At 45.3% G+C, this 227,306-nt stretch overlaps 3 protein-coding genes across 5 annotated transcripts; all 3 read left to right on the top strand.

The window, feature by feature from the left end:
- Positions 1-12,781: 12,781 nt before the first annotated feature.
- On the top strand, positions 12,782-146,988 carry LOC106853713 (vascular endothelial growth factor receptor kdr-like). Of its 3 annotated transcripts, none has more exons than XM_014877139.2 (30): positions 12,782-13,721; positions 50,698-50,794; positions 56,143-56,345; positions 68,224-68,351; positions 73,398-73,557; positions 75,302-75,438; positions 76,890-77,061; positions 77,767-77,884; positions 79,469-79,644; positions 90,405-90,555; positions 93,276-93,381; positions 101,017-101,125; positions 107,956-108,249; positions 110,074-110,220; positions 112,115-112,240; positions 112,328-112,434; positions 113,456-113,591; positions 114,696-114,800; positions 116,868-116,981; positions 119,858-119,946; positions 121,204-121,369; positions 121,863-121,960; positions 122,802-122,924; positions 123,020-123,131; positions 128,301-128,400; positions 128,937-129,042; positions 130,852-130,976; positions 131,203-131,281; positions 133,735-133,829; positions 141,731-146,988. In XM_014877139.2, exons 1-30 carry the CDS (start codon positions 13,661-13,663, stop codon positions 141,933-141,935), a joined length of 3,945 nt encoding a protein of 1,314 aa, XP_014732625.2. In that variant the 5' UTR covers positions 12,782-13,660; the 3' UTR covers positions 141,936-146,988. The 3 variants fall into 3 exon arrangements, with proteins under 3 accessions (XP_014732625.2, XP_088029100.1, XP_014732626.2); XM_088172974.1 differs by having other exon boundaries at positions 116,865-116,981; XM_014877140.2 differs by lacking the exon at positions 114,696-114,800.
- A 41,652-nt stretch (positions 146,989-188,640) lies between these two features.
- Positions 188,641-202,622, top strand: LOC106853692 (homeobox protein CDX-1-like). The gene is made up of 3 exons (XM_014877094.2): positions 188,641-189,692; positions 199,221-199,366; positions 202,368-202,622. Exons 1-3 carry the CDS (start codon positions 189,260-189,262, stop codon positions 202,620-202,622), a joined length of 834 nt encoding a protein of 277 aa, XP_014732580.2. The 5' UTR covers positions 188,641-189,259.
- An 8,842-nt stretch (positions 202,623-211,464) lies between these two features.
- Positions 211,465-219,694, top strand: CDX4 (caudal type homeobox 4). Its single transcript, XM_014877093.2, has 3 exons — positions 211,465-211,897; positions 216,829-216,974; positions 219,488-219,694. Exons 1-3 carry the CDS (start codon positions 211,465-211,467, stop codon positions 219,692-219,694), a joined length of 786 nt encoding a protein of 261 aa, XP_014732579.2.
- The last annotated feature ends 7,612 nt before the right edge of the window (positions 219,695-227,306 follow it).

Below are 227,306 nucleotides of genomic sequence, written 5' to 3'. Positions count from 1 at the left end.
GGTTCCTTCCTCAAGCACCCTGCACAAAGTGTGAGATGGGTGAAAACAAAACCTGAATAAACAGACCCAGGCACTTGGGAAATCTCCCAGGTAACTTCAAGAGTTCTTTCTGCTCTGCTTCTTGTTTCCTTGGCTGATGGGAAGCTCCCTACAGTTCTCCTAGAATTTACTATGGGTTTATGGGGGCCAAAAGCCTCTCCACATCAACACACTGGCCCAGCTCCACCACTCCTTGGGTTTTTTGTTCCCCAGGTGCAAAGGGGAAGTAATTGCTTCTTTTATCAGCATCAAGTTAGAAACTCCATGGGAAGAAGTAAAAATAAAAAAAAAAAAAAGAAAATTAATTAATAAGGTGAGCTGGAACAGCTTCAATACCAGGAAACTGTGACTTTCCAGCATGAGGATGGGAATGATGCAGGCCTTTAAATTCAAGGAGGGTGAAGAGGCAGCAAGAGCTGCACTGAGAGCCTTGAGGAGCAGCAGATGAGAGCAGCAGGTGATGTGCTGGGGAGGAGGCAAAGGAGAGGCTCCTGTGGGCACCTTGCTCTGGGTGTCAAAAGCATCACCTGCCCTCCAGGGGAGCATGGGGAAAGTCACAGCAAAGAAATCAGGATTATTGAGCCAAGAGACAGCACCTCTCTGGCAGCTGGACAGTGCCAGGCTGGGAAACCAAGCCTGGAAAAGAAAATTTCCTCACTGCCCTCTTAAAAGTGCTCCAGTCTGAGCCCCTGGCAGCAGGATGGGGCAGTGGGTGAATCTGAAAATGTTCTGAAATGTTTTTGTGCTGAATTCCTGGGAGCTGCCTCTCCCTCACCCATTCCTGTGCTCTGCTCCCAGCTGAGCCTTTATTTCCTGCTCTCCTTAGGTATTCCCTGCCCCTCCACAGGCATCCAAGGTCTGAACCCTGCCTGTCCTCCCCTCCAGTGCAAGAAGCAGGAGGGAGTGGGAGCCAAGGGAAGATTTGCTGCCTCTGTGCTGGGTGAGCTCTGTCCCTGCAGCCAGGGCTGTGCAGGACATGGGGACCTGGCTGCTCCCTGCCTCTGCTCCTCATTTCCAGCTGCTAAACTGATTTAACAAAAAAACAAACAGGAGTGCCAGGGAATGACAGCACTTCTCAGTGGAAGCAACTGCTACGAGTTCCAGAGGGATTGGGCCTTGGAAAGGAGACTCACCCAGGGAGGGAAGAGTTCCCACCCCACTGAAATGAGATCCTCCTTTTCCAAACCATTTTCCCTACCTTGTTTCTGTGTCTGGTGGAGGTGGGGGAGTGGCATCAGCGCTGCCGTGGGATTGAAGCAGTAAAGAATTCTTCATCACCACGACATTGCAGACCACTGCAAAATTCTGCAGCTGCTGAGCAGGCCAACACTTGGAATAAGCTGCTGCCAAACTGGATGGCAAAAAGCAAAAATTAGCAGCTGCCCCTGGAATATTTCCCTTGTCATCCAGAGGCATTGCTTTCGTGATTGGAGGAAGAGGACAAAGAACAGTGAAATCCCACAGAACTGAGCTGAAATCAGAGCTGTGAGGATGCCATGACATCCCTTGTCAAAGGGACTTCTAAAATCCTGCCTGGCTTTCCAGGCTGAGGAGAAGGGCTCTGAAGGATGCTATTATTCATTTTAGGATGCTATTGTTTTAGGATGCTATTATTTTATTACATGATTTTGTCTCAGCAACAGTGTGGGAAGTGATCAATGCCACACTGCCAGTCCTGGGGGCAGTTCAGGAATCACATTTTGGGGCTGGAGGATGTCCATGGAAAGGAATGGAGCTGGGAAAGGGCTGGAAAATTCCTGAGGGAGCTGGGAAGGGGCTCAGAAGTAGAAAAGGAGGCTCAGGGAGAACTTCTGGCTCTGCACAACTCCGTGACAGGAGGGGACAGGCCGAGGGGATTTGGGATTTGGGATCTGCTCCCAGGGAGCAGGGACAGGAGGAGAAGGAATGGCCTCAGATTGTTCCAGAAGAGGCTTGGGTTGGATATTTTGGGGAAAATCCTTCCTGGAATGGGCTGTCCAGCCCAGGGCAGTGCCGAGTGCCCATCCCTGGAGGATTTGAAGTCACACGGATGTGGTACTTGGGGACGTGGCAGTGCTGGGGATTGTTGGGCTCCACGGTCTCTGATCAATCATTCAGGGAATCTCTGGTTCTGTGATTATTCAGCCATCAAACTCCAGCACTTGGATGCTCATGGGACAAACAGAAAAACAAAAACTCTTCCAGGAGGATGCTCAGTGTTTTGGCACAGGCTGAGAAGTGCAGTCCACAATTTGGGACCACACAGCTCCTCTGCCACTCAATTGTATGGCACAGACAGCAGAACAACCTCTGATTGTGCCACTCTTCACTAATAGAAAACACAGAAAATGCCCTTTTTTAAAAAAACAATTTCTATAAGAATGTTAGATTTTTCTACAGAACCTGGGTGCTTTCATGCCTACTAAATTTTAATACAGCAGATAAAATTGGCAGAAAATACCTTGTGAAATGCTCCTTATTACATCTCTGTATTACAGCTGCCAGATTCTGCTACCTTGATGCACTTTGAAGAGTCCCTTACTCCTGAAATAGCCCCGTGGAAATGATGGGAGCACTTCAGTGTGGCTTTAACAGAGCAACAAACCCGTGCAGAGCTGGAGCAATAAATCCAGCACAGGGGGGAACAGAGATGTGCTAAATTGCACCCCCACAATTGCACACCTCCAATCATTGGCTGTCTCCTTGGAAAAGGGATTTGTGGCGATTTTCAGGTCCTGCACCTTGCCTTTTCCATGTGAATTATCATTCACCAAGGGAAGGACAGGGATGTTGCAATGAGAAAGGAACAGTCAGATCTTCCTGCAGTGTTGGTGCTGTCGACTTTTGGCTCCAGCAAGTGGAAATGGGAAAATTTCCTGAAGGAAAAACTCAAAGGACAACTGATTTCCTTAGTGCTCTGGGATAATGCTGGGGAGGAAAAGGCAGATCTTGGCCTCAGAACACCCAATCCTTGGTGGCTCATTAGCCAGGAGGCTCAAAAGGAGCCTCAATAGATGTTCCCAGGGAAATCTCAGCTGCCCAGTGCCAGGGTAAGGGCTGGGAGCAGAGCAGGGCACTTTGCTCCTCTCAAAGCCACTCCTGATGCTGTCGGGATGGGGGATGAATGGAAATAGAGTAAGGGTGACACACTGTGTGGACACTGAGAAGTGCAAGTCCTCCCCTCCTGCACAACTCTTTTTCAGAGGTTTGATCCTTTTTTTTTTTTTTTTTTTGAGATCTGAGTGAGGATTGAGGCAAACCCAGAGCAGCCCCAGTGGAGATCTCCTTTGGGCCCCTCCTGGAAAAGGCTGAGGCTGCACTTTCACAGCGAGCACTCCCACCTTGGATGAAGCCAGAGCAAGGGGCAATAAATCTGAGGATGTCCCCTGACTCTGCAGAAGAAGAGAAAGTTTTCTGTGACCTGCTAATTGCTGTCACAAACCTCTGAGTAACAGAGCAAAAGTGCCTTCAGCTGCAGAAAATCCCTCCAGCAGCCAGTGTGGGCTCAGCACTGCCTGGAGAAATGCAGCGAGTCTGGCTCGAGGACTTAAACTCAGAGGAAAAAAAAATAAAAATAAAAAAAGATGAAGCAGCAGTTTCATGGTGTGGTTTCATTTTGAAACCCTTATCTGAAAAAAGTCCAGGCTGAAAAGGTGGATCTCAACCCTCGGTGCCAAACACAGCAGCAGGGGCTGAGACAAATGCTTGGACATGGAAATGATAAGGGGAGGAAACAGAGATAAGAAATGCACAAGGCAGTCCTCAGAGCCCACCTTGCTGATTTTTAAATCCTTGTTTTCCTACTGAAAGTCTTTGTTATTCCACCTCTGTCACTTAGAGTAGGAAATCCCTGCAGTACTTTCATTTTTTGCTGATGCCCAGAAGAGAAAGAACCTTGAAAGAGCCTTGTGGCATTGTTAGGGATACCAAGGCTTTTATAAAAATCACTCTTTGTTCTTGAAAGGCTGGGGGATGGCAGGTGCCTGGCCTGCAGAGAACACAGAGTTTGGGGGCTTTAAAAAAAGAGGAGAAGCTTTTTTATTTTTTTTTTTTTACTTATGAGCATCACCTGTTACTGAACATCGTGGGCAGGAGCAAGCAGGATTCCCAGCCATGGGATATACAGGTTTTACTGGATTCAGATCCAGTTCAGCTTGCCAGGGTGCCATGGGAGGCTGCAGTGACATCCTTCTCCTGTTTAATCCCAAAAAACTTTCCCTCCTTGCTGGCAAATCTGGGATCCTTGTCCAGGATAACCTCAGCACCCTGTGGCTGTCACTGCAGATCTGGAGCACAAATCTCATGGGAATGTGGATAAATCCTCAGATTTACCTGTGCAGAGCAGGAACAGGACACTGAGCTTTGGAGGAGGAGCAGTTTGAATCCCAGCACTGGATCAGAATGTCCTGATGGGAGATGGTTCCTCCCATCCCATGTCTGATATCCCACTGGGAGAGAAACCTGGGCAAAGGAAATCCATGGGAAGAGCAAACCTGATTTTATTTTACAGCCAAGCAGCAGAATGCAGCCACTGAGAGTGACAAGGTCTCTCCAGCTTTTATTATTGGGAAAGAACATCCAAAAAATGTGTGTTTATCTCTGAAATTCAGGGGCAGAGCCCCAGACATCCCAATCCTCATCCAGCCCCAATGTCCCAGTTCATCCCAATGTCCCAGTTCATCCCCAGCTGTCCCAGTCCAGCCCCCTCCAGCCCCAAATGTCCCAGTTCATCCCCAGCTGTCCCAGTCCAGCCCCATCCAGCCCCAGTGTCCCAGCCCAGCCCAGCAGAGCTGTGAGTGTCATTAATGGTGGCACTGTCCCCTCTCCCCTGAGCAGGGCTGGGGACTCGTGGGGGACAAAGGGGCTCCTGTTGTCTCCAGCTCCCATCAGGCTGCTCCTGCCTGCTCTTCCTGGCCTTGCACTGACTCACTCACTGACCTTGCTGAGAAAGGCTCTCACACCCAGCTCTGCCTGCCTGCAAAAGCCATCATGGGCTCCTCAGATTTCTATTCAAAGCACGGGTGATGAACAAATTTGAAATATTTCTGCTTTCCTTCAACACCCAACCCCTGGGGTGAGCAGGACTGGACAGGCAAATGAACCCTGCTGTCCTCCTATAAGCTCTCCTTGCATTTCCTTCTTAATTTCCCAATTAACTTAGCCAATGTCTTGTTTTTGCTGTGCCCCAGGGCTGCACCAAGTCCTTCCAGCGAGAGGAAACACCACAGCCTTGAGCCAGGTGCCCATTTTCCTGAAGGACTTTGTGTTCAGAGCTTCATTTTCAGTGTGACACCCCCACTGCAGGTAATAGGGCTGGCCTTGGTGGCAGGGGGACAAAGGAGGCTGGAAAAGGTGGTGGAGCCACGACTTGTTTGGGGTTTCTGCTTTGAGGTTCCATCCTGGACAACACTCACAGCTCAGCCTTTCTATTCCACGTGGGACAAAGCCACCTTTGGAAAAAAAACTGCTTGGTAAACAGATTCCCACTGGCACTCTGCTGATTCCAGCCTGTCCTGTCAGAGGTGAAAGGATTTTCAGAATCCAGTTTATTCACTGCTAGTTATGGTTCTTCATGTAGGTTCAGAGCCAAAACTCATTAAGGGCAGTGGGAATCTGCCCATTCCCTTCTGTTCACTCACACTGGCTCCAGCTCAAGCTTTTATTCAGTCCCTCTGGGCCTGGACAATGCAGATCAGTGATGGCAGCCCCACTATCAGTGTCTTTGTGCCACCACGTCTCGTTTCTCCAACCTCCAGCACAATGTCCACTTGTCTGCAGCAACTGCTTCCTTTCAGATCTCCAAAATAAAATAAGTCCATGGAAGAAACATTTCTTTTGGCCCTGTGCTGGCTGAGAGCTCGTTTGCAGACATTTCAGTTGTGGGAGACAGTGTCCCTTTGATTGTCCCCATCCTCTCAGCACACCAGCTGCTATTTTTGCCTCGTGGCTGCACTGAGTCATGGAGCTTGTGCTGCTTTGCTTCGGAGCAGTGAATAAACCAGGGGTGTGCAAACCAGGGATGATCCCAGTGCTCACCCTATGGAGACAGGGAGCATTCACTTGTGGAATGTGACAGGGCCATGGCAGCCCAGCCTGAGGAGGGCTGGGCACGTCCCTGGGGCACCTGCAGTGGGGAGAGGGAACAGGGACACCATTAATGACACCCACAGCACTGCTGGGCTCTGCAGCTCTGCTGGGAGGGGACTGGGACAGCTGGGGCTGGACTGGGATATCTGGGGCTGGACTGGGGTATTGGGGCTGAACTGGGACATCTGGGGCTGGAGCTGGGGCTGGATGAGGATTGGGATATCTGGGGCTGGCCTGGGACACTGGGGATGAACTGGGACATTGGGGCTGGAGTGGGACATTGGGGCTGGACTGGGACAGCTGGGGCTGGACTGGGACATTGGGGATAAACTGGGACAGCTGAGGCTGGACTGGGATATCTGGGGCTGGACTGGGACAGCTGGGGCTGAACTGGGGTATTGGGGCTGAACTGGGACATCTGGGGCTGGATGGGGCTGAACTGGGACACTGGAACCTCTGGGGCTGAACTGGGATGTCTGGGGCTGGACTGGGAGATCTGGGGCTGGACTGGAACAGCTGGGGCTGGACTGGGATATCTGGTCTGGACTGGGATGTCTGGGCTGGACTGGGATATCTGGTCTGGACTGGGATGTCTGGGCTGGACTGGGATGTCTGGTCTGGACTGGGATGTCTGGGCTGGACTGGCCTCTCCCCACTGGCCTTGCAGTGCTGGGGGAACATCTCCCCCTGCTCCAGCTGCTGCTCTGTGGCTCCTGCAGTCACCAAGGGCTGAGGGAACAGCCAGGAAGGCTGAACCAAACCTGCCCCACTTTGGGTTAGGCAGCAGCAGGAGGGGCAGCATTTAGAATTTTGGCTTTTAAACCCCTCCAGACCAAGAACTGGTACCTGGGAAGAGCTGAGTGATAAACTGGTGCCAAATTAAAGAGTTCAGGACTCCGGCTTTGTGCTGCTGGCAGAATTAACCCCAGCACTTCTGGGACTGCCTGGTTTTTTGAATCAGTTCTTGCTGGGATGGTGCCCTGGAGACGTGAGCAGGAAGCTCCAGTGGGAAGGGAATGTCTGCAGAGAGCACCAGGACACAACCCAAGCTTCTCATTCCCAGTCTGAGTGGTAAGAAAATCCTGCTTTATCCCCACAGAGGGAGAAAGAGTAAGAAGGGAATTAGAATCCAAACTAAAATAAATAAAACGAGCATTCTTGGTCGCTGGCTGGAACTCATTTTTTCTCACACTTTGAAGTTCATACTCTGGCAAAGGAAAACCCTGCACATGAAATCTGGCTGTGCCTGAGGAAGGTCAGTGCTGGGAGAAGGTCGGCATGAAGGTACCTCAAAGGGCTGGAAGATTTTCCTTACCTGAAATGCTGTGTGTGGATGAAACCCGGCTCAGGAATTTCTTCCCCGTTCCGTGGATATCTTTGTGTTCCTGCCACAGAGTCTGGCAGAACAAAGCAGATCAAACCCTGTGCCTGTCTCCTTTTGTTGATGGCTATTTATTTTCCTTACCATGGCTCTTGTTTTGTTCTCTTGGCTCAGCAGTCTGGCTGCTGCTCCAAACCAGTTAATTCTCTGTAAGAGCTGTACGGGCCCTACATTTTATTTATAAGCTGTAAGGATCTCCCCAGGCAGACTCAGAAATAAAGGATTCCAGTCAAACAGCTACAAGGAGATGCTCCAAAACAACCTCAGAGAGGAAACACAAAGGGATGGAACATCAGCCATTCCCCCATGCTGGATTTTACAGGAACACTGCAGCTCCTGCAGCCATGGGAGAGGAGGTGAGTGCTCTTCAGCCCTTTAATCTCCCACATTTCCAGCAAAGGAGGACATGTCCTGCTCTCCTGTGCTGTCTGAACATGTGTTTGAGGAGCTGTTCACTCACTGAAGAGCAGCAGGGACAAAGCTGCACAGGGAGGGAGGAATGTCAGGATGCCAGGCAGGGATGGAGAAATGGTGACACCAGAGGAAAACCCCTCATTCTTGGCAGTTTTCATACAAAACCAAAACTTCTTGCAGTATATTACTTCACCTATACTTTCTTCTTGTTTGAAGTGACTGACAGGCCTCTTCCAGCTTTGAGTTATCCATTAAGACCTTTTTTTTTTTTCTTTCTGTTTTCCACAGAGGACACCAGGACGTGTCCATGGCCCTGCTGGTCCCACACCTCCCCTGATCCCATGGCCTGAGTGCTGCTGTGTGCCTGAACAAAGCTGGGCAGGAAATGTTTTTCCCAGCTAGAGAAACATTTTGTTCCCATTCTGTGCTTGAGCCAAATGGGGTTTTCTTGAAGCCTTTTTTTTTTTTTTTCTTTTCTTTTTCTAAACAAAGGAATAAGTAAGCAAACACGTCTGCAAGGAGCTGATTGAAACGACCAAAGCTCAGCCAGTGGGCTTGCTGAGGACCTTGGCAAGATGTGAAAATACAATTTTCTGACCCAAATCAGGCTCATGACTCAAAACCAAGCCTTGCACACACAGGACATCACCAAGCTGCAGGCCAGGCTGGGATGGTGCTTTCTTTCCTTGGAAAGTCCATCCCCAGCAGAAGTCACTGCAGCCAGAGCACTCCCACGGAACGTTTCTGTTTTGATAACATGCCATTTTCCAGGGAAAAATATTTTTATCTGCAAGCTCTCCACCCTTTTTTTTGCCCACAGAGTGACAATGTTAACTCGGATTTCCATCCCCAGGGAACTGGGGGATGTGTGTGCAGGGCTGGCTGTGGGGAGAGGCACACCCAGCCCTGCAGCTTTCCTGGGAATTAAGGCAGCAATGCTGGCAGTGCTGCTGGCCCCGGCAGGGATTTGGGGCTGGGCTGGACTCTGTGCACTGAGAACTGATGGCTTTGCCATCGAACTTTCTGTTCGTGGCTCAGGGAGCACATGCTGTGTGCAGGCAGCACCTTGGAGGTCAGAAATGCCCACGTCAAATAAAGAATAGCTTTAGTTTAGTGCAGAGAGCTGCCAGGCACCTTGGCAATGTCCCCCCCTTCTTCACCACTGCTGGATCCCAGAAATGTGGAGTCTTTGAAATTTCTGTGCTTCCAGGCACAGACTCCATGGAAAACACTGCTCTGGAGCTGAAACCTTGGAGAGGGCTTGGAAATCTGAATAATGAGTTAGGAAATCTGAATAATGAGTTAGGAAATCTGAATAATGAGTTAGGAATCACCACTGTGCAGTGGGTCAGGTGTGTGTGTTTTCACTGTGTGATGGGTTTTAAATTTGAGGTTTTTACAGAATAGTGGTGGATATGGGACAAGATGGAGAATTTGGGGTGGTGTCTTTTTCTTTGTTCATCTTCTTCTTCTTCTGTCTTCTTCACTTTTAGTTGGTCAGTCTAATGCCACTCTAAGGGTTTTGAGAATCTATTATTGGGTCAAAAGGATAAATAATGGAGGTGTTAAACTTCTATTAGTTTGTTTAGCTTTAAAAAGCCTCCAAGCAGGCTCAGCTGGGGCCATTTCTAGCAAGGAGCTGGAGGTGCTGTCACACTTTGTGCAATTTCTGATAAGATACAATAAACATCCAAACACAAGAATCACCTCAATCGTGTTTCCATTAATCCTGGCTTTGAGGGAAAGCAGGGACTGGTGACAAACCACTCATGACTTACACCCCACACACCTCTTTCAGAGTTTGGATCTGCAGGACATGGGGCACTGTCCATGCAGGAAGGGGACAGGGGACAGGGATGTGGGTGCACATCCACAGTGACACTCTGGGCTGTTCCCTGGCTCGCTGGAGCTGAGATCACCAGCACGGAGCCATGGCTTTCAATCCCTTCCTTTGTCCTCCCTGCTGCTCTGTCCTTAGGCAGAGCTCAGCTCCGGGGTTCCACAATTCCAAACTATTCCAAACTGCACAACAGACTCTGCCAGGATTCCCTGTGTGGAGCTGGCAGCAAAGGCATCCCAGGGAAACACACAGGGCACCATTACCCTGCTAAAATTTAGGATTAGGGGCTGAGGGAGGCAAAGAGGCACTGGCAGAGAGAATTTGGGAAATGGGGCTGGGTCAGGAGAGCCTGACTCTGACTCTGCTGCCACTGGGAACCAGCCCAGAGCTGGAAAACTCCACTTGGGCTCGAGATGTTTTTACCTTTAAAGCTAAAACCGGCACAGGATGCAATTCCAGCCCTGATCCCCAGCACTCCCCTGGATGTGTCCCCTCCCATGGATGAGCACCACCAGAGATGAAGGGAAGAGTTTCCAGCTCTGGAATTGTTCCCTGCCGAGCTGGCAGAAGGGATTAACATGACACTCTGCCAAAAAGGATGGGGATACCACAAAGGGTGACCACGAATTTCCTGGGCTCACTCAGGCCCCACAAACCCCCCCTGCCTTGGTCCTACAAAGAGCAAATTCCATACCCTGGAATTCCAGCCAAACTCCTGCAGGTTGCTGCTTCCCCTCCCAATTGTCTGGGAGCCACCTTCACTCCCTCGTGTTGGGATTATTTTTAATTAGTTTATTATTATTTTTATTATTTTTATTTCGTAATTTATGTTTATTTAGTGAGGTCACACTGCTACAACTGCTGGGTGCCTTGCAAGGCTCAGAGTGCCTGGTGAGGAAGGGAAATGAACTTTTCCAGCTCTGCTTCTGCTCCCCTGAGCATGCTGAGGCTGATATTGGTAAAGAGCTCTGAGCTCCTGGGATGGAATATCTGCCATGGAAAAATCAGCTGGGTTTTTATGAGGAGGTTCTAGCCCAGTTAGCAAATTTCCCATGTGTGTGAGCAGGACAGGCTGCTGTGCCTTTGGAAAAGCTCTAACTGGTTGCTCCAGGCACAGGAACAAACTGTGCCCTTCTTATAACTTTTATTTTGCATATTATGAGGGAGAAAATAAAGTGTTATAAACTCAGGACTGCTTGACCAGGTTCTAACACTGAATTCCTTGTGAAACCACACACTGGAGGCATTTAATCTCAATTAAAAGATCAATTACATTTATCAACAGATAAAAGATTATCTGGGGCATTACACAAATACAACACAATTTATTACCAGCCACTAAGTAACCTCTAATGAATTTTTAAACACTTCCCCATAAATTACAAATAAACTACAGTCCTATAATTATGTTAGAGTTCTGATTCTCCAGTTAAGCACCTATGGGATCAGTCTTTACTATTATCCATAATTATTTAGGATTCCTTTACTGGAACCCATATCTGAGGAAAGTTGCATGTTCTTAAAATTAATTTTAGGCATAGAAAATGCATTTATCATCTTGAGAACGATGTGGGCATTTCTATGAAGATCATATTGAGAAAAGCAGTCACGAGTGAACACTGAGCATGAGAAATGAGGCTTCTTGTCCATAAACCTGGCAATATCTGGGGTCTGTGCCTAATTTCTTGTTGAATTTGGGACATTTTTACACCAGGCATCAACCCTGCCCTTCTGAAGTGCTCCTTTGGATTTGTACCTCTCAGAACTGGACCTGCATCTCCCTTTGCTCCAGAGAAGAACTCAGAGCTATTATGGACATTAAGGATTTATATTTTGGATTAAGATGAGGTGTGAGCCCAGTCCAGTGTCACTAAACCCCCTGATCTCCACCCAGTAAAAATCTGATGCACCTGCTGGCTCTGTGTTTTCTTTTGCACAAAAAACCCAAAAACCTGAGCAAGAGGAACAAAAAAAAAAAAAAAAAAAAAAAGCAAACCAACCCCATCACTGAGGCACAGGGACTGGCAGTGCTTTGTGTAAGTGACCCCAGCTGGGATTGGAATTATTTGGATTATTTGGATTATTGGGATTATTGGTATTGGGTTTTTAAAAATTATTGGTATTATTTGGATTATTGGTATTATTGGTATTATTGATATTATTTGGATTATTGGTATTATTGGTATTGTTTTTTTTTTTATTATTGGTATTATTTGGATTATTGGGGTTATTATTATTTGGATTGTTGGGATTTTTGGATTTATTGGGAAGGACAATCTGTGGGGGCAGCTGTGGAGCTTCCACCACTCTCTCATTGTCATAATTTTATATATTATTTTACATTCAAAGCCACACATCTGATATGTGCATTGAAGTAAGGTGAGAAACCCACCAGGGATCGGGGTGGCAACCATGTATAAATATATAAATTATATTTGTAAATATAATTAATAATACGTTAAATATATATTAAATTATAATTAAATTATATTAAAACATTGAGTATAAGATTGAATATAATGTTGAATATCATATTAAATATCAATAATATCATTGGGATTCCCTGAAATACGGGGTTTTCTCGGTGCCCCAAGAGCACGGGAGGCTCAGCAGGGCAGGGAGGGTGGAGGTGACATCCCAGCAGGACACAGCAGCAGCAAGAGCTCCCAAAACTGTGAAATAGCCGGGGGGAAGGGGGGCCCAGAGCGGCTCTGGCAGGACAGAGCTCTGCTGGGCTGCTGTCCCCGAGCCCCGGGGACAGGGCAGATGTCACCTCTGTGCCCCCGGGGCCAGGTGATGCCACCTGATGCTCCCGAATTCGGGCTCCGCAGAGGGAAAATTCACTTTTCCCTTCTCTGCCCCGTCTCGGGCAGCAGCAGCAGGAAATCCAGGAGCTGTGTGCAGTGACAGGGAGGGAGAGCCGGAGTGAAGTCCCCTCGCCTCGCCTGGTGACGTCTCTCCTTCCTCTTTTTTTTTTTTTTTTTTTTTTTTCCTGTCCCTATAAAGAATCTCGGGCTCGCATCAAACTTCCCCGCGAAAGGCAAAGCAAGGCGGAGGGGACAGACAGACACACAGACAGACAGACAGAGCCGGGGGGCTCCGGCCATGCCCGCTGCCCGCCCCGGGCAGGTAGAGCCAGGTGAGCTCCGGGCACTCCCTGTCCTTCTGCACCTGCAGATACATCCCAGGGGAGAAATCCATCCCAGGGGAGAAATCTATCCTAGAGGAGAAATCTATCCTAGAGGATAAATCCATCCCAGAGGAAAAATCCATCCTAGAGGATAAATTCATCCCAGAGGATAAATTCATCCCGGAGGAGAGATCCGATCCATCCCAGAGGAAAGATCCGACCCGATCCATCCCAGAGGAGAAATCTATCCTAGAGGAGAGATCCATCCTAGAGGATAAATTCATCCCAGAGGAGAGATCCAATCCATCCCAGAGGAAAAATCCGATCAATCGCAGAGGAAAGATCGGTTCCGACCCATCCCAGAGGAGCCTGTGCGGCTCAGCCACTTTATCCCAAATTCCGCGCCGCCGCTCGCCGAGGGGAGGAAACTTTTTGCCAAACTTTTCCCGGTGTTTCTGCTCCGATTTTTCACCTCCTCGCGCCAGGGTTTGGGAGGATTCCGAGGCTCCCCCCCCGCCCACCCCCTCCGGACACCGGGATTGGAAAAACAGGGGGAAAGAAGGAAAAAGGTGATTGAGGAAAGGGGGTTTAGGAAAAAAAAAACAGAACTTGGGGAAGAAGAGAAAGCGAACACAACCCGCAGCGCCAGGATGAAGCGGTGAATGGGAAGAACAATTTAACTGGAATCAACAAGTGACGATCCCTCCCCTCTCCGGCTTTCCCAAACTTCTGGCAGCCGAGGAAAACTTTTTCCAGCGGGCTCGGGACTCGCACCAGGAGCGGCCCCGGGATGCTGGCCCTGGCCAGTGCCCTGCTGGCCATCTGTGCCCTTCAGGGGCTGCTGCTGCACGGTAAGAGCCGCCCGGGCCGGGGGGGACAGGGGGGGATACCCCGCAGATGGATGCTGTCCCTCGGGGAGCCTCAGGAGAGCGCTCCGGGATGATTTTTTGAGTTTTTCCACCCCTTTTTTTTTTTTTTTTTTTTTTTGGTGCTCCTCCGGCGGGGTGGGAGCCACCTGAGAGCCGCAGGTGTCACCGCTCTGTCCCAAAACAACAAAACTCCGTTAAAACGGAGCTTTGGAAATAGAGGGGAAAGGATTAAAGCTCCTTGAAGGTGTCGCACATGAAGGTCAGGTTTTAATGGGGGTTTCCCCCCCTCGAGGTTTGGCCGCTTGATGAAAAATAGCAGCTTGTGAACGTTGGCGGATTTGTGGCTTTTTCCCCTGGCTGTGGGAGGGTTTCTGGTCGTGTTTGATCACCTGAGGCAGAGCTGAGGCTTTGACAGGAGGAGCTGTCTGGGAGCCTGGGCTATCCCGCTGTCCTGGGGCTCAGGCTGGAGCTCTGGGCACTGACATCACGGGCATTCTCTTTGATATCCCAACTCTGATTCTTTGATATTTCCATTTTTTGTTCACGTGGTGCTTCTTCAACGCCTTCCCCTTCTCAGCCCAAGGTGCCAGGTTAGATCCCCTGCTCTCCAAAACTCATTTTGCTTTGCAGCAAACTCCCTGTCCCCCCGGATTTATTCCCACTTTTTGCTGCTATCAGAAAAGCCAAGAGGCAGGTTAATGAGATTGGGGAGAGCTTTTCCATCAGCCGTATGACTTTTCATTATCTCATTAAGCATGAGGATTTTGCTGGATTACCGAGCTATTCATTCATGACGCTGCAAATTGTGTAAGGGAGATGTGCTCTTGTTTATTGGGGAATTCCTTGTGACAAAAAGGACTTTTTCTTTTTTTTTTTTTTTTTTTTTTTTTGGGGGGGGGGGCTGGTAGTGGATGGATTGCACAGCACGAGGCTGTTGTTCTTCAGCACATTATAATCTTTTCACAGTTAAGAGGATAGCTTCTGGAAACACCACTGTGGAGCATCACGGCCCTTGATTTTCTTGGATTCATTCAGGGATTTAATGTATTCCTTCTGCAGAAAGGGACTGATTGGCAGGCACAAACCCTGGGGAATTTCACATCTTCCCCACAGTCACCTGCAGAATAAATAGCTGAGCCTGAGCTTGTGCATCCAAAGGGCTCGTCCAGCTTTTCCAGGAAAAGCTGAAGCAGCAGAGGAACCCTCAGGATCCGTGGGGTGCCCAGGGAATCTGTGCTGTGCCAGCTGTGCCAGCTGTGCCCACACCTTGGGCTGCACCTGGAGCAGCCCTGGGAGCATTCCTGAGATCTCCTCCAGCTGCCTGACACGTGCAGCAGCAGCTGGGAGCTCTAAACTCCGAACGGTCTGCACAAGTTACCCAAAATCCGCTGGGGGTTTCACAGAGGCATAAATCACCACAGGCTCTCATGGATTACAGGGATAATTACAGGGGAGGTGGGAGAAAATGTGACGAGCCCGAGCCTTCCTGAGGCTCCAGGGGTGAAGTGGAGCTCTGGGAGTTCAGGGGGAAAGCCTGGCTGGAGATGCTGCCCACATTTCTGGGCTGCTCAGGTCTTTACCTTTCCTACTCATTTCAGCCCTGAGAACCTCGGAACTTGGTCCAGATTCCTTTTGCCATCGGTGCCAGGCACAAAGCCTCCAAGAGAAGGCAAAGAGGGAGGGAGGAACATCCCTGTGCCCGTGGTGAGGGACTGGGAGCAGCTCTGGGGATGTCAGGAGCTCGGCTCATCTTTAGGGAGAGATAAAACATCAGCACAGCCCCTGGGTGCCCTCCTGGGCTGGAAGGATGAGGATTTGGGACAGCTCTGGTGTCACTGGTGTCACTGAGGAATTAACTCCTCACCACCTTGCCCTCCTCTCGAGCACCGAGCTCACTGAAGCTCAGCTCGACCTCCCAAAGCCTGGATTTACCCCTCAGCTGCAGTTAAACCTTCCCTGGTGGGAGGTTAAACCTCCAGGTGTTCTTAGGCACCCAATTTGGCAGGCTGTTTTTTTTTTTTTTTACAAGCCAAGCTAGCTCATAGCTGTTATAAAGTTATTTATTGTAGGAGCACATCAGTCTTAAAGCAAAAGTCTCGAAGGTACTAAAGGCACCAAAGTCTGTGCTAAGTTTTGGTATAAAGCTCCAAATAGAAGCAGAAGCAAATGGTAAAAGCAATGATAAAAAGCACCAGCTTTCTCTAATGCATGTTTTTATATAGAAACTTCCCAACAAGCTAAGACACAAACTCAAACCACTACTTTTGAACTTATTAGAATTTTAGATTTTTAACATATCAGGCTAGGTATAAACTATGGACACGATCTATCTTGTTTTATTTCAACAATGTAAGCAATATTCTTACTATAGCTTTATTATGTTTAAAACTGTGTTCTTGGAACCTCCACAGAACTTTTAGTATCTAAGAATATTTTTTTCAGCTTTCACTAGAACTCAAACTTCTGCATTGGTATCTAAGACCTTTTAGTTACTAAAAGCACTAAAAACCTATTCTACTTATTTACTTACTTATACTAAAACCTAAACTTTCACCTCTGCTTTATGTGTGAGTGCTTTAACATACTTCAATTCACCTAAAAGTTTTCATTCAATCCCTGCACTGAATTTCTCTCTGAAGAATTCCCAGGGACTCCTGACTCACTGACTCCAGCACCTGGGATCTCTGTGGCCACAGTTAGGCAGGGCTGACCCTGATTCCAGTCCAAACAATTCCACCTGCAGAGCAGACAGAAGGAAAATCCTAAAACTGTGGAAGCTGCTCAGTGCCCAGGTATCCACTCCTCAGCCACTCTTCCTTCCAAGTTCATCTCCAGCAATAGAACTCAAGAAATTCTGGCCATTACATTTATCCAGCTCTCCTTTGGAGAATTCCTGACTTATTTGGTGCTTTCAGCAGGGGGAGGAGACCACACAAACATCATCCCACTGATTTCCCACCTTACTCTAAAATACAAAAATTTCTAATCTTTAAATTTCCTCATTTGCTTCCATGAGTGTCATTAAATTCCCACTTTCCTTTTGCTCATTGCTCAGCTGCTTCTCAACTCCTCAGAGCACTGGCTGGGGTCTTGCTGCTCAGAAATTGGCACTGATGTGGTAATTTAATAATGATGGTGCAGCTGGCACAGGTTTTAGGTAAGGAGTGGGATGGTTCAGAATCAGCCCTTGGAAAAACAATCTGCAAAGAAATTCTTACACCTTAAACTGTGCATGAAAAATTCTGTATATTTTACCTGCTGACATGATCACCAGAAGGTTTTTAATATCTGAGCAATCCAAGTCACTTTTTGGGTACTGGAATAAACTCAGGCATTTCAGTGATTTAACACTGGAAATTATTAAAGATTGAAGAATAAAAATTAGGTCCTGCTCGATGGCTTTGAAATTAAAGCACGTTTGGAATTGATTTTTTTGGTTGTTGTTGTTGTTGTTTAATTTTGCAACATCTTCTACAAATTGAATATACTGGATGGGCAACGAAGCTTGTTAACACAGAGATTTCAATTAATCCATGAATCAGTAGATAAAAGCTTCAGGAGCTCAAATTCCTCTCAGTTTTCCAGCTGGGATGGTCACAGAGTCCAGCAGGATGAGTGTGGCTGTGCCAAGGCAGAGACACTGAGGGGTTGTTTTCCCCCCCAGAAAAATAAAAAATTGTTTCCTAATTGGTGTTACTCCCAAACATTTGCTTTACTGTGGGAAAAACGTTCTAAAAAGCAGAGGAGCCTTTTTTAGGCTGGTGATATATGAGCCTCCTGCTGAAGCTGCCACATTTGAAACCAACTGGAAATCTCTTTATACCAATTCAGCCATTTAAGGCAAGGGGGGAAAAAAAATGTAAAGTATTTCTGAATACTCCCTGAACTTCTAAAAAAACAGCATCATACCCAAAAGAACACTGAGAAAACGAAGCAGATGGTTTGCTGAAGGTTTTTCTGCTGTAAGACCTTGCAGTATTTTCTTAAAATCTTGTACAAAATATTTATGTGTGAGTAAGAGCAGCAGGGTCCACTTGGGTCATTTCTGCCCTTTCACACGTTCCCTGCACTGTTCATTTTTTTGACAAATTATTTGTACAAAGCGACAACTCAATCTACTGCACTTTGAATTAATATCTGAGGTTGGGCTGAATACAGAATATTTATGTTGGGAATAACTTTATGCACGTGAGCAAAAGCTTTCCAAGCCCAAGAGGAGATTCCTCAGGTACAGCCAGGGAAGGTGACCTGAGCTTTTTTGGAGGTTTGTCTCCCACACCACCAGGGCAGTTTGGAGGAGGGTGAAAACCTGTTCTATCCCATTTCTGCTGAGGGATTTTTCTATCCCATTTCTACTGAGGGATGGGACACATCTGGTCCTGTGATGCAGGAAGGGTCACTTGGTCACCAGAAAAATCACAAAGATGCTGCTCTCAGTTCTCATTGCAGGAGGGTTTTGGGGGCAGCAGCAGCAGCCACCTGTATCTTTAAAAATTCTTAAATTTTTAAAAATTTTTAAAGCTACACAGGAGATTTCCAGGAGGCAGGGTTGGACTTTCACAGGGAGCACCCTGAAGCACAGCCCCACTGAGCTTCACATGCTCATTTTGGAATTTCCTCTCATCCCCCTTCCCTTTTTTCTCCAAACCTGACGTCACTGGAATGGGAATTAGGAGTGGAAGCAATTAGAGGATATTGGAGTATCTAAACAGCAGCTAGGATTGAATTAAACGTGTCCCCAGTGCATTCCTTCAGAAAGCAGCTCTGGTGCATCCAAATGTCCCCAGTAACAACCCCCAGGACAAGTGGCTGCCCAAAAAAAGCTGGATAAAATGTGTGCAATAGAGAACTGAGCTCTCCTTTAGGCACATCTTTAATTTTTCTTTTTAAGGCCACAGAGAAAAAAGTAGAAGCTTCCAAAACCCAAAATCCAAAATCCAAAATGCCAAAATCCAGTCAAGGTTTTTATCTGGAAATGGCATTTAATAGAAGGCTTGCAGGGAGCAGGACTCCAGGAGCAGAGCTTGCAACCATCAGGAGCAAAAATCCTGGGAATCAAAGTTTCTGCACAGGATTTCACATCAGAGACTCAGCCAGGAGAGGGGAAGGATCAGGATCAGGAATAGGATCAGGATCAGATCAGGATCAGATCAGGAACAGGATTAGGATCAGGATCAGGAATAGGATCAGGATCGGATCAGGATCAGATCAGGAACAGGATCAGGATCAGGATCAGGATCAGATCAGGAACAGGAACAGGAACAGGAACAGGATCAGGAACAGGAACAGGAACAGGATCAGGATCAGGATCGGATCAGGATCAGGATCAGGATCAGATCAGGAACAGGAACAGGAACAGGAACAGGATCAGGAACAGGAACAGGAACAGGAACAGGATTAGGATCAGGATCAGGATCAGGATCAGGATCAGGATCAGGATCAGGAACAGGATCAGGATCAGGAACAGGAACAGATCAGGAACAGGAACAGGAACAGGAACAGGAACAGGAACAGGAACAGGAACAGGATCAGGAACAGGAACAGGATCAGGAACAGGAACAGGAACAGGATTAGGATTAGGATCAGGATCAGGATCAGGATCAGGAACAGGATCAGGATCAGGAACGGGATCAGGAACGGGATCAGGATCAGGAACAGGATCAGATCAGGATCAGGAACAGGATCAGATCAGGATCAGGATCAGGATCAGGATCAGGATCAGGATCAGGATTAGGATCAGGAACAGGATCAGGATCAGATCAGGATCAGGAACAGATCAGGATCAGGAACAGGATCAGATCAGGAACAGGATCAGATCCGGATCAGGATCAGGATCAGGATCAGGCTCAGGATCAGCCTGACCCCGAGGCTGTGATGAGCAGAGCTGCTGGGTGCCCATTTTGTGTCAATTCCTCCCTGTTGAGTGCTGGACATTTCCAAAGGCCGTGGGAATGGGAGCAGGGAATTCACACACACAGGGAGCTGAGCTGCTGCCCTGAGCCATTCCTGACTTCTCCAGTCTTTTACCAACAGTGAAACACAGCTGAGCACTCTGATGGATGGGGAGCGATCTGGGAAGAGTTTTATGATGGACAGGGAGCAATCTGAGAACTGTTTTATTTTATGATGGACAAGAAACAATCTGAGAACTGTTTATGATGGATAGAGAGCAATCTGAGAATTGTTTGTGATGGACAGGGAACAATCTGAGAACTCTTTTATTATAGGATGGACAGGGAGCAATCTGAGAAGTCTTTTATTTTATGATGGAGAGTGAGTAAGCCCATGGACATCTCCATGAGTCACTCCAATACCCTCGTGCCCTCATGGATTAGTCTGACTTTGCAGCACATCCTTTTTGTCCCCACTACATCCTACACCCCTGTCCTGCTCTCCCCCCCTTTCCTGGATGTCTCCTAAACTGCCCTCAGGGCTCAGGATTCCTCGAATTTTTACATTAGGAGAAGCCAAGAGGAATTTCCCAGCCCTTCCACACCAGGGGTCTGCACAGTTTCTCTTCTCTGTCCCAAAATGAATTTTGCCTTTGTAATTCTTTCTGGTGCAGAGATTTCTGAAATAAACAAAGTGAGACCTGCAGTCAAATCTCTTGTTTTCTGCCAGCTCTTTCTGTTCCTGCTGCACTGAATTTTCACAAGAAATAATTTTTGCAATTCCCCCCAGTGTCTGGGAAAGCAGAGGGGTCACATCTCATACATGAGGGGTGTGTGAGACCAGGACTTTTGTTTTGGCTCCAAGCAGGAAAGTTTGAGCACCGAGTCCTTGACTGAGCAACAAGGAAAGAACCTCATCTAACCCTGCAAATGATGGAAGTCTGAAAAATCCACTTTTCCCTTTGTGCCCTGCAGGGAATGGCAAAAGCACGTGGCCCTCAAAGTTTCAAAATTCAGCCAAAACCCACCCAGAGGCCCAGAATGTAAAGGAAATATATGGACCAGCCTTCTATTTTCAGATCACTTGCCTTTGTCTTCTTCATTTCCACTTAGGTTTCCTTAGATCTTCCTGTGTTTTTCTGAACTGTGGGAACGTGATTGCCAAGGAAGTGGACAGGGGAGTTTTCAGCCCTGCTGGGATTGTTCTTGATTTGAGGGTCAAGGAAGCCTGACCCTGTCATTACCTGTTCCAATTTTTTACAAAATCACCGTGGCTCTCAACCACCTCAGCCAAAATGTTTCTCTTCCTCAGAGCCCGCAGCTCAGGAATTGCTCACCTGGAATTTTTTCCTCACGGATACACCGGGCTCAGCTTGCAGGAAAAGCCCCAAGCGTTGGGGGCTGCTCTGCCCATTCCTCTAGAGTTAGAAAATGGGGATCAGAGTGAGGAAAATGGGATTTCTCCCAGGGAATACTGCACACACACTCTCAGGCAGCTGAGCTGTGAGCTGTTCATCCTGTTTGCTCTCCATCCAGAGCTCATTAGCTGAAATCAGCGCTGAATATTCTCATTTAGGACTTACAGCAATTTCCTCCCAGTCCCAAAATGGACTTCCAGACCCAAATGGACCCCGCTGCTCTCACTCAGAGCACACCAGTGCTCACAGATAAATATTTTCTACAAGTTTTTAAGAAAATACTGCAAGTTCTTACAGCAGAAACCTTCAACAAACCATCTGCTTCGTTTTCTCACTGTTCTTTTGGGCATGATGCTGTTTCTTAGAAGTTCAGGGAGTATTCAGAAATACTTTACTTTTTTTTTTTTTTCCCTTGCCTTAAATGGCTGAATTGGTATAAAGAGATTTCCAGTTGTTTGCTCTTCATCCAGAGCTCATTAGGTGAAATCAGGGCTGAATATTCTCATTTAGGAGTTCCAGCAATTTCCTCCCAGTCCCCAGAGCTGCAGTGGGGAGAATCCAGAATCTCCTCCTCAATTCCTCACTTTAGCCCTTTCTAGCAATAAGGATCATCCTAAAAGCTGCTCCTGATCCTGCATTTCCCTGATTTTTCAGCTGGGCTTGGTGTTTCCAACCTTTAACGTGCTGACACCTCGTACAGAGTGTCCCCCAGGAGCTGTAAAATGTGAATTTCCCTCTGCTCCTGCACTCAGCGATGCAGCTCCCCCAGGAGCCATCACACACATCCACACAGCAGCACTTTGGCAGCCCTTGGTGTGGGCAATCCTGATTTTTCAGGAGCAGGAAAAAGCCTGGGAAGAGCTCACCCAGAGCTCTTTGGAGCAGGGAGGTTCCTGCTGGAAGGAGGGAATGTAAAAACTCCGGGCAGGTTCTGCTGCAAAACTTGCAGGAAAATAAATCCTTGCAGGAAAATAAATCCATGCAGGAAAAAAATAAATCCCACAGGGTCCCACGGGGTCAGTGGGACACCCCTGTCCCTTTGGGAAGGGCACCCACTGCTGCTCCACTCCTCAGTTAAAGATCATTTCCAGGGAAAAGATTCCAGGAGCTTCCACTGCTCTCCATGAGGAGTATCAGGAGAAACAATAATGCCGAGCACAGGTGTGGGGAGAAATGCTTTCCTCATCTGCTTCTGACACAAGATCTCTTTTCCCAGCCCTTTCTGACACAAGATCTCCTTTTCCAGTTCCTTCTGAGACAGATTTCTTTTCCTATCTTCTTCCTGAAGTAATATCTCTTTACCCAGCTCTTTCTGACACAAGATCCCTTTCCCTATCTTCTTTCTGAGCCAAAATCCCTTTTCCCAGTTCTTTCTGAGCCAAAATCTCTTTTTTCCAGCTCTGAGACAAAATCTCCTTTCCCAGTTCTTCTGAGACAAGATCTCTTTTTCCAACTCTTTCTGAGACAAAAATCTTCTTTTTCCAGCTTCTTTCTTCACCCATAACATTTCTGACACAAGATCTCTTTCCCCAGCTTCTTTCTGAGACAAGATCTCCTTCTCCAGTTCTTTCTGAGCCAAAATCCCCTTTCCCAGCTCTTTCTGAGATAAAATCTCCTTTCCCAGCTCTTTCTCAGACAAGATCTCTTTTCCCAGCTCTTTCTGAGACAGGATCCTTCTCCCTATCTTCTTTCTGAGCCAAAATCCCTTTTCCCAGCTCTCTCTGAGACAAGATCTCCTTACCCAGCTCTTTCTGACACAAGATCCCTTTCCCTATCTCCTTTCTGAGCCCAAATCCCCTTTCCCAGCTCTCTCTGGATGAGGCAGTGCTGTCAGCTCTCTCTCCATGACACAGCAGCCCTTGGAAGGGGCTTTTGTTACAATGCAAGGATGACTCAAGTCCATGCAAACAATGATGTCAGCCCCAGGACCTTTCAAACACAATTTAAGCTGTTTCACGGTGTAAAGCAGAGAGAATCAGGGAACCTTTTGGCCTGCCACATTTTTTTTTCTCTGCGAATGGATCATGTCTGGGTTATTTTCATGTTTACACGCTCAGGACAAGCTTTGCCTCTCACTCAGCCAGGTTTAAGGCTGTTCTTGGCTGTAGACAATAGCCTGTCTTTGAATTGTCCATTGTATGGCTGAGAACATTGATTTTCTTCTGGCTGTTTACACATTTTGTGCTGGAATTTAGGGGGAAAAGGGCTGACTGAAAGCTGCTCCCTCGCTGCAGGTTTTATAAAGGTAGAGCTGCTGCAAAAACCCCGATTTCACTGTGAGAAAATCAAATCACCTGCTTCTTTCCCAGTGGTGAAGGAAAGCCAGAGCGTGGCTGAGTTGTGTGAGGCAGCACAGGAACCTTTCCTGCTGCTCCTCACATTTATTTTGGCTGCACAGATCCTGTTCTGGAGATCTCAGCCCTGGAGACTGCCATGCTTTAAACAACTTCCCCTTAGTCTGGGCACATTTTCTGTTGGGTGAGGACAGAGCACAAGGGTTTGGGATTCCCAGAGAGAGTGATTAACCCCTAAAATCCTGTGATTAACCCCTAAAATCCTGTGATTAACCCCTAAAATCCTGTGCCAGCATGAAGGGAGCAGAGTGTGATGAGCAGGGACTGCTGGGGCAGAGCCTCAGGAGCTTCCTGCTCTTGGCCCATCTAATTTTGTGTTCTCCTGACCCATCTCATTTTGTGTTTTCTTGGCCCATTTCATTTTCTGTTCTCTTGGCCAATCCCATTTTTTGTTCTCTTAGCCCATCTCATTTTCTCTTCTCCTGACCCATCTCATTTTGTGTTTCTCCCAGCTCATCCCACCCATGGGGATTTTTCCAAGGCAAATGGCACTGTGGGTCTCTGGGAAGGCAAGGCCAGCTGTTACCACTGCTGATTCTGTGAACAGTTTTATTTCTCCACCCCCTGATCCATCAGCAAGGAGATGAAACCAAGAGGGATGGATTTGGAGGTTGGGAATGGCTGAGGTGTTTTCACCTCTGGGATGTTTTCTCCTGGCTTTCCCAACCCCTCAAACAGGGATGAGCTCAGTCCCTGGGTCAGTCTGGGCAATATCAGCCCTGCTCTGATGAGAGAAATGAAAGAACCCAGCATGGGACAATTGCTGGGAAGGAGGGACTCCCTGGGAAGGGGAATTCAGGGAAACAGGAGGCTGCTGAGCAGCCCCAAACTGTTCCCATCAGGAATTCTGTCATTGTTTACAAGGCTGATTTCTCCTCATTGTTCCTATGGGATAGTTCTGATCTGTTTTATCTGTTCTGATCTCTTGTATAAATCAACCATTTCGCCTTTTAAATTGTGGTCTACTTTGTATTTGAAAAGTAATACTCAGAGCCGCTTGGTGAAATGCCATTATCAATTAATTTCACGATGTCAGGAAGGCTTTTCCTGGTTGCTGAGGTTGCTCTCTCTCTTTGTGCACAGCTGTGGTGGTTATATTGCTATTAAAAATAAACCACCAGCCTTATTTCCTAAAGTTCTGTGTGATGCACAGTCTCAGCCAGGGCAGGCTCCCCAGGCAGGCACCACAGCATCCCACAGGCTGATGCTCCCTAGAGAAAGCTTTTCCTTCTCCCTTCCCAGGAATATGTGCCCAGTTTGTTTTAACCTTCTCCAGGACAGAATCTTTGGCTTTCTGGTGGGTTTCTGGCAGAAGGACAAAAGAAGAGGAAAGGAGTTTTGTCTGGCTATAAATCTCACTTTTCATTTGCCAGATCTGTCCAGCGCTCAGGAGAAAATCAGGGCAGTGGAGATGAAAATTCCGTGCTCAAAGTGAGATTAGTGGAACAGCTAAAGCTGAGCCTGGTTTGATTTCCATGGAGGATTGTTGGCACAGCCACTGTTCAAGGCCATTTGCCCTTGCACTGCACAATATCTTTGTACTTTAAAATTAATGTAGGCTTTGAAATACTACCTGGATTTGTGCTCTGGCACTGAGCAGTGTGAGCTTCTCCCTCTCTGCCTACCTGTGCCAAGTGTAATCTTTAATCCACACATTGGGTGAGGGAAACACCAAAGCCTTTGTGACTCTGGGATTGCTGTTACAGGTTCTGCACATTTCTGATAGAGTGTAAACTCTTTCATTTTGCATCCCTGGAACTGCAATGACAGATAATATTGGTGTATCATTGATAGTATTGGTGTATCATTGATAATATTGGTGTATCATTGATACTATTGGTGTATCATTGATAATATTGGTGTATCATTGATGCCATCACTGGTGTGGTTCAGGATAAACAATTCACCTGAGCCAATCTCCAAGCTGAAGCTTTGCAGAGTCTTTTTTTGGGGGCTGTTCATTCTTTAACTGGCTGACCAACACATCTGGTGTCACCAGAAGTGTCCTTCAGTTTAGAGCTAAGCTACCCAGATTTAAGGAGAGAGAGGAGAGCCCAAATTTAGTCATCTTTCCTGTTTTAAATTCTTTTGCTTATCTCAGTTCTGGCCTTGCCATCTGCTGGTAGTGAAAGCAGGGTAGTGACACTTGGGCGTGGTGGGATGTAAGGAGAGTATCTCAAACTCTGATCTTCTGCAGTGGGGATGATAAAGGAATTCTCAGGATAAAGGAATTGAGAGGAATTCTCAGCATCCACAGGGCAAAGGTCCCCCTCGTGCTCTTCAGTTTAATGGCTGGTGTCCTATAGGGTGCATTGTCCTGCCAGCCTTTCAAAGGCTGCCTTGTTGTTTTGGTTCCATATTGTTCTGAGTTAAATGGTAGGAAAAGAGAAATTGCTGCTAGCACAACATTCCCTTCTGGGTCTATTCATTATTGATCCCCAGAGGAAGCAGAGAGTTCCCCTGGACAATGGGCAGATATACAAACGAGCATACATTAACTTTCTGTGCTTGCACAGCTCATTTGGGCTGCACTTCCTTTGCATTCTCAGGAGCACAAATTCAGGCATCAATTGGTTTGATGTCTTCCTCTGCCTTGAACTGCTGCCTTGTTAGACACTCTGGCTGACAGGCAGCCTCTCTGAGCCACACACACTCACAGAACCAGAGAGTCAGAGAGTCACAGAATCACAGAGCCAGAGACTCACAGAACTGCAGAGTCACTGAATCACAGAACCACAGAATCACAGAGTCACAGAACCATGGAATCAGAGAATCAGAGTCTCAGAATCACAGAACCAATTACAGAACCACAGAATCAATCCCAGAATCACAGAATCAGTCCTAGAATCACAGAATCAATCCCAGAACCACAGAACCACAGAATCAATCACAGAACCAATCAGAGAATCACAGAACCAATCCCAGAAACACAGAATCAATCCCAGAATCACAGAACCACAGAATCAGAGTTACCCAATCAATCCCAGAACCACAGAATCTCAGAACCACACAATCCCAGAAGCACAGACCATCCTGAGTTGGAAGGAACCCACAAGGATCCTCCATTCCAGCTCCTGTCCCTGCACAGGACACCCCAACAATCCCCCCTGTGCCTGAGAGCTTTGCCCAAACATTTCTTGAACAGAGGGGCAGATGGGTGGAAATGCTTTGGGCAGATGTGATGGAGCATGGAGGGATGCTCTGTACTGGGAGCACTGGGAGCACTGGGATCAGGATGGACCAGACCAGGTCTGTGGGGTTGGGCTCTGCTGGTCTGGGGCTGTGCTCCAGCCCAGGTGAGCTCAGGTGAGGTTTAAGTGACTCAGCTTTGCCTTTTGACAAACACCCCGGGTGGGATGGAGAACACCCAGGAAGGAAAAGGCTGATGTGATCCCAGCCCTGCTCAGCGTGGGTGCTCTGCTCAGGCCCTGCACGGAGCTTTGCAGGTGCCCTCTCGGTGTATTTTGGCCTCACATTCCTCCCTGCAGCACAGCTTTTTCCTGCCTTTGTGCCTCTGCTCTTCTGTAAATCAGCGAGGCTGCTCCTTCCCTTCCTCCCTGGAGGGATGGAGAGATCAATGTTCGGGAGAGAACAGGCAGCTGCAGTACATTTGCTTCATCTCTCACTCCCACCAGCAGAGAAAAACCCACCTGAAGCTGCAAGGACACGCAGGGATGTGGCTGCAGCTGGAGTGACTGCACCAGTGCAGCTGTGGGTGTGGATGCCACGGGTATTTCAGCACTCAGGAGGCTGAGAGAGGTACCACAGTAGAAGAAATTAAAGGAAAAAATGCAGCTATGAGCCTAACTCAGTCCTCAGCCCCCCCTGTGAAGCTGCAAGGACACGTTCAGGCATTTCAGGTTCTGAGGATCAGCACTGGGGACTGAGCTGGGCTTGGCCTGAACTGGCAGAAATCCCAGGCAGGGATGCTCAGGGCTTGCAAGGTTGCATTTTTTTCTTGAATTTCTTCTCCCTCAGCCTCCTGAGGGGTGAAATACCCACGGCAACCACACCCACACCTGCACTGGTGCAGAGTCACTCCAGCTGCAGCCACACCCCATTTTCATTCTTCATTCACCCCATTTTCATTCTTCTGGCACGGAGGAATTTGCAAAGCTAATTCCCAGCCCTGATCTGATGGATTCCTCTGCTGAGAGGCTCTTCCAGTGAGAGGATTCCAGGCTGAGGGTTTGTTCTGGAGAGGTGCAGGTGCCTCTTGGAGAGCCTGGAGTGCCCCCAGGGCTTGGCAGAGCTCAGGAGGAGTTCCCTCCTCTTTGGAGCCCTCAAACAGCCCCTTGCTGTTTCAGCAGTAGAAATATGGTGATTACAGGCATCAGTCTGCTCAAGGGAATATTGGATTATTGAAGTTGAGAATCCAAAGGAGAAATCCCCCTTCCAGGAGCTCACTTGTTCTGGAATCTGCACACTTTTGGGGAGAAGCAGAAAATTTCAGCTGAGCAGCATTCAGCCAGGGATCAAAATCCAGCCTGAATTCCTCCTTGTCCCTTGCAGTCTGTTATTCTTATTCTTATTCTTATTCTTATTCTTATTCTTATTCTTATTCTTATTCTTATTCTTATTCTTATTCTTATTCTTATTCTTATTCTTATTCTTATTCTTATTCTTATTCTTATTCTTATCCTTATTCTTATCCTTATTCTTATTCTTATTCTTATTCTTATTCTTCTTATTCCCACCATTTTGGCACTCTCTTTTCTCAGCCATGGATATTTCCTTACAACATCTACCTAAACCTACAGCTAAAAGGCTTGAGTACAAACATCCACAAAAAATATTCTCATTTTTGAGCTCATTTTTGGATTTGCACCCTCAGAGGGTGGGCATGGCCATGCAGAAAAGAAAAGATGAATAACACACAGATACAAACAAGAAACCCATGTACAGATCTTCCCAAAGCTCATTATCAAAGCTTTAGTGCTTATATTAATATTTGTTAATATTGTGTGGTGAGGAAGGGTGGGAAGAAAGGAAAAAAGAGACATTGTTCCTCCTTGGAAAGTGTTTTGTTTTTTCCCAAGCAGTGGAACTTTAGGTATTTACTTTAAGAACACATTTCTGTGTCCAGGAGGAATAAAAAAATCTTGGGAGGACAGGACAAAGGGAGCCCAGGAGGGGTCAGTGCTGGAGCTGGGCTCTGTGGAGGGTCAGGATTGGGATTAGAGGCTGCTGGGGACGGGTGGATTTATCCAGGATGGGTTTCAGGAATTCCTCACTCAGGGTTTATCCAGGATGGTTTTCAGGAATTCCTCACTCAGAGTTATCCTCCATGATTGTCAGGAATTCCTCACTCATCCTGTGGCAAAGTTTGTGAAACCAGCCCAGCAAAGCTCCTGAACCCTCACACTCCTCCAGCCACTGCTTTGGTTATACAGGACCAATATTCTGCCTATTTTCTCTTTTATTTTGAAAATAATCCAATCCATGCAGTCAGAAAGTTGATCTGTGCATCCATTGATAGAATTGGAATTGCTTCATCTCCTACCAAGCAATTTCTCTCACCAAAAGGGGAACCCCAAAAACGAGTGTTCACTGCAATATGCCATCCTGGCCTTTCAATCAAGATGAAAATACACAGGAAAAGCAAAATTCCTGGGCATTCTGAGCTGTTATTCCCTTTGTAAGGAGGCAATCCCTGTGCTGGGAGAGCTGCAGTGCTGGGGACAGTGTCTCTGTGCTCAGGAGCAGATATTCCCAAGCATGTTGTCTTTGGCATGGCCAGTATTTTATCTGCCAGAGCCAACTTTAATGAAAAATTCCTGAAAAATTCCACATTTCAACACAGCAAACACTCTGCTGGGAATAACAATCTCTGGTGACCTCGTTCAAAAGCAGATATTGGGCTGGATACAAAGCAGGGGGGTGGTTCTGACCCCCCCTGACTGGAATTTGGGGATTTTGGGGTGAGTTTGTGGTGCTTGTCTACCTTTAGGAGTGATCTCAGCACTGCCAGGTTGTGAACCCCCTGTGGGAGCTGCACCCAAAATCAGGATTGTGGTGTCAGAGCCACGGGGTTGGTGACACTGAGAACCCCTTGTGTGGCACAACAGACCCAGCTCCTCAAAACACAGAATTTACAGCAATTTGTAGAGAAATGTTTGCACAGGAGGGGTGTCATTGTCCCTGCTGGGGCCCCTGGGACACAGGGCAGGAAAATCTGTGATCCATCCCAGCAAACATCAGCCTGTATGGTTTGTCACACATGGCTTCATCTCCTCCTTGCAGCAGACTGGAAAACCGATAAAGCAAATAAAAATGGGGGGGAAAAAAAAGCCCAAGTCCTGAGTGAAGTGGCCTTAAATCACTGCCACCAACTGCAAAGTGACAGAGCAGGGAAATGGAGGGGATAAATTCAGCTTCATTTGCATGAATTGGGTTCTCACAGGTTGGTTTCCCTCAGGATTTCTGAGCCAGCCCATCCTCCCTTGTCCATGTGGGCAGGACAGAAAACCAGGGACTGGGGAGATTCCCAGGGACCTCCTGGGTTTGTTCAGGGACTGTGGGGCACTCAGGAAGTGCAAAAAGAAATGAGTGAGCTTGTCGAAAAGCAAGGAACATCCCATGGATGTGGCCTCTCCATGCCTGGAAAGGCTGACCTGGAACAGAGACTAGACAGAGCAAAGGGAATAAAATAGGAATTTATTGAAAGGGATAAAATCAGTATTTATTGAAAGGGATTAAATAGGTATTTATTGAAAGGGATAAAATCAGTATTTATTGAAAGGATTCACTTTGGGCAGTGCAAGAACCCGGCTGGGGCTGCACCCAAATCAAATCCCAGATGGATCCTGGTCACGAGTTTTACACTTTTACAGGTTTTGGTTCATTTACACGTTGGGGTCAATGATCCACCCACAGCCCCAGGCTATGAAGTCTCAGCCCCCTTTCCCTCGCTGTTGTTTCTGATTTTTGGGTGCCAGTTGTCCTTGATTCTCCAGCTAGAAATGAATTGTTTTGTCACTACCCTGTGAAGAGAATTACTCACACCTAACATGAAGTTTCAGAGTTACACACTGAGCAGCAGAGATTCTGAAAAACACAAAAACTCAAACCCAAGGCATCATTTCCTCCTTTTAGAGGCTTGACAAGGCATCACCACCACGGATCCTTTCTGCTCCGTGCACCACAGCACAGAGGGCAAAGGAAAATCCAAACTTACACCACCCAGACCTCCAAAAGCAGCATTTCCACAGATATCCACAAATATCCACAGATCTGCAGAGCTGCCAGGAGGCTGGGAGAGCTGGGATTTATGTCCCTGCAGCCAGGGTGGGTGGCAGGGTTTGCTCTCTGCCTGCTGTGCCCTGGGGACAGGCACTGAGAGCGCAGGGTAAGAGCAGCTGAAATTCACTGCTGTGCTCATCCCTGGGTGAGCACTCAGCTCTCAGCCCCTGCAAGGTCCCCTCTTGCCAAAATCCCCCTCCTTGGAGGATTTGTTTTAATGTTCCCCTCTTGCCAAAATCCCCCTCCTTGGAGGATTTGTTGCAGTGGCATTATCAACCACGGGAGCTGATAATGCCCAGGAATTTTGCTTTTCCTGTGTATTTTCATCTTGATTGAAAGGCCAGGATGGCATATTGCAGTGAACACTCGTTTTTGGGGTTCCCCTTTCGGTGAGAGAAATTGCTTGGTAGGAGATGAAGCAATTCCAATTCTATCAATGGCTGCACAGATCAATTTTCTGAGTGCACAGGACATTTCTCCTGTGCAGAAAACATCTGTGCCCTGCTCAGAGCTGCTGCCTGCCCTTCAGCTGTGAAGGATGCAAAGGCAGGGACAGGTTCTTGCCAGTCACAGAATTGCCCAAATATTTATCTCTGCTAAAAACAGTTCAGCTGTTGGATGCAGCCCAAGGTTGGTTCTGATGGGAGACACCAAACACAAGGTACAGGAATCAGGGACAGCACATCTGGCACTGCCTGTGTGCTGCAGGAATAAAAATAAAGAGCCAGCAAACTCCAGCTGCTGGCTTATTTGTCCTGCACCAAGGCTGCAGCTTCCTGGCAGTGCCAGGAGGGTGCCAGGCATCACCTGGGGCTGCTCTGTGCTCCCTTGCACTCCTTTTGGCATGAGGGGGCTCCAAACTGAAGGATCACCACTTTTTTTTTTTGAGAAGGATTTAAATAAAAAAAAGAAAATTCAGAACATTTCTCTGATATTTTATTTCTGGAAGTGTCTGATGCAAATGTTCTTTTCCTGGAAAGATTCCTCCCCCTGTCTGCTTCCCCCACCTCCCTCAGAGCTCTGGTGCCAATATTTCTGTTGAAATTTCCTCATTCCCAGGGGTTTCCTGCTGGAGATTTCCCTCCCCTCTGGCCTGGAGCTGGTGGTCCCTGCTTTGCTCTGTGGAAGGAGGGGATGGCCCCAGCACTGCCTGGGGATGGCTCAGGTGTTCCTGGGAGTCTCTGACCCTTTTTTTCCAAAGTGTGAGCCTGGCAGGAGCAGGGAATGGCTGGATCAGTGTGCAGAGAATTCCTGGATCTGTGTACAGGGAATGGCTGGAGCCATGTGCAGGAATTTCTGGATCCATGTGCAGGGACACATTTCAGCACAAACTGCATCCCACTCCATCCCCTCCTCTGGATTCATGTACAGGGAATTGCTGAATCCAGGAGCAGGGAATGACTGGATCCATGTGCAGGAATTTCTCGATCTGTGTGCAGGGAATGGCTGGATCCATGTGCAGAAATTTCTGGATCTGTGTGCAAGAATTTCTGGATCTGTGTGCAGGGAATGGCTGGATCTGTGTCCAGCAGCACCTCTCCCTCCATCCCTCTGCTAATGGATAAGCACAACCTTTAGCTGAGCAGAATTTGGCACCGAGGCATGGACAGAACCTTGGAGCTGAGGGTACAAAAACTGCCCAAAGGGTCGTTTTGATCACTTAAAAAAAAAAAAAAAATCATCTTGCAGAGCTTATCACATGAACTTCCCTGATTAACCCAGGACACCAATTTTAGGCACTGTAAAAACAGTGGAGGTCAAATTTACTATGGAGGGCAAGGACCAGTGACTCAATTTTCCTTATTCTTTATAGTCACTTTTCACCTTGAAGAACAAAAGGTCCCAAAGTCAGAGAACGTTTGTTCTTGAGTCTTGCCAAAGCCTTTTCTTTTTTTTCTTTTTTTTTTTTTTTTTTTTTAATAAACCATCATTAAAATCTGGGCCCTTTGCCTCGACAAAAGAAAAGAATATATTTGTGTACACTTAAGTGACAGGAAAGAGCCTGTGAGGCAGGTCTGCTCCCAGATAAAGGAATTCCGGACATTATTCCTTGTGCTCCAAGGGGTTGTGACATGGGATTTCCTCTCCAAGTGGTAAATAGCCCTGCAGTTGTACAGCAGGGTGGGGCCAGCCCTGGTTTCTTTAAAACCAGGGGAGATGAAAGCATTTTAGGAGAAGAAAAAGGTGCACAAAGAATCCCTGGCAATGGCTGGGGGGGAGGAACTCACCTGCTCCAAAATTTACCCCCAAAAAAACTTCCCAGGGGTTGGAGGTGCTGCCAGCTGATGGAACAGCTCAAGGCACAACAAAATAGATTTAACTCCAAGGAGCAGCCCCAAATCTCAGCGCCCTGCATGCATCCCCCTTGTGAAAAACAAGGGGGTTTTTTTGGTGGATTTTAAAAGGTTTAATAAAAGATAATAAGTGACAAATAATAAAGTAAAAGGTTATAATGGGTGGATGTTAAGAGCACACTTGTTGTTTTGGAATTAAATTTATTAGCTTGTGTATTTATAGACTTGTCAGACATTTTCAAACTTTTTTATAAACTACTTTTTATAGTTTAGGAATTGTTTTATATGGGTACTTTTTGAGTCTGTCTTTTTAGACTCTGTATGTTTTTTGGTTGTGCTTTTAATTTTTTTTTAATTAGTTTTAATTTGGGCTGTGGTCTTTAATTTTTGCAGATGGTCAGTGCTGGTAACTGGTGTATCAGTAGTTTTTACTGGGTGCTATTTAATCAAGCAGTCAGTTTCCTTATTATAAAGACACTTTATTAGCCTATGTTATTCTTAAAACGATATCTTAAAAACTATTTCAACACCACACATAGTAGTATTTACTTTAATATCTGCAAAAATACCATAATATGTATTTATAACACCCTGGATCTGCAAGATAGGTGGGATTGATGGGGAAATGGGTTTTTTGGGGGGTGACTCTGGATCCTTCCTGCCTTCTCTGAAAGCCAGAGGAGGGACACTGGGCTGGAGTGGGGTCAGAGAGGGTGGGATCCCAAAACTCTGAGCTCCTGGAGGAGCCTCACTGGGATTGGGAACAAGAACCAGGCAGTTTTGTAACTGAAAGCACCTTTCTGTCCTGAGCTGAATGTTTCTAACACAACAGAAGGGCTGAAGCTGCAGATTTTATCCTGTTCTCATTTTAAATCAATAAAATTCAACTTTGGATTAAAGCTTGGGTTTAATGCACCAAAGTGCCCTGAGCTGGGAGAAGACAGAGGGAGAGGAACAAAAGTCTCTTGATGAAGGAGACAAGAACATCCAGCTGATTTTATATTTGGATTTCCTTTCCTCCCTGTTCCTGTGGCTGTCCTGGAGGCTCAGCAGATCCCAAACCTCCCAGGCACAGCCAGGCTTCATGGCAAAGGGAAAGATTTCAGCTCTCCCAATCCTCACGATTCAGCTCTTCAACAACAAACTTTCATTCAGGGAATCTGCAGTGGAACAGATTAATTCGAATTTTACAGGAGTTTGCAAGGTTCCTACAGGAGCTTTTCATTGCCTGAGTGTAGATATCTGAATTATTTTCCCTTTAAACCACAATGGGATCTGGTGTCAGTGTAGGGAGGCATGGGATCAAAATGGAAATTCCCACTTGGAAAATGGGAATGTCCATGAGGTTGAGCTGCAGCTTCCAGCTCAGGATCCATTTGGATGTGCTGTGAAGGATCTGGTTCCAGTGGTGAATAAAGCACCAGGGAAGGGCTGGGGAGGTTGAAATCCTGGCTGTGCTCAGCCCCCACTGCACCTCATTGGATTTGGAGGTTGTGTCAAGGGGCTTGAAATCCCTACAGAGCACAAGGAGGGCTCCAATCAAGTTCAGAATGGAGAATTCCAAGGAAAAACTGACATTTTTTCCTTCTTTCTCAGTGCCTCCTTACCAACCACCCACATTTTTCTGGAAACAGGGGAAAAGAGAAAGTTGCCCTGTTGTCTGCAGGAATAAAATACCACAGCTAAAATTCCTCTATGGCTGCTGTGAGGAACAACAAAGACAAGGAGAGATGAATCATGCCGAGAATTACTCATTTCCAAACAGTAAACATGCTCAGCATTGTTAACTCAGGCTTGTTGCTGCTGTGGATTTTTGGGGGGAGCAGGGAAAAATCTCTCCTTGCCCAGGAATTAAAATGATGGGAATCAGGCTGGAATTACAGCCAAATATTGGCACTTCTGCCACGGGGATGTGGGGCACTCACACATCAGGAATTAGGAATTCCTGCTTTTCTGATATCCTGGTACAATCCATTCAATCTCATCAGATAAACTGTATTTTCATGGCCAAAAACCAAACAAACAACACTGAAAAATGACCAAACAAAACCCCTTTTGGAAAGGTTTAGTAAAAGCTAAACAGGTCTAATACTTAGGTTAGGGGCTCATTGTTTTAAAATAACTCAAATTAATTAAGAATACAAAAAGTGATCTGCTGTCCTTCCTGCCGTGGTGATGGGAGAGTTTCTGTTTCAGCACAGGGGAAATTGTTCTTTAATTTCAGTGTCATTTTGGGGGAAACATCCCTTAATTTCAGTGCCACCACAGATCAAACTGTCCCTTAATTTCAGTGCCATTGAGGGGGAAACTTTCCTTAACTTCAGTGCCATTGAAGGGGATCTGTCCCCCAATTTCAGTGCCATTGAAGGGGAAACTTTTCTTAATTTCATTGCCATTGTGAGAGAAACTTCCCTTAATTTCAGTGCCAGTGCAGGGGAAAATGTCCCCCAGTTTCAGTGCCATTGAAAGGGAAACTTCCCTTAATTTCAGAGCCATTGTCCCTGTCAGGATCTCCTGCTGCTGCTGCCCTCAGAGAACTCTTCCACTGCACAGATGTTGCCATCAGCACAGCAGCTCCTGTGAACGAGCTTTGCAGGATTTGGGGTTTGATCTGCAGCTCCTTTTACTCTCCAGCAGCGTTTTCCTCCTCCCAAAGCTGCTTCCATGCTCTGACCTTGCTCTGGAGCCCAGCAGAAATGCCTCACAATTTTCCTAAAAGCTCTTTTTATTCCGATGGCTCCTGTTTGAGCCACTGCTATGCAGTTAATGCTGCACACTCCTTCCTACCCTGAGACCTTCCAGCCAAGGCTTTTACAATTTGGCAGCTGAGGTCTGGGCCTGAAAATCCACCCCTGTTTTGTTTTTTTTTTAAATTCTCCCCCAAGAGCCTGTTTTCAATTGATATAAACATTTTGATAGCTTAAGAGTGCAACAAAATGCTGAGCCTCCCTCTCCAGCTGGGAGCCAGGAGTGTTCCTTTGACTCCAAGTGTTTGTTGCTTGTTGTTGGCTGTGCCAGTGACTGCTCTTGGCTTGGCTTGGCTTGGCCAAGCAGATCCAGGCACCTCTGGAACCTCCTGGCACATCCAGGGAAAATTCAAAGCCGTTTTTTTGTGCTTTTCTAGCAATTCTGCCTGCCTGCAGTGGGTTCCCCCTCCTCCTGCCCTGCTCAGAAAAGGGCACCAGGAACCTGCACAAGCAGAAATCCCCCAGAGCCACAGTTCAACTCTGCCAGGCCAAAATTCATGTGCAGAACCTGAAGTTTCAGTGATTAATCAAGAAAAGAGGGAGCAGAGCTCTGAAAGAGGGACCCCAGCAAATGCTGGCTCTACCTTGATAAGCTGTTTGTTTATTCTGCAGGGTCTCAGATCTGGATTTCATTTCTGGGATTACTTCTCTGAATTCTTAGTGCAGCAAATCAAGGCTGTGTGTGTAGAATCAGGATGGAAGGAACCTTTTTAATTTAATTGCCTGCATGGATTTGCATTATTCTTTCATCTCCCACCTTGATGCTTTTCTCCTCCTGAATTCAAACAGTGACATTTTTCTTTCTTGGTGACATTTTTCTTTCTTGGTGACATCCAGTTTTCATTTTACTTTCATTCAGTGCTCACTGAACTTTCATCATTCTCTTCTTTCTTAGACATTTTCATAAAGTTCTGTAGTCCTTTCCAAGGCTTTGAATCTTCTGCAAGAGAAAGTCAGGAGAGAGCTCCAAACCCTCCTCATTTAATTATTTTAGAGTCATATTTGTTAATTTTATAAACTACCCAGCACCCAAATTAATTTTACTGTTCAAAGGGCAACTGCACATTTTGTCTATCTATAGAAAGTGCAAGAAACTTTGGGGATGAAGAGGCGAGATTTTTAGGAAAAGCAAACAGTGACATGGTTCTTTCTGCTCTGAAATCAAAAACAAAAAATACAGTTTGGGGTTCTATAAGGGGGGAAAAAAAAGGTTTTCATTAGAAAATGATGCTGTGGCAAAATCCTGCAGGGAAAGTGGCTGGATGAGAAGCAGTTTGGTCACATCCCAGCCATGCCATGACCTTGCTGTTGTGCTGGAAGTGGAGATGCTGGACACACCACGTCCCTTGGTGGAATCAAGGCTCTGGATCTGTCTCCCACTACCGGGGGCTGCCCTAAATATCCGACTATTTTTAGACGAGTCTTTTTCTGTTGCTGCTTTCCATAATAAGAAAAACCTTTGAAGGATTTGTGGGGGTTTTTTTTGTTGGTTTTTTTTTTTTTTCTATCTCTATGCACAAGAGGAATTAAAATAAATAAATAAGGCTTAAATATTTAGACATGGAGAGAGAAGAATTTCCTGCCCAGCTTTGGCCGAGCAGCGTAGGTGGCTTTAATGTGACCCGGGGCTGCTCCCGGTACCTGGCAATGTTTGCTTTTCTTGGAAGCAGCTGCACTAAAACACCTTTAAAATCAGCATCCCACAAAGCAAATCTGCTGTTCCCAGGTCACTGTGCAACCCCCTTCCCTGAGCCACAGTTTTTCCAGGTGAGGAATCGGTGTGATGCAACTCAAGTAACCTGTTAGAGAGGGAATGGCTGCAGGCACGGCAGAAGAGCCCTGGAAGGGTCTGGACATCCCAAAATCCACCCCAAAAGGCACTAAAAACACAGCCTGGCTCTGGGCATCACACCTGGATTATCACCCACCTGCTGCCCCTTCTCTGGGCTGCTCCCAGACACCAAAAATTGCTTTTAGCTCCAAAGCTTTGAGGGTCAAGTGAGCTCATCTGGGAACCTGCAGGGGACAGGAGAAGGGATTTTTTTTTATTTTTTTTTTTTTTTTGTCAACAGGCAGCCATGCTATGCAGACTTGATAAATATGTGCAGTGCTAATTCGAAGCAGATTCCTGCTTTGCCACGAGCAGAATTCCTCCAAAGCCTGCCATCAAAAACATTATGTCACAGCTGTGGAGAAGCCTCACAAACAGGGGAGAAGTTGGGGTCACGTCAGGGTAGGAGTGTGGTGGAGGCTGAGGAAGTGATTGAAGCCCTGCTCCACGGCCCTGATGGAGTTTGTCATTAAGGAGGATTTCACCAAATGATTTGCAGCCGATTCCCTGGGCCTGATTGGTACTTTCCAGCTTAATGCAAAGCAGTGAGGAAACCAGACTTAGTTAGGCCGAGGTGCCCAGGGAGGCTGCAGGGTAACAAAACCTCGCTCGGGGCTGTGGAAATGTGAGTGAAACTGGGCTCGGGTTTTAGGAGATGGTTGGGTTCCCTCTCCCCATCTCAGCAAACAGCTTTTATCTCGTCTCCCAAAATAGCAACCTGCTATCCTTCAAAACAAACCAGAAAAAAAGGGAAAAACCTCCTGAGACAGGCACACAAAGCAGACAGAAGTGGAACACGGAGCTGATCGAAAACAGATTCCAGCATCAAGTCCAAAGTCAGCTTCAGCCCATTGCTCCTTAATGGGGAGAGCTCAGAAACTGAGAAAACAAAGTCATTACCCAGATTTACTGACACTGAGCATTCACATGTTCCTGACACGTCCAACCCCTGTATTTGTTCAAATCCATCTCTGTTTAGTGTGGCACATCCATTGACTCGACCTCAGGAGGCTCTGCCTCATTTGCTTCTGGATTTATAGCTCGAGGAAAAATGGTCCAACAATGCTAACAGGGGTGGGCTTTTGTTCTGCTTCACCCTGCCCATCCACCTTCCCTGCTCTCATTTCAGCTCCATCCCTCTCGTGGCCTTCCCTTGGCCTGCTCCTTCTGCAGGTCAGTGATTCATCACACAGGAGGACACAGATGTTCTTTACAAAGAAGCCTTTCCGTGCAGGCTCGTGGTTTTTTTCTTAGCAAAGAGGGCTGGGGATGAGGAAAGAGATGGAGAGGAGGAATAAAGGCCTGAGAATGAGGATTGCCCATTTTCCACCAGTTTGTGTGGTGCTGCCTATGGGACACAGCAGCATCTGCAGGGAGCAGAGATCACTGCTGGACTCACACCAAGCAGGAAACCTCGGGGAATGTGGCCTGAGGAAAGCTGGGGTCTCTCTGAGCAGCTTTCCCATCATTATTTGGAGTTCCCTGGTGTCTTGGTTTGAAAGACAGGTGTTTGTTAAGAAAGGCAGGAGCCTCTCTTTAAAATGGAGAATGCAAACCCCCTCCCTCCAAATTATTATCATTTTGAAATTAAGGGGCTCTCAGACAAAGCTGTGGGAACAGGAATAACAGTTCTTTGCCAGGACAATTCCAATAGCAATGCAGTATTGCAGAGAACAAACCCAGAGCAGGGGCAGAGTGAGAATCCAAGGTGCCCCCGTCAGTCAGTCAGGGTTGGTGCAGTCCCATTCCATGGTGGCTGCATCCTCCTGCAGTGACAGATGTGGTTCTGCTGGAGCAGGGCTCCTGCACAAGGTGCACTTTTCCTCCAAAGCTGCAGGGATGATGTGCAAGGCTCTGGTTTTCCTCTGGGATGCAGTGGGAAAAGGCTGCTCTGCTGTTCCAAATCTCCCCTTTGATCTGGGTAGGAAATGCTCGGCTCCTGCCCTGGCTGGAGCATCTCCCAATGGGATGATGGAATTTGATCAGCCCTGCCCTGGGACTGCATGGCCATGAACAGGAGAGATCTCCTGGAGGGAGGATGGGCTGTGGGCAAGAGAAAGAACACTGCAACAGCTGGGTGAACAGCTGGAACATGAACAGCAGAGATCCCCACAGAGATCAGGATCACTGCCACAGCTGGGTTAACAGCTGGAACATGAACAGCAGAGATCCCCACAGAGATCAGGATCACTGCAACAGCTGGGTGAACAGCTGGAACATGAACAGCAGAGATCCCCACAGAGATCAGGATCACTGCCACAGCTGGGTTAACAGCTGGTGACAGAATCCACACTTTTGATCACATCCTGTATTGCAACCTCAGACACCTGGCCACTGTTCTTCCTTGATGGCAAGTTGGATTTAGCCCTGGAGCACGGTCAGAGGTTTGCAATCCACCCTCTTGTCATTCAGCAGAACCTCACCCAAATTCCTCTGCCAGCTCTTCCTTTCTTGGAAATCATCCCCAGTCCTCTCTGAGGTCTGGTTTGGGGACATTCAGAGCCCAAGGCTGGGATATCCACGCTGCCTTTGAAGGAACACCAAAGAAGTTTGCAAAGGGCAGGCTCCTGTAGCTCAAGGCAGGACATCAGCTAATTCCCAAATGTGCAGCTGGAGTCTCAGAGATTCTTCCATGTGGAGCACCAGCAAATGTTTTCTGAAGGACATCTGCCAGCACTTCATCTCCTCTAATCCTAAATATTCCTGAAGACAGGGCTGGCATCCCTGCTTCCTTTGGGAGCTGAATGACACAGGCTGATGGAACAGCCTCGGGAAGGTTTTCTGTCCTCTCCCCAGAGCAGATAAATGATAAATGATTGCCCTTGGTATCAGACCTGCCACGATTCCAACCTCCCCTGATAACCACTCCCATTTCCAACAGTTTTATTATTGTAGCACCTAAAGGCCTTCTTCACTTATGATCCAATCCTGATAATTCCCATCTTACACAGCTCATTCTGTACAGGGTTTGAGGATAAGGGACAGGTAGTTACAGGGGTTTCCAGCACTCTCATGTGCAAGTGGATGATGGAACAAGAGGAAAATTTGGGATTTATTCTGCAGATGGTGGAGGATGGACACGAGTGAGCATCCTCCTGATCTGATACATCCAGGCAGAGGCTGAGTGCTGGCAAAAAAAAGACTCCAAAAATGCTTTCAAAGAAACACACATTTTGCTAAACCACAGTGTCAGGGATTTTATAATTTCTCTCTCTTCTTCTCTTGCCATTTTAATGTCTCTCCAGGGCATCCATGTTACAGTTTTCCAAAGCCTTGGTCTTAGGATGAATTACCATCATATTTTATTATCAAAGGAGAAGCTGACACACAGGACAATGATTCAGTTGAGTGGGTATTTAGAAATGCTTTTCACTTGCTGCTATTGCCTCATGCTACATGGAAAATTACTCTGGAAATGAATGTCCTAAGAACTGAAATAGCCAGGCCAGGTGAAGTTCCAAGTTAGCACCCCTCAAGTGGGACTTCATTAGGAGTTCATGCTGGCCAGTGCTTTACTGTGTGTGCTGTGGCCCAGTGAAACTTCATTTACCAACCTCTTCAAGCTGGGAAAAGTTCATTTGCATCTGTTTGCTGTGAATTTATAGGAGTGTTACTTTTCAAGCCCCAAAGCTGTGCTTCTAAACTGAGTCTGGCTGCCCTAAATCACTGTTGGAAGTTGTTTCCTGATTAAAGATGTCAGGGACTAGGTCAGATGTCAGATTTTCCACACGTGTGAAACCAACTGTTGTATTGAACTCTGGCAAAAATTTGCAGTTCCCCACTGACAGCAGCTTGCATGGAAACCTCAGGGAAATCCCTCCTTGATGTTTCCTGGTGCCAGTTTCAATCCTGACCTCTGCTGGCCTCAGTTCGGAGCTGATGCCTCCCTGGGTTATTTCATTGCCCCTAAACACTGAAAAAAGGCAGTTTCTTATCTCCAGAGAGATAAAACCTGTCTCAAACCTCTCTGTGTCCTGCCTGAGCCACTGCTGGTGCACCTTGTCCCTTCTTTGGGAAGTGCCACCACAGCAAAGGAACCACCACAGACATTTCCAGTCTGCCAATACCTGGACGGTGATGTGATAAAAAATGAAAAAAATTAATATTGACTTATAGCCACGCAGAAAAAGAAAGGGTTGTTTTTTCTTAAATCTGATTTCTTGAAAAGGAAATTATGAAGAAGGTATCAAAATGTAGAGAAAACCTGTTGAAAAACTTCTCTACTACTGCTCTAGCTTTAAAGAAGTCCATTCTCCTCAACAAAACATCCACCCTGGAGTGTAGGCATCTTACCAAAGTGCAGGCAAGGCCTTTAATCCAGGTTTAAAAGCCCAGTGTGAAGAGTAAAAGTGTGGACAGGAGGGAAATCACTGGTGAATCGATAGAGATTCACTGCTTGTTTTTGCATGGGAGGACCTGGCTCATGTCAGGATGGATTTCAGGAGTGACTGATCCTCTCTGTGTTGAGGAACAGCTCTTGGAACTGACTCAGCCCAACAAGTGCTTTCATTGCTTGCAGCTGCACACAACAAATAAGTTGGAGAGAAATTTCCAGAGGTGCCAAATGCAATGGCAGTGATGTGTGGGTGAGCTGTGTTTAGTGCTGCACACGTGGAACCCCTGAATTCCTGCTGCTGACTGCTCAGCCTCACCTGTCCCCCGTGATAAACGAGCACATCTGATGAGACTCCTCACAATAATGAAGTGATTAAACGAAAAGTGTTTTAAAGCCTTCCACCCTTAGCATCCACAGCTTTGTGCTCCCCACATTCGAATTACCTGCAGAGAGGGATTAAAGGCAGCTCAGTGCAGGGTTTGGAGAAGCTGGAAGCACAATTTGGTCCTGGTTTGGTGTCTGTGGCTGTGAGGAGCACTTGGGCTGTTTTTATTTTTATTTTATTTTATTTTTATGGCTGACAAGCTCTAAAAATCTCCATCTCTATCCATCCATACTCACATAAACCACCAGGAGTTCACCCGGGGGGACAATTCTGAGTTGGCACAGGGGAGCTGGGAAGAGCCCAGAGGAGGCAGAGATAGATCCCAGAATATCCTGAGGTGGAAGGGACCCACCAGGATCACCCAGTCCCACCCCTGGCCCTGCACAGACCCCCCAACAATCCCAGCCTGTCCAGACTCTCCTGGAGCTCTGTGGGGCCGTGCCCATTCCCTGGGCAGTGCCCAAACCCTCTGGGGGAAGAATTTTTCCCAAAATCCAACCTGACCCTGCCCTGGCCCAGCTCCAGCCATTCCCTGGGTGCTGTCCCTCCACTCCCCCTTCTGAGCCCCTCCACCTTCCCTTTTCCTACCCAGTGCTCTGGAGAGAGGGAAGAAATCCCTGCTAGGTTGACTTGCAGAGAAAAGCTGGAAAAGCTCTGGAGTGCAGGGGGGCACAGGGTGGGCAGAGGGGGCACAGAGAGCTGCTCCCCAGGATGGGTGCCCTGAGCCCTCCCGAGTGCCATCCTTGCCTGAGGAATGTGCCCTGTCCTGGGGATGGCAGTGAGGAGGAGGAGGAGGAGGAGGAGGAAGGGGAGCTGTGTGTGGAGTGCTGATGAAGTCATCCTGTCTGGGAATCATTGCAAACACTCGGATCTGCAGCCCTCCAGCTTTTCTCAGGAGACCACGCTGGGGGGAGAGGCAAAGACAGCTTCATACCTCACATTTTTGGATTTTTTTTTTTTTTTTCCCCTAGAGTCTTCAGGGCTCCTTTTTTGTTCATCTTGTTCCCACTGGGTCTGCATATTTCCTAATCGTGGAGATGTGCCAGGTCTTCTCTTTCCCAGAGGAATTGCCATAATTTGGATCAAGAAATGACAACATTCCCAGCCTTTTTTCCCTCAACACGAGATTACCACATTTCCTAAATACTTCAAATTGTGCTTGAGTGCCTGGCAGATGAACGCAGATGTTGCCACCTCCTTTCCCAGATTACATGTTCATTTTCCACGTGGATCTGAGTTCCTGCCTTATCAGCCAGCCCCAAAGCAAGGCCGTGTCCCCTCTCACCAGCTCAGCAGCAGCACGGGCTGGTGACATCCCTGGCACTGCCTGGGACTCTCTGTGCTGTCAGAGGGAAAACAATGGCCCTGATTAATGAGCTGCTGCTGCCCAGGACCCAACAGTTTTGACCTGGAGCTGCTTTTTGTGACCCCCTTCCCGTAAATCTGCAGCTGATGCAGTGATCCAGACAGGTGTGACAGTGGCATTGCCACTGCAGGGGCTGCCTTGGAGCAGGTGAACCCCAAAGGTGAAGTTTGGATTGCAAAGCTGGCAGGGTTCGTGTGTCAGCACCCAGAGCTATCAGTGGCCTTGCTGAAGGGTTTTGCTGATTGCAGGAGGAAGGCAGGGTGACCCTGTGCCACCCCAGCAGGAAATGCTGATGCATCTGTGGCTGAGGAAAAGCCTTGCAGGAACAAATCCCAAAAGCTGGGCCAAACCTTATCTTATCTCCAAACACTTTCTCCACTTAGCAGTTGTTTTCACTGCGCTGTTGTTGATGTCTCCTCCAGACTAATGATTTAATTTATTTTTTTGGTTGTTATCACTTTGGGTCATTTACACCCCAAGTGCTGCCTCTGGCTGAGCCACACACAGCTTCCATTTGCAGAGAGGAATGGGTGGGAGCTGCTCCCATCTCTCATGACTCAGCTCAGCAAATCCTGCCTTCCCTGGCTGGGAAAAGCAATGGAAACAGGAATCCTGTCCCTTTGCCAGAGGTACTTTTGGGTTAACACTTGCATTTGAATATCCTGGAGGAATCTTTCCTGATGAGTTTGTGGTTGCTAATTTAGTTTTGGATGAATTTCTTCAGCTTCTGTAGGAAGGGAAGCTCTGGCCTGGAGGTTCTCAGCTCTGTGCCCACCCACAGCAGAGCCACCCTGGGGGATTCCTGGTTATTTTTGAGGTGGAGAACCACAGGAAGAGAGGCTTCTAGTAACCATTCCCCTCAAATAAACAAAGGAAATAGAAAATCCTTAAAAGCTGATGAACCTTAAAAATAGTTCAGCTGGACTAGCAGGCACGGGGAGAGTCCTGGCCAGGGGTTGTGAGAGACTGAGCCCCTTCTCACCTCCTCCTCTAGCAAAAGTGGTTTAGCACAGTGGAGATGCACAGGAAAGGATGAAGGGTTTAAATCTTCACAGACAAATTATTGTCCTCAATAGACACGTGGAGAATTGGGAGAGCAAAAAAAAAATCCTGACCCAAAGCAGCTCCCTGAGCACAGGAAATGGGAGAGAGGCACTCAAACCACATCAGGTCTGGAGGGGAAGTTTTCCCCAAGAAATTCTGACCCACACATTCCCCACCTGCAGCCCCTCCTGGGGGCTTTGCTCTCTCTGTTCTGACTCACTTCCCATCAGTGCCTGGATACAAAACTCACCAGCCAGCAGAAAAGACAGAAAATTGAGAGGTTTTTTTTCTCTGACTTAGAGCCAAGACCTTCCCCACAAGAGCCTCCCTTCCCCTCTGCTGGGAAAGTCGATGGCAGCAATAACATTTCATGTAGAAGGTCTTGCATTGTGCATGGAGAGCACAAAACATTTCATTAATGTCTGGGAGAATCAAAATTCCTGTGTCCAAACTCACAACAAAAAGAGGGGTGGAGATGGGTCTCTTTGGTTATTTGCTGCTGTCCTTTTAAACCTTTAAAAAGAAGAGAAAATCACCTGAGTGTAAGAAGTGAAAGCTGACTGCAGGAGCTGAAGACTTAATAAAAACACCAAATATTGCAAGGCTTGTGATCCAATAATGCTGGCAGTGCTGTGGTGCCTTCTCTTTTCATGGGGGTAACCTTGAAATAAATCCTGAGATGATTACAGGCCATTGCTTTAAACACACGTGGCTTTTCAGTGAATCCCTGAGCTCTCCAACTCCTGCAAAAATAGATTTCCCTGGGGGTGGAAGCAGGAAAACACCCTTTGAAAGGGGGGGCAGCTGCTCATTTTGAGGTGTGCAGGTGCAGGGGACAACATTGTCATTTCCTGGGTGTCATTTCTGCTGCAGGGACAGAATTGTTGGGAGGTTTTCCTGGGAGGAGGGGAGGGCACAGCTCAGCCTCTGCAGCAGCCCAGGCACTGGTGGTCACCTCTCACTGGTTAGTTATAAGGGTTTTTTTTAAATTAAATCGTTTAATGAAGCAATAATATTTCTATTATTTCTATTTTTAGCTTAACAATTAAATTTTTGTGATTTTTAGTGCGGTATTGACTGTTTAATTAGAAATTACTGTTTGAAATGATGTAGAAGAAGGAAGATGAGTACTGAAAGAGATATCACTCAAAATTTTTCATTTTGTTTTCTATTTATTATATTATAAAAACTTTAAATTTAAAACTTTTTATTATGTGAAAGCACGCATTTTTATTTAACTATACACTCGTGATTTTAACTTTATTATTTAAATTTGGAAGTTTTTTTCTATGGCCTTAGGTTAAAAGTAGTGTTCTTTAGGGGGTTAGTGTCAGAAAGCACAGAAATCTTAAAAAACTTCAGTTTCTGGTGAGAGGAATGATGGATTTGTCTTTACAAACGAGATAAAACCAGCACTGAGAGATCAAAGAAACAATGGGAAGGATTCCACTGATTGATAAATGGAATAAAAAAAAGATATTTGCCTTTACAAACAAACTGCAGGTTTGCTGAGAAATGAAATTGGATATTGAAAGGTGAAAGAAGCAATGGGGAAAATCCATGAATTCTGTAAGAATTAAAAATGCCAAGGGAGGGTTGTACATTCGAGGGGAATCTCAGGGATCAGGGGTTGGGAAGTCTGGGCCTCTCCAGTCCCTCAGCAATGGGGAAAGAGAGAGGGAAATTGGGATAAAAAGGGAGGGGAGTCCCCCAAAAATCTGAGAGCTCCCAGGGGAAAGCCCCACGGCCTCTCCTTTATTCAATAAAGTAAAAAACTCCTCTGCCTCCTTTTTGGACACGAACCTCTGGTGTTTGGGGGTTCATTTTCCTGACACTGGGATCCAACAAGGGATCCCTTTGGCTGAGCTGTCCCTGAGCCACAGCCAGGCTCACCCCACCTGTGTGAGCACCCAGAGGATGCCTGGGGAAGGCTGTTCCAATAAGGGACAGAGATTAAAAACCCTTTTTATCCCAGTATGGAGCATCAGGCTGGGCGTGGGAGGGATCTCCGTGTGCCAAGTGAGATGGAGCTGGAAACCATCTGACAGAGAGGTGAGGGAGGTCACCCATTGCCCTCTGCCTGGGGAGCCTCCTGTGTTTAATGCTGGCCGTGCTGCAAAATCAGATTATCCCAGGAAAAGCAGTTTCCAATCTATTTTTTTCTCCCCTGGATAATGTATCAGCCAACCTTTCACATTTCACTCCCGGGGATTTGTGGTTGTGCTGCGTTTGCCGTTTTCACCGCCGAGAGCAGAATGTGAAAATGGGACTGGAGGTAGGAATGAACTCAGAAATGGCCAGAAATGGTCAGAAATGGCCAGAAATGGCCAGAAATGGTGCAGGGAGGCTCTGTCCTCACCTGGGACAGGAATGAATTCCCAGGGTCAGAAATGAAACTCCCAGAGTCAGAAATGGTGCAGGGAAGTTCTGGGCAGAGGCTCTGTGCTCACCTGGGACAGGAATGAATTCCCAGAGTGAGAATTTGAATTCCCAGGGTCAGAAATGGAGAGAGAGGCTCTGGGCAGAGACTCTGTGCTCACCTGGGCTCATTCCAGGGGCATTTTTAGCTGGAGGTGCTGCTCTTGTCTTGCTGGAGCCAAGCAAGGCAGGGCAGGGTGTGAGGAAGATGAGCAGGGTGTGAGGAAGATGAGCAGAGCTGTCCCATGCCAGGACAGCCTGTCCTTGCCCTGTGGCTCACACAGGGGATGTGCTGCTGAGACCTCTGTGAGCTGCAGGATTGTTCCACCACCCCAAACCATGCCAGGGAACCTGGGGAGGGATGCTGGAGGAGCAGGGTCACCTCCACAGGGGATGGCAGGGACAGCTGTGGCACCCAGGACTTTCCCTGTGGCTCTCACAAGGAGCTTTGCCATGGTTGTGACACGGGGATCTCTGCTTGCTTTTCATTTTGTGTCCCTTGTAGCCCTGAGCAGGACCAGCACTGTTTAACAGGGAGGAGAGGAGAATGTTCTGTGAATTCTGTGAATTCTCTTAAGTCTGGGCACTGGAATTTGGGCACTTCAGCCCACCGGGTCTCCCACCCCACCCTGGGCAGGCTCTGGGTCCTGGTCCTGTGGTTTGGGGACAAAGGTTGGGGAGCAGGGCTGTGGAAAAGAGGGGCTGCACTGCCAGGAACGTGCCTGGCTCTCCCTTGCAGCATCCAAACACCTTCATAAAGGCATGAACCTGCTCAAATACATTCAACAAATATGGGAGTGGAGCAGATCCTTTCTCCTCATCCAGCACAACGTGGGGCTGTGCCCAGCTTTGCCTCCAAAAATTCGAGTCTGGCTCAAAAGGGACCATGGGAGCTCAGGAATATTGTGAGGTCTCACTCTGCCAGGTTGGCATGAGGTGTCCTGCCCTAGCACACCTGACCTTGCCCCCACGATTCTCTCTGTTTTGGCCTCAAAATGTTCTTTCCCCAGCCCCCTGAGCTGTGGGGTGGCAGAAGGGGCACAGGCTGTGTTTGTATGAACCCTCTGTCACCTGCCAGCAGAGACCAGATGTGTGTGTGGCACTGGAATTCTCCTCCCATCCTCTCTGGGGTAGAAAAGCACTGAAATTCCACTTTGCTTATTCTGTTCTTCAGCTCCCGAAGCCAAAATAAACTTTGGGCAAGAAGTAACTCAGAAGCAAAACCAGAATAATTGAGAAATACTTTTCTTTCTTTTAGCAAGAAGGGTGTCAAATGTTGTAACAGCCCCAGGACTCTGCAGTCAGGACAGAGCTCAGGCTCTGACCCCAGACCCTCTGACAGTTCCACACTTGTTATGAGAGCCACAATCCAGAGTCAAAAGCCCAGTTCAAGACCCCCCCCAAGCCTCAAGAACAACTGAAAGCACAAGAGGAGAGAAATAATTTTGTTTGAAACCCCAGGATTTTTTAAGTCCTGGCTGAGGTCACAGCATCAGAGCAGATCCTGGGGGGAGCAGAATCCTGGGAGAGCTACAGGGACCCAAACCCCCTCAGCTGGCAAATCAGTGACATTTGACAGACAAATCTGAAGCTGTTGGCCATATCCTGGAGCATTTCTGCAAAGCTCAGCACAGTCAAAGAGGGGGCTGTGAAATACCTCAGCACCAGGGAAGAGCCTGTGCCAAGGCTCAGCCCATTCCCACTGGGAATTGGCTCTGCCTGGAAACCAGAGGGGACTCAGAGCCAAGAGCAAGGATGGGTTTGCCTGGCAGTGTCTCCTCCTGCAGAGTTTGGGGCTTTTTTTTTCTGTTGGTTCTCAGCTCAGTGTGATGTTCCTCCCTGTGTGTGCCATCCTGAGGGTGTTGAGGAATAGCAGCACTTCCCAAATAAATGGAAAAATAAATGGGAAAATAAATGGGAACTGCAGGGTTGGAGCTGCCAGCTGCTCTGCTCTCCCAACATTTCATGGAATGGCAGCTTGGAGATGCTAAATAATGTCACCCAGAGCCACAGGAGTGAGTCTGGCTTGGCCAGACTTCAACTTCTTGGACCTTGGGGATGGAGCAGCAGTGCCAGGGCTGGGTCTGACCCAGCACTGCTCCAAAGTCTCAGCCAGAGCCTGTAGGAAGGGCCAGGGGCTCCAAGGGCATCCCAGCACCCTGGTGGTGTCTGGGCAGGATCCCCTCTGGAAGGGCTCTGTGGTGCCATGGGGTTACCTGGGCTCTGCTGGGCTCCTCCAGGAGCTCCTGGAAGAAGTCAGAGACTCCCAGGTGGGAGTGGGTCACTCCCCACGTGTGGACACACACATTTAGAGAGCTGGGGAATCACAGCTTGGAAATCCTTTCCAGGCCTGGATTTCTCCTGACTCTCAGCTCCATTCCCAGGCTGACAAGCTGACTGCAGCTTCAGTTAGGGAGGAGTCTCCCAGGGTGACAACACGGTGACAAACAGAGTGGAATTCATCACCAACATTAACCCCTGGTGTCTGTCCCGTGGGACACATCCTGAGGTGCTGTCCCAAGGATGTTTTTCCCAATTGTCCTGTCCTAGCTTCAAATAACATCATTTAAATACAGAATGTCTATACAATAAATTGTGTGTTTTGCTGTCCTTTCTCTCTCTTTGCAGCCCAGTAACCACGGCAGGTAAAGAACAATGTACTGGGATGGCAGCAGAGAGGTGGGGGCAGGAAAATCACTGCCTCGAGCAGTTCAAAAGTTAAAGCCCAGGGTTTCTCTTTGTGCCAGAGACCTTATCTCCCTGTCTGCTGCAAAAACTGCCCGTGCTGGGAGCCCAGTGAGGATTTCTGGCTTACTGAGCTCGAGGCACAGGAGAAAGAAAGAAATTTGAAGAGCAGGAGGGGAAAGAAAACACAGCTTTAATGTCAGAGCTTTGGAAGTGGAGATCCTTATCAGGGCCTGGCTTCTCCCCTCCTTGATTATGTTACTCTGAATTTGGACAAAACAAGAAGCCTGGCCAACCTCTGGTTCTTCTCAGTTTCACTTTCTGAACATTGTAGATGAGCACTCAGGTTGTCCCTGGGGACATTTCCTGCGCCAGGAGAGGATGAGAGAGCCCTTTGTCACTGCTGTCATTAACGGGGACAAAATCACAGATTCCCCTGGGAGCATTTCCCCAACCACCCAGCCTGGGGTTCAGCTCAGGTGCAGGATTTGGGAATGGTCATTTGGGAAACCCAAGTTTTCAATTTGCCTTTAATATCACAGAGCTGCTCCCCAGAATTATTGTTTTCTCCCATTAATTAAAATGTAATGTATGAGCTCACCCATCAAATTATTTCCCAAGGATCTGACTCCTTCCACTTTTCTTTGTGTGCAAAATCCTTTTGACACAGATCTGTTCTCCTAAATCTGCAATAGTTCAGTAATAAAGCTGGCTCCAAACACTGCTGGCACAAACGCAGGTGTCAGAAAAGAGAGGAATAAAGGAAACAAAAACAAACTGAGGGCATCTCCCTACTGAGGATAAATACAGCATTGTGTGGGCCCCCAAATTAGGAACTATTTACAAAACAAAGAGTTTGCCTCGAGTGCATTGTGCTGCTCTGATGCCACTGAATAGCCCTTCTAAACTAATGATGGTTTCTTCTTCTTTTTTTTTTTTTGGGTCAGGTCTTGCTGAGGAACAGCATCTTAAAAAACCAACGCTGAGCATTTCCGGGGAACAAATGGTCATCTCACCAGGAGACACCCTAAAAATAAAATGCTGGTAAGGATTGCTCCAAAAGATGCTGGATTTTTGTCCTGGTGGGAGCTGGGGCTGTGTGGAGGGAGTTGGATGGGCTGTGACAGAGCAGGGAGGAGAGTCTGGGGTCAGCTTGGCCAAATTCTTTGTGTTGTGTTGTTCAGGGGCCAAAGCAAAGCCCTGAGTCAGCACAGGGGAGAGCTCATGGGATGTGCTGTGCTTGAGGATGTGGCTGGAAATCCTCTCTGAAACAGGGGCAGATTTATCTCCTCACAGCTAAAATCTCTCCCCTGCTCCCTGTCCATGAGGAAAAGACAAAAATTATCACCAGGAGCTGCCAGCTAACCCATCACAAACACTAAAATAATCAGAAGTCACTGTGGGTACATTCAAAGACCCAGCCTGTTTAAACAGAACATGTTCTTTACATCAAATTTAATTTTTGGTTTGGTGAAAAACCAAAGTGCTGCTGCTGTAAATCATGGCAGTGTGTGCCAGCAGCCATGCAAGGACCTGCAGGATTTTGGTGATGGTGATGCTCTGGGAATGGGGATACAGCTGATCCACTAGGAAGGAGCAAACCCAGAGCACTCTGCTGTGCCACAAACCTGAGATGGGTGGAGGTGTTACTGGTTCTGAGTGGGATTTTCACACTTCACTACTTCCAGAGGTTGTATCTCAGGTTTTTCCCTGAGACTGTTGTAGGAAAAAAAGGCTCAAGGTAACACAAACTCTCACAATTCCTCTCTCTCTCTCTCACACACACACATGGATTTTACACCTTCTTGCAAGGTTCTCTTGGCTGGAGCCACTACCTGGATGGTTTCCTGCTATAGAAGTTACTGAAAACAGTAAAAAAAAAGCAGTGGGAAGGTGAATTGAAGCTTTAGGTTATGCTGACACGTCCCCTCTGATTTTTGTCCCAGACTATTTAATTCTCTGTTATAGTGTAAGGTGAATGGGCTCACACTGTGTAAATTTGGGATGTTTTCTGGAGTGCAAGGCAGCTTTTTTTTCCAAATCCCTCCAGCTTGCCATGTGGCTTACGAGGTCACAACAACCTTCCAGTGGTATTTTTAGCTTGGCAAAGAGCAAACATGATGGCTATAAAGTCTGAGCAGTCCTTTAACATCTCAGTGGTGATCTCCATAAAACCTGCGTGGACTTGAAGTCCCTGGGGTGCCCCAAGCCATTTAAATCAACATTTCCCAGCAGTTCTCCATCCCCCACTTTTTTTTAATCTGGAGGAGCACCCTACTTTTCTCGTAAATAAATTATTGAATAATAAATAAATAATTTAAGGGGTTATAAACACTTCAGCCCCACGTTGCTTTATGGATGCAAAGCAAGAAATCCCCATGGCAGGCGTGAGAAACACAAAAGGATGTGAGCATGGGGTGGGACAAGGGACCAGGGCCTGGAGCACTTCAGCTGCTTGGCTCAGGTGACTCAAAACCTGGGAAGAGAAGGGAAGAGTGAATTCTGAATGCAGGATTCCCTGGCTCAGCCCCTGGGGGGGTGTCTGCCCCCCTGCCTCCTCTGCCACACTCAGGGGTCAGCTCCTGGAATTCTTTGTGCTTCCAGGGACAGCAGCCCCAGCAGTCTGTGGCAATGTCCACCCTCCCTTCAGCTCCGGGTTTTGGAGGTTCTTGGCCAAGATTTCCTGGTTTGTGGCACTGAGGCTGAAGCTGCTGCTGCCACTTCCCTGTGGCAGGGTGTGAAAATCCCGAAGCAGCAGCCAAAGGCTTCCCCTTCCACCAGGATGATGGATGGAGGGGGAAAAGGTTTAGGGAAGCACAGATATGAAATGCCAGTGCTGGGGTGGACACCAGAGGGGCTGTGGGTGACAGGGACACAGGGCCAGGGAGCTGTGAGCCATGAGAAGTGGCTCTGGTCCCTGTTCCAGCTATCCCAGTGCTGGAGTCACGGGTGACGTGGGCAGGGTGGGGACAGAGCTCTGGGTGCTCGGAAGGACAAGGGGAAGCTGCTCTGACGTGGGGTGGGGCTGTCCAAGCCACCAGAGCATCCAAGAACCAGGGTGAGGCTGCTCAGCAGGGAGGATATTCCCACTTTTCCCAGTGCTCTCCTTCAGCCCTATGCTGGGAATAACCTCCAGAGCCCAGCTCCACGTCAGCCCCTGGGCAGGAAGGCGACAGAGGGACGGGCAGGAGCCAGGGCCAAGAGGATGTTTGTGGAAATGTCACTGGATGTCCTGGCAGACGTGCTCTGACTGCACCTACTGCAGGCCAGGGGAGCTCCAGGGTTCTTGGCTCACTGGGAATTTCAGTGACACTTTGGACATTGCCACCTCAGCCCTGGGTCAATGTCTGGGCCGGATTTCTCACTGAGAATTTCACAGCTACACAATTTTGGCATTGCCACCTCAGCCTTGTGTTGGTTTCTAGGCTGGATTTATCCTTGGGAATTTCAGTGACACTTTGGTCAATGCCACCTCAGTCCTGGGTCAATGTCTGGGCTGGATTTATCCTTGGGAATTTCAGGACACTTTGGGCATTGCCACCTCAGCCCTGGCTCAGTGTCTGGGCTGGATTTCTCCCTGGGGCTCTCCCTCCTTCCTCAGCCCAGCAAACAGCAGTGGGAATTCTCTGGGTGGGAATGGAGAGCCAAACCCCTGTCCTTGGGAAGAGTGGCTCCTCTGCAAACACACACAGAGCTCTGCAACACCAACTTCTTCCCCAGGAAAATCCTCAGGAGATGATCCCTCAACCCACACTGAAAACCTCTTTTCTCCAAAAACCACCATCATCTTCATCTCCTGGGCCTGTGGTAGCTCAGGTGCATCCCCAGAGCCCCTGGAGGGGGCTCCAGGAGCTCCTGCTGCCATGACCTGATGCTTCCAGCACATCCAGCTGGGATTTAGAGCAGCTGGGAGCTCTGGGTCCTGCAGCAGGTGACACCCAGACCCTGCTTTTTGTGCTGAACTCCATGGAATTGCATTTTTCACGAGCTGTGCTCGGAGATCTGACAGCAGAGGGGTCAGGTGGGGGGAATGAGCATCCTCTGCCCTCCTGCCTTCATATTCTGGCTGCTGTCACAAAAGGAATTGGAAAAAATGTGTCCTGAGCAGATATTCCCAGATTTGTAACCTGATTAGCTTCAGGCCCTTCACAAAAATCAAGACTGAGTCACTGCTGATTAAGCAAGAAAGGTGATGCAAAATTCCATAAATATCCTCTTCTCTCCATGCAGCCTCAGTGCAGGAAAATATACATTAACTTAGCTGTTAAAATATGCAAAACCCTCAGCCTGGCACAAACATATAATTTTATCTGATGCTTTCTAATGTTTGAAGTGGCTAAAACACAATATTATAAAAACAAACTTGTGTTGAGGCATCAGTGTGTTAGAAGAGAAATTCAACTTTTCTCCAGGAGCTCGCTGCTGGAGTTCCCATGGAGTATTTCAGGAATGGCTGGGGACCAGTGTGGGGTGACCCAGCTCAATTTCTGATGGGTGGAAGTGTAAACACCCAGCGACTTTTACAATTTATTTGGGAATGATGAGGGTAGGAGCACTGGGAATGATTGGTTGGAAAGAAAACTCAGCTTTGCCTGAACTGTAAGGGATGGGGGATCCCATACTGGCTCTTTAAAATGCTGTTTATTGTATCCAGAGGATACAGCAATTTATTTATTGTTTAAAATGCTGTTTATTGTATCCAGAGGATACAGCAATTTATTTATTGTTTAAAATGCTGTTTATTGTATCCAGAGGATTCAGCAATTCAGGGCTTGTGGGTGACAGAGCCCAGCCCTGTCACCTCAGCTGTAGGATTGTCTGAAGCCACTCCAGTTCTGGTTACAATGCATTATAAACTTTTCTTTTAATACATAACAACCAATCAATGCCTTTACTATTCCCTATAGCCTATCATAACCACTAACATTACATATTCCTGTTACTATTCTCCAATCACAAAAAGTTAATGTGTTACAGTTTAAGCTAAAAGTTGTTTTTCAGTTTTCTTGCAGAGGAAAATTCTGAGACCTTTTTTCTACTTGCAACATTGGCTTTCTTGTTTGCCTGTAAAATCTTTTTGCTTGGTAAAAACATTTTCTGTTGGAGGTGGATTTATCCTTTGCTCTGAGCAATAAAAACCCTTTCCAACTCACAGCTAACACAGCCTTTGCTTTCTTAGTTATCCAGCAAAACTGGCTCAGCAATTGTTTTCTTTTATATCAAAACTTGTTTTCATTTCTATTCCTTTTTCAGATTCTACATTCAAAGATCTTTCTGTTTTATATACATACCTGTGAGACTTTCTTGTCAAATCCATCCCAGCACTGAGCCCTGTGTGATTTGGGTGTGTTGTGCTGGTAGAGGAGCCCTGTCTGTTATGCATACATATCTGTGAAATTTCTTGTCAAATCCCTACCCATCCCAGGGCTGAACCCTGTGTGATCAGGGTGTGTTGTGCTGTGTCTTGGTTTGAAAGGCAGGTGTCTGCCAAGAAAGGCAGGAGGCTCTTTATAAAATGGAGAATGTAAACCCCTTTCCTCCAAATTATTATCATCTTGAAATTAAGGGGCTCTCAGGCAAAGCTATGGGAACAGGAATAACAGTTCTTTGCCAGGAAAATGCCAATAGCAATGCAGTATTGCAGAGAACAAACCCAGAGCAGGGGCAGAGGGAGAATCCAAGGTGCCCCCGTCAGTCAGTCAGGGTTGGTGCAGTCCCATTCCATGGTGGCTGCATCCTCCTGCAGTGACAGATGTGGTTCTGCTGGAGCAGGGCTCCTGCACAAGGTGCACTTTTCCTCCAAAGCTGCAGGGATGATGTGCAAGGCTCTGGTTTTCCTCTGGGATCCAGTGGGAAAAGGCTGCTCTGCTGTTCCAAATCTCCCCTTTGATCTGGGTAGGAAATGCTCGGCTCCTGCCCTGGCTGGAGCATCTCCCAATGGGATGATGGAATTTGATCAGCCCTGCCCTGGGACTGCATGGCCATGAACAGGAGAGATCTCCTGGAGGGAGGATGGGCTGTGGGCAAGAGAAAGAACACTGCAACAGCTGGGTGAACAGCTGGAACATGAACAGCAGAGATCCCCACAGAGATCAGGATCACTGCCACAGCTGGGTGAACAGCTGGAACATGAACAGCAGAGATCCCCACAGAGATCAGGATCACTGCCACAGCTGGGTGAACAGCTGGAACATGAACAGCAGAGATCTCCCTGCATATAAGGGTCACCTGGTTTAACAGATACTCACTTTTGGTCACATCCTGCATTGCAACCCCAGCCATGCTGGCAGGGGAGCCCTGTCTGTTACACATCTGTGCACCTTTCTCATCAAATCCATCCCTCGGCACCCCAGCACTGAACCCTGTGTGATTTGTGTGTGTTGTGCTGGCAGGGGAGCCCCATCTGTGAGCTGGCAGCTGAGGGACGACAACCCCCGGCTCCACGAGAGCCCCTGCCGTGATGTCCTCGGGCTGAGGTGCAGCCAGATCACCCTCAGGAGAGCCATGGTCAACGACACTGGCTACCTCAGCTGTGCCCTCAGCAGCACCCCCGAGCACCAGGGACCCCTGGCCAGGATCTATGTCTTTGTCCAAGGTAAGATTTTCATTTTTTAAATTGTGCTGGGCTGTGGCTGCGTGAAGGAGAACAAGCAATGCAGGGGTTTCCACCTCTCTGCTGGCCCAGGAGGAAGCAGCAGCTCTTTTTATATTTTATCTATTTTATCTATTTTATCTATTTTATCTATTTTATATATAAAATAGATAAAATAGATAAAATAGATAAAAATATTTTATGTATTTATGTATTATTTTATACTATATATTTTATTTTTCTTTATTTATATATATAATATATACTATATATTATATACTATATAATACATAATATACAATGTATACTATATCATATATTATATACTATACACTATATGCTACATACTATATATTATATAATATATAATACATTATATAGAATATAGAATATAGACTATAGAATATAGAATATACAATGCATACTATATACTATATAATATATACTGTATTATACATTATATAGCATATAGTATATATTGTATATTCTATATTATATAGTAGATATTATATAGATTTAATTTATATTTTTATATAGAGTATAAATATATATATAAAATATAAATATATCTGGGTTTTCATGGCAGATGGAATGTCAGGGACATGGATGTGAGAACCTCTAATGCTGGTGGTGTTTTAATTAGTACTTAATTAGGTTTGTTTGGAGTCTCTTCTGTTTTCACTCTGAGCCAGGATTAAAAAACACACAAAGGAAATGGATTTTTTCATGGTCGGGCTTGGTTGTTTATTATATTTTATTAAAAGTACAGAAAGTTCAGCAACACTTCTGGCTACCAGCTAGAAGTGAGCAAAATGGAGAGAGATCCAGCTAACTACAAGGTCTCTTAAAGCTAAACAGTCCAACAGAGAAATAACACCTATATTATTTATACTTTTCACCCAATAATTAAATTCCTGTGACTCTCAGTGCAGCACTGACTGTCCAATCAGAAATTACTGCCTTGAAACCATGAAGAAGGAAGATGAACACTGAAAGAGACACCTAAAATTCTTCATCTTGTCCTGTACCTATTACTATATTATATAAACCTCAAATTTAAAGCTCTTCACCATGTGAAAGCACACACTTTTTTTTTAACTACACACCTGTGATTTTAATTCCATCACTCAAATTTGGAAGCCTTCTCCAAGGCCTCAGGTCCAAAGCAGTGTTCTGCAGAGCCAGAAAGCACAGAAAGCTCAAAAACTCCAGATTTCTGGGATCCAACAAAAACCAGAGATTACCCATCCTGATCATTTCCAGCGTTTGAAATCTGGATTGCCCCATCAGTTTATTGTTCCAAGTTACAGATACTTTCTTGAACATCTTTTCCTTTTAAGACTAAATTCTTCAATCCTAAAGGGTTTTGCTGTCTTGGTGCTTTTCCAAAGATTCATCCTGAATGCCCAAGCCTTCTCTCTTTCCCTTCTTCCCTAGGAATTCCTCCCCCTCCTACACATTTGTCCTTACATCTGTGAGACATTCCAAGCAGAGCTGGGTGACTTCACTGGACACATTTTTACTGTAAAAAGTGTCATTTTTGTTCCCTTTGAGCTGCCTCTCCCCAGAGTGTCAGAACCACTGAGTTCAGATCCAGGAACAAATGGAAGCAGGAACTTCAGAGGAGAGTGATCCTCTGTGTTAAAATGAATGCAATTATTGAACAGCCATTCCAATAACTGGGAATTGTTGTTAGAATATTCCCCCAAAATGCTGGGGTTTTTTGTTCAAATCTACTTGACAAATGCATTACTAAACCCTGAATCATCTTGGATCTTCCTAGCTGAGATTGTGACTCCTCAGAGGAAGGAGCTGACTTTTAGTGCCTTGAATAGGAGATGACATGAACTCCTCTGGTGCTGGACAGGCTCAGCCTTCACCTCCCCACAAATACTCATGTGGATGAATTCATTTCATTTTCCTAGTAAAAGCTAAAATGTGGTTCTGTGAATCCTCTTACACAAATGCTGCAGAGGCAGTGAGTTTGTGTGCTGGTATTTGATGAGTGCTGCAAACCTACGCCTCCAGAAAACACAAATCCTTGCTGCCAGCTCTGACTCAGGGTCTCAGGCTGCTGCCAATGCTGGTGACCCAACACCAGGAGTGATTTCCATCTCCCAGGGCACTCTGATATGCCCACACTGCCAAATTCAGCTTTTGCACCTCCAGGTGAACACACCTGCTCGATTCATGTGGGTGACACTTTCCTGCCTGTTGAACACAGTCCCTTTTTACCCTTATCCTGCTTTCCCAGCAAGTTTTCCTCTAATTGGAAAGTGGCTTCTTGGCATTTCTTCTTAGTTCCTGAAGTCATTTTTTTTCTCCCTTTCTATTTCCTCTCTCTGTTTTTTTTTTTTTTTTTTCTTGGTGCACTGGTTGCTTTATCCACCCCTGGTTCTTGTGCTGAGCTGTTTCCTTTTCTCATTACACCCAGCTCAGATACCCCAGGTCCAACATTGTTAACCCAGCCTGTCCCATGCTCCAGGAAACTCCATTTTCTGTGCCCTGGCCTCCTACCCAGCCCTTCATTACTCTGTGGCAGGAGCACGTGCAGGAAACCTTGTGGATCTTTTGGGACTGCCTGAGCACTTTCCTGAAAAAAAAATATCCCAAGTTATGAAAATGCCTCGCTGGGGATGCTCTTGGAACAGAGCTGATCTTAAAAAAAAAAAAAAAAAGGCAGGATGTCCTCCTGCTTGCCAAGGTTCTCCTGAAAAACAGCACAAAATCACCCTCTCAGGTGCACTTTAATTGTGTCCCTGCTCTTAAAGCTCTTACTCAGACTCCTGTGCTTGAAAAACCGTGGAAGGAAAAGTGGGTGGAAAATCCTCTGCCTTGTCCTGTGCCCCCCCAAAGCACAGCTCAGTGCAGAAGCTGCAGGTCCCTGCTGGGATCTGCCCTGCCAGGCTGAGGAAGCTGCTTGGCCCCGTGAAATGGAGTTATTTATACCTCAGCATGGATCTTCCTGCCTTTCAGTTCCTGTGGATATTTGTTGGAAGCCAGCAGGCTGTCCTGGGGACCAGGAAACTGCTCTGGACTTCTTCAACAGGGAGCTCAGGCCACACCTATGGCTTTCTTCAACACTTAAATATGCATTTTGAAGGAAATTGCTGTGCCAGTGTCTGGGCAGCGCTGAGAAACCCATCAGCTGTCTCCAAGTGAGGGAACTCGCAGGTCCTGGCAGGGGTGAGACCCAAAGCTCATCTCTGGATGTTTTGTGGGGAGAGCAAGTGCTCAGTGGGGCGTTTGTGAGGCTGAGCCAGGTGGAGACAGAGGAATCTGCAGCCTTCAGGAGCTGGCTCCACACTTTCTGAGGTTCCAAGCCATTATTGCCACAAAAGGAAGGGGAATTTTTTCCTTTCATTCCTGGCTGGCTGCTTGACACTGAAATGAGGAGATGACTGTATGGGAAGCCCTGATATTGGCCTTTATTTCCTGTGCTGGCTCCTGCTTTTCCAGCCTCCCTGGAGGGGTGTGTGAGCCCTGGCAGGACCTGGAAGCTCTCCCTGTGGAGCTGTGACCCTGCCCATCCCTGGGCTCAGGCACTGAGGCAGGCACAGCTCAGCAGCTTCATCCTGAATTAATTGTTCCCCAGGCCTTTTCTGCCCAAGGATCAGCATTAAAAAGGAAGACAAACCCTTCTCCTTTTGCCTGTCTCCCCGTTGGAAACACAGAGTAGCCCAGGGCTGGAACAGGAATAGCTGGGAGCTCTGAGCTGTGTTCATTCCATCCCAGCTCTGAGGGACAATCCCTGCAGGGAAAGGCAGGGTCTGGTCCCACAGCTCCATGGAAAATGCTGCCACAGCCACCCAGACACAGCATCTGCTTCCACCTGCCTTCTGCACTTTCCCTCCTGACCGAGGGACAGCTCCCTGTGAGGAATATCCTCATTTATTGCAGCCTTTGGGGTCCCTGTGCCAAGGGACAGGGCAGGCTGTGTGAAAATACAGACAGTCCTCCTGACAGTGTGTTATCCACTTTATTCCTGCATTAAATCCAAAATGCAGCACTGCTCCAGCTAGAAAATACTATATCTATTATATTATATATATCTCGATTATATTATCTATAAAACTGTTTATTCCAGACAAAACCAGGTCAGCATCCACCCCTTATTCCATATCTTTTCCATCATGCCAGGTCCCACATCCCACATTTTCCAATACCCCATTGCCTTTCCTGTCTCACATTTACACACAGACATCATCCCCAGCACATATAAAATTTAACATGGCTTAGAGAAGGAGGAAAAAAAAAAAAGAACAAATCGAGCAGAGATTCGTTCCACCTTCCCAAAGGGCTACCCCAGGCTCCAGTCTAGACAGGAGTCAGGACTTGCAGCTCTCAGCTCTTTGAAATACTGTCAGTGTCAGCACAGTCAGTCCTGCTGCAAGAGCTCCTGCCTCAAATCCTGCCTCAGCCCCGAGTGTCACACTCAGGGATCTGCCCACATTTTGTACCCCTGGGGCAGAGATCAGAGCCCACCCAGTCCTGCTGCCTCCCCCTTGGGTGACTTTAGTGCTGGGCACATCTGGAAAAGTTCCTGCAGGTTTCCAGGCTGGGATTCCTGCCCGGCCCCAGTGGCATTGGCTTTGACACAGCTGGAGGGATGAAAGAGGCACCTCCAGCATCTTTTATGCAAAGCAGGGCTGTGATTCTATCTCTTGAAATAATTATGGCCATGGTAGAGGTGTTTTTTTTAAATATCTGCTTCAGAAACACCAGTCCCACCTCCTCTGAGTGCAACAGGCACAAAATTCTGTGTGTGAGCCCAGTGCTGGCTGAGCAGAGCACGGTGGATTCCCCAATTCCTGCTTGTTCCAACGGGGCTCACTCTGAACACACAAATATTTTAACAATTAAACAGCGAACATTTTAACAGCGTGTCCCCACCCAGAGCCATCAGCTGCTGGTGTTTCACACCTCAGGGTCAGTGTGAGAGAGGAACACAGGACTGAAGGAGTCATTTGCTTCCACCTGATTTTTAGCACTGGTGTTCACAGGAAATTTAGAAGATGCCCCCACAGAAAGTTTGAGTTCTGGCTCCTTTTGAAGCTCATGTGGGCACCATGAAGGCACCAGCCACAGTGCAGGCCTGCCAGGAGTCCAGAGCACGAGGACTGGAAATCAAATTTGAAGCAAGACAGACATTTTTATGGGAGCACAAGTCCTGCTGAGGCCGTTCCAGAGGGAAAAGGGGGATGCATCCAGGCACAGCTTGTCCTGCTGGAGCATCTCCCTGCTGCTCAGCACCAGGGAAGGGCAGGAGCTCTGCCTGCTGCTCCAAAGGGTGAGGAAAGGTGGTCCAAGAGCTCACCAGGGTGGAGTTCACATCAGGGACGAGCAGCCCCATCAACCCCATCCCTTTCCCACCACGAGAAATCGAAAGAGGCTGGAAGTGCCCCTCAGATGAGTTCACATTGTGGTTCTGATGTTCTCTGAAGCTGATTTCTGCCTCCTTAATCCCCTTGACAGTTTGCAGAGATAATCTAAAAGTGAGAAGCAGAACTGCAGGGCTGGGGTGACAGCTTTGGGCTTTGGCTCACTTTTCCCAAGATGTTACCAGTGGGAATTTGGGCATTTCTTCTTTCTCGGAGGCTGCAGATTTGCTGCCAGACCTGGGCCAGCTGCTGAGCTGTGTCCCTGTCCCACAGCTCTGCCTGCACATCCCAGCTCCGTGTCAGAGCACAGGGAACACAGGGCAGGACCTGGAGGAATGAAAACTGCAGCCAAGGGAAAAGCAAGATGCTTTCAGCTCTGAGTCAAGGCGTTCAGTGTCTCCAAATCGTGTCCTGAAGGGTCTCCCCTGAAAGCAGAGGAGACCTGTGGGATGTGATGAGTGAGCAGCTCCTGAAAGCCCAGCATGAAGAGGATCCCTCCCCACAGACAGAGAATTTCGAAATGAAAGCCCAAAGGTCACACTCACACACGTTTCCCCCACTTCTTCCTGCCTGGTTTTTATCCATTCAGTAGCTGCTAATTGCTGAGCCTTCCTCAATTAATTCCCATTAATAATCTGTTCTTAATGGGACTTCAGGTGAAGCCGGGGAATATTTTCTACAAAGCCAAAACAGCCTAAAATCTGGTGGGGGAGTCAGAATTTATAAATTCTTCTTCTGCTTGAAACATAATTCCAGACCAAAAGCATGGAGGTTTCTTTTTCCGTGGTGTTTTGCTGAGATTTTTAAAAAATAAATCTTTCCATTTGCCATTATTTGCTTGGCAGCAGGAAGCATTTTGCTTCTACAATTTTTGAAGTTAACACTTTTTAGAGTAATTTTTTTTTTCTCTACAAATATTCCTGTGTTTCTAACAGTAATCTCCAGGGGAAGAATGCATTTCATTTGACCAAAACAGAATGCTTCATGTTGACTCAGAATGGCTTCTGGGGGTTTTGCAGTCACTTTTGTTTTGCCTAAAGAGAAAATATTCTGCTTTCTGTTTAATCTAAACATTCCACCACCAATTCTTTTCATTGGCCTGCCAAACGGAAAGGTCTTTTATTTTCAAAGATCCAGTTTCAAAACAAGTGCCTTTATAGGAGTTACTCCTGTACCTAGAGGCAGCTTTGATGGTCACCAGGGGGAATTCAGCAGGCCAGGCTGTTTCCTTGTGAAGCTTTCCAAAATGCTCTGCCCAAGTGTCACAGCACTGCTGATGCTGCTGTCACTGTAAAGAACGGCTTAGAAACCTCCTCTCGCTGCTTTTGACCTTGATGAAGACAAATTTCTGTGGATTATATCAAAACATGAACTTAAAGAACCTGTGAAGCTCTGCCCGGGCTCCCCAGCTTAGGTATGGCTGAGTGAAGAAAATAAATGGAGAGGGCGAGGGAATTATCTTTATCTGGAACAAAACGAGAGGCAAAATGAGAATGTTGAGGAATTTCACGGGCACGAACAGCCGTGAATGGCTGTCCCCAAAGGCCATTTAGTGCTCATCATCCTCGTGGGCTGGCAGCACCTGAAGGGAGAGGAGATGTCAGCTCCGGGGCTTGGGGTGGGAGATAAAGACCATGAGACAAATCACTGTCACGGTGCAGGAATGAACAAACCCCAAAATCCTCTATAAAATCCTCTGTGTGTGTGTCAGGAGGAGGTTTCAGAGGCACAGGAGAGGAAATCAAGAGTTGTAGGGGAAACTGAACCTACACCATGCCGAGTGCAGTGCTGAGGGGTTTAAATCCCTCAGCTTCAGGCAGGATGGGGCTGCCATGGCTCTGAGAGGGGGATACAGGTGGAGAGCCCTGGAGAGAGGTCCCTGGTCTGCAGGTGACACTGAACAAAGAGCAAGTGTCACAGGGAGTCCTGGATCTGTGTCCTGGACCTGTGACCTGAGTCTGTGACCTGGGTCTGTGTCCTGGGTCTGTGTCCTAAACTTGTCCTGGGTCTGTCCTAGATCTGTGTCCCAAACCTGTTCTGGATCTGTGTCCTAGACCTGTGTCCCAGATCTGTGTCCTCTGCCACTGTGGAGGTGTGAGGGGACAGCTGAGATTGCCCAGCTGAGCTGGAAGGACCCTCCCAAAGCTCACCTCGAGCAGCAATTAATCACCTCGAGCAGCAATTAATCTCCTCCTGGACACCATGAGCATCTAAACACGAAGGGTTTCACTGCCTGGAGGAAAACAAAGTTCTTGTGGCTGCTTGACCTGTGAGTTGCTCTTGTGTGTTCTTGCTGTCCGTGGGGCTGCACAGTCCCTTCCCTGCCACGGTTTCCTTGGCTGTGCTGTTCGTGTTCCAGCAGCACCCTGGGCTGCCTGAGCATCCTGCAAACCTCCACGGAGCTGGGCACCACACCTGCAGTCTGAGAGCCAGGGAAAAGGATTTTGCCCCTGGCTGATGGGTCCCCAGTGTGCTCCATGAGTAACGAGCATTGCAGCCCACAGTAATCATTCTTTTTAATTATCCTTAATTGCTGGCTGTTTCTCTCTGGGTGAGATTCACAGGGCATTTCACCTCCCCAGCCTGGGAGGAGCAGATGTGCCAAGCCACAGGGAAATGCTCAGTTTTCATCCAGGGTTTCTTTACTGAGGAGTTTCCCCTCAGAGTTCAGAGCTGGTGACAGTGGAGAGGACAACACCTGCATTTCCCATGCCACAGCTCTCCAGATTGCACCACTTGAGTGCAGCTGATTTGCACCACCTGGAACTGGAGACCTTCCTCCAGGCTGAGGTTATCATTTTTAAAGGAAAGCGACCCTGTCCCTTTTGTTTCAAGAAGTTCTGTCTCTGAGAGGCTTTTTAACAAGGAGTTAACTGATTGCTGCTGGACCGGAGGTGCTGAGCGTGGCTGTAAAGCTGGCAGTGACACTCCTGATGTTCCAGCAGATCATTTTTCCATAGCACTGTCAGTCTGAACTACTGAGGGGTTTCAAGAAGGATCAGTTTTTCTGTCTGCACAAACCATAACAAAGGTATCAGCTGGCAGTTGATTAGCTCAGAATTTATCCTTTGCCATTCTGTCCAGCCCCAAAGCTGAGCCACTTTATATTTGCTTATCTGCTGAGTGAGCGGTCCAGCTGCCTGGAAAGTTCTGGAAAGCCTCTCCTTCCCCATGGCACTGCCTTGCTCCTGCTTTGGAGGGGGTTTGGAACAGCACACACAAGGTTTGAGCTCTTCTCTGTGTCCTGGAGCTCTTTAGTTCTTGATGACTGAAGTGTCCAAGGCCAGGCTGGATGGAGCTTGGAGCAGCCTGGGATGGTGGGAAGGGTCCCTGGATGGGATTTAAGGTTCCAACCCAAACCATTCTGGGATTCTATGACATTGTTTCTTCCTTTTGCACAGAGTTCCACAGTTAGGGATGGAAACAAAGCCTCAGGGACGGAGCCAGGTGCTTGACCTTCCCCTGCAGCTGCCTGGCCCTGTCCCTGCAGGGTCACTGTCCCCCGATGGCCACAGCACAGCCCTCAGCTCCTGCATGGGCTCCCGTGTCAAACCTGCAGCAGGGCAGCCCCACCCCAGGGCTGAAATCACACAACATCCCAGGCTGGAAGGAACCCCCAGGGATCATGGAGCTCTTAAGTGAATGGCCCAAACAGGGATCAAAACCACAGCCTTGGCTTTATTAGCACCCTAATCCCAGTGGCTCCCACAGCTATCCATCCACAGGTATCCCACCCAGATATCCCACCCAGATATCCCACCCACAGCTATCCACCCACAGGTATCCACCCCACAGGTATCCCACCCACAGGTATCCACCCCACAGGTATGCCCACCTGTTTAAGAGCTCTGATATTGCAGGAGGACCCAGGGAGGGAAAAGCCCTTTCACAGGCAGGGAGTTCTCCAGGCTTGGGTATAAAGTGGACAAAGCAGTGAGATAACACAAATTACTGAGATAAAAATCACTGAGATAACCCAAATCACCGAGATAACACAGATCACTGAGATAATGAAAATCACTGGGATAATAAATACCACAGTCATCTGCTCTAGGACACCCCCCTGGCTTAGCAAAGAGGAGAACCCATAAAACAGAAAACCTTTTTTCTCTATTTTTGGTGAACTCATAAAACAGAAAACCTTTTTTCTCTATTTTCGGTGAACTCATAAAACAGAAAACCTTTTTTCTCTATTTTTTTTTTTAACACAGTGAGAATGATGCCCAGGAGACCTGACACCCACAAGTGATTAACAATCACTGAAGCCACCCTTTCCTCTTCCCAACATTTATCACCCACAAACTGCCTCTTGCTGCTGTTCAGTGATTTTAAGATGCCATCAAGATTTCACAGAGTGAATGTAGAATGCCAGATTTATCTACTTTGGCTTCCAATTCAGCCTGTAGCTTATCTGGGATAGTTTCTCTGCAGCCCCTGCTTGGACATGTGGCAATTCAGGAGCAGGCTGCTATTAAAAATCAATTAGGGCTGAAATCCAGCTCCTGTCACACGCCCTGTAAATCCTGCCTCCCTTCCCATTAGGTGGATCAGTAGCACCATACCTGTTCTATTTGCAGCTGGGAAAAGGTAGATTAATTTTAGGTCCTCTTGTGAATCTGAAAATTCTGAGATGAGTCTTGGAGGTTGGGAAAGATGGTGGAGAACGGGGTTAAAGAATTATATTTTTTTCCTAAACAGGAAATATTTTTGAGGCATTTTATTCTCTTTTGACTAACATGCATCAATCATTGCACAGTTCAATATTTTCCTGCATTTTAGGATTATTTAATATTTGCTTAGCTGCCTTTTGATTTATGTTACTTCTTAAACAAACAGTGCTATTCTGAAATTCTTTCTGAAAATACTGACAGAACTGGTTTTCAATTCAGTGCTTCCACCTTTTCAGTCAAAATTGGATCCTGAATTGTGAATAACTTGCTATGAGGAAGCTCCTTTTTTTTTTTCCCCAGCCAATTTCCTCTTGGCCTGTATCTTTATCCTAAACCCTTTTCCATCCATCCTATATCCCTGTCCATCCCCTGTCATGTGGCACATTCCTTTTTCTTTCCTTTTTCTCCACAGGACAAGGAATAATTGTGGTTACATTTTCCCTGACACCTTTTTGCACTTTGTTGCAAATACACAAAAATCTACTTTCTCTGCTTTTTTTCCTATCACAAACAACCCAAGGATCTTCTTTTAATTATCCAGTATCTTCTTTTAAGTAGAATAAAAATAAAAATATTATCACATTTGATACCTCCCAGTGTGGCTCAACTGGAGAGCAAGACTGCAGAGGGATTAAGCAGCTCAGGGATAAACACTAAACACTGAATTTTCATAATGTGACTCAACAGGAGAATTTAGCATTTTTGGGAAAGTGCACGAGACACTGGACTGAGTATAAATATTTCCTATTTGTTTTGGGGCTTGGACCAAGCTACAAAGTTGTGGTTCAAAGATCAAATTTCTCAGCTCAATGCTTGATTAGAACCAGGGCCTGCCTGACCAGAAAGTTCAGATGTGTATCTCAAACTTCCTCAATGTGGGGAGATCAGAGCTCGCATGTTTTAATTCGAATTAATCTCTCTCACATAAGGTTTCCTGCAATGCCCTTACCCCAAAGCACAGCCAGAATAAACCAGTGGCGTGGAACAAAAGCTGCCATTGAAAGCCAGCACTAGAAATTAGAGAAATCATCCAGATTTGGGGGGTTTTATGTGCTTTGGGTGCAGTGCTTGTGCTCAGCCCCTTGTCCACACACAAATCTCACATTTCTGGATTTTGCACCAGTGCCTCTTGTAAAACACCATCCTCACCTCACACGTGTCCTTTCTGTCACACTGAGGCCTTAAATTTTAAGTTTTTCTGTTCTGTTTGGGTGTGAGCTTTTAGTTTTATATTAAGGGTTACTTGGATCTTTTCACAGGGTGGTGAAGACAATATTTGCTCTCCTCCCGATGAAGCCCCTGGATTGTTTTGTTCTGCTGAGGATAAAATTCCCATTTCTCAGAGCTAAAATGGAGCTCCAGAGCCCACCAAAAAAAAGGCAGCAGGGCCACTCTGCTGTGTGCATCCCTGCCTTGGAGTGGTTGGGAGTGAAATTGGGGTGGATTGTGGAGTGAAGCAGCTCCAGCTCTGCTGATCCTCTGAGGGTTAATTCCAGGTGACAACACCTGGGAATTTCCATGACATTCCTTAAGCAAAGGCTGCCATCGGTCAGGAAATCCATATTGATGTCCCCAAATGAAGGACAGGAGGGCTCCCAAGGCCCAAAGGTATCTTGAGCTGGTAATTCATGACATTTTTCACGTGTCTGCACAGCAATATCCCATCCTGGGCGATTTCTGTAGGAACATGGGGCCAAATCCAAAGAATTTATCACTGTAACCCCTGGCAGGATGTCACTGATGTCCTGACTCCAAGGAGCCTTTCTGGCCACTTCAGTGCTCACACTCAACTTTCCAAATCCATGTTTGTTTGGGTTTTTTTCCCTGCAGATTACAGGAATCCTTTTGTGGAGATGCACTCAGAACACCCTGACATCATCTACATCAAGGATGACAAGAAAATGGTGGTGATCCCCTGCAGGGTCACCTCACCAGACATCAGACCCAAGCTCACCCAGGTAAGAGAAGCTTCAGAGAAGCTCAGTTCGAGGTCTGAGCTGCCAACAAAGTGGGGAAAAACACACACTTAAGTATGTGATAAGATACTTGCTACTAAGATGTGATTTCAGATGTGTAAAGCTGGGTAAATTCCATTAAAAAAAAATAGCAAAGACACTGAAAATCCAGAACCTGTTCTTGCAGTGTGTTACTGTTGAACTGAGTAAAGAGATTTTTTTTGGTGATTAGGCTGAGTTGATCACTTTTTTTTTTTAATGTTGTGGCTTGGTGTGCCTCCATAAATTGGCAGAGGTAGATGACAAAGCACTATTTTCCTTTGTATAAAATTCTTTGTATAACACCTGGCTCTCTCTGAAAGGTTTCTCTATGCTTTGAACCCCCTTAGAGCAATTGTCCATTTTTGCTTCATTTCATCAGTTCAGACCAAGTTTCAGCCTTGGGAATAGATGGCTCCAGCATCCATCCCTCTGGCAGCAGTTACACCTGAAAGTCAAGGTGGCAGCATGGTCTGTGCAGGCCAAGGCTGTTTGGGATAATAAAAATGGAAATTTAAGGTCTGGGCCCTGATCAGTCCGTGGAATCACTCATTTAAAGGGTTTCAGAACTTCTCTCCAGATTAGCCTCATGGCATGGGGTGAGGAGCAGTGAGGTCTCCTGCCTCCAATCCTGAATTTTACACCAGGAATTCTGTGTCTTTCCATCCCCCTGCCAGTCTGACAGCTCAGGAAACCCTAAAGGCAACAGGAGCTCATCCTGTGCCCCTTTTCCAGCCTCTTCTGAGGGGCTGTGGGGGATGAGGCTGTTCTGGATCTGGCCCAGGGGTCTGAGCAGTTCCATGCCTTGGATGCTCCCTTCTCCTGGGGCAGCACATGGAATCACAGGGAACTGGGACAGGGCTCCAGCTCCTGCTGGGACCCTGTGGGACACATATTGAGAAAGCAAGAAAATTCCAGCCTGAAAAATATTCCAGGCTGGAGCTTCTCAGCTCTGTTCCCAGCCCATGAGCTGGTCCAGCTCAAGGCCAGGGAGAATTTCTCCCAGGGTGATCATTTGGTCAAAATAAAAAGGAATTAATAACAAAGATAGAACACCTGTTGTGGTGTGTGCCCAGGCCCTGGCAATGGGGTGTCTTCTCTCTGAACCAATCACCTTTTCTCTACTCTTGGAGTTGCAGTCAGGCTATAAAACCAAGTGTGTTTCTGAATAAACTTGGCTCTTTCTTCCTGTCCTGACAGACGCCCATGTAGCTGTGCATCTTATTTCTGCCTCACTTAAAGGGTTAAAACCCCTTTCCAGGAATACAGGACCCATGGCACATTCCCAGGAGAACTGCAGAGGGACAGCAGGAGCCTTATTGCTTTGGAGATCTCTATTTTTTAATTCCATCAGCAGGGATTCAAGTGGGGAAAGAGGCTCCTCTTGTTGTCATTTTAGGCTGGATAAGTGTTACCACCTTCCCTCCTTGGCTATGAAAATGAAACATCCCTGTCTGATTTGAGCCTGCTCCACCAAATTCATGGCTGGAGCAGAGCTGCAGACCCGGGCACCTCCAGGGTGGTTTGGGATTCCCATCTCCACGTTTATTCCTTTATTGATGGGCAGCCCTGCTCTTCCTGCTTCCCAGATAAATTCCCAAACACCAACTGCAGCCTGGCTGCTGGGATGAATCCTCCACTGAAATCTCTCCCACAAAAAGCTGTCCCCAGAAGATTTTCCCCTGCAAGGCTGAGCTGGGGCTCAGGGCAGGGAGGAAGAGGTTGGGACAGATCCCAGAGGAGCTGCTGGGATTTGGAGCCTTGGGATCCAGCTGTGGATGGCACAGCTGGCTTGGCCCTGGCTGGGAATCCCGGTGATGCCTTGGAGTGGCTGCCTAGAACAGAGAATGGGCAAGATTAAAAGAATAAAGTGGGGATTTATTAAAGGCCTTCCAAGGGTTCACCTTGGGCAGTCAAAAGCTCAGGATACACCCAAGCTGGACGATGGTCACGAGTTTTTCAGACAATTAAAAGTTTGGTCCAGTTAATCCTCCAATTACCCCTGGTAATGAATTAATTTCAGATAATGAATTCATATTCCCCCAGTTTGCTCACCCCCAAATCCACTTTTGTTGATATTTTCAGGTGCTGAGGCAGTAGAGTGTCCTTGGATTTCAGGCCTAGAGGAATTATTTTGTCTGACCAAAATGTGAAGACAATTAACTCACACTCTGTATGGAGTTTAGAGTTATACATAAAGCACCACAAGAATTTGAAAAATAGAAAAGCTAAAATCCAAAGGCACCAGCACAGTGCTGGGAGGAAGCAGGGCAGGAGGTGAGCGTGGGGGAGGAGAGGTGAGTGAGGCCATCAGACTAATTTAGAACATCCTCTCCTTCCAAATTTAATCTCCAGGAGACAACTGGAGAGGGAGGACAACACTTCAAAGGGAGGAAAGCCACTGTGATTTCCTTCGAGCAGCAGTGACGCTTCTTTGTTTGATTGTTTAAATAGGTATTTGTGAATATTTTATGAAGATGTTTCATCTGTGTGTGGTGTTCAAAAAGGCCTCCTGAGCAGGGTTATTTTTTCTTCCCCCTTCCCCCAGGCATTGGGAGAGCAGAGCTGCCAAACCCTGAAGTTCAGCTTTATCACATTTTATTATTCTTGTGGAAAATGGACTCTTCGCCACCGTAAATTAAGTTCCTTCTGTTACCATTATACTTTAAAATCATTGCAGTCTCTTTAAACATGCTCAGAGAAAGGTACCTCGTTATGCCAGCAGATCCCAGCAATCTCAATATATCATCTTTTTGTTATTAACAAACTCATGCTAAGACACACAGCTCAGGCTTTTAATTTGCTTAACGTGATTTTAATTCAGGTCAAAAAGAGCTTTTTCAGTCATGTCAGATCTCTTTAGTCCCTGATCTGGTTCAGTGTGTGTTTGCCACTTCCAGCTTTGACCTTCATGAGTGCTAACCATGAATAAGCCTCAGGTTTCAGACCTCCTTCTGTATTTTTTCCTATTTTTCCTGTTCTAAACAGAGATGCCACAGCTTGATTATTTCAAAAGCATTTACAAGAAATCCTGTTTTCCTGCTGCTGTCAGAAGAGATGCTGCTCCAAAGGACAGCGAATGTCTGGCTGTCCCCCCTTCCCCATGCAGCATCACCAATTCCATGTGAATCCAGCCAGAATCCCTTTGGGTTTGGTCCATGCTGGAATTGTAACAACTGACCCAAAGCAAGGCCAGCCTGGTCAATGGTGTGTCCAGAGCCCCAGGCTGTGTGGAACAGGAGGATTGTTTAAACTGAGTCCAGTTTAAGCTGCCCTGCCAAACCAGAGTCCTGACTGCTGGGAGACAAACAGGAGCTGCACACAACGGGAACAGGAGCAAAACTCTTCCATCTGGGTGAAATTCCTGCTTTCAGTCCCTTGCTTAGCTCCCAGAGATAAAGCAGGGTCTCCCTGAAAAGCAAAACCTCTCCTTGCCTCACCTTTGAGCAGCCAGGATATGAGGAGGAGGAGAGAGAATCAAATAAATTTCATTATCATGAGGTTACTGCAGGCACACTGAGGTTTGCCCAAACCTTTCATTTTTTGGGCAGAAGTGATCTCAACACTCCCAAAGAGCATCCCCAGTCCTAAAGAGTCTCCCTGTGTCCTGCTGGGAAAGCCAGAGCTACCTGTGCTTCCATTCCCCACCTGCAAACACCTGAATGGGGCATTTCAGGGAGCTCTCTCAATGTCACTTAGCTCTTTTGTACATTATAATCCAGGATTTTCAAAAGTTTTGGAAAGTCAATTACATTCCCTGTAACAAATAGAGGATTTCCCTGTGTGTTAATAATAACAATAAACTGATTATTCCCCCCAACAAAAGCCAAGCTGCTCGACATTGGTGTTGTCCAAGGTCAGACAGAGGAGGGTTCATTCTCGTGAAATGAATTTTTGCTGTAGTTTATTTTCCATTCTCACTTCTTCCTCATAAGCAAAATTGAGAGTGTTTCTTCAAGAATCTCAGAACACTACAAGTATTTAGGAATTTAGGACAAAAAGTGCCTTTATTTCTGTGATTTACACTCCTAAGTCACTGAGGCTGGAAATCCATGGGGTGCTCTGAGAGTTTCTCCCCCATTTCTGTGGGATAGAGAGAATCTGGGCAGTGCCCATAGAGCAGAGCTTGTAGATAAATTAGCTGAGTTAGTGAATAATTCTGATTTTGGGAGAGTCTAACTTCACAAAGCACAATGAAGGAAAATGTGTGGTGGCTGGGAGAAAACACCTCCAAAAAGATCACCCAAAAAAATTCATAGAAGATGAGCATAATGATTTCCAGAGAAGGGATGAGGGAAATGGGTCCCACACATGAGACCTGAGAGGACTGGGACTCCTGAATTGGATGCCCAAGTGTTGAGTTTCTGTCACTGCTGCCTTGGGAGGGTTTTTCTGTTTGCTCAGGCTAGTGCTGAGATCTGTGAGATTCAGAACTGTGAGATTCAGATCTCTGATATTCAGATCTGTGAGACTGAGATCTGTGAGACTCAGATCTGTGAGATTCAGAACTGTGAGACAGATCTGTGATACTCAGATGTGTGAGATTCAGATCTTTGAGATTCAGATCTGTGAGATTCAGACCTGTGAGACTCAGATCTGATATTCAGATCAGTGATATTCAGATCAGTGATATTCAGATCAGTGATATTCAGATCTGTGAGACTGAGATTTGTGAGATTCAGATCTGTGAGATTCAGAACTGTGAGATTCAGAACTGTGATATTCAGATGTGAGATTCAGAACTTTGAGATTCAGATCTCTGATATTCAAAACTGTGATATTCAGATCTCTGATATTCAGATCTGTGAGACTCAGATCTCTGATATTCAGAACTGTGATATTCAGATCAGTGATATTCAGATCAGTGATATTCAGAACTGTGATATTCAGATCTGTGTTCCAGAGCCCCCAAAGCCCTGGGCCAGGTCCCAGCCCTGCCCTGCTCCTCAATCACAGCATCCCTGGCTCCGAGGGGAGCAGGATTCTCACTCCTTGTCTTCTCCCTTGCAGTACCCTTCTTCTGCAGAGATCAGCGTCAAGAAGATGCTGTGGGACCCCAAGAGGGGCTTTTTGGTCCCCTCCCACTCCTTTGTGCCCTCTGGAATCCTCATGTGCTCAGCCCACGTCAATGGCAGCGTCTTCAACTCCTACTACATGGCCCAGAGACTGGGTGAGTGTCCCGGGAGCAGCACAGGTTCCTTTGGGAATTCCTGCTGCCATCCCTTGCTCAGCCTCACTTGTGTCTGAGACATCTCCCTGGGCTGCATCTGTGGCAAGTCCAAGCTGGAATGTTAAAAGTAAACTTGTCCTTCCTTTTTTTTTTCCCCTTCTTATTCAATAGAACTTGGATTGGAGCCACCCCTGGTTTTGAAAAATGACCAAGTGCTGAGGTGGTACAAACCAGGAGTGTTTTATTCAAACCCCACCAAGGCTTTGTTTGCTTGGATTGAGCTGTATTTACATTAAAGCCACTGCTGGTTCAGGACAAACCAAACTGCAGCTTTCTTTTTGCTTCTGGTCATTAAGCACGTGTGATCATCCTATAAAAATCTCACTACACTGCTAATTCACATCTTTGCTTTTTATAGATTTTCTCTTGGTGATTTACTACACCATTTCCCTTGGATTTACAGCTGAGCTTCAGCTCATAATTAAAATCTGAATTTAAAGCAACTAAACATTAAATTTTTGAGTGCTGGGCATTTATATGAAACCAATTAGAATTTATTTTTCTTTTGTTTTCCATGGATATTCTTTATCTCCTCATATATCTTCTATTTACTTGCACTTCATTCCCATTAGCTCATGGCATCCTTCTATACAACCAGCACTCAGCTTTGAACAACAGGCTTGTAAATTTGTGTGGCAGCCAAATAAAAGTCCTGCAAATCTCTCTCTTTCTCCATTTTTTTTAACTTGTTGGAGTAATTTTTTTTATTAAAATCATGAATGCAAACCTACAAAACCTCTTAGGCCATCTCTCTGCAGCTCAGAAGGACCCAGGAAATCCCTTTTTTCGTGTTACTGTCAGTGCTCAGGTGTGGATTTGATACTGGGCACCAAAAACTGATGGAAGTTCAGAGCTGATGTATTTAAGGCATTGATAAATGTGTGAGAGCAAGATTTGGGGATCCCATTTGGGGATTGGGGGATCCCATTTAGAGATTGGGAGATCCCATTTGGAGATTGAGGGATCCCATTTGGGAATTCCATTTGTGGATTTGGGGATCCCATGCAGGGATTTGGGGATCCCATTCCAGGATTTGAGGATCCCACTCAAGGATCTGGGGATCCCATTTGGAGACTGGGGTATCTCATTCAGGGATTTGGGAATTCCATTTGGGAATTTGAGGGTCTCATTCAGGGATTAGGGAATCCCAATTAGGGATTGGGAGATCCCATTCCAGGATTTAGGGATCCCATTTATGGATTGGGGGATCCCATTTAGAGATTGGGAGATCCCATTTGGGGATCCCATTTGTGGATTTGGGGATCCCATTTAGGGATTGGAGGATCCCATTTAGGGATGGGGTGATCCCATTTAGAGATTGGGAGATCCCATTTGGGGATCCCATTTGTGGATTTGGGGATCCCATTTAGGGATTGGGGGATCCCATTTAGGGATGGGGTGATCCCATTCCAGGATTTGGGGATCCCATTCAGGAAGGAAAGGGAGCTGGGCAGGAGAAATGCATCTCATGTCCAACAGAAGTGAATCCTCTCCTTTTGAGGCCCCCAAAAATGAGGAATCACCTTTGGAAACTTTTCTGTGGATCTGCTGAGAGGGTTGGAGCCGTGGCCCAGGGAAGAGCAGCCATTCCTGCCTGTGCCAACGGGATCATCCACATGGGATCAGGGATCCCCAGCTCCCACGGGGAGTGCTGCTGCTCACAGCCTTGCCTGTCCCATTGCAGAGAGCAGAATCCAGAACCTGACTCTGAAGGCAAGTGCCAGGAAGCTGCTGCTGGGAGAGACCCTGAGGCTGGAGTGCAAAGCAGAGACCTTCATCAACGGGCGCGTCGAGTTCATCTGGACCTGCCCCCGGGGCACAGTGAGTGCTTGGAACCCCTGCATGCCCCTCTCCCCACAATTCACAGGGCTGGGAAAACCTAATTATTGCTTATTCTGAAATTATCCACCATTTATAAACCCATCGTTGATGGAGCTTTGTGTTTGGATGAATCTACGACTAAAAAAATCTAAAATTTCTCTGCCCTTCTTGCACCTGCTGATTAAACTCACTAAAGAAACTCCTGGCAAGAAAAGCCTGGAGTGTTTCCTTCTTTTTGTTTCTTTTTTTTTTCCTTATTCCTTCTGTCCTGGCTGTCTCACAGTGACAAGTCTCAAATGCAGGTTGTAAGCTGTCAGTCTCCCCATCTATTTTGGTATTTATGAAGGAGGAAAAAAGCAAAGGAAAAACACAAGTGAACCTGTGGAAATCGTCCTCAAAGAATGAAATTTAAATTCTGAGTCTTGAGCTTTCTGTGGATACAATACAAAAGTGCCAAAAGTGAAGTAGAAATAAGTAAGAGACTGAACATTGGAGGTACCAAACCCTCTCATTTCTCCTAAAAAAAACCAAATCAGAGTGGGATCATTTCCAAAATCAGTTCATTTGTCTGAGATTCTACACTTGGGTCTGTTTGGTGCTGAGAATTAAAATAATTGGGTTGTTGGTTTTTTGGGGTTTTTTTAATAGTTCAGCAAAATACACATTGTAAAGAAGCACGTAAGCCTTTTGGGAAGGCGTAAAATGTGATTCCTAAAAAACGGATTAATTTTGATTTGTTTCCTTAAAAAAAAAAAATTTAAAAATCTGAGTTTGTTTTGGTGGGAAAACTACAGAAAATATAACAGAGAATTTAGAGGTCCAAGCACTACAGTGTTCCTGAATTTGCTTTCTTGAACTCCATATGGTGGAAAAGATTTGTTTTCCTATGAACTCTCCTTATATTTCTAACATTATAAATGTAAAACTTCTTGGCCAAATCTCTGGGATCAAAAATCCTATCGAAAACGATAATGCTTTCTAAAATTCCCCAGGAATTTGCATTGGCACTTGGCTGTCATAATATATTATATTTCTGTCATAATATATTTCTTTGAGAAAGCAGGAGGTTTTTAATGCAGAAAAAAATTCTGACTGTGACCAAAATAAATTTTAAAACTCTCAAAGCCAAAGCCTCGGAGCACAGCTCTGACCCTGCAGTTTTTCCCTGAGATCTTTGGGATGTGGTCCTGAACGAGGGCTGGGATGCATCCCCTGAATTCTGCCCAGAATTCAGTCCAAAGTGCCACATTTCCACTCTGCTTCTCTCTTTTATTAGACTTGATAATGAATCTTCACACAAGAGCTCTTCCTGCTGATCTGCCTTTTATATTATTTATTTCAGTGATGGGGGGATATGAATCACTGCTTTCCTTTCCTGGCAGCCCTTGAAAGGGTGAGCACAAAAATCCAACTTTTGCTGCTTTTTGACTCTTTTTTTCTGTGACTCCCAGCACCCTCACCCCAAGAGAACCATGGACAGGAGTGATGTCGTGTACAAAGTCGGCAGCATCCTGATCATTGAAAACGTCACCATGGAGGATGGGGGCCTCTACACCTGCAGGACATTCAATGAATCAGACACAGTGACCAAGCTGGAGGCCAATGTCACTGTCACCGTGTATGGTGAGTGCTGCAGCCAAACCAGGAGGGCTCAGCTCACGGGATGATGCCAGGCTGTGAAATCTCTTGGTTGAAATGGCATTAAGGGAGAAAGTCAGCCATTAATCACCTACACCCTCTAATTATTTAATGAGAGTCAGCTCCCTCTTCAGATAAATTCAAGAGGTACATTTAGATGGAGATTGGGAGGGAATTCCTGGCTGGCCCTGGCACAGGGTGCCCAGAGAAGCTGTGGCTGCCCCTGGATCCCTGGAAGTGTCCCAGGCCAGGCTGGAGCAGCCTGGGACAGTGGGAGGTGTCCCAGGGGTGGCACTGGATGGGCTTTAAGGTCACTCCCAACCCAAACCACTCTGGGATGTCTGAGGGAGCTGAACTGTTTGTAAAAACTGTTTGAAAAGCTGAGGCTCTGGAAAATCCATCCTGCTGGCTCCACATGGACAAGAGATGTCCCAGGCACTTCCCACACCGATCCAGGGGTGATGCAGGTGCACATCCTCTGCTTTCCATGGGAATTCCTTCCTGTGGGAACAGCTCCTCATGGGCTGGGCTGCACAGGGGAGCTGAGGAACAGCCTGACCCATTTGGTTCTGTGCTGGTCTATACTGGAAAAAACTCCCAGTGGGATCAGAGCAATCTCAGATATGAGCTCTGTCCTGTGGCAGTGCTGCCATTCCAAGTCTCCCTGGAATTTCTCATTTCTCTCCCCAGAAAAGCCCTACATCACTGTCTCCCACAAGAAGGGACCTTACTACGAGATCATCTCAGGACACAAGTCCCTCAAACTGGCTGCCAAGGTGGACGCCTTCCCTCGTCCCACTGTCACCTGGTGAGTGCCCCCAGCAGGAGCAGGGATGCCCGAGCTCCTCTAGGATCCCTGCCTGGAACAAATCCCCACATTGCTCAGGGAGGGCAGCTGGGAATGCTCAGAGCTCTGGCAGGATCCTGAGCCACCCCCCATTCCCAGGCTGATTTCCTCTCCCAGCCATGCAAGGAAAAATGTGTGTTTGACTTTCCCTGGGCACGGGATGATTTGGGGAAAGCTCTCAGGAAAGAGTTTCCTGCTCACCCTCTGCAAGGGGGCAGGGGATAAGAGGAAAAGGATATATTTTATATTTTTAATATAAGAAATTGCTTCTCTCCAGAACTTTTCAATCCTGTGCCAGCAGATCCTTGCAGTGAATCCTCCTGAGCAAACTAAAGGCTCCACCAATGGATCTGCTCAACAGGAGGGGCAGCACAACAACTCCAGGAGACGTTTGAGTCTCTCTTTACTCTTTCATCCCTTCTCCTCTCTCCTGCTCTGTCTTTAACGACCTCATCCGATGCCTTTTACATCTTTAGCTGCATTAAATCCCATGGCACAGCTGCCAGGGGCTGCCTGTCCTGGCAGAGAAGGTGGCATTTCCCTGGAGCACCTGTCCTCAGGCAGCTGAGAGCCTGGCAGGCAGCAGAAGGTTGTTAATAAAATGCTTGCTGCATTTTATTAGCAGTGAAATAACATGAAATTCTCTAATTTCAGTGGAATCGGTGCCAGGAGGTGATTTTAATTGCTGCTGTTATTTAGGGATGGGGATTTTTAAGGAGCTGAAGTGGGGACTGACCCCTTCTCCCTGCCAAGCCTTTGTTGCTGGGCTCAGCCTGGAGCTCTTTGGTGGCTGCCTGGGACCACCAGAGCTGCTTTCCCTTGGAGCCCCAGCTGTTGATGTTGGAGGTCTCTCAGGATGGTTGTTTTTACGGCTGCAAAGGAAGTTTCCAGCATCCTCAGGCAGTGGGAGATGCCCCAGCATCCTTCCACCCAGCCCAGAGCTCTGTGTGTGGCAAAGCCTGGCCTATTATTTCCTAAGCCTGGCCTATTTCCTAAGCATAAACCTGCCTGTGGGCTGAGCAGTGAAGAGGAGCCTCTCCTGCAGATGCTGCTGTTCCACCCTGAGGGAATATTCCAGGCTGGCAATTCCTCACTGACCTCCCTATGGGCCAAGCTTCTCCAGCTCACAGAGTTTAACTTTTTCAGTAAAGGCTCACAGAGACATCCTGAGAGACAATTCTGCTGAATTAAGCTCTCCCTTTAAAACTAGTGACACACATTTTGCTGTTCTGTGATTTCCCACACTTGGTGTTGCCCACCCACCTTCATTTGGGGGCATTTAGGTCATAGCTGAGCATGTGAGAGGCACTGTTCATTCAGATAAAATAAAACACATTTTTCCTGTGTGGAATGGATCCATCCCACAGCACTGGAGATGCAAATCAGTTCTGGTGTGGAAGGATAACAGGAATAAACACCCAACCCAAGCAGTGATTCTAGACCTGCATTTCCCTTGCTGGGATGACTTTTACCCCATACTGTGGGTGACAGGGTTTCTGAGGGTTCACAGGGACGTGATGAGCCTTGATGGAACTTCCCAAACAGGTACAAGGATGGCAAACTGATCAAGGACAACCACACCTGCTACGAGCCAGACCCACTGAAATTCAGGCTGGGAATACGAGATGTGAGACCCAAACATGCTGGGAACTACACCATGGTCCTGAGCAACCCCAAATACGGCCTCTACAAGAACCTCACCATGCAGCTGGTGGTGACAGGTAAGGAAGGACTCGTGTATAAAAAATTCCTTTTGTTGGGTTGTTTGTCCTATTTTGTGGGGGTCAGCAGGAATGGGTGGCACTGCCCAGGGTTTAGCACTGCCCAGGGATCACCACCTCTCCCTGGAACCACTGAACTCCTCATTTCAGCTGCTCTGAGGAGTTGCTGTGACCCTGCATCATTCCAGTCCCTTCCCCTGGGACCCTGCACCTCCCACAGCACCGAGTGCTGGGACACTGGCTCCACACAGGGAGGTGGAAATGCCTGGAAAAGGCACAAATTTCACATTTTTATTGGAGCTTGGGAGGATATCGAGTCGAGAGGTCCTAGAACTGGGGGCACAGTTTCCCAAGAGAAGGGCTGGAAGTTTTATCCCTCGAGATTTCAAAGCATCTTGGGCAAACATCTGCTGGGACAGGAAGGGTCCCAGTGGGAATGGTGGAAGGAACTGGAGGAGCTGCCCTGGCTTTTATGTCTGTCCATCATCCTGCTCCAGATCCACTTCCTAAATCTGTGTTTTCTCTCCTGTCCCTTCTCTGCTGGCAGCACTTGAGGGACAGGTTCTTTTTCGGGGGAATTTGGAGAAAACCGTGGTGTGCACTGAAGTGGGTTCACTTGCCATAGAGGGAAAATAGATATTGGAATGTCATTTATTAGCCTCCCTGGCTGGATAATGCAGGACACAGCCACATTGTCTCTTTGCACATCCACTGCCTCTTTTAATCCATTGAATTTGGCAACAAATTATGAGTTATGAGGCCAAGTAGGAGTTCAGCAAAATTTAGCTCTGCTTTCCCTTTGTATTTTCCACTTGGGCTGTGAGTAGTTATTGAGACAGGTTTGCTCTCTTTTCTGTGGTGAATTCTTCTCTCCTTACCCTCTTTACACCTAAAAATATTCTCAATTGTCCAATTTTTATGCACTTATGTATTGTTGCTTCCAGCACTTGTGTTTCTCTCATTTCACCTTTCAGAAAGGAATAATGTCTAAAAAATAGAGAACTTGTCACTTAGGTGCATCTGACCTATTAAAAATGTTCAGTGAGACATAATAGGTTAAAAACCTGAAATAAGACATAAATGAATGTGTGATTTAGGAGAGGAGGGAGCCAAGAACATGCTCGTGGTCAGGTCCTGCAGCTCAGCTGAGCAGGAGGAACGTGTTAAGCTGCATAATTTGTCCACTTGAGATTGTTTTTCCACACAATGGTTTTGCCTCTTCAGAGAACGGAAACGTTCAGAGGAAGAGAAAATTAAGAATGATAATAAACTGTCTTGTCAAGGTAAATATTGGTGTTTGTGTGCAGAAGGGAGTGTTTCCTTGAGGAGCTGTTCCCCAAACAGGCAACCAAAAACAAACAGAGCCTTTTTCTATCAGCAAGAGGCTATTTCAGGATTCAACCATCCCAGCACAAGCTTTTCATGTCTCTGGTGTGTCCAAGCTTGGGGCATCCCATGCCTCACACAGCTCTGCTCATCCTCAGCCTTTCCAGGGCTCAGCCCAGCAAAAGCTTCATCAGCAACAATTATTTAATTGTGTCTTGGTTTGAAAGACAGGTGTTTGTTAAGAAAGGCAGGAGCCCCTGTTTAAAATGGAGAATGTAAACTCCCTCCCTCCAAATTATTATCATTTTGAAATTAAGGGGCTCTCAGGCAAAGCTGTGGGAACAGGAATAACAGTTCTTTGCCAGGAAAATGCCAATAGCAATGCAGTATTGCAGAGAACAAACCCAGAGCAGGGGCAGAGTGAGAATCCAAGGTGCCCCCGTCAGTCAGTCAGGGTTGGTGCAGTCCCATTCCATGGTGGCTGCATCCTCCTGCAGTGACAGATGTGGTTCTGCTGGAGCAGGGCTCCTGCACAAGGTGCACTTTTCCTCCAAAGCTGCAGGGATGATGTGCAAGGCTCTGGTTTTCCTCTGGGATCCAGTGGGAAAAGGCTGCTCTGCTGTTCCAAATCTCCCCTTTGATCTGGGTAGGAAATGCTCGGCTCCTGCCCTGGCTGGAGCATCTCCCAATGGGATGATGGAATTTGATCAGCCCTGCCCTGGGACTGCATGGCCATGAACAGGAGAGATCTCCTGGAGGGAGGATGGGCTGTGGGCAAGAGAAAGAACACTGCAACAGCTGGGTGAACAGCTGGAACATGAACAGCAGAGATCCCCACAGAGATCAGGATCACTGCCACAGCTGGGTGAACAGCTGGAACATGAACAGCAGAGATCCCCACAGAGATCAGGATCACTGCCACAGCTGGGTGAACAGCTGGAACATGAACAGCAGAGATCCCCACAGAGATCAGGATCACTGCCACAGCTGGTTTTTAACAGCTGGATAGAATCCACACTTTTGGTTACATCCTGTATTGCAATCCATGACAAATTGCAACACCCTCCATTCCTCAAAGTCCAGCAGCTTCAAGGGTGTCCCCAACTGTCCTGTGGTGATGTACAGGAAAAACACAGAGCAAGTGTCCCTTTCCTGGTGACAGAAAGTCAGGGAATGGGAGCAGAGCAGGCAAAGCCCTGCCCAGGGCTGCCCTGGGTGGAAGCTGAGGCTGCAGACAGGGAGGGTTTGCTTGGGTTTGGACTGGCACCCAGCACCCAGGGGATCATTCCATCTCTGCAGCACCCAGGGGATCATTCCATCCCTGCAGCTCCCAGGGAATTCTGCCATCCCTGCCAGGCTCTCCCCTGCAGCACCACCCTGATGTGCTCTGTGTGAAGCACTCAGCCCAGGACAGACTCGTTTCACTGAGATTCATGTGGTCAGAGCCCAGAAAGGACAAACTGGGCTCTGGAAGCTTCTCCAAGCTTCCTTTTCTCTTGTGCTTCCCATCAGAGGGCAGGGACAGCTTTTCCAGGAGCTGCTTTTTCAGATCTTCAGGGCTTTCCTTTCAAGTGCACTCTGAAGCTCCAAACTGAAAGCAGATTGCAATTTTCCCCTTAACTCTCCACAAATAACCTGGCACTTTATCTCCAGCCATCATGACTGATATCTGGGCATCACACCTGAATGGATGAAATTGCTCAGAGTTTCTGCAGACAAGAGAAGGAGACCCAAACACACTTTTGTAGCCCCTTTCTGCAGGGATTACCTGAAAGAAACCACCCCTGAGCTGGAGGTGTGATTAATGTCTCTGCTCAGAACCAGAGGCAGCCTGCAATTACTGGAACTGGGATTTGAACACAGGGATTAGTGGAGTTGATGGAAAAATCCTCTTGGGCTTCAAGTGGATGCAGTGGTTGGAGTATCAGTTTTGCATCGTGGCTAAAAGGTGGAGCCTGCACCTGATAAATCTCCTGCTGAGTAATAACCACGTACCCTGGGAGTGAGGAGCAATTTCTGTTTGGATAACAGCACTGCTCCCCAAACCCAGGGCCAGCCTTTCATTTCAGAGGTGAAGCAAAGAAAGGGAGTGTTAAAAAGAGGGAAAATTACCTGACCAGGCTTTGGAATGAGGAGATAAATGTCATTTGAATGTTTTCTGTTGCTGCGTGGGGACACTGCGGTGCAGAAATGATCAGTAATCACAGAGCCCTCTCTTCTGAGAGTCTCTTCACAACAATCCTTCATTAATGTGCCACAGGTACTCAGCTGGCACTCAGCTTGCTGTGACAAAGCCATCAGCTGCATATTTGGGCTGGGTGCAGAGGAATTTCGAAGTTAAAATCGTTGTGAGTTGTTTTTCATCAACAAAGTACAAACAGCAGCAGGGCTCGACCCTCGAATTGCTCTGTATTAATGTGGGCAGTTTTATTCACTAATAATGGCAGCAGAGGAGAACCCTCTAAGCAGGATGAGAACAAGATCAGAAATCCCTTTCCTGAGCCCTGTGGGCAGTGTCTCTCCTGACCTGCCCTGCTTTCCTTGGAGTCACCTCCTGGGGATTTAACTGGGAGAAATCCCAGAGTTCTGCCCCACTGTGGGCACGGGGTGTTTCACTCCATGGGGGTGAGTCAAACATTAGGAACTATTTCCCCCAGTGTTTGATTTGGCCCCAAAAAACTGAGGAGTACCTGCGGAGGGATCAAGTGGAGAGGGAGAAAAACGGGCAAATAACTCCAGAGCTGCAGGGTGGGAACTGGGAGAATAAAGTCCAGGAAGGAGCTGCCTGGCCTGGAGGAGAATCGTGCTGCCATTCCAAAAATGCCTCTGTAAGAAGTGGCTTAGCTGTGCCTCTGGTCACCCCTGCTCCCACTGCAGCTGGAATTTATTCTTGCAGGAGCACATATCTCTGTGTGGAGTCACCTTGGCTCATTGTAGGACTCAGGTCCCCGGGAGGTAGCTGATTGCATTTTCTAAACACTCCTTCTTTACATATTTACACATCAAACGCTGTCCAAGGAGCGGCGGGTTGCTGTGGTTTTGTTTTGTTTGATTAAATTCTTATTGAGAAAAGCTTCAAGAAAATAATGTCCTGAAGAATTTGGAAGGGAGGGAGCAAGGAGAAGGAACAATCCTAGCAAACAGCTGGTGGCTGAAAATCTGAGCCAGCCAAGAAGGAGAAATGTGGGAGAAAAGAGTTATTCCGGGCTGGAGTCTCAGAACAAAACATAAACAACGCCCTCAAATCTATTTCTGGGCAAGCAGACTGTGTTTCATCCTCACCCTTGTCCAACTCATCTGCTCCTGCTGAGCCCTTTTGGAGCAGCCAGCGTGCTCTGGCCACCACCTAGGGAGTGAGCAGAGTACTGAAGCACCAGTTAATTCAAAAGTGGGATGAATAAACTCCTTCGCCACTTTGCCTTTCTTCTTTGTCCCAAAGTTTCTCTCCTGTGCTCCCTCAAGGCTCTTCCAGCGAATATTGCTTTGGGTTCCAGCTGCTCCAGCCAGCTGAAGTTGTATTCCCTCGTGGAGTCCTTGATCCCCCAAGCTTGTGCTGTATCTGGGAGAAAAGCAGGATTAAGGGCTGGAATTGCCTGCAGAGCAGGCAGCAGCAGCTCGGGCTCCTGTGAATTCCCCCTGTCCTGGGAAGGACTGGGATGAGAGGGGTGCATGGCACTGCTCACACCTGGATCTGTAACCAGGCAGCTCCTCAGCACTCACTGATGCACATTGCCCTGCTCTGCAGTCAGCCCTTCATATTTTGGTTTAAAAATCAAAGGCAATTCTGTGCCTGACCTTCCTTGGCTTGCAAGGGATGAGTGGACATCAAAGGAGCCCCTGGTGATCTCCACAAAAGCCAAGAAATACGTGGTGATCCATGAGAACAGAACCCATCAGCTGCCCCAGAGCCAGAGCAGGGAGAGGGGAAGGAGCCTCGGGGACCAGGTTAATGCCAGGGCTGTGCCAGGGCAGAGGAAAATTGCTTTTGGGATGGGGGATCTCAGCTACAGCCAGTGCAGGACACAGGGGACATCCCACAGCCCCTTGTGTGTGTGAAAGGGTCACTGAAATCCCTGAGCTGAACACTGGGAAAGAATTATTTGGGATTCTTGGTGAAATCCAGCTGATGCTCAGGCTGACAAATGGCTGTTCCTTCCCCAGGGTCCTGCCAGGGCTGGGTTTCCTTAGTGGAGAACATCCAGCTCCTGCCCAGCTCCTCGGAGGATGAGCCACTCAGGGCAAGTCAAAACAGAAAATCGAATTTTCCACCTCCTGGGCCAGCAGAGCTAAACTAGAAATCCCAAAATAAAACCCAGTTCCAATGTGCTTCCAAGTCCAAGGCTTTGCTTTCCTCCTGGGTTCTGGGAGCAGTGTCTGCAGCCCATGGACACAGTGCTCCAGCCTCACTTATCAGGCACAGGCAGGAGAGAAATAACTTTTTCTGGGGGATTTATGAAAGAAAAACGCACAAGGAGGCTGCAGCAGCCCTTTCCTGAACAAATCCTGAAGAGTTTTCCCCCCTGACATTCATCCAAACCCTTGCTGCACACTTGCAGCTCCCAGGAGAGCCCCTGATGAAAAAGTCAGATGAGCTATTTTCATTTTGCTGCAAGTGGCCAAAGCAATTTTAGGGAGAGGAAGGTGGGGGCCTGCTGGAGTTTGCCAGAAGGATCTGAAGCATTCAAGTCGTGTCTTTGCAGCAGCAGCCTCGCTGTGACAGCCCCTAAAACCCAGAGTGAGGGGGGAAGTGGCAGCTCCTGCCCCTCAGCCAACCTGCAGGTGCATTAACTGATTGTTGGAAAGCAGAGAAAGGGGACAGAGAGAAAAATCCTACAAAAACTGCCTGCTCTGCTTAACGTGAGCAGTTCTTCATTACCCATTTCCTTCAGAACTCTGTCAAAAATAAGGTGGGGGGAGATAGATGAGGGAAACCCTTTTTTTTTTTGCCCCAAAGCTGCATTGGGGGTGAATGACACAGCACTGGAAAAGAGAATTATCCCTGCTCTGGGAAGAGAGAGACATCCAGAAGTGACTCAGGTCAGAAAAACCCAAACCAAGCTGCACTGCCATTTTAACACCAAAATTCTCTGTGGGGCAGGTCAAGTTCCCTGGGAATTTTGTTAATACCTGTTCCTCCAGGATCCAATGCCTGCTTCTCTCCCAGCCCATCCCAAAGGGTCACAATGGAGCAGCTGGAGATCAGGCAGGGGCACAATCCTGTCCCTAATTCTGTTCCTGGCTGTGATATTGACTCACAGAGAGATCCTGGGCATCGTTTTCAGCTTTTCCTCACAGGTACCTTGGGGACAGAGCCGTGCACCCACCTGGGAGCAGCTCTGGGTGCAGAGAAAAACAACTAAACAGCAACAATCAGCCCCAGAAAAACACCCAGCCAAAATCAGCCAGGCTCAAACACAATGCAGTGGTCAGTCTGGAACCCAAGCTGTGTTTTCAGATTGTTTCACTCGGTGTTTGTCTTTCCTTTTAATAAAAACGAAAGAAATGTGAAGCAAACCCAGCCAACTTTGTCATTTTAGGTTTTACTTTGGGGGAAATTTCAGCCTTTCCCAGTGCAAGCCTGCAGTAGGAAGTTCCCTCCTTACCTTACAGAATATTCACTTCTATTTCCATTAAGTACTGTACAAACATCAGATAGAAGGCTCCCAAGTGCAAATATTTTTTGGGGGCTTGAGAAACAGAAAAGATAAATTGGAAACAACTTGCAACTCCATCAAGGGTTTTAATGAAGCCCCATGTCCAGCAAAGTACCTAAAGTTGAGATTAATGCTTCACTGGCCTCTCTATGTTATTTTAATGATGTGCTTAATGTGAAAAGATTTTCTGAAGCACTTTAAATGGTAGTGGGGAAGGTGCATAAACAGCAGTTCAGTCAGAGGGCACTGAAAGGAAAGCAAAGTTTCTCTACAGAATGCAGAAAGACTTTCTCTGTGCTGTCCTCTATATTTGGATGCTCCTTTGGGTGACAGGTGCACACCCCCTCATGGCACCTGGAAGGAATTTAGGGAGAGAAGAGTCTTGCAGAGGGGTTCATGTCCTGATCCCTGTACATATTATCTGCTCCTAATGCCACGAACTGGAGACAAGAGCAGCGAGGAAGGTGAGATTTGCATAATGCTGATCAATTTGAAACCCACAGCAAGCAGAAGTGCTTTTTGATTGCATTTCCCAGTGCAGCAGCAGCCAAGTGTTTATTTATTCAGGTCAGCTCTCACAGCAGCAATTGCACCTCTGCAAGGAGAGCTGGGGATACAATCACACTTGGAGCCAAGAGGACCAAAAGCCATTTCTTTGGATACATTTAAAGCCTTCCCCACACAGCCAGGGACCAGAAAGCTTTTAAGGTTTTTTTGGCTTCTGCTTGAGAGAGCTCAGCCTGGGGAGGGCCAGGGCCAAGGGCTGGGAGAGGTCCTGGGAGCAGGGCTGGGAAGGCACAGAGGGATGGAGAGGGGAGGAAGGGGATGGAAAAGCTGCTCTGGCAGAGGGATTTGTGTCCCCAGCCCTGCCCCAGCAGGGATAAGGGTTTGTGCACAATCCCTGTGCTGTTCAGTGAGAGACAGAGCAAAGCTCTCCAAGGAGGGGGAGAGACAGGAACTCTGCCAGGTGCACTCTCAGGAATGCCAGCATTTGGGATTTGGGCTCCAAACTCCTCCTCGGGCTGAGGTGGGGACACTGAGCAGGTGCCAGCCCTGAGGAACCAGCCAGTGTGGGCCAGTCCAAAAGACCAGTCCCACCACAGCAAACAGTTCTGCTCCCAGCTGTGATCACACATAAGGTCATGGCTGCAGAATTCTGCAAATATGGCTTGAGATTGGCAAGAATGCAGGTACACCACAACAGGGATCTGAACATTCCTTTTTTACACTCTGCAACAAACCACCAGAGACAGAATGAAAATTTCCATTAAAGAACTTTTCAACTATTAAAATCAGGTTTCCATCACCCATGGAGGCAACTGCTGTAAATAGGATTTGGCACAGCATGGAGAAGGGCAAAGCTTCAGCTGCCTGCAGGGGCATGGTCAGAGGTGAAAAGGAAAAGGTTTTTGGAATTTGGAAAGGAATTTGGAAAGGAATTTGGAAAGATTTCATCCCAGGAAATATCCCCTGTAGGAGGATCCCACTTTGCCCCCTAAACCTTCAGTGCTCCAAGGCCAGCACCCTACAGGGACAGGGGAGCACTGGGGGTGTGGAAGGGCCCTGTCCCTGTTCTGTACAGGTGAGCAGGGTCACCTGTCCCTATCCCTGTCCTGTACAGGTGAGCAGGGTCACCTGCAGGGTGACACCACCTCCACCACCACCTCTGCAGGAGAAAGGCACAGACACCTGGACAGGTTCTCCAGTCTCTGAATTTGTGCCCTCAATCAGCCACCACCCCCTCTGTGTTATGTGAAGGAACAGATGGGGAGGCGTTTGTCCTCACACTTTAAAAAAATAATTGCTTGATCATAAATCATGATTATTTCAATTGATGAATCATTTGGACTCATTTTAGGCGTCAAGTCATCTTTAATTGTGCCATAATTGTGGTATGAAGAATTCACTCCTCACTCCTGTATATTCTTATTAGAGTTGGAGCAAGTTAAATTATTATTCCTTTGTTAGAAAGACAATTAAAATGACAGTAAACCAAGAGTACAGAAAAATGTCCTGCTATTAAATGATTGTGATCAGTCCTTGTCTCCCCCTGCTCTTTCACACACACAAACATCAGTTCCCCTGCCCAAGTGTGTAAAGCTTTGTTTTTACAGTCCAAAACACAACACTTGAGTAACCTTTCACATGCCACTTGTGTAACCTTTCACACTGAACTTGGAGTCTTTCTCCAAGTGAAATCACACTTGTGAGGTCAGTCCAGACATGTCAAACACAGGATTTGAGACTGAAGAGAGAAACGTCCAAGATAATAAAAAATGTGCTTCTCCCTCTGGGGAGAATGTACAGAATTATTTTCATGATCAGAAATAATTTATTGATGGGAAATGAGATGCCAGCTAAGGAAATTCGCTGTTAGTCCCAATAGTTTGTCCTGTGGGTTGCTCAGGAATCTCCAAGCACTTGGAATCCCATGGCTCAGCTCAATGGGAGCCACCCCAAGCAGGGGCCAGGGTTTGGGTTTGGGTTTCTCGGGGGAAATGTTAATCAGGACCTACTGAAGGTCCTTTGAACAGCCAGTGTTTTATGGCAGGATGGGATGGGGCTGAACCTATTCCAGTCAATGCTTCCATGGGGTGGAGAAGGAAATACTGACGTGTTTTCAGGCACTGGTGAGGTCAGAAGATCTTTCAGAGCCTGACCATGAGAAATGCCAAGTGACAATCCCAACATGACATGGGATCAGCCTGGCCAGGCCTCTCCTAAGAGAGCTGGAAGGCAAAAAAAAACTATTAAAAAAAAAAAAAAAAAAAAGGAGAGAAAAGGGCTCGAGATTGATGAGGTGGGCAATAGCTCATATTTACATATCTGGGGCCTCCCTGACAGCAGAAAAAATAAGTTAGCCCAAAAAATAGAAATCTAATCTGCATTCACTTCCCAGCTTGTCAGAAGGCCTCGGTGCAGAGCAGCACAGGGGTGTCCCACACAGGGACCCCACCAATAAATCTGTTTGATTTCCTGTTATGAGAAGCAGACAAAGAGATATGGCCAGGGATGGGCAGAGCTGTCTGCACAAGGGAAGAGCCCGTGCTCTCACCCCAAACTCCAACCCACCCTGTCCGAGGTTACCAAAAGTTCAGTTCACTTTGGGGCTTTTTTCCCTTTTTTTTTTTCTCCTTTCCGTGCCTTCCCGTGGGAGCTGGAAGGAGACAAAGCTTTTCTTTCCTGCTGGCAACGAGCAGCCCTGAAAGTGTCACAAAAAGTTTGCTCTGGAGACATTTCCAGTCCGAAGGTGTGATCTTGCAGCCCCTCCAGACGTGAGTAATGCCGTGACATTTGTAATGGCATTCACCGCGCTGGGTGAGAATTTCTTGGCATTTCTCTCCAAGTGTTTTCCCCACACCACTCCTTCCTCACTTTCTTCTCCCCTCCGTTGTCTCACACACACAGAGAAAAGGGAAAAATTTCAGGTGAAAAAGGTGTTTTTTCCCAAAGCCCTGAGGAGCTGGTCCTCAGCCTGATCCTGCAGCCCTGAGCAAGAGATGCTCCATGGCATGAATTTTCCAGCAGGTCCCCAACAACACTTGAAAGGGATTAGGATGAGTGTGGAAGCACTGCAATGTGTTTTGTGAAACACCACAACCAACAGCTTTGTTTCTGTATTCTTCTGTATAATGAAGGAGTGTTTCAGAACTGCTGGGAATTCCCCACAACATCAGGAGCCTCACTGGATCATCTCTTCTCCCAGCAAAATGTTTCAAAACCTTTCATGGATGTAAATTTGCTCATTTGCATTGTTGTGTTGTTTGTTTTTTTCTTTAGAGAGACCCAAGATCTATGAAAAGGAAACAGATTTCGATAAGGTGGTGAAGGTGGAGTTGAGAAGCAAACACAAAATCCAGTGCACAGCAAGTGGGAATCCCGAGCCCAGGATCGAGTGGAAGTGGCAGCCCTGCAACCTCACAGACACCCTGTAAGTGATGTCCCTATGGATGAACATGGCTATTCCCAGCCAGGTTTTATTTCCCCTCCACCCTATTTGCCTGAGCTAAAATCACAAGCAGAGTGAAGATCTCTGTGGTTGTGAGCCCAGCTGGTGTCTGGTTGTGTCTGTGTATTACCTGAACTGTGTTAAATAAGTTTAAAGTGACTAAAGATCATTTATGATCATGAATTTTCCTTTACCTTGGCCAGCATTGCCTCTCTGACTTCCCTTAGCCCTGCTGGATGCTGTGAATATTTGACAAAGCAAAACCAGCAGGGTTTGTGGGCAGAGCTAACACACCTTCTGCCCTGCAAGAGCTTTTTCCAGACAAACCTGCTGAAGGCTCAGCTCCCTTCAATCCATTTGGGATTGATTCCTGGCATTTCCCAAGGGCTGGGCTCAGGGTCTTGTGGCACCCTCGATGTCCCTGAAGCTGGGAGAGGGAATTGTGGCTTTCTGGGGACCCTTCTGTGCTGCAGGCTGGGGTGTGAACACACAGCCAAGTCCCTGGGTCAGAGCTGCCAGAGAGGAAGGAGGCCAGGGAAAAGCAGATTTGGCTAAGGAGACATTCCCTGTGCTCCTGCAGACCAGGGAAAAGCAGATTTGGCTAAGGAGAAATTCCCTGTGCTCCTGCAGATCAGGGAAATGCAGATTTGGTTAAGGAGACATTCCCTGTGCTCCTGCAGGTCCCTGGGCTGCAGAGAGGAGCCCTGGCTGATGCCCAGTCTCGCCCCTGGTAGCCCCTGGGCACTGCAGGAGCCAGGTCCTGCACAGTTCTGGCCTCTTCAGCTCCTCCCTGCAGTGAGAGGGCAGAAATCAGGCTTTGCACCCATTAAAAAAATGAAGAGAGATCTAGAAAACAAGGGAGAAAGTTGCTGGATAGTGCCTTGTTCTCTCACTTATTGCTGAATGGCACCATGAGAGAGGGGAACATCAGGGAGAAATCCTTTCCCAGGTTTTCTGTGCAGGGATGGTGGGTGATCCAGCATCAGCTTGGGAGCTGATTCCACACAGCTCCTGTGGGACTAAACTCAGGGGTCTGATGGTTTTGTTGGAATAAACTCAGGGATCTGATGATTTTTTGGGATTAAATTCAGGGATCTGATGGTTTTTTGGGAATAAATTCAGGGGTCTGATTTTTTGGGGGAATAAACTCAGGGATCTGATGGTTTTTGGGGAATAAGCTCAGTGATCTGATAGCTTTATTGGAATAAACTCAGGGATCTGATGGTTATGGGGAATAAACTCAGGGATGGTTTTGTGGGAATAAACTCAGGGATCTGATGGTTTTTTGGATTAAACTCAGGGATGTGATGGCTGTGCTGGCACTGCAGGGCTGCAGGAGGCACAGGGCTCTGTCTGGGAAGGGTTCAGCCAGAGCAGAGTGGAAACACCACACACAAACAGGTCCCGCATCCTCCAGGAAAGCCACAGGGGTGACCCAAAATCTTTTCCAGACCTTTCTGTCTAAGGGGAGAGGATTGGCCACGAGTGCTGGACTCAAGCAGATCCAAAGCAGTGACCTGGTGGCAAAGGACCTCACATAACCCTGGCTGCAGCTCTGTGCCTCTCTGATCTTATCAATTTAAATACAATTGCAGAGTGGCTCTACCTCTGCTGGCCCCAGGGGCAGCCTTATCTTGCAGCAGCAGAAGCTGGAGGAGGATTCCTGTGGGAAATGACACAGCCCCCGTTTCCTCCTGTTGTCTGACTTCCTCTCTCCCTCTCTTTCTCTCCCCCCACTCTGTCTCAGCAGTGCCCTTTGAGTCCCTGAGCACCAGCATTGTTCCTTAGAGCTGGGATGTGATTTTACTTCCTCTGAGCTTTCCCCCTTCATCCTCAGGACAGGATTGTGCCTTGCAGGAAGTCCCTCAAGATCTTCTAATTAGGTCCTTCTGAGAGCTGCAAACCCTGCCCTGACCCAGGGTGTTGCCCCCGTGCTTTGTGTGGCTTTGGAAAAAGCCAAATTTATGATTTATGGAGGAATTTTCTGCAGCATCAGCCCTTGGTCAGTGCCTATAAAAGTCCATATTCATTTTACCTTCTGAAACCCCGTGGTGGGCTCAAAGCCTTTGCATTTCTAGGAGTGGCAAGAGCCGTGTCTCTGCTTAGTTTTACCAAGTGGAGGGAGACAGGGAAGTTTTTTTGCCCTGGATGGTGCAGCTGGACCTGCCCACATGACGTGTTACACACTCTGCCCCTTGCCCATATTCCAAAATGAAGATTGAGAAGAGTCTTCTGTGGAATGTGCAGCATTAAAGGAGCCTTCTGCTGTTCTTATCCCAGTATTTATCCATTCTACTCCTTCAGCCCACACTTCCTGTTGGAAGCTGAGCACAGACATCCACCTCCCCACAGCTTGGAGTGACTGGCATTTTGAATTTGGAAACATAACTTATACTAGCCTGATAAAACTCCCATGATTTAATTAACTGGCCGGTATTTTCCATTTCTAATCTTGGCAAAGATTGGGGGGTTCGTTGCTGGTCTTGCAGTGATTTTGTTTGCCTCTGTCAAGGTGCTTTGTAAATAATTTTGGAATGTTGTAAAGAAGGAATGGAGGAATTTCACAAAGAAGCAACAGACTCCAGCAGCAACAGTTCTTAGGAGTATTTAAGACCTGAGATTATTGTCTAAGATTGACATTTTCTCACTCCAATCCCCCTCCCTGCTTACCTTGAACACCATCTCTGCTTTTCTACCTCCAGGTGCAATCCTGAGGGACCAAAAGTTGTGGTTTGGGAGAACACAGTCATAGGAAACAAGATCAGGAGCATCGAGAACACCCCCATGAGGCAGGGGGACAAACCAAAGGTGCGTGTGGGATGGCCTGGGGATGATGTCAGGGGATGCTCAGCCCCAGCTCGAGGTTCCCAAGCTGCTCAGGGTTCTTTGCATGCCTGGAATTCCCCGGCGCTGGGATCATCCCAGATCTCTGCTGTTTACCAGTGCTGGGCTTTGGGAATGATGTCACACACCCTGTTTCAACTCTCCCAAGACTTCTGGGTCAAAACCTTCTGTGTCTCCCTCAGTCTTGAGAAAGTGTGAGAGTGGTTCAGTTCCCGGGTGCTGTGATGTGAACGCTGGTAAGGACTCTGAGTTCATGAAACACTTGGAGAGCTCTTGGTCCTGGCCCCCTTTGTCCCATCCCATTTTGTCCTGCCCCCCTTGTCCCATCTCCCTTTGTCCCATCCCATTTTGTCCTGTCCCCTTTGTTCTGTCCCTCTTTGTCCCATCCCACTTTGTCCTGTCCCCTTTGTCCTGCCCTGTTTTCTCTACCCCCAGCAGCAGGAGCTGTCCAGGTGTGTGCTCACCGTGCCACAGGTACCTGCTCTGATCTCCAGAGTGCAGGTCTCAGGTAGAAACTGGGACAGTGAAGGAGGGAAAACCTTCCTGGGACACTTCCCTGGCTGTTCCCCCTTCCAGCAGCACTGGGGTCCCCCCGGGAATTCCCTGTCTGATGTTCCCTGGGAATCTCAGTGGGTTCAGAGCCTGCTGGCTCTGCTGGGCTCTGGCAGTACCTGCTGGCTCCAGGAGTGGCTTTGCAGCTCCAGGTTTGGCTGTTCCAGATGTTCCAGATGTTCAGTGTCTGATCCTGCAGGGTGCTGGACGCTGCCCTCCAAATCCTGGTTCACCTCTGAGCATGGGAGAGTTCTGGAGTTACTCCTGTGCTTAAAGTTAAGCCCAAAGCTAAAGTGCTGTCCTGGACTGGGTCCAGCCTAAATCAGCATCTGGCAGGATCAGTGCCTCGGCCATCTGCTCTTTCTCAGGGAGACTTTCCAGTTCTAAACATAATCCAAACCAGAGCTCTGCAAACACGGGGAGAAAATCAGTGTTCACCCCTCATTCCTGAGTTTTTCCATTGCTGGCAGATATTTATAGATTGGATTTATTTCGATGGCATAGTGCCCCTTAAGCTTTGGCCTTAATGTATTCTTTAAGAATTTTACATCTTAGGTAAAAGCAACCCCCTAAAAGTGCTAATTATTTATAAAAATGGAGATTGGTGATATTTACCTTCAAAGTTTCTTCTTTTTCTAAGACTTTTTGGTTGCTGCATGGGCTGACAAGAGCTTTGAGACTCTCAGAGCTACTGTTTGTCTCCATATATATATATATATATAAAATCAGCTTTTACATATTTCCTTATTAAAGTTACAAGCTACATAGTTTTACAATTTACAGCATGCTCATTCTTTTTCTCCCTGGCTGAAAACACAGTCTGACGTGTTTCCTATTAATTCTTATTAATTTGATTAAGATTTATTCAAATTAATGCAACTAAATTATAGGAATCTCAGGTTTCACTCCCTGCTAACATTGCAGACAGTTCCTCTCCTTCCCCCCTTTCTGAAATTCAAGGCTCCATGTTAATTGGAGTCTATATATTATATATTATATATTATATATTACATATTATATATTATATATTATATATTATATATTATATATTATATATTATATATTATATATTATATATTATATATTATATATTATATATTATATATTATATATTATATATTATATATTACATTTTACATTTTACATTTTATAGATATATTTTTCTATATATATATTTATACTGTATTTTTAAAAATATATATATTATATATATATCTCATATTTTTAAAAGTCACTGAGGAAAAAGTCTTCAGACTTTTCCTTGAGTTTTTTCAGTTGTTATTCCCAGCAGGAATGGAACAGCCCAATCCATTCCCACCATGTCCCAGCAAGTAATTCACCTGCATTGACCAAGGAGATAAAAAAGCAAAGATGCTGGAGTCTGAGCTTTCAGGAACTGTGTGAGGAACCTGGGATTAGCTGAGGTTGGGGATTTGGGGATTTTCCTGTGGGATTTGAGCACTGGATCTTGGGCAGGAGGTGGAATTCATCTGAGGTCTAGGATCAAGAGTTCACCCTTGGGAGCTGCAGCAATAAAAGCTGCTCCAGCCACATATGAAAATTTGAATTAATTGTTTAGAGCTGCTAAAAAGATGGGGATAACTCCCCTGGAGTCACCAGAGCCAGAAATTTGCCCACAGCAAGCTGGCACAGCAGCCAGCACGGGTTTTTCCAGCAAAGCCCTGGTGCTCTTTGATCACATGAAGCTCTTCAGACACCTCCTGACAGAAGTGCCATGTAAAACTGAGCTTGTCATCATCCTCATCATCATTATTCCATGAGTATTCCACAGATGGAGAAGTGAATTTCGCTTCCTCCTGCCTCCCTGGGTCTCAGTCCTGAGGAAAAGCACGAGGTTGTGGTTCAGGTTATGAAGTTTTGGTCACACGGTGGTTGAAGCAGTTGCACTGTGATTGTTTCATTTTCCCCGGGGTTTTGAGTCCACCTTGAACTTCTCACTTTGGGATTTAAAGCACTGTGGGCCTCCTCTAAATCTGCTTTTTCACACCCGTGAGTGACTGCAGGAATTGCCTGACTTTTCAAGTCACAAGGAGCTAGGTTGCTATTTTATTTTCTTTCCTGTTAGCAAAATAACAAACCGGCCTGAGCTTGGGACCAGCAGAAGGGAACAGCAAGACTCATGCATAATTCAGTCCCCACTGGGGGGTTCTTTTCATCTCTTTTCTCCCTTTCATGTCTATATGAGAGTGGCCAGGCCACGTGGGTGTTTCTGCTGGTGAAATTCACAGCCACTCAAGAAGAGTGACCCAAAAATGCCAAGTTTAGACCTCCTGAAGGAACAAAAAGTCCACATTAGAGCAGTGGGATGTGTGTGGTGAGAAGTGTGGGAGCAGCTCAGCCAGGCTGTTCCAATCTGTCCCCAGGCTGTGCCAGGGGAGGGGATCAGCCCAGGTGTGCCAGGCACTGCCCAGGTACAGCAGCACCTGGCACTGCCCTTGCTGGGTCTGCTGAGAGCCAGCAGAACTGCCCTCTGTCTTCCCTGACCCCCTAAATTCACGAGAAAACTGACCCAAAAATGCCAAGTTTGGACCTCCTGAAGGAACAAAAAGACCAAAATCTCTGCAGTCACTGGAGGAAGGAGCAGGGGGTGGTGATTGCTCAGGACCAGCCAGGATTGACCCCCCTGCTGCAGGGGCTGGAGGGTGATCAGTCCCTCCATCCCACAGCTCTTCCAGTTATCCCAGTCATTCCCAGCTTTCCAGTGCTGCCAGCAGCTCTGCTCACACAGAGGCACTGCTGGCTCCCCTTTCCCAGGGACAGGACACCCCCTGGCAGGGATGGGAGCAAAGCTGGAAGTTGTCAGCTGGCTCCCAGAGCTCTCCTCTCACTCATCCTCAGCCCATCCTTTAGCATGTTTTGAGTGAATGAACCCCAATCCTGGATGGGGACTGTCAGGCAATGCAAACAAGTGTCACTGTGTGCCACTCAGGTGGATGGATGAGGAGTGAGCTGAGCTCTTTCTGTCCCTGCTCAAGTTCCTGTCATTCCGTCTCCCTGTAGCCACCTCCAGCCCAGCTCTGCCGCAGTCAGACAGCTGAGAAGTTTTCCACCCACGTTTTCCACCCCTCATCCTCGCCCACGGAGAGCTAACGAAGTGAAAGAGGAAGGATTGTTAACCAAAGCTCCCGGGGGGGAGGGATTAGACAAAGGAAAGAGAAAGCAAGGAATAACAAGAGATATTAATTCATGCTGGCTCCAGCTTAGAAAAGGTCTCGTTGCTCTCTCCTTACTACAAGATGTCTTAAAACACTCATGGTGCATGGCTGGGGAATGTTATTTGGCTGCTTCTAAAATAAATTTATCAGTTCAGGAACATTACATATGGACTTTATTGAACTATTCCACCAGGAGTTTTCTCAGCAGCAAGCTCTATTTACTTGTCAGAGCTGTTCCTCAGAAATCAGTCATTTTATTCCTTTAAACTTAGTTTATTCTTTCCTAGTAATTATTTATTAGTTAATAATCCCTTCCTTGGGCTTGCAGGATTGGGTGGCCTTTAGGTGAAGTAATAGGAAATGGAGTCCTTAATTCCAAATGCAACCCAGAAAATGCAGCCCGGGATGTGTTTGGTATGCAGTGAACTCCCAGGATCCCATCCAGCTCCCACTAGGAGGATGTCTAGACACGACATGCCAATAATTTGTAATTAATTAGCCTCGTGCACAGGAGCTGAGGGGGGACAGCCCCTGTGGCTGCGGCACTCTGGCAGCTGGGGATGTGTCACTGCTGCTCCCAGGGACAGGGAAACTGGAAAATGCACATTTCCAGGCTGTGAACTGTTCACTGGTGGCATTTTCAGTGCAGAGGCAGCTGCAGGTTCCACACCCATCATTATTCAGCTCAGCACAGAGTGCTGGGCTCTGAGTTTCCTGAGATCAGCTGTGGGGTGAGCCCTGCCTTGATCGTGGAATCCCCGAGGGTTTGAGGGACTCAGAGACCCTCCAGTGCCACCCCTGCCATGGCAGGGCCACCTCCCACTGTCCCAGGCTGCTCCAGCCAGGGACACCTGCAGGGACCCAGAGGCAGCCACAGCAAATCTGGGAATTCCATCCCAGCCCCTCCCCACACTCACAGCCAGGAATTCCCAGTTCCCAAAATCCCATCCAGCCGTGCCCTGGGGCAGTGGGAGCCATTCCCTGTGTCCTGTCCCTCCATCCCTTGTCTCTCCAGCTCTCCTGGAGCCCCTTTAGACCCTGAGCTCTCCCTGGATCCTTCTCCTCTCCAGGTGAGCACCCCCAGCTCTCCCAGCCTGGCTCCAGCCCTGCAGCAGCTCCGTGGATTCCTCTGGACTCTCTCCCACATGTCTCAAGCTTTTCTACCCTGTCTCTAATTCCAGGAGTGGAAAATACTTCTCCAGGTGCATGGACTGAGCACACACAGGGATAATCCCCTCAGAATTTTTCCACTGTCCCCACATTTTGGGATTGTGCCCCTGCAGAGTACAACAGTTTGCACTGGCAATAATGAGAAAAGATCCCTGAGTTTGGGTGCTCAAGTTCAAGTCATTTTTTCACTAGGGATGGCATTTAGAAGAAGAAAATCCTTATCCCAACCTGCCGTGACCAAACACACACAGATTTCACATTTCAGCTACCAAATCCACCAGGATTGAGTTGGTTTGACCACTGAGAACTTTATTTCAGTTGCTGGAAAGATAACTGGGCTCCCAGGCTCAGGGATTTACCCAGGAGCACACAGCTGGAGTGAGAGGTTGATACAGAATTCATCTGACAAGAAAAATCACTCAGAAGCCTGCACTGCCAGCTCTGGGATCACATGCAGATCTCTGCTGGGTGCTGCTGGTTCCAAAGTCCCAGTTTGGAGGGCTCTGGGAGGTGCCACTTGTGGGTCAAGTCAGGAAAGTGCCTGAACTCTGGTGCTGGGAGCAAGTGCACAGCAATGACTGGAGCATCCAAACAAGAAAATTCCTTTCTCTCTATTCCTCAGTAGTTTTTTTCCCCCAAGAATTTGTCCTCAGATTGTTTCCCACTGTCATTTACCATCTTTTTCACCTTCATATCTAGACACGACTGAGATTAGCTCCAGTGAGGTCTCAGGATAGCTATTTGCTCTTTTTTTTTTTTTTTTTTTTTTTTTTTTAAGTTTTCCCACTGCCCTGCCAGACTTTTCCTGAGTTATGGAGTAGGAGATGTCAACATCTGTCTGTGTGTGTGCTCATGAGCATTTACCTCTGGGCCACCAAGCAGCTTGAGGCATTGCATCAGTGTTTAGAAGAGCCACAGTGTCACCCCTAACACTTTGGACATGTCCCAAAATGGATATTTTATGATTTTGCCTGGCTCTACAGCGTTATCCTGCACTTCCCAGCTAGAGCTGTCACTTCTGAAGACTAATTGCTGTTAAAAAGCTGTCCAAAAGTATCCCCTTCTGTCCTCAGCACGTACATTTTTATTGGCTTCTGCTCTTCCCAAATGTGAAATGCTCAGATGCAGCAGCCATGAGGAGAAAGAAGTTGGTCCTGATTCAGCAGGAATTCCAGAGTGCTGCTCAGGGCTCTGAGCATTCCCAGCTCATTCCCAGCCTGTGGCACTGGGCCACTGCTCCAGGACCAGCACCAGGATGAGGAGCAGGCTGCTTTTATAGCCAGGCTGAATTTACAGCCAAGGCAGAGCTATTTTCACATCAGAAATCACTCAGGACTGCTCAGCTCTTGCTGTGCTGGACACCAGAGGGTGCTGGGTTTGCTGCTCTCCTTTTTCACCCCTAAATTTTTTGGGGTTTCCCCATTCTTGTGTTTGGTGCCCATGAAAAGTAAAGGTTTTTTCCACTCAGCCTTTTTTCTGCTGCAAACGCTCACCATTAGAATGTCAAATGCACATGGGATCAAAACCTTTGGAACTCATTTCCCTGTGGGATTTAAAGTGCCAGATCTCAGCAAATCTTAAATAACTCAGAAAATACATCCCACACAGCTCTAGACACACTCATGGGGCAGCTTTAGGAGGGGTAAAGGAATGTCTTGTGCGAGTTTAGTTTAGGATATTAAAAAGAAAGTCCAGAGATGCTTCTGTGCACTTCAAAGAGCTCTCTGGAGATAAGGACAAAGAGCCAGAGGGTGTTATAAGTTTTGATTCTCAAAGGCCTTAGAGAGGATGGCAAAGAAAGTGATATTTGTTCCAAATGTGAGGGCTCAGAGCTCCTCAGGTGAATGGCTGCAGGGCGAGCAGAGGAATCCTGCAGGAGCATCTCTGGCCCTGTTTTCCTGCTCACACTCCAAAGGAATACAGGGAATAATGAAAGGGTATTGCTGTGGGTATTCCTGTGTGAGCCTGACGGGGACAGGGACAGGGACAGGGACAGGGCAGTGCCACATGGCTGGGCCTCACCAACAGCAGCTTGGGAGCTTTAAGGAGCACAAGTCCTTAAGGACATGTTTGGGTTTAGCCCCAGGAATACCAGAACCTCCTTTTCCAGTGAGGTGAAGCTCAGGTGCTCCTTCCTTCTCCAGGATTGTCCCTTTGTGCATTTGCCAAGTGCTGCAGCACTGGCAGCTCCTCCAGAGCTCCCTTCCTCACTGAACAAGTCCTGTACAGCTCCCAGGAAGGGTTTGGGGATCAAGGGGCTCCCAACCCAAAGGGGCCACCTCAGAAAAGCAAAATCCTGCAATGCTCTGTGTACCACATCCATAGGAATAACCTGCTTCCCATGCAAATGTGGATATTCCCACATAACCCAGAGCTGAAAGCAGGAAAGGGAATGGATGGATGTGGGACTGTGGATGGATCCTCCAGGCCCTTCCCTTCAGCTTTTTGCTTGATGTTGTCACACAAAGACCTTGGCAGTTTCCTTGTTTTTCACGTGTAAGACAAGGGGGAAAAAAAAGGAAGGGTAAGGTTTAGGGATGAGGAGGGAAGAGAATTAAGTGGGCTGAGATGACAGAGATAAAAACCAAGCAGCAGCACTTGTCTGAGACTTTCAGCCATTATTAACTAGAAACAACTTTCTTAGCAGCTTTTCTACCCCAGCACACCCTCAGAGCCATTTTTGTTTTGTGTTTGTGGGCAGATCGTGAGCACCCTGACCATGGAGAACAGCAGTGCCTCGGGGATTTATTACTGCGTGGCTTCCAACAAGGTGGGCGAGGAGGAGCGCAGCATCGAGTTCTACGTGTCAGGTAAAAAACAGAGACAAAAACTCCTCACCAGGGGCAGGTGCTGCTGCTCTCATTTCCCTGGAATTTCTCAGGAGTGCTGGTTCACACTCCTGGCTGTCCCTGTGTGGTGTTGTTCTCGTTTTAGTTCGAAACTGGGCAGAAACACCAATTTAGTGTAGTGGTTTTGACTCAGCAATTTCAATATACTAATTTCCTACTGTGAGACAGGCTTAGGAGCAAAAGCAAGGCAGGCTTAAAACTTAAAGAGTGTAAAGAAAAACCTTAATTAACAACCTAAAAGAATAACAACCTAAAATAATAACAACCTAAAAGAATAATAGGATTCAGAATAAAACTTTCAGACCACCTCTCCTCCCCTCTCCCACACCCTCTTCTTCTCAACGACAAAATACAGAAACACTTCAGTCAGTTACCAGCTTTAGAATTCTATTCTATTCCATTCCATTCCATTCTTATATTATATTCTTATATAATTTATATATTTCTAGATGGTCCTTTTCAGTTCAGTCTAGGGAGAGGAGTCTCCCCTTGTCAGGCTATAGGGATTTCTGTGGATGCTCTCTTCTAAGAGCCAATTAATGCAAAACCAGCTCAGTTTTTTTGGAGCACTCCCAGTGCTCCTCACCCCACACAAGGCAGGGCCCAGCCCCGATTTTGCCCTTTCCAGCTGCAGCCCCAAGTGCCTCTCTCTGTGCCTTAAAGCAGCACTGGTGACATGTGAGTGCTGTCCTCGGGAAACCTCTGGCACAGCTGAGGCCTTTGTGGTGTTGCAGAGCTTTGTGGTGTTCCCTGAGGCAGGACAAAGGCTGATCTCCATGGAAATCAGCAGCCACACAAAGGTGAGCAAAGCCAGGATCCAGCCCAGTGCAGGGCTGATGGCGCTGGGACATTGGAGCCCTGCCTGCCTTTGCAGTGCCCTTCGTGCAGGGAGGAGCTTCTCCAAAAAACACAAATCCAAACAAAGATCTGCTTAACCTTTCAGCACGGGAATTCTTTAGGAGTGAGCTCAAGATGCACATCATGCTTTCAGGAGACATGGCTGTTTGAAAAAGAGACAGGAGAGTGCAGGGACAGCCTCGTTCGAGTGCTCACCCAGAACAAACTGGAACGTTTCTGTGCTCGCTTTCTGGATGAGTGGATGTTGGCTGGCAGGATTTGCATCAAAATATCGATTTTTAGAACAAAGAGTGCACAAGTGTCCTGGAAAGTCAATGTCTGATTCTCACTGCTTGGTTCCTTGCCCATGAGCAATGTGGGGGGGCAGAGCTTGTTCATGGCACTGCTGTGCCTCTCTTCCCTCCTGGGCTGTTTGACCCTGTTGCTCCAAAGGAATCCAGCACCTTTCCAACCCTTCTGGCCAAAAAAAGGCTCACCAAACACTGTTCCCACTGGTGTTACACACAGTGCCAGCAGAAAAATGTCATCCAACAATAATGAAGCAGGAGCCATGGAAGGAAAAAGATTTCACCTCCATTAGAGGTGACAGGAGACAGGAGAGGCTTTCAGCCTCCAAAAGAGATTTCCCAAAGCTCTAACTCTCATTTTCTCAGGGAAATGCCCTTCAAGGTGCATTTTTGGGAGATGCAGCTCGGATATAAGAGGTCCCCAAGATGTCCAAGGCAGGCTGAAGACCAGCTATTCATTTTACACCCCACCCCTTCCAAGTGTCGAGTGTCCTGCTGGGAATTCTGCTATGTCTGGGTGGATTGTCCAAGCTCCTCACAGATCCACATTTGGTGACTAAACACAAAGAAATAAGCCATGAGCATAAGGTCAGATCCAAAGGGTTAGATCATCCCATGCACCTTGCACAACTCTGCTTTATTTTAATAAATAAGTTATGTAGGGTTTTTTTTCCACCCACGGTGAGCTAATATTTCAAATTTTTTATTTTGAGATCCATCTAGCAAAGTTTTGAGACAAAAGTGTTTTAATCATGCAGTTTGAATTATGAAGGAAATGAATCACTGGGCGAAATTACTGACAGTGGTTATGGTGGGAATGTTTCCACCCAAGCAGACCAGGAGGTGAACAGGGCTTGGCAAGATTTATTCCAAAGGGAATGGAAAACTGGGAGTCTGGGCCATTCTGGGGAAGAGGCAAATGCTGGTCGAGCGTGACTGGCTTTTGGAAGTGCTGTATTTAAAAATAGTGGAGTTTATGGATTAGAAAGGAACAAAATATTTCTAAATCCTGGTGCTAAACCAGGTCCTGCTGAGCAGTGAAACAGCAGCAGTGACCTGCAGTGGGTTTCCTCCACAGGAGGGTCTCCTCTGAGTGCTGCTCCAGCTGTGGGGAGGGTTCTGCAGGTCATCCTCACATCTGGAACAGCTGGAGCAGGCTCCGGGTTACTCTCCCCAGGAGTTTTCTCCTGTCTCAGTGTTGAGGGACACCCAGGGACAGCCTGTGAGGCTCCAGGCAGAGGAAGCCCAAGAGCTCAAGGCTCTAAGCTGGGCACTCCATGGTTTTGAGGTGATTCTTTCTGTGCAGGTTGAACCTCAGGGCTGAGCTGAAGGCTGGGGTAGAGCTTGAGAGCCCACGAGCAACTTGTGGGATTTTGGGTCATCTGGGAATTGTTTGTAGCATTTCACAGCTCTCTGCAATGCCCAAGCTGCAAGTGTGGCACCCACAATTAATTCAGAATTTTCTGATTTTAAAAACCTCTCCCATTCTCTCCTACCAACAAACAAGCTGCTGCTCCCCGAGCTGCTTTCAGAGCTTCTGGCTGAACTGGGCTTCACTCGCTTGTCCCTGGTTAGAAATCTGGAGATGGCACAGAGGCTGGGCTCCCTCAAATCCCTATTCCACTGGGGCAGGGTTTTGATGTTTTCCCAGGACGTGGCAGAGTGTTCCAGGGACACTTCCTCAGGTGTTGTCCTGGCTGCTCTCTGGGGATGTGCTCACTTCAGCCTGATGTTTTCACCACCACCACCACCTTCATTTCAGAAAAATTAATTTATCCCTGTGGAATAATTGTCAGCAACCATTTTGTTCTTCCACTGTAGAACCCCCACAAAAACTCCCACGGGCACCAGAAATAGCACTGGGCTCTATTTTTAAATCATTTCTCTGCCAGCAGAGTTCATTTCACGAAGGGTCAGCAGGGTTTGGAGACCACTCAGAATCCAAACCTTATAAGGGTTCCAGAGTGATGAGAAATCTCATCCTGCAGTGCCAGCCCCCCTGCAGATGTCCTGGCTGTCACTGTCCCTCTGCAGCCTCTCCTAAAGGGATTTATCCATCCTGCCCTGGCCTAACTCTCACTCCAGGATTTTTGGTTTTTCTGTCAACCCAATCCAGATCTGAGCCCTGCCTGCCTTTCCCACCCCTGCTCTGACTCCAGAGCTCCCATTTAAGCCTTGGATGAGCCAGGAGATGCTCGGAAATGTCACTGTCTGCCTCCAGCTCCAAAGGACATTCCAGGCAGGCTGCAAACTCCCCAGTGCAGTGGAAAGCTGTGCTGGTGTCTCCTGCAGGGATTCTCTGCCATGGACAAGTGTCATTTACCTTCTAATCTCTGCTCTGCACCTTGCAAAGGGCAGCTCGACAGAGCTGCAGGTCCAGGATAAATCAAATTCCAGCCTTTGACTGCACTGCATTCAGCAAAGTGGGATCCCACCCATCAGAAAACTCGGAGTGTTCTGGGAATATAAATGAATTATGATAAGAATAACAAATAATAACCAAAACTCTTTTTTCAAGGGTTTATCTGATTGCCAAAACAACTGAGAAAAATGGAGTTAAAGATTTCTACCCGAAAGAAAATATTGCATTTCCAGCAGGAGATAAAAATCTGCTCTCAGATAGCAGAACAATGGATGAGCTGGGCTGTTCTGGGATGTTGTGCCACTCCAAACTGCTCATTCCCAAGGTGCTGACAGGATTCCTGACAATCACTGTTCCACAGAGAGGGGCTCCCCCTTCCCTCCATCCCTTTTCCCCCCCGCCAGGCCCAGGGCTGGAATTTGGGTAAGAGCAGAAGTTTTGAATTACACAGATTATTGTGCAAAGCACAGGAAATTAAAAACAATTAATTCCTTGTAAATACAAATGGATCCAGCCTTGCCTTTGATTTATGGTGCCTTTTTACCTCCCCCCAATGACTCTTTTCCCTCTTTTGCCACAGAATCCCACACGGTGGAGAGGGAAATTCGCAGCTACTACTCTGTAACACAACACCAAAGACAAATGTTTGGTGACTGCTGATAAAAGGGAAAAGGCTCCGTGGTGCATTCTTTTAGCCAACTTATTAGAAACCTTCTAAACCACGGTATCTGTTCAGAGGGAGGAAGTTCAGCACTGCTCAGGTTGAGGATTATGTAAGCAAAGCTGTCTGAGAGATGAACTGACTTGAAATGTGCTCTCCAAACTGCACTCACTCCCCTGATAATCCCGGTAGGAGGAGAAAAGAGGGAGGAGAGCATGAAAAGATAGAGCAGAGAGAACTTCTTTTTTTTCCTCTCTCTTTCCTTCCACTGCAATGAAAATCAATGAATATTCTATTGGAGCTGAAAGGGCTGCTTGAAAGGCAAACAAGATGGGAGAGAATAGCACAGGTTCTGGCTAAAAATATTCAAAATGCTAAATAAAAAATGTCAGGAGAAGGAATGATAAGAAAAACAAGCCAGGCCTCTGCTCCCAGAATGTTAAGTTGGTAGGGAAAAAAAAAAAAAATCTGACAATTTTCAAGTCCAGCAACAAAGCAAAACTATGAAGCATCCTTCAAAACTTGGGAATGGACACATCCCATTCTTGGGGAATTTGCACCAAAATGCTCCAGCCTGAGCTGTCCATGCCCAAGGCACTCTTATCCCAAAGGATGCAGTTTTATCCCAAGGGATGCAGTTTTATCCCAAGTGATGCAGTTTTATCCCATGGGATGCAGTTTTATCCCAAGGGATGCAGTTTTATCCCATGGGATGCAGTTTTATCCCAAAGGATGCAGTTTTATCCCATGGGATGCAGTTTTATCCCAAGGGATGCAGTTTTATCCCATGGGATGCAGTTTTATCCCAAGGGATGCAGTTTTATCCCATGGGATGCAGTTTTATCCCAAGGGATGCAGTTTTATCCCATGGGATGCAGTTTTATCCCATGGGATGCAGTTTTATCCCAAGTGATGCAGTTTTATCCCAAGTGATGCAGTTTTATCCCAAAGGATGCAGTTCTATCCCATGGGATGCAGCATTTGCTCCACGTTTTGGTTGGAGAGATGTGAAACGCTGCTCGTGCCACAGCCCAGTGTTTTCAGTGGCTCTCAGTTGTCCCATTTGCAGAGTCTGGGTGGCCTCAGCCATCTCCCTGTGCTGATGAGCAGCATTTGGATGTGCTGGAAGCACGGGGCATCAGCAGTGAGCAGTGGATGTGTCACACGAGGCAGCCTGAGCACACAGCTGGCACCAAGAGAGAGCAACTGAGCCTGACAGACAGCAAACTGCAATTCCAGCACAAGGAAAGAAGAGGAAAATAACAATTTCCACAGCTGTGGCCCGAGGGGGTCTCTTCTCTTTTTGGATCTTTTGTGAAGTATTTCTGGTGCCTGTCTTTAAAAACCATGAAGCAAAACCTCATGGGTTCTACTCCAGATGACTCGGGAAGAGCAGAGACTTTTAATCATATCTGAAAGCTCCTCCAGGGCTCTGTATTTTATAGAATATGTGCTTTATTATAAGGCAGATTGATTATTTCAGCAGCCTCACTGTTTCTGCTCAGCTGTAGCTTCTGCAGAACTTTTTGCAGTGGGAGCCCCTGGCCAAATTCCAGGTGCAATTTGCAGATGGCAAAGGCAGTGCCCACTTTAACTCCCCCCAAAATCCCACCCAGCTCATCCTGGCTTGAGGAAGCACCTCAGCAACAGCTTGGCACCGAATCATCCCTCAGATTTAGGGCAAACCTGTCCCTGGTAACACTGATAAGAGGTTCCTCATAACTCTCAGCTCCTTGAAAATTGTGACCTAACAGACAGCAGAATAATTCCAGATCATTGCTGTTATCCATGAGCTTTCATTCAGGTGGACAGATCCCCAAAATTAACAAAATTCAAAGGCAATAAAACATCTTCCAGCCTCAATTTATTTGCAGGTCTCTGGCAGCTACTGCAGGGCAGGCTCTGGCTTTCCACTCAGTTTTTCTTGTTTTCAAACAGATTCAGTTCACCACTTCAGGAAAATTGATTTTTTTTTTTTTTTGGAGTGAAAAGTTACTAAAAATATAGCAAGAAACATCTCACTCTTTCATGGTTAGGTTGGAGTCATGACTCAGAGTATTTCTCTGCTAAATATAAGGGCCTCAAGGACTTAAACATCATTAGAGCAGTTAATCCACCAGTGATCAAGTAAATATCCAGCATTCCCATGTGATGAAAATAAATATTGGCACAGTTGGAATAAGAAAGAGTTGAGGAGGCTGTTCAGTGGGGGGAAGGTGTTGCTCCTGAGGGATATGGGAATGGGTTTCTTTATTCCTCTGCAATTAATACTTTCCAGCCCTGATTGTGGAGAGGGAAGAGCTCACAAACACATTTATTGACTTGGATAGAAGCAGCTCCTGATTAAACTCTCTCAGTCCATTAACTCCTTCTATTTATAAGCTTTCAATTCATTACTTGGGGATGGGATGATTTTAGAATGCTGAGGGCTGGACTGGGCAGTGAGAGGAACTTTCCCACCCCTAATTCCCAGCTCCAGTGCCTGTTTCCCCATTTCCATGTGCCTCATTAAACCTGGACTGTTCCATTACTGCTGGAAATTTGACTCCCCAAGTAGCAGCCGGGCAGCCAAAGATCTCCTCAGCTGAGATTTCATTCCAAACATGTTTTCCTTTCCTCCTAGATGTGCCCTCTGGGTTGCAGACGCCCTCCCAAGTCAGAGCCATCGTGGGGAACGACGTCCAGCTCACCTGCAGGGCCTCCAAGTACATCTACACCCACCTGGCCTGGTACTACCCCTCCTCAGAGCCAGCTCCCAGCCACTCTGTGCTCAGGAAAACGGGCAAATATTCCATCTCTTTGACCCTGCTCGTTCCCAATGTCACAAAGGAGCAGAGTGGGCTCTACAAGTGCCGAGCCCAGAACCAGCACAACAGCACGGACACGCTGGAGCAGCACAGCCAGCTCCTGGTCAGAGGTATGTGCCAGGGCAGAGTCCTCATCCAAACCTTGGCTCCTGCTCTGCTTTGGTTCTGTTCTTTGCTCTCTGTGCATTGATGTGGAGAACACTCACCCAGTACTGCTGGGTTTAGGTAAAATAGTTGAAAGCACATAAAGGGGATTTCAGAATTTTGTCTTCCCGGCTCCGTGCTGGGTGCAGGTTTAGAAGGGACTGAGGGCAAAAAGCATCACCCACCATTGAGTGACAGCACAGCTGTAACTCGGGGTGCTCACCCCACATCTGTACGACTTTGGCACCCACTCTCAGCTGCCAGGATGAGACACCTGAATAGATTTGGACCCAGCAGATCCCAAATGTCCCTGGGCAAGTGTAAAATCAAGTGACATGTGCCATTTATTCTGGGTAAGAGGGGTGCACTTTGTTATAACAATTATTTTCTTATTTATACCCAAGCCCCCAGCTCTTTTATTTCACTAAGATCCTCCAGCCTGGTTCTGCTGGCTGTGGGAATACAAAGGGCAGGACACTTCTGGCAGGAGGAAGTCACTGAAAATTAGTGAAGTTTCTTCTGCTTCAGAGTGAAGAAGGTGGATGATTATGGCAAAGCCTCCTCAGAAGAAAAAAGGCTGCTGGCATGGGGAATGGATAGATTTATTATTATTATTAACCACTTTCCAATGGTGAAGAAATCCCAAAGCACAGAACTGGAGTAGAAGTGAGACACACAGCAGGGAGCAGGAGCCTGAGAGCTTCAGCAGCTGAATTGGGGATTTTCAAGGTGGCTGCTCTGGCTCGGGAGGCAGTGACCCTTGGCACTCAGGCACAGCCCAGCCCCAGCCTTGGAGAGCAGCAGCACAATCCCTGTGCAGCCTCCACACACACACACACATCCTCAGGCAGGGCTCTGACTGCAGACTGGCAGGTGATTTATTCCCAAACACACACACACAAACATCTCCCCTTTGCCGTGGTAGAGAGGGAGGGAAGGAGCCTCCCTCAGCTCTTGGGCAGTGATGAGGGTTTGGCTGCTCCCCACAGCACCAGGGTCACCTGTGAGCATCACCTGCTGTGAGGCACCAGCCCTGCTCTGCTCCCTGCGTTCAGGCACTTCCCTTCCCTCTCCCCTGGCAGATATTTCAGCTCAGTCAGTCAGGTTTCCACCTACACACACACACCTACACAGCGTGGCTGTGGGAAAAACACAGCTAGACTGGGAATGCTTCTGTGGAGAACTGGGCTCAGGATCACGTTCTTGTGAGGATGACTGGGCTCTGTTATTTGTCTGGCACATGTCAAGAAGTTCTTGTGGAGAGCACACGTGGAAATGCCCCTTCAAACCAGCTTTCCTTCCCCTATTCAAACATTTTATATGTTCTAATGCCCCTCCTCTTCTGTCCTCACTGCAAGTTTGGGGTATATTTTGTGCTGTGCTTGTGATTTTATTCATTGCTGTCCTGCACCTTTTATAAATGAACATAAAGTGATAAATGAACATAAAGTGGGCATTACCATGGTTGTAGTAAGGACAAAGCTTCACTCCTTATGGATGATAAAAAACCTTTAGAACTGTTTCCTCTTTTCACCCTCCTTCCTCCTTTTTGTCTTCAACTCTGCATGTGCACCACCCACTCCATGTCTTTTGTTTTCTCCAAACCTAAGCTTAGGCAGTGAGAAAATAAACCGAATAAACTCACCCACTCCTCCCAGAACCTTTGGGGGGGATTTCTGAGCAACTGATCAACCAAACCTTTGCCACATCCATCCCAGAGAGGCTGTGAAAGGAGGGGAGGGCCCACCCAAACCTGACTTTTTCATTTTTCTTTTCCTTTGTGGCTGCAGCCAAGGCGGCACCGTTCGTGATCCAGAACCTCACGGACCTGGAGGTGAACATCAGTGGCAAGATCCTGCTGGAGTGCAAGGTCAGTGGGACACCAGAGCCACAGGTGACCTGGAGGAAGAATGGCTACCCCATCTCAGCAGCTTCAGGTGAGCTCCTGCCCCCCAGAATTGTTTGGAATGTGGGATAATGGGCTGGCAGGGTCACCATGACACATCTGTGCCCATCATTGGGGCACACACACACAAATCCAAGGGTTCCAGAGCCCTGCAGGGAGCTCCAGTTTGGACTCTGAGGTCAGAGGAAGCTCCTGTGTGCAGAGCCAGCCCAGCACTGGGAAATCAGAGAGGCTGCTTTGAGAGAGCAGAGTTTGGGCACAAAACTGAGCCCCAGGGTGTCAGGTGGGACTGGCAGCACAGGCCTGAGCTCTCAGCTGTGCTGGTCACGACAAACTGCAGCAAAGTCACCTGGCAGAGGGTTCAGGGCACCCCATGGATAGGAAATGTCCTTTATTTCCCAGCTGGGAATGTGCTCTCAGCTCTGTGGGACAGAGCCACCATGGGCAGGGAGCCTCACCTGAGCCCAGGTGCCTTCCCAGCTCTGTGCCATAAAATCAGGGGATGTGCTGAGCTGGAAGGGGCTCACAGGATCATCAGTCCAGCCCCTGGCCCTGCCCAGACCCCCCAGCAATCCCACCCTGGGCATCCCTGGTGTCCAAATTCTCCTGGAGCTGCTCTGGCAGCCTCGGGGCTGTGCCCATTCCCTGGGCAGTGCCCAGCACCCTCTGGGGGAAGAACCTTTCCCAAAATCCAACCTGACCCTGCCCTGGCCCAGCTCCAGCCATTCCCTGGTGCTGTCCCTGGTCACAGGGAGCAGAGATTGGAGCTGCCCCTTGGGAGGATGTCAAAGACCTCACTGAGATCTCCCCTCTCTGAACCAACCAAGTGCCCTCAGCTGCTCCTCCAGGCACCTCCAGACCCTTCCCCATCCTCGTGGCCTCCTTTGGATGCTCTACAGTGGTTTAAAGTCTTTTTTTATATTCTGGTGCTCGAAACTGCACTGGAGGTGAGGCTGCCCCAGTGCAGAGCTGAGTATGTCCTGAGTCCTCCCATAAATCTTGGAGAATCCCATGTCAGTAGCTGGTCCTGTGACTTTAATTTTGCAACTTGGACTTAGGTAGGAAATCTAGGATCATCCATAATTCAGCTCAGAATGTTCTGAGAGAAACTCTTTATAGCTCCTGAAATTTTATAAATAATTCTAGAGGGACAAGCATGTAACTCATCCAACCAATGGAAACATAAATAAAATATTTGGAAAAAACACCTCAGGGTAAATATTTCAGCACAGTGCACGGCAAGTTGTGTGCAGTACTCTTGTTAACAACAACGGGATTACAGGCAGAACACCCAGAAATTCAAAATGTCCTTCCCTTTCGGATTCCAAGCCTGACCTGTTTCCCTATTTCTACCCCAATCATCCCCTCAGTGAAACAGAAGAACTCCCAGTGCAGTACCACAAATCAGGAGAAAATGAGATTGGGAGAATTAAATGTAGAAAAGTCTCTTGTAGGTCATATCTAGGCAACCTCTCTATTCCCTCTCCAGCTGGCTGCCTGTGAATCCACGATTGCTTCACACCATTATTTTTCCAAGAAGTGCCTAACTTGAGTTCCATATTCCCCAAGTCCCATCCCTTCCCACATCCTTCAGTAATTCCACTGAGTTCCCATTTTTTCCTAGTGTCTCTTCCTGCTATCAGACACCAACCCTGCATCCCTTTGCTAATTTCTGGATTTGTTTCCAGGCTCTACCCACTCTAAATCAACAGCCACGTTTGCTGTTGTTTAAATGATGCCAAATCATTTATCCAGGTGTTGAAGAGGAAAAATAGTCAGGAAAAGGTTGCCAGACCAGGAGGAGCACAGGATTAAAATAACACCAGAGCCTGCCTGCATGGGAGCTGACCTTCACTCCTGTCTCCTGAAAGCTTTTTTGGCAGGCAGGTTATTGTGCCAACATTAACCAAAATGCCTTAAAACAGGAATTTCCATGGAAAACAACACGCTGGTGATTGAGAGAGTGAAGAAGGATGATGAGGGACTCTATGAGTGCTGGGCCTCCAATGACTTGGGCCAGGACAGCACATCAGCCTTCATCAAAATCCAAGGTGAGCCCAGGCTGGGGGAATGCACAATTCCAGGGGTTTCAGGGATTTTTGGACACATTTCCAACCTGGCTGTGCATCCACCTGCAGGTTCTGAGGAGAAATCCAACATTGAGGTGATCATCCTGGTGTGCACAGGGCTGGCTGCCACTCTCTTCTGGCTCCTCCTCACCCTCTTCATTCGCAAGCTGAGAAAGGTGAGAGAGCTCCTGTCCTGCCCACAGCCTGGGATCAGTCCAACAGCAGAGTTCAGGGACAAAAGTTGGGGGCAGGTGGTAAAAAAATTGAGGGAAACGTCCCTGTAAAATTCAGTCCATGGTTTGTGTTGACTTCTCCAGAGAACCCTTGCACTCGTGAGGTTTCCAGCCACTTCTGTGGAACCATAAAATCGGGCTCCTCCCTCTTTATGAGTCAAACTGGCTTCTGAGAATTACAAAAAAATATCCTAAATCCTCTAAAATGAGGGCTTGATTTCAGCACTTGGCTCTAAAAGATATTAAAGAAGGATCTCAGGCTGTCTGCTCTAGAAACGAGCTCAAACCACACAGCTGATTTGATCTCCTCGCTCTTTTTTCACCTCCCTTTTGTGACTCAAAAAGTAAAGTTTGCAGTAAAGTTTGAAGGAATTTCGGTCTGTTCTCCTGAAACAAACAGCAAACAGAAAGGCAAGCACAGCTCTCTGCTCTGACCAAACTGCAGTCCCAGTGCTGATCTCCAATATTTGAGTAAAATTTCCCCTCCTCTTGCAAACACAGGGATTAAATTCACGTTTTCATCCTTGACCTCAGTTTAACAGAGCTGTGGACAACACTGAATTTCCTCTTACACTTCACACCTGTGCAAGTCTGCTCACAGAACCCACCCAACCACGAAATCTCACTTTAGCAGCATCACAAATAGCAATTTCCAGCAGCTTCCCATCCATTTTAAATTGCAATAAATTGCAGCCACGAAGTGGAGAACTTGGAGAAGCAACAGTGCAGAACAGAACGCGGTGGCAACGCCAAAATACACAGCAGGAAGCGCAGCTCCTGCAGTTCCCGAGGAAAAGCAGTGATTTTACTTTGGACCCAGGTAGATTTGGTGTTTCCCAGCATCAGTCAGAGCCACACACACAAACATTTGTGTCTGAACAGAAACAGAAGCTGCAGTGAGGCGCTCCTTGCTCAGAATAAAACTCCCCATCCCCTGAATAATTTCTCCCCGCCCTGTTTTTAGCCCGATGCCACGGATATTAAAACAGGCTACCTGTCCATTATCATGGACCCCGAGGAGATGCCCCTGGATGAGCAGTGTGACCGCCTGCCCTACGACAGCAGCAAATGGGAGTTCCCCAGGGACAGGCTGCGCCTGGGTGAGTGCTGCGGGGTCACAGCTTTGGGGGAAGGAAGGAAGGAAGGATGATCCCAAACGCTTCCCAGTGGTGGTGGAGCTGTTGGATAACCCAGAGAGAACCTGTCACGGTGCCCACCCTTGGATCTGGGATGGCAGAGTTCGGGATCAGCTTGAATGGAGGCACTTGGAAAGATTTTGTTAAATGCTGCCACCTCTTTTCCTTGGAAAAGGGAAACCAAACCCTTGACAGGAAGAAAGGTACCTCCAGGCAGGTCCTGTCCCTGCCAAAAGTGTGATTTCATTCCCACAGAGGAAAAAGGAAAGTGGATTTTCTTTTGAAGAAAGCTATCAATTCATCAAATAATCACTTCCTTATCAGCCATCAGAACTCAGCTCTGAGCTGTAAAAAGCTCTCATGGAAAAATGAGCCACATTTCACTGAACAGCTCAGTTGGCTGGCTGATGGAGTGAGAAAATGCAAAAAGCTGCCTGTGTTTGTACAGCGAAACTGTAACATCTGTGTGCACTGAGGAGTGCAGGGAAAATGTCTGTATTTGTGTGTGCTCTCGGTGCTGCAGCTGGAAAACGTGCAAGGAGGAGAGGACAGACAAAAATCACAAAATCTGAGGTGGTGCTGGCACAGAGTCAAACTGGCAGAACCAAAAAGCCAGACCCTGGTTCAGAGCCCTCAGAGCACACCAGGTAATACAGGCAGGAAAATCCAAACGAAAGGGAAAATAAAAGTTATCCCAAAATTCCATTTAGTGCAGCTTTTCCATCAAGCCAATGTCAGTGACATCGGGGTTAAAGGGCTGTGACCCCCTGAGTGCCCTGCTGGCTCTCTCCACGATTCAGCAGAGATGATGAACCCAAAGTCTGCCCCAGGTTTGTCCCCTCAGCCCTGCCCTCAGTGAGTGCAGCGATCTGCCCTGCTCTGTCCCCCCTCCCGTGCTGTATTGCATCCAGGCCATATGGATAGAAATCCCTGGATCAAATCCCTGGCTATCCATATGCTGCAGGATGTGATCCCGGCTGCTGTCCCTGTGTCTGTGCACTGTGCCTGGCTGCATGTCCCCCCCTGCCTGGTGCAGCCTGGGCTCACTCTCAATTCTTGCTTCTCTAGGTAAAACTCTGGGTCATGGTGCTTTTGGGAAGGTGGTGGAGGCGTCTGCTTTTGGCATTGATAAATCTTCAACCTGCAAAACAGTTGCCGTAAAAATGCTGAAAGGTACAAAACTCCCTCTGAGATCCCCCCTAGAGCGCTCGGGGGCACCGTGCTCAGCTCCCAGGCTCGCTGTGTCCTGCAGGGAACGGGGCTCCAGCTGGGAATGAGCCGTCCTGGAAGGATGCAAGGGGAGGAGATGACAGCAGCTTCCAGGGCCGTGGGGTGAGGAGGGGAACACATTAGGGAGTGTAATTCCACGAGATAGCCCAAAATTGGAGCCGAGCCTTCCATCACAGCCCGGCCAGATGTAGAGCAGCTCAAGGGGCTGGAAAAACCCCCAGTGCCAGGGGGGTAAATGAGAGACATCGTGCTTGCAGGTATTGAAATGAAGAGAAGCTTTCCCTGCTGGGCGGGGGGAAGGAGGGCACTCAGAGCCTGCTCTTGCACGCTGGATTTGCACACAGAGTGAGGAATTAACACATCAGCCCATGCTGCCTGCTTGGGCAGGGCTTGGGACTGCTCCTGAGGGAGATTCCAAAGGTTCATCCATGCTGCCATGGCCCTCACGGCCCCATCCTGCTGCATGACACCATTAACCCCTGCAATGCCACCAGCCGGTGACTGCTGCCACGGGACCTGGCTTCTGCCACCAGCTGCCTCTCTTGGTGCTCTGCTACTCCCATCTCGCTGAAATCACAAAAACACCCATTTATCACCTCTCTGCACCTCCTTCTGGTCTGGTGTCCCTGTCTGTTTTCATCCTTCCCATCATCTCCTCTCCTGCCCATTTCCAGATCCCTGAAATACCCTACAAGTCCCTGATCCAGACATGTTCCCATCTCCATCAGAACGTACTGTCCTGGACAGCTCTGGGGTTTCATTCCCTTCCATGCTGTGCTTCCCAACTGATCCTCATGTCAGCTCTGCCCTGCCAGCACATATTCAGCAATATTTGGCAGATTTTCCATCGTTTTACACCTCCCTCCCCAGTGGAGGCAGCTGCCTCCTGCTCTGGTCTCATAATTCCTGTGCCCATAATTCATCACTTTCATGAATAAAGCAGATTCTCTAGAATCAGTCCATCCATCCAGGGAATTCCAAAGGCTCTGGAGATGCCTGCATTTCTGCCATCTCCATGCAGTATGCTCGAGTCTGTTGTGGCTTGAAGGCTAAAATTCAATGTGCAGAATTATCTAAAACACTTCTGAGCTGGCTGAGTGTTCCAGCACATGCCAGGGAAAATCAGGAGTGATACCACCCATGGACACACCAAACACTGCTGACTGAAGGAATCTTGGAACAGCTCCTTTTTTATGACACAGTTTGGAGAAAGCTTATGGGGAATTCTACAAACAGATAAAAGGTTACACCTGTCCCACCTAATGATTTGTTACATAACTGTTTCTTCATATTTAAATCTTACATGATGCAAAAGCAAAAGGAAATGGGCCAAAGCCTTTCCTGTTAAAATACATCATGGAAGTTTTGGAGAGAAGGCTGGGAAGATAAAGCAGCACCTGAACAACCTTCTGGTCTGAGGGTGCCTGCCTTAAAATAATGTCACTGGCCAGCCAGGGCCTCACACACAGGTTCATGGCTCACACACAGATAGGAGAAAATTTATTTCTTGGGTCAATAAGATCTTACAGGCCTGAGCTTTAGTAATGCTATGAGTTCCCTGGGACATTCTGGGACACAGCTCCAAGATCTGTGGATTCCTCATCACCTGCAGTGGAGAGTTCTGAGGAATTGTAAGCAAGTCCTGCTGAAATCACAGCCCAGCAGGGAGGAAGGGACACGTTCTGTGTGCTGGGGGGGGGGGGGGGCTTTGCTGAGTTTGCAAAGCTGGCAAAGACTCCGTGGGATCAGGTTTGGGGGAAGGGACTGTAACCCTCCATAACCCACGCTGGAGAAAGGAAGAGTCACCCAAAAGATAAAGGGTTACCCTCTTCATAAAGGTCAGCACACAATGAAACGGATGAATTATTATCTGTGTGAGAGTCTGAAAAGCCAAGATACTGCAAGGAACTTGGGTGGGTTTTGTTTCAAAGGATAAACAGGATCTTGCTGTGTCCTGTTGAAAATATCCTGTTGTGTAAAGATGATTTTTTTCCTGTTTATCTTAAGCAGAATGTGCAACTACTAACGAATGCAAGGCTCTAATGTCTGAGCTGAAGATCCTCATCCATATAGGGCATCACCTGAATGTGGTCAACCTGCTGGGAGCCTGCACCAAAGCTGGAGGTGAGGACTCCTCAGTTAATCAGGAGCCAAAAAGAAAACACTTTTCAGACACTTCCTGCGTGTTTGGAAGTGCCTGTGGTGCAGTGAATGCAAGTCCAGCCATTTGCAGCTCTCTGCTCACAGGAGAGCTGCTGCTGCTCCTGCAGGATTGGCCTCATCCTACCCAGGGCTCCTGAACCTCTCTGTTTTCTCTCTGTTCCCAAAAGGGATTCTGCACTGCAGGGAGGAGAACACTGGATTGCAGTGAGGTGCCCAATTCCTCCCCTTGGGCATTTCCAGGCTTCTTCTCCCTCTCCTTCCCTGCCTTATCAGGAGGATGCACCAGCCTGAGCCCTTGGAGCCTCTTTCCCAGCACTTCACCCTCTCCAGGCAAACCCAGCAATTTCTGCTCTGCTCAGGAATCCTGGGACAGCCCTGGGTGCAGCAGGAGCAGGGACTCCACGGGGCTGAGCTGCATCATACAGAATCCCATAAATCTCAGACCTTTGTCCCTAAAACATCCCTTCCCACACTGCCAGACAAAGCATCCGTGCCTCTCACTGTGCTCCAGCTTCGGGGGAGCAGCTCTCGAGGATGCTCCTCACTGCTGACCTTCCAAATCTTCACAACCACCATGAAGGGGGGAAATCAAGAGAGCTGGTGCACAGATCTCTCAGCATCTGAGAGCCCAAAACCATCAGTTTCCAACAGTTGTTGTCCAGTCACGAGGGAAAAGGAAAATTTCAGTGAGGTAGAGTTGGGAGGATGCCAGGGAAGAAATCTTCCCTCCAGCAAGGTGGTTCCAGTTCCTCAGGAAACAGCAGCCATGGACACTGCTGGGGTCTGGGATAGCCATGGGTGGGCAGCTCCCGAGAACTGCAGCACACCAGAGCCCAAAAGTTTGTGTGGGAGCAAGGGCAGCTCCAGCTGGAGGGATTGAGGGTTCAGATGAGGCACCAGGAGCCTTTGCTTGGATCCCTGGGAATGCTGGTGACATCCCTGAGGGGCTCAAACCTGGCAGCAGGACCAGGGCTCAGTGGTTTTAACCAAAGCAGCCCCCGAGTTCTGCTGGCACAGCAAGACACACCTCGGGACTGATCCAAGGCTCTGATTGCCCAGTCCCTGAGAAACTTTCTCTCCCAGGAGTTCCTGGATTTCCCATTCTCCCGCCTGCCCCATCCTGGGTGGGAGGTGACCCTCCCTCCTCCCTGCCAGGTGCCTGGGGAAACTTTTGGGGGTCAGAGGGGTGCAGCAGGACCTCACAGGGCACTGCTTTGTTCTCCTCTGAGCAGTGCAAGTGCAGACTAAAGAAAAACAGCCTTGAGCTCCAGAGACAGACACGGATCCGAGTTCCTGTGAAATTCCAGGGCTCTCCCCTCCCCTGTTAGGCTTTATGTAACCGTGTATTCCTGATGGAGACTGCTATTAAGTATGCACATACATTATTTTAACAAGGTACCAGAATTTAACACATTGGGAGCGTCTGATGTTCAGCAGTCAGAACTAATGCAGTGTGTGCTTTACAATGAGGGAACAAAATATGGGGAGGCCATGTCTAGGAAGCCTTTCAAAACCATGAATAAATCACTAAGCAGAGCTTTAAAGCTGGTCTGGAATCTGCATTTCCTCAGGGCATCCATGAGGGACGTTGGATTTTGGGTTCTTCAGAGCCAAATCTCTTGAGCACAGCCAGATCCCAGCACAGAGCAGAGCTCTGGGGTCAGCACTGGAACCACAGGGATTTGGGGATTTGGGGTTGGTGTTTTTGCAGCCACAGCAAGGTTTTCAGGCTTGTTGCAGCTGCAGGCAGAGGGACTGGGGGTCCTGGAGAGCCCCAAGGTGTGCATCAAGGCAGCAGTGCTGTAGGGCTGGGGTGGGTGCAGATCCTGCAGGAATCCACAGGGAACCCACAGGGAACCCACAGGGAACACCATGGGCTTGGTTCTCCTGCAGGAATTCAGCATTTCCCTTCTGTGGAACCCAAACTGTGCTCCCAAAGGCTGCTCCTGTCCCTGTCCCACTCTGTCCCGGGCTCCCTGTTCCCTCCTGCTGCTCTCTCACTGCAGCCCCGGGAGGATGCAGGAATTCCAGCAGGAATTCCAGCAGGAATCCTGCTGAGCTCCTTCCCCCAAGGCCAAGTGCAGCTCTCAGCATTTCCCCTTTGAAGTGCAAACCCCTCAGGCTGAACTGCAGACCTCCTCCAGAGAAAAAGGGGCTGGACATGAAAGTCTCCTGTTTGGGGTTGATAATAATCCACGTTTATCCACATCCCAGTCCCATGAATTCACCTTCTGTTACATTTGATGATTACAATAAATAAAGGTCCAGAACGCAGCTTTTCCCTCCCCTAACATCTCACACTGCAATATAAAAGCATTTCAAGCAGCTCTTACAGACCTGCATAGCTGTATAAAAGCAGCACTGAACCCACAGTGACTTGCAGAGGAATAAGGAAGAAAGTGAGAGCACTTTCCAGGCTTTCAGAAACTTCTACTGAATATTTTTGTAGCTTTTCACTCAGCTCTGTCTATGGCCCTGCATACTTTGATTTCCTCTAGTGGCATCAGCTCCACCCAAAACAAACAATTGTGAAGCCAGAAGAGAAAATGAAAACTGCTCCATGTACAGAGCAAACCGACCTTAACAACATCTGGGATTGTGTTGATCATCCTGAATTTTCCTTGTTTATAAATTAGAAGTAAATACTGACTGTTACCATCCAAGAATGTGTTCCCTTCTCTCCACATCCCTACTGGTTGTGTCACTCCTGTGTTTCCTCATTTCCTCATCTGTATAATAGCAATGCCACTTATTTTGAGGAGGATTTGGTAGGATAAATTAGAATTACGGGCTTTGCAGTGCTTCAAAACTCATTTGACTTTCACTGTCTTTTTTAGGTCCTTTAATGGTCATAGTGGAATACTGCAAATATGGAAATCTGTCCAACTATCTCAGAGGGAAACGAGGAGATTTCATTGCATACAAGGTAAGAAAATGAGATTTCTCTCAGTCACGAGGCAGGGAATCAACAACCACTGCCAGAAGCTGGATTTGCTCTGCACTGGCACCGAGGCAGTTGGGTATTTCTGTGGGCACTTCATTTTCTCTCCACATTTCAATTTGTACAAGAAAGAAGAGGGGGTTTTTTTCCCCCCTGCAGGATCTCACTGCTGTTCTCTTCTAGCATCTCCTAAAGAATTATTTGCAAGTACCCAAGCACTCCAGAGCACTTGAAAGAGAAGGGATTACTTGTGAGATACTTCCCAGCACAAGGGGGGCAACAAAATAGTAGTGAAAAACGGGCATTAACTGAACTAGCAGAAGGTGAACCCTCCCAAAATACAAATCTGGTTTGGGGGTTTTTGTTTCCAGGTCCCAAGTGAAAGCAGCTCATCCTTCCCCCATCTGCTCATTCCCATCCTCTGCCCCTTCCCCTGTGCCAGCCCTGAAGTCTGTGCTGTAACAACAGCCTGGACCATGGATATTCTGCACCAAAACCATGGCTTGGATCCCGAACAGCTCTCTGCATCCACACAAACATCCTGGGCTGGGATGGGAGCAGGACACGGGAGCAGGAATCGGGGCTGGGGAGGGATGGGACTGACCCCTCCTTGTGAATATCCAGCCTGGAACAGGCTCTGTGACCCCAGCCCTGCCAGAAACTGCAGCCTCACCAAGATCATTTTCCCAGATGACTGCAGTAGTATTGTTATTAAAGCTATTGTGTACAGGCAGCAAAGTACGGGAGGGACTTTGTGTGAGTGAAGGAGATTTTCCTGGTGCAGTCACTCAGAATTTCTCTCTCAGCATTGCTGCCATGAGCTGAGGGCTGCTTGTGCCTCAGTGCCCAGCACAGACACAGCAGTGCCCATCATGCACTCACCTCGAGGGGATTTTGAACATCCCAAGACAGCAAGAGAATTACAGCAAGAGAACTGCTCACCTCTCAGCCTCACCCAGCCAGCTTTCAGCTAACTCTGATGTGGAATATTGCTGGCAGTGAAAGGGGAATGATAAATAGGAATAAATAGGAAACCAGGCTTTATTAGTTTACAGCTAGAACTAATAAAGTCTGGTTTCCTATTTATTCCCACTTTATTTATTCCCATTTATTCAGGAAACACCAGGTTCAAACATGCTCACTTTCAGAGGACCCTTTCTCCTTATGCCATTCTCTCACATATTTTGAATCCTCAAGCATTGCATCCAACAAAGCTAAAAATCAGGTTTTTGCCATTTCTAGTCCCAGGAAAACTCTGACCAAGCAGAGAAAAGTCTGGATGAGTCCAACAGTGATTTGACTGAACTGATCAAGAGGCGCCTCGAGAGTGTGGCCAGCACAGGCAGCTCTGCCAGCTCAGGATTTATTGAAGATAAAAGTTACAGTGACTCAGAAGAAGATGAAGAAGGTAAAAGAACCCTACCCGATCCCAAATCTTTTATTGGAAAGTTTTCTGTCACTTGGCTTGTACCACACACACTGTCACACAATTTACAAGCCCTTACATGGCTTGGCTTGTTCCTCAAATCTCAAATTCTTCCTCTTGCCTGTTCCCTACCCCAACTGTCTCATAGAAAGAGACAGAAAGTTTCACCAGACTTGTGAGGTCACTCTGTCCCTGGGCTCTTGTCTGTAAAGCTTCCCTCGCTCCCAGCCTGAGGTGTTGTTTCTCCATAGCTAAATGAGTGACTGATGGATGAGTTAATTAATATTAACTTTATTAATCATCTGATCTTCTGCCTCTGGGTCAGTGTTTGCTCACCCAGAGCCGTAACCCTGCAGAGATCTCCCAGCCAGCACTCAGGTGAGGAGCTGGGGCCACCAGCACACAGGTGGCATCAGTGCCACACAGCTCTGGAGCTGCTGCTGCAGAGTTTTGCAGAGTTTTTGATCTCTCCTAGATGCTGAGGATCTGTACAAGAGGCCCTTGACTCTGGAGGATCTGATTTGCTACAGCTTCCAGGTGGCAAAAGGCATGGAGTTCCTCGCCTCCCGAAAAGTGAGCTCACCCACACTTCTTGCAGATTATCTGAAATGAAGAAACCCAAACACACTTTTGACTCTGAGAAATCTGCTTTTTGCTCTTCTGTTAGAGTGCTGGAGATCACGTTAGCTCTGGTGGTTAAGCAGTAATTAGCACTGAAGGGGTTGTGGAGGAGCATTCATCATGTTCTTGGCTGCAGGGACTGGCATCTGCAACACGAGGGTTTAGATAGGGGTGAATACAGATTGTGAGACAATTTGTGGAACTGCCTCATAAATAAATGCAGAAAGGGCTTGTAGAGAAAGCTCCTTTTAATGTGGTGAACAACACCACTGAAAAATGAGGAGGGAGAATCCATTTATTCCTTTAGTTTGTCAGAGGTGTTGGGGACTGTCAGCACAGTCAGCAAATAGTTTGTAGCCTGTGGAGCAGCTTTTCAGGTAAATGCAGTGTAATCCACGTGCACACAACTGAGCCTGCACTCACACACAGCCACCCAGAAATCAACCTGGGCAACCCCCAGAAATCCTGAGCGGGGTCATCCCATCTCACACCCTCCTGCACCTGCACTGGCAAAGGGAGCTGCAGCTGCTTTTTGGGATCAGCTAACTGGAAAACAGGACTCCCTTCTTTGCTGTAACTGCAAAGGAATTTCAGACAGATTAATCAGAAAGCTGGCTCTGATATTGGCTTGTTCCCTGAGTTATTCTCTCTTTTGCACATCACAGTGCTCACTCCTCTGAGCTGCCCCCAGCACAGTTCACTCCTTTCCCCATTCCCAAAGAAGTTCTCCTGCTTCCAGCTCGAGCAGGGGCTCCTTGCCCAGCCCCTCTGACCCCGTGTCATTCCCTGGCAGTGCATCCATCGGGATTTGGCAGCCAGGAACATCCTCCTGTCCGAGAACAACGTGGTCAAGATCTGTGACTTTGGCCTTGCCAGGGACATTTATAAAGACCCCGACTACGTCCGCAAGGGAGACGTGAGTGCAAAAAATCTTCAGTTTTTACCCTCGAGTTGGGCTTGAGCAGAGCAGGAACAGCACATCTGACAATCTGTTGTGTCTCTGGCTTTTAGGCACGGCTTCCTCTCAAGTGGATGGCTCCAGAAGCTATTTTTGACAAAATTTACACCACGCAGAGTGACGTGTGGTCTTTCGGAGTGCTGCTGTGGGAAATATTTTCTCTAGGTAAGAATGGTTTCAAACCCTTTTTTTCCCCCCTTAATTTCTGGCTGCTTAGCTAAGAAAAGCTTTTAACAAAAGGTGATCATGTGGGGCAGTGCTTCTGTTTCACTGAGGACAAGTGCACAGCGCAGATCAGGTGTAAAATAAAGCAAATTTCAATGAGAACTCCACCTGACAAAGGACATGAAAACACTGGGGAGGGAGATAAAAAATCAAAAATCCTGGACATAACATTCGTACCCACTGAAAGCAACAGAGCCCAGAGATAAAATGCAAGTTTCTGCTGCTGGGGAGAAGTGGGAGATTTCTTGGAGAGCAATGAAGAATTTACTGCCAAACCATTGAGGGAACTCCAGGGCTGCAGAGTCACCCTGCTGTGGGCACCCATGGAACACTAGCCCACACTTACCCCATCTTGATCATCCACCCCACAAAAACTAAGATTTTCTAGGTAAGAAAAATCTCCTGGCAGCAGCTGCTGTTGTGTTGGTGCAAGGGCCAGTGCTGGACTCAGCCTAAACCCTTCTGGCAGCAGATCAAGGGTAGAACATGGGCTCTTGTGGCTGCACCATTTGCAAGCCACAAGATTTCTAAAAGAATAATAATGATGTTCTTTATGTAGTCGAGATTTCATCCCAGGGTGCTGTTAGAAATCTCAGCTGAGCTCTGGTTACTGTCCAGCAGATAAAGCTGTGAAACTCAGACAAGCAGCCCTACAGACACTTGGGCTGTGCTGCTCTCAGATCCTCCTTGCAGAGTGGCAAGATTTGTTTTCCCGAGGGAATTTAGGAATGTCAGCTCTGGCTTTTTAATCAGCATTTGCAGACAAAAGAAAACAAGAAGCATTGTCAACTTAAGCTGCTGGATTTTAAAGCAAACTCTAATCTCCTTCTATCTTTAGTTCATGGATCAGTTGAAATTAATGATTGGGCTCAAGATGCCAAGTGCAAATGCAAAGTCTGGAGCTGCTTCTATCCTAATCTTTACTTAGGGCTGGCTGCAAAATCATAACTGCTCCCAGTCCAAGTCTTTGATTTGGACTTTTCCCTGCTCCATGTCTGCACACCAAGCAGAAAATTCACACTCAAGTGGTTGAAATGAAACAAGTGGCAGCTCCTGCTTTCCCTGGGGCTCAGCCCTGTTTATTTGGGGGTTGTTGTTTTGGGGTGAGTCCTCCATGGCTCTGTAACAGCATCACCTGCTGCAGCTTCAGAAAGAGCACAGAAAGGCAAAGCTCCAGAAGCACCAGGAGTGGCCTGGTTTTATCAGATTATTCAGGAAGATGCTTTAGCATCAGCATCTAGAGACACACTCAGGGCACAGGCTCTCCACTGGGAGCCAAAGGAGTGGAATGCTGATGAATCCAAGGGGCACTGAGGGAACAAACTTTGTATCACTCCCAAAAGTCCTGACAGAATTTAACAGATGGCCTTTCACACTGAACACTAATCCAAATTAAAATCCAGTCAGTGAAATTCACCTCTATTTTAATCTATTTGTTAAAAAAAACACTTTATCTGGGTTCCTTTAGCCCCTTTCTTGGCACTGTCCCCTTCTGAATTTGGAATCTCCCAAATGGCTGCAGGGGCTGCCACCCGTGCAGCAGCCTCTGCCCTGGCTGGGATGGAGATCACAAACTTCTTTTTCAGTTGGTGGCACAGGCTCAAAACCAGTCATTTTCTCTGAGAGGGTTTTTCATCCAGCTCATCCAGGCATGCCTGTGGTTTGGCACTGCTCACATCTGCAGCTCAAACGATAAATATTTAATTAAGGATTTGTGTCACTGATTGAATTCTGTCATATAAAAGTTTTACACATCATTGAGAGCCACGGGATGGAAGTTATTTGTCGTTGCCACAGGGTGTGTTTTGGCTCCCATTTACAGCTGCTGTTCTCGCTGGGTCCCACAGACTGAGCACCCTCTAAAAAGGGGGAAATACTGATTAGGAGAATGCAGAGTGCAGTTTGTGTCCTTGCAGGGTCAGAAGCTGAGTGAAGGACAATAGGCTGCCTGCAGAAAGGCTCTGCCTGGATCTGCTTTGGTGATACACAGGGAAATCAGGACTTGGGGGAATATTAATTTCCATCCGAGGCTGAGTTTGCAATGAGCTTTAAATTATTCAAATGGGGTCAGCACACCTCGTGTCAGGTAGTGCCAGCAGTGTTTAACACATCCTGAAATCACTAATGGTACAGAATGTCGGTGTCTCCTGGAATTTCAATGTGCACTGTTCCAAAAGCAATCAGAGATAATTATGTAAACAAGCAGTGCCTGGTAGTAACATCAGCATCTCATTATCCCACTAAAATAAAACCAAGATCAAAAGAGGGCTCCCATATCCAATGCATGCCACATCTTTGAGCATTTTGAAGGAGATTTCCCCTGAGGAAAACATCCTGTGTAGGCCTTACACCATATGTTCCAGCCTACATTCCTCCCAAGCTGTCTCAGCATCCCAAATCCAAGTTATCAGATTTATCCCATAGTCCAGATAAAGACAGTGCTGAGGGGAAGTGGGAAAGGGAGAGCTCCCTGCTCTTATGATCTGAGCTGCCTCCAGCTGGTAGGAGGCCAGCACTGGCCAAAATATAAACTCTAAAAGATCCTGGAGTCAAAAATTAATCATAGATTCACAGAATGTTCAGGGGTTGGAATGGATCTTCAAGATGATCTAGTCCCAACCCCTCCTGCCATGGGCTGGACAATTCCTGCTAAACCAGGTTGCTCAAGGCTTTATCCAACCTGGTTTACAACTCTGCCAGGGTTGGGGCATCCTCAGCTCCTCTGGGCAACCTGAGGGCCTCAGCACCCCCCAGTGAAATATTTCATCCTGATATTTAGCCTCAATGTCCCTTCTTTCCCTTTGTCCCCTTACTCCTTGTCCTGTCACTGTTATCCTTTGCCTTCCCTGTGTTTGCTCTCACCAAAATCTTGCAGTTGATTTGATCTGTGATGTAACCAAAGAGAGAGACCTCAGATTGTGAGAGCAAGTGGAATTCTCCATCCATGAGCTGAGCAGTGAATTCCCAGGTTATTCTGAGCATAATGACAGGCCAAAGGCAAGACTGGGAAGGAAAATCTGGGTATAAAGAAGAAATGATGGTGCTGCCTTATCTCCAGCTTACATAACTGCAGGAAACACTGTCAGTCCTGTGCTCTGGTATGGCACATCCAGGGAATTCAGAAGTGGGCTGTGAATGTCCTGGGAGCCCATTGGAGCTGAGATTCCTTCTCAGGCAGTGCTGGGATCTCAACTCCCCTGTGCAGGTTCTGCCCACTGAGCAGACAGGTTCACACAGCAGGATAATTCTGGAAGCAGTCACATTTCTGCCCTTTCTTCAGTGCTTTATCCAAAAGATTTCTGCTGTTCTTGTTGTGCCCCCAAGTGCACAGCACATGATGGTGTTTCCAAATGGGGAAAAAATTGCAGGAAATATGCAGGAATGTTAGAGACAGTAAATCATACACAGATTCCTCGAGGGCTGGATACAGATTCCATTCAATCTCCTGTGTTAAAACTTGATTAAATTGTTTCCAAATTCATTATCCAGCCTCTGGGATGCCAAAATGTTCAAGACGAGGGTTGTGCTGCACAGGAAGCCTTTGCTTTGGGGGAAGGCAGGGAGGGAAGTTACAAATCTTTTTGTTTTATCCACAGTAGGTTCAGTAACATTTCAAACTTCACACCTCCTGAATTTCACCTGTGAGCTCTGGATTACTCAGATGCCAGAGCACTCTCCCAAACTTTTGTGGGAGTTAACACAAAGCCCCCAGCCCTTCCCAGCATCCAACCTCTGCAAAGCAATTCCAGCTGTCCTGCCAGGCTTCAGCCAACACCTGAGTGGCACTCGGGGTGAAGAGCACTGGACACACAGTCAGGAAAGAAAACAAGGCTGAAATGCTGGAAGGAACAGCTCCCACTGCCAAGGGGGTTTTCACTGTAGGATAATGCATATCCAGTTGTTGGTGAACCAGCAGAGGAGTAATTCCACCCATGGGGCTGAACCAAGGTTCTCGTGGCCCTTGGCAGGATCCAGGTGGCCACAGCCCCCTCTGCACTCACAGGGGGTCTAAGGCACTGGAGGATGAGCAGGAATTTCCTGGCAGGGTAACAGTTTGGAAAGCACCAAGTAAGCCATGGAATGAGCTGGAACTTTTCTACCACTGACCAAGAGATATTTAAAGTCTTAAACTAATCAAGTTTATTTCTCCTCTGCCCTGTTTTACCTTGGAATTAAAGTTGCTTGGTCCTGACTGTATCACAAATGCAGAGGAGACAGAGTGATTGAAATCTCTGAAGAGACAGAGAGAGTCTGCAACAGAAAATGTAGATTGTGAGTGACTGCAACTCATTCACCTGAGCTCCTGTTCCTGCCAGACTGGGTAACCTGGAATGCTCAGCAGAGATCTCCAATTCCCTGGGTTGGACACAGGGATTGTGCCATCCTGAAACCCTCTTGTAACAGCCAAAGTGAGGGATGTGTGATTCCAGACTGGCTCTTTAAAATGCTGTTTGTTGTATCCAGAGGATACAGCAATTTATTTATTATTTAAAATGCTGTTTATTGTATCCAGAGGATTCAGAAATTCAGGGATTGTGGGTGACAGAGCCCAGCCCTGTCACCTCAGCTGTAGGATTGTCTGAAGCCACTCCAGTTCTGGTTACAATGCATTATAAACTTTTCTTTTAATACATAACAACCAATCAATGCCTTTACTATTACCTGTAGCCTATCATAACCACTAACATTACATATTCCTGTTACTATTCTCCAATCACAAAAAGTTAATCTGTTACAGTTTAAGCTAAAAGTTGTTTTTCAGTTTTCTTGCAGAGGAAAATTCTGAGATCTTTTCTCTACTTGCAACATTGGCGTTCTTGTTTGTCTGTGAAATCTTTTTGCTTGGTAAAAACATCTTTTGTTTGAGGTGGATTTATCCTTTGCTCTGAGCAATAAAAACCCCTTCCAACTCACATACTAACACAGCCTTTGCTTTCTAGTTATCCAACAAACCTGGCTCAGCAATTCTTTTCTTCTGTATCAAAACTTGCTTTCACTTCTAGTCCTTCTTCAGATTCTACATTCCAAGATCTTTCTGTTACACACACACATCTGTGAGACCTTGCTGTCACATCCTGTCCATCCCAACAGCCTCTGGTTTCCCCCCAGGTGCCTCTCCATACCCTGGAGTGCAGATCGATGAGGATTTCTGCCGGCGCCTCAAGGAAGGGACACGCATGAGATCTCCAGAATATTCCACTCCTGAAGTGTAAGAGCTGCTGGCTGTGCTGGGAGCTGATTCCTCTCACAAGAGAGATTTTGTTTGAGTGGGGAAGGGGAGGAGACCACAGCTGGGTGTTTTATTTGCAGTAAAGCTGTGACTGAGTAGATTTTGGGTGTCTGGCAGCACAGAATAATGCTAAGGACAGCCCAGGTCAGCCTCACCTTTGCCTACAAGAAGATGATCTGATGCCCCATGTCAGCTGCAGCTCATGGAGCTCAGACTTCACATCCTGTGACCCAGTACCCATAACCAGGATTTATTTCAGCAGTATCAGCAGGGCCCAGCAGCCAGACTCTAAGTCAGGTGAAAACCAACATCCTGCAGGCTCAGCTGAGGCAGGGATATGGAAACAAAAAACATCCCACGTGGAAACAAAACCACAGTTTCAGCATCTGGAGATCTGATTTGGACCCCTTAATCCAAAAACTGACCAAACCGAGCAGGTGTGGAATGAAACAGTTTGGAAGAAAAGCTGCCAGCCTTTCCCATTCCTAATCCTTGGTTTGTTTTTTTCCCTCCAGCTACCAGACAATGCTGGACTGCTGGCACGGGGTCCCCACGGAGAGGCCGACGTTCACCGAGCTCGTGGAGCGCCTGGGGGATCTCCTGCAGGCCAACGTGCAGCAGGTACTGCAGGAAATGCACGTCTGCATGGGGGATCCCAGAAATGTGCAGTCTGTGAGCTTTCTGTGCTTCCAGGCACAGAACCCCTGGAAAACACTGCTCTGGAGCTGGAACCTTGGGGAAGGCTTGGAAATGTGAATAATGAGTTAGTAAATCTGAATAATGAGTTAGGAAATGTGAATAATGAGTTAGTAAATCTGAATAATGAGTTAGGAAATCTGAATAATGAGTTAGGAATCACCACTGTGCAGTGGGTCAGGTGTGTGTATTTTCACTGGGTGATGGGTTTTAAATTTGAGGTTTTTACAGAATAGTGGTGGATATGGGACAAGATGGAGAATTTGGGGTGGTGTCTTTTTCTTTGTTCATCTTCTTCTTCTTCTGTCTTCTTCAGAGAACTCAGGCAGTGACCTTTGGTTGGTCAGTCAATGTCAGTCTAAGGGTGGTGGGAATCTATTATTGGGTCAAAAGGATAAATAATGGAGGTGTTAAACTTCTATTCGTTTGTTTAGCTTTAAAAAGCCTCGAAGCAGGCTCAGCTGGAGCCATTTCCCCACTTCTAGCAAGGAGCTGGAGGTGCTGTCACACTTTGTGCAATTTCTGATAAGATATAATAAATATCCAAACACAAGAATCACCTCAATTGTGTTTCCATTAATCCTGGCTTTGAGGGAAAACAGAGATTGATGACAAACCACTCATGAGTGGTGCAAAGCCCAGCTCACACCCCCACAGACACACACACGTGTGCCTGAGCAGAGGTGAAGGTTATCTAACACCAATATGAGATTTCACTTCAGTCAGTATGAGATTTCAATATGAGATTTCACCTCCTAGCACAGCTCACTAGGAAAATGCCTGCTGGGATGAGTAAAGACAATGTTAACTACTCAAATGTTAACTTTACTTCTGATTTTCTCCACCTCTTGAACTTTGTCTCTCATTTCCAAGTTTATGTTCACCAGTGCTCCTGGGAGCTTTACAATTATGCAGCTTAAAGCACAGAAAGTCAGGTACATCAGGATTAATTTCATAATAGTTAATCCAGTTGTTTTCTTCTGCAGTAAAAGCAACCGGATCTGTTATGCAATTGTCAATTTAATTGAAGAAGAAATCAAACACTCTTCTCCAGCTCCTTCCTGTTTGTAAACAAATTTAGTGGAGCTGAGTTGAAGAGGGCCCAGTCTGCAATATGAAGAGCTTGTGAGTTTGATTCCATAACCAAAGTAAATTGAGGAGACATAAAAATCATGATAAGGGAATAGGGCACTTAACTGCTTCTCAAAATTAAAAACAAAAAGAAGCACCAGGAAATTTGGACAAATAGTTTCAGGAGCTGAAGGCAGAGTCATTCCTGAGGATTGCTGCAGGGGGGTAATGACAATGCAAAGCTCATTACCAGTGCAGCAGCAATTCCCGGGAAGGACAAGAAATTAAATCCTTTCAGGCTCCCATTTTAAGGCCTGGCTCTTCCCAAGCTCCTGAAGTTGAACAAAACCAGGCATTCTGTACCTGGGCCATTGCTCCTGACCAGGACTGGAATATCCCAGCCCATCATCACAGGGTTCCCTGTTTCCTCACAGAGCCTCCTGCACAGTAATTCCTGGATCAAGTGTGCATTCCAACTTCCATACCTTCCCCAGGGTGTGAGGAACATGATAATCACCTTGAACAAACAGCACAGTTGAGTTAAAACACAATTGGGTCCTTTCTCATCAAAGCTCTGTAGGATAGAAAATCCTCTCACATCTGAGATGCAGCACAAAATGAACTTTGCCAGCTTTGTGCTCTTTTCTGTTATTAATTTCACAGGATGGCAAAGACTACATCCCACTGAACATCACCTTGTGTCCAGATGGAGAATCCAACCCCAAAACCTGCCCCGTGGAAGAAAACTTGAACAGTGGAGTGAATCGCTGGAGTGCAGTGGAAACTGGGTGAGAAAAGCAGACACAGGTTTGGGGGGGAAAGAAACTTTTCACTGTCTGCTGTCCTCCCTTAGTACGGCTGGTGAAAGAATCAGACACATTTGCCAGGGGGTTGGTTATTAGATACAAGAGGTGACAAAAGAGAAGTGGTCCAGGAAACTGGGCTGTGTGAGGATGTAACTGGTGCAGCATCTGCCTGGGATTGCTGCTGACCCCTCCAATTTCCTGCTTTCAGTAACAACAGCAAGAAGAGACCCCTGAGTGTGAAGACATTTGATGAGGTGCCAGTGGAAAAGGAGAAAGTGATGCATGAGGTAAGAGAGGTGACTGCATCCTTCCCCAGCAGGCTCACAGATCACTCGTCACCAGCACCAGAAATGCTCAATGGAGCTTTTGGGATCTGTTTGGTAGGAGAGAACTTTAAATCAGGCAGATCTGGCTCTGGCATCTCACACCCAGGGCTGTGTGACAACAAACAGGGACCTGCATTTCTCGTAACAAATGATTTAAAGAGAAGCTCACATGTGATTGCCCTGGCTTTGATCAGGCTAAGGGCTTTATATTCCATATTTCAAGATGTTTTTCTACCACAAGGAAGTGGCAGCTTGTTGAAATGCAGCTCTTTGAGGGAAATGTGTCCAGAACACATTCTGGCTGGCCAAGACAGCCAGTCACTTGGTGGGGGTGAAGGTGTTCAGTTCTGGTGGACAAGAACAAGATTCAAGATCCTGGTCTTGATTCACACAAAGAGCTTTAACCCTAGCTTTTCCTCACCAAGTGAATGTATTTATTGCCAGTTTAATGCCATTGCAGGGTGGGAGAGTGTTAAAGGGTCGAATTTTCCCTCCAGGGGAAAACAAAGACTTCTTTTGTTACAGAATGAGGGTTCTGCTTGTCGGCTTCCTCTGAAGTTATGGGTTAGATTTTCTTATTTTAAAAAATCCCCAAGAACAACTCCTGAATTCCCTCAGAGGTCCTGCAGCTCCATGTGCTGTCCCCACCTGCTGCCTCAATGCCACCTTCTGTGTCCCTAAGGAGGGACCTGTGCAATGCACAAACGCTCCAGGTGGATCCAAGTTTGGGGAGCAAGCCTGGATCCCTCAGGAATCCTCCTGAGGACACAGGAGGAGCAGAGGGAAATCTCCAGCAGAGACTCCTCTTGGGCAGAGCCATTCCTCCCTTGGGAAGGCTCAAATCTCCAGCTTGTCCTGGAAATATTTCATGTCCTTGACAAACACAGCCTATTTCTCATTTGTCCTGTGCTGAGCACAAACTGAGGCCCATTATTGCTTTCTGTTTTCCCAGATGGAATTTCTGCCTCTTTACCCGTGCATCTCAGGGATTAGAAGGCTTAGAAACTTCCCTGGGTCCTGCATCTTCCCTCTTGCAGGATAAAATCTGTCCCTGTGAATCACACAAAGACATTTGCTAGATCAGTGCAGTCTCCAGAGATTATTGCTGCCTGCAGGAGCATTACCTGCCTAAGAGCTCCCTGATCGTGGCATTTTCAAATAAGCCTTTGCACGAGGGGGGAAAAGTTTCCAAAAAGGGTGATAATCCATCAAGAGATCAGAAATAAACGTGATGTTTCAACAAGGATCTTTTAAATCAGTGTGTGATCAGCTTTTGGGCAAAGTAATTGTACTTTGGTTATTGAAGTTTTCTTAATTATCAACCCTGAATAATCATTAGGTCATTATTTCAAAGAGCTGCCTGGAGCTCTGAGTGCTCCACCACACCTTCCTGCCATTGTGCAATTATCTGCAATCTCTGGAGATTCTTTTAGCAGAGAGGTGTAAGCAAAACGCAGAGCAGCCCCCAGATAAACTGTTCCTAGACCACGTGTGTGAAGGGGAAACAGCCAAGATAAAATCCAGAGACAAGCTGGGTTTTACTGAGGGCTTGACAGACCTCCTTAATTCAGGATTTCACTTTATAACATTGCTTAGAAACTGATCTTATTAACAACTGATAGATGACCAGAGTGTGTATAAAAAGGCTTTTCCTTGTTATTTATTGCTTGATGAGATTATTTTTATATCTTGATTACTGACAAATGCACAGATGTGCAACTTTCCAGCATCACAAAATATTTCAAATGCAAAGAAATGTCCAGAGCATTTAATATTATGGAATTACTTGAAATGAGGACTGTGATGTCTGTACTTGTATCAACTTAGCACAAAGTTTAACTGCAGCCTCGAGACTCAGCTTTAAGTGCAGCAGAATCACAACCCCAGTTTTAATCAAGACAGTTTTGTTGGACAACTCATAAAAAATCCACAAAGGCCAGGGCCATCTATCTTTACAAAACACTTGAATGTACAAAATGCTTCTGAATTTCCACTTCCTTCAAATCCCAGTGTTTCTAATTGTGTGTTTCCAGTGGGTATTTAAGGAGCTTTTCCTCAGAGGAGCCCAGCCAGAATTATTGGATATATTCTTTATGAATCTCAGTCTATTCATATCTCAGCTATCCTACTACATGGTGCCCATCTGTCATGCTTAATATCACTTTTAAATTTGAAAATGTCAAATTATTTTTTGATTCGTTCATTTTAAGGGTTTTCTTTGGAAATGCAGATCAAAAACTTTAATGTCATAAAAACAAGGGAAACGTTCCCAGGCTCCAGAGCAGCATTATTGGGAACACTTGGATAAAAATTGATAACACAGGCCTTGATAAAAGAATATCCTGAAGGATTGGTGGCTCCCACAGCAGTCCCAGGTTCCAGATCCCTGATGTTCCTTTCCCTTTGCTCCTCAGGAGTCTGACAGTGGGATGGTGCTGACCTCAGATGAGATAAAAAGCCCCAAGAGGTTGGAAATCCGTTCCTGGCCCTATGGGATCATGGCTCTGGCGTGAGTACTCTGGGGAATTTCTTTTTCAGACAGTTCTTCCTTTCAGAGAAACGATTTTGGAACCTGCAGTTTTGTTTCTGCTGCCAAAAGGAAACCTCTGGATATCCAGGCAAGCTTAGAGGAGATGAACCCTGAATTTCAGCCCCATAAACAGAAAACCTTGGTAATGTGTTTTAACATCAAGGGGCAGCAGATTCTGCAAATGGGAAATGATAGGAGGAAAAATGAGAATATAGAGGTCTAATTTAGCTGTTTGCTCACTGCCTCCCCAGTGCTCTCCTGTAGTGATGGAGCAAAGTTTGAAGAACTTGATTCATTAATCCAAAAGCTGACATTTGTAATTATACCAGTGTGTATATTTAACTCAGACAGAAGGAGTGGCATCTTTGCAGCTCATGGGATGTGAGTAAACTGAAAATGCTTGTGCATAGTAAAGAGCAAAGCAGTGCCTTTACAGGAGCCCTGATTGCTGCATTTACTTTATCAACACTCTGAGACAGAGCTGCAAAGAATTCCTTAAATCCCACCACCTCCATGATCCCTGGGTTGTGTTGTTCACACCTGGTTACAAACAGGGTTTGGTGTGTGTTTATCCTCTCAAAGTACAATACAGAAGAGTAAAAGCAGATTTTGAGCTTTTTGCTCACAGTTCTTTGCATTTCAGTAACAACCACACAGGCAGAGGTGACCCAGTAGTGAAAAACTTCACCTTCCTAACAACAGTAACCCATTTTACTGATTCAAATGTCAACATGTAGAATTTCAAAGAATAGCTGCCCCAAAATATTAAAAAAAAATTATTATGTAGCAATGAATTCCTTGTCTATTCAGTTAATTAAGTTAATTACTACTTGCCTGAAGTTTTCTCTGAAATCTACTGAGATTTGTTTGAGTTTTCTCTGTACTGAGGAACTCCATGACTTTTCCCACCAGAGCAGTTGCTTGTTCTACACCAAGTCACCCCTTTTGTGCATTAAAGACAACTGAGGGATGAGAAGAAGCATTTCTGGATATTCTGGGAGAGTTCCCAGGAAAGGGCATGGACAGAGTGTGGCACTTTTGGAGGGAATGACTCTCACTCAGAAAGAAAAGCAGATGGAAAGGGCTTGCCTTGTTTGATGCCTTAGAAGCATCAATTCCCTGATGTTTGAAGGCTGGAAAGGAGGAAAAGGGAGAAGGAGAGGAGGAAAACGGAGAAGGAGAGGAGGAAAACGGAGGAGGAGAAGAGGAAAAGGGAGACAAAGAGGAAAAGGGAGAAGGAGAGGAGGAAAAGGGAGAAGAAGGAAAAGGGAGAAAAAGAGGAGGAAAAGGAAGAAAAAGAGGAAAAGAGAGAAGATTTCATTAGGAAAGGTGGACAACACTAAGAGGAGCAGTAGGATGCTATGGGTTGTACTGGATGGGATGTGGCCTCAGGAATGTTGTTGCCCAGCAGTATTTTCCCTGTAGCAGTGTCCCAGGGCTGGATCAGGTGGGATTAGCAGAGATCCTGATCCATTTCCATGTTTTTATCCCCTGCACACACCCAGAGCATCCCTGCCAGCACAATCCATTGCTATGGAGACCAAATGGCACCAGGTCTAAAAACAGGAGCTCAAATGTCATTGCTGTGATGCTTTACCCGGGCTGATTCACCTCTCTCCTGCATGATGTCACATTGACACAAATCCACACACACACAGCAGCCTCCCTGGTGGGATTTATCCCTCTTGAGGATTTCTGTCACTCACCCCTGACAGCTTTTCCCTGTTGCATTTCTCCTGTTTGGATAAAGAGTTGGCAGGGGGAGGTTTCCTCTCTGCCCCTTCTAGGGTTTCTCCTCAAGGTCTGAAAAGTCAACATCCAGCCAGATGTAGAAACACAACAAATTCCATAACAGCCTGTTCTTCAGAGATTTCCAGGAAAACCACCTGAACTGCTACCAGGGCCACTGGGAGTGGATGTGAGGCTCCGTGGGGGCAGTGAATCCCTGCCTGACCCCATCACCCACCCAACCTTTGCACGGGGATTCCACCCAGCACAAGGTTCCTGAGCAGACCAGCAGAGCCTGCAGTGAGCTGTGCTGTCTCTCCTGTGTCCCACACACCCACAGAGGTGTGCCTTGCCCTGGCCACATCCTTCCCTGGGTGTCTCAGGTCCAGCTGAGAAAGCTTTTTTGTCAGCTGCCTTTTTTTTTTTTTTAATCTTGCAGACCCTCACTGGCACAAAGAGCTTTAACTTAACTCTGGCTTGAGGACAGGACACCCCTGGGTGCTCCTGCACCGATAAGTGGACAAACAAGGCTCCAAAGCCTGTGGAATAATCTAGAGAGGTCAGAAAGGAGTGTGGGTTTAACAGGGGAGATAAAGTCACCCTTGTTAATTGTGTATCTCTCTCTCTATCAAAAACATTTACCCTGGATCCTTTTCAAAGTCTTTCTTTTCTAAAACAAAACTGTTCAAAGGCTTAGCATGTTTTCTAAACCAGGGTGGCTGCATTTATTATTTTTGCCAAAATCTCACTGTTTATTTATGCTGCATTCATTCCTCTGTTGAGTTTAAAATTTGCCAACAGCACACACCATGGAGTGTCAGTGTCAAGAGTTTAGTGGGGATGAATCTGATACTCTGGGCCTGGGTTCACTGTTAGGCTGGACTAACCAGGTCTGAGCTTTTCCTGCTGCTAAAATAGAGCAGCAAAGTTCTGAGTATTTTATGCTGCTGCAGTGAGAGATGGAAAGATTGTCTGGGCTAACAGCACTGGGATCAGCACTCAGGGAAGCACAGGGAGCACAGAGGGATTTCATGATGGGATGACTCTGCTGTCAGGTTCCATCTCATAATATTATCAGGCTACTGCCAAGCACTGCTTTAAAATCCTCCCAGAGACTCTACAATCAAGTTCTTGTTTAAGATGACAAAAGGTTTGGTATCTGCTCAGTTGTCCTCCCCCAGCTCTTCCCCTTCTCCCCCCAAACCCAATTATCCTCTGGTGCTCAGAGATCCCTGATCAGGTTCTGGCCCAGGCCCAGGAGATCAGCTGAGGCTCAGCTGATGCACTCTGGGCTCTGCATTCTGCATCCACATCCCATCACCGAGGGCTCTGCCTTTGCCAAAACAAGCTGGGCCCAAGGCAAGGCAGGAATACTGAAATGATGGATTTTGCTCAGGAACAGCAGGCATTCATGTCCAAACACAAAGAACACAACAAAAAACAGCCAGGATTGGGCTGGAATCCTTTCTCACCTTCTCAGAGAAACGAGGCATGGAAACATTCTGCTCCAGTGCAGAATGGAGCTCAGAAATAATAAATACATTTATTGTTATGCCATGCAGCACCTTGCACTGTTACCTGACCTGAGCTCTCCAAAGTAGAACTTGGAATGAGTAGCTGCTCAGGAGTTATGTAAACCATTTTTTGTTCAAGGATTATGCACTGTGCTTACAGTAGCAAGGACTGGAAGGGGAATTGTGAGGGGCTGGGGATTTGACTGCAGTGTTTTCCATCCCACTGCTTTTGGACAGGGACAGCTGAGCAGCTTGGCCACACGTGTGAGGGGACACGAGGGTGGCTTTGGCCTGGGAAAACTTTATTACCTGCACTTTGTGTTTAAAAGTGCTTCCAAACAATGAATTCCTGAGCCCAACTCCTCGAGTTCTCCTTGCCAGCAGAATGTTGATGCACTGGTGCTGCCAGAGGGGAAACCAGGATGAAATTCCTCCTGCACAGCACTCAGTTGAAAATGTATTAAAGCAAACTGTGAATCAGTCATAGCTACCAGAAGGAAAAAATAACCCTTTTATTCCTTTAATTGCAGTAAAATTAAAATTAAAAAATAACCACTCTTACTCTGAGCCTCATTAAACACCTTTGAAAGCTCCTACAAAGCCCTGAAGCTCCTACACGTTATTAGGAGATGTAGTCATGAGACAAACTGCTCTACTTGGCAGCAATCAGCCCAATTTCTCATCTTTCCCTGAACACAGCTTCTGAACATGGCCAGGTTTCCTACATGGACAGAAAAGTCCATTCGTTTTTCCTGCTGAGAGCAAAATACTTGGGTTTCTTATTGCAGAGCAGTGGGAGCTGCTGCACTTGGGGCTGGAATCCCTCCCTGCTCAGGGTGGTTTTCCTGCAGCCATCCTTCTTTCTCCACAGTCCTCTTCAAGTCATTGACCCCAACATTTAGATGAACAGAAACTGGCTCCCTCTCACATAAAATAAACAGCTCCACTAATGGTTTCCCAGCTCTTTGATGATTTCAGTATTTTTCTACCTCCAAAATCTCTGCTTTGTACAGTAGGAAGGAAAAGTCCCAGTAGGTCACTCAGGCCTTCAAGCTACTGCAGGATTATCCTCTGTGGTATCTTCTAAACAACTCTGGTGCCTTCAGAAGTCTAAAAAGTTTGTGGAAAATTATTTAATACTCAGGCTGTGCCCCCAGACAGGTCACCTTGTGCAAGGACAAATGAGTTCTCAGGGCGGTCACTGCAATTTGTGACAAGTTTGGGTCAGTGGGCAGTGAGCTGAATTCCAGCTGAGTGTTGTGCTGTTCCCAGCCTGATCCTCAGTGCTGGGCCATGGTGGGAGCACTGACAGGGCAGCCTGGGCTGGGACATTCCAGCCTGCAGCAGATTTATCCAAAGTGAGCATCTCTGAGGGGCTCCCACAGCACTGAGGGGTGAGGCAGAGGCAGAGCAGTGAGGAAAGACCTCGTGGGCAGGGCAGTGCCAGCCCAGGAGAACCAAGGAATGGCCAGCTTTTAATTAAATTAGCTCATTTCATAACCACTGGTGACTTCTGGAGCTGCACAATTATGTGATAAATCACAACCAAGCAGCCTCCAGTCAGAGAGTGTTTGCTGGGGGCTCAGGGAGGAGATTTACACAGGGAATAAAGTGGCCCAGGCCATAAAGGGGGTGTTGGTGTCCCCTGGAGCCCCAAACACACACCCAGGCAAGGCTGAGCTCCGAGGGGCTGGGGCAGGTCTGAGATGCCAAGCACAGATGGAAAAGGGATGAGCAGCCTCATCCCCAGGAGCAGCAGCTGCACATGCACAGCAGGCACCAGTGCCAGTGCCAGCAGCATGAAAGGGAAAAATGCAAAGCCCCACAGAGAGCTTTAATTAGGAAATGCTTTTAGATGAAAGGAGTAGTATTGGAAGTTAATTGCATTTTGGTCTGCCATTAGATAACAAGTGACACGACTTCCTTCTGACATAACTCATCAGCTTTCTGTCTTTGGAGCAGAGAGGAGATGGCAGCATTTAGGAGTCCTCCAAAGCCCAGCCTGATTTCAGCACCAGGCAGAGTTATTCCCAGATATCCAATCCATTTCAATCCTGTGTATTCCAATTCCTGCCCCTGTGGGTCAGGAGCCCAGCAGGAACATTTGCTGGGAGTCTACAGGGTGTTGAAAATCTCCTGTTGTGTGGCCAAACCAAACCCTAATAACTCAAGAGATCTGCAGGCTGGGGGTTAAATTAAACAAATACCTTTACAATAAAATACCTTTACAATAAAATACTTATCCAATAAAATACAAATACTTATACAATAAACAAATGAAACAGATGCTCTCAAGCTTCTCCCTGTCCCCAGTGACAACTTTAATACCTGGCAAATTGCAAGGCAGAGCATCCATGGAATTGTCTGACACGAGCCAATGGAACTGAGCAACAAGAAGAGAATTCCATAAATAAACAGTGAGGCAAAGTTGTGGTTGCATTGCTCATGTCAGGGCCGTTTATCTGCAGACAAACTGTGTGTGTAGAGGATGGACAGCTGCCAAATCTGTAGGATACATCAGGAGTTTCCACTCATGTTTGTCTCTGGACAATGAGGAAAAACTTAGTTGTGAAAGCAGAGGGTGCTGCAGTTTTTGTTGAAGTTCTCAGGGTTACTCTTTATTTTAGAATTTCTGCTCTGCCACTCCACAGGTTTGGTTTCAATGCCTTGTGCAGGTCTGAAAGCACAGCAACAGCAGCTTTGTTCTATAAACTCTGCAGCAATCATAGAACCCAAGCTCACTCCAGACATACCAGACGTGGGGGGCTGGCTCTTACAGCTCAGGCTCACTTCCCAAAGCTGGAGATGCAAACCTGCTGTGGAAAAGCAGCCCGTGAAATCAGACCCTGAATTAACCAGCCCGTGTCCCACTGCAGCTGATCAGAGCTGCAGATGTGTGTCGTGTCCGAATTTGGCTGCACGAGAGCCTCATGACAGATGTGCAGAACATCAGCACACATTCCCCACAGCAGAGAGCTGCACGGTGGGTAATTCACAGGTGGAGCCTCCAGGCTGTTCCTGGGGCTGTGCACTGAGCACAAACCAGTGCTCCACTCCAGCCGGTGCTCTGAACACCTGGGATCCTTCCAGAACCAGCAAAAATGTGAATTTATTTATTTATTTTAATATGCTGACACTAGTTCTGTCAGCCAGTGGCAATCAATATCTGCAGCTTGTGGGAAACCTGAGGCTCTTGACAGGTTCCAGATTCAGAGGCAAGAAAGCACAACTTGTAAAGCCCCAGCAGGGCAGATTTACCCTTTCCAGCTGAAAGGAGCTCTGTGTGTCCATCCATGCTGCTCTCTCTGCTGCACCACCCCAAAACCATCACACACACTGTTCCTGACCTGGATCTGCTATTTTCCTATTCATGGCTTTTGCTGCCCTCCCTCCAGTTGCTGTGTCTGGCTCCTGGCTGTTGGTTTGTTCCCAAAACTGGACCAGGAACTGGCTCTGCTTTCTTCCTAAAGCACCCCTGTGAGCAGCTGCTGGGGTGCAGAAGTGAGAATAAAATGAATGCAATGAATTCCACAATTATTTGATGAACTGTTGACTATTCAGATTTGGTTTAGGGTCATTAAAATGTAACTTGATGCTACTTTAAACACATATGAAGTCCACACACGAAGTGCTTGGGCACTGCCTGACTTTTAATTCTCCCAGGCACATTCAAGTCGTTCTGAGCTGAGATTTGGGCAGTGCTGGGATGAGTCTGGGACTGAGGCTCCTTCCCAAGAGCTGCAGTTAAAGGGTCCTGAGCAAAGTTCAGCAGCTCAAAAGCCACTCTCACACTGGAATCCTTTTGAGAACCCCTCAATTATCCAGGCTTCCTGCAATTAATTGCTCAGAAACCAAGGTTGACAGAACGTTATTTTTAAGGCAGCTTATGACAAAAAGAACCTTTTGAGTTCTCCACAACCCTTGCTGTTCCTCGAGGTCCCCTTGTGATACAAATCTTCTCAGGGTTCTCCTGCTTTTAACCCTGAGGCTGCTCCACGTGATGGAATTTGCTCTGTCCCACCCTCCATCACCTGGAACAAGGGAACACAGGAGACAAAAGCAGCTGGAATGCTGCAAAGCACTGCCCTTGACCAGTCCCCGGGTCGGGAATGTTTAAGGGCTGGGGAATATAAAAGGGATTTTGCCCTGCACTGCCTGAGCATGTTCAACACACGCTCTCGCTTTCAGGATCGGTTTAAATTAGAGTCTGTCAGAGATTATTCAGTATTTCATCCCTTATTTATGCTTCAAGAAAAGTCATAGCCTTCAGTTCTGCTTTCAGAAAAGTCAAATTTTTACTGACCTGTGTCAGAACAATGAGGAAGGATATTACTGTGTGTACAGGACAGGTGTCTTTACAAGTAAGAGGTCTGTAGTGCACTGAAATGTGGTGAGCTGAAAGGACAGGGCAGCAGAGCAGGAATTACTCCTAAATCTACTTTGGAAACACAGAGTTATCTAAAACACCTATCTCAGCTCCCTCATCCAGTCAGCAAAATATCACTGCCTTACAGGGTGCCACAGAGGGAAATTGATGGAGGTAAATTGATATTTTTATATATTTGCTTCTTAAAGAAATAATTTTGACCATTAATTACGGAGCCAGGGTGGGTAAATCCCGATGTTTGTTCCCAACAGGAGGAGAGCTGTCAGCAGGAGCAAGGAATCCATCCTGTCTGACCACGAGACTGTCAAGTACCAGCCAGCAGTGCAGGTGGAAGAGGACACCATGGACTTCCCCCTGGAGGACTCTGTCCTGCTCCCCATGGATCCCAACCTGGAATGCCACAGCCCCCCTCCAGATTACAACTCTGTCATCCACTACTCGGCCCCCCCAGTGTAAGCAGCGTCCCCAGCACTGGCTGCACTCAGCCCTGCCAGCTTCTCCTGTGTCCCCAGGGAGCCTGGGCCCGACAGAAGGGAATTCTGCTGGGATAATGCTTCACTTGTTTCTTCTGGCACATCTCAGATGTGATTAGAAACAATTTAAGAGCATCTTCTCTCTACTCTTTAAGGCCTATTGCAAGATGTGCAGTGAATTAATAACATTCTGTCTGCCAGAGTCCTGGCAGAGCTGTAACCCTGAGCTGCTGCCACTCCTTCCCCTGCCTGGGGCTGCTCATTGGCACTGCCAGGTTCCTGCACTCCCATTTCACTCCAGGAGGGTCATGCCAAGCTGGCTGGGAACACCACATTCAAGGTGCTGGCCCTGACACATCCTGCAGGGATTGGTTAGGCCAGTGCTGGAAGGGCTCTGTTGAAAAGAGCAGACGAATGTTTTGGACTTGGAGAAAAGCTGAAATTGAAACACCCTTCCTACCTTGGGATTTCACCTCCCGGAGATATTTCTGAAATATTTTGCAATCCAAGGTGTTTTGGTTGCAATTTGGATTTAATAATTTCCCTTGCCCAGAGGATATACTCCTAAAGATGGCATAGCCCAGAGCAAGCTGGTAGTGCTCGTGTGCCTGCTCTTTCGAGCCAGCAGGGCACACGGTGTGCTTAAATGTGATGCCCTGGGCTTTCCCCTTGTTCAAACAGCAGTTTATTCTGCAGACATGCAATAGGGAGCCTTGCTGGAGATGCATCTGTAATGGTCTGCAAGGCAAAATCACTGCCTCAAGTAAGAACCGTCTCAACCCGAATTTCCCAGCTCACACACACAGACATTTGTGTGAATGTGCAGAAAACTCTCATTACCAGCACGAGAGTGACACAAAAACTCACACACACCCTTGAGGCACCAGCAGGGCAGCAGCATTTTTATGTTTCCTTTCTGCACACAGGCTATTTACTGAAACAACACACAAAACAAAAAAAAAAATGCATTTCCTCTGGATTCTGTGGCGGATGCCCAAGGGTCTGACCCTGGGGTTTCTCTCCCTGTTAAGCCCATGTGACACAGGTTTATCTCTGACTGTCTTGCCAAGGTAAATACTGGTATCACAGGCAAAGCCCTTCCTGGGTTCAGGGTAATTCAAAGCTTTTGTTGCAGCAGGACTGAAAGGATCCCAAATTGTCGAATGTGAGACATTCACAGTGGGTTTGGCCCTGCCCCAGAGCTGAGTGTGGCAGGGACTGTCACAGGTGTGCCCAGGTGCCCCGTGTGCCCTGTGCATCATCACAGCAGCCTCACAAATCAGTAAATAATCCTTAGCCTTTCACGTGCTCTGTAACAATCAGAGTTGACTTTAATATTTAGGAAGGGAAAGGTCTCCAGGTTGCAAGGAGAAAAAACCAGGATGAGCGAGATGTTGACTAACAGCGAGGGCTGTAACCTCCTGAGTTACAAACTGATCCATAAATGGCTCCCTGTGCACTTCCTCCCAGCTCTGCACAACCCTTTCCTTTTCTTCCTTTGATTTGACTTCTTCAGCAGAAAAAGAATTTTTCTTCATGATTCAGACTAGAGGGGGATGAAATCCAAGCCTTGCAAAACGATGATGTTACCTTGGCAAAGACAGCTGCACACCCTGGCAGCAGCAAAGGAAGTTTTCTGCATGAGTGCTTGCAGTGGGCTACGCTGAAGGAATCACAAACAAGCCTCAGGTATTATCAAAGGGGAAAACAAATCTCCAAACCCCACACCACGTTAACTGTGAACTCTCAAGCATCTGAAGGATGGGCTCTGGGGAACTGCACTCCTTCTTCTCCTTGACTTCAGAGTCTCTTATTAATCACCTGCAGTCCCTCCACAGCCCCCTGCTCGTAGTGCACCTGCTAGAAAGGTGTGGGCTCTAGTTGCTTTATGGTCATTTTGCACTGCTTTGTATTTTAGTACCTATGTATTAAGTAGAGCTGGTCATAGAAGAGAAGAAACTACTGGGAAAGAATTCTGATGAGCCCCAGGAAGCTCGTTGGATTGGTTTTTCATCCAACACTATTAGCTATCTATAGCTCTGATCAAGTCATCAATCAGTTCTTGTGGAAATAAATTATTGGTGAAGCAAAGGAAAAGAAGGTGCAGACAGTGTGTGTGGCGCTGCTCTTGATGGCTCAGCTGGAGATTTTTGTTACTGCACCTTGAGCTGGAGGGTGAGAAAACAGCATGGAAAAACCTTCACTTAGGAACTTTGAAATGTAGGAACAAAGGCTGCACGTGTGCTCTGTGTTTTGAGGAAGAATGGGTGAACTGAGCACTGGCCTCCCCTTCTCTGAAGGATGAGCTGCAGGGGCTTCTCCAAGAGCAGAGAGAAGCACAGGAGAGCCTTTGGGGAGTGGAGCCCAGCAGACTGTGGGGAGCCAGAGCCCTTCTGGCTCTCAGTTACAACCATCAGCCTTTCTGTGCCCCCTGAGGTGGTGAAACAGGGCACAGGCTGCTGTGCTCCAGATGTTTCAACCCCTGGATGCACTGACAGCCCCAGAACTGAGGGCTCCTCTGCAGTGGCAAATCGAGAACGTCGTGAGCAGATCCAGCAATGGAAGGGACTGATGGATGTTTGGGCAGCTGTTTTCAATGTTAATGAGTGAAAGATTTTATCCTCCTTATAGTAAATGTAACAAGCAAAAGTATTGCCTGAAAAGTATTATTGAACATATTCTATTTTATGTACTAATATTTTGTTTGTCCTTCTCTCACCTCCCTTAATTTAATTATTGTTCTCTTCTTCCAATGATGTATATAATGTACTCTGTAGCAACAAATATAGTCATTCATTTATATGGTAAAATTTGTAACATTTTAGTCCAAGGGGAAAGAAATACCCAGATGTAACAGAGTTAAGTATTGTACTAAACATTTCACTAATGCTTGCAGGCCAGGCTCCAGTTTACAGTGCCCCAGCAGTGCCATGGCACAGCAGCTCTCTTGGCTGGGAGTGTCTCTGCCTCTCTCTTCTTCTCCACGTTATTTCGTTTCAGTTAGGAAACAGGAATCTGGAGGGATTTGGCAGGTTTATCTCATTCCTGGAAGCATCACCACGTGCAGCTTGTGTTAAAGGTGAGGGATTTCCACTGGCTGGGTTTTTATTGAAGCCTGGTGGACTGGCTAGAGGATCAGAAGGAGTAAATTGCTTAAATGATGTGATGTTTATTATTTTTTCAGACTTCTCAGGGATTCTTACTCGACTCCTGTCTGCCAGCTGCTTTCTCTAACCTGAGCTCAGTGGGATCTGTACTAACATGTACCTTTGTTTCCTTTGATGGTGCTCACTCCTTCTGGTTCTGTGCTTCTGGAAGCCCAGAGAATCAGGGCAAAGGAGCTCAGAGTTCTCCATGGAATTGTGTTGTCTCTTCTCCAACAATCACCTCCCACTCAGGTGTCCAAGTGCCTTCACCTGCATCTTCTTGTTCAGGCTGGTGGTTGTAACAATCTCCTCTTTTCTCTACTTTTCATCTGTTTCTTGTAATTTGCTCTCCCAGTCTCTTTGGATTGCTTTGCTCTGCCTTTTCCATAAGATCAGGTGTAGGATCATTTCACTGCTGTTTATCCTGTGCTTGCAGAGGCTGAACTAGACAATCTAAAGTGAGATTTTCACATTAAATCCTCAATATATAGCCAAGGAAAACTAGTTTGTATTAGTTTGCCAGGAAGTCTCTTTGTGTCCTTCCCTGAATGGGAGAAGCTTTTTAATCTACTGATTTTTCAATATTTGTGTCTGGAGCAAAATGAAGGCTGGTGACTGTGTGAATCTGATCCTTCCCAGAGTCCTTTCCTCAAACAATGAGGTTTCTGTAAGGTTCTCCCAAGTTATCCCCACAAGAAGGGGATCCCCAGAAAGATGTATCCCAGGTATCTGCTTGGGATATCAAGGAAGTCAGATAAAACTCAAAATCTGAGTAATGGTGTCAAACAAACCCCTGACTGCTGCAGTGATCACACTCAGGGCTCCTGCACACCTCAGCTGCTGTGCTTGGCACAATCCCTGCTCCACTCACCTGCTTGGCAAATGCCAGGAGTATCCCAGACTATCCAGGTGTTTGTCTCACTGGATTTGCTCTCCTGTACACTGCAGGAATGTCACTGCCATGTAAGCCTGGATCTGGCCAGGCTGGCTCATGATTTATCCCCTCACTGGTCCTTCATGTCCTGCCTCACTTGGCAGATTCCATCTGGCCTATCCCAGCTCTGGGGATGTGCCCTAAATCCCACCAGCACCAAGGGGACACACCAGGAACTGTTTGCAAGCAAAAACTACAGAGCAAGATAAGCATTATCTGGTTTCCCTGAACACAGGAATTGCTCAGGATCAATATCAGACTCACAGAGGTTTTTTTCATATCATACAGTGAATGAAAAACACAAAAGGCAGCAATAATTCTTTTTTTCCCTCCCTGAAAATGTAATGGCCAGATGCTGGGATCCATTTTCCTGGGTTTTTACTGCATCTTACAAAAGAACAGAAAGAATTTTGCCAAAGTCACGACACCAGCACCATCTTAACTAAAATTCAGGGAGGAATTTGGGATTTGGCCCTCTCAGGAGTCAGGCAGTGTACAGGAGACTGTGGAGGTGTTGAGCCCAAGCACTGGGTGGTTTGTTTGACATTGTTATTTCCATTTTTGTGAACAAAGAATGGAAAACTTGCTGGCCCAGGTCAGCTGGGACCACAAGGGTTAGAGGGAGAGCAAAGTGGGATGCACTGAGCAGCGTTCTGCTCTCCTGGTAGCACTCAATTCATTTTCCCTTGGACCTTGAGTTGTCAAAGCAGCCACTGAAAACTGGGGGAAAAGAGTAACTTGGGACCTACAGAAATAAACAAAGGAAAACTGGGAAAAGCCAGGAACTTGGGACTTCCAGAAATAAACCAAGTGCCATGTTCAAACCACCAAGGAATTCCATGCCATGTTCCTGTCTGTCTGAAGAATGTATGCACTGAAAACAACGCTTTCTTATGTAGTCGAAAATTGTACTGTATCTATTAACCAAAAAAATAAAAAGATTCTATATTTATACAGCCCAGGGCTCCTTTGTGTCATCTCTTGGTTTGAAAAGTGTTGTCCTTGAAGCAGAATAAAAATAAATAATGCAACAGTTTTGAGAGATTTTTGCAAGGCATAGATCTCATCCAAATTTCTACAGGGGATTCCAAAGTTAGGACAGAGGCTGCCACACTGCTCAGAGTGAGCTGCCCACTGCATTTGCTCAAAAGATCCACAGACCTCTGAAAAAAAGGGGCAATTTGGTGGAGAAATGCACCAATCCAAGAACAGCCCATGGAACACAGACATTGTGTCTGGTTACTTTTAAAGCATCTCAATAAAAGGGGCTGAGAGAGAAGAGAGAATCACAATTCTGCCTTCTAAGGACAGCCCATGGTCACCAAAGTGTGAGAGGACAGAAATCTGCAAAGACAATCTACAGAACACGAGGGCATCTGGGGCCTGCTCAGCCCCAGAATTCCAGAGGTTCTGCTGGATTTGGCTTGCCATAATATTCGAAAATGAACACCATTAAACAAATACTTCCGAATGCATTATTGAATTCTCTTTTGAACAAACTCTGCACCGTTGAAATCCAGAATATTCCATGCTCTCCATTGGTAGTGAAGGTTTAACATTCAGAATGCCAAAGGAAAAATTCTCCCAGCTCCATCCAAATGCAGCAGACCTGCTGCCATTTTCCTCACCAGCTGCCTGTTTTTTCTGGAATACCATTCCCATTCCTCTTTCCACTTTGGTGGCACAGCGGGTAACTACCAGCAGAAAAAATAATGAGTTGGTTTTTTTTTAACACAGTGACAAATACCAGTTTCTACTCATGGCTTAAAATAAATACTGGTATTAGAATACAAAAAAAAAGAAGTGTCTTAGAGTTTCAGAGCCATTCTTCCATTAGCAGCCTTAAAAGTTATCAGGCTGTGTATTTTGCCAGTCACATTAAAAACTATGAAGCACTCAAGTCACTTCAAACATTTTAGTTTCTCTTCATTCCCTGTTCCAAACAGTCCTAGAAATAAGTGTCTAAATTATACATGTCATTTGAAATGCAGCAATCTCCTTTCATCCCCATAATGAGCAGGAACATTCTTCTCTGTAAACGAAAGAATGTTTTAGTTCCTTATGTAAGGCATGAGTCACCGGGAGCCGCCTTCCCGCGGAAACCGGCCGATTAAACAGGGCAAGCAAAATATACAAAATTAACTCTGATTTGCTTTTAGCACTAAATGTGAATTATTAATCACACCCAGCTTGAGTTACACTTGTGGAAGGGACCTGGAACAGAGACTAGACCCAGCAAAAGGGATTAAATAGGAATTTATTGAAAGGATTCACCTTGGGCAGTGCAAGAGCCCGGCTGGGGCTGCACCCAAATCAAATCCCAGAAGGATCCTGGTCACAAGTTTTACACTTTTATAAATTTTGGATCATTTACACATTGGGGTCAATTATCAGTATCAGCCCATTTCCCCTCACTGTTGTTTCTGATTTTTGGGTACCAGTTGTCATTGATTCTCCAGCTAGAAAGGAATTGTTTTGTCACTAACAGAACTCACTCACACCTAACATGAAATTTTAGAGTTACACACTAAGCAGCAGAGATTCTGAAAAATATAAAAGCTAAAACCCAAGGCATCACTACAGCAAGGCTCAGGAAGGAATTTGGGGGAAAAGGACAACGTTGGGAATGCAGAAATGGAAGCTTTGCTCGTAGGTCTCAGCCTGGGGATGTAACTTCTCCATCCCTTGCTTTTGCTGGATGGGATGGAAAAGATTTTTGTTTTTACAGCAGCAGCACGTAGAGAGGCCAGGTCAGAAAATCTCAGCCTAAAGTATCGGATCTTGGTGGCTTTGGGTGATAAGAATCCCAGGAGAAAATAGAGACTAGCAAGAGAAAGATTCAGGATTAAGATACACAGATTTGGTGGTGCTGACATTAGAAAGCTGAGAAGAGAATCCAGCTGATTTCCAGTCAGGTCCTTTTTCCTTCCTCCCATAATCAGACTTAACTTGAGAGGGTTTATAAAGTGCAAAGGTTTAGGAAGAGTAGAAAATGCTGTTCCTTTTCAGTGCTTTGGACACACTGAGGCATGAGCAGTAGCTGATCATGTTGTGTCAGAACCTTTCAATATCTCACAGCTTCCAGAGGCTCCCAGCACACATTCCATGGCCAGGTCGTGGTGGCACAGGGAATGTCCCCTGCTGGCTGCACTGGGATGGGCTGGCTCTGTGTGGAGAGTGGAAGAAGCCCTGCAAGGACCAGGAAATAACCAGCACAGTGAGTGATGAGTGGCAGCTCTTCCTACAAATGAGATTCATTAAAACTCCAAGAGGAGAAACTGCTGTGTCTGAACTCCTCCAGGGGCTTAGGATCCAGAGCTGAATCCCAGGAAATCATAACTGTGTCAGTTCACCTCACTCCCTCCATGAGGTACCAAGTGAGACCTGTCTGCTCCTCTCCTCTCTGCAGGCAGTGAGCATTTTACTCCACCTCTGCACCAACCACAGGGGCAGAGTAACGTGGCTTCTAAATACTCCTGCTCCAGATTTCCTCAAGGAGCCTTTCAGAGAGGGCTGTGGCTCCCAGGAAGTAACAGGACTGAAGCTGTCATAATACCAGATGTCAGGATAATGAAATAAATGAGGAGAGCCTCCCATATTCTTGCTGGGAGTTTGTCCCTCATGATGCTCACCCTGAGGATGTGATCCACACAGAATCCCTGGGGCTGATTCCAGCCTCTTCTTCACTGAGCAGAAATAACACCCAGTAAAGAAGAAATATTTCCTCTGAGCCTTAAACTGTTCACCTTCTGGGGCAAGAGATTTTTCTTCAAAGTGTGAGCTGACCACAGAGGAAATTAAGAGATGGAGTTATTGTGTCAGACATTCCCAGGCCTGTGAGCACACAGAAGGAGCTTTGGTTGAAGTGAGAACTCACAGCACTGTGTGAAAAATGAGTAATCCTTATAACCCAGCAGAGGAAAGGGTAGGAATAGATGTCCACAGGGTGCTCTTGGCTGAATCCATGGTAAGGATGCTAAGGGTTAAGGCTTTGCATACTTGTAGGGCAAACTGCAGCTCCACACGTGCTTTAGTCAGTTCAGTGATTTCATTCAGAGTGATCTGACCCATCCAAACAAAGGCAAAAATACTCCTTCAAATATTAAAGAGTGACATCAGGAACCTTATGACACTAACTGAGGACAACTCCTGCACTTGAGAAGGACTAAATCCTCTCTGTGACACGTCTGCTCAAGTTTGGACCTCTTGAGGTCCTTTCCAGGCTGAATATTCCAACAGCCAGGTCTGAGTCATTGTTTCATCCTGGCAGGCAGTAAATCACCAGGATAAGCCCCAAACCTCTCAGGCCTGGCCTTTCCAAACACTGGAGATGGGGTTGGTGACTCACCTGGAGCCTCAGCAGAGCTCTGGGAATCCTGGAAAATGGAACCTGCTAATAATTAACGACTTTTTTTGTCTGCATCCAAACAAAAGATTAGCAACACTGATCTCACATAGCAAAGTGAAACAAAACAAATGACATTCTTCTTGTGTAAAGACAAGCCTAAGTTGGCTTTTCTGTGAAAACTCCCAGGCAATTTTATCTCACAGCTTCATAGACACTCGTGTGCCTTTTGCTTTTTCCTCCTGCTCCTCTGCTTCACTTGTCATTTAACAAACAGCCCTCAGTGCTCTCTCCTGACAGAACTGATGCATTTATCACATCTAAACAGTGATATTAGACATTAGCTACTCATGTCCACTCTATTAATTGTGAGCTGTCCACTTCCCCAAATCTCTTTCAGGGAAGAAAATTCACAATGCCATGATCCTCTGGAAAGTCAAGTCTCCAAAATCAAATGAAATTCCTGAAATCATTACGGACAGTTTTTAAAAACCTGAGTCTTCTCCTTTGCAGACAAAGCAGGAATTTTTCTCTCTGATGTCATGTGGGGGAAAGAGGCCCAAGCACCTGTCAATAATACACTGATCCTTGTCTGAGTCAGACACGATGAGTGTTCCTCCTTTTACCACGATTTTTTTCTGCTCATAGCTGTTACAGTGAAAACTTTGTAATTTCTGGTTTTTCCCTCTTGTCTTTCTTTCTTCCCCTGTAACGTTGTTAAAGAAAAATTCAAGCCTGACAGCAGGCAGGATCAAAGAGACCAGGAGCATAATGAACTCCTTGTTTTTCCACTACAGAAAACTCATCCCTGGAACTCCCATAAGTAGGGCTGTGCCTTCTGCCCTTGCAGGAGGAGCAGAATTAGCAGGACTTTTTAAAGCTTGGACTGCACACTCAGTGATCCTCAGGGCCAACAGAACAAACCTGGACGCTCATCTTGGAGCAGCAGTTGTTATTTTTAAACTGGACCATTGTCACAGTGAATTCCTCAAAATCCCAAAGGTTAAGTTGTTTTTCATAACTATGCATTAAAAAAACCAAACCAAAACAACAGGGGGGAAAAAAAAGCCAACAACCAACCAAGAACTTTATTATTTTCTGAGAGAGTTTTGACCTTTTATTCATGTATATTTTTCAAAGCCAGCCCTGCACTGTTTATGCTCCAAGCTAGAATGTCACAAGCCATCTTAGCAGGGAGCAGAGCCACACAGACAAGCGGGGTAAGGCAAGGAGAGCAGGTGGAAGGGGTGAGAAGCAGCAATGTGGGGGATCAGGGTAATGGGTTCCTTCATGTTGTCTGCTGGAACGTCTGGGATGGACAGGACTGCATTCCCCTCTTCCCTCAAAGCCTCTGAAACAAGCACCAAACTCCCTCCTGAATGTCAAGATCAAAGTGCAACACGATTTTCCAGCTCCAGGAGGAAGGGCAGGAGGGTGGAGTGGAGCCAAGCCCTCGTCTCCCCAAGCACTGAAAGAGCTGCATCCCAATGTGGCTGTCACCAATGACTCCTCTCCTGGCTGATGGATTGCTTCTGAATCCAAACTGCTCTGGAGGTTACAGCAGCAATTCCTCCTGCTGTCAGGATGACTCAGGGCCAGCTCAGACACTGAGACTTATTGACTCAGCATCCCTCCTCTGCTGAATGAGATTTTCCTCTGTGCTGATGAAACACTCTTTGGCCTTGATGTTAGTCTCTGAATCTGTGAGATCCTAGATGCCTTCAGGATGTTGTAATAAATGGGAAGTGCCAACAGGTTGCAAAAGTGAGGTTGTCTCCTCCTTCTCCTTCTCCTTCTCCTTCTCCTTCTCCTTCTCCTTCTCCTTCTCCTTCTCCTTCTCCTTCTCCTTCTCCTTCTCCTTCTCCTTCTCCTTCTCCTTCTCCTTCTCCTTCTCCTTCTCCTTCTCCTTCTCCTTCTCTTCTTCTCCCTCTTCCTCTTCTTTTTTTTTTTTGCATTTGGACCATTATTTCCTTCCAGGAAGGAAAAGGCAGGAGCTGAGTAGAAAATAGGTGCTGTTCTTCAAGTGATGCTCTGGAGCTGGCCATGGTGCATTGATTCTGCTCTGGGGTAAAGACCTGCATCTTACTGGGGCCAGGCCCTGCATCAAACCTCCTTAAAGAGCCACAGAGAAGCACTGACCTCACATCTCTCTGTCTCTGGGAGCCAACATTCATCCCAGTCATGGGAAGAAAGAAAATTCCCAGCTGGCAAAAAGAAAAGCAGATTCCAGATGTATTCAAGAACAAATTTTACCCGTTCAAAATATGGGTAGAATTTTTCTCCAGACTCCAGCAGATTGCAGGTCTCTAAAGAAAAAAATGTAATGTAATGTTGCCCTAAACCATGCTCAGTAATTCCCTCCTCCTAACATTATCCCAAGGGTGGTACAATTAACAATAATCTATCTATTAAGAGTTCATTTAGTACATGGGTGCCAGGGACTTTTTTATTCCAGCAAGACTAACCTCTGTCTGTTTTTTCTGGTTTAACCCCATTGAGTAAAGAGCATTATTTCAATGGGCTTAAACAGCAACTACTCACTGAGTACTTTGTGAGTAAAGACTTGCTCATGCTGCCCTACTCCAGCCTGATACAATGGGAAAAGACCTGAAAAGGGAAAGTAGGAACTCTTGGGAGCTGGAAAATCCATGCGGGCCAGCAGGATCTCAGTGCTGTGACAGTAATAAATGTTGCCACACCCAGGATTTAGTGAAGTCCCCCTGACCCTCACAGGCAGAGCTGCACTGGTATCTGGATTAGTGCAGTCACATCCTTGATTCCCTCAGATCCAGGGCACAATTTATCCTTCAGAAATTCCCTCCTTTCCTGCTTCCATGCAAAGTGCCCCTAACAGTGCAGCACAAGAGGGGTCATCACCTGGAGGAAAATCCAGAAACAGCTCCCACAAAAGAGCAAACCAAAGCACACCATCAGACCCTGGACTGGCTTTCTAGTTTTCCATTATTTTAATTCCCCACTGTATTCAGGAGCTAGGAAATTCAGGAAATTCAAACCAAACAACAATGTACAGAAGCACATTCCATTTTCTTCAAAGGCAAACAAAGGCTGCAAAACATTCTGGGAGCACAGCATGAGTTACCTCAAAAATATGAAAAATGCCAATAAAATAATAAAGGACAGCATCAATCCCAAAATGGATTCAAGACCCTCCTTTTGTTTTTAAAGACTCTTCAATGGCAGCCTGAAATCTGGGAAGAAACTGCTCAGGCTGCATTTGCTGGGGTTTATATCCCACAGTTCAGAATCCACCTCACCATTCCCAGCCACTCTGTTTGAGTTGGGATCAGTCTTTGCTGCTGCTCTGGAGGGATCAGGCACATTTCTGGTTATTGACAGAAAAAGATTCTGTCCTAAAAAAACAGGCACAGAAAAGTTTAGGAGATCAGGGCAGGTCTAGACCAAGGACAGGCACAGGTGGTTTTTGGAACAGGTACAAACCCAGAATTTTTGCAGCTCGTTAATTCCTGTCCCCATCATCAAATGTGATTGTAAAGTCATACCAGGATGAAATTAGGAAAATGACCCTGCAAGAAGACAATTGGAATCAGGTGGGCAAAACCAGCTCTTATTGCTAGAAAGTCAAAGTTCTATACTTGAATTTTTGCCATAAAGGAAAACTTCTTTTTTTCCAGAATGATGCTGTACTTCAGAGGAAATAAGCAGAAGATATATTCCAGATAAACTCCCATAAAAGGCTGAACTAGTATTGCACTTTTATTTTAAAATCCACATCCTCCAAAGTGACAGGAAGCATCATTTAAACCATTTCTAGTGTGAAGTCAAAAGAAAACCACTTCCCAGAAGTTTGTCACATATGCCTGCAAAGAATGCTTGTGAGGACTCCATTTTAAAGAGGGATGAAAGGGATTGCAAAGAGAGTCGATGAAATTTTAACACAGCTTCAATATTTACATTTGCTGGTGAACATAATTTGCTCACAGAACGATTGGAAATGTTATAATGACACTTCATATTTCAATATTTTTGTGTGCCACACAGATAAGGATGTGTATATATTTGCAAAATCGTTTCAATGCATCATCACAGCTTCATGTGTCTAACAGGGCTGAGAAAATGTGTAGAAACTTTAAAAAAATCAGTAAAATATCGACTTTGATCAATTGAGAGTAGACACTATTTGTAAAGTGAGGCACTCATCTTCACAGGACAGAGAAATTATAATAGATCTTCCCTGGAAAAGTTGTGGATTTTGGGTATAGATTTATTAAATTGCTCAGACTTTTGTAGTTTTGTAGATGAAAGATCCTGTGGAGGGGAAGGTTTGGTCTGTGTCAGATGGTGTCTGCAGAGGAAAACTCCTTTAAGGAAGAATTGCAGAAGGCAAATAAGAATGTGCTGGATTTTTCCAGATGAAGACATTAAAAATCTTCAAGTTTGCAAATCCATCTAGAAAATTGTATAACTGGCTGTTTTAGGGAAAAGTGTAAGGTTTCACTTCAATGCACACCTAAAGGAAGAGAATCCCTTTGTCACCCTGCATTTGAACTCTGCCTCTGACTGGACAGACTCAAACCCTGCCACACAATAGCTGGGCCCATTTCACTAAAACATCTGAGAAATTCCAGTGAAAGAGCTGGGAGCTCTGAGAACTGAGGGATGTGTAGAAGAAACTGAAAATACAACAGTATGAAAGTAAAGACTGAACAAAACCCTGATTATATCACTCTGAAAAAGCCAAGTGTCTTTAAAATATTAATTTTAGAAATCAGAGGAACTGCAGTTTTGCATTATTTTGTTAATGTGGTTAATTATGTGATTGTCTCTGCTGAAATGTGCATTTCTCTGCCACCCACAGCACCTAAATATCAAACCAAAAATACTTTTCTGAACGGTGTGGCTGAGTATTCTGTGACAAACTTTGACAAAAGCACCTGTCAGTGCCAGGCTGGGTTAAACTGGGGAAAGGGGAGGCAGGAATATCTGTAACCACAGATATTCAGATATTTGTCACAAAAGCCCTGATTTCTGCTTTGCTCCTGAGCCAGCAGCCTTTGGGCTGTTCCACATTTCCTCTGAAGACACAAACCAGCAATAGAAAATCCCCAAGAGTGGCTGGCAGGGAGCAGGCAACAATCCTGGCCTTCCTCAGGATTCCCAAAATGCCAGCAGTGCTGATCTGAGTCAGGGAATTCCTGGTTTTTAAACAGTTTTTGTGCACAGATAAAGTACCTTTAATTCATAAGCTCAGAACTTGGTGTCCAGGAGGAATGGGGTGGGTGCAAGGGAATTCCAATCTTTTCCTTCATTCCCAAAGTATTTCCAAGGCACAATGTCCTTGCTTGCAATCTTCTTGCTGGCAATGCTTTTGTGAGGGTGCCTGGAGGCTTTTGTGCAGGCAACAGCAGTTTGTCATTTCAGTATCCACTCCTGCCCTTGGAAATTATTAAAATCCAGGACATCTTTGGAATGGGAAATGAAATGTGTTCTCCAACAAACCCCTAAAACTGCTCATGTTGCTGGCAGCTATGTTAAAACAAGGGTGTTCAAATAAAATTCCTATTAAAAAAAATTGAATTGAACTTTTCAATGGAATTAGATTTTCCTGAAATTTTATTAGCTGGCAGGTTCATAAACTACAACAGAAACAAAGCAGGAAAACCAAATCATTCTTTATGAGCTATAAAAAGGTAGCAAAGGGGACCAAAACAAGGGAATCTTTTGAAATATTAAGTCTACAAATGGGAGTTTTGTCTTTCTGACAGTAAATGGCTCCTACAGATTTGGTAAGGTTATAAGCTCATAAAACATGGAGTAAAATGAGGTCTCAGCTAAATTCCAGCAGCACTCCCAGCTCCATTCCCATCCCAGTGCAGGAGGGGATTAACAAACCCTTCAAGCCATCCATACCCTGGTGGCACTGGGGTTTCCCAGGAATCCCAAGTGATCCCAGCAAACTGCTCTGGGCACAGCAAATATCCCACAGGGGAATTCCAGCCACCAGCCCTGCCCCAGCCATGGCTCTGCCATTCCCAACCCATCTGGGCCTGGATATTCCCAGGCTGGAGCCAGGCTTGGCCAAGGAATTCATCCCGAGCTCTGTCACACACCAAGGCACTCCCCCAGCATCTAAAGATCCCTGCTGGCCTTGCAGGTCACAAACAAGCCAATAAAGTCTTGGCTGACTTGGAAGAATTTCCTTTTGCTCCTTGCAGGATTAAATCCTAAAGGATTATTTTGCCTTCCCTCCTCCTGCATTTCGTGTTAAAACCATTTTTGTTCACCTGCTCTCCTCCAAGTGCCACTCAGTAATTCAGAGCACACTGCTCTCCAGAACAGGCTGCATTCCAGAGCAGGGAAAAAAACTCAGTTTTCTGTAAGGGATTTTGTAGAGAAGAATACTCCAGTCTGAAAAGCACTGGAAAAATGGATTGTTTTCAAAGATTTAATTGCAACTACTCTTGAAGGGCAACACCCAATTCACTGTCACCCTCAGTGCACACACTGCTCACCCCTCCAGGATCACAGGCTGGAAACTCTCCCAGTTGCTGCTCAGCAGGTGAATCCATTGCACTGGGAGCTTATAGGAATATACTAAATATATACAGCTGCTTCTGTTTATCAGCTTGGTTCTGTGGCTCTGGACTTACTCAGTAAATAACCCAAACAATGGCTTTGCCTTTGGGAATTGGTTGCCATAAACAAATGAAAAAGAAGTGAAACAGTCTGAGGTCAATCCTCTGACCAGGGCACAGCATTCAAACATGTCTACAATAAATCCGTGTCCCTAAATAACCAAGAGCATCTCTGAAGCAGTGTTTTAAGTGATTGGAAACGAAGTGAGAGGGAATCTGTGGATTATGGAAGATAATAAGTGGTCATTCAGCAAGGTTTACATCCTCTTATCTACAGCACTCCATGACAGAGATAACATTATGAGATTTTTGCTGTCTTCTCATTAATAATGTCATTAATGTTAATACTTTTACCAGAACAATCTTTCAGAACAGTTTGATTGTGTTTGAAGAGTAATTTCAAGTCTCCTTTTCCCAGATTCCTGTGATCCTGACTCTGCATCAGCTCCACCTGCAGCTTTTCAGGAGCAAATCTGGGAAGAGGAAAACTAGCAGGGCATAAGAGGTGCAGACACATTTCTGGTTGCTGCTCCTGCCCAGTAAATGCATTTATAATTCCAGATAATGACACAATTGCATGGGGGCTGTGATGGGAAGGGTTGCTGTGAAATAACCTCTCCAAAGAGTTGTCGTGCTGGAGCTGAGGGTCAGGCTGCCCTAACTCCCAACATTTGTGCATATTCAGCAGTGACTCATGAAATTATGAGCCAGGGATGGTGACCTGCAGGAATTCAGTAAGAGCCAAAGAGAGCTGAGCGTTTGTGTGGGTAATTAGAACGTTCACATTTAGAAGGGGTCAAAGAAATACAATATTAGAGGAGAAATAAAAATCCCTTGGGATTCAAAGTCAGAAAACATGAGAAAAAAATTACCAGAAGTTGTTTATTATATTTTATCCTACTGGCAACTTCTTGCACCTTTTCCTGAAACCTGTGGTCCTGGAAAATGCTGGGTATTAAATGTGGCAGCAGCTGGGACAAGGAGTTCTTTTGGACAGGTTTGAATCCTGTGTTCTCATGCCACAAGCAACTTCAAAATACTCATTGTGATCTGAGAACCAAAAGTTCTCATCTACATGTCCTGACAGTGAAGGAAAAACTCCCAGAAGCATCTGGGAGTGCTTCACTCTGTACAGTGAAGTGTCAGTACAACCTGGAATAACCCAGACCCATCCCAGTGCCTGCTCTGGAACGCTCAGGGAGCATTTGCAGAACTCCAGCACCACGCATCCCTTTTCCCTGTATTCCCACATGGACACACACAAGGCTTTCAGAAGGTGACTCCCTAAAACTGGAGGCCACCATCAGCTCATGGAAGAGCACCTGGAAGAGCAGGAGAGGCAGGAGCACTGGGAATGCATCCTTGATGACATTAATCCCCCCCCTAATTGAATCTTTCTCTGATTCAATTCTTTCTTCCCTTGTGTTGAAGTCGAGCAGACAAATGGAAGAGCTGCACTGAGAAGAAAATCTTATCTGCACAGGGAATCACTCACAAAGCCATTTAAATATCATTTACTCTGGCATTGCTGGAGCTTGGTGCCAGCTCAGGATTGTTTCTCTGGGGCACCAAGCTCACATTGGCTCTCAAAATACAGTGAGCAATCAGGAATGGTTTGGGTCAGAGGGGCCCCTAAAGATCATCTGGTTCCATGGGCAGGGATGACACCCAAACCCAGACACAATCCTGCTGTCCCAAGATTTCCCTGCCTCTCCTAGGACCCAGGGCTTCCTCCTGAGGGATTTGCTGGATTCCACACCCAAAGGCTGGGAGATAAGGAAATTCTGGAGACGTTTGATTATTGCTGTTGTTTTGTTAATTCTGCCAATAAGCTGAGTATTAATTTGGCATCTTCTCAGGAACATTGATGCAGGAGCTACCACAACTGCAGGGTGCTGTGTCCAGGAACTGCTCTATAAATCACCTTCTTGATGGGTTTTGAGTTTTCATCTTTTCCAGGAGACAAGAAGCCATCAAGGAAATTGCTGTGATTAGTGTTTTATACACAGCATTTTGAGGAAGGGCTCAATAAATGTCATCAACAAATCTCTATCCCATGGAATCACGGAATATCCTGGGCTGGAAGGGACTCCCAAGGATCATCCTGGCCCTGCAAAGACCCCCCCAACAATCCCAAACTCTCCTGGAGCTCTGTGGGGCTGTGCCCATTCCCTGGGCAGCCTGGGCAGTGCCCAGCACCCTCTGGGGGAAGAACCTTTCCCAAAATCCAACCTGACCCTGCCCTGGCACAGCCTGGGTAAGGGAATGGTGTGAGCAGCACCCATGGGGAGTTCAGAGTCCTTTAAGACAGAACACAATGTGGTAATTCAGTCTCCAAAACTGCTCATATTGCCCTCACTAAAGAGTGGTTCCTGAGGTTTTTTTTCTGACTTAAAATTCCTTTGAAAAGAATAATTTCACTGAGCTAAAATAAACTTAATGGACTCAAATGTTTAAGATGAGGATACCAGATTTGCTCTTACCTCACTGTCAATCAGTGTGAGCCACCAGAGAGTTTGCTCACACAAGAAAAGGGAACCAGAGCCTCATTTTAGGTTCTCCTGACCATTTGTGACCCCTGTTTGCAAGACCAACAATACATAGCCTGGTTTCAGGCATTCTAATCAACCAAGGCTTTTATTTTTTATGATAATTTATTCAGCATCCATAAAGTCTTCCTGTGGTTAATTAGAGAACTCACTGGAGCCTGTCTAAAGATTTTATAAATATGAACACATTATCTCTTATTGTATCTCCTTTCCCTGCCTATTAATCTCACAACAATTAAAGCAAATGCTTCTTCAAGAAAAAAGCTTCTAGGAAACTCCATGCTAAAAGGCAACAATTATTCCCAATTTCATTCTTAAGGGAAAGAATAACCCAAAATGCTACAAAACCAATGAAAAAGTGGTAGAGAGAGAAAGCTGCTCATTTTACACCAGGATGTGATGTTACACCAGTATGAACATTAACTGCAACTGGAAAGAGATTAAATCCCACCTTGGATAAATGCCTTGACCATCCCATGACACTGAGGAACTCCTTTAACTCTGTTCTTTGAATATCCAAGGTCTAAGTAAGCAGAACAGATCCTGGAAAAACCACAACCAAAATAATTCATGGCTTTTCCTGGAGATAAATTTAATTCTCCAGTAACTCAGCTCTAGTGAGAAAAAATTCAAGTTCAAAGAGCTTCCACACCTCGAAACAGAATAAAAAAATCAAGGGAATTTTTGGGTAGGTAAAAGTCTCTGCAGATCCTGCACTGGCCCTGAGACCTTCAAAGGCACATGGCTGAGGAAATGCTCAAACAAATCAGTCCCTGCTGGACCAAATCAATCCTGCCTGAAGCTGCAGGGGGGTTCCCATCTATGGCCCAGGAACTGAAACATTTCTGAGACACTCCAGAAATTATTGGAGACCACACTCCCAAAAATTGGGCATTGTGAGGGCTGGTTCTTTACCAGCACATTCTGTTGCATGCTTGAAGGAGGTGTTTGAGACAGGAACAGGGCAGGGAATATGCAAAAGAGCCATTATCAACATTTACTTGCTCTTCCACAATTCAGTGGAGCAGCACAAAGTAAATTTAGCTCTGAGTAAAAGCTTCATGCAGAATCCTGCAGAAGTCAGTTCCTCTCAACAGTATTGAAGGTCAAACTCAGGACTCAAGAACTCTTGTCTTAGTGAGGATAAAGATCAAATAAAACTAATATTCATTCTCTGGAACATAATCACAGACAGTGGTTGACTTCATTAAACAACTCCTCTGGTCAATTCTGATTCTGTGCATTTAAATAATTCCACAGACGAGTCAAATGGATTCAAGAGAAATGGCCCTGAAAATTGAAATTGCTCCTTGTGTAACTGAACGTTGTTTTTGCAAATTCCCCTGTGGTTTCAGATGGAGACAGAATCTTTCAGCACTTCCTCATCTCAGCTGCTCAATAGTGGGATTTGTTCAAGCACTGCTGTGCTCCACTTTATCAACACCATTAAAAGGCAGAATTCTTGCATAACCCTGTCTACCCATAGAAGATTTCACCTCACTAGGGAAGAAAGTTAATTCATCTAAAATCGCATTTACAACGAGGTTGGATGAAAACACATCCAAAAAGAGAACCCTCACTTCTCTTCTTGATTTTTTTGTGGAGTATTTCATTTACCTGATCAGTACAAAGCATGCAGTTGGCTGGAAACCTGCTCAAGCTCATTTTTCCCCAGTGCAGAATGAAGATTTCTACAACCCAAACAGGCCTGTTAATTCTGGGAGCTGGGCTAGATTAGATTAGATTTAAAGTCTTGGAAAAGAAAATGAGCTTCAGCCACAATCTTGACAGCAAAATAACAATGTCTAAGTTTGTGTCGGCCGCTCAGAGCCCACAAAATAAACACTGGCCTAATAATCTCATTAGGAACTAATTCCATGAGCTGGCCATTCCAGGGATGACCTCACTGATAAACAATCCCAAGTATTTATTGCCTGGACCGTACATTGGAAATATCAGATGAGAAAGGAAAAGGATAGGTTTGAATTTCAGTGCATAAGTAAGTTCTACTGCTGTAATCCTACTTCTCTGCTATTTTTATAATCACAGGAGTGTTCTATTTCATTTTCCCCAAGGTGAATGGCACAAAGGCATATGGAATAAAATGAATTTGCCTTCTTTAGGGCTATTTTATCATCTTACTTTACCAGACGAATAATGCAAATTTCTTATCTCCTGCCCAGCAAATCTTTTTGAGCCTTTATTCCACATTATTGTGGATGTAGCCACATACACAGTCTCATACATACAAATTTAAACAGTGAGAACGGTATTTGAAGAACCAAAGAGCAAAAAAAATGAGGTGGGTTATGTAAAAATAGTCCTGATTACAAAGGCAAACAGCAACATTAACATAAGGGCAACATTCGCTCGGAATGTGCATTTATATTAACTCTTTTTAATAGATATTTCCTCCCATTTTCTTTCATCTCAGAAGCTGAATTTAAATTTGTCCTCTGTATTTGCTCACAGAATAAAAGTTTGTCAGAATTGTCACTCACTCTGTTACCCCTCTAGAGAAAAACTGGAGTCACTACTGAACCAAGTGCTGACATGGAACCGATAATCCTATTTTTAAAATTTATTTATCCCTCCCTAGCTAATAAATCATTACAGAAACAAACTCAGATTCAGAATATCAATCTAAACAATTAAAGAGATTTGTTTCAGTGAGAAGACAGTGAATGCAGTTCTGGAATGGGAAGCTGTATCCCCAAATGTGTCACTGCAGCAGGAGCATTGACGGGACCGGTGAGGGACTGAGCACAGTCCCAGCACTGAGAGCTGAATGTTCCTGCAGGGCCACGGCCAAGGAGAATCTCTCGGGTCACAAAACCCCTGGAATGTGCAGCCCTGCAGGCAGGGACAAACAGCAGCAACGACCAGGCTGGAATGAGCGAGGATGGAATGAGCAGAGATAGGAATGAGCAGAGATAGGAATGAGCAGAGATAGGAATGAGCAGAGATAGGAATGAGCGAGGAAGGAATGAGTGAGGAAGGCATGAGTGAGGAAGGAATGAGCGAGGAAGGAATGAGTGAGGAAGGAATGAGTGAGGAAGGAAGGAGCGAGGAAGGAATGAGTGAGGAAGGAATGAGTGAGGAAGGAAGGAGCAGGGCAGGAATGGTCAGGGCAGGAATGACCACAGATAGGAATGGGCAGGCAGGAATGAGCAGGGGCAGGAATGAGCAGGTGCAGGAATGAGCAGGACAGGAATGAGCAGGACAGGAATGAGCAGGGGTAGGAAAGTGCAGGGATAGGAATGAGCAGGGATAGGAATGAGCAGGGACAGGAATGAGCAGGGGCAGGATTGAGCAGGGGCAGGATTGAGCAGGGGCAGGAATGGTCAGGGCAGGAATGAGCAGGGATAGGAATGAGCAGGGATAGGAATGAGCAGGGCAGGAATGAGCAGGGGCAGGATTGAGCAGGGGCAGGATTGAGCAGGGGCAGGAATGGTCAGGGCAGGAATGAGCAGGGATAGGAATGAGCAGGGATAGGAATGAGCAGGGCAGGAATGAGCAGGGATAGGAATGAGCAGGGACAGGAATGAGCAGGGACAGGATTGAGTAGAGGCAGGAATGAGCAGGGCCAGGAATGAGCAGGCAGGAATGAGCAGGGACAGGAATGAGCAGGCAGGAATGAGCAGGGACAGGATTGAGTAGAGGCAGGAATGAGCAGGGGCAGGAATGAGCAGGGCCAGGAATGAGCAGGGCAGGAATGAGCAGGGACAGGATTGAGTAGAGGCAGGAATGAGCAGGGACAGGATTGAGCAGGGACAGGAATGATCAGGTAGGATGGAGCAGAGCCGTTGTCCCCCAGCCCAGCGGTGTCCCCAGAGCCCGCAGCTCAGAGCAGCCCTGCAGGAGCTCGGCTCAGGAGCACAAAGCCGATCTCTGCCAAACGCAAACCCCAGTCCTGGCCTTTCTTTTCACCCCCATGAGCAAATTCTGCTGCTCCCGGGGCTCGGGGCAGCAAACTTCATCCAGGTAAACTCCACTCCTGCTCCAAAGGTGTCTGGGTACTATTTCCAAAATAATTACACCTCGCACGTGTTATTTTTAGGGCATCGAGGAGGAAAATGTGCATTAAGTTTAAGAAAGCAGCATTGGTGGCATGCTCTGCATTTATCTCTGGGATGAAATGTTGGGACGCTTGGGACAGGTTCGCTGTGTCCCGGGCGCAGAGAGGGGAAGGATCAGGAATTCTCTTGGTCCCCGGAGCCCCCCGAGGCTGTGCCGAGGTTCCCCGGGATGCGGGAATGCCGCAGTCCCGCCCGGAGCAGCCGCAGCATCGCCGGTCTCCCAGGGACATCCAGCGGTGGCACCGGGGAAGTCACAGCGAGCCCGGGTCCCTCATCCTGCACAGGACAGGGGAGCTCCCCGTGGGACACACGACTCGCTTCGCTATTGCCATGCGACACGCAGAGTTCTGTAAACTGCAGCGTGGCTCGGATCAAAAATCAAAAATCAAAAATAAAAATTAAAAATAAGAAATTAAAAATAAAAAATAAGAAATAAAAAATAGAAATAATAATAAAAAAATCTTAAAATAAAAATAAATAAACTAAAAATAATTTTAAATAAAAGTTTAAAAATAAAAAATTTAAAATAAAAAGTAAAATAATTTTTTTAAATAATAAAAAATAAAAAATAAAGATAAGAAATGAAAAATAAAATTAAAGTTAAAAATAAGAAATAAAAAATTTTTAGAAATTAAAAAATACAAAATAAAATATAGAACATAAAAATAAAATTAAAAAATATTAAAAACATTTACAATAAAAAGAAATAAAAATTAAAAAATAATAAGAATAATAAAAAATAAGAAATAAAAAAATAAAGAATTTAAAAGCAAAAAAATTAAAAATAAAATGAAAATATTTTAAATGATAAAAATAAATCATAAAGTTAAAAATTAAAAATTAAAAATTAAAAAATAAAAATAAAAATAAAAATAAAATTTAAAAATAAATAAATAATGGAATCAAAGTAAAAAGCGCAGGAGCAGCTTTGAGAAGAGGCTCCCAGGGGCTCTGAGCACCCAGGAGTGTCCTGTACCCAGCACAGTGAAAGAAAGCTGAGAAACCTCCAGGTTCCCCCCCCTCCTTCCCTGACAGAATGCACCTGTTCAAGATGCTGCTTCTAAATGGAAAAGCTCAAGGTTAATTATTAATAATAATTGTTTAAAAGGTAGAATTAAGAATTTTAGCCTGATGTGAGGAATCCCAAGCTCGAGCCCTGTCCCTCCTGTTCCTCAGCTTCAATAATCCCTTTGTACCTATGATTAAGTGATTAAATAAATTATATCTATGATTAAATGTCCTTCTTCAAAATTGCAGGTGCTTATGTTACTGTGGGCAGGCCACTTTAAAATTTTCTTCCTCACCCCTCAAGTTTTGTTAAACTCTAGGAGAAGTTATGGAGAGGGAGAGAGGCAGGGAAAGTTCAAGCTTGTAGGAAATAATTTTTCCATTCAGAACTTTATGATTAAGAGACTGGGAGGGTTTTTTGGCATGAAGTGTTCTAAAATGCCAAACTCTCAAAATAGTGATTATACTTAATGAAAAGCAGGCTACTGTGATCTGGGACCTGCCTCAATATCTAATAATTGAGTTAATTTGAAAACATTGGCTCAAAAATAAAACTGGTAGCTTCAAAGAGAAATGAGAAGTCAATGAGAAAATTCTTGGAGCAGCATCACCACTGCAAACAGTGAGGTCTGAATGCAAAAATTCACATGGAATGGCACAAAATCATTTCTGAGGCCCTGAATTCACAGGGGACTTTAATTTGTTGGGTTTGGATTGGTGATTTTTTTTTCAAAACTGTCTTCTAAATTGCAGAAAACCGATGAGTAATATTTAATCTTCGTGTTTGAGGATGGGATTTAGAAGTGCCCTCTGGACTGTAACTAATTCAGTGTAACACAGGCACAGTCAAAGCAATGAAAATTCTGTCCTGACACTGCCAGACTGCCTGGGGGAGAGTTCAGGTGGAAACTGCACCTTCTGTGCCTTACAATGGGTTTCTTTATTTCAGTTTCTAAACTCCAGGACTTTGAAAACAAAGGCTGTCAATTGAGTTCTAGGGGTTTTGAAACAAAAAACACAACAAAAAAAAAACCTCATAAAGAAAACTCCAAATTTACTTTATCAAAATGTTATGGAGTAAAATGAAATGTAATTAAAGTAAAATGGCCTGAAGAATATTGGAAATAGTCAATGCCTTTCTTTATATAACAGCTGGAGCTTTCTTTTAGCAATTATTCTGGTAATTTCTATACTCATAATCACCTAGCTCAGATAAGTGCTCCACTGGTGGGATGAGTGATATCCCTTTGTAAAAAGTTAAAAGGTTTTAAAATCCAAAGGAATTCACTCATGTTTGTTCAAATGGGAGTTCTTTGTGTTTAACCTCTGTGAAACTTCAAATTTCTCCTCCAAGATGGACTGACTTGAGCAAAGCAGACAAACTGAAGCTCCCTCAGATAAATGTGGCCCATCTGGAATGTTGAGCTGTGATGGCCTCAGAGGCTGGAAATGAAATTCCTGCCTCTGGAGAGGCCAGAGCGTGCTGGAGCCTCAGCCACTCCCAGCTGCGACGTTAAAGATGTGCTGGGGGACACAGAGCAAAGCCAGGCTGAGCTGTGTGAAATTCCCTGTGCAAACAGCACCTTTCCCCATTCCCTCCTGCAACAGCCAATTCCATGCAGATGCCCCGGATCCATGCAAGCTGATGTTATCTGGTTTTCCCTGGGTTAGGTCGGATCCTGATGGGTTTTATCCTGTTCCTTTGCTGTGCACTGAGCCAGGTTTTATTTTGGTGGAGGACCGAGCACTGTGGCTCCCACCCAAACCTTGTGCTGCTCCAGTGTTGAGTAGATCCCAGATTTGAGACTCCTCAAATACAAGATTTCTATAAAGCACCACAAGCCATTAGAAAAGGAGCCTTGAAAACTTTTGGAGAACCTGGAATTGTTCAATGCTCCTGTGTGAACTCATGGGACCAGCTCAGCCTTTGCCTCCACCCCTCTACAGTCAAAGAACTTTAATCTGGCCAGGTGGAAATATTCCTGACTCGGCCATTTAGCTTTTCTGGGGACAAACTAGAGAGTGCTTGTCAAGCTTAGCCCTAATCTGCTGAGAAAAGCTGCCATGATCACCTCAGAGGAACTTTTATCAGTGTGATGTGGAGTTACACTGAGCCGAGGTAACAAAAGCCAGTTGAGTTCATTGTGCTACCCAGGCTGTTAAATAAATCCCTGGCCAGCTTTTCATCCCTAAATATGCAATTATATTGCACATCATCTGTCCCTGTCCCAAACCACAGGGTTTGTGGTATGGCAAAGGCACTGCTGTCCCAGCTCCTGTCCTGTGGGGCTGACACTCCTCTGCCAGCTTTGGGTCAATCCCCCCGTGGTGAAGGCACATGAACACCTGACAGGTCACATGCTAAACTCACAAATATTCTCTTTTGCACGGTTTAAGTGGGCACTGACTACTTTTTCACCTCTCAGTACTTATCTCTTTGTTTTTTAATAAATAATCTGGATCATTGTTTTTAATTTGCCTTACAGGGGAAATTTTGCTTTCCAGCTTTATTGCAACCCATTGCCTAATTGGGATGTCAGGGCTGTCATTGCTTCACGCTGCATCCTCACAGGACTTCATACAATCTCATTCCAAATAGTTCAGATAATCAGTTCCAATTCTACTAGTTAGCAAAAATTCTCGTTTCTGAACTCTTCTGATGAAGAACAGAAGTGCATTTACAAATGCACTCAAACCAGTCCACAAAACATTTTTTGCTACCTGATAGTTCATGAAAAATTCTAACTTGGCTGTGACGATTTCAATTGTATCATTAGCTAGCAAAAAATGAAAAAATAAGATTATCCACTGCATCCTTCAGTACTGAGTAGCTTTAAAAGTGTTTAGAAGGTGTTTTGTCTATGGTTTGTTCTGATATTACAGTAATTACATTCTTCCAACAAAGCAGGCATGAAAATAAGAAGTCCCTCTTTTCATCTCAGTCCCTCAGACTCCATCAATGCCTGTTGGTGACAGCAGAGGATGATTGCCTGTGCTTAAACCCTCGGTGGCTCTGAACAAATTTCATGAAAACTTGGAGCTGTTGACGACTTTCTGTCTGAAATTGGCCTCCTGTCATTCAAAAAGCAACAAGACTGATGGTAGCTTAAAACCGTGTTGAGGAGAAAGACAAGGTTTCCTGTAGAGGAGCTGAATTGTATTTGGAGGATCTATGGATTAGAGGTGAAGATGCCTTGTGTGTTCCAGGTGAATATTCCAGATGTGGCAGCACAACTGGGGAGGCAGAGCAGTTTTCAGTGATTAATGCTTTGTCCTTTGGCACCACCGCTGCACTTCGGCGTCTCCGACTTCCCCATTTAGATGCAAATGCCCTCAGTGAAAAGGCAGTTCCATGGCAGTGCCCTAAGTTTAGCAGGAGTTCCCATTGTGACGCCTCTTCATCAGGGCACAAAGGTGACTGACGAGGCAGCTCCTTCATCCCCTGGTGAAATCAAAATAGGTCACTCCATAATTCCACAATGTTTCCGGGCACCAAGTTCAACAAGGTCTTTGTGAATGAGATAATTCAGCCAATTCTGCAGCTTCCCTAGTTCAAGATAAATGTGTTCCTTTATCTGCAGGTTTTTTACTATTACTCTTCTTAATGATCTGAATTACTTCTCCAGTTTTAAAGATGTACATTTTAAGTGACCTGGCAGATTTCACATCCTCCCACTTCATCCCTCAGATCATTTTTGCCTTAGATTCAGCCAGGTGCAAAGCAGTGATTCTGTACTGGGTACAGGCTCTGCTCTTGGTTCTGTCCTCAGAGAAAGAATGGGGAGAGAGAAGGGAGCTGTTTCTGGATAACACATTTAAATTCCTTTTACATTAGCTATTTGTGTGTTCATCAAACATTTATTCAAAGTGATCAGGAGAAACTATTTCCTCATCCCTGGAAGCACCACAAGCAGAGTTAAATCTTTGAGGAACAAGCTGTTGTTTCCACTGAATCACTCCCTAGCTGCTGGTACTCAAGCCTTCACAGAGGCAAACTAAACCAATTCCCAGATGCTCCCAGATTCCAGCTTCTGAATGAATCTCATTCCAAGATGCAGTTTATTCTCCATGGTTAGAATGAGGCTCTGATGTAGTAGAGATTTTAGCAATGCACTGAGTCATGCTGGGCTCCAAAACCTCTCTGGGGTGCTCTGCTGGTCACTAAACTCATGAACCAGGGTGACTTTATCATCTCTGAATCCCACTGCAGGAGTTTGGGATTCAAGTCTCCCAAAAACAGAGGCAAGGAGAAAAACCAATCTTCTCAAGTGCAGACACAGAAAGGCTGAAGGAAATCCTAAAGCAGAGGACACAGGGGTAATTTCATCCAAAACAGAGATTTCAATCATTTCAATTTGGCCCCACTAATTACTCCAGTACAAGGTTTATTTTGAAATACAGGATGAAGGGATGCCCCATGAAAATAAGAGGCTTTGTAGATAACTGACCAAAGAGATGTGACAGAGCTGCTTGAACATTAACAACATTCACAAATTACTTTCGAGGCTTGGAAATAATATTTATTTTCTATTGGGATGTAAGAAATTCTGTGACTATAACCATGTTAATCTTCCTACTGCTCCAAATGCAGTCTCCCAAGCCTCCTATAAGGGACAACTCTCCCTCAAGGGAGGGGAAACGTGGGTTTAAACATTCATCCATGGAATGAACTGCATCACTTTAAACTTAGAGGAGGTGGGACAGGATGGACAGTGCAGAACTGGAGGTGGGACAGGATGGACACTGCAGAACTGGAGATGGGACAGGATGGACACTGCAGAACTGGGAATGAGAGGATGGACAGTGCAGAACTGGAGTGGGACAGGATGGACAGTGCAGAACTGGAGGTGGGACAGGATGGACACAGGCTCCTCTGGCTGACCATCCAAGAAGGGAACTGCTCCACCCACTACAGCACTGCTGCCTTCTGCTAACAACAACCTCCAGAGACTCGGGAGGCCAAAATTAGGCAGAGCAGCTCAGCTGACCCGGGGAGATATCATCAGTGTGCAGCAGGCTGCTCTATATTTAGTTCCAGTTGACGTCACTTGTCACACATGGGGATGCACTTTACCTCTGTGCTGTGTTTGAGAGGCAGATAAGCTTTGCCTCCACACCCTTCATTTTGTATTTGTGAATAGTTCTCCGGGCTCAGCTGCATTCCTCATTCAGCAGCAGAGGAATGGTCAAGGATATCAAGCTGGAGAGTGAAACAGGACTTTACAAAAAGCCTTCAGCCCCTTCTTTCTTCCTCCTTCGCCCAGGAGCCCTAACTCCCCTTGGCAGTGTTTGGCCAGGGATTCCCTTTCCCTGGAGCAGGGCAGTTGCAGGCCAGTGTGACTAAGTCAAAAGCACAGATTGTGTTTAACCTGTGTAAAATAAGCCAGTGATCTTGAGGTTAGGCCTCCACACCCCAGGAACATCTCTGCCAGGTCCTCTGGCCCAGGAGAGGCTGGCAGTGAGTCCTTGAACCCCAGTGCTGCATTTCTTACTTAAACAGAAATGATCAACAAGTGATGCTCATTCCCAATAACCTCCTCTCCTAACCTGCCTTGTCAGGTCTGTGCTTGCTGCAGTGCCACTGGGGGGAATCACTTGGTTCAAATCCTTTGATTTAGAGTTTTCCTGGAGCTCCTTCAATCAGAGCAGTCCTGTCTGACCAGTCCCTGTTTCCCTGTGAAACCAGCATCAATCTACCCAGAGCTGAGCACAGTAAAATGGATGGGTTTGTACCCAGGCAATATCCAGGCACCAGGCTGCCAATTGCTCAAAAGGAAAGGTTTATTTTTTAATATGGACAACGATGTTGGCATTCTGCAGCAATTAAAGGGGAAATGGTGGGAGTCAGATCAGCAGGCACAAATTTGACTGTGGCAAAGTTGTTGAATGAAAAGTGAGAACTGAGGATGGAAAAGAGAGAGAAATGTCAGAATTAAACAGAATTTACTCAGACACGCTCAGGAAGCAGATAAAAAAGTCATGCAAATGTTCAATTCTCTCACCTATAAAGTGATGCAATGTACTGCCTGGTGTTTATGTTTACTGTGCACTGAGAGCACTAAGCACTGCTCCAAACCTCTGGAATCTCTGTTCTTTTTAGGGGATTTACTGGCTGGGCCAATGGCTTAGGATTCAGTGCTTTGGGAATCCTGTCCTTTGTTGTGTTCCTGTTCTTGTTCTGTAGTGTCTAAATGAAGGTCACTAATGCAGCTCTTACTCCGGAGAAGTACAAAACTTATTTTCTCTAGAAAGGACAGCAAACACTGCAAATAATTCCACCTACAACATATCTGGCAGTCGCTATTGTCAGCCTTAACACGTTTCTCCAAAAGACATTATGTAGATAGCACTGTGTAGAGAGATGCATAAATTAGTGACCAAAATTAGCTCAAGTAGCTGATAGAGAAAAACATTTCTTGCAGGCAGGGTCAGCATTTGAATGGGCCAAGTTCCAACTAAGCTTAAGCAACTCATTTAATAGGGATAAGTAAACACTGGAAAACAACCCAGCTGAGAGCTTTTGTTGTGTGGCACAGACACATCCAGCAATATTTTTGTCCTGCATTTCCCACTGTGGATGTGCTGTTCCTCACACTGTGATTATGCCCCTCAGCTCAGGGAAGCAAGCAGAGACAAACTTGATTTGACTGAACTGTTAGGCCCTGGAAGAAAAACTTCTCCAGATCTCAGATGTACCCAGTGTTGCAGGCATCAGTTTTGCAGTGCTGCTGGTTTTCAGCTAAGAACAAAGATGAAATTTGGGGGTTGCTTTAAAAATAGATTGAAAGTACTGAAATAAAACACCACCTTGTTGTCTCAAAGTTGTGACTTTGAGAGTTGTGGCTCTCTGGGAGCTCTTCAGAATTCAGTGTTTAAGTGTGGTTCAAGCTGTGGGTGAGTTCTGAACTCTGAAATGCCCAAAACAAATTAGTGACTGGAAATTCTACAGCCAGACTTTGAAGGGGAGACAGAAAATCAAGTGTTTTGAATGCAGGGACTTGTCACTATCAGTCACTGGGGTCCCTCATGTACCAAAGCCAAACACTGAGCACAGCTGGGTGTTGTTTTCTGCTGTGCATGAAGAGCAGCTCTGTCTTTTGGATGGTCAAGAAAAACAGTGAAATGAGGAATATGAAAAAGGAGGAACACAGTGTCTCAAGTGTAGGATGCTGCTCATCCCTGCAGCAGCACAGCTACAGATTGCAAAAAGCACAAGAGGTTGGCCAAGATGGCTTAGAGCTGGAAAAACTCCATGGAAGCAGAAGTTCAGAAGGAATATGACTCAGGTTCTGCAGAGCAAAGCATGAAAGGAAGACTATGTGGAACAAAATGATGCTGGGAATGTGTGATCAGGATGAAGGAGAACACAAGAGCCATCTGAACAAGCACTCATTTAGGACAAACAATGAACCAAAAAGTGGCAAAAATATCAAAAGTCTATCTCCACTACAATTTAATTTCTTCACTGTTTGGTGGTAGGGGTTCAAATCAAAAGAGGAGTGAGTGAATGCTGCTCACTCTGTGCTTGTGTCAGGCTACCCATGAGCTGCAGACAAAGTCTAAAATCTGAATGTGCTGTCTCCCTCCACCAACAGGTGCTGACAGTGAAGAAAGCCAGAAGCTGAATAATGAAAAGTAATGTAATTTTCAAAATCTGTAACTTATTTTCTCCCTTTTCCTTAATATTGAGCTAAAATAGAGCAAATTTTCTCAAAATGTACTCTGATGTACTGTCACGTTCTCAGAAGTTAGTTGGCTTTTTGGTTTGGCTTTTTTGGAATGTTTTTTATTTGGGTAGTTTGTGGGGCTTGTTTTTGTTTGTTTTGGATTTTTTGATTGTTGTTTGTTGGGGTTTTTTTACTGAGGAATTATAAAGAAGTTTTTTCCATAGAGATATTGGAATTTCTTCCAAAGTCGTTCTCCTGCCACAGAATTCGACATTCACAGCCCACAGTAACAGCATAGAGATCCGTTTATTTATCCATCCAAATAAATTCTTTATGAGGGTACCTCTATGTACCCCTGCTGAAAAGAGATTTTGCTGGTCAGGCTTCTCTGCTCAGCTCACTCAGCCACGTGTAAATGATAGCAGCAGAAAGTTACCCAATTTAAATCCAGGTTTGCTGGTTTGCTTCTCCAAATCTCAGTCTTGAGGAGCTGTGAGTCAAATGGGTTTGCACCACTTGCAGCATTTGCAGATTGCCTGGAAAGTGTGACAGAATGCAGCCATTCCTGGAGAGTTTGTGGACTCAAGAAGACTCAATTCCTGTTGGAGACTTTACTTTTGTTTCCTAAACACCTTCATTTCTTTTCAGAGGAACCAAAATTGAGGAAATATCGCTGTGTGAACCAAGCTTTTCCACGGAGCAACCGAGATTTTCCACGGAGCAGTCTTCTGGGTGGAGGAGCACTGAGTTTGTGGCTCATCCATCTTCATCCAGGAGGAACAACCAGAGGAAAATGACACCTCCTGTAAGTCCCAGCTGCACCCAGAGGCTCTGCTGTGTCCCCAGCTGCAGTGATCCTGGGCACAATCCAGGTATGAACATTCCTGTGTTCCTCCATGCCCTGGGCACGTCCCTGCAGTATCAGTGTGACACACAGCCACTGTAGTGTCCCTCCAGGCACAGAATTCCCCCTTGGCTGCCACATCAGGTCAGCTCCAGTGGCAGAAAGGAGCTGTAGCACAGCCAGAAGCTCCCCACTGGCTCCTCTCAGAACACCCTGCCAGGATTGTCATGAGCTTTGTGCATGTGGTGAGTGGCTGTGGGAGTCAGGTCCTCACTTCCAAAGCCTTGGGAAAGCCCCAGAAAAGGGAGTCTGGGCCCTGTCAGACTGTAAAGCACAAAGGGTGAGTTCCTCAGGCACAACCCTCCTGGCAATTCCCAATTCCTGTCTCCCAGAGCTTCTGCAAGTGCTGCTCTACTGCTGTGACATCTGACTTTGAAGCAGCAGAGCCATGAGTGACACAGGTCCTTACAGCCCCTGACATGGACATTGCCATTATGTAATCTGTGTGCCAGCCCAAGTTTATTTTTACAGGCATTTCTGTGCCCTCTGTAAGCACTTGGCAATTACTGTGACACATGCTCCATGATTTGGGGACATGGGATTGAAAAGGACATCACTGGTTCACAGAGTGCAGCCTCCTGCACATAATCCTGTTAATGAGTTAATCAAGCTTTAATTTGGGACTGGGTGCAGAGTCTGTCTGTGCTTCTCCTGCTGGATTCTGTTCTGGAGCCCCTTCCTGAGTCAACAGGAGAGGTGAGGGGATGGACACTGAGGATGAAACAGCCAGGGGAAAATGCCTAAAGGGGAAAAACCCTGCAGGTGTTGTGCCCTGATCCTCTGGGTCTGAGCAGATCTCCACCCTGAGGAGCCAAAGTGTGTCTGGAGCTGAGGAGAAAGATTCCACAGAGCTCCACTGCACAGCTCAGTGCTGCTGTCCAAGACATGTGGGACAGGAGAGGATTTTAGGGAATGGCATCAGAGCTCTGCTGGGTCACACTGCCAAAGGGTAACAAACACAAAGCATCGACTTCCTAACTTTTCTTTGGTCTTCTCTTCAGACTCAGAATTGATCAGAACAATTTTGCATCAAAATTGGATTTTCATGGATTATATTTCACATTACATCGACTTAATTAAATACTTAAAATTTTTAAACATTAATTTTGAATAATTTCAAGTCAGAAAACTGAGGGGCATTTTTACTCTTATGTTTATTTTTATGTTATTTTTCTATCAACAGGACTGGTGCTAAGAATAACAGATGCAAAGTGGGAAGGTGTTTCAGTATGCAAGAAGGCATCTTGCTCTAGAAAAAAAGAAAATATTCATCAAGATAAGCAGCAGGCCTTGCTTAATCATTGTTTCTTTGTTAGAGATCAGCTCAATTTTAGTGTTATTCAAAAAGTAGAATAAAAAATACCCAGCCAGGCCTTCAGCTTATACATTTCCAGGTAAACTTATTTTGTGGTTGAAATCAGTGTTCAGGGACAATCCTTTGTGCAGTTTGATTCCTCCTCACCGACCCCCAGGACAGGCTGGTGTAGGCAAGCATCACCCTAAGGACTGTTTGCAGACAGTGACTCCTCCTGGTGACAGAATTTTGGGGTCAGTGCTTGCTCATGTTCACACAGCCCAGACCCCAGGAAGAAACAGACTGCGCAGAACACCAGGAATCTTGGTTTGCACTGAGACCAGAATTTGTTTTTCTAGAAACCAGAAGTATTTCATGACCACACGTAGAAAGAAGCTGATGCAGCTGTGCTCCCTTGCTATAATAAAATTTACTATTTCTCATGGAGATGAACATTCACCTCATCCCATACAAATTTAGAAACAGTTATCATTGGAAACACAACCTTTTAATCCAAAGGAAGGTTAGGAATAAACATTTCTAGGAGTGGTACCAGTATTTCCCAAGGTTTAAGGGAGCTCACAGCACTCAGTGACCATGTGGGAATAACTTTCCCTCTGGAGATGGAATACAGGTGAATAAAAGCCTGGGCCAGGACTTTCCATGACACTGAGATAACAAACTGCACTCCCAGAATAAAATCCCTCCGTGTCCTCACTGACCTGAGGAGTTCAGAGACCCAGCAGTGCATCCCATCCCAAAGGCTGCTGCTATTGGATTTTCTGTTGAAAAGGCTGAGTAACAAATAATTGCTCTCTGTTTGATTTTCCTTGGCTATATCAGAGGATTTGATTGGAAAGCTTTGAAGGCCTGAGCTCTGCCCCGGGCTGCCACTTTCTCTGGACCCCCTCAAGCTGGTGATGTCCTTCCCATCCTGCTCTTAGGTGATGCTTCTGTTCTAACTCTACTGCTGAGAAATAATACTCAATCAATGATGTTCTCTCCCTTTTTTCCCTCCCACTTTTTGGCTGCACTATCTATTAGACTGTGAGCTCTTTGCCAGGAGGAATGAGAGTTACCATCTGCCTGTGCAGTGAGGAGCACTCTTAGATGCAAAAAAAAAGGAGAAATGCTTATGATAGCTCATCAAAAGATCAATTAATGTTAAGGCAGAAAACACTGAAGTCAGGAATTCCCAACTTGTCCCAGCTTTGAATTCCACTTTTATCAGATAAATACTATCAAAAACTCCTCTGAATTACCGGGGACCCTTCTTGAAGCTGCCAAATGTTTGAGCTGCAAGTGCAAATCTGGTAAAGCTCTCTGTGGAAAGGCTGAGCACTGAGAGAAGCTGCTTCCTCTGTGGAAAGGCTGAGGGAGACACAACGGTACAATTGAGAAATCCCTTAAATCTTTGTAGCCAATTACCTCAGGAATTATCTGGTAAATGTTTAGCAGAACCTCTGCTCCTCACAACAAAAGCTACAAATGCTTCTCAGCACTCCACAGCAAGCTTAAGCCATAAAATTTGCAACTCCAAAGCCACAAATCACAGATGTAACAGTTGCAGTTACACAAGAGCACTGGATAAAATATTAAAGCTATAATCTAAAATACAAGCTGTGTCTCCTGCTGTCTGGCAGTGACACGGTGTCACCCAGCACTCCTGCACACCCTTGGTACAGAATGAGACACCTGACTCCCCTGCAAGTGCTGCAGACAATCGGTTTTCTTCGTTTTTGCACGGCCCAAACTGCCAAGCCCTTGGAACAAAAGATGATGATAATAACAGATTAACTCTTCTTTTCTGAGCTCAGTCCAGGGAGCCGTCACAACATGGTTTGTGCAATATTCTTTAACAACCTGCAGTTAGACAGTCAAAGACATTTTTGAAATAATGATGGAAGTTGCTCAAAGGTAAATCTCGAAGTTTTAATAAAATAGCAGTGCCCTTCAGCTAAGAGAAAGGAGGAAGAGAAGGAGCAGCAACATCTCATTCCTTCCCTTCCAGAAGCCTCAGCCAGCTCAGCACTGATCCCATGTAGCTGTGTACCCAGCAATGAGAGCCTGGGGACTCAGAGCTGGAGTCCTCACATTCTGAAAGAGGCAATTAGCTTTCCTGTGCCTAAATTTCTACTCCTTGAAGAATGGGAATGGAATGACACCAAATTGATGACGGACATGTGGAGATGAGAAAAGCTGACTTGCTGTAAAGAAAGGCAAACAACTACTCAGTACATAAAAAATAGGCTGAATTTATGGATTTGCTCTCTAGGCAAATGCCTGAAAACTGTTCCTGAAAATCAAACATCCCACCCCAGGTTCTCCTTTAAAAGTGAACACAATCCCTTTGCACACAGCCATGGAGACACCGTTGGTAAATAAGGACCAAGCAGTCCCAAACCACGAGAACCTGCTGCATCCATTAAGTGATCAGGACAGCTCCAGGTATCCCTATTTCCTAGCAGAGGAGGATCTAGGATGAGGATTGCAGTGACATGGTATTATCCAGCACAAACTTCCAGATGTGAGGGAAGTATTGCTGCCACTTCTGTCTCTGTGCTGATCAGCAGGATCCCTGCTGGCTTCTCGTGACCCTTAAGGACAAGACTTGGAGACCATGAGGGGAAGGAGGCTCAAAACCTTGCAGGGGGACCCTGGCAAGCAGCAGAGGTGACAGTGCAGAGGGACCTGATCTGATTCAGCAATGCCCGGGGGTGTGAAGTGATTTTATTTTCCGTTAAATTGGCACTGCTGTGGGATTCTGCTGTGAAATGTTCCAGTCTAGGGCAGCCCAGAGTGGAGAATCCACCCCTCAGAGAGAGCAGGAGAGGAGCCTCCAGCCCATCCTGTCCCCCTGCTGTGGGAAGGTGGCTGTGAAGACAGGAGCACCGAGCAGCAGGTGGAACAGTGATCCCAGCATCCCGGGAAAACGAGGGGGTGGATGTGGAGGTGACTCAGCTCAGAGGAACAAGTAGCTCTGCTAAAATCCTACCGAGCCTCGAGCAGTCTCATTATGGCTTTTAAAGGACCTTTTCTATGATGTGAAAATACAGCCTAAGAAACTGCTTTTGTTACAGGTAACACCAGCCCTCAGCCCCATTTCTTGGGCTTTGCTGGCTCCTCTTTTCACTCGAGCTCTCCTGGGCACTACTGTGATCTCCAGCCCTCATTATTCACTTGGAAGATGTCGTGGCTCAAGGCCATACCAAGCCTTCCTCTGCCCTGGACAGGTACCAGTGTCCTTGTCACCTCCAACAAGAAGGAATGAGCCTGTTCCCTCCCCTCACACTGGACCTGCTCCCAGCAGCACTTCATGAGAGCTGCAACAACAACCTGAGGCTCAGAGTGACACTTCAGACTTCTCAGAACTACCTAATTGTGAGGAGAGTGACCCAAAAAACACCCCCCACACAAACACAGCATGACAGGAAATGTAATTGCAAATGAGTTTTTGCCAGTGCAGCAGAACTATTTTGAGCACTTGCTCTGGACTCCAGCAATCTTGACAAACCTTTTAAGGATTATCAAGCTCTGAAGTAGAAGTTTATTTTCCAAATACTGTGATGCAAGAAGGGACCTGCAAGAGCCACTCTGGTTCTGCTACTTTCCTTACAGGATCACGAGAAGAGAGCAAAAATATCTCCCATCTCCTCTATGATACAGCAAATGTGCAAGGAAAGCAGTTCTGTTCTCTCTTCATCCTCCTGTTGGGCTCCTCTAATCAAACAGAATGGAATGGAAAAGGTTTTTCCTAAAGGCCATTAGAGTTTGCTAATTATTGTGAAATGAGGATCAGTTCAAAATAATGTGCCTTTTTTAATTTACTAATATTTATACCATCCCTGAGAGAATAAAAAACAGCGTGGAAGAATGAGAAAAAAGCAGACTGCAAATGTTTAATTTTCTCTCTCCTGTTCCCTAAAGCAGCAGTGGTATCAGCTGAAATTAGAAAGGAATATATTGAAGTAGTTCTTGCCCTCCCAGTGTGTTTCTGAGCAGTTGCACAGTGCAGGTGAGTTTGGGTGGAGAGGACAACACTCCCTCCTTTTCAATCCCCTCTCCTTGTCAGAGATTTGTTGATCTTTTCTGTAGTTGAATTCCAATCTGCCTCCAAACAGAGAAGCTCAGGAATGCCATTTCCAGAGCTGTGCACTCCAGCTGTGTTTCCAAGCTATGCAATACTTTGATTTGATAAAGATACCAGCCAGTGCCTGGTCGTGCAGAACACCTTTCTCCTCACACCTAGACTCAACATTATTTTAGGATTTCAGCAGACAAAATCATGGCCAAAGAAGTGCATGAAGCAGCTCGGGCTGATTATTCTCAGACAAAGATGTAACAGCTCTAAAATTCACTCTACAAGCTCAAAGACCTTCTTGCAAAGCAGTGTTTGCTTAAACCTTCAATTGATGGAGCTGGAAATAGCAGGAAGAAATTCTCTGTTCTATTGACACTAACAAACCCACAGCTCATTCTTGACTTCCTCATTTACACACGTCATGGCTTCACTGCTGGTTTTATAATTAGCTTCAAAGCATTTCGTGTTAACCACAAATTCACAGAGAACATGGGGTTCAAAGATCCTACACCTCTTACAGTGTCCTCTGGTCTAATACTTTCCTCTCCTTTACATTCTCCTATTGACATTCTACAGAATAATTTAGAATTTTAAATTTATCCTCTGGTCTAGCACTTCCGGTCTAACACCTTCTTCTCCTTTACATCCTCCTATTGACATTTTACAGAATAATTTATAAAGAAATCCTCTCCCTCTGCTGCTTCACCAGATCTCCAGGCAGACCTGCAGCTCTTTGTGCCTCAGTCTTTTTTCCCTGATCCATTTGCAGGACATGCAAAGCTTCAGGGATCCTCTCCCATCTGGAATGTCATTTTAAAGCCAACCCTTCATTTGCCATTTTTCTTTGGAAAATCTACATCACAAATGTGGTTCTTTCTATTTCTGGTGACATCCCAATAGAAGCAATATTTTATTAACAAGCCTCCAGCAGGTCCTGTAAATACTGAAATCATTGAGGCTGCATCATCTGGCAAGAACAACCTTCTGGATGGGGTTTGGATCAAACCAGCCACTGCAGCCAGCCCAGAGTCCCTGTTGTCTCATAGCAACAGGATCATTTGCTGAGGAAGCAGCACTGATCACCAGCTGGAGCACTTTTTGTTGTGGCTTATTCATGAGGCAAAGTCAGATGCATCCATGGCTCTGAAATATCACTGGGACATGCCTTGAAACCCAATTTCATCCCCTGTGGCTGATGCTCACAACTCAGCAGCTACAAACAGGAGAAGGGTGCAGCTCTCTTCTTGTTTCTAACAGCAATATTAGAAATATATTCAGGAATATTCATTACACTGAGCCACAAGGAGAAGCTTCAGCTCTTCATTGGTCTTTCTCAGGGCTACCTGAAGCTATCAGAGCTTCTTTACTGCTCCTTTCCCAACAAATTGTGGGGCAAAAAAGATCTCACCATAACTGGATTTGTGTTGTGCTCTGTCCAACAAGCAAAACCAAGCTTTTCCTTTAACAACTACTTGGATCTAAAAGTGACAAAAACCCCCAGGGGAACAAAAAAAGGGTAATCACAAACACAGTGAGGCTTACAGAGCTATTTCTGTATCAGACTGTTTGGTTTTGTGGGGAATTTTTTGTAGTATTTAAGCCCAGGTTTTACTATATGAAACTTCTTGGGTGAGACAGGAGAAAATCTGAGTTGTAGCAACCTTTTGAAAAATTTCTACATGTGAGATTTGTTCATGAGATGAGGTTTGCAATTACAAACCATAATCCAAAGAGAGGCAAGTGGCAATATTCTCATCATCAACTCCTGAGAAACAAGGCAAGAAACCCCCAAAATTGTGATTTAGAGAGATGCACGGAGCTGTGCTGAGATGTATTTGTGTGCAGCCTGCAAGAGAAGGATATTTTCATCTCAGGCTGCAGGTATGACATGAGCATAACATAACTGTGCTAATGGAAAAGCAACTAATAGATCAAATGTGACGTTTTGCCTCTGATTTGATGAGCCTGGAAATATTTGCCAAGGAAGGAATTTCTATGGTTTAATAAAAACCTGGATGATCTGTCCCTGTAACAGCACATCCAGTATCCTGTGACTCCAAACTACCAAACAAGAGCTAAACTTTGGCTGAAATCTCCAATTGCTTTAAATGTTAAAATTGTTGCTGTACTATGAAAAGTGATAGCACTTTGATAAAAAAGATCCCACTTTGAACATATTTAAGGAATAGCTCTGCTAAGGAAGAGGCTGATATTTCCCACTGTTGATTTACAGAGTAAAACTGTGGTTCAGCAGATGGCTCATTAAATTTTTGCACCGTGACTGTTGCAGGAGAAGGAAAAAAGGAACAAAAAAGAACAAAACCAAACCTCCTCACCACGACCACAGGAATAAGATGCACTGACTGCTTGCTGTGTAATAAAAACTTTTTTAAGCTTTTATTCATGCACTGATCAGCAGACAATATATAAACCTGCTTTACAAGTGAATTCTCATGTTTACAAGCCAGTCCCTATTTCAAGTGGCTTTGTTTGTGGATAAGACATCTCTTTAGGGGAAAGACTGAAAATTCCATCTAGCATTTCCTGCTGTAATTTCTTTTCCTTAAAAGCCTTTAAAAGGGAAGACTCCTGTTCATGATCTGTACACCTTCTGCTAAAATCTGAGTTCCAAGTTTGGACATCTCAGCAACAATCTTTATTGCCATTTATTCCATGGCCTGCCCTTCCTGTTTTCCAAAAACAAAATGCTGTATTTATTTTGAAAATGGGATATCCTGTTGGAAGGCTTTGAGAAAAAAAAAAGAACATAGTGAGCTTGGGACCTCAAGGATTCCTTCCGGCGCCTTAAGAGAAATAAAGAAATAGTTCTAGTCAAGACAAGGAAACATGGCAGGAAAAAACACTCAAGAGTTACAGTCAGAGCAATCCTAGAGAAATAAATAGTACAGAAATAATTAGAATTACATAAATGGTTCTTTTTGCATGTACACCCACAGTTCCATTCAGGAAGTGCAAGGAAAGGGGACATGACAGGACATTGGGAAGGGATGTCCACACAGCAAAGATCCACACAGAGAATTTCTGCCATTGAAACAACCAACATTATTAGAGAATTCAATGAAAGGGAGCCTCTAATAATATATTTCATTAAATGGAGGATCCTACGCTCAGCAAACATTCAAATAAACGCTGTTAACCACGGCTCTCTATTCTCAGAATGTCCAAACTCCATACAATTATGCCAAGTGAGTTCTAATTGCTTCCTAGAAGTATCTCTGCAGATAATCATCTACCCTCAAACTATCTCACGATCAGCTCAGCAGCCATAGAAGCCCCAGTGTAACAGATTAGATTTGAGCAGAAATATTTATCCCACTGCTAGAAGTACAAAGATAGAAAATATCTGTTAAATACTTTGATCTTGAATATCAGGCACTGTAAGAAGTATGAAATACCATTTTACAGCTGTAAAAGTGGAAACAAGGATTGTTATGCAAAACAAATGCGTTTATTCTAGCATACTGTCTTCCAAATAATTAGAATTTAAACTCAGATATTTTAGAGAAAACTTCACTAAACCACGCTCTGCACAATTGTGGCAAACTACACCGACAATTGAGCTTGAAGACTAAGGATTGAGATTCTTTAAACATTGTACTGCCTGTGACTCATGCAATTATCCCATCTTTATCCAGCTTCTCCCGAGCTCTTTGTTCAGAATAAGATCTTGCAGCAGTAAATTGCACATGCCAGTGTGTTCTGGGCTAAAAACAACTGCCCCTCCCACTCAGCACCTTGGCATGAAGAGCAGGCAGAGGAGCATCTACCTCTGCCTTTTTCCTCTTGGAAAATGTTTGTCCCCACACCTGTTTGCTTTGAGTATCTTCACTCAGATTCTGAGGGGCAGAGCAGCACAGTGAGCTCCCATCGAAGGGACACTCCCAGGTATTGCCATTTCCCAAGTAAACAGATTAAATGCCCACACATTGCTATTTTAAATCCCTCTCTCGCTGCAGCATTGCAGGTGCACTTAAAGCTGTACAGCCACAAAGAGACTCCAGAGCTTCTCTCAGGGTGAGGTTGGAAGTTTTGCTCTTAGCACCAAACTGAGATGTTTCCAACTCATGACTTTTTATATCAGGATTTGCAGAAATATATTCAGCTAACCAGTACAAGTGAACCCAAAGTATTTGATTTATTTTTAATAATCTCATCTGGTTCATAATGAATTTTTAACAATGGCAGTTGCAAGCCTACTACTTAGAGTAGCTTCCCTCAAAAGAGCACAGCCAACATAAACAGCTGAAAGGCTCTTTTTGAATTTACTGAGTAATTTTTGAACCCTAGAAACCACTCAGAGACCCATATGCAAACTTAATGCTCACAAACCCACATTTCAGCTGCTGAGCATGAATTTGTGTCCTTAACAGGACATTGGAAGAGTCTCAGTCCAGTTCTCTCACTGATTTGAGCTCCTCTATTCATAAACCATGATGAAGAACAGGATTTTGCTGTTGTACCCCTAAACAGCTTAAGATTCATTGCCACAAATTAAAGATTAAATAATGTGGCAACAGCAAAACAGAACTTGAGCTGTGCTAAAACCTGGCTCTAGTTTTCCTCAGCTGCTGTGCTGTATCTTTAGCATTTCTGCTCTCACCAAGCAGCTGCACACTCAAAAGTTTGGGCTGAGAAGCATCATCAGTAGCAGTGATTGGTTCTGAGGTGCTGAGCCCATGTCAGACAACACAGAACCAAATATTCCCAATGCACTTTTGCAACTCTCATTTTTCTCTACATCTTTTTTTTTTTTTTTGCCTGTTATTCCTGCAGTCACTTCTGTCCTTGTTTATGGCCTATTTTATTCGTGCAAACTCCAAATTCCTGCACCACTCTGAGGAGAGCCTTGAATATCACTGGGAACAGAGATTGGAGAGTTGACACTTACCTGGACACTTCAAATAAAACCATAAAATTTTTTAAACAACAGTATTAAGTTTAATTTCCAGGAACATAAACTTGTTGGTTGGGGGTTTTGTTTATGTTTTGGGGTTCTTTTCAAAGAACCTTTGGGTTCTTTTGGGTTTCTTTAGGGTTTGGGGGTTTTGGAGGGTTTGGGGGTGTTTTTTTTGGAGGTAGGAAATTGGTGGGGCAGTGGAGAAAGCTGGATGCAGGGGTTGGGAGAGGATAATTTCTGTGCTAATACTCCTTCACACGGAGTTGGGGGTGGGGATTTAATCAATGTTGGCATTAAACGGAGCTGTGAAACTTGCTGCAGGCAGCACCACATTGATCCTTTTTTAGCTTGGTCAGTCTCTTAAGTACAAATCCGAGTGTCAGCTCTCGGGTACTCCATCGGCCGGGTTTGCCCGTGCCGTGGATTCAAAGTGCCACCTAGTGGGAATTGTCACTTTGGAGAGGCCACGGCGGTGATTTCCATGCAGGAGTGACTACACAGCTGGAGGAAATGTGCTTGTGGATCCCTCACCTAGGCCGAGACACTCTCTTATGCAGGGATATTTTCCATACTAAAGGAGTGGGGGGAAAAAACACACTTCTGGAAAGAAAAAAATAAAATTTCTTGATGTTAGTTAAGAATTCGATGAAAATAATCCACATCCAGTCTGTGCTCAGCAGCCAAGTGCCCAAATCCAGAATGTGCTCCTGGAGCCAGGTGTTCACAGAGCTTTCAAACCCATCACTTCAGGTAAAGCATTTCCCCAGACAGGATTTAGCAGCCCTAATATTAAAATATAACACAGTTTCCTTCTAAATTTTAAGGAGCTGCAGCCAGGGGGGTTTTCAGCAGCAAAGAAGTGTTAACCACACACACACACACACACACACACACACACAAACATAAATCCCACGGATGGGAATTCTGGATCCTATTTTTCTTAACTCAGCTGCTCACTGAGCTGCTGTAGCCGTGGAAAGGGGTTTTAACCCTTTAAGTGAGGCAGAAATAAGATGCACAGTTACATGGGTGTCTGTCAGGACAGGAAGAAAGAGCCGAGTTTATTCAGAAACACACTTGGTTTTATAGCAAGAGTAGAGAAAAGGAGATTGGTTCAGAGAGAAGACACCCCATTGCCAGGGCCTGGGCACACACCACAACAGGGGTTCTATCTTGTTATTAATTCCTTTTTATTTTGACCAAATGATCACCCTGGGAGAAATTCTCCCTGGCCTTGAGCTGGACCAGCTCATGGGCTGGGAACAGAGCTGAGAAGCTCCAGCCTGGAATATTTTTCAGGCTGTAATTTTCTTGCTTTCTCAATTTGTGTCCCTACAGGGTCCCAGCAGGAATTCCCCTCAGCCTGGAACTGGAGCCTTGTGCTGTGCACCAGGTGAGAAGTGACCAAAGGGAGCTCTTGGTGGATGGGTTTTTCTCCTGTTCCTGTGAGCAGCAGAGGGGCAGGTGGGGCAGCAGGCACTGAACAGAGGCTGAGATCTGTTTGCACTTCTGGGAAGGCTCTGGAGCAGTGAATTATCAGGTTAAGGCTGCCACAATGTCACCACTTCCAATCCCAGTGCAGCAGGGTCGTGACTCACACAGCCCAAGGAGAGCCAGCACATGGCAAGGTGTTAAAATTCAAAGCACAGAGAACAACAGTGAGGAAAGGAGATTCTTTTTTTCAGAACTAGGAGTGTTCTCACAGTTCTCGAGAGGCAGCTGTTTACTGTAGCCATCCTAAAGGCTACACTGCTGTCAGCATATGTTAGCTGGAAGTTGGGGGTATTATTTAAAGAGCATATACACTGATTAACAAAGAAAATACATTTGAAGCCCAGCTACTCTTTAGAGAATACAAGATTAAAATATGACAGTCCTGCTCTAGGCTCCTCTCTGTCATCACCTCCTGAACCGTGCCCTGGTGTGCAGTGGGATGTGACATTCCTGCCCTGTGGCTCCATGCCACGTGGGATGGCAGGAGTGTCCCAGCTCTGCCCCTACCCAGCAATCCCACTCTGTATTGCAGCACCTTTCAGGTCTTTTTAGCCCAGAAAATTCCTTGTAAAAGTTAATTTTTAAAAGCCTGGCACATTCCATAATAGCCCACTTCAGGTTTGAAAGAAGAGACGTTACCATTAATCAAACAGCAGAGCATTTAAAAATCCCTGCAACAAATCCAGAATTCCGAGCCAGGATTCTTCAGGAGCTTTGCTGCTTCCTGCAGCTGGACATGTGACACACACGAGTCCTGCTCCAAACAGAACAGAGAACTCTGAAATGTGGCTAAGGTCACGGTCCCCGCCAGCCCGGAGAGGTCTCCTTGCCATGCAGGCAGCTGACCACCAGCTGTCCCCATTGCTTCACTGGAGTCACAGATCAGGCTTGCAACGGCAACGCGCCTCCAAAAATGCGTGCTGCTACTCTTTGGAGACCAGAAAGAAAAATGAAAGCTCAGAAAAGTAAAATAGAGCTACTGGAGCTCTGTCAGTCCCTAGATGAGAAGATGAGATGTGTAGGAGAAGGTGTGCACCCCAGGACAGGGATGTGGTTAAAATGTGAGACACATCAGCTTGGAAACACAAGGATGGGACCTTAGAAATCCATGGCTTTGTGACACGGCAGAGGAAAGCTCTGGAGACTCGTTCATGTAGCAGAAGAGGAATATTCAAAGTGGACTGGAGGATCCAAGTGTTGCTGCTTGGTCTCTGCCCACATCATCATCACCTGATAAAACCTCCTTCAGAGATGTTTTCCCATCCAGGGTCTCTGGTGGACCCCACTTCCCAGCTGGAATAGGAAACTATTCAAATTTAGAGCTAGAAAAATGCTCCTTAGAGAGGCCAGAAGGTGAAGATGTTTTAGGATCATCTCAATAAAGTTCTTTTCCCTCTTGAGAACTCAGGGCGATTTCTCACTTCCATTCACTTTGCATTTGAGAACTTTTGAAAATATTTCATTTTAAATTAACTATATTAATATGTGATTATTCACACAGCTCCAGCAATTACAGTCAAATGACTGTGGTTTAACTAATAGGCAAGATTGAAATGATATAAATCATAAAAGCTTGGACTAACCAAAGCTAAAATCCAGCTTGCTGGAGCCAGACCAACTTAGGGTACTCAGGAATCCAAAGGAAGCAGTTTTCTGCTTTGTGGGCACAGCATGTGGCCAGAGGAGCAAAGCATTGTCAGTTCAACCATCCCAGATTGTAAAGCCCTTTCTTTAGGCAGTATGGAAGAGGAAAAATCTCCTTCCATGTCATTATATCCATGTATTATTGAAAGCATCAAAAAGGTATTTTATGTGATTTTTCTAATACACAAGAATAATTACCATTTTACTACTTTCAGTAGCCCCATGAGACAAATTAAACCATTGTAAAAAACAGATTAAAATGTTCCTCATGGAACAATGCTGCAGTGGGGGAGAATGAATCCATGACTGAAACCTGGTGTATCCAACATTCCTGAACACTGAACAAGGGCAGATCCAACTCAGCCCCTCTGCAGAGCTCTGTGTTGGGGTGTATCAGGCAAATAAAGCCTGCAGGAAAAGTTTTGTTGAATGAACATAATTAGAACATTTTGCAGACAGCTGGAGGGCTCCAGTAAAGGAGCAAATAAATGCTGCTTCTTCCTCTGGCTGATTTATTGCTACACCTGCACTCAGGAGAGGCACTGAAATGCCTACAAGGATGAGGCTTCAACAGCTTTGAAGAGGGAGAAAGGAAATGAAATCAACTTATAACAAAAAGATGCAAAGAATCTTTCTTTGTAACTATTTCAACACTCAAGAGCTACTCAGCAACCACAGTGCTCTAAATCTGAGAAGGGAGAAAAACACTCGAGTTAAAAAATAGGAAGGTCCCACTACATTAAAATCCCACTTTAACTGCAGACAGGTTGTCCAGGGACACCTAATTCTACATTAGACAACTGTGATTTATTTTGCTGCTGCAGCAGAATTAAGCAGTTCAGATCCATGACCCACTGATCACTGACTTCCCTGGATTTGAGAAGTCTTCCCAGCAGCTCTGCTGGGTAATTTTGAGTGGCCAGCTGTCACAGATGTGCAAATTGCAAGCCAGTAAGCTCACATATGCAAACAGCAGAAACAGCTTCTGGCAACTTCCCGCCACCTAATGATTTTTAAAATATCTTTCAGCAATTACACCGACAAAACATCAGCCCCCAAAAACAAGCAAACAAGAAAAAAAGCAAAATTTTACCCAAGTGCACAGCAGGAAAATCTGAAATACTCTTGAGCAGGTAGCTTTGCTTTGGAAATAATCAGTCCAAAAAGCTTTTTCACAAGGCACGTTGTGAATGCAGCCCAAGGACACCGTTCTCTCACTAAAGGAAACAACAGAGTTGTCAGGTGTGCAAAGTGATTCCTTCCTCCCGACAACATGGAAGTTTAAATGGTGTTAAAGTGCAAAAGACTCAGAGAAAAAATACACCTCTAAACAAAGAAAAAACTCATTATACTTTGCACCTGTTTAAGGAAAAACTCCTTTTAACAAGTTGGACCATTAATAAAGGTGCAATTAAGTATCACATCATTAAAGGAACGGGAATGAAAACAGGGTGAACTCCCATTAAGAGACAATGCTAAGGTATCTATCTCGTTTAAAAAAAGAAATGCACACTTTCTCTCCATGCTCCTGGTTACAGATGATCTCGTAGGGATTTGTTACTCACAAACATGAGATTGCTCCTGAAAGTTAGGGAGCTGCTTTCCTGAGCTATAAAGCTATAATATGTTCCCATATTTCCAAGAAAAGGTGTTACTTATTGTGAAGAAGCACAGTAATGAGAACAAAAAAAACCTGCAGGGAAAACGATCACTCATTTCAATATCACAACCAAGACATAAGCACGGGGAAAGTGACAAATTCTGCATTCTCTCAATAACAGATTCCCTTTCTGTGAACGTTGGAGGTTGGAATAGAGGAACTTCAATCGCTGTGGCAAGCAGCCAGCTCATGAATAGCTTGCTAACATCAACAAGACTATTCGTATGAACAAATGCTCAAAATGACTATGAGACTTCTTGTATATCCTTTGTAATGGTAAAATCACCGGGATTACTGTGGTTTCTAAGTGCTCTCCCACACAGATGAAGAGCTGAAGTCAAGAAGAGTGCTCATGTGAGGAGCTCTGTAAGAGCTGCAGTTAAACACTGAACTGCTCCTTTGGTTTTAGTTTAAAAAAAAAAACAAAACCAGAGCACATTGGAGCAGAACTACTACTGGACCAGCAGGCACCAGGCTTTGAGTAACTCTAACCGAGTGCCTGAAGTGAGATCCTGACATGCACTGCTCAAGAAAAATACAACTTCTACTGCCTGAACAGTTATGGTTAACTACGTGCTCAGCTCTGCTGGAAGACCACGGGATTTCAAACCACATTCTCAAAGTAAAGAACAGGGCTGGCAATACATAAAGATCTGTGAGAAAGGAAGCACTGGAACTAGCAGCAAGGTGGGGTTGCCTGCATGGGCAGCCCTTCATTTGAATGCAAATGTAATTTTGGGGCAGGCAGTTATCTGTGACATCAGGCAGGACCTTAGTAAACTGTTACCACCAGCACCTGGTAAAACCATTGTTAATCATGTGTAGTAAAGGGACATCAGGGCTAGCAGGAGTCATTTATAGAGCCAGGCTGGGCTAGAAAAGAGAGAAAGAAAGAGGAGGGGAAGGGAGATCAAACAAACCCTGCGAGGAGCAGGATGTCCCAGCAAGACAAAGGCAGGCTGTGAGCATCATGTACGTGAGCTATCTGCTGGATAAAGACAGCAGCATGTATCCGGGATCCGCAAGGTGCACCAGCAACAACCTGCCCGTGCAAAACTTCGTGTCTGCTCCAGCCTACTCCGACTACATGGGATACCACCCTGTGCCAGCCCTGGACACCCACGGGCAGCCAGCCCCAGCCTGGGGCTCCCACTACGGCCCCCAGCGCGACGACTGGAGCGCCTACGGCCCAGGCCCTTCCAGCGCCGTGCCCGCTGCCCACATCAATGGCTCGTCCCCTGGCCAGGGCTCCTACAGCTCTGCTGATTACAGCTCCCTGCACCCCGCTGCTGCTGCAGGGTTACCTCCTGTAGATACAATTCATGCCCAGCAAATCTCTCCCAACAGCCAAAGGCACAGCTCTTATGAGTGGATGAGGAAAACGGTGCAATCCACTTCCACAGGTAGGAGGGCACGGAGGATTTGTGCTGAGAAGAGATTTTTTTTACTCGTTGTTGTGTCATGTGGGGGGGGTGGTTTGCCAGGTTCCCTGTTCAGAGGGAAGGATTCAGATTAATAAAGAAGGATCCTGATTGCTCTGAAGGATTCCCTTGCTAGCAGTTAAATATTGGTTCAGTTGTTGGATGCTGGGTTTGATCAGTTGTTTATTTCTTACGTTTCTTGCTTGACCTTTAATCCTGTGGGAAATGAAAAGCAATGTCCTTTCACTTCTCACTTCAGATACGGTTTTTAAAGTTTGTGATATCCAATAGTTGCTTTTAATAGAGTCCTATAGATTGGGATGAAGCAGGAAGTATTGTATTCACCACCACCTATTCTTTGCTTACTTTCCTCAAGTTTTGGAGTACCTAAGAAAAGTTCAAGTAAAATATGCACAGCAGGGGGTTGGTATAAGGCTTTCTACCAGAAACAACCCCTCCAAACCTCAGATCACTGAAATGAGATCTGCAAGATCAAACAATGAGTCAATGCTTTAAAAACAGGCATGATAAGGGAAGGCTTGCTTCACTTTGTAGTAGCAGCTCTCAGAATATGCAGGAATACAAAGATCCATGGTAACATAGCCTGGAAATACAACCACAGACCAGGCTCTGCTGCATGGCAGTCAAGGAGTACAAAACAATTCTTCAATTGCACTTAAGCAGGAAAAATAAGCCATGAACCTACAGGGAAAGGTTCTGTTTGATTGGGAGGAAGAACAAGAGAAAAAAATATAAATATTGAGCATCCCTAAAACAAAAATCTGCACCCTGTATATGAAAAAAAATTAAACATGAAAGGGGAGAAGAAAAATGAAAAGAGGGAAAATTGCCTGAAAAGAACAGAGGCATAATCTGCTGTATGAAAGTATTTGATCCTCTGAGGTGCTGAGCAGCTTTGACATGCACTGAGACCAGTAGAAATTAGGGATGCTCCATTCCTCCCCTAAAGAGATGCTCCCAGTATTTCAGTGTTGCAGCCCAGGAAGGTTTCTTCATTTTCCCTCCCCTCCCTCCACACATGCCTGTAAATAAAAGTCTTCAAAGCAGGGACTGAATCAAGCTCTGGTGGAAAAGCAATTACTTTTAACAGACATTAGAGAACTGAAAGCAACTGCATAGAAAAGTTATCTGTATTGAAATAATGCATCTGATTTGTATGAGCAGAGTCCTCCTCACTCCTGATGAACACAACTTTAGTTCATGGAGAGTTCACAGAATGCAACAGATCAGAACAGGCTGTTATTCTGTGTGAATAAGAATTTGGGGGGTAAAAAAAGTTTGTATTTTTAAAATTGTATTTGTTCTTCAAGAAAAAAACAAAAGAAGACCTGCTTTGAAAAAAACTTGCAGCTTACTTTTGAGGAATATTTACAAGAGCAACAAAACCGCTCACTAATTGTGGGATTTAATGATGGCGGAACCCTTGCTTTAAAAATCCACTGCTCCTCATCCCTTCCTTACCTGCTTTGTGCTGCTCTGAACTCCAGTGACAGCAAGGCAGCAAAGCTTGATTTGTTCTGTGCTGTCCCTTTGATAATGGGACACTGGGATAGACTGATACAGCACACACACATGTATGCATATATATATACACATAATATAAAATATCACATTCTAATTGCTGCACAAGAAGCACTTAGAGATTTCTCACTTTCCAAATTTCAGGCCTGCGAAGGTCAGAGCACTCACAGGAGAGCTGGGAGTGTCTCCTTTCTGGAGTGCTCTAACAAGATATTGAGCATATCTGTGTCCAGAACTGGAGAAATCAGCATGCCATAGGAACAGACCCTCCCAAATGCTCATGGGCCAGTGGAAAGCTACATTTAAAAGTTACTGAGTGCTGCTTTAGGGAAAAATCCAGAGAAGGAATTCTCCTGCTGCTTCTTTCTCTCTTATATATATTAGTTTTTCTGCTAGGCCAGGCAGGCTCAGAGCCAGCAGATCTGCTTCATTGGAGTTGGTTCCTTTCTCTTCCTTCACTCTTATCCTCTGTCTTTTTCTGTTTAAAAGCAAGGGCACTACTGTCCTTCACGGTTTCCCAAAAGATAGAATAATTTTAAAATCTTTTCCCTTGCAGAAGTGTCAGCTCTAGGAAAGCACCTGAGTGAGTTTGGTTCTGTACATGCAGGTGTAGCAGTGATTTCAGGTGTGTGACCAGGCTCACTGCAAATGTTGTTTGCTGCATCATGATTAAACCCCTCATCATTTTCTTAGATGGAATCCAATTCTTTTTATATCCTGAAAGCTGAGCATTATCCTTCAGTCTCTTTACAAAAGCTTTGGGAATCTCAGTAAAGGTCTGGTGTTGCAAGAATGAAGGAATCACACCTATTATTTATTAGCTTTCCTTATTCCCTGTGAATAGACACAAACCACTCTTGTTCATGATGAAAAACACGAGGCTCAGACTTACCTGAGGTGGTCACAACAGAAATCACTTAGAAAAACTTAATCTTCTTATTTATTCATTGCATGCTGCAAAGCATGTAATTATCAATACTAATACTACCAATAACATTTCACTGTGAAAACAATAATTATTAAAGCAAGCAATTTTTACAAGATATTCTCAGAAGTGTGCAAGAAATGTTCCTGTAACCTTATCCCTCTAAGCCTGGGAGAGATTCTTGCCAAAGATTCACTCACTTTGAGTAGCCTGGCTTGGAGCAGCTCCAGAAACAAGGCCCCAAATCCGTGGCATTCCCACCTCCAGAGATTTCATGGTTATCTTCTCTAACTGCTCCTTTGTGGCCTCATGTCCTGACAGATGACAAACAAAACACTTTATTGCAATTTCTATCACTGCCTCATGCCCTGCAGCTTTTTGATACTGTTATCTACACAACTAACCTGAACCACAGGAAGAGATTATTTCATGTTTTACTCTGTAACTTTAAAAACAACATCAGTGTAGAACCATGTGTTCAACTGATGTAAAGTGAAATTTGTGAGGTTCCCTGAAACTTCTGGAAGATCTCATTACTTAATGTAAGATTATCATCCTGATTTAATACTACTAGAATGTATTTCCTGCAGAAAAGTCCTGCTGAGGCTTTCATGCATCCTTCTGTCTCTGACTGAAGGATGGCTGAGTGTCTGGCCCTGCCTTGGCACTGCAGGGATTGGGGTTTGATCCTCAATGCAGAGCACGTAGAATCCCTGTCTCTGCACTCCTCAGGGTGTTGAGAATACAGGAAAAAAAGCCAATGTGTTTTGAGTGAGAACACTTGAAGGAGGAAGCACTGAGCACTCAGGATTTCAGCCACAAACAGAGAGAAAAGACTCCTCTAACCCTTACACTGCTCCTGTCTCAGCTTCTCCTTGGACAGTGTGAGCACAGCCAGGACAAGGAGCAATTGTAGCACAGAACAGAACAAAGCCACAGCTAGAAATGGGAGGTGGTAATTCCACACACACACACACAAGACATAATTACAGGCAAATTCTTTGATGGAAAGTAGAATAAAACCACCTTAGAAGAAGCTACAAATCTCGTCCTGTTGATTTCAGGATTTTTATGGAGCTGTGTCATCACTCACACAGGAGCAGACTTGACTTTATGACTGTGTGAGAAAACAACACACACCTGTGGTAAAAGTGTGCCCAAAACACTGAGTTTGAGCAATGAACTCCCAGGAGAAGCTGAAAGTGCACCTTAAGATCTGCACTTATGTTACCATAAAACTGGGTGGGGACAAGTTTTGAAACAGGTGAACTGATTTAGAGGTGAGATTTTTCCTGTAGATGACAACTCTCCTAGCATTCTTCTTCAATAAAAATTTCTTCTGCAGACATAAAGACAGTTTTCTGCTGCTGATGACAGGAGAACTGAGAGCATCTTGACTAAAGGCACTGTAAATGTATCACACTGAGTCTTTGAAGGAAGGAGTTCTATTCCCTCAAATCTAAGGAAGAGGAACAAGCCTCTTTAGAGGTCATTCCTGTAAAATGTTGAATGCTAAAGAACATACAACACTTGGGGAAAATCTCAATAACTTTCATTTTAGTCTATACAGTCATTGGCAATGGGATTTCCCCTGCTTTGCCACTCAGAAATCCACCTACATTTTCTGCAGGTTGGGTCCTTCTGCCTGTCCAGTCATTGCTTAAAGAGAATAAAAATGATTCTGCTTCTGATCCAGTTCCTTCTGTATGATGAAGATGAGTAGAAAAGTTTACAATAGCAAAGGGAAGAACATAATTTGGCCAATGAGCTTTACTCCAGAATAGCAGAGCATATTCAAAATTGAAAACAAAAGAGAAAATCTGAGCCTGTTGAAAGGTTTCAATTCTATTATTCTATTCTGTTTTTTTCAGCATGAGCAATCTGAGCATGTCTAAAAGAACAGATTAGCAAGATGCAGCAGAAAACACAAACATAGAATTTCACTGAGTTTCACAGCACCTAACTTTGCAGGAATGCACAGGACCAGGACACCTACTTACCACACCAAGGTTCCTGGCAGGAATATTATACAGGATTGGATCTATGTCACAATTTTAATACAGTGGCTGATTTTTTTTTTTTTTAAATTTAGCTTTACAGAACATCATTGTGCAGCACAATGTTTGTCTTCAAAACTTCTTTAAAATTACTTCAGCTTCACAACTTCAATTAAGTCAGTGAAATTACTGACTACTTTTAAAGTACATAAGTAGAGTCCTAAACAAAACTCTGAGGCCTGATCTCTGTCAGTCTGTATATTTATAAACTCGAAAATTAACATTGGTTTTTTAATACTAAAGTAACAGGGTGGGAACTGATCATATGCTCAGGCCAGGAGCTGTTTCACATTTCTGGGATGATTTAAGGCAACATGCAGTCACCAGGGACAGACATAACTTCCTCTGAAACACTGCTAAACCCTGGAATGCAGGTTGCAATGCTTTGTCAGCAATCCCACAGTAATCCCACATTCTCCTATCCCAGGACATCCTCAGGTGCCTTCTGGATTTTATGAAAGATGCTGCTGTCAGTGCCTGCAGAATATTCCTGAAAAGTTAAGAGAGGAGGCTCTGAAAGAGGGCCCAGGGCTGGTTCTAATGCTAATTTATTTTGCTTTGTAAACTAGTTGTGAGGTCCGATGGTGGGGTTTTTTTTTTCCTTTCCTGGCCTACATTGTCTGAGGTTTTGAGGCCTATCTGTCATATTGAGGCAACAGACCCTTTTAACACTTCACTTTGCTTTGATATGCACTCTTGTCTCTTCCTTCTCCCTCCTTTCTTCAGGAGTTATATTGCCGGAAAGGGTGATGATTTTCACAGCAAATAAAGAGGCCTTCTCCCAGCTTTATTGTCTTCAGAAGAAATACTCTGTGAATTTTATGACCAATGGGAAAGCTGTTCCCTTCCCCCAACTCAAAACTTGGCCAGTCACAAAAATTGCCAGAGTGGGTGTGATGGAATGGAATTGGTAAATTATATCCCAAGAAAAGATTTCCAGCTCTGAAATGTCTGATTTCTCACTGGTCCAAAGGCACTCCTCAGTAGCCACTAGTGCAAAAGAGAGTTTTGACAAAACTCCCTCTTCTTCTATAGGTCATTAAACCCAGGAAATCCACTCCCCCAGCACAAAGGCAGGCAAAGGTAGCTGCTTCAAAGCCCTTTTGTTTCATTTCTCTTCCACCCAACCACAATTCCACTGTCCATGCCAGGACACATTTCCTACAGAACTGACACAGTATTGCTGATCATAATTTTAACCTGTCACTAACAAAAGATTAATTAAGATGGTACAAAGTCAAATGTTGGCTATTTCACTCACCTAAGTGACAAAAATATGCAAGATTTCACTGAAGAATTTGATTAATACAAGGACTTTTATCATTGCATCATTGAATTCTGCCATTATGCCCTGAGAAGTGAGGAACATCCTCCCGTTGTCTATGGGGTGAATCCATTAGTCCCACCTCAAATTTTACTCAGGTAATATTTCTCCTGCAAATAGAATGCAATTAAGATTAAAAGCAGAGTGTCTGCAGAACACAGTGGAGTGGATCTACTCTGTCTAAGAGATGGAATTCAGAAGCTAAAATCCCAAACTGTTTAGGGATGGGTTCTGCTGCTGCTGTTTGTTAACTCTGGCAAATAAAAGTGTGCTTTGCCTTTGAAAGGAAATGCCATGTGCAGACTAATTCCAGCCCAGCACCCAACAAAGGCAGTAGGAAGACTCTCACTGACATCAAGGAGAGTAAAGGCCTAACAAACTAAAACATGGCTCTGCCAGAGCTGAAAGTAACTCTTGGAAGACTCTGGCAGATCTCAGCTCCCACTGTCTCTTGTCTCCCACAGACAGTATTACCCTACACAGAAAAAAAATCAAATTATTAAAGACAAGATTTATGTGGCACATCAGAGAATTTTTGTGAGAGTAGTTCTCAAAGTTTCCTTCCTTTTGCTTTTTAACTTTTAAAATTCTTTACTTAACTTTAAGAACGAAATTAGATGTCAAAGCTGCCAATCTTCCTTCAAAAAGAATTCATATATTACCAAGCCCACTGAAAAAAACCTGAGAGTTACTCATACAGAAATAAAGAATCTTATGGGAGAAAGTTCTGTTTTCCATGTACATTTAATTTCTTCTTCAGCTTAAAAAGAAAGAAACCACAACCCTCTCCTATTCAGGTTTAATAAGCTTCAAGTACTTAAAACCAGAAACAGGAAGGTTTTTCTTGAAGTTTACTACCTTGTTTTGGCAATAGAAGAACATTTGATATTTGTCTGTGCTTTCTGAATGAGAACAGAGGTCAAGATAAGATCACCTTGTTGCTCTTTTGTGTACTCCATCTTAACAACACAAAGGACACTAAGGAAACATGTTAAACATTTTGTCCCGTAGAATGACCCCAAATTCTCATTTGAAGAAGAAAAAAACCCTTAACCAAACCACCAGTTAGAAAGATCAAAAGTTAAAAAATATCAAGTGAGGCATTAAAGCCTCACCACAGGTGACCATATGTTAAACAAACAATTTACACTTCTAGTGAAGGAAAACAAATGTCCTGGTATTTATGTGGACTGAACTGAATCACTGCTGTTTCTTAGAGACTCTACAATTCTTACCTTAATGTTGTAAAATTAGCAGCACTTTTCACTTGATTATCAGTGCAAACCTCAGTGGGCTAATTCAGCTTCCACTGCGGTTTCACAGTGGTGGAAATGTCAGTGAAGGAGAATGTCCTGGACATCTTCCCCAGCCAGGCAGCTCCTTCACAGGCAGGTAACAGATCTGAGACAAAGGAGTTTGGCTGCACGGATTGAGCAGAACCCACAGCCTAAGGAGCAATCCCACACCTATTTTCCCTATTGAAATATTCCAAGTAATCAAGCTCATGGCCTTGGAAGAGTTGGATGATGCTCAGAGCACTGTAAGGCACTATGGATGCTCCCCAGGGTGGGAACATGGAAGCTGAAGGACCAAATTCTGATGAAGACTTGATTCTACAAGCCTAGAGAGAGGCCTAGAGAATCTCTGTCTTGTGGGGTGAACCAGAATCATCCCCATCCAGGCTATAAAAGGATTTATTTAGTGCACTGCACTGCCCAGGACTTCCAGTGCTCACCAACTCTGGCTCTGGGATCTACACAAACACTACAAAGAGGAGCAGAGCAGAAACTTCTAATGCAAGCAATAGGTTGGTGAGCCAAAAATTCCTAGAAATAGCAAAGTCCTGACTGCCAAATACTGGAAGAGGTGAAAGTGACCCTATATGGTGTGCAAGGCAAGGGGAAGGCAATGCTAACTTTAAATATGTTCCATAAAAATCAAAGAGACATCACATCTCCCTCCACAGATGGGAGGAAAACACAAACCCAGGATTCTGCTGTAGTCCTGTATGCTGAATCCTGATCTTTGGGTGCTATGAAACTTCAAAAGCAAGGGGAGTGGGAAGGAGGGGCTGGGTGGGAATGAGGCCTTTGGCAGCACTGAGAGATGACCCCTCCAGCTCCTCTCTGCAGCCAGGGAAAGTGATGGCTCTGGGGCTCTGTGCCATCACCAACTCCACGCCTGAGAATCTACTTCACCCCTATTCTATACAAATTTACCTGCTCTTATTAGAGTGTAATCATTAGGGGTTTGTGGCACCTGTTTTTTGAGGAGTTAGGCATCCCAATAACTTTGTCAGAAAAAGCTCTGTAAGCAAACAGGAGGTGCTGTGCAAAGCCACACAACACCTGCAGCAATAGCAGATGGGTACAGGTACAAACACCTTGAGTTCTGGGCATCACCTGGGAGAACCTGAACCTAGGAGGGGTCTTCTGCTGCAGTGGCCACGGAGGGGACAGATTCACAACCTCCAGTACCACAATGGAATACGGAGAAAAAAATTACTGAAAATATATTCCCTGTCCCAGACAATTCACTGGCTAAGTAACATTTATATAAAATATTTATATGCACACCTGAAGGAATGTCCATATAAACACAGGTAAACAAGGAAGCATCAAAAAGTGGTAAGACTGTGGTCGGCAAAGATGGTCTTAACACAGCAATGATCCAATCTGCTAAAAATGTGGGAAGACCTCAGGCTTTGGCTTTAAGCAGATGCCGATCTCCAATATATTGATTGCCTGATATGAGCATAAACCACAGAGCAAGGGAACCAGCAGCAGCCTTTCCCAGTCTCAGCTTTCTTTCAGAGCAGCCACACATTCTATCCTCAGAAATGACCCCCTATGGAATCCATAAAATTTGAGCTCCTTGCATCTGTGTTCCCTGGCTCCTGTCATCTGCCATTGCCTTTTAATGCCCTGGATGCTGCTGAGCCGTGTCTGCTCTACTCAGCTGCACCCACAGCTGAAAGGAGGCAGCAATGCTGCTCCCAAAACAGCAGATGCTGCAGTTCCCTGCCCATTGTGGAGTATTATTGCTTGCCTTTTCTCTTTTTTATGAACTGTCATCTGAAAATCTATGTTACTGTTCCCTGTGCTGTTATCAGGTTGTGGGCAGATTGTGCCAGACTTGACAGGAAAACACAACCTCCAAATTGCAGCAACAATCACAACGTTGTAGGAATTTTTCTAGCAACAAGAAGTGAGGAACTTTGGAAGCTCTCAGTGTTTTTTGTGCAGTAAAATGTCCTTCACAATTTTCTCTGAGGCAGGTAAGAGTGTCAGCTCTAGGGACAGAGACAAGAGCAATTCAACACCAGGCAGGAAGCTTGCAGCAGAGCTGGGAACAGAACCCAGGTTTCCTGGCTCCTTATTCTCACCAGGAATGCCTTCTCTTTCCCAAATGATAACACAGGGGTGATAAAGAACACGAAAAGCAGTTTATTATCTATTTACTAAGGAGCAAACCTAATATCTGATGGTATGAACCTCTTGTGTTGTAAATCAAGACCGAGTCAAGGGAGTTACTCTGGGTAAGTGCACAGAGAATCAGGCCTAAAATCCCCCCGGATATTTTCAAATGTAAAGCTAGATATTTTGTGTTACTAAAGTGAAAAAAATCCTAGCTTGAAGCAATGTGTTCTTCTTTCAAAACAGGTAAAACAAGAACGAGAGAGAAGTACCGAGTGGTTTACACAGATCATCAGAGATTAGAATTAGAGAAGGAGTTTCATTACAACAGATACATTACAATCAGGAGGAAGTCTGAACTTGCTGCAAACCTAAGACTTTCCGAGAGACAGGTAGAGTATGGATCAGCCATCCAGGCTTTCCTTTGAATTGATGATTGCTGCTGAGGAGATGACTGTATGGTAAAGAATACAGAAATGTTAATGCCTCGAGTAACCAAACACTGGCTTCCCTTTGCAGCAGAACCCAAACTAGAGCTGTGCAATAACCCTGGAAATGCAAACTCCAACTTTTTCCCATTCTGAGAAACACGAGTTAAAGCACATCACCAAAATCCTGCCTGGATTTCTCTCTGGGCAGTGGTAGCAGGGAGAATTTCATGCTGAGCTTTCTAAAGCAGAAGTCCTGGTTCTGCTGAAGTCAGTGGGAATTCCATAAGCAAATCCAGCAAGGTCAGTCTTAGAGGAGCTGGAAGTGATGAGCTCAAGTATGTTGAGGACACTTGATGGGTTTTGTTTCCTTGGCTGCCTTGTACCTTTTGTTAAAGATTTCCTACATACGTGCTACTCCTTTCTCCTGCCCCATTTCCTCCCCTCCAAATTCCACTTCTGTTCCCAGAAGATAAATCAAAACACAATCCTGTGATTAGGCCTGATTCACTATTCACTATGGGCTCTGCTGAGCAGGAATAGTCCAGAACCCACCCAGTTGGAGCACTGTCCATCCAACTTGAACCTGGCTCACACAACACTGAGCTTACAGAAATGGAGAAGCAAATATTCCTCAATCTGCTGCTGAATGCCAGGATTGAATTGTTGAAAATTAAAATTGTTTCAGCCAGGTATTAAAAATACACTATGTGTCTTTTTGCTGGCTTTTAAAAATTGCAACATTTGACTTAATTATTCTGAATTTCAATATTACAACCCCACTTCTGTAAACAACCAGTGATATTTACTTGAATAGCTCAGTTATAATTCTTGATGAATGTTTTTGTCAGTGTATTTGAAGAGGTGAAACAAAAATATGTGATCTGTTTCTTTGTGTATATTGGGGAAACTTGGCAACAGCTTTTGCAATATTTGTTCTTCTTCATCATCATCAATATATCAAGAACAAAATGAATTCCAGTTCATACAGCCTACATCTCTGAAGTGTATTTTAAAAATGTAAGATTAAGTGAAAAATGTCTGATAGACTTCCACCAGCAGCCTTTTGTACAAATTAAACAACTCCATCATATGAACTGAACTATCCCAAATTCCTCTGCACACCACCTAAAACCTGAATTGATTTTCTGGAAAAGCTTTTTTTCTGCCTCTGCCAAAATCCAAAATTCTCTGGAAGGAATATCTCAAAAGGACAAAGAACAATCGTTTAAACAAGGAAGGAAAAATGCAATATCTAATTAAGAAACAGGCAAAACGAAGCACTGTTAACACAGGAAGGAAACAGAAATAAAAGAGATGACGAGGATGAGAAAGAAGAGAGAAAAATCAGACTTCAGGGGAAGAGAGATTTGCATGGAAAAAAAATATGGAAAGGAAGGAGGGCAACAGGTAAAGAGTAAGTCAGACAGATGTAACTGGCCCTGTCAGCTTTTAGTCTGACATTACAGATCTGTTCTTACTTGGAGACTTATTTGATAATTGGCACACGACCCTGGAGTGCCTACTAATTTCGCTCTGCAGATCTGCCTCCCTAAGTTAACAACAAACCAGAATAAAAACTTCCATTCACAGGCAGGTAAGAACACTGAAGCCAGAGGGTAATTCTGAAAGGTTGGTTTAGTTTTTAGACTGTTTCACCTTTTCGCACATTTTGGCAAATATATGAGAAAAACTGGATTATCTCTGCACAGTCAGAATGCACGAGATCTGAGAGGGCTTGAGACTGATTTAATGGAACATAATTTGGTACTGAAATGACATTCCAGGACTAAGACAACAAAAGGAACTGCCAAACATCTCGGATGGCAGCCTGGGACTTAAGAGACTTGGTTTAAATTTACACAGGCTTTGCATGTATTTGAATCCTTCAACTGTAAAATGGAATAGTACTGCCTCCAGGGGAAGGCACCCTGAGACTGTCACAGAGAGTTCTTACGATGTTTTGTTGGGCTTCACAGTGGTTTTCTTCTAAAACACAGCCTGGTAATCACAGGTGTTATCACCTCTCATTGTTTTACCCCCTTTCCAATCATTATTCTCTTTCCCTTTCTAGTTTCTATCAAAAAATAACTGAACAGACCAATATTTCTCAGCAAAATATTGATTTTTTTTTTTTTCTTTGGGTTATAGAAAATGGTGACAGAAGTGTTTCTTTTGCTGTCTGAACAAGAAAACACAACAAACCCGAATGAGGTAGCTGAGTATTTTAGCTGCAGTATTTTCAGCTGACCATTACTCACCTTCAGCTCATGTCCTCACTTGTCCCAACCCGATCAAGATCCACCTTCATTCCTTCCCAAAGGTGGCTGGGTGGCTGTGACAGGGCAGGGACATTGGTGGCACTGCATTGTGTGGGAAGCAGCAGCAGATTCTGGCTCCATCTACAAATGTAGTAGAAGGCACTCAGCTATTCAGGCACTGTTAAGACAGTTTTGAATTAGTGTTTTGTATTGCTGGTGAAATTGTGCTCAGAAGTGAATTTCCACTGGTTTCCACACTGGAACTCATTAATTAACGTGCACCATCCAATCAGGAAAGCTTCTGTGCCTCAGTATATAGGCCAGTAGCAGATCTTGGCTTGCCCTGACTAGGGCATACAGTTGTCAATGTAACAATACTCTTGCAAAATTTTGGCAATCACTAAGACACATGAGATTTTGTTCTGTTAGATTTTGTTTCAAGAAATTGAATAAATCAAAGCTCCATAAAGAAATAACTGAACTAACAACAAGCTTCACTTTTTATCGAGCTATTAATAAGTATTTTATTCCTAGATAGGAAAGATTACCTGTATAAAAAAACAAGCAGTTCTGTTGTGTCAGTTTGTCATTGCCTTTGTCAGTGGTCCTCATGCCACTGATTTTCCCTATGATTCTGTGACTACACAAAGGACCACATTCAGCCTGGTAGCAACTGAAAACAATTTTCCTCTGCTCCCCTGCAGGTGAAAATCTGGTTCCAGAACCGCAGAGCCAAAGAGAGAAAATTAATGAAGAAGAAAATGACTCACTTTGATGGCAGCAGCCTGGGCTCTCTGCAGAGTGACTCTGGCTCCGTGAGCCCGATGCCAGTCCCTGACGCACAGACTCATTCGGAAATGCCCAGTTCTCTATTCCCGGCGCCGCCTCCCCCGGCCGCTCTCGCCATGAGCGGGTTGCAGCACGGGGGGAGCCTGCAGCAGGTGGTGGCCTCGCAGTGACACTGCGGGGGAGCCACGGTGGCACCGAGCCCACGGAGCGGTACCGGAGCACTACGGGAGCCGGGGGGGTCCCCAGAGTGACACAGCCTGGGGCACACAAGCTTCAAGGACACGAAACCAAGAGCCACCTGGCAGGTGTGCAGCACAGCACGAGCTCCCGAGGGCCATGGAACTGCAGGAGTCCCTCGGGAAGAGGATGCCTGGGCCACAAGGCAAGGAGCCCCCCGGCCTGGGGACAGCTGGGGGGGCACGGGCAGGGAGAGCCCAGAAGCAGCCACAGCCACTTGTTCCACTGCAGACACACACACAAAAAAAAATAAAAAAAGCACCAAACTTGCCCCAGGCAATCAATCCCACACTGCTGAGTGTCTGTCCCTCGGCCCCAGGGAAAGAGAATATTCCTGCTCCTTTGATCTCCACACAGGTTCCATGTACTGATCCCACTTGTGGACTCTACACGTGCATCTTGAGAAATGCAAACCTGGCTGATGTGTTTTGAGCCACTTGATGGAAAGCCTGGAGCTGGGTGGTTGCACTCGATTCATGTTAAGGGCAAAGGTCAGGGATGAGCTTTTTGGAATTTTTGCAGGTTTGACGGGTATGATTTCCAATGCTCCATCCACTGGTATCAACAGGCACTCTTCAATCTTACTATAAATGTTTTGAAAGCATTCTGGAATTGTGAATCTTGGCCCAAGTTCATTTTTGGACAAAGAAAATTCATGTTAGATTCATTTTGGATCCTAAAAGAAAGCAAAGTGGGGCAGAAATCCTTTTGAAAAGCATAAGTGTTTTGAAAAGTGACTGCATTTCATAAGACAGCAGAGCCCATGGACAAAGATGCAATAATTGCATTCGACCAATTTTAAATCTGGTCCAGTTTTATGAGTTATTGTGACACTAATAAAATTTGAGAAGCCAAGTTAATAGAAGAAAAAGCAAACAAAATGCTTCACTTAAAATAAAGCTCTCAGCATTTTTCATGTGGGTGTCAATTCCTGAAGGGCTGATCCCTTCCATACTAAGCAGAATTTAGCAGGTAATCAGTACTTAAGAACAATCTGGATACTTATTTCCCCAATATGATTTCCAATTGTTTGTGCAAAACTTTTGTCTGCAAAGGGAAAATTTTTAGAGCACGTGAGTGATTTGGGAATTTATGCCTTCATTGTCTAAAGCAGTCTAAAAATTCAGGATGCCTATTCTCAATAATTTCCATCACGGTATCCCCTGAAATCTCTCTGTCACTGTTGCAAAAAAGACTAAGGAGCATTAAGTCATTTAGGCACTACATTCTTGGGTTTGTTCTTTAATTATAACAAATAGTACTACTAGAGTATCAAAATGTTGGTGATGTGAAATTACTTTGTATATAAAGAACATTAAAATAAATGCCTTTTTTCATAACCATTTTGCAATGTGTATCAGCTACTGCAGCAAGTGAAGCTGCAGATTTTCATGGTTAGTCTGTTCTTGAATTGCAATATCAAATTTAAAAGAAGAGTGATGATAAAAGAGTTTAGAGAAATTAGAGGAGCATGGGAAGAGCAGGATGGTTCAGGGAGCTGGCAGCTTTCACTACTTAGTAAATTGATTTATCATTTTGTTTGCAAGAAGGACAGTGCTAAACAAAGGTCGAGTTCCATGCAATGGAGAAGGTGCATTGTAAAATTCCCACTATTCCTGTCACAGAGGCTCCATTTGCTGCCAACAGCACAGGTAACACAGGGGAGAGGAAGAAGCTGCAACTCAAAGTTCAGTAACAGAAAGTCTCCAACTGATTTCCACATGGTAGGAAAAGAGGAACATGACAAAGAGCACTTGGGAATAAAAGGGACTTCCCATCCTCATCAATGAGCATTGCAGCCAAACTGCTCTCCCAAAAAAGAGCCATTGGATTTACCCAAAAGAGGAACCCACTGGAAATACACAGCACAGCCATTGTGCTGGCACAGGGAAATGCCAGAGATTTTATTCATATATACACAGATATTTAACTTAACAGAGACTGGAAAAAGCTTCAACAGGAAAAGCATCCTCACATTGGCCAATTAAATGGAATTGTGCTTGCAGACTAGAGAAAAACCAATTAAAAAGTCCAGATTTAGACTTTCAAAAGGTAAGAATACAGAGGAAAACTTTGTCTTTTGCACTGATATACAATAAATTAAGACCTAGTTCTAGCTAAGTGATCAGAAGCCTGGCCCCAGGGTTGTGCAGAATCAAGTACACAGCTACCTATTTTAGTCACATTTTCATGACACAGCCTAATTTCACATTAGCATTTCTAAAAGTAAAAAAGTACTTCAAGGAAGAACTTTAAGAAATGTGTCTGAACACAACTTCTTTCTCTTTAAAATTATTTAAACATCACTCAAAGAGAGTGGGATCTGGCAGAACGACCTGGTTTATCTTGTTTACATGTAGAAGAGTTATTGAGGAAGATAAGTGACCACTTTGAAGATCTGCTTCATTTCTGCTCCAGTTTGCTGAAAGCATGCTTGCTATAGGTTGCTATGTGTTTCCAATCAGAAGTTGTTAAGTACACAAAATAAGGCTGGATTTTATTTGCAGAAGCACATGTTCAAAGGTTAAAATTTATTGCTCCAAAAGCAGTATCTATAAACCAGGGCAATAGCTTAGAGATTATTAACCTTCTAGTTATGCCAGTGGCTGTTTTAAGTAGCTCGATTTTTTTGTAAGAATTCCCAACAATCTCTCCAGTTAAGTATTTCCAATGGGCTCTAATCCTTTAAACAGTTGCCCACCAAACCCCAAAGGAAGTGATTTTTCTCTAAGAAGCTTGTGCAGTGCTGTTAACTTGCTGTACTCTGCCCAAATAAAAATAAGAGAGGCAGAAAATTGCAGACAAATCAGCTGAAATTATTTGGGTGCAGCACGGTGGGTTATGAAATACTGGTGCCATCCTCAGGCTAATACTCACTTTCTTCCTGACTTTGGGTATATCAAATAACTCATCACTTTTATCACATCTGAAAACTCAGGACACTAAAGCAGAGTACTGTGAAGATTGATTGGTTGTTAGGGAAGTGCCTTGAAGAAGAAAAGCATACCTTAGGCTACATCACAGGAATATCTAAGCCCTTAATCCTAATTGTGATTAAAAGAACTATCAAGGAATATCCAATTTTCAGAGGAATTCACTAAACTTTAAACCCTGATTCCCAGCTAGAATTGTGATCTAGACGGTACCAAAAAATCAAGCAAACAGCACCTTCTAGCAAAATCTTCTTGCAGCTAAGCAAAATATACCATTCAAATGATATTTCTAAAATAAAATCTTCAATTCTTGCTTAGGGGTTATGCAATCATTAAGGGACATAGGAGAGAGCATCAAATATGTGTCACCTTCTACCCAAGGAGGAGATTCAAAAATATATTAATTGTGGATGTCACCATAAAAATGAAAAAGCAGATTTCTGCTTTAGCTCCCTTGTTTGGTTTGCTGGGGCAGTCCAGGGACACTGAAATGCCACAGCCCTGAAAATGACTCACAGTCACATTTCAGATGGCACTGGATGTTAGTTGGACACAATATTGTGCAAAACTCACCAGGTAAAGAAACAGGCACAGGTTTTATGATGAAAATGCTTGCCAGCTGTATTCATATTCAGAGAGCACAAATTCTTTCAATTCTCAAAAAAAAAACAAACCCTGTTTGTAAATGTCTTACAATAAATGGAGAGGATTAAGATACACCTGGATGCTCTTGGTTATCTAAACCACAACAAACAGAGTTCCTCTAAGGCAGGAGAGACTTTACACGGACATTAATCCCAGAGTTAAATGTGTGGGGCAGAAATGCCAGGCTGCCAGCACCAGAAGGCTGCGAGTGGAGGCAAACAGGGAAAGCAATCGATTCCTTTGTTACCTCCTGCAAGAAACCCCACACCAAATATCGCCTGCAGGACTGGCAGGGAGCACCCAACAGTCCCAGCCTGCCAGGAGGGATCAGCTCAGTGCCCAGGAAGGAAACAAATCAATGGCAATCGAGGATTTGCTGTTCATTTTCATGGTTCTGCTAAAGAATTGATTTACCCTGGGGGTCACACACGGGCTCTGTAACTCCTGCTGAATTCAGGCTGCTTGTGGAGCAGTAAGGAATGCTCTTATTTCTGGCAGTATTGATTTTGAAGCAGAGGTTAAATCATTTTGATTTCAGAATAGTAAGACCTTCCTTTAGCTTCAGACCATTCCTTCCTGGCAATACGGATGCAGTTTGTCCATGAAATACAGTAATAAAACACATTTTTAACCTTCAGAAATTAAAGAGAAGTCGTTGGCAGCAGTCAGAAAAACAGAAGTGGGGTAGACATAAGGGTAAATACAATCAGCTCTCTACCAGCCGCTTTTCATCATTTTTCAGAAGGATTTGTTAACAACCAAAACTTCAGAGCATGAAATTAAACCAAATACCATTGACGAAGGCTTCACACACAGCTGGCATCTTTATTTCTTCTGTTGCTCTCTTATGAAAAGCAAATTCCCAGTAGGGATCAGAGACACAGGGCAGAACTGAAATTGTGCTCTATCCCTTCTTCCTTTTCCCCAGAAGATTCAGTTCAGCAAGGAGAACAGCTCAGTCAGCACTGCTCATTCAGCTCTCTGGGCTGTGCCACATCTGCCATGTGCACATGCTTGCATTTCAAGTCCTGGAAATGAGACCTAAGTAGGGTTCTGTATATTAAAAAAGCCCAATCAAAAAGGGGAAATAACATTTTCAGAAGCTTTGTGTTTGTTGAAGCTTCAGTAAAAACAAAAGTCACCTCTTTAGCTGTGTTTTAAGATTTATAAACCCATCTGCATTCCTTCATCACTAGTTAGGTTTTTCCCCAAAAGAAGTGCCCTCAGCTGACAGCAAACCATGTCCTGACTGACCTTTCCTCAAGAAAGAATAAGAATTTTAGGAGGAATGAATGTGCATGCAAACCCAGCCTGAATATAGGGTCAGTAACACCTCCAAAAAGCTGCATTAGAACGATCAGCAATACAGAGTTCCCTAACAAAGTCCTGAGCATGAAATTCCAAGCGTGCAGCTCTAAAAGTATGGGCAAGGAGCATTCCTAAATGTTCCAGTGTTACTGGAGTGGCCATCTGGAGGCAAGAAAACAAACATCTCTTCCTATCACCTGATCCACAAAGGGGCACATTCAGCTCACCTGCTTTTTGATTCCCCAACACAAGAGAGATTTCACAGCATTTTCAAGCTTCAAAGACAGACAGATTATTGTCTTCTTATCTCCATATAAAAGGAAGAGTAATTTTATGAGTAAGCGTTCCTAATAAAAACTATCAGAGTTGTAAACACCTTTAATGTAAGTTATCATTCTACAGGCAAGTTTTAAAGTAACAGTAGCCCTGAAATTGCAGTTTTAATAGCTGTCATTAAAACACTTAATTGCACGTTTGTGATTATGTTATTATTACTGGGGTGGAATTGCTCTCTAGAACAGCTCATGTACAATAGAGAACCATCTCCACTGCCTGTACAAACAAACTCTAAATTTAGAGTTCCAGTGGTGAGCACCACATTTGTTATTATTGATACTGTTTCATCAACCACTTGTTAGAAAACGAGAAAATTTTCTTCCCCAAAGATCTCAAAGTACATTTGATTTAACACACATGAAACTTCACTTTTAACAACCACTGAGACAACTCCCTTGGCCACTGCTTTAGTAGATAAATTGCACCTGGCATTTGAACAGGTGAAGAAAAAAAACAACCTTGGAGCTCAGTTTTCCTGGCAATCCATCTTTCTGAATTCTGCCAAGGAGCACTGTGCTGCTGCTGCTGGTGCCACACAGATCTGTCCTGTTCTGCCTTTATCACTCACTGCAGAAAATGGTGCAAATATAGGACTCCACATGGCTGAGTTTTGTGGATTTTCACAGCAGCCCATTGCCTCAGAACTGTTCTCACTTCCCTACCACCCCACAGAGTCCAGAGAGGGCCCATGTTCCACCAGCACATTGCACAGGCAGCACACCAAACCCTTTCTCCACCCGCTGCCATGCCCCACACAGTCCAAGGCTATGGCAGTTCACTTTTTCCCTTCTATTTTGTATTCCCTGAAAGCCATCCCACCAGAAACATGCACGGAACTGCAGCCTAAGTTACTGCACTGCAGGTTCAGTGGCTCTGAAGCTGCTGACATGCTGGGCCTGAGCAGGAAGGAGCTGAGCAGAGCCAAGAAATGATCCTTGGGAAGGCACACTCGGATTAGCAATCAATCAGCTCTAAGAAAACAGAGGGCTAGCCCAAAATTTTGGTAGCCTCAAACTAAAAGACAACATGCAAATGTACGGCTCCTTTTTTATATCTCCACCCTGTTCTGTTACACAAAGTAGGAGATAGCAGACCCAGGGAGCAGATCATTTGAACATTGCCATTTTAGTTATCTTATTCTCACGTTGGTGTTAAAAATCTGCAGTCAAACCCAGCAATCTTATCCTGCAATGTAAATCTTTTTAAATAAAATGCCTTATTCAAAGCTTACTATTGTTAGCTGATATCAAATCAGTGTAGCAAATTGCCATCGGAGTATCTTGATCTAATTATGTTCTGGAAAGAATCGAAATAGATCTGAAGAAAATTCAGATAATGGAACAGGCAAAACAAGAAAGGGAAAGGAGGAGCATAAACAAAAGATAAAAGAAGAACAGAGAATAAAGGATAACGCTCTGAGATACAAAAAAATAGGATTGATACTGAAACTGTTGGGGCTATGTGCAGAGACATCGATAAAGCAAGAGGAACCCCAGGGATTAAAAATGTTCCCATCATCTACTGCAGAAAATGAACTTACATCATTCACAGGGATGTGAAAATGGTGTGCTTGGGGAAAATCAAACAATGGGGCTGAGCTGGAATCTCTGAGCAGGCAATGTTCATGGATACCCTGTCAGTGAATGCAGTTGCAGTCAATGCAGCCAAAACCTTCCCCTCCTATGGCTCTGCCTATGACTGACAGCCCTGCACAACTCTCAGAAATACAGGGGAATAATGCTCAAAACCAGGAAAAATAGTCCAAGGATACAGGAAACACATCTTCTTTCATTTGGATGACATTCAGTACTAAAAAGTCTGTGGGCTCTCAAAAATTGTGTTACAATTCTTTGTCTTTCAAGATAAAGGGAATAAGAGTCTCTTTCCATTTATTTTTCATGTCAATTTTTATAAGGGTACACCAATTATAGAAGATCCTATTTTTTCCATGCCCTATCCCACGCAATTTGCCTCAACGTTCTGAGGATCCCAATGCTTAATGCAGAATTCTGTAAATATACCCAAATTAATTACAAAGATTTTGTTAACTTCTCAGTACAAATTCTTTCCCCAAAAAAGGCCAATCCTAAAGAGAAGAGGAATATCTTTCCTGTCTGTAAGTACAAACTTAGAATCCTTTAGTGCTGGAATTAGAAGGGACGTGTGAATACGAGTAGTGTCAAAATACAAAGGATACTGAATGAAAACCCACACCTCTGTAAAGGGAAACAACTCATTGTAATTTGCACCTCTTTTGCAAGCATAGCCCTTACAAATAGCTCCTTGCAAAGAAACCCATCCAAAATAAAAATACGTCGTATTCACTCCACAAATTGCAGCTACCCAACCCGGAGAGGCAATTCTAAAGTCCTAGGGTGTGGTTCAGTTCTCCTGTTAATAACAAGCTGTTAGTAACAGGATATAAAGCCACTTTCAGAATCAATTTTCTCAGAAGGACACAGACATTGACCCGGGGAGCACCCGTGTGTCACAGAGCAGCATCGGGGCACTTCTGATCCACAAACTTAACAACCCAGATGTCTCTCCCTGCTGATTTCCCTGGCCCAAGCTGCCAAGGAGAGCAGACTACAGGCAGCAGCCCCAGAGGAAGGAACCGGCCTCCTTTCAGGGAGATATAGCTTGGCTTGAAACAGAAGCCAACAATATTCCTGGGCCTAATCAAAGACTTTTTTCACTACTTTTTACAGTCATTTTCTTTGTACTTCTGGCACCATCTTTGTTAGGAAGATTTATTGTCTGCTTTTTAAAATTTATCAGTTTGCAACAGCCACCAGATGAAGGGATCTCTTAAATCACTCTGTATGGGGAGAGTGTGAACATGTGTCTTACGGTGAGAGCTTTAAACTCTCCCATTCTAGAAAACCTCTTAGAAACATCAACAATGAGAGGAACATTTTTGAGACGGTTATACTCAAGACATGCTGTTTACAAGGTGCTGGATATTTTGAAGTTACTGAATTAAAATTATTCAAATTGGCTGTGCCCATTAAAGACTAAAAAGGAGATTTTTTAATTATATGAGAAATTAAGACAGTAACAGATTTATTTGTTGATTGATAATACCTGACAAAATAAAGGTTTCAGACAAGAAGAATGTTAAACGTTGCTATTGTAGTTACCACTCTAAGTTCTTTTTAAAAGGTGTATTTATTTAACTATTTAAGTTACAAATCCAAGCAACTATTGCATCATCTTACAGGACTGGGATCGCTGTTGAATATCAGTGCAGGATAATAGGATAGATAAAAGTTCTCTGAAAGAGAAAGCACCAGAACCAGCAGCAAGGTGGGGTTGGTCAGCCCTTCATTTGAATGTAAATGTAATTATGAGGCAGGCAGTTGGGCTGACGTCAGACAAGATCTTGGTAAACCATTACCACCAGCACCTGGTAACACAGTTGATAATAAAAGAGGATGAAGTAGAAGATTCCAAGCAGAGTGGCATTATTAGAGAAAACCAAATATTTTTGAGCAGTAAAAGAAGACACTGAGGAACAAGATGTTGTGACGCCGTGTTTACATCTGGGACAGCCATGTACGTGAGCTCGCTCTTGGAGAAGGAGCCCAGCATGTACCCAGGATCTGCCAGGGCCAACAGCAACAACCTGCCCGTGCAAAACTTCGTGTCTGCTCCAGCCTACTCCGACTACATGGGATACCACCCTGTGCCAGCCCTGGACACCCACGGGCAGCCAGCCCCAGCCTGGGGCTCCCACTACGGCCCCCAGCGCGACGACTGGAGCGCCTACGGCCCAGGCCCTTCCAGCGCCGTGCCCGCTGCCCACATCAATGGCTCGTCCCCTGGCCAGGGCTCCTACAGCTCTGCTGATTACAGCTCCCTGCACCCCGCTGCTGCTGCAGGGTTACCTCCTGTAGATACAATTCATGCCCAGCAAATCTCTCCCAACAGCCAAAGGCACAGCTCTTATGAGTGGATGAGGAAAACGGTGCAAACCAACACTGCTGGTGAGTGCAAATTCAACTCTCAACCTCAGAAAGCATCTTCTGCTATCACAGAGCTTAGAAATAATTAACTTTACCTAAAGCACAGAGGTTGGTGGGTCATTTATGACATTTATTTAACCTACTGATGTTGAATGCAGTTTTAACTAAATTTGTGGTAGTTTCACTTTCTCCCATAAAGGCTTTATGTGGTTGCTGTAGTGGAATGGCTGATGTGGTGGGACATGGTTTGAGCTCAGCTCCAGGAATCCCTGTTGGAACATTCTGTAAAGCATTTTGTGTGATAAAAACATGATAATCATGAAAGTGTTATGGAGCAATGCAGAAACATTTAACAGATACAGACGGAAACAGTTATTTTGTGCTGCAGGGAAAATATCAATATAGAATCAGGTTGATCTCTTTAAACCTTACAGACTCCTCCATAATTATAAAGAAAACTATGTGCTCTGATCTAACTGCAGTGATTATGCAATTTTCTGCAATTTTCCTGCTATTTTTCTGCCCAGATTTATTAGGTGAGCACAAATATTCCTAGAGAAGCAATCTGACTCAAACAATCAGCATAGACTATTTTGTTTGCAGATCACATAATTCCTTGGTTAAGCTTTCTTTTCATTTAATTTCACATCAGTTTTACTTCCCTACATGCCAGAATTTTTCAGCTTCCACAATTACACAATTAAAAATCTCTTTCCTGCAAGTGTCACTCACTGATGTGCCTGTTCTTGTCACAAGCTGCCTGCCAGATGAACCTTTCCATGTATTTTCCCAAGGTGGAAACTGGGTGTAGCAAGGTTTGCTAAATCTGTTGTTAAGGTTAAAAGTAGTAAGAGTGTGTTAGGGAGCATCAAAGAAATGCTCCAAAGAAAGCAGAGCAAGTACTATTGGAGCAATCTTAGAAGACACAAAAAATCTGCATTGGTGCTTCAGATAGAATCCTCCTTCAAATGATTATTATTCAGAAGCAAAATTAGCCTGGTAATTGTTTCTAAATTATAAAGCAGGCACACATTGTTTAGCCTCTGTTACTAAATATAAAATGCCTGGTGAACATTAGGATATCACAATGCTCTCCTGCCACTTGGAGCCTCTACAAAGGCCTTCAAAGCCAGGCAGATTGAGTCTGCTTTCCCCCCCTTCTGTATACTCATGTAAATCCCAGTAACTTCATTAACATCATTGGAGATTGCCAGGTGTAGAAGTGATGCAAGACTTGAGTGTAGATCAAATTCAGCTGAGAGTACTGAATGTAAATGAGGCAGCTCTGGCTGTGTCATGTTGGCACTGAATTTTCAATGTGTGGCGTTCTTGAAGAATTACATTGTTAAAGTTTAACACACTTGAAAATCTAAATTCTTGCTTTACACTTATGGAACAGTCTTGGAAGACCCTGAAAGGTTTCTCATGTGCTTGTTCAAATTTATAAAATATATTTGCAATTCAGAGACACAGTTTTGGGCCTAAATTCATCTCTAGACTGCAAAGGGCTTACACAGGATTTACACACATTCTGAAATACTTTATGAACTATTGGAGACAGGTGGAACAGATCCCATCAATAGCTGCATGTCCTGAGGCTGTGCATTCCTAGAACCCAGTCCTTTGAAGTGGTAAAAACACTCGAGGACTTCACAGAAGTGAGCTCAAGGCATCAACCCACCTTAAAAAAAGAGATCGTGAGAGTAAAGCATAAAGGTGGTAATTGTGCAAAACAAGAAAAGTACCAAAGAGATTTGGCTTTTCATTGGTGTTTTTTTTAAATGGAAAATTTTAATCCTGACATAGAAAAAAAATGTGATAAACAGAAGAAAATTCAAATAAATTACAAGGCTAAAATTATGCACATAACTGTACCATCTTATCAATATTTTCTCTAGAAGAAAACTGACTTGATGCCATTATAACCCCTCTTTGAAACACACTTGCTGTTTTTCCTTATTGCCATAATATTATTTGGGTTTATCAAAGTAGCTACTGGTTCCTCTCCTGCAGTGTTATCACTGGTTAATAAAGTTCATTGCCTTAAAATCCCAGAATTACAGCCCTAAACTCTATAAATACATTTCTATGCCTAAACATTTGTATATCCTTAACTCCACCAGTGTGTGCACACATGAATGGACATGAGCAGAATTGAGTAAGAGAAACCACAACACACCTAATTAGATGAGGGAGCCTCCTAAAATATTGTCCTAAAGACAGTGGGAACTATTTTGGGTGAAGGGATGTCAGTGGGAATTGTTTCCTCTCTGTTTAGACTCTATTAAATACACTACATTCTGATGCAATATTCTTATTTAGTGTTTGATACCAAAAAAAAAATTCAACTGCAGGTAAAGTAAAATGAAACTTTACCTGATCAAGTCAATCTTCAGGATGAAACAACCTCACAAAGACAGAAGTACTCTGTCCTTTCAACAGATAAGACATTATCTGAATGATTTGAAATGATACATCCTCTGACAAAAAGACTGTAGCTGTGTATTCAGAACCAACCCTTGTTGTACTTCAAACACACAGACATTGCACATATACGAGGCAGTAAGAAATTTTTAAAAAGTCAAACATGGAAAGTGGGCTTGGTAAAGAGACTTTCCCAGTCAGGACCTCCAAGTGAGGAAAAGAACATCTAAAGAATTCCTGACAGTCTGATCCTGGTTTTACTGAAAATCTATGATAAAACCTGCCATCGACTTCATTTATGCTGGAGCAGAAATTCCAATTATTTTCTAAACCCCGTGTAATCAACAGGGTAAGATGTGTATTTTCTGAGAGCAAGAGAACTTTCAAAGTGTAAAACTTATTGAAAGGGTTTCTAAAGGGCCTAGAAAAAGGTTTTAAAACTTCATATGAAACTTCATCTGGGAGCGATCCTTCTCAGAAAGGGAAGGGACTTTAACAAGACCAAACAAAAGATTATTTTCATATGTTACAAGCTAAGCCACAAGATTTTTTTTAATACTCAACACATTTCATGTCTTTGTTTAAACGAGCAGTGATGTACAAGTAATTCTTATTACAGAAGAGCAGAAACATGGCCAGAAAGCAAAACAGAAAAGCAGGAAAAAAGGCCAGGCCCCTGCTTTAATGCTAATTTATTTTGCTTTGTAAATTAGTTGTGACATCTATTTTCCACTGGCCTACATTGTCTGAGGTTTTGAGGCCTATCTGTCATATTGAGGCAACAGACCCTTTTAACACTTCACTTTGCTTTGATATGCACTCTTGTCTCTTCCTTCTCCCTCCTTTCTTCAGGAGTTATATTGCCGGAAAGGGTGATGATTTTCACAGCAAATAAAGAGGCCTTCTCCCAGCTTTATTGTCTTCAGAAGAAATACTCTGTGAATTTTATGACCAAGGGGAATGGGGAAAACTACTCCTTTTTCTCCACCCCCTCAAATCATGGTTATATTTGCTGATTATAGTGAGGCCGGAATAACCTTGTTGAATTTTAACTTGTTTTCAAAGATTCCCTCTAAGCCCTCAGTTTACAAGGAACCTGAATATCTATACTATTGTTAGCATTAGAACTATCACTGAGGGCAAATATTTCAAAGCCAACGATTTGTACTATGAAAAAAAAGTAAACTTAGTTGGATGATTTAGTCCTGCAAATTTAGGCAGGAAAATCTTCTATGCTGGACGTTGAAGTGGCATAGGATTGGGAAAATATCCCTAATTATGTGTATTTCAGCTGTGTCTACCTTCAGATAAAAATATCCCAGTCTGTCCTCGGTGTCGGTCCAAAATTAAAGAGAACTGAGGAAAAAATATTCCTTCATCTATTTCTGTCCCTTTTTCCTCTGCTAAGATGAAAGCGTCTGACATTTGTTTAGGGCTTGTAAATTCCAAACCAATTGGCTTGTGTTTCTGAATGTGAAAGGGGTTCTTGATAAGATCTCCTTGTCGCTCCTTTGTGTGGCGTGTGCTTCATCTTAACACCTCAATGGATTTTAGGGAACCACTTTAAAGGAGTCTTTGTCCTACAGTTTGTCCCAGAAAACTCACATCAAAAAAAACTGGGAAGATCAGAAGAAAAAAGGAAAACTATCTAGTTGGCTGTTGAAAGTGCAAGGAGAACAAATAAGCTGAAAACGGATCTCTCTGGATTATTGTTATATGAAGAACTGCTTTAAAATTATATTAAATGAGAGATACATTCTAAACATTTAGTAATGCTTCTCTTAACAGCTTTTTGCCAATATATCAAAGAGTATTTCTTTTATACATTAGAGAGAGGATGATCCTGAAATCCTTTTACAAGATTTTATTGCCTCATCTTACAAATTGTCAAGTACCTCCAACTCTAAAGGGAAGCCCAGCACAGAGTACCCTCAGGAATATCCTACAGGTACTCAGCACCTTGCAAGACTGGACCCCTCTGAAAAAGTAAATGAAATTATTATTGAACTTCTCGGTTTATCCTATGGCACGAAAGAAAGGAAAAGCATTTCTAGTAGGACATATCTTTGTGCTAGACAATCTCCAGAAACTCTGATAAAGAATTAGGCCACGGTACAACTGCACAAATTGTGACTGAAGCTCAGTCTTGAAATCCTGGGTGTTTATGCTCTCATAGACACAGAAGTCACTTCACTGAGCACTGAAATGAAACCCCTTTGAGATTAATATAGCCAGCACCAATTATGTACTGCTTTTAATTATTTAAGATGCTTCAGGGTGTTTATCACTTAAGAACTTCACATTTAACTGTATGTTTACAGAGAGGGGGGAATAAAGAGGGAAAGACAGTTATGGTAACCAATACTCTGTTACTTCACCCTGCACCTCTGTTCCTCCTCTGTACCACAGCAAACCATCCCATACAAGTATTCTGTAGTTTAATTAATGTCTGTGAATTGCTTGAGATGTTTGCAAGCTGCTATGGAAAATCCAACTCAATATATGAATCATCTTTCTTTCCTAACCAGGTAAAACAAGAACAAAAGAAAAGTACCGGGTTGTTTACACAGATCACCAGAGGCTGGAATTAGAGAAGGAATTTCACTGCAACAGATACATTACAATCAGGAGGAAGTCAGAACTCGCAGCAAACCTGGGACTCTCCGAGAGACAGGTACAGAGAGCACCCTCACTCAGGTGTGCCCACAGTGCCCTGGCACTGCCACTGCCAGGGGACACAGCAGCAGCCACCCCTGCCTCTCTGCATTTGACACACAGAACCCACTGCACAACCCCATGGTTATTAACAGGCTCATCTGACAGAACCCTCCAGTGATATGGAGGAATCAACTTCTACTTTAAATTGTAGGGATTCTTACATTCTAGCTTGCTAGCCAGCTGGAATTTAAACACTTTAGCTTAACAGGATCTTACTTATGGTCCCAGTAGTTACAACATTCATAATTTTATTTCTTCTTGAAATCACACCAAATAATGGCCAGCAGAAAATCTAAAGCATTTGATATATTTCAGCTGGAAGACAAGAAAGTCAAAACTCAATCCAAAGAGATACCTATGGGTTTTTTTGGTTATAAATATATTGTCACCATTTCCACAGGCCACATTCTTCATCTGTCAGAATTCAGAATATTCAGGGGAGTTTTACAGCCTTGGATTCTCAAGCCAGGATCTCTTTTTGCCACACATATGTGTAGCCAAGACTACCCATCCAGGCAATGTTTAAGTGCATACTTGGATCCTTGCTCCTTTGGAGAACAGCTCTGCCTTCACTCATATCTAGTACAAATTTAATCTGTCCTGGATAAAGCCAGGCTCCTGAGCAGGACACAGCTACGTTAGCTGTGTTCATACAGACACTAGAGGAATTCAGGATGAGAATTCCCTAAAACCCCTGTGTTGGAGAGCATCTTTCCAAGCACAGCTCTGTGCAGTGTGTGGATATAATAACTGCTGGATCCAAGCCTCCAGAATTGCAATGGTTTTGCTACAGCTGGAGGAGAAGGGCAGATTTGATGATACTGAATTAGTCATCTCATTTAAAAACCAGATTATCACCCCGAGGTAAATATAAACCAGAGATCTTTCTTTTTAGAATTTTACAAGCTTTTGTTCTTTCTAAATATACACATTCAGGTCTCTTAAAATGTTCCTCTTTTCAGTGGCCTCCTCTCATTCTGCACTCAGTCTGTGGAAGGGCATGGACCAGAGAGGGACCAATGGAGGCTGGAAGCATTGGAATGCAGAGACAGTCACTGGCATTTTAGGATCAAGCACTGGAATTTTATAAACATATTTTAGTGCAGTGATGTTCAGTCCAGACTCAAATAGTATAGAGAATGAACTGCACAGACTGGGAGTGCTCCCAGGCAGGAACAACAAAAACCAAGTTTATCATGGATGGACTAAAGGTTGTCACACAGGAGGATAGAGATGCACTGGAAAATTTTCAGAGAACTGAAGTTATGAGAGATTTGCAACCTCCACCTTAATGTTATGCAAGCTGGCTGATTTAGAACACAGCCATGCCTGGAGTCACCAGTGATCCTGCAGAAAATCAGCAGTTTCCTTTTACAGAGCTGCTGCTCCTAATGCCACCCCATTTTTAACTTGGTAAAGTTCCTTCAAGTATAATGTAGACAAAATACATAATTGATCTGCATTTCCACAGGACAAAGCTAAATCCTTCTTCATGCCAATACCAGCAAGGTAATAAAAACAAATATAAAACAGTGAGATTTTTAATACAAAGCAAGGATACAACTTTTATATTGTATTGTATTCAACACACTTTAAAGGCTGTAATAAATACTGTGAATTAAGAACACAGTTAGCAAGAAGGAAAACACAAAAGGAAAACAGAAGTTCCTCCTCATTCACACTTTCACATAAGGAAAGAGAATAGAGATACTTAAAGTAGATCTTAAACAAGTCTTTCATCTGCACAATAAGCCCGGGAAATTGACTGTCTTTAAGTAATGCTGATAGATCTATTTATACATATAACAGTAAATCTGTATCTGTAAAATACATATTTAGGTATACATTAAGTACACTTATTTATGTATATAAAAATACATGTTTATATATTACAGTTATAAAAGCAATCAAAACTTTTTAAATACATAAGAATATATGCACACACAAAAATCATTCACAACATAAATTAAGAAAAAGAACCCTCACTACTTGGCTTTGAATTAATGTGTAACATAGATAATAAAGATATCATCACAATAATCCATAATTGCATCTTCCTAAATTATGACACTGGCAAAGCTGAAATGATGAACTCTGTGGCATCTGAGTCTCAATGAGTTCATTGATTTCTGTGTTCCTAAATATAACACAGCATGTTCACTACACCAGGCCCAAGAATAAAAGAAATCAAGAAAGAATGAATCAATTTTCCATTGATTATTATGCCAAAAATGAATACAGAATAATGCAAAAACTTTTCACTGCACAAATTCAGTATTTTGGTTTGTGAAGGGTTTTTTGGTTTGGTTTTAGCTCTGGGGCTTTTTTCTTCATGGCTTTTTGTTTGTTTGCTTTGGGTTGGGGGTTTTTAAATAGTGTTTTTGAACTTACCTACCTTTCCATTGCTATAATTACTGTAAAAGTTGAGCAGCACTTTGAATTAATCAGGTATCATTTATAATGCCCCAGGTGAAAATCTGGTTCCAGAATCGCCGAGCAAAAGAAAGAAAAATGATCAAGAAGAAAATCTCACAGTTTGATGGCAGCGGGGGCTCAGCTCAGAGTGACTCTGGTTCACTCAGTCCAAATGAACTGTCAAATTCTCTGTTCCCACCACCACATGGAATAAATGGATTACAGCCTAATGACATTCATCAAGTCATAGTTTCAGAATGAACAGAAGGGGAAAAAAACAAAACAGGAAAAAAAGAAAAAGCAAGAATGGATTTTGCCACCACTGCCATCTCCCACCTTGGAAATTCAACTTTTCAAGGGACCATTTTCATTTATCTGCCTTCAGGGTGCTGATTTCTAAGCAGGAAATCTGAGCCTATAACCAAAATATTTTAATTACTGCAAAAATCTCAGGGACTTTGTGCTGCTAAGATTCATCTCTCGGTATCTTTGCTAGCAAGTAATTTACTTCAGACACTGACACAAAGAATGATGCAGCTGAAGATTCAATACAGGTAGTTCTAGTCTGATCATACATATACACAGAAAACTAAGAGAACTGATGATAAAATAGAGTCCTATTGCAGAAAATATAAAAATCCGGGTGTGTTTGGTTTGTTCCATTTATATAATTAGAGGAAACCGTAGATGTTAATAAATATTTACACTTAAATGGACTGAAAAGAATGCTACTTTTCAAAAACAGCAAAGCCATTTAAAACACTTTTAAATGCTCAAGGAACATAACAATGTTGCTATGCCAACATATTGCATTTAATTAAATAACACAGATCATCTCTGCCCTATGGAATTGTATTCAAGCAATAGTTACAGATTCAGAATATACCAAACCTGCCAAGATTTGTTCCACTGTAAGAAATGTAGCAATTTCTCACATGCATTAGGAAATGCCAGATTATTTGGAAGAGAAGTATTACCTGAATCTTCTAGGACTGCACATACTGTTGCTCAAAAATCCATACACAAGTGGAATGGAAACAGAACTGTTACTACAAGCAAACCACCAACAAGCAAATAAAGAATTTGCTTGACATCTTCAAACATTTGAAGTGAAACAGGAGCAGTCTCAGGCCACTGGTTTTATCCCTGACACTTATGTGGGGCTGAAGGCAACAACTCTCCCAAAGCAGCTGAGAGGGTATTTTGAAGCTGTCACCTGCAGCTGAGCAATCACAACAGAAATGTTCACTTCATGGGCACTCCTGAAAGTGCACAAATTAAGGACACCATCACAGTAGGGTTTGCTTTAATTACTGCTCCGTGCTGGCAAGTGAGAAGGTAGCAATGGTATCTGCAGGACAAGTGATGAGTCTGGAAAAAGCAGAAAGAAAACCCAAAGCACTAAAAAAATCCCCAAGCCCTTCAGTAGCACTGTTCTTTGGAATGTCTTAATAAGACCTTTTTGCTGGTATACAAGTGAACAGCTCTATTGGGAAAATTTAATATTCCTGAAAATGTCAAGGGTAGCAAAGGTAATAAAAAGGGAAAAAAGCAGAAGCGAAAAAGAAAATAGCATTATGAAAATCATGCATCACTTATTTCACCCACATCAAACTCTTGCTCTCAGAAACAGCAGAAAAAATTCTGCTTTTCTTTGTGTCAATGAGCCTTCATAATGCACCATGGACAGAACTCAAAGCTCTCATCATCTGCATCCGAAACACTAGAAAACAAACTTGAGGATTTGCCTCACTATTCCCCGTTTATTTTAAAATAACTCTGTTACAGTAACTCCATGACAGCAATTCTGTTGGAAGTTACAAGAATAACACTCATCAGAACTAAATTCTGAATGATATCATTGTAGACATAAATGTCTCAAACTAAACTAGGAAGAAATCCTGTAACACAGATTAAGACCTTACTCACTGTAAACATTTTGTGGGTGGTTCCCCAATATATTTTCTAGTCATCTCCTATCATATGGTACAAACAAATGGGTGTATTCTAATGCAAACAACTGTAAACAGAAAAGCTTGTGTATGTAAATAGTTATAAAACTCAGCCCAATGAGAAATCGAGACTACATCTGCATGGCTTTAACTCAGGAGCTCCTAAATCCACTCGCTGATGTTCCAGTGGGATCACAGGGACATTAAGGAGCCAGAGCACGTTGTGGAACATGCACACACAGAGCTGCTTCTGTTCACATTCACAGAAATGCACTTGTGACACACACATGCCTCTTTTTCTCTGCTCTTCAGTCACATAAATCCACATTTTTTCCGTGGGAGAGGAAGTTTCCCCAGTTCCACCAGTCCCTCTACCTGGGTTGTCCTTCTATACAAGAAGGATGTAGTATATAAAATAATCTCTCAGGAAACTCAGACTTTATATATGCAAGAAAAAAGGGAAGTGAACCTTTACCTCAAATCAGCAGAAGGGCCATTTCTATGGAAACCAGGAGAGGGCTTTGTGAGGCTTAGCAGTGGCACAGAAACGGAGAGAGAGAAAACTTGTCGTTTTCAGATTTTTTTTTCTCTGATCAGTTTTCACATCAACAAGGAGAAATGGCAAGTACAGCTATAACACACAGCACACCATTCATTGTGTATTAGAAATGCATTGCTTCAGATTTTCCCCCTCATTTCTGACAAAAGTGAAATGAAACACAGTTATTTACCAGGTTCACAACCAACACATTCAAATCGTCATCTTGCAGATTCTAACCAAGCTCCGGGCAGTCGGGAAACACCAGCCTGCCCTGACAAACTGCTCACAGGAGCCACTGAAGCCTGCACTCAGAACAACCACAGCTCATAAAGGAATCACTCTAAAGGAACCCATTTTAATGTTTTTAGAGTTGGAATGGGATACAAAGCACCTCCTCTGGCATGTTTAATATCAGTCTTGTCAATAAAAACTGTTTTTCTTTTTCATGATCTTTATCCCGAATTTTATCCATCAGATGTGTTTTAAATGTATCCCAAGCATATGTTAATAAATATTTAGGGGAGAGTCTCTTTCATCCACTAGATAATGATCTCTAAGCCTACAGACTGGAATCAGATTATCTTTTCTGACTACAGTTAAGTCAAATAAGAAGTTATTCCCCTTATCTGCTGCTGTGCAGAACTACCTCCAATATGCATCATAACATCCCTTTAACCTCAGTGCAGTGGCACAGCTGTTTCTCAAAATAATTTAAGGAGAAAAATATTAAACTCTTTTAGACTAATCAGGATATTTTTTAGTAAATTCTATCAGAAAGTAACTGCAATCAGAGTATCAGATCAAGAGGCTGCAAAGACAGAGAGGGGAAAAAGGCAAGCAGCTCAAAGAAAATCCTTTCCCTGCCTCTCACAGGCCTTAGACACTTTATCAGACTGCAGCTATGCCATGAGCCAGAAAACATCATCCCAAACCAAAACAGAAATTGAGCACTTTGTGCTGGCACATTTCAGAGATCCATGAAGGACTCCAGGCCAGGCTGACAGGAGCCCATCCATGGTCATGCTCTGCATGGGAACACGAGATCAGCATGTGCACTTGGATGGAGACATCACAGACAAAGCCTTTGCTTTCCACCATTCCTGGGCAGCTGTGTTTGACTCTTCAGCATTGCTTCTGTGAAGGAGAAACTTCAGCAGATGTGATCAGCCCCTGTATTTAAATTTATATTTACATGGATGAAACGCTCAAGGCTATAAATAACATTTTTCAGTATTTATCTTTCTTCCTTTGAAGATTTCTCCAGGGACTTTAGTTATACTCTCCCCTAGCACTGTTAAGCAGTTAAAATAATAATTGATCAAATGCCATCCTTTGCACCCAGTGGGTCTCTTCCCCAAGCTCTCCAAGTGTCCTGTTTTTCACTGTATGTAAATAGAAAACCATGACACAGTTTGAATTCAGCTGGTTGACTGGTGGTTCCAGTTTGCAAGGTACTGAGCCCCTTTAACACCATGCTGATACCAAAAGAAATCTCTGCATCACACAACTGTCTAATTCCAGCAGCCAGCAAATCCCTTCTGACATTCATCTGAATCACCTCGATTCTTATCAGAATCCTGGGAGGTGCCAAAGCTTTGGCAGAACTGCCCTCCTAGTCCCACTGTCCAGAAATACTTCAAGAAGGGTCTCTGGCACAAACTGCTCCTGCTCACACTCAGTGTAGCACCACAGTGAATTTGCTTTATTAATTAACTTCTAAATATTGATCAGTGGGAGAAAAGAAAGAAAACTACAGATGTACCCTTAGTTGGAGATAGGGAAAGTAACTCATTACAAGATATTTACAATATCAGTTTATGAAGACAGCATAATTTAAACCCCTAATTGGCTGTTTGCAATAGTCATCCTGGTCAAAAAAAACCCTGGATCAGAAACTTGACAACCTCTGGAAAATGAGATTATTTTTGAAAATTGATCTACATCATTTTCGGTATAGGCAGCACAGAGCTGCAGACCTCTGCACAAAGCAAAAACCCTTCTAGACATTGCAAAACATTTGTATCACAAAATCAGTTTTATTGAACCTCACACACGACTCTTGACTTGCCTTTCTTACCAAATGAACATATCCACATTTGCCTCATGAGCTCCACATTTCTACCTCTGAACAAAGCAATGGGAAATTGCAGTGAGATGCAAATCACCTTGGAAAAAGAGTTTGCATTGATCAAGAATCATGAAGGTTTGTCCACCAGACTTATAATACTTTCTCCAAACTCCAAGAGTATATTCCCATTATCCAACAACCTCTTCCTGTGTGAAATGAGGGAATTCTGGCAGCCCACCTGACATCACTTGTATATTCTTCCTCCTGAAGAATGCCTGTGTCGTGGTGATTTGTGTGGAACAAACAAAAAAAAAAAAAGACTTTGGAAGAAGACTCAGAATCTCCCAGGCCCACATTAACATTCCCTTTCCATGTTCTCCCAACAGTGCTTTTATTTAATACTGTGCTTTGGTTTAACTCCTGGCTTTTCTGCTCCTTGTGTTTCATGCTCTATATAAAAACACTTCTGATTCCAAGAAAGGAAGTGATTTATGTGGATAAACATTACCAGACCATCATGCTTCCACAAATCTTTCCATTTTTATGGCATAATAGTTTCATCAAATAAACAGATCCTAAAGAAGCACTGAAAATGAAGCTTCTGTTTCTTCCTGTGAAGCCATAAAGTTTGCTAAGTCATGCTGAAAAAATTCCCTCTAGTATTTACTTCTCAAACCCAATACTAAACAGACATTTTTAAAATACAGACATGGAACACAAAAGGTGTTTTTTCTAAAATAGTCTATTTTTATCCAGATGGTCATTGTTCCTATGGGAGAGAACACAAACACAAAAAGTCTACTGAAACTTCACCTGAACTTTGGCTTCAATCTATTATTTAAAAGCACAAAATGTTAAATGTGAAGCTGCTATAGCAAAGTACCTTTTCCAATTAAAAACACTTTTTTTTGGTTTTTAACACCTCAGACCCTCATTATAAAGAGGTCACACAGTAAATTATGCTTCATTTTACACTCAATTGCACCACCTGCTTTGGAGCTCATGCCTTAATGCCATCACATGTGTTCTTTTGGCACAACACCCATTTAAATGTCTGTAACATTGGCTTGTTTATGAAATCAAAACCCAGGTGGCATTAAATGGAGGTTTTTCAATTAAACACGAGTGCAGAATGTGTTCCTGTTTGCCCTAGCACCTGAGTGTCACCATTGTCATATTGAATGTCACAGCTGTACATCCTTGCAGACAAGTCCATGGGATTTATTGCACTTTCCAGCACACATTCTGCTTGTCCCTTGCTCTTTCATCCTTGTGAAACTTTCAAGACATTTTTATTGGAAATGCACTGAACACATGCAAGCCCTGGAAGTGTCCAAGGCAAGGTTGGGCAGGGCTTGGAACATCCTGGAATAATGGAAAGTGTCCCTGCTCATGGTTTAAGTCTCCTTTCAATCCAGACTATTCTATGGTTGTATGACCTTTTCCTTGGACAGTTCCCCAAAGCAGCCATGAGCCAAGAAAATCTCAACTGAATATTAAAACCAATAATGTAAATGCACAGCATCAGAGCTATCATTTCTTTTAGTGCTCTCTGTTACAACACTCACCTTTTTGGTTTTCAAACCAGTTAAAGCAAACACTCAGAATTTAACTGAGAGTAAAATAAAGACCAGTACCTTGTTAATACCCCTATACGGAACTTTATTTCAATTGTTTCAACACTTTCTTCCCATTGGCTATGAATCTATATAAAGATGAGTAGAAAAAATATCAGATCCTTAAGTATAGAATAATTTTCTCTTCTTTTTATCATGTTTCTAAACAGGATGTATTTTCAGATTTGGTCAATTACCTTCTCCACAAGTTACTGCAACATTCAACACTAAATAAGAAAAAAGTACTTTGACAAAAATAGGAGAACAAAATTTCATTCTATAACAATTTGCTTCTTAATTTTTTTCCCTAGCTTAGAGTGTGATTTACCTGCAGCTCCACATGAGATGAGTAATGTGCTGAAGCAACAGCACGCAGCACTCTTGATAAAGTGATAAAACTGTAGCTCGTAAAATGTTACTTTCAGAGACAACAAAAATTTTCACTGTCAAGTCATCTGCATTTTGCGGCAGTCTAGAAACTCCTGAAAAACAATAAAGGTGATTTATGAGGAAAGGATTTTCCCGGAAACAACAGACAGGGATGGAGACCCGTTTTTACCTCATTCAGGAGGAGGTGAGCTCATTCCTTAGAGCACCTGCGGCTCAGGAATTCAGATTTGGACACAAACCAGAGCCAACACTTTATAGGAGCTATGCTAATACTAAAAAGGACCAACACCCTCCTCATAATTTCGTTTCTCATTCTTCTATTGCAACTACAAACACCAATAGTTTTTGGATTATTTTCCATTTGCAGTAGGTAATTAAGCGCTTATTACGTCAATAATGGCTTATACCTGCGTGCTGTGGGGGAATTCCCCTGAAGTATTCTGAGAAAATTTTTTCCTTAGTTTTGCCTATTCCTATGTGGGTTTTCTTCCCTCTCACCACCCCATCACGCTGCACATAACTCACCTTCCAAACCCACCAACAAACCCTAAAACTCCGGGAAAACTCCACAACCCCCGCACTCCCTTATCTTCACCTCAGGTGCTCCTGGGAGCGACACAGCGGGCAAAAACCAAGAGGGGAAGGGCAGAAATCGCTACCCCGATATTTTTATTAAAACTGTCACAGAAACGCACCTGGAAAAGACTTTTTTTAAAAAAAAACAGAGGATCAGCAACTGCACCCACCTTCCCTCAGGAGCCGCTCGCACCGGTTCGTGACCCTCGCGCACCTGAGCGAGGCGTGAGGGGGAATTATAAATGCGGTTAACAGTGGTAAAGATATTCAGGTCCTTTGTACGCCGAAGGTTTAGGGGTGACTTTTTTTTTAAAGCAAATTAAAATCCAGGAGTTTTTTTCCCGGCTTCCCTGTAACCCTCAAATTAAAACTCTCCTCAGGAGCCGCTCGCGACGGCTCGTGACCCTCACGCACCTGAGCTATAAATGCGCTAACAGTGGTACAGATATCCAGATCCTTTGTACACCGAAGGTTTAGAGGTGTTTTTTATGGTCTGGGTGGGTTTTTTGAATACAAATTAAAATCCAGTGACTTTTTTTCCCCCCCCGGCTTCCCTTGTAACTCGCAAATTAAAACTCCCCTCAGGAGCCGCTCGCGCCGGCTCGTGACCCTCGCACACCTGAGGGAGGCGCGAGGGGGAATTATAAGTGCGGTTAACAGTGGTACACATATTCAGGTCCTCTGTACGCCAAAGGTTTAGAGATTTTTTTGGGGTTGGTTTGGGTTTTTT

This window comes from Sturnus vulgaris, chromosome 14 (genome assembly GCF_052056855.1).
Source record: "Sturnus vulgaris isolate bStuVul1 chromosome 14, bStuVul1.hap1, whole genome shotgun sequence".
Lineage (NCBI taxonomy): Eukaryota > Metazoa > Chordata > Aves > Passeriformes > Sturnidae > Sturnus > Sturnus vulgaris.
The sequence above is the reverse complement of the archived record's forward strand: the minus strand, read 5'-3'. Positions and strand labels throughout refer to the sequence as shown.

Excerpts from the sequence above, each read along its gene's own strand:
- LOC106853692 (XM_014877094.2), top strand. The coding sequence starts at position 189,260 with ATGTACGTGAGCTATCTGCTGGATAAAGACAGCAGCATGTATCCGGGA. Across the intron at positions 189,693-199,220 it reads GGTGCAATCCACTTCCACAG|GTAAAACAAGAACGAGAGAG; the intron begins GTAGGAGGGCAC and ends CTTTCAAAACAG. Across the intron at positions 199,367-202,367 it reads TAAGACTTTCCGAGAGACAG|GTGAAAATCTGGTTCCAGAA; the intron begins GTAGAGTATGGA and ends GCTCCCCTGCAG.
- LOC106853713 (XM_088172974.1), top strand. The coding sequence starts at position 13,661 with ATGCTGGCCCTGGCCAGTGCCCTGCTGGCCATCTGTGCCCTTCAGGGG. Across the intron at positions 123,132-128,300 it reads GTGGGAAATATTTTCTCTAG|GTGCCTCTCCATACCCTGGA; the intron begins GTAAGAATGGTT and ends GTTTCCCCCCAG. Across the intron at positions 130,977-131,202 it reads TGGAGTGCAGTGGAAACTGG|TAACAACAGCAAGAAGAGAC; the intron begins GTGAGAAAAGCA and ends TCCTGCTTTCAG.
- CDX4 (XM_014877093.2), top strand. The coding sequence starts at position 211,465 with ATGTACGTGAGCTCGCTCTTGGAGAAGGAGCCCAGCATGTACCCAGGA. Across the intron at positions 211,898-216,828 it reads GGTGCAAACCAACACTGCTG|GTAAAACAAGAACAAAAGAA; the intron begins GTGAGTGCAAAT and ends TTTCCTAACCAG. Across the intron at positions 216,975-219,487 it reads TGGGACTCTCCGAGAGACAG|GTGAAAATCTGGTTCCAGAA; the intron begins GTACAGAGAGCA and ends ATAATGCCCCAG.